The sequence below is a fragment of the Lutra lutra genome, chromosome 5 (genome assembly GCF_902655055.1).
Source record: "Lutra lutra chromosome 5, mLutLut1.2, whole genome shotgun sequence".
NCBI lineage: Eukaryota > Metazoa > Chordata > Mammalia > Carnivora > Mustelidae > Lutra > Lutra lutra.
The window spans coordinates 74763885-75052242 of record NC_062282.1 but is presented as its reverse complement, the minus strand read 5'-3'; the positions used below and the strand labels follow the sequence as shown (position 1 = coordinate 75052242).

At 47.6% G+C, this 288358-nt stretch overlaps 6 protein-coding genes across 14 annotated transcripts in view; 3 read left to right on the top strand and 3 right to left on the bottom strand.

Annotated features, from left to right (window-relative positions):
- The window catches only part of LOC125100872 (F-box/LRR-repeat protein 21), a 12721-nt gene extending 5733 nt beyond the window's left edge, over nucleotides 1-6988 (bottom strand). Inside the window, exons 1-4 of one of the 5 annotated variants that reach the window (XM_047731356.1) lie at nucleotides 6802-6988; nucleotides 6375-6430; nucleotides 594-960; nucleotides 22-144 (exon numbers count right to left, since the gene is read on the bottom strand). In XM_047731356.1, coding sequence (XP_047587312.1) covers nucleotides 22-144; nucleotides 594-959 — 489 coding nt within the window. In that variant the 5' untranslated portion in view covers nucleotide 960; nucleotides 6375-6430; nucleotides 6802-6988. Of the gene's footprint in view, nucleotides 1-21; nucleotides 145-593; nucleotides 961-3227; nucleotides 5812-6374; nucleotides 6431-6801 lie in introns of those variants that run through there. The other 4 variants (XM_047731354.1, XM_047731355.1, XM_047731357.1 and 1 more) reach the window with 4 other exon arrangements.
- Nucleotides 6989-41796: 34808 nt separating this feature from the next.
- On the top strand, nucleotides 41797-45070 carry IL9 (interleukin 9). The gene is made up of 5 exons (XM_047731787.1): nucleotides 41797-41913; nucleotides 42027-42065; nucleotides 42372-42404; nucleotides 43565-43696; nucleotides 44960-45070. The coding sequence occupies exons 1-5, from the start codon at nucleotides 41797-41799 to the stop codon at nucleotides 45068-45070; spliced, it is 432 nt and encodes a 143-aa protein (XP_047587743.1).
- Nucleotides 45071-57692: 12622 nt separating this feature from the next.
- Nucleotides 57693-255073, bottom strand: SLC25A48 (solute carrier family 25 member 48). Of its 2 annotated transcripts, XM_047731015.1 has the most exons (9): nucleotides 254983-255073; nucleotides 172053-172149; nucleotides 92631-92674; nucleotides 87944-88015; nucleotides 85625-85883; nucleotides 69253-69510; nucleotides 66768-66901; nucleotides 59391-59520; nucleotides 57693-58468 (listed from the first exon to the last, which is right to left on the bottom strand). In XM_047731015.1, the coding sequence occupies exons 5-8, from the start codon at nucleotides 85860-85862 to the stop codon at nucleotides 59398-59400; spliced, it is 753 nt and encodes a 250-aa protein (XP_047586971.1). In that variant the 5' UTR covers nucleotides 85863-85883; nucleotides 87944-88015; nucleotides 92631-92674; nucleotides 172053-172149; nucleotides 254983-255073; the 3' UTR covers nucleotides 57693-58468; nucleotides 59391-59397. The 2 variants fall into 2 exon arrangements, with proteins under 2 accessions (XP_047586971.1, XP_047586970.1); XM_047731014.1 differs by lacking the exons at nucleotides 172053-172149; nucleotides 254983-255073 and adding an exon at nucleotides 97195-97427.
- LOC125100664 (uncharacterized) lies at nucleotides 103796-112049 on the bottom strand. Of its 4 annotated transcripts, none has more exons than XM_047731017.1 (4): nucleotides 111742-112049; nucleotides 109113-109556; nucleotides 107967-108297; nucleotides 103796-103939 (listed from the first exon to the last, which is right to left on the bottom strand). In XM_047731017.1, exons 1-3 carry the CDS (start codon nucleotides 111751-111753, stop codon nucleotides 108016-108018), a joined length of 738 nt encoding a protein of 245 aa, XP_047586973.1. In that variant the 5' UTR covers nucleotides 111754-112049; the 3' UTR covers nucleotides 103796-103939; nucleotides 107967-108015. The 4 variants fall into 4 exon arrangements, with proteins under 4 accessions (XP_047586973.1, XP_047586976.1, XP_047586974.1 ...); XM_047731020.1 differs by lacking the exon at nucleotides 103796-103939 and adding an exon at nucleotides 106618-106784; XM_047731018.1 differs by lacking the exon at nucleotides 103796-103939 and adding an exon at nucleotides 107090-107215.
- CXCL14 (C-X-C motif chemokine ligand 14) lies at nucleotides 248004-255084 on the top strand. The gene is made up of 4 exons (XM_047731021.1): nucleotides 248004-248260; nucleotides 248428-248533; nucleotides 252235-252348; nucleotides 255004-255084. Exons 1-4 carry the CDS (start codon nucleotides 248197-248199, stop codon nucleotides 255017-255019), a joined length of 300 nt encoding a protein of 99 aa, XP_047586977.1. The 5' UTR covers nucleotides 248004-248196; the 3' UTR covers nucleotides 255020-255084.
- Nucleotides 255085-287680: 32596 nt separating this feature from the next.
- NEUROG1 (neurogenin 1) overlaps nucleotides 287681-288358 on the top strand; it is an 878-nt gene continuing 200 nt past the window's right edge. The window contains exon 1 of the mRNA XM_047729103.1: nucleotides 287681-288358. This exon is cut by the window's right edge and continues 200 nt beyond it. Within this exon, the coding sequence (XP_047585059.1) occupies nucleotides 287815-288358 (544 nt within the window). The 5' untranslated portion in view covers nucleotides 287681-287814.

Sequence of the window (288358 nt, the reverse complement as noted above, 5' to 3'; positions counted from 1 at the left end):
AAAAAAGCCCGGCATCTTTACCTTTGACACATTCATAAAACTTGGCTTGGCTGTTGAAATCAAGCCCAAGGTCTGGATAGAACAATTTACCAGCTGAGAAAGTATATCGCAGGCAGCTTCCGCTGATTCAGTACTACTATCCACCTATAAAAACAATTTTAAATCTTCATTTCCCGAAGGTGAGTTATCAGAAACTTACTGGCAATTTAACTATGTAAAAGAATCCCAATGCAAAACTGTATTTATTCCATCAAACTATACAACAAATTGTTATTTCTTCTTTCCACAAAAGGTCTCAGACAAAAAGTGAGGAATAGAGCTGATGACAGTGTAACTTTCTAAGTGCTCCATACTTCCCAATCCTTTACGATGACCTGAATTTTAGTAGTACCATCCAGATGAAGGAAACTGACGTTTAAGTCACAGCTCAAGTTCCTCACTTCAATCTGTGCAAACGATTACAGAAAAACAGGACGTAGGTTGGAGTAAAAATTCTGCAAAATTCACCGACTGCCTCAGCATAAGGATCTAGATACATGAAAATGACACTAACAAAACCTAAGTTGTTTCTATTTAATGCTTATTTTTCTTACCTTAAAGCTAACATACTGGAGATGGGTAGCATGCTTTTTAATGATCTGCTGAATGAGATCAGGATGTGTGGACTTAAAATAGGAAGTCGCTGACTGGTTCAGTTCAAATTCAAACTTTCTCCAAAGGTCAGGAATATGAAAAACTTCATTCCATTTCCTACAAACTGAAGACGCCCGGGCCCGATCTATTAAAGGAAGATACTGAAAAATGCGTAATACTACATAGTGAGGCAAACTCCCCCAGTCTAGAAGGACAGTGTGCATGTGGTTGTGATTGAGAGAAGAGAAGAAGCCAACTTTTGGTTGTTTCACTGCTGGTGAAGACCGGACGATTTTATTCACAAGAGATAAATTGTTCCTCTTCATTCTGTAAACATTAAAAGATTTTGTGATCATATTTTCCACATTTCCATCAGACACCTATACTCCAACTGCACAGAGTAACATTAGAAAATGAAAAACAGGGGCGCCTGGGTGGCTCAGCGGGTTAAGCCGCTGCCTTCGGCTCAGGTCATGATCTCAGGGTCCTGGGATCGAGCCCCGCATCGGGCTCTCTGCTCAGCGGAGAACCTGCTTACTCCTCTCTCTCTGCCTGCCTCTCTGCCTGCTTGTGATCTCTCTCTGTCAAATTAAAAAAAAAAAAAAAAAAGAAAATGAAAAACAGTTCAGCAGATTTTAATAGTAATCTTCCACTATCTTGCACTGATAGGTACTCCCACGGGCTACGGATACAGAGGTAAGAGGGAGCCTGCTCTCCAAGAGCTATGGTCAAATGGTGAAAGACCATGATAAATGCCTTCCCTGACATTGGGACAAGTCACACTGGAAGAATAAAGCTATGACATGTGACTGAGTTCGTGTATGGGAGGGAATGGTTGGGGAGGCTTCCAGGAGGGAATGTCCACAGAAGCGGTGTCTCTCGCAGGTTTATTCCTGGTCAATTACTGTATTTTTACTATCTCCTACAGAGAAGAAAGCATCACCATGCAATTCTGCTAACAACTCCTGAGGTCCTGAAAGACAGTAAAACATTACCAAAAGCAGAGGCCTGGAAAAGCCCCAGCTCAGTCATTTACTAACCATGTGATCTTGTCTGCATAAATTTAAGCCTCAGGTTCCTCATCTGAAAAGCATGGAAAACAGCAGTACCTAATTTCATAAGGCAGTCGGGAGGATTAAAGTCCATAAGTACCAGAACACAGTAAAGGCTTAAGAAATGTTACAGTCATTCTTGTTGTACTAAATTGTCCAGTGAATTTTTCTAAACTAATTTCGTTACTTAATTTGAAGCACAACTTCCAGGTGATACCCAGGACACAGCAGCTCTAGAGAAACTGGGTGTAGCAACACAACTGACCCTCAGTAGCAAATATAAAACAGCAAAGGGATGAGCATTCTTCCCCAACAAAAAGGCAGGATGACTGTCCAGGGAGGAGCCAGCTTGAGACACACCTAAGTTACAACACATTTCAAGTCCAGATATACCCAAGTATATAGGGTTACTGTGTACATATAGTCTACATAAGAATGCAAAGTGCTTTATATATACAATTACTTGAGAGGCAGAATAATGGTAGGAATGGCTCTCAACTTTATTTAACTTTGCTTGACTACTTAACTCTCTTTTCATCCTTGAATGTTAGAAATATATATATCTCTGCCTGATGTGAAATACTTCTTAGCCATAATAGAGAGCTGGATCCCAAAGCAGGGCTGACCTATAATTATAGTTGCTGAACAAAATGAAAGGACATCTGTAGGGTTTGGAAAACTAAAATAGGTGCAAAGTTGTATCTCAAGCATGAGGCAAAGAGCTACCACACAAATTAAATATGACTCAACTAGTTATACACATAACTGAGAATTGGCCCAATAATATAGAATATATCAAACTGCTGACACCAGTAATTCAAAGCATATTTAAAACATGCTTATTTTGGCAAAATATGCGTATTTTGAAAGGGCTGCCCTACTCTTTAATTTTAATTTGCTAAAATGAAATACATTGGCCCAGGTAAGGTAAAAGAATGAACAATGGATCCTAAAATCTGATATGAAGCACATTAATGGGCATTTTGCTTGTATGTGTTTCATTTGGTAAACTTATAGAATGGATTGTTAAAATCTCACTAAGTGATCGCAAAAAGAGTTATCCCTAATATAATCCCTTACTGGAAAAGCAGCACAGCCAAAAGGAAAATAAGATTTCAATGAAAGGTCAGGTTAGCAAACTGCCTTGCAGTTGTAAACAAAAGGACTGTGCTGTACATTAAAGTGACTCTAGGTAACCTGGACAGATTGTTTCCTTTATTCAGCAAAATATTAAATTGCCAGTTCACGGACAGAATCACCATAAACAACAGACATTCAATGAATACCAGTCATCCTATTAAAATAATATTTTAATTATCTTTTTCTTTGTGAACATTCATGTTCAGAGTCTAAGGCTCGTCTAAAAGTCAAATGTTTTATATTTAAGTCAGTATCGACGAACTTCAGTTAAATATATCTTAGAATGCAAGGCAAATTCATCTTTATTAGCTTGAAAACCTTTATATAAAAAACTCCAACCTAAACATACAGGATCGTTTAAAAAAACTGACGGTTGCTTTTTCAAACTGCCAACTTTCTTACCTAAAGAAGGCTTCCAAGTTATAGTTCACTCTGAGCAAACGAACTGTTGCCATGGGGTACTCATCAATATCCATTTGATCTCACTTCCTAGCTTGGCAAAATACCACAAAAACACATTCATCAGAATGTATAAGTAAAAATCCAGTGACTTTTATGCTTAGGACATTTACCTATCATGGCATTATGTTGAAGGATTTTGTTACGAAATTGTTGATTCCCAAACAACTGTTTTCTACTCGGGAGGAAACTGGTCCATCCAAACAACTGGCTAGGTGAGTGGCAATATGGTAACCTTTGCCAGGAATCAGGCTAGAAGATCTACTAAGAAAACCGTGGATCAAACAAAAGGCTCTGAATATTTCTATTTTAATGAACATGTATGGAGAGATTTTACAAAGTGTCTAAGTAGTCCAAGCTTACATTTATTTGTAGGCTGTGTAAATCTTTCAGTTCCAGATTTTAAGAGCACATGCCACTACAGTTACAATAATTAAGTAAGAAGACATAAAAATTTAATTGAATATAGTTTGACTTATCTAATAACTGTAGATTTTTTTTTAAGTTTTTCACTTATGTTGACAGATGTAATTGATTCATTCATACTCAATCCATTCATTCATACTGTCTTTGAGGTCCGACCAATTTCAGGCAAAGTTAACTTGCCAGAGTTGTGAGCAGTCTATGGACATGGAAGAAAATAGTAATGGGTCTATACCAGGATAATACTCTCTGCCTTGGCATCATGAATAAATGTTGTAAAGTCAAAGTAAATAAATAAAGCACTCTACTACCTTCATAAGTCAAATTCAATGGTACAGGGGAGGTGGAGGAAACAACCCATTAACACACTAAAATGTTGACTGCTGTGTGCTACCTGTCAGGTCTCAATTTCTCTCTGAATCTTACTCCTAACAGAGCTCTGGTGAACAAATAGGGAGAAAGAATTTGAGCTCCAACATCCACAGTTTAATTTCTTCCTCCACTACCTGTATTTACAAGGTAATGTCAAGGTTGGTTCTCCCGCTTTATTTTCCACTCCAGAAGTAGGCAGAAAAGGAGCTACTGGCACCATTTTCAAAAGAACATCACAAATAAGGGAAGGAACAAGTCACGTGACTTGTGTTTCCTTCATCAGATATCACGCACAAGTTTACTTACTGCAGAAACTTTTCTACTGGGTAATCGAGACAGCTCTGTGTTTGCAGGCCCTCCTGGATGCTGGAGAATACAGCAGTAATGTACTAATGGTACATAAACAGTAAATCATTAGAAGCCTAAGAAGATGGCGAGCAAGCATCTGTCTCAGATCAATTCACTGGAGTTTTCAGGACCAGATGAACTACTTCCCTGGGTACTGAAGAAACTTGATTGCTGTTTCTGAGTCACTATCAGAATTCTGAGCAACAGGAGAACTTAAAACCAGAATATGAGACCCCATCAAGTGAGGAGACAAACTTACAACTGCAATATTCTAGAGCCTGAAAAAGGTTTATTAGCATTTGGGAAAGAATATAACAATGACTCAAAGTCCACTCAGTGACTTCGCTAACCATCCTAACCCGATTTTCCTTTTTATTATGTTTACTAATTTGGTGGAACAGGTGACCATGTGAATGGATCTTCTGAGTATCTAAGAAACCTCCAAAAGTTTTCTTTAGAATAACATTTTCAAAGACAGAGTAAATGAAAGACGGAACACCCAAAGCCCACCTGTTGCCTGCGGTGGAAACAACCACCTTCTGCAGCATCGCCAGATTCTTCCAGATTGGTTAAATGAAGACAAAGGAAGTACTTTGAAAAGTTCCAAGTATTCAATCGTCACAACGCTAGAAATGTTGTGTAAATATTACAGATAAGAGAATAAAGATTCAAAACTACCTAAAAGGCTAGACAAATTTGTTGGAAGCACCAAGATGAAAATGAACAGAAATAATTACCAAATGTCCTTTATTTAAATTGCTTTCTAAACCAGCATGCTAAAAATCTTACTGCGGCTACCAAAATCAGAAAGTGTGGCCTGGGCAGGAGAACTGAAGATCTGCTTCAAAATACAGCTTTCAAACACACAACTTTCTAATAATAGAGCCAATTATGTTAAGGGCCAACACTTTCTCCCAATAAATATCACTCAAGGACAGAGAAAAACATTTTTTTTAGAGATACTGTAAAATAAACATTTACATTCCTTGCAGCCGACATCACCTTAGTTGCCAATCTAAATCTAAAAACTGCATTTTTTTAAGAATACAAAAGTCAAATTACAATATCATCAAGGATTCAACAAGACAAACAGAATAAGTGTTATATCAAGTAAATCTTTTCTAAAGCACTGATTTCCAGAATTTGGGCGTTCTCATATTTCACCACTGATTTAGCAATTTTCTATACTGTCTCCAAAGTCTCTCTGTGGTATTAAGTATACTCATTTAAAAAAGTAAAAAGAAAAATTTAAATTTTAAAATAGGCGTCTTTCCTTTTAGTGACTCATAGGAAAACTGAAGTTTTCAAAATATACGTAGACTTAAAGCACCTATAATCCTCTATTACAGAGAATCTGAAGCAGGCAATCTGTAAGAATCCCTGAACTGGGGAGGGGAGGCTGTTAGGCTGCTTTTCCCTCTCCATTCCCCGCTCCCCACCCTCTCCCACTCCCCAACCGCACAGGCCAGACTCTGAAAAAGAAAAGGCAGTGAGGACACCAAGCCAGGCCCTCAACAGGGAAACCTTCGGAACTGGGGAGGAGGGTCCCAATCCTAGGGTTGGTCACATTAAGGGATCTAACATTAATACAAGGGATTCAAGAAAGCATTCTGCAACATTTTTCTGAGAATATAATCAATTCATTCAACTTCACATTTTTGGAAGAATGTCTGCGCAGGTGCCAAGGCAAAACTAGTCCACCTTTGAGTGCAGACTCTCCCAAGCCACGGGAGAGGCTGGTGTCTGCCTCTCTCTGGCTATTTCTTTGTGGCAGACATAAACGCCCCGCTACCCTCCTGTTACCTAAAATCCTTCCAGATGTTCTGCAAAAGCGACCCCGTCTATCAGTGACCACCGCTCACTATCCCCAACTACCCTTATTCAAAATATCCGCGAGGGAGCGTTCGAGGTCCGCGTTACGACGCAGACAATCCCCTCAAAGCTTACCCTCCAAAGACGGAAAAAAATGACCAAATTCAGGAAGGTGGGTCCCGCGCAGGCCCCTGTTGGAAAAACGCACACAGTGAGAAGCGAACCACGCGCAGACATAAAACCGGCTAGACGACACCCCCACCCCGGGCAAATCAAATGCCGGCTTTGCCAGGCTGCCCCGCCGGCGGTCTGGAGTGGGGCCGCGCCACCGGGCTTCCACCACCCCCATCCTAGGGCCGCGCCCGGGTCCGCAGCGGCCCCCGCGAGGCCAGGTCACACCTCCTCGTGCCCAGAGCGGGCGCGGGGACCGACGGCGCCTCCCCATCCCCACATCGCCACCAGCCTGAGCCAGGCAGGACCCGGGCTCCGACCCCCGACCCCCTCAAAGTCTGCGGAGGTGCACCCCTCCAAGACCACTGCGACCCCCACAAGGAACTGCTACCTTCAAGCCTGTAACCGCGGGAGTTCCGCGGGCGCCTGTGTGCGTCCGCCTGTGTGCGTCCACGGGCCGGGCTGCTCCGGAAAGACCGCCCACCCCGCCGGGGCTCCAGTGGCTGTTAGGGTGCTGGAGGCGCGGGGACGCAGACCGAGACCCTGGCGGCAGTGGCCGTAGTCCCTTGGGCCGGCCTTGCCTCGGCCCCGCCCCGGCCCCGCCTCGCATGCGCCCGGCTCCCCCTTCCTCGAGAGGTCCACGTGCGCGGACGCACACCTGCTGCGTGGCCCCGGGGGCGCCTCCTCCCGGCGTGAGTGGGAGGGCTTCTGCCTGCTGGTCTTCAGCTACACCTCTGTGCCCGCCTGCGCTGTCAAACTGAGGGCCAAAGGAGAGTGAACTTAAAGTTCCAGTTCCTAGAAATGAGCCTCCCCGGGGAAAGGTCACGATTTATTAATATGCAAATAGATGAAACTTAAAATATCAAAAGTGGTAACAGGTCAGTGTTAAATATGTATATATTACCTCTCTGTTCTGTGCCCCATCTCTTTCCCTGGGGCTAACTACCGCAATAGTTCATTGTGTAAACTACCAGACCATCAATATATACACACACAAAAAGTGTACCTTCATAGAGTAAGGATTTTATTACTTTTTCTTAAACATTAGTTCTTTTAAAATCTGAAATCAAACTATACGTAATGTTCTGGAACTTCTGTTTTTGCTTGTCATGGACATAGTTCCATATCAACACAGATGGTGCCCCATAGACTTTTTTTTTCTTTAGATGGCTTTATTAAGGTATAATGAACAAACTGCACACTTAAAGCATAGAATTTGGTAAATTTTGACACCGTTGAGACAATCACTACAATCAAGATAATGAATATTTGTACATCTTCCAAAGTTTCTTTACACCCTTCTGTAATCCCTCCTTCAACTCCTCCTGCATCAGCTTTCTGACACTACTATATATTAGTTGGCACTTTCTCAAATTTTATGTGAACTGAGTCAGGGAGCACTCAGCATAATTGTGTCCAGATTCATCCAGGTTACTGGTTGTTATACTTTGTTTCTTTTTATTGCCAAGTAGTATTCCATCGTATGGATATGCCACAGTGTGTGTATCCATTCACCTCAAGATGGACACTAAGGGGGGCACCTGGGTGGCTCAGTGGGTTAAGCCTCTGCCTTTGGCTCAGGTCATGATCTCAGGGTCCTGGGATCAAGCCCCGCATTGGGCTCTCTGCTTGGCAGGGAGCCTGCTTCCTCCCCTCTCTGCCTGCTGCTCTGCCTACTTGTAATCTCTCTCTCTGTTAAATTTAAAAAAAAAAAAAAAAAAAAAGATGGACACTAAGGTTATTTCTAGTTTGGGGCCACTGCAAAATTAAGGTGCTGTGAGCATTACTGTATGCATCATTATGTACAATTATGCTTTCATTTCTCTTGGTTAAATACCCAGGAGTGCAATAGTTGCATTGCATATAAGGCATAGGCTTAACTTCTAAAGAAGACTGCCAATGTGTTTCCAACGAGGCTATTTTATATTGCTGACAGCAGTTTACTGGAGATCCATTTCTTCCACATCCTCACCCACACTTTTTAATCCAATAGGTATCTGGGAGATAACAGTGCGGTTTTAATTTACATTTCCCTAGTGAATAATGATGTTGAGCATTTTTTTTTTTTCATGTAGTTATTTACTATCTGTATAACTTCTTTGGTGAAGTCTATTTAAATCTTTTGCCTAATTTTAATTGGTTCATTTTTCTCATTATTGCGTTTGGAAAAATATTTAGATATTTAGATAAAATTCCTCTATTAGACATACAATTGTTAGAAGGTGGGGGAGGGACTAGAAAGTATTCCCCAAATCAAGAAGGCACTTTGAGACTGAAAAATGAAGCAGGCCACTCCATAAAGTTTTAATACAGAGTTACTTTCAGGGTAACATACTCACAGGGAAGATTTGGTGGGTGACAATCCAGCTGTGCAATTATTCTCCATAAAGTCTGGACCTTGGACGACAGATTTGATAATGCAAGGGGACTGGCAGAAGGGCAGTGTAGTGAGACAGAAGGGTTCAGGTACACCTACTTGACATCAAACATTCCATTAGATCTTGTGGCACCACCTGTACTAGGAAGGCGAGAGATTAGGTTATCTTTAACAAATTTACAGAGGGCCAAAGCAAGCCTCCCCCACATTCTGGCCTTGGCTGGGATTTCTAAGATGTGTCTATTAATCCCCAAAGGGTCCCAGAAGTCTGCAGTGGTGATGGTGGGAGGAGGGGGGCTATCAGTGATCAGACTTGAAGGAACAGACGGCTAAAGGTGGAGAGATGGAGTCAGTAGGGTTGGTTCTCCTACATATGACTTATAACTACGTTTCTTCTCAGTCTTTGGATTTTCTTCCTATTCTTCCTTTGAAGACCATAAGTTTTCATTTTGATAAAATTCAGTTTATCAATTTATTCTTTTATGCATCATGATGTCAAATCCAAGAAATCCTTTCCTAAGCCAAGTTCACAAAGATTTTCTCCCATACAGTTTATAACTTCATGTCTTACATTTAGACATATGATTCATTTGAGTTAATATTTCTGTGTGGTGCAAGGTAGGAATCAAAGTTCACTATTTTTGTATACATATATCCAATTATTCCATCTCCAGCTTTTGAAGAGACTTTTTTCTCCACATAATTGCCCTTGCACCTTTGTGGAAAACCCATTGATCATGTATGTGTTGATCTATTTTTAAACCATTTATTCTGTGTGATAGATTTGCCTATCTTTATGCTATTATCACACTGCCTTGATTTCTATAGCTTTGTATTATTATTGAAATCAGGTAGTTTTCACCCTCCAAGTCTTTCTTTTTTCAAAGTTGTTTGGCTATTCATTCTAAAATTCATTCTATATGAATTTTAGAATCATCTTGTCAATATCTACAAAATGTCTTGCTGGGATATTGCTAGAGATGGCCTGCAATTTAGAAATCTGTATGAGGAGAACTGACTTAAAAATATTGAATCTTTGGGGCACCTGGGTGGCTCAGTGGGTTAAAGCGTCTGCCTTCGGTTCAGGTCATGATCCCAGGGTCCTGGGATCGAGCCCCGCATCGGGCTCTCTGCTCAGCAGTGAGCCTGCTCCTCCCCCCTTCTCTGCCTGCCTCTCTGCCTACTTGTGATCTGTCTGTCAAATAAATAAAATCTTTTAAAAAAAATATTGAATCTTCAAACCCATGAACACAATATATCTATTTATTTAGATCCTTAATTTCTCTCAGCAGGATCTATAGTTTTCATACAGGTCTTGCAGAGATCTCTCCTTGTATGGCACATTTAAAAAAAATGTAAATTGTGTTATTTTTTAAATTTTAATTTCTAATTATTTTTGCCAGAAATAGTTAATTTTTCAATATTGATCTTGTATATTGCAACCTTGCTAAAATCACTTATTAGTTCTAAGAGCTTCCATTGGAATCTAGTACACTCCATTGGATTTTCTACATAGACAATCAAGTTGTCTGTGAATGAAAAGCTTAACTTCCTCCTTTCCAATATAAGTGCTTTTTATTTCTTTTCCTTGCCTGATTGCACTGTACTTGCAGTACAGTGTTGAATACTAGTGGTGAGCACAGACATCCTTGGCTTGTTCCTGATCTTAGGGGGAAAGCATTCACTCTTTAACCAGTAAGAACGTGGTTACCTATAGGCTTTTCATAATGCTCTTCGTCAGGTTGAGGAGATTCCTTACTCCTACTTTGCTGAGAGGATTTTTTGATTAATAAAAAATAGATTTTTGTCAAATGCTTTTCCTCATAACTACTGAGATGGTCTTATGATTTTATTTTTCATTTGTTAAAATGGAGAATTACATTGATTGCTTTTCAAATGTTAATCAAACATTGTTTTCCTGGGATAAAACTCATTCAGTCATAATTCATTATCTTTTTACCAATTGTTAAATTCAGTTTGCTAAAATTTTGTTTCGAGTTTCAGCATCTATATTCATGGGGGGATATCGGTTTGTAACTTCCTTTTCTTGTAATATCTTTGGCAGAGTTTGATATCAAGTAATGCTGGTTCCATAGAACAATTCTAGAAGTACTTCCTCCTCTTCAGTATTCTGGAGCAGTGTGTAATAATGGTACTATTTATTCATTAAATGCTTGGTATAATCAGCTAACAAAGCCATCTGGGACTGGAGTTTCTTTTGCAGGACAGTTTTTATCTACAAATTCAGGTATCTACTTTAGTGGATATACTCAGGTTACCTATTCTTTCTTGAATGAGCTTTGGAAATTTGTCTTTTAAGAAATTTCTCTACTTCATTTAAGTGGTAAAATTGGTTGGCATAACATTGTTCCTAATATTATCCTATTACCCTTTTGTGTCTATCGTATCTGTGAGGATGTCACCTCTCTCATTCCTGATGCTGGTACACTCTTCTTTAGTCATCAGTTTAGCTAAAGAATTATCAATTTTATTGATCTTCTCCAGGAACCGGTTTTGGTTCACTGATTTCTGGAACTGTTTTTTCTGTTTTATATTTCACTGACTTCAGTTCTGACCTTTATTTCTTCTCTTTTGTTCACTTTGGACTTAATTTAAAATTCTCTTTCTAGTTTCTTAAGGTAGAAGCAAAGTACATTTTTGTAAGACATTTTCTTCTATTCTCAATGGGCTTTAGTGCTTTAAGTATTCCCCTCAATACTCCCTTAGTGGCCTATCACTTATGCCTAAATTTAGGGAGTCTACTAAACAGAGTCTGGGTTCCTTCTCTTCCTAGATGGCAGCCTATAACTCTCTCAAGGCAGTAAAATGGGGGCACTTGTAAGGTCTCAGATCACTTGTGTCTTGAAAGCTCCTATATCATATATTGTGTGCTTTTGGGTGGGTATTTACACAGAGGAACAATCTAGTCCTTGTTTCTCTATCCTGGTTGGAATGAGAGGTTGCCGCATACTTTGTAATGGCTGAATGAGAAGTTCCCTGTATGTGGTCACATCACAAGTTCTCTAAGTATTGCTGGACATTTAGTTTTTGTTATTATGAAGTATGCTGTGAAGATGATGTATCTTGCATTTCTATGAATATTACTGAAGAACATTAATAGAAATGGAATTGCTGGTTAAAATATTTTAGATTTTGATAGATATGGAATATCTAAAATAGCGCTGGTCAGATAATTGTGATATACTTCCTTTCAAACTATGGAGCACAGAATTACGCCAGTAATAATTTTTTAAAAACAGCACCTCTGTATAGTCATTTTGTCATGCTTTCAACAAATAGTGATTCTGGTCATTCGAATCAGGATAGTTTATGCTGCAGGAAGGAACAGCTGCAAATCACAGTGATTTTGTACAACAAAGATTTATTTCTCAGTCATACTACATTTCTCTCCAAATGCAGTTGATAGCTCTGGTCCCTGTTGTCTTCATTCTGGGACCAAGGGTGATGGAGAAGCTACTAGCTAGTAAATTGTCAATTTGTCACGGAGGGAAAGCGAGTGGGATGAATACACTGCAACTTCTGCTTCTAACCACATGTTAATTCCATTCTCCTTGGCCAAAAGCTAGTCAAAATGGCCACATCTACCTTTAAGGGGGTGAGAAAATGCAATCATACCACATACCTGAAAGGAGAAACCTGGACTGTTTGAGAACCCCCCATAATGACTGCCAAATAGTAAGTTTGCAACCAAAATTTCACCAAAAATATTCAAGCATAAAACAATATCTCATGGGGGCGATGGTTATATAAAGTTGAAAGAGAGGAAGTTCCTCAGACTGCAGTCACTCCTGATACCAACAGCAGATACCAGGGAGCTCCAAGAATCCCCTCAGATTGATAATTCACTGTAAGGACTCACAGGACTCATCAAAAGCTGGTATACTCACGGTTATGATTTATTACAATGAAAGGATACAGATTAAGGTCAGTGAAGGAAAGGGATGCATGGGGCTGAGTTCAAGACAGTTTCAGATGTGAGCTACCAGTTGTCATCTCCCACTGGAGTCATGGACAATACTAAATTGTATTTAGAAGAGCATGCATGGAGTATTGCCACACAGGGAAGCTCACCCGAGCCTTTGTGTCCAGAGTTTTTACTGGGGCTTGTTCACAAGACATGGTTGACTGCCTGCCTACATGGCTGACTTTCATTCTCTACCCCTCCAGAGGTTGAGATGATACCTCCTGGCCCAAACCCCTCACTATAAATCATACTGTTTGACTATTTGGTGTGACCCAAAGTCCCAGATAAACAGATACTCTTATCAGGCAGAACATTCCAAGGACTTAGATTATAACACAGAAGATGAGGGTAAAGATCAGACCTCTCTTTGAGTAAGGATAATTTCTGACTACACAGAGTTAAATCATATTTGATTCAACATGATTTCAGAGCTCTATAATGAAATGGCCTGTGAGTCCTATTGGAAAGAAACATGCCTTTGAATTGTATCAGTAATATTTGCTACCTAATATAAAGTCTTTATTTTGACAGTGTGACAGGGGAAAAAATGCCATATTTTCCTTACTATATAAACTGTCCACTTGGCAGAGAAAAATTCGGGTATGTTTCCCACTTTTTTTCCTCTTGCACATTGCCAAACTCAACACCTACATAAAAAGATACTCTAAGATTTGCTTTGTTACAGTTTGTCCCAGTTGACCTCTACAATACATTTAAATATGCTCTGAAGATCTATCCTGCCTTTCTTTTAAGAATTTATTTTCTTATCTACTTTCTTATCTATTTTCTAAATACTCTCAGTATTTTTCTGAAGATTCAGCTTTCACTTCATATTCTTTTAGAATAAGTTTCCCCAAAGGAAAGAAGGGGGCATTTAATTTTAGAGAAACCTTAAGGCAATTCATTTTAAATCACGAACATCAGCTATTGTGTCTATAAACGTGGATGAACTTGCTGCTGTTTGCACTGTATTCAAACACAGTAGGAAGCCCCTGTAAATAGGGGGAATTATGAAATAAGCATTTCTAAATGGGTCAAGGTTAGTCATCACTGACAACATTGATTCTAAGCCAACACCCTGTTTTGAAGAGCGAATAAAATCAAGAGGATTGCGTGGATCCCAACATTTCATTAACATCACATTCTACCTGGTGTGAAGTAGCTTTGTCTTATATGCTTTCATGGGTCTGACCTTTTCATTTATTAAAGCAAAGAAGAAAAATTATTTTTGACCTGTTACTTTTCACTAATGCTTTTCTAACCAGGCCCTTATAAGGCAGTCTTTAAAATGAAAGGTAACACTGAATTGTGTTTTCCAATTTAGTAGATTACTTAGTTTTAGAAGCTGTAACTAAGTAAAAAATTCTGCAAATACATTTTGCTTCAAAAAAAAAAAGCAAATGGGGGCGCCTAGGTGGCACAGTCAGGTAAGCATCTGACCCTTGATCTCAGCTCAGGTCATAAGTTCAAGCCCTGCACACTGGGCATGGACCCTACTTAAAAAAAAAAATAGAAAAGAAAGAAAGAAAGAAAAGAAAGTGAATACATTTATTTTCTTGATTAACTAAACAACATATCATGTAAATACTTCATCAAAATCTAGAGATAATTTTTTTGCAATTGTTTTATTTATGAAAGGCAAAACCTGTTATTAATTTGATTGTCAGCACAAATCTGGGATCACTGAGAGAAACAGGATGGTCATTCTAGATCATTTAATAAAACAGGTTAGTAGGTCATGTTTTATAGCTGTTGTGGTGATCAGCCATTTCTGAGGGCATTTCAAAAAAGGAGTCGTTAACAAAAATGAAAATTTCTTAGTTTTTTGAACAAAAGAACATTTTAACACCGAGCTATTTTTCTTATATAAAACAGTAAACTCAAGATACAAATTTAAATTTCCTCGTTCATGGCAAGTTTTCCTGTGTTACTTCAAAATCTTTGAAAAATTAATGTCTCTTAAAATTGAAAATTAAGTACACAGATATTTAATTTGACTTATGGGTTTTAGAAAGAAACTGCTTCAGTGTTTTTTAATGATTACTATTCATTAACATAAGGAACATACTCTCTTGCCAGTCAATTACAATGAGATCATAAAGCAGAATTGTCAGAGGACACAGAAAACAATACTATGATATTTAATAGAAGTAATATTTTAAATGCCACAGGATTGGGGCGCCTGGGTGGCTCAGTGGCTTAAGCCGCTGCCTTCGGCTCAGGTCATGATCTCAGGGTCCTGGGATCGAGCCCCGCATCGGGCTCTCTGCTCAGCAGGGAGCCTGCTTCCTCCTCTCTCTCTACCTGCCTCTCTGCCTGCTTGTGATCTCTCTCTGTCAAATAAATAAATAAAAATCTTTAAAAAAAATAAATTTTAAAATGCCACAGGAGAGCAGTAAACTGCCTGCAACACACTAATCAATCCCCCAAACAGAAACAGGGCAGCTCTTTGTTACTGAATTATTAAGGAGACTGTGAACAACAAACAGGTTCACGAACAGAAACAAGGTTTGCCAATCAACAAATATGGTAGCCAATCCAGGACAGAGAACAGTGCAAAAGAACTAACAGTGAGTCACACAGACATCTGTCCAACCTATCCAGGTGCGTATAACAATACAGGAAACTCACATGGCTGTAGAACACACACACACACACACACACACACACACACACGCATACCCGAGGCTGCTTGACAGTGGTGGTAATTGCATTTATTACAATAGTAGAAGTTAAAACAGAGCACAGCGCATCTGATTTTTCCATTTCCCTGTATAGGCTCCCTATACTGAGTGAAAGTATAAAGCTCAACATTCACAAGGAGAATTACATCTTCAAATCTTTCACATGAATATTCTTATTTGAGCCTTCCAAAAACAGGATGAGGTATGCAAAACATGTACAAATAAAAATCAAGTAAAACCATTTTCTTGACCACACATCTTTCTAGCACTTAGGGTGGCATGGGATCTAAGAAGGGCTTTTGGGAAAAGCCCAGTCTTTGGAGAATGCACTAAATTCTAGGTTTGGGGGAATGACTTTCGTCCTGAAGGAAGGAGCAGATCTCATGTGTGAGAGCTGGAGCTGTTTTCTTCCCACAACGATGTGTCCTAGCATATAACATCCCTTTGGGTTGAATCATAGTAAGAGTATATTTAGATCCCTAAATCCTTATTAAGCATCTTTGCCATTATGTTTCATAAAAGAGGTTTTCTCTTCAGAGAAAATTTTGTTACCCACCTTCCTTTATCTACATCAATCACACCATTTTACCTCTAGGTAACTTTTCAAATATTTGAGAGGATATCACGACACCATCCACTATTGAATGGAGGGTGTTTCATTAAGAGCAAATTGCTATTGAGTCATATCCTGAAAGTGAATCGTTACTTTTAGCAGGATAATTATACAGATGCTTCAGAAGAGAGCCCAGTCAAACTCTTACTAGATTGATGTATTTCCCTTGGAACAGAGTTTTCATTTTCAATCCAGGAAAATTCACAAATATTAAACTTGTAGAATGCCATGTATAGGTCGCTTTTTATAAGGGGGTGGTGATGATATGCATCTCCTTCATTGACTCCTACATTTAATTCAGTTATTATGTTTCCTTAAATTAACTACAGAAATACCTTGGAGATAGTACAGGTTCAGTTCTGGACCACAGTGATAAAACAGATCCCACAATAAATGGAGTCAAATGAGTTTTTTGGTTTCCCAGTGCAGATTATTGAGGAAGACACTGAAAAAAATGGGGATCCCAAACCTGAACATAAAGGTTGGCCATCAGTGATGATGGTCCCCAATCCAGGACAGAGAAGAGTACAAAAGAACAAGCCGTGAGCCACACAAGCATCTGTACAACACATCGAGGTGCTCACGACAATAATGTCCACTACTGCTCACATTGTTTAGAAGTCCTGTTTATACTACACTGTAGTCTATTAAGTGTGTAACAGCCTTATGTCCAAAAAATGTACATGCCTTAATTTAAAGATGCTTTATTGCTAGAAAATGCTACCCACCATCTGAGCTTTCTGCGAGTTGTCATCTTTTTGCTGGTGGAGGGTCTTGCCTCAGTGCTGGGTGGCTGCTGACTCATCAGGGCAGTGGTTGCTGAAGGTTGCATGGGGCTGTGGCAATTTCTTAAAAGAAGACAACAGTGATGTTTGCCACAGTAATTGACTCTTCTTCTCACGAACAACTTCCTTTGTATCATCTCATGAATGTATTTCGATAGCATTTAACCTACTAACAGAACTTCTCTCAAAACCGGAGTCAGTCCTCTCAAAGCTTCCACTGCCGCATCAGTGGGACTTCTGTAGTATTCTAAATCCTCTGAGTCATCTCAACAATCTTCACAGCGTCTTCACCAGGAATAGATTCTATCGGAAGAAGCCACTTTCTTTGAACATCCATGACAAGCAACATTTCGCTCATTTAAGTTTTATCATCCTATTGCAACAGTTCAGTCACATCCTCAGGCCCCACTCCTAATTCTGTTCTCTTGCTATTTCTACCACCTCTGCAATGGCTTCCTCCATTGAAGTCTGGAAACTCTCCAAGTCATCCATAAGGGCTGGAATCAACTTCTGCCAAACTCCTGTACATGTCAGTAGTTTAACCTATCCCATGAATCACCGATGTTCTTTTTTTTTTTTTTTAAGATTTTATTTATTTATTTGACAGACAGAGATCACAGGTAGGCAGAGAGGCAGGCAGAGAGAGGAAGGGAAGCAGGCTCCCCGCCGAGCAGAGAGCCCGACGCGGGGCTCGATCCCAGGACCCTGGGATCACGACCCTAGCCGAAGGCAGAGGCTTTAACTGGCTGAGCCACCCTGGCGCCCCGAATCACCGATGTTCTTAATGGAATCTAGAATACTGCATACTTTCTGGAAGGTTTTCAATTTGCTTTGTCCAGATCCATCAGAGGAATCACTATCTGTGGCAGCTATAGTCTTACAAAATAATTTTTTTTCTAAGATTTTATTTATTCAACTGAGGGAGAGAGAGAGGGCAAGTGAGTGCACAATTGGGGGGGGGGGCAAAGAGAGAGAGAAAAGCAGATTCCCTGCTGAGCAGGGAGCCAGATGTGGAGCTTGATCCCAGGACCCCTGAGCTAATGGCAAGTGCTTAATTGACTGAGCCACCCAGGCACCCCATGAAATGTATTTCTTAAAGAATAAGACTTGGAAGTCAAAATGACTCCTTGACCCATGGGCTGTGGAATGGAGGTTGTGTTAGCAGGCATGAAAACCATATTAATCTCGCACATCTCCTTCAGAGCTCTTGCATGGCCAGGTGCACTCTCAATGAATGGTAGTATTTTTAGAGGAATCTCTTTTCTAAGCAGTACATCTCAGCAGTGGAGCATGTGGGAAACAGCCATGCTGTCATCCAGGCTTTGTTGTTCCACTTAGAGATCACAGGCAGAGCACATTTAGCATCTTTCTTGAGGGTGCTAGGATTTTGAGCATTAGCTTCCACCTAAAGTCACCCACTGCATTAGCCCCTAACAAGATAATCAGCCTGTCCTTTGAAGCCTGGCATTGACTTCTCCTCTCTAGCTATGAAAGTCCTAGATGGCATCTTTCTCCAGCTGAAGGCTATTTTGTCTACATTGAAAACCTGCTGTTTGGTGAATCATCTTAGCTGGATCTTCTGGATAACTTGCTGCAGCTTCTCCATCAGCCCTTGCTGCTTCACCTTGCACTTCTACGTTCTGGAGATGGCTTCTTTCCTTAAACGTCGTGAACCAACCTTTGCCAGCTTCAAACTTTTCTTCTGCAGCTTCCTCATCTCTTTCAGCCTTCATAGAATTGAAGAGAGTGAGGGCCTTGCTTTGGAGAAGGGTTTGACTTAAGGGAATGCTCTGGCTGGTTTGATTTTCTATCCAGGCCAATAAAGCTTTCTCCATATCAGCAGTAAGACTACTTTGCTTTCCTATCATTTGTTTACGCAGCGGAGTAGCACTTTTAATTTCCTTCAGGAACTTTTCCTTTGCATTCATAATTTGGCCAACTGATGCCAGAGGCATAATTTTGGGCCTCTCTGAGCTTTCAATAGGACTTCCTCACTAAGCTTAATCGTTTCCAGCATTTGATTTAAAGTGAGATGCATGACTCTTTTCACTTGAACACTTTCAGACCCTTATAAGGTTATCAATGGGCCCGATTTCAATATTGCTGTGCCTTAGGGAATAGGGAGGCTCGAGGAGAGGGAGACATACAGGGAAGCAGTTAGTTGACAGAGCAGTCAGAACACATACATTTATCAGTTAAGTTTTCCATTTTTTTAAAAAAGATTTTATTTATTTATTTGGCAGAGAGCGATCACAAGTAGGCAGAGAGGCAGGCAGAGAGAGAGGGGGAAGCAGGCTCCCTGCCAAGCAGAGAGCCCGATGCGGGGCTCGATCCCAGGACCCTGAGATCATGACCTGAGCCAAAGGCAGAGGCTTAACCCACTGAGCCACCCAGGCGCCCCAAGTTTTCCATTTTATATGAGCACGTTCATGGCCCCCCCCAAAACAATTACAATAGTAACATCAAAAATCAATGATCAGAGATCATGTAACAAATATAATAATAATGAGAAAGTTTGAAATATTTCAAGAATTACCAAAAAGGGAGAGACACGAAGTGAGTAAATGCTGTTGGGAAAATGGCACCCGTAGACTCGCTCAACATAGTGTTGCCACAAACCTTCAATTTGTAAAAACAAAAACAAAACAAAAAACCCCACAATATCTATAGAGCCCAATAACTTGAAGCACAATAAAATGAGGTAGAGAATTATGGTTAAAACATCAATCAATAAATCTCAGAATTTCTTACCCAACGTGAATAGCATCTCTAGCACTTTTCCTGATTATTCTTAGTATAGAGCTAGAACATGATCCAACCATAAAATGGTATGAATTTGACCATGAGGTCAATGGATTTGACCAAACTTTCTTTTCACAAAACCCCAATTCCCCTATATTCTGGAAGTCATATAAAACCTATTTTCAAATAACCTAAATTTACTTTTTTTGTTGTTATTACACAGAGATATGTTGAGAATGGTAATGACTTCTTCTGAATTATGCAGAAAAATATACCCAAATAGTTTTTAAATAAAATTCTTCAACTTTTAAACTTCAGTGTGCTATAAAATAGGAATAATAATGGGAAGGCATCCCTAGTTAGATTTCTCTGAACTGATGACATCATATTATTCTATTCCTATAGCTTTAGTGTATCGGAGTCCCAGCCCAAATCCAACATTTTTCTAGAAAGAGGACAATCATGTAAAATGAACTTTTGAGTGCACCGTTTAATTATGTCCTGTCCCATGGTGAAAGACTGTGGATGCAATATCTAGTCTTTCCCCAGTTGCTCTGGCCACTTCTTTCTTTCTTGTGTCTTTAAGCTCAATCTATATTTTACTGACTCTTAAATGTGTATCTCCAGTCCTGACCTCTCTCTTAAACTCCAGACTTTTATATCCAATGTTCTATTTGACTTCCCTTGGATTTCCAAAGGCCATCAGAAACTTACATCCAAAGCAACTTCCAGCTCTTCTCCTTCAAAACCTGCTTCTTTTGTGGTTTTCCTATCTCAGTAAATAGCAATGCCATGTTTTCTGTTGCTAAGGCACACTTCGCAATCATTCTTTACTCCCATATTTCCATTCATACTCTCTGTACAATCTGTCAGCAAATCTTCTCAGTTAGACCTTCAAAACATGTCCAGAATCTGAATACTTCTCACCACCCCTACTACCACCATCTTGGTCCAAGCCCTATCATCTCTCACCTGGAGGGCACAATGGCCTCCTAACTGCCCCCCTTGCCTCCTTTCTCACTCGTACAATAAAATCTTAATGCACTAGCCAGAGTCATCCTGTTCAGCTGTTAGCTCATGACATTTCTTTGTTCAAAAACATCCAGAGGGATCCTTGCCCTCAAAGTAAAAGGCAATCCTTACAGTACCTATAAAATCTCCCTTTAATCTGTTCTGCCCACCGCATCTCTTTGACTTCATCTTCTCCCACCTCCTCCCTCCCTCCTTCCTTCAGCTCTAGTCACAAGGGCCTCCTCCTCCCTGTCCTCCAAGCCCTCAAGGCACTCTCTTGTCTTGGGGACTTCGTACTCAGTTTTCCCTCTATGTGGAATGCTCTTTCTAAAAGTACTGACAAGACTCACTCCCTCATTCTCTTTCAGGGCTATTTTATTTTCTCACTAACCACTATATGATATACTATGTGCTTTTTTATGTGTCACTCACATTGAAATGTAAGCTGCAGGCGGGCAGAGATCTTTGCCTGATTTGGTTTCTGGTATATGTGCACTACTACCTAGAGTGATGCCTGGCATGCAGCAGGTACATACTGTGTAATCGAATGAGTAAATGTCTTGTTATTTTACATCATATCTTGTTCCAGTAGAGAGATGATGGATGGGTGTGGATGGATAGACAAGTAAAATGAACCTGCAGATAAGCTGGTAGGACCTGTCACTACCATGCCCCACCCTTTTCCAAGAAAGACAGCCCAAGCACCAGTACAAAATTACAGATAGAAATCTCCCATTTTAGCCTAAGGACAGCATATAATCATTATGCATTTTATATTTCTCAGAAATTTAAGTATTAAATAACACCTTTCACTGAAGCACCTTAAAATGTGTTCCCCCCAAAAAGCAGCATAATTACTCATACTTATACATCTCTATTATACATCAGGTAGCAGTAGAAGGCTTTGCGGATTCAAGATCCCTCGGCTTCTGACACCTTTGTATTGGAACAGAAAATGTAGATGAGCCCAAGAAGTAGTCTGACATTTACAATAAATCCTTTGTGCTTTAGAAAGTCTATTATTGCCTGCCTTATTAGCATAAGAAAAAAGTGAAATGACTTGTAGACTGTCAACAGAGCGCCATGGTGACCCTGGGCCAGTCGTTTACCTCAGCTAACCTCACGTGGTTCTTCTAGTCTATGTGGGCATGTCACAGTGAAACACATTAGTCAAGGAAGGCTCTGAGAAGGAAGCAGGGCTCACTCTTGGCGGTTAACCAAGAGTGTTTTCCTGAGGTCAAAGTGTGAGTGCCACAAGTACTCGGTGTTGACCACAGGTACAATGAAAAGACAGGTGTTCCTGAGGAGACCGAGCCCCTGCAAACTTGCCCGCTGTTCAGAGGGTGGCCCTGGCCTCCTAATGGCTGTCCCTCACACCTTCAGCCCCTCTTCAGAAGCCCAGGACCTACACTCTTCTTTCTTTCAAAACTGGCATACAAGTAAGCCACTGATCACAACTGAAACAAGCTGCCTCCTGCTAGGTTGTGGTATGTCCTTCTGGAGAGAGGGAAGCTAGAAGCAAAGTGCATGAAGGGCCAACAGTGAAGTATCAGGAATCACCAAGCCTCTGCTTGAGGGGACACGACTTTGTCAGTGCTCACGCCATGTAGGACAGACACGCACAGCCCCTCTACCCTGAGCCTGTACCTGCTTTACTTACTATAATGACTAACATTAAAATTAAAATTAATTAAAATTATTATCTCTGCCCATGGGTCTAAAGTCTGAAGGAAATTCAACAGACCTTCAAGCATGTACTCACAAACTTTGGGAGGACCTTTGAAGTCACTTTATCTAACTTTCTCATTTTACAGAAAAGGAAATAAAGTTTCCAAAGAGTTGACTGCTGTCTTGCAATCTCAGTACACATTCCATACCTTGATTTTGTGTGTGCTTGAAAATGACTGGACTGCATTTGTTGCAAAAGACCCTGTAATTCAGCATAGTCATTCTGCATATCCCCTGAGTCTGAAACACTAATATTTGACTGAGCCTGTTGACCAGGATGCTCTAAAAATGCCCATGTTCTAGGAATATAGATTGTATAATGAAAAGTTGTCAAGTGGGACCAAGAAGGAACAAACCTGTCATCTGACCCTAAACTACATTAGCCCCATGGCCACAGACATTATCTGATTGACCAAAGAAAAGCCTGGTGGAATGAAGAGGACACTGGATGGGAGAAGGCAGATGGGAGTTTCAGCCCAGTCATTTAGTTAGCCATTTCACTTTGGGCAAGCACTTCATCTCTTTGGGACTTAGAAATCCTCCTAGTAAGTATTCAAACTTCCTGTCATCTTCTAGGACAGGGCAGATGGATGAGCAAAGCAAGTGGACAATAGTTTTGCTTTAAAGGTAAAATGCCTCTCTGGTTCAGTATCTCCTAATCTAGCAAAGGTTTGGAGAAACAGATTTTCTAGAAAGGCTAAGAACACACTTGTACTATCCCAAGACTCTCTAGTTCCTTTCTTTGGCCAGAAGATGAAACGAGGGCAGGAACCAAGAAGATCCTTCCCCTAACCTGATTCCAGTGAGAGACACATGATCCATACTTGGCCAGTGATGGTACCCACTTCCCTAGCAATGCAAATAGGTCCAAAGGATAGATAGAGGACCAAAGCAGACCCAGGTTAAGTTCTTCCCTCAGACTGGTATACAAATCTTGGGAAATAAAATTTATTTTCTCTAGAGCTACTAAGCTAGGGTGATGCAAGCCTGAAGTTACAGTGGATCCTTCCCTTGGGCCCTTGGCAGAAGACCATCTATCAGAGGGGAAGTGAGGCCAACAAAGAGATAAACAGAGCTGAGAGAAAGACAGTATTCCTTTTATACTGTTCAATACCTGCATCCAGCCATGCCTGAAGATGCTTGAGTCCAAAAAATGCTTTTTTTTTTTTTTTTTTTTTTTTTTTCCTGAGCTGGTTTTGGCTGGGTTTCTGTCACTTTTGATGAAAAGAATCCTCTAATTTTTCAAGTGAGGAAGGTCAGGTTCATATGAAGGGAGTGACTGACTCAAGGTCACATAGCACACTGGGGACAAAATTTGGACTTGAAATCAGGTCTGAGAGTTTCTATTCCAACGCATTTCCTATTATACTGTGCTTTATATATACTGTCTTGTGAATTATTCAGCATTTTCTGAGTGATAGTACAGGTCTTTTTTCATACCATACTGCATCATGGCAAAATCTATTCATTCATTTAAACAAAAACTGGAGAATCATTTATTAAGGACTGCATGACACATGCAGAAGAGAGCTTAGATTAATTGACTTGTGTCTAGGCTAAGTCCAAATAAAGGATTCAATGATGTCAGGACCAAAGGTAGAATTCATGTACTCAATTCTATCCCTACTGCCTCCCACCCTACCCCAGAACAATCTGCTTTCCTCTAGGCATGGCAATAGGGTCTTCCATCAATGTGTTCATGTGTAGTGACCTCACAGTGGGCTTCATGCATAGGTGAAATTCAGTAGGTACTGGAAGAAGAGAAGGAAGGAAGGGAGACAAGAAAGAAGAGAAAGAGGACAGGTGAAGAAAAGGAGAGTGCATTTCAAGTAAAAATTAATTGTTATTTTCTCTTGTTGAGCAGAGCTTGTATCATATCTTGTCTCTTAGCGGTCTTACAATATGTCTGTGAAACCCAGTCTACCATGCAACCACTGCTTTTTCTAAATTGAACAGAAAAAAACTTAAGCTGGAGCCACAGATCATGAACCCGTCTTGGTAGCCTGGGATATGAGGAGATAACTAACAGTGGTGACCCTTGATACACACCCTGATTGTAGCAGTTCTGTGAACTGGTTACAATGGGGTTTAGTCATGCTCAGTAATCCTCATTTACAAGGGCTACACAGGAGAGTAAACTGTGTGAAAAGTGGCCAGTTCCTGGATTTAGTAACATGATGAATAAGGTTTTAGGAAATTTGAACACTTGATGATGAATAGATGTTAAGATTATTTTATTTGAATTATTGTTTAGTGGGTGTTATATCATTCTTTGTGATCAGAATTTTTCAACCACGAACAGGATATAGACAAATGGTAAAAAAAAAAAAAAAAAAAAAAAAGTTTCAGAGTCAGAGAATAAGATGATCATCAAAAGAATGTATATGTTTCCCATGGCCTTGTTAAGGGACTCCACCACCTTAAAACTTGATCTTTCCTCATTTTGAATTGGGTAATGGAATCACGAAGCTAAGAGGCATCTTTTATATCGTGCTGTCCTCAGCTGAAATTTAAACACCATAAAAATGAAAGGGGAAGTTATTTCACTATCACCCTGACTGAATTAGCAAAACAGAACATGTTGTATGAATTATTTATTAAAATTAGGTTTTCTTGGGGCACCTGGGTGGCTCAGTGGGTTAAGCCTCTGCCTTCAGCTCAGGTCATGATCTCAGGGTCCTGGGATCAAGCTCCACATCGGGCTCTCTGCTCAGCAGTGAACCTGCTTTCCTCCTCTCTCTGCCTGCCTCTCTGCCTACTTGTGATAGCTCTCTCTCCCTCTCTCTCTGTCAAATGAATAAATAAAAAAATCTTTAAAAAAAATTAGGTTTTCTTTAGGTAAGAAATCTTTAACCTGACTTACATGGTAATCTAGAAGGTCTCATCTCACTTATAAGTGGGTTTTATTGATCTTTCCATCAATAGTTTTGTTTTCTAAGCAGCGTATATTATAGCAATTGTTTTTGAACTTTTGAAAGATCTATAAAAATTAAGTATGGGTTTTGTTACGATTCACTGATGACGGTGACATCAACTTCTGACGTCATTTATTATTGAGAAACTTACAATGTGAGGGGACGATTTGCTGTCCAGCAAACTGTTCACAGGCTTCTGGTGTCTACTGTTTACTGTTCCGTAGAGCCATTATTCTGTCTCTTGGAGAAATACTAAATTCTTAGCTTTGCTGGTGAGCAGTTTGCAGTCCTTTTATGAGATGTCTACAATAGCACCACATGCAATCTTCACCATTGATTCTTTAATTCAAGGGTTTATTCAGCAAATATGTGCCATTCACTGTTCAAGACTCTGAAAGCAGAGTCGTACCATACAGAGACGGTCCCTGCATTGGGAACTTTGATTCTGGTGTGAGCATGGAGATACAAGCAACAAGTGAATGAACACCTGAAAAAGGAGATTTAGAGGTTCATAACTGCTATCAAGAAAGCAACACAGGTAATATGATCAAGGGTATGGGGAGGATGGCAATATGAATGGGGTCATGGGGGAAAATTCTTACTGGGGAGATGCCAGCTGAGCCCAAACCTGGAAGAAGGAAAGAAGGCAGCCTGCATTTCCCAGTCTGAGAACAGCAAGAGCCCAAAGGATGGACTGGCATTGCCCTGAGGGGAAAAAAGTGGCTGTGTGCAAGTGTGACAAGGCTGGAGTTGGAAGCAGGGCTCCCACCATACAGGACATCACAGGCATGGTGGGAAGCTGACACTTTGTCTAAGGGTTTGGGGAAGCTGTTGAGGGTCTTCAAGCTGGGAAGAGATACCCGATTTATGTTTTAAAAAGATCACTCTGGGTGCAGGTGGATAAATGATCATCAGGAGGAGCACAGGAATGAAAAAGGTTACTGGCTCATTTGTAGCCTGGATCTCACACCATGATGCCAGGCAGAGACGGTGAGTGGGGGGTTGAAATCTAGCTTTTGTGCCATGCACCAAGCCTTATGTCCAGCCTGGGGCTACATTCACCTGTACAGAAGGGTATCTTTTTCTGTCATATACAAGGCACCAGATGGGCACGAAGGAGAACAGCGGGGAAGATATTGGAGTAATCATTGCAAGGATAAAAGGATAGTGGAGAAAGAGAGAAGTGGGCCTAGGACATATGTGGGGGTAGAGCGGGCAGGGCTTACTGATGGATTAGATGGGAGGATGAGGGGAACAGAGAAATCAACAGTGAACCTTAAACCCATAGGGTACAGTGCTATCACTGACTGGGGTAGGGAAAACTGGGAGTGGACCATGGTTCTTTTTAGGAGAGAGGGCAGGAATTTATTTTGAGCTAGATTCAGTCTAAGATACATGCTAGATGTTGAATAATCAGATGTAGGAGCTGAGGGATCTCTGATTCCAGAAATACAAAGAAATTATTGCCTCTTCTCAGGTCTTCCTCATGATGCCTAACCCACTGGGGACTGGAGCCAGGCAGAGGGAGGGAACTAGAGTTAGTACAGACGGGTATTCTTCATCCAACAGAAGATTTTAAATAGGTTCAAACTCTCCATCTCTGAACACTTCTCCCCCTCAAGGTGGTGGGAGACCCTGGTGGCCCCCAGCTGTGCTTGGAAGGAGTCTTTGTATTTTCTGGCATCCCCTGCCTGCTGTGGGCTCTACAGCAATACATCTTATGCACATGGGCCCAGTCCCTGCTTGCCCTGCTGGCATTCACTGCTGATGCTGGCAGCCAGCATGGCTTGGTGAGAGCTTGGTGGGGGCTCAGAGACCCCCTGGCTGACTCAGCCTCATGCCAGCTGGCCCTGTACACCTATCTGGGTGTCTGCCATATTCTCCACCCAATTCCTGGCCCAAACACCCACCTTGGCCCTGTTGGTGTTTACTAGCTCCCTATCCAGCTAGGATCCATGGACACATTGCCAACATGTGGGAAGTTCTGAGTTCTATCCTCACCATGTGGGGACTGGGGATAGCTTAGGGAGCTACCACCCAGCTCACCTCTACCTGACTGTGCCGTACCACTGACGTCACTCAGATATGTTCATCCACCATCTGCTCCCCAACACCAAGGTTGGCAGAAAGGCCAGCTAGATGATGCTCTCCATTCAGAGCTTCCAAAGTAAAATGGGCAAGGACATTCAGCACTGTCCTCCCTCTGCCTAAGTGGGAGTTCAGGGAGGAAAGACCAGCACCCCTGTGTCTCCTGTCTCTTCTGCCCTACCTTCTTTTCCCTATAATCCCTTAATACCAGAAGAAATAGGCTTCCAGTTTTCATTCCTCTTGGTCCCTTCCTCCCCTGCCCTGGGGCAGCAAGCTTCACAGCCCAGCCAGCAAAGTCAGGTGGCAATCTTCTATTTCTATACCTAATCCTAATATATTGAAAGATACAAAAATTCCTTCTGGTCTCACTGCTAAACCCTGATGGCTAAGGGAGTGTGAGAAGTGGTGATATGATTCTTCATGGGAAACAAAATCTGGACATGTTTAAATATATTACACTTGTAATGCAAGTTTGTAGTTTGTAGCCCAGTGAAGCTGTCAGTGAAGGAGACATAATTGGAGACTCATCAGCATGTGGATGGGGGAAAGCCAGGAATGAAGGAGACATCTATGTCATGATAAAGGAGAGCTGAGAGCCCAGCACTGAGTCCTAGGGAAACCCAGTAAGGAGAGTCTGAAATGGAGGGAAAGAGCCATCAAAGGTTACAGAGAGAAAGTGTATGAGATAGGAAGAAAGTCAAGAACATGTGGTGTCACTGAGGGCATGAGAGGAGCAAGTTTCCAGAGAAAGGGAGCACTCAGTGGAATCAAATGTTCCCAGGAGGTCCAGACTATGACGGATCCTAACTCGCACTCTGATCCTGACCCTGACCCTGCCACACCTTCAACTCTTCCTTAGAAGGATACTGAAGAGAAATTGAAATTAATAATAATAATTTTAAAAATGCCCTATCTAAAAGGGCCAATGGTAACAAAATTTCATAAAACCGTGTCACTATTTTTAATTACAATGATGCTCTATTCAGAGAATGCTGTGCTCTTTGAGCCAAACTGAAACCCCACCGGGATGACTAAATTAATGAACACTGGTGATTGGAGATCCCCACTATTACTGAGAATTTTTCGAGGTACTCCACAGGATCTTTTAGTCTGCTTCTCATGAAGCATCATGAAAAGCAGAACAATGTTTCTTTCTTTGTTTTGCTTATCTTGTTCTGAAATCAACTTGGAAAACACACTTGTCTCTCCTCCTTTCAAACAGACACCAAAGCACATGGTTTTGTGGGCAGGGCCTCTGCTGGGTGCTGTGCTTGGTGTCCCAGGTGCTCTGGAGACAGCAGAAGTATAACAAGAGGTAAAGCCTCCATTTCCACCAAAAGGAGCTTTGAAATAAAGCATTGGGGTGGGTATGACACTCATGTCCTTCTGCATCTACCCACCATTGTTCTGAATTTCTGGTGCCCACCATTCCTACCCTGACCTTCACTTTCAGTTGTGACTGCGACCATAGTAGGAATTTTATTCATTTTCTCTGTTCCACTTTATCTATTTAATCAAACTGGATAATCTAGAGTATGGAAATAATAAACTGTGAATACAGTGTTCAAGTGCAGAGTTTGAATGAACTAGTTACTTAAATGGTCAGCCTCTGAGCAGAATGATAATGCAAAGAGAATGGGTTGAGTCCTGACTCTGTCTCTCACCAGCTGAATGACTGTGGAGGTCTACAAAACAGAGTAGGTTTGTGGATAGGCGGTGAGAAGCCTGGCCTCTAACTTGGCTGGGTTTCTAGAACCTGTCACTAGTCATGGAGGGGGAACAGAGCTTGCCTTGACTTTGGGGAGAAAGACTGAGTCAAGAACTGAAAAGAAAGTCATTTTGAATAATTCCATCGACAGGAGCAGGGTACAGAAGTAGAAGTGGAGACAGAAGCCAATAGCTTGCATTTAGGGCCAACTCGATAGTTAACCAGTCTGAGGGGGTGCAAAGGAAGTGGATCCAAATATGATCCTACAGTGCTGCTGCACAGAGCCCTGTCTCCTCTGAGATGGAGAGCAGAGAGCGGCTCCATGCTGGCTGATGTCCAACCTCCAAGACAAGAAGGAGACCTGGCTCTTGAGATAAGGTGAAATTCCACCCTAGTAGCTGTCCGCACTGCTGACTGCACTATCCCTGTTCTGAACCACCACTCAACCTCTCAGCTGCTAAAGAGAAAGCATACATCTAAATTTGTCTTCTATTTTTGTTAAGGACAGAAAGAAAATGCACTGGTTTACATGGGTTCTGTTGGGACCCATCTCAGTTCAGATTATCTTTCTGAACAACTGTTCCTATGTATCAGCAGAGCAAAAATTACTGGATATATAAAAACACCCAGCCTTTTAAACAGAACATTCAGAGTGAATAACCCTGAGGGAAGGGGAGGAGAGCTTCTTCTCTCTCCCATGTTTCCTCTGTATTTATTTTTTTTTAATAATTCTTATTCTTCCATTGCATTGATAAAATGAGAGCAGACTATTACAGCAAAGAAGCATAACAGTTCTTGAAGATAAAAATTATAATTGCAAAACTGAAAAGAAAAATGGAATCCCAGCAGCAGTAAGCACAGCTAGCTTCCGTCTTGCTTTCTAATGTCATTCTCCAGTAAAAGGAATCGGCATTCTTTGGAGGAAACAGCTGCCTCCAGGACTGCCCCAGAAAATAGACAACATGAACCTGGAACACATTGTAGTGCCAGAAAGTAATGTGCTCACAAAACAAAAACAGAAACGCAACAATCACGGGGTCAAAAGGGACACAGGAGACAAAAGAAACAGCTCCCAATGGTCAAAGCTGCAACAATATGAGCCACAAAATAAATAAAGCAGTAATGGATCACAACCTGAAATATAAAATATATACCCATGAGTCCACACTGATATAAATAACTGAATAAATAAATAAACAGGAAGACAGAGGTGCCATGCAGAATAATCCCAAATAATTTATGTAGATACTCAGCCCACAAGGAAGTGAAACCTAACTCCCCACTCTTTATGTGTGGGCTGTCTATGGTGACTTTCTAAGTCTACTTTCAAAGACTACAGCATGGAAAGAAGGGGAAAGAGAAATCTACTGTAGAGAAATCTGACAAACACCATCTCTGCCAGACCATCAAGGCCAATATCAACAGGGATAAGTCATGTTAGTGTTTGTATTCTTAAATGATGTGATGAAAATAAATCTTCATTTCTGTGGTCTTCCTCCCTAACCTCAGTTTAATCATGAAAGAAACAGCAAGCAAATCCCAACTGAGGGGCATTCTATAATACCTAACCTAACCAGCACTCTCAAAACTGTCAAGGTCATCAAAAATGAAGTCTTGAGAAACTGTCGTCCCTTGGAGGAGCTTAAGGAGACAAAATGACCAAATGTAATGTGTTCTGGATGAGATGCTGGAACAGAAAAGGACATTAAGTAAAAATGAAGGAAATCTGAATAAGGTATGGGCTTTAGTTAGAAATAACATGTCAAAAAAAAAAAAAAGAAATAACATGTCAATATTGGTGTACTAATTGTAACAAATATGTGGTAATTATGTAACAAATGTAAGCTGTTAACAATAGAAGAAACTAGATGTGAGATATATGAGAACTTTCTGTACTACATTCATGATTGTCTTGGAAATGTGTTCTAATAGAAAAACTTTATTAAAGATCAAAAAAGAAGACAGGAAGACGCTGGTAAAGTGTGGGAGAGAGCAGGCTGCTTTTGGGTTCTGGAAGTGGGTGTCAGATTTTGGAGGAAGAGGAGCTGGATGGCTGAATCCAGGGTAGAAAAACTTCAGTGAAAGTGAAAGTTTCAGTGGAATTTTTAATTAATCTTAGTGGAAAATGTAAGGCCATTTTTAAAAGAGATTTTATTTATTTATTTGACAGACAGAGATCACAAGTAGGCAGAGAGGCAGGCAGAGAGAGAGGAGGAAGCAGGCCCCCCACCACGCAGAGAGCTCAACGTGGGGCTCGATCCCAGGACCCTGGAATCATGACCTGAGCTGAAGGGAGAGGCTTTAACCCACTGAGCCACCCAGGCGCCCCTGTAAGGCCATTTTATGTGTCTTTGTGATTTGTATGTATCACCTTCCTCATTTTTATAAAAAATGGTACAAAGTGGGCTACATGAGCTTGTTACTTATTTTTTGGGATGCATATTAAAATTTAAAAATATTAAAACATTCATTAATGGGGGGGAAAAACCCACCCTCAATAGAGGCTTTTAAGCAACAGTCTGGGTTCGCAGATAGATGAATTGGCAATTAAAAGACCCAATCCAGAAGTGCCCTTAAAAATCAGAAGTAAAGACAATGGTAAGAAACTTAAGGGAAAAAACAAAGGCATGAGAAATAAGCCTATGAGATTTCAATCTGTGTAATAGGAATTACAGAAGGAGAAAAAAGAGAACTGGAGATCAGTGAACTAAAAGAAAGACTTTTACTGGAGAAAGACTATGATCTTAAGATCAAATGAGCTACATGCTGGTCAAGAATAAAAAGCATAGTAGCCACAACTGTTCAAATTCTGGTAAAATTTCTGAGTCTGCATGAGGATATAGATCATGCAGGCAGAAAGGGAAAGGTTTCCAAAAAGGTTTCCTACAGAGGAAAAAGAAATAGGAATTTCATCAAAGATGTAATTAAAAATTGAAATTACAGATTCTTAAGAAATTAATACAGGGGCGCCTGGGTGGCTCAGTGGGTTAAGCCGCTGCCTTCGGCTCAGGTCATGATCTCAGGGTCCTCGGATCGAGTCCCACATCGGGCTCTCTGCTCAGCAAGAAGCCTGCTTCCCTCTCTTTCTCTCTCTGCCTGCCTCTCCGTCTACTTGTGATCTCTCTCTGTCAAATAAATAAATAAAATCTTTAAAAAAAAAAAAAAGAAATTAATACAAATGAGCCAATCCAACACCAAAAACCACAGGAAGCTGCCCAGGCTGTGCTTCCAAGAAGGTGGGTCATAATCTGCTAAGAGCTGTGTAATTCTGGGAAAGTTACTTAATTTTTCAAATCTTCAATGCCTCGTCTTTAAATAATATCAGTTACTTCCATGATGCTACTTATGTGCCAGACACTGTTCTGGGGCATTTTAAGTACTAATTTATCCTCCACAAGAGCCCTATAATGTAGATGATATGATTGATCCATTGTGTAGCTGTAGAAACAAGCACAGAGAAGTCACTTGCACAAGGTCACAGAGTTACAAGTGGCAGTAATCATCTAGCCCAAAACTGCACTCATCACCACTAAGTTATAAAGACTTCTTATGAAGCCTTATGCAGTGTTATGAGGATTCAGTGCGATAATGCAAATAAAACGTGTAGCACTCTGCTTGCCATACAGTGTTCTCAGTAAGTGAAGTTACTGTTTGTTTAAAAAATGAAGCAAACATACGACTCAAGGAGCTAGAAGAGGAACAACAAAATAAATCCAAATCCAGTAAGGAGGAATGCAAGTATGTAAAATGCTAATTTGGAAAGCTAAGAAAAATCATGCACAGAATTGATAAAAGCATAACCTGAATATCTGAAAAGAATCAAATATATAAATTTCTTACAAGGTTTTTTTTCCAAGAGAAAACATGGGTAAAATGCACAATCTCACCACTTTGTTAGCATAAATCTGGGATCATTGTCTAGGAAAATGCACATAAAAAATTAAGAAGTACGGAGCGCCTGGGTGGCTCAGTGGGTTAAGCCGCTGCCTTCGGCTCAGGTCATGATCTCAGAGTCCTGGGATCCAGCCCCGCATCGGGCTCTCTGCTCAGCAGGGAGCCTGCTTCCTCCTCTCTCTCTGCCTGCCTCTCTGCCTGCTTGTGATCTCTCTGTCAAATAAATAAATAAAATCTTAAAAAAAAAATTAAGAAGTAGAAAACCTAAAAGAGCACTAAAAAGAGAAAAACCAGAAAACTCCAAAAAATTAATGCCCAAAGGCCATCAGATCCAGGTTTTCCAGACAGGTTTATCAAAACTTAATTCATTTAGCAAAAAAAAAAAAAAAAAAAAAAAAATTTTTTTAAAGAAACATTATTTTCCATCAAGCTTATTTCCGTATTCTGCTTAAGAGTCTGGAAAAACAGGGATGCCTGGGTGGCTAAACTGGTTGTTTGTATGACTCTTGGTTTCTGTTCAAGGCATGTTCTCAGGGTGGTGAAACTGAGCCCTGCACAGGGTGCTGCCCTGAGCTTGGAGCCTGCTTAGGATTCTCTTTCCCTTTCCCTTTCCCCCTCCCCCCACACTCACGTGCACACTAGCATGTGCATGTGTGTGTGCTCTCTCTCTCGCGCTCGCTCACTTTCGTTATCTCTCAAATAAATACATAAATAAAATTAAAAAAAAAAAAAGAGTCTGGAAAAACAGCTTAAGACCATTAGGTGATTGTTCCTACCCATTAGAGGCGGTCCAGTCCTCAGTAGCGGTGGAGGGCTGCAGTCTTCTGCTGGGATGAGCTGAATAAGCATGAGGGCGCCCACTCCCTCAGACAAGTCTGCCACATCGGGGTGAGTACCAGTAAATTTGGTAGCTGGAACAGTCCAGGAACCCTGGGGTTCCTCCCAGATCAACCCCTTCCAGCAGCCGCAAGCTCTTCCCTCTCAACAAACTCCCAGACCTAGAGTTTAGGCATGGCCTCTCGCCACTGCTCATGGGAAATGGTGCTGCACATGCGCAGAACTTCCCGGGACCGTCATCCTTCCCCTCAGACTCAGAGAGCTCCCCTGTTGCTGCAGGTAATGGCAGTATCCACAAAACACAGAGGACATTATGACATAGATGCCATCACTTCCTTTTGCAAATGTACTATTCCATTTGGAAGTCAAGGTTGGTGCCACCTAAGTGGGTTCCTCCTGCAAGGAATTTAAAGACATCTTCCTCCTTCATCTGTAGTACATCAAGAACTTTGAAGATTGTGAAAGTTTCCCTTTAAGTTACATGGGTACACAGAACAATGCCTTATGGACCCCTTTCTGGGTACCACAGAAAGGCCAGGAAATATTCCAGGTGCTGTTCTAATTGCTGTGCCCCAAGCTCTACTTTGTCACTGGGTTTGTGGAGATGAGCAAGAAAAATCCCTTGCTCTTCAGAGGAGTAATGGCAAAAAAAATTTTCTCATACTATTTATGCTCCTCCAAAATGCAGAAAAAGATGGAAAACTCCTAATTCACATTAGAAGGATAGAGTAACCCTGGCCAAGACCCTCAAAAAAGGGATAACTAAGGATGAACTCACTTACAAATGTAGATGATGTAGGTAATGTGTTAACCAGACACTTCTAAAAGAGAATTTGGCCTTACCATTAAATTTTTTGGCTTTGTTCCCCTGAAAACCAAATGAAGGTAAAACGTCAACTAGGCCTGATTGGCAAAATGTATCTAGACTGGGAGGAGTCTAAATGAACTATAAATTCCTCAAGGGGACACCACAGCCTCGGGCTCCCAAGTTCAGGGGCCTTAGAAGCTACAACTATGGAGCTCTCCCAAGAGATATTGACAACCATCAGGGCACAAGGCTTTTAAGCCAGGATCATGCCCATCCCCTTCAAATGGGAGTTTGCGTCACACCTGAGCCACCTCATCTGGAGTCATAAAGGAATAGCTCCTGGATGACTGTATGGACCACTCCCGCTGAGAGGAACACCTCATGCTGTCATCCTGGCAAACTGTGCTTCATCTACTCTTCCAAGGAGACACATATGGAGTGTAACCTAGGATGGTCTTATGAGTCTGAATGCTTAGTTGGCCCTATGTTTGGTTGAGTGACCGAGTCTAAAAAGACCTCCCAGTGAGCACTGAAGATAAAAATCCAAAAGAAAGGAATAGCAAATTCAACGCAGCCTTTTTTTTTTTTTTTAAATGGTGATAGAGTATGGCCAAATAGAATTTATTCCAGGAATGTAAGGATGGCTCAACATTTGATAATCTATTAAAATAATTCATCACATGAATTACAGAAAAGATAAAATTCATGATCCTGACAGGAACTGAAAAGATATTTGATAAAATTCAGCTATCATTTCTAATATGCAAAACTAGAAATGCAAAACTATTCCCTAATATGAAATCAATAGCAACTAGAAATGCAAAACTATTCCCTAATATGAAATCAATAGCAAACATGATACTTAAATGAAAAATATTGAAAGTATTCCCAGTAAAATGAAGAAAATGTCAGCAATGCTTGTTATTACAAAGAAAAAAAAGGGAAGGAAGGAAGGATAGATGGAAGAAAGGGAGGGGGGAAAAAAAGGAAATAAGACAGCATTCTAAAGGAATTGATTACAGCATCAGGGATCAGCCAACTTGGGCTGGCCGCCTGTTTTGTTTTGTTTTGTTTTTTGCCTATTTTTCTTTTAAGTAAAGTTTTATTGGGACAAAACTGTACACACTGATTTACATTATGTCTATAGCTACTTTCCTGTTACAACCAGAGTTCAATAGCTGCAAACAGAGACCACATAGTCTACAAAGTTCAAAATATTTACTATCTGGATGTTTACAAAAAAAGTTTAAAGAGGATCATTATTTTCAATGAAAACATCCACGTAAGAAAAAAAAAAAAACAAAGAGAATCAACTGAAAATCATTCCAACTAATAAGAGGGTTCAGTAGTTGGTGGGTATATAAGATAAAGATATAAACATTACAAGATCCATTGTGTTAGATTACATCATTTGGCCGTAATTCCTCAGTCCTCCCCATAGCCAAATTCTTTGCCACGTAATTGTTCAGTGTGTGCTCACCATGGGCAAGGTGACCTGCTTTGCTCACTGATCGGCTCCATGGCTTGCTTTGGCATTGAGATGTTGGCAGAAATGATGCAAACAGAGGCTGGAGATGAAACTGAGCATTGGTCTTACTCCTTTTATACTTCCTCCACTACTGTGAGCATAATGTTTCTGGATTATCTTACTGGTCTTGTGCATATGGGAGCTGAAATGCTCCAACCAATACAGCTGTATCTACAGTCTACCTTCAGGCCCAAAGCCATACTTTGATATATTGATTGCATTCAATGGACTTGAAATATAGTCTATATAGTTGGGTCAGCAGAAACAGAGGTTGATAAATGGCATAGCAGATGAGATCACAGGCTTTGGGATCAGAAAAACCCAGTTCAAGTCACTAGCCGTGTGTTTAAGGCAACCCTCTTAGCCTCTCTGAGCTTCAGCATCTATGAAGTGGGGCTAATAAAGACTGTGCAGAAGGCCAAGGGACATAATATATATATAAAGTGTTTCATATATTACCTTACACATAGTAAGGGTTCAGCAAATTCTAGTGCCTTCTACAATGTGACCCAAAACAGGAGTTCTCATCCCTTTTTAATTAGATGTACACCAAGAAATTGTCCCACATTCTCTAAGAAACACAGGGGCAGGTTTCTGCTAATAATGGGCTGTGTCAATGGGGAAATATAAAGAGTGCATTTACAAGGATGGCCTAGATTATTATTCACTGATGGTGAGAAGGAGCAGAAGCCAAAAAGAGAGGAATGGAGCCAAGATCTTGGAGCTCTGGAAATTGCTTGGAAGCTAAACTCAGAGCAGTGTGCCCCAAGTCCATGGGACCCAGAATGTGCTTTGGAGCAATGTGAGGGGAGAGGTCCAGAGCAGCACCTAGAAATCACCCTCCCTGGGGGAGAATCCCCTTCAGGGATAACAGCATCCAGTGGGGTTTGCCCCTCACAGTTGGTTGGGAAATAATGACATAGAAGTAACTATTTGATTAAGAAATTAGTGCTTGAGGATTCTCATAACTAGCTATCTCTTGGCTATTTAAAAGACAAGGTAGAATGGGTTTTACTTAGAAATTCTGTGTCTTTTTGTGTGTGTCATTTCATGCTGGGGCTTCCTAGAAAAAATAACCATGTTGTTTTATTCCTAGAGCAATAATCCATGACACATGGGTGTTTAATCACAAAAATGTCAAACTTTATCTTTGAGACAAAATAAATGGTTGAGTGTCGTCTTTTCTCATTTATTGTAAAATACATTATCTACACTACATCTTGGTAAGCATCCGACTCTCCAATCTTCTTGATATTTAAAACAGGTGAGTAATTAATTTCTGAGCTTGGTGTATTTCCTCTGTAGGAGATCATTTGCTTACTAACATTCTGGTATCACAATAAATCCTAAAAGCTAAACCTCAAAAGCTGTAGACTTCACTAGATAAACATCTGCTGTTGTAATGGTGTTTTAAACCGCAGAGTTGCTATTTAAATATTCTTAATTCTTTTCATTTTTATAACTGAGTGGCTGGGAGGATAGAAAAGAGCTATAAGGAATAGTCACCTAACTTTCTTTCTTTCCCCCCCACCCTGTTTCTTCCTCTATGCAGTCAGAGTTCCCACACCTAACATGCCTTCTTCATGTAGTGACTATGAGAACTGGAAGAGAGAAGAAATTGAAAAGCTCTCCAAAGTTCTGACGGGACTGCCCTGCAGGAGGCTGTATTTTGTTGATTGCTTATTCACTCTTCAAATGCTTCCCTTGATCAAATTTCATGAATGTTACATCTGTTCTTTGTTAATGATCCACTGGGAACATGTCTTGGTCATTTTGTAAATAATATACCTTAAGTACAGTTTTACAAAATTAAAGTTATTCATTAGTCATTCACTTAACCAGCAATTCCTGAGCACTTAGTATAGACCACACCCTGGGAATACAGTAATGAACCAGAGTCCAGCATCATATGCTTCTCACGGAACTTAATCCCACTTGGAGGAATAGATACAAGACAGGATTGTGCAGATTGCAATGACTGCTGTGGTCATGGAGGGCCACATGGAGGAAGTGGCATTTGAGCTGAAGCCTGAGGGATGAGAACAAGCCATACATGGAAGAGCTGAGGAAGAACATTCCAGGCAGAGCTTAGCAAGAACAAAGGCTTGGAGGCCGGAAATAGAAAGCAACCAATATGACTATCAGGTGGGAGCTAAGGGGAAGAGCAGAATATGAGCATAGTCTGGACCAGACCAGATCACATTTCCAAGTGGAAATGTGGTTCCCTCTTGAGGAAGCATCCCAAATTGATACCCCTATCCTTCTATGAGGTGGGGCTGAGTAATCTGCCCCAGATTCTGGTGTGGGTGAGTGTTGGTGGTACATGGATATGTGGAAAGGCTAGGTAACCAGCCCAAGGAGCACCGGTGTCCAATGATGACATTTCCCTGCAACAGTACTTGGGGGCAGATACAAGGGTATGTGACCCAAGGCCAGTTTGTCAGGCCAGTATTTGACCCAGAGAAAAAGGAATGTTAGTTCACCCACTTTTCTCCTGACTTCAATATGTAGGGCTCTTCATGTAAACCAGGACCTACTTGAGATAACTCTGATGGTAGATACCAGGCTACACCAAGAGAAGACCTTTGGCTTATGGGGCCAGGAAGCTCACTCTACAGCCCACTGCAGAAGATGACGGATATCCAGCACTTCAGAGAAGATGGCAGCCCATGATTCCAGAGCTTCCCCTGCCCTGCCTTCAGTACAGAGCCCTGAACTGAATAACAGGAAGGGGAATGGGAAGAGAGACCCTCAGGCCACCAACTCCTAGCTCAACATTTCCCAGGAGGGGAAGATCATAGATGATGTCTACTGATGAAACATTTCTTTCAATCTTTACAAGACTCTTCTGAGGTAGGCCTTACATGAAAACTGCACTCCCATCCTGCACATCCACGTCCTTGTTTTACAGTCAGGAAATAGAAGGATGAGAGGCCAAGCAACTCGCCCATATCCATATGGCCAGCAAGTGATAGAAATAACATTGGAAGCCAGGTAATCTGATTGCAAGGTCACGGGTGTTAACCACTACACTCTCTTATTACCCCACTGGTAATTGGACAAGCCCACTTTTCTTTCTGGATCTAGCCTCCATCTATCCAGTAATAGGGGCAGCATGGTGTTTTCCTCAGTGTGGGAGGCACATCTGAGGCGATGAGAAAGGATTTCCACACCTTACATACATGGCATTAAATAGTACTGATCTACACAATGGGAAGGTGATTGCCTTTTCAAGTCTCTTTTACATCTTTCAATGATGTTAGAAAAAGAAACGTTTGATCTGATGCTGGCATATCTTTGACATTTCTCTGGCACGTGCCGATTTCCATTTTTAGAAGAGATTTCCATTTTTACTAAGCTGCAAGAGGCAGGGTCTTCTGTAGGCAGTGATTTCTAGCTGGAATTTACTAGCACTATTGTATTCTCATTGTTACCGTCTATTGTTGCTCTCATGATTTTATTTTTCTTGGTTTTTAAAATGATTACTTCTACTTCTGTAAAGTGTTCATGTTGCTATTGTTACAATTCTCTTGTCCATTCCTGCATGGCTATAAGATGGCCTCGGAAGCACTTGTTATCATATCCACACTTGAATTGCAATAAGGGGGTAAGGGCAGGTCTCAGCTACTTTTGCCTCCTGTTAACCAGAAAAGCTAGTGAATTCTAGAGGCATTGCATTGATCAGAACATGTCATGTGGCCCCTTGCAGCAGCGCAGTAGAGGGACTAAAAAAGTGGGTGTTTGGCCGGGCGCATTGCCATCCCGAACTAGTGAGGATTCTATCAGCAAGAAAAGGAGATCACTACTCTGTAGAGATCATTACTCTGTAATCAAAGAGTTTGCCATAGGCTGGTAGGCCTCTGTAACTTCTCCTTAGTGCCTGCAGAGGACAAGTGTGGAGCTGCAGGAGGATTTGGGGAAGTTAGCAAAAAGCCGATTTTTCCCTTGTTTGCTCCCAAGAGACTTCCCTTCCCCATAGTCCGTCACAACTCCTAAGGGATGGCATGAACAGGAACAACAATATTACCACACACTCTTACAGGGCTGGTGACAAAATCATATGGATTTGTCCCACTTGCTAGTATGGCTCAAAGCAAAAGAATCCCCGCTTTTGCAGTCTCTAGTCTGAGGAAGATACATTTTGTTAAGCTCACACACCCCCAAATGCCTGTCCCGAAACTAGCTTTGAAACCTTATAAAATCATAGTTTTTGTGTATGTTTCTTACTATTTCAAAAACTGCTTTTCTCATTAATGTTTTGATTCAACAAGCATTTAGTGATAGATCACACTTCCACAGGTGCCTGCCCAGGGGCTGAGGATATAAGGCTGAACTAGACACATATGGGGCATATATCCCAGTGGGAGAGGCAGACAAAAACACACAGAGAAGCAGGAGAGCAAGATTATGAGCTGAACCTGGGAGACAGCCTTCTGGGCTTCAGTACAAAATTTGTTGCTTCCCAGCTGTGTGGCTTTGGGCAAATTACTTACATCTCTGCTCCTCAGCTTTTCCCATTGTATAAAACAATGGGAGTAATCATAGTACTTACCTCATAGGGCTACAGTGAGACAACTTTCTGGCTCATAGTGAAAAAAACAGCCTCATCAAAGGGGTATGGGTCTTAAAAAATAAAAAATGGCTCAGGTCATGATCTCGGGGCAGTGAGATTGAGCCCCGTCTCAGGTTCTGCACTCAGCAGGGAGCCTGCTGGAGATTCTCTCTCCCTCTGCCCCTCCCCTTACTCTCGCTCTAAAATAAATAAATAAATATTTTTAAAAATAAAAGATAAAAAATGGGGATGACAAACTAGTATCTATCTAATCTGGTGGCTATATGTCGTACATGGCTTAATTCCCATCAAGTGCTTAAAATGGTGTCGGTATGTAGTAAGTGCTCAATAAATGCTAGCTGTTATCCTATTTCAGGCACTGAGTGTTGACTGGATGCTGTGCAGAGTTACATAATTTCCCTAAAGACACTAATGAATCCTCAAGGCCAATTTTAACAGACACTGTTGCTACATTCTTGCTGGTACAGTTAAAGAGTTCCTCCTTCAGACACCCATTTAAAGGAATATTCGCCCAAAGATGCATTTATATGAGGTAGAGAATCTGGCCCTAGGCATGAAAAACACTTATAATTTGAGGATAAAGTACAGTAAGGTTAAGGTTGCAGTGGGTTCACCAGCGTGAGCTTGCAAAACCCTGACAGAGCAGCTCACAGGCATGATTTCTCATTCTCCCGCCCCCTCCTGGCCCTTCATTAGAACACCCAAGACTGGCTAGTGGATCAGCATTTCCGATAAAGTAAAAAGGGGAAAATACAGACCTGGGTGTTCATGGAAAATATTCTAACTCTCACAACTAGAGCATCTGTCTTAAAAAAAAAAAATTATGGTTTTAAGATCTTTAACTTTTCCTTCAGCATCTTGGTACCCAACTTTTGAAAAGCATCTTTTCTGGGGAATGACATTTCCCAGCACAATGTCACATAGTCTTTGCCAAGTGACTCAGTTGGACGTATACATGTATATTTTCAATGTCAAGTGACCCAATCTTACATAGAAAAAGTGGGCACCTGGTATCAGTTTGATGTCAGGGTTTTCCCAGGTTTGCAGGGGAGTTTTAAATACGACTCCATCTCAAGGCATCTGCAAGCCAGCTTGCACCTCCTTGTCAAGATGCTCCTGCCCGTGTTGGTCCTTGCCTCTGCCCTGCTCCTCTGCTCCGTGACCAGCCAGAGTTGTCCGACCTTCATGGGGATCAGGGATGTCACACACCTCATTGACAAACTGCAGGTAAACAACAGAGCGGGGCGCTGGCAGGAAAGGCAGCTGTTGAAAATTTAGGTGAAACATAAGAATGAAAAACTCACCACCCATTATGGGTTCTTGTTTTCTACTTACTTTAGGAACTTCCAGCTTCAAAATGCAACTGCAGCCGTGCCAATGTGAGTCAATGCTCTTTTAAGAACTTTCCAGGGGCACCTGGGTGGCTCAGTGGGTTAAAGCCTCTGCCTTCGGCTCAGGTCATGATCCCGGGGTCTTGGGATCGAGCCCCACATCGAGCCCCACATCAGGCTCTCTGCTCAGCGGGGAGCCTGCTTCCCCCTCTCTCTCTGCCTGCCTCTCTGCCTACTTGTGATTTCTGACTGTCAAATAAATAAATAAAATCTTTAAAAAAAAAAAAAAGAACTTTCCAAACTTACTTCCGTGTTTGCATCGGGCATCCTCACTCTGGAATTTTTCTTTTGCAGGTGACCGATTGTTTGTGTCTGACCATTCCTTCTGTAAGTATATAGTAAAACAACATAATCTTGACCTTGTATTCTTCAGAAGTTTCAAGTAAAAATGAATTGCTCTATTTGATCTTTTAAGTAAGATGTTACTCGATTGTAATTGTTATGGCTCAGTGTTTCCTTTTAAAAGCAGCCTCCTGAAATTCTTTACCATCTACATCACTTTGTATCTAGTCAGCTTTATGCCCTTTCAGAAGTTTGAACACTCTTCAATCCTTTAAAAAGAATCTTGTATGTCTTTTTAGATTAGTGGCCATGTGCACAGATAAATCATACCAGAGCTGAGAATATCAGAATATAGCTTATATCATATTGCTTACTGATTTATTCCCTAAAACTCTAGAGTTGCAAAATGAGTAAGTAAAAGTAACTCTTTTTCTTTCCTCTTGCATGAACTATCCAGGTGCTATATCTTCTCTCCCCTTCCCTCCCTTCCTATCTGTCTTTTCGGCTGATGTAGGGTGGCTGTTGCAGTTTGAATGCTGGGAGGTTAGGGTTTCTAAGGCAGAGGGAAAGTGAAAAAAAGGGTTCCGGAGGGTCATTTATTCCCCACGTAGGCAAAGAGGAAGAGTGGCAGAAATTTCTGGTTTAGGTGAGGAAGGAAGCAAACCCTGGGAGAATCTGAGCTTCTCACCTTAGCTGGGGTCAGATATCACAGCCCATCAGGAGGCATCCCTTCGATGAGTGTGGGGTGCCTTCTGAGGATGGACCATACATCTATAGTCCAGGCCAGACCCTCAGTTTATGGTCCATGATTTTAGTTCGCATGAAACACCAGCTCTATTCATTTGGCACATCCCATCATTATGAGAAAGCTTTTCCTCTCTCTCTACTTTGGACCTTACTATTACAAGACATACAGCAGAGGAACATCAGGGGCCAAGAAGACTAGGACTAGTTTCCCAGCATCCATAGGCTTTGTGTTCCTTGGATGGAACCAACTGGAAATCTCCAAGGAGGGTCACTGAGGAAAAATGGTCTCACCTTGAAATGCTGATCATTTCCTAGACTGGGAAGGGACCTGTCTAAATACAATACCAGTTTAGGTTACATTGGTTAAGTTAAAATAGCGTCTGAAGGCATTCTTTTTGTGATTCTTCTCAAAGTGGTCCTCAGAAGGTTTCTTTGAATCAATTCTTTTTATTTACCAGGACAACTGCACCACAACGTGTTTCCAGGAAGGTCTGTCCCAGATGACCAACTCCACTGTGGGAACAAGATACACCCTGATTTTCAATCGAGTAAAAAGAACAGTCCAAGACCTAAAGAAAAACAAGTGCCAGGTGACTTTGTTTTTATCTGTGATATGCTCTGCTTAGTTGTGTTTATGTGAGGGTCAATGACAACTCTATTGAAATGAAAAAGGAAAAGGGATGATGAACTTGGAATTGGTAGCTCAAGGTCAATAAGAGAACTCTAAGAAATTTACCCAGACTGACAAAAGTAAAGTGAGATCTGTCCCAGATAGTCCATTATTCCCTTTAGTTTTAAAAAATACTCACGACCATATTGCCATTCACTTCTCTTGAATGATGAATGCTCTGTCCTGATTATAGTAAGAAGCTGAAATCTGGAGGATCAGAGCTGTGTCTCAAAGGATGCTAGCTAAGTTATACTAGGGCACCTTCTCTTCTTCAGCATATGCCCTGGTCACTGGAGGGAAAGGTGGGTGGGAACTCCTTGGGATTTACCATCTCCACAACTGTCCCCAGAAGGCTGAGAGCCCTTCCTTCAACTACTTACTGAGCTACTTACCATCAACAGCACTGGAGTTCTAAATGCTTAATATTTACTGTTTCATTGCAATACCATTTCAATGACAATTGTTTCAATGATCATTTATCACCCTCACTTTATGAGAGGAGGAAACAGAGAAACAGATGCTCAGTGAGATTAACCAATTTGCCTAAGGCTAGATACTTAATGTGAGGCAGAGTTGAGATTAGAAGTCTGGTCTATCTGACCCCAAAGTCCCACTCTTAGCCATGACCTTGGAAGGACAACCAAAAAGGATAATAAAACATTAAGACTCAAATAATCCTGGGACGCCTGGGTGGCTCAGTTGGTTAAGCAGCTGCCTTCGGCTCAGGTCATGATCCCAAGTCCTGGGATCGAGTCCCGCATCGGGCTCCTTGCTCAGCAGGGAGCCTGCTTCTCCCTCTGCCTCTGCCTGCCATTCTGTCTGCCTGCACTCGCTCTCTCTCCCTCTCTCTCTGACAAATAAATAAAATCTTTAAAAAAAAAAAAAGACTCAAATAATCCTGAGTTTTCCTCTAATGAGGAGATTTAGGACCATTTGACAGGAGTGTGTGTGTGTGTGTGTGTGTGTGACACCCCAGGAACAGTAGCAGAATGTTAGCCACCAGCACTGTCTATGCAACATGCTAGCCCTGGACCTTCCCAAGCATTTGCCCTCTGTCTCAAGCCCCTGCTGCCTGCATACCCCACCCCACCGCACCCCTACCCCACTTCAGTACTCTAAGCAGGGTGATTCCTGGTCCACACTGTTCTAGTCACTCTGTCTTCGCTAACTTTTCTCCCCACAGTTTTTTTCCTGTGAACAGCCATGTAACCAAACCACAACAGGCAACACGCTGATGTTTCTGCGGAGTCTCCAGGAAACTCTTCAGAAACAAAGGGCAATAGGCAGAGTCTGAAGATGAAATATTATTTATGCTATTTATTGAATGAAAAAGCCTCCTCTTTAATCTGGGGCCATTAAAAAATCAAGTAAAGCCATGCTAAATCAGAATCAGTTGTAATTAACTTGTTTAAAATTGTATTTTATTTTGGAATAAATATATATGAAGAAAAAGAACACCATCTGGTCTCCAGGTGCTTATTTGCTCCTTGCTGCTCAGAAAAAAAGAAAGCTACAAACACCATGAAGGGACTGAATGGATCAAGGACTCCTGTAATAACAAGATTCCTTATCCTGAGCAGACTGGGAGACCCACTGCCCATGCCTGGGGACACAGAGGTCACAGTTAGGAGTGGTGTGTGGGGTTGGTCTGAGGGCTGCTCTCAGGGAGGTTCAGGGCACCCTCCTTGTGGGTGCTGGGGGAGGGAGGCTCAGGGCACTGCCGAAGAGTTCAGGGTACTGAGAAACCACCTGTGTACCTGAAACGGGAGAACACAGTGTGGTAAGCCCAGGAGGTAGGAGCCTACCCAGGAATGTGGGCACCTACACACAGAAGATAGCAGGGTTTGAAACTAAGCCAGGGGAGACCCACAGGACAGACTCTCTGAATTAGAGCAACCCAGGGATCAACAGTCACCTATTCACCCTCAAAGACCTTCCACTAGTGCCACCACACGCCGTGCCCAGCCAGGGTGCAGAGCCTACCAGAGACTCTCCCAAAGGGATCCTTGGACTAGGTTGTTGACTTGGCATATGGGGCTCTCTGACATTACATTTTTTTTTAAAGAATTTATGTATTTGACAGAGAGATCACAAGTAGGCAGAGAGGCAGGCAGAGAAAGAGAGAGAGAGAGAGGAAAGCAGACTACCTACTGAGCAGAGAGCCCGATTCGGGGCTCCATCCCAGGACCCTGGGATCATGACCTGAGCCGAAGGCAGAGGTTTAACCCAATGAGCCACTCAGGTACCCCTCTGGCGGTATATTTTATATGTCAGCTTGACCAGGCCACAACGTGCCCAGATATTTAACTAAACATTGCTTCGGGGTGTGTCTGTGAAGGTGTTTCTGGGTGGGGTTAGCGTTTGAATGGGTATACGGGCAGCGCAGCTCAGTGTGGATGGGCCTCATGCAAATCCACAGGGGCCTGAAAAGGCCAAGGAAGCATTGGCCCTCTCTGTGCTGACTCCATGAGCTAGGACACTTGCTCCACGTGGACTGGGACTTATACCATCAGCTCCCTGGCTCTCAGGTCTCTGGACTCATATTATTCCCCAACCAGCTGCTTTCCTGGGCCTGGAGCTTGCAGAGAGCAGAGCATGGGACTTCTCAGCCTCCTTAATGGCATGAGCCAATTCCTTATTATCTATCTGTGTGTCTATTGTTCGATTTCTCTGGAGAACCCTAGCTAATACACTATCCACCTGACTTCAATATTCAATCTGCCCCTTCCCCCAGGAGCCCAGACCCTATCTTCCCTATCTTCTGTTCCATGGTACTGACTACCTTCTAAGATGCTCTGGCATTCCTGACTTGACCATGTTTGTTGTTTGTTGTCTGTCTCTCCCTGCCCAGATGTCAGCTCTCTGAGGGGAGAGAACTTCCTCAGCTCACTGTTGCAGCCCAGATGTCTTTCCAGAGCCTGTACTCCTTGTATGCCAGAGCAGAAACTCCATAAATACAGACTGACTGAATCAAAGACTTTCGAGATGCAGAAGCAGAGTATGAACTGGTCTGGCGGTCAGGCATGTACTCACCTAGAGAAGACATGGCGACATACTTGATGTGCTCACAGAGGTGAGGTCCCTTCACAGAGCTCCATGCTGGCCCCAGGCTGGGGTTCACATAACCTGGCCACTTGGGAGGGGGCCCTCTGCCAGCAACTTCCTGCCTGGCTCTGTGGGACTGACAGGGTGGAGGCAAGGTTGAGGCAAGGGTCTTGGGGTTAGGATGGTCTGACTATCACAGTCACCCTCTCCCCTACCACCTGAAGGGTTAGAGGCTTGGGAAGAGCTTACAGGAATCTACCATGGGAAGTATTTTTCCAGGTACTGTCAAAATCAGAATTGCTTCTCCTGTCTATTGAGCTAGAACACCCTTGGGTACTTTTGATGACAATAATACGGAAAGTTCAGAGCATCAAGATTTCCTCAAGGAGCTTCACTCGGCTTTTTGTTTTTTCTTTTAATCAGTTATGATGTTAAACAATATCAGAACTGACCTTATTTCATTTTTTAAAAAAGATTTGTTTATTTTAGAGACAGGCAGAGAGAGAGAGGTGGGGGAAGGATAGAGGGAGAAGGAAAGAGATTCTTTTTTTTTTTTTTTTAAAGATTTTGTTTATTTATTTGACAGACAGAGATCACACGTAGGCAGAGAGGCAGGCAGAGAGAGGAAGAAGCAGGCCCCCTGCTGATCAGAGAGCCTGATGCAGGGCTTGATCCCAGGACCCTGAGATCATGACCTGAGCCAAAGGCAGAGGCTTTAACCCACTGAGCCACCCAGGCACCCCAGAAGGAGAGAGATTCTTAAGCAGACCCACAGCCCAACACAGAGTCCAGCACGGAGCTCGATCTCACAACTCTGAGATCACAACCAGAGCCACCGACACCGAGAGTCGAGTGCTTAACCACCTGCACCACCCAGATGCCCCAGAAGTGACCTGTCCTTTAAAAAGCCCTTATGGCGCCTGGGTGGCTCAGTTGGTTAAACCACTGCCTTCGGCTCAGGTCATGACCTGCATTGGGCTCCCAGCTCCATGGGGAGTCTGCTTCTCCCTCTGACCTTCTCCCCTCTCATGCTCAGTGTCTCTCTCTCTGTCTCAAACAAATAAATAAAATCTTTAAAAATAAATAAAAGAATAAATAAATAAATAAAAAGCCCTTGGCCAAAGTTACGATTCTCTGACACTCTAAGTAGCCCTGATCCCCAGAGTTGTGCAAACACTTTAGGGATGGGAGGCAGGGGGGATGGAGAAGGAATTTTTAGCAAGGACTGCCTCACTCAGGGGGGCTGGGTTATCTTCTGGAGTGCAGAAATTATGGGTCCCTGGGGACATCCAATCATAATTGTTTTAATCTTAGTTTGCACAGAAAGAAACAAGTCTCTCAATGATTTATTTATAGTGACATGAAGATGAAAGGGCCAAAGCCGGATTTTCTCAGTCAAGAGGCTTTCAGAAGGGGACCCACAGTTTAGCCTTTGTTCTCTCTCAGTGCTGAAGGCCATAAGCAGTTTGTAGTGGACACAGACCTTAAGACAAGCAGATAGTCGTCACAACTTGTTGATCCATCTGCTCCCCAAGAGAAGTGAGAAATATCATGTAGCAGTGCTGGGTGGGTGGACCGGGGACATTGGGTCTGCCAAGGAGAATTCCTGAGCATCTCCCATAAGAGTGGGTACCAGACTTCATGTTCCACTACGACTGTTTATAATAGTATATCCCAGCATCTCCCACATGATTTTTTCCCCGACACTGGAAGTTCTGAGTACTAAACATCCTTAGCACCCTCCCTCTTTCTACACAGGGCTCCTCAAGCTGGGTGCTGTTCCTGCCAGGCACCCAGAGCATGGAATCCAGGTGTGGCTACCAGACTCCCTGTCTGGTCTGGGATCCCAGTGCACAAGGCACTGAGGAAAAAGGTCTATCTGGCTAATACATACATTGTTATCTATTCATATTAAGCATGTAATTACTAAGCACTCACTCTGTATGCACTAAGCATGCTTTATCTCATTTAAACCCCTAGTAAGCACAGGAGGTAGGGATTATTATTTCTGTTTCATAAGTAAGGAAATCGAGACTCTGAATGGTTGAAGACCTTCCCAAAACCCTATAACTAGTGATACCTCGAGCACCACCTCTGCCCCAGTGTCTCATCCCAAACCTATTGCTCTCTCCATTCTGTTCCTTTCTTATTTTGTTTATATCAGCTGTGTTTCCTCTGACAACGGTCTAAGGGTAAATCAGATTCATAATAATATGGGCCCACACTCCCTGATTCCAAAACCTGAGGACCAGATAGTTTTCAGAATTGAAACTGTTTGGCCTTCTAGAAAGGGAACACATAGCTCACGTGCTATGAATTACATAATCCCCAGAGCAGGGCCCCCGGGCAGGATTCTATAATGAAATACATTAATATTCTGAAAAAAAAAAAATCCACTTGAGCTGTCACACAAAGTAGTCAGGTTTTGCAGCCAAATGAGTCTCAACAAATCCTGGGCTTTCAGAACTGTTTGGATTTCAGAATTGTGATAATTCCCTAGTCCTGGCCCCACTTACAGAAGCGGGGGGGGGGGGGAACTCCCTCCCAAGGGCTTATCTGGGGCCAGGCTGGGCATCTCCAGGAGGGACAGAGGCTTTATGGCCTCCCGGGTCTTGGCCATAGGGCCTTCTCTCGTGTCCTCCACTTGGCTTTTCTGAATGGCCCCAGACAGGCGTTTCCCAGTGTGGTTTACAGCCTGAGGCAACTGGGGCCTCCCCCTCAGCAGAACTCGCCCTGTACGGGGATCAGAGCGAGGACAGATGCTGGTGGCTGGTGATGACTTCGGAATAGCCTGCCGGAGACGATGGGCCCGGAGATGAGCTGCAATTCACTGTCACAGATGAGTCACCAGTGTCGTCTGGTGGTTTCCCTCAGCTGTTCTGCAAAAGTCACATTAACCCACAGGATACACCCCTGCAGGCCAGCTCAGCCCACGGTTCTCAGGGCCTGTGATGAGGCTCATAGTAATCACTCTCCTGCCTCTGTCAGGAGAGTTGAGATTTATCTAAAAAGCCCCTTGGAGAAAGGAGAAGAAGGAACATGTATTGAGTGTTTACTGTGTACCAAGCATTCTGCTAAGCATTTTTTATGTAATATCTAGTTGGATCTTTACAAGAACCTCATGAGGTAGATATACAATTTTTGTATATAGTTATTCCCAGTGCACGGATGGGGAAACTGAGGCCCAGAGAGGTTAGTATACCTTGCCCAGGGCACACAACTCACAAGAAGTGAAGCCAAGGTTCTGACTCATGTAACTGGCTCTAGAGCCCCATCTTCCATCTAACCAACAGGAGAGTGGAAGCTCTCAACACAGCCATCCACCTTGTCCAGGTTGCCCAGCCCCAGGCAGAGTTGTTTCCAGAAGATTCCGGTCCAGGGCACAATAACACTGACCAAAGCCAAGCCCACAGTTTACTGACTGTGACCAGTCCCTATATGTCTGTCTGTCTATCAGTTTGCCCATCCATCCAATTTGAAGCATGAAGATATGGTGAAGGCTCAAGACTACCATTCCTTTCCTAGCCTGCTCCCCTCACCTAGTCTAGACCAAGAACTCTCTTCCGCAGCAAAGGGAGCTCTCAGAAGAAATGTAAAGACCACCCACCCACTTCAAGCGTAGAATTCAGTGGGTTTTAGTGTCATTAGAGGGCCATGTGGCCACCACCATGGTCTAAATTCCAGAAAACTTTCTTTACCCCCAAAAGAAACCCTGTACTCATGAGCAGCCATTCCTCCCTTCCCCTGGGCTTATCAACCAATGATCTACTTTCTTCTCTGTAAATTTGCCTCTTCTGGATTTTTCCTATAAACAGAATCATACAGTATGTATGATATTTTTCTGTAACTGGCTTCTTTCACTTAGAATGATGCTTTCATTCATATTGTAGCATATATCAACACTTCATTCCTTTATTGCTAAATAATATTCTGTTGTGTGGATATATTGCATTTTATTTATCCATCTACCAGTTGATAGACATTTGGGTTGATTCCACTTTTTGGCCATTATGAATAATGCTGCTATCAACATTCATGTAAAGGGTTTTGTGAGAACATGTTTTCATTTCTCTTGGGTATGTACCTAGGAGTAGAATTGCTGGGTCATATATATATATATACACATACATATACATATATATGTACACATATCATACACACACACACACACACACATTTTTTTTTTTTTTTTGAGAGGACAAGAGAGGGAAGGGAGAGGGACAGAGGGAGAGTGAGGGAGAAAATCTTAAGCAGGCTCCATGCCAAATGCTGAGTCCAATGCAGGGTTCAATATCACAACCCTGAGATCATGATCTGAGCTGAAATCAAGAGATATTTAACCAATTGAACCACCCAGGTGCCCCTATGTCATATGGTAACTCTATTTAACTTTTTGAGGAACTGCCAAACTGTTTTCCAAAGTGGCTGCACCATCTCACATTTCCACCAGCAATATACGAGGGTTCCAATTTCTCTACCTTCTTGTCAGTAATTGATATTTTCTGTCTTTTTAATTATAACCCTCCCAGCAGGTATGTGGTGGTATCTCGTAGCTTTGAGTTTTATTTCCCTAATAACTAGTGACGAATCTTTTCACGTGCTCGTTGGGTACTTGTGTATCTTCTTTGGGGAAATGTCTATTCAAATACTTTGTCTATTTTTTTTTATTGGGTCACTTGTCTTTTTATTGTTAAACTGTCGGTGTTCTTTATATATTCTAGATAGTAGTCCCTTATCTAAGATTTGCCAGTATTTTCCTCCATGTTGTAGGTTGTCACTTTATTTTGTCGATGGGTTCGTTTGTAGCACAGAAGTTGTGAACTGTGGTCCAAATTGTTTACATTTTGTCACTTGCACTATTGTTATTCTAAGAAACTGCTGCCAAATGCAAGTTCATAAAGATTTATTCCCATATTTCTTCTGTGAGCTTTATAGCTTTACCTTTTCCCTCTAGGTATATGACCCATCTTGAGTTAATTTATCATATATTGTGTGCAGTAAGGTCTCAACTTCATTCTTTTGATATGTGGATGTACACCTGTCCCAATACCACTTGTTAGAAAGACTCTTCTTTCTCCATTTTATTGTCTTGGCACCCTTGGCAGAAACCATTGACCATAAATGTCAGGGTTTATTTCTGGACTCTCCCTTGTATCCCATTGATCTATGTCTCTCTCTCTCTCTCTTAATGCCAAGCACCACACTCTGATTACCGTAGACTTGTAGTGAGGAAGTGTGAGTCTTCCAATTTTATTCTTCTTTATCAAGATCATGTCAGCTATTCTAGATCTTTTGCATTTCCATATGAATTTTAGGATTAGTTTGTCAATTTCTGAACCTCTCTCTCCAAAGAAAAAGCCAAATGGGATTTTGAGAGGGGTTGGATTAAATCTATAGATCAATTTCGGGAGTACTGCCACCTTAACATTCATCTTCTGACCTGTGGTATGGAATACTTTTTCATTTAGTTAGATCTTTAAAAGTTTCTCTCAACAAGGCTTTGTAGTTGTCAGTGTATAAGTCTTGTGCTTATTCTGTTAAAATTTGCCTAAATATTTGATTTTTCAATTGGTATTGTAAATGGAATTGTTTTCTTGATTTCATTTTTAGAATGTTCATTGCTAGGATATAGAAATATAATTGATTTCTGTTATTGATCTTGTATCATGAAATCTTGCTAAATTTGTTTATTGGTTCTGATATTTTTTCAACGGGTTCCTTAGGATTTTCTATGTACAAGATCATATCATCTGCACAGGAGGTATTTTAGTTCTTTCCAATCTGGATGACTTTTATTTCATTTCATTGCCTCATGGCCCTGGCTAGAACCTCCATATCATGTGGAGTGGAAGTAAGAGCAGCCCTCCTTGTCTTGTTCCCGATCTTCGTGGGAAAGCATCTAGCCTTTCACCGTTGAGTGTGATGTTGGCTGTGGACTTCATAGATGCCTTGTATCAGGTTGAGGAAATTCCCTTCTATTCTGTTTGTTGAGTGCTTTTATCACCAACCAGTATTACACAGATGTGGAGAGGAGAGGATGACAGCAGACACCTGTGAGGGCTCTGCCAGTAAGTGAAGCCAGGGGACAGTGGTGGCAGGACTCCAAGGAGGGGTGAGTACCTGAGAATGGAGGGCTTCTGGATTGCTTATCCTGGGAGACAGCAATCTGAAAAGAGAATGCCTCCTGCCATCTAGCACATGGTGCAGCATAGGGAGCCCCCAAGCTGGGCTTGATACATCAAGTATCTTGATACATCAAGCCCCTGAGTAGTTCTGATGGAGAAGCCAAGGTTTTCCCAGAGGACAGAGAGGGGTCTAGGGCTTGACAGAGAAGGCTGTGCATGGACCACAGATCAGATGGCCAAGATCAGAGAGGAATAAAGATGCTTCCCCAGAAGCCACCGTGGAGGGAAGGCCAGACCCCAGGACTAGACAGGAAGAACTCCAGCATAGGATGGAACACCTCCCAAGAGCCAGGAGCCAGCCTCTCCCTACACCCCAACCCCCCAAAATCTAAAGTCATTCCCAGGAGATGGAGGAGAAGGAGAAAACCCTGAACTGCCTGCCTTTAACTTGTTTCTGAGTTTTACCATGAAATGGCAAAATTACTTCTTACCGCCATCAGATGGAATGGGGGGCTGAAAAAAACTAAAAGAAGGATGAATACCCAAGTTTTGTAGCAACATGGACGGGACTGGAAGAGATTATGCTGAGTGAAATAAGTCGAGCAGAGAGAGTCAATTATCATATGGTTTCACTTATTTGTGGAGCATAACAAATAGCATGGAGGACAAGGGGAGATGGAGAGGAGAAGGGAGTTGAGGGAAATTGGAAGGGGAGGTGAACCATGAGAGACTATGGACTCTGAAAAACGATCTGAGAATTTTGAAGGGGTGGGGGGTGGGAGGTTGGGGGCACCAGGTGGTGGGTATTGTAGAGGGCACGGATTGCATGGAGCACTGGGTGTGGTGCAAAAATAATGAATACTGTTATGCTGAAAAAATAAAAAATTAAAAAAAAAAACTAAAAGAAAAATTTTTAAAGTCTTCATATAGGGACTCCTGGGTGGCTCGGTCAGTTAAGTGTCTGCCTTCAGCTCAGGTCATGATCCCGGTGTTCCGGGATCGAGTCCCACATCGGGCTCCTCAGTGGGGAGTCTGCTCCGCCTGCTTGTGCTCTCTGACAGATAAATAAAATCTTAAAAAAAAAAAAGTCTTCATTTATTTGTTGTACACCGGAGGGTATCGTGGAATCATTCAGCAGACACCAGTGAAGCATGCAGGGAGTGCCAGGGTCTGGACTCAACACAGAGAGAGGATGCAGGGGCGTCTCCAGAATGTATGCGTGTGGACCCAAGGGCCGGTCCAGGCAGCTGGGAGGCAGGAGGTACAGGAACTGAGGACCGGTGTTACGACTGGCAGCAGGGACTGATCTCAGAGCAAGCTGGCCCCACCCCACTCTTCGCCATGGGAAAGAGCTAGCGATTCTCTGGATGGTTTTTTCTAACTCTCAGGTACTAATGGGCTGGATTCCTCTGCTGGATCAAATGTTTTCTGGAAAGCCCTTTGCTATCAGCCTGACAACAAGGGGCACTAGAAGTCAGCATCCTGAAGGGCTGGCATCCATAATTCATCAGACATCCTCAGCATCAGCAAAAACACATCAGTATCTGTATTCACCCTACCCCAAGCATGTGCATTGACTGCCCCTTTGGACATCCAAAGGCCTAGGGGCCAGGCACCAGTAGTTCTCAGGTTTACCTATAGAGACAAGGTCCAAGGAACACCACTGCAGCCACCCTGTGTGGCAAACCACCCGAACTCACAGAGAGGAAGGGCAGTCTAAACAAGAAACCAGAAAAATCAGATAAGCGATTGCCTTCCCTGCCTTCTCGAGTTCCTGTTTTTTACTTTGTAGTTTACAAAACCATGTTTGCAGTTGATTCTTACGAAAGCCCTAGTATGTAAATAATGGGCCCCACTGTTAAATCCCCCCATCTTACAGGTGAGAAAACTGAGGCCCAGACAGGGCAAAAGTGGGCCAAGCTCACCAAGGTAGTTGAGGATAGCCTGGACCTGGAATGCCAGGTGGAATTTCCTCTCACCTGAGGTTCATTCCACTACAGAGAAGTAAAAAGACAATAACAACGAAGATGGTGAGATCCCAAAAACATGAAGAGAAGTGTCATGGGACTCAGATACTCTCACCGTGGAGGACCCTGGTCACAAGTTACCAGAAGCTGACATCTGTGGATGGTTCTGTTGACCTTTGCTGCCACCAAGTGGCGATTCTGCAGTTCCTCAGCTGAGAGACCCTTTGGGTGGCTGATTTTTTTTTCTTTTCTGTAGTGCTGCAGGAGGGAACAGAGAAATCAAGGAAGACAGTCCCAAAGGGGAAAGGAAAATAATCTAAGGATATTTTCCCCACTGGGATTTAAGCTAAGAATGGCAATTAATCTGTATGCCAGCTCTGCAGGCTGGTGGTGGCCACCCAGGGCCCTACACTGGGGATTCTCAAGTGGCATTTAGCGCATCAGGAAAAGGCTCTCTGACTGATTAGGGATGCCTGTTGTCGGCACAGAAGTGACAGTGATGTCATGGATCCATGCCACAGGACAGCCAAAGAGCAGTGGCCTTCCCATGTGATTCTAGCAAGAGGGAAATTCAGAATAATGAAACCATCCTGGAAACTAGACTGTGGACAAAACATTTTATTATGTTTTGTTCTCCATGTGACAAAAAGGCCCCGAGAATGCCCATCCCAGCATGCTCAGCACCACGGCCTCCAAAGTGCCTTACCAGCGCTTACGACCCAGGTGGCAAGCCCAGGTGGGAAGGCTCTTACAGGGCTGCCTTTCCTTCCTCGGCGCCCTTCCTGCCCACCTGGGCCACGAGAAGCCTGACTACCATCCTCGCTTTCCCTTCTCACCTGCATGGAGAGGGACTGTGGGCCAGTGCCACCCAGAGGTCTAAACAGAGAGAAGAATGAGGGTAGCCAGTGCCCTTGGAAGCCAGGCAGAAACACTGGATTCAGAAATGACCTGAAGAGGTTTTTAGTGTTTTTATCTGACAATGTGGAGACCAGGGAGCTCCTCCTCAAACTCCCAGCGAACACAGAGCAGGCACACGGGCAGGGTCGATGTTACCCTGCTTTGTACCCAGGGCCAGTGCGGATCAGAATTAGCTGGTGTCAGTCAGCAGTCCACTGCTCCCTTCCCAGGCGGCCGCTGAGGGGCCCCAGCCAGGAGGTAAGGAACAGAGTACTCAAATCAGGGAAAGAAGGGATTCTGGGATTCTGAGGTCTTTTCAGCACCGATGGCTGAGCACCCACCCGGCCCACAGCATAAGTGCAGAGGAGGCCTTCTTTCTCTTCAGTAAATTCACTCCTATGGGTTTCTAGATGGCTGCCTTCCGCTGTAGCACAATGAGGCTGTGATCAGGTGACACTGGCTCTGGGGGGAAAGGATGAAAAAAAATAGCCTTAACCTAACCAGGTTATCAGTCAGCAAGATCTAAGGGTCAACAACCCACTGAGAAAATCATTTCTGTGAAGCAACCATCGGCAGAAGATCACCAGGAGAATAGATGTGAAGGGCGAGGAGGTGGTCTGGGTTATTCCTAAATGTTAAAAAAAAAAAAAAAAAAGATATTACAAGAAGAATATATCTTCTTTCCTTGAAATTGAATTTCCTAGGAATTCAAAGTAGATCAGTGAGGTTTGGAGCAGGAAGGTCATAGCAGGAGGTAGACCAGCATTATTCCAGGAAGCTTCTGGGACAGCAGATCCTGGTCTGTGGGTAGTGGATGGCCCAGCTGGCATTGTGGGCTTCCAACAAGCCGAAGAGCTGACTGCTGACCCAGGCCGGGACCCTACTCCTACCAACAAGGGTCATCTTTCTCATGCTAGTCTGGTATCTCCCTGTGAACAGATAAAATGAACCACATCCCAGAGCACAACCTCAAGCAGCATTCACTGGGTTTCACACAGCCCTTGAGTCACTCATGTGTGATCCTGGGGGACAAATAATGGAGAGGATGAATGAAAAGGAAACGTTCTTCCTCCGTGGGAGTTGGTGGGGGGTGAGGGAGAACTCTGCCTCTGCTCGTTGGAAGGAGACTGTAGGAGTTGCGGGTTGGACTCTGCTCCCTGCAGACACTGGAAACAGTCGCAGCCCATCCACCACCTACATCCAGGGACATGAGAAAGTCACCCTCCCACCCCCTCGCAGGGACCATGTGGGCTCTGTGGCTCTCTAACATGGATCATATCTCACCCCGACCCCAATCTGGACTCCCGAGGGAACCACTGGATCCCACGCCTTCAGAGACTGGACGCTGCTGTCACCTAGAGCTTGACTTGGGCATGAACTCAGAGCTACTTGGTAAATTCAAATCCAGGGCTTGATAAAGGGCCTTGGAAGCTGTAACTCCTTGGATGAGATGATGAGGTCAGGATGAGGCTCCTGAAAGGTCAATGGGGATCCTTCTCTTCCACCAGAGAGCCACAGCCTCCTGTCCTACACCTGTAGGCCAAGACCAGCCCCTGTCTGTACCTCGTGCCCCATGAGAGGACTTTCAGAAAGAGGAGCTTCCAACTGGGGTGGTCGCTGCTCTGAAAGGCCAAATCCAGGACCATCAGAATTTGGCCTGCTAGAAACTTCTTCCTTCCTCCTGAAGTAGTTAATCAACAGGGTGGTGACAAGTGGCTGGGTGTGACAGCTCAGGCAAGCTTCCACCTCTCCAGGAGCTGCCAGATCTTGGCTCTCAAGCCACCTTGCTGCTGAATATTTAACCACATAGAAAGACGGTCCTGAGCTCTTAAATAGGAAGAGCGAGTAATAAAATATTGCATAAAATAGGCATTTTATTTTGTTCTGTTTATATTTTCTGTTGTTGTTGGGTTTTTTCTTTTTTTTTCTACAGTAAAGAGGCACTGATTTTATTACAGGATTTTTTGGAAAGCCACTCTCTTCTGGTCACGGGGAGAGTGGCCAGTATCTGAGCACAGCTTTGAGAACCAGACTATTCCTCTGCCTTGTCCCAGACAAAACCCAAGGACAGTAGTGCTTCACTCAAGATGTTTAAGTATGCAAAATGTGTGACTCCTCTTTTCCTTTTAGAAGAGAGGGCGAAGAGCCAAGAGAGCCGTGAATGGGGGTGCTTTAGTGAAAAGCTAAAGCATTTGATATAAAGCCGCCGTTCCAGGGCTTGTCCTGGGTTCAGTCTTGTCGGTCTCATCCATCATGCCCTTCCCCTGGGTCTAGGGTCTGGCCCCATTCACACATGCCAGCAGGCCTTTGCTGCCCCAGGGGTAACAGCAGGGAGGTTTGCTAGACCTTTCTGACGAAGGCCATCCTTCTTGACAGAATTTGCGGTCACCAAGGCCAAAGCAAAATGGTTTCTTGTTGACTAGAAAATTCACTGACTCATTCCCCTTTGTCTTCTCACGTCTGCAGTTACCACTGTGGAGCCAGAGAAGGAGAAACAGGGAGGAAGAGAAGAGAAGGAGTTGAGGGGATACTGGAAGTTGATTGTCCATCTTCTCAATGATGTTTCTGAGTGGCTATCTCAGTGTCAGGTTCTATGCGAGGCACCAGCAATAGAGAAGTGAAGAAACAGTCACAGCTCTCCCAGGACTTTCACGCTGGCTGGGGAGTGAGGAAAGTCATCAGGCAGTTATGATGCAAGGGGATGTGGTAGGGGCTGAGCAGGGGCTGCAGGGGAGAGCCTATAGCAGGCACAACTCATCTTGGCTGAGGCATAAGGGCAGGCTTTCTGGAGGAAAAGACTTGTAGACTAAAGCCTGGATGACAAAGAAGAGTTGGTGAAGGACAAGGGGGATGGGGTGGGGCGTGACAAGATGGTGTGAGGTTGGGAGAATTTGTGCAAAGACCCAGAGGCAAGAGTAAGAATGTGACTTTCAGGATGCTGGTGGTGACGGGGTTGATGACTAAAACTTTACCTAAAGAGCAATGGGGAGCCACTGAGGGCATTTGACGAAGGGAGTCACTTGCTCGGATTTCGTTTCTTAGATCCCTTGGGCTGCAGTGATCTTTTGCAATGAGAGATGAAGAAAGAAAGGGAGTAGGAGGCAGGGACCCAGGGCAAAGACTGTCCTCCAGGGCTTTGGGAGCCACTGGTGGCTCTCAGTCTCATGCTCTGAGTCCAGAAGGGAGGTGGGGAGATGATGTCTGTAACAGAGGGTGGACAGTGTGGTTTAAGTCCTCACTTCTGGGCCTCACCCATTGAATTTGTATAGTAAAGTGAAGTACACTTCTCTCCAAGGGCTGCTGACACTGCTGGATGGGAAAACAGATCGGTGAGCCCACTATCAACAGGTAAATTCTGTGCCGATCTCAGTTACTGGGCACCCGCTCACTACCAGCCACAGGTGGGCATTTCAGAGGGGTCTTCTGATGACAAGAAGGGTGGCCATTGTAGCCCCAGAAATGACAGAGATTAGAAAAGAAATGAATGACAGGGAGGTTTCAGAAAGTCAAGTGTTCATGGCAAAGCAGAGAGTGTCAAGCCCCGGGGAGGTGCAGCTGGCTGGGAAGGAAGCACACTGACCTGGCGCTCAGGGGCTGGGCACGGTGTGGTCCCCACGGATCGCCTTCAGTGAAAGCTCATACCCAAGGAACATGGTGGCACTCATGGGGAAGCCACGCACGGTGTTCACCGTGATGCCTCTGAAAAACACCTGTGGCAGGAGGCAGTGTTATCACAGAGAACTGATCCAGACCCCCTGTAGGGCCACCACTGAGGCATGGAGGAAGGACTGGGGATGTTGGCCACTTGTCCCAGGCTGGGCTCCACAGAGCCCAAAGGACCCTGGTGAGCCAAAACCACCCCAGATGCCCCAGTCATGCCTCTGCCTTGACCCACATCACCTGTGACTGGGCTTTTCCAGTCCAGCCTTATACACATACACTAAATACTGTGGGCAAACTGTTCATCACGGGCACCCACATACACTTGCTTAATTGCTGCTCTTTCTCATGTATATACCCACCTGCACATGTACACACACACAGACACACACACACACACACAGACACACATGCATGCAAGCACCAAATTCTCTGGAACCTGGATATCGGAGCTTTGCACTGCCCTCACTTTGCAATGGTAGACAGAACACCCAGTCAGGACCGACCATTTTGACAGGGTGTCCTCCAAGGGGCAGAGTGGGGAAGAACTCAGGCCACACTTTTAAGACTGTAGATACAAACCGGAGACACAGCTTTGGCATTTAACAGCTGTGTTACTTGGGCAAATGGGGAAGTCTCTGGAACTCAACTTCCCAATGGCAAAATGGGGGTAACGATACTACTGAGCAAATATGGCTGCTGAAGGAATAAACGAGATGCTGCTTTCAAAGCTCTTGTACATGCCTGCCACCCAGCCAGCGCTCCTGGAAAGCTGACGGTCCCCTCACCCTCGTTCTCAGTAGCCGTCTTTACACAGAGGGGTTGTCAATCTTCAGTCATCAGTATGAGTGCTGAGGGTATTGGCCTGTATCGATGAGCTGCTTAACTAGCCATTCATACAAGAACCCTGTATCTGTCTTCCATCCCTTCTGTTGCGAGGGCAGATGATAAGATGTCTCACTCCCTCTCTGAATCTTCCTGCCCAGTGCTGGGTAGAAGTTGATCAGTGTAATATGGTTCCAGCCCTTGCCTGGTTTAAAACCTACCAGGGAGAGATAAGCCCTATGTGGGAATTATTACAATACAGTCTAGAATGTGATGAGAATAGATCAGGGCTTTGGGGTGGGGGGAGGTGGGGAGAGCCTGTCCTTGAATGTCTTCCCTGGGAAGAGACAACACATCTAAGGGAAACACTACCCAAGCATAAATGACCCAGCAAATGTCAGGAATATGCTGTACACCTGTTAGCTAACTCCTGTATATTTACTAGGTGTAATAAATAGAGTTGGTATGGAAATTTTGAAGAAGTAGAAATCCAGCCCTTGTACATTTCCCTAGTTTTCTTGGTTGTGAGGCACTGTGGTGTGATGGTAGGTACAGGCCACTGTCACCGGCCAGGACAGCAGGATGTCTTCCTTCAGGCGAGGCTTCTGCCCCCTAGTACTCTGTATCAGCCTGCAAGACATAGCCTGGTTGTGATGGGGAGAGAAGGGCCTTTGTGGGTTTGGGGGGAGTCTTGACCCTCACAGGGAAGGGAATTGATGGACAAGGATCCCCAAAAGGGAGCAAGTGGCTCAGCTAAACCCAGGACTGATTCAGTCAAGGGGCAAGCAGGACACTTGTAGCATCTAATGTCTAACCTTTCTGGAATCCCCAGGCTCACCCAGAGTGACTATATAACAACAAGGAACTGGCCCAAGCTCCAAAAGGAAAATTCCATGCTGGGTGCTCATAAACACTCCCTGTGGGCCTGCGCTTGGCTCTGCTCTGTGAGGCTGAGCCAGGCAGGGCCCAGATTGGAGTGTGGACCTCCTCTCCCACAGCGCTGGGCCCTACGGGAACCACAGAACACTCCAGACATATAGACACGACCTCCTTCCAGCAGCCCTGGCCTTCTCTGCTCTGAGGCCCAGAAATGGCAAGGTGCAGACGTGCTGGCTTTTACCCTGAGCTTTTTTTTTTTTTTTTTTTTTTTAAGATTTTACTTATTTATTTGAGAGAGAGAGAGAGAGAGAGAGAGAGAGATCACAAGCAGGCAGAGAGGCAGGCAGAGAGAGGGGGAAGCAGGCTCACCGCTGAGCAGAGAACCCGATACGGGGCTTGATCCCAGGACCCCGAGATCATGACCCGAGCCGAAGGCAGAGGCTTAACCCACTAAGCCACCCAGGCACCCCTACCCTGAGCTTTTGGAACACAAAACCACCAGAGCTGGTCTCTCCTCATGGAGCCTCGATGGCTCCCCACTTCCCAGGGAAGTCTACATCCTTCCCTGGCCTGCCAAGACCCTTATGCTTGGGCCCTGCACTTTCTCTGGGAAAGCCTCTTACACCTGAAATTCTGGGCAAGTTAACAACCTGTCATTCCTCCAAGAAGCCAGCTCTCTTCCACCACTGGTTGTCTTCTGTTCTGTCTGCTGGAATGTTCCCCAGGCCTGGCTGTATCCTCTAGCAGTCTTCCCAGGGCCACCCCAAGCTGGACTGTGGCCCGCTGTCTTCTGTGCACTCAGAATCTCTGCCATCACAGCACTTCTCACACTGTCCCTAACTACCCTTCATCTGTCTGAATCCCTGTTAATCTCAGTCAGGGCAGTGACAGCAGAGCTCTGTGTGGTTTACCTTGGAACCCCCAGCATCTACACATCTGAATCCCCAACATTTACACTTCAGAACCCCCAGCATCTAGTGCTTTTCTTGGCCCAGAGGGCCCTTTATAAATCTTATAAATGAATCAGTGGACAGATGAATGGATGGATGGAATGGGATGGAATGAACAAATTCCTTGTTGTGAAAAGGGAACAGTCTCTGAGCTCGAATAGTCTTGCTGAGGTTAGTGGTAGTGGGGGATTCTGAGAATGGAGGGACAGCCCCGGTCCCCAGATGGCAGAACCAAATGGCAGCCAGCTCTGCTACCTCAGGAAATGGCTCTTTCTACAAATGTTCCTCTCCACCTCTCCTTATTCTCAAGTTCAGTCTCAAGCCACTGTCACAAACCCCCTCCCAACAGCCACCTCCGTGCAGCTGAAGGATACCAACTCCCTCTTCTGGCCTCCTGATCTCGATGGTAACTCTCCCAGGGTGTGCAATGGCCCAAGTAACCCATGACGAATGTCATGGCAGGCAGAGAACAGGCTTCTTTTTTGATTTGGGAATGCCCCCAAAGTCCTAGACTTCTAATTCCCTTTATCAAAAAGGCTGCTTTCCTGGTAATCATGAAGTGAGTTACAAAGAACTGCCAAACTTGGCAGTGACTGGGTACAATCACCATTATTCTACTCCTTCCTCAACCTTTATCCCCACTGAGTTTTCCTTCCATAGGGAGGTGGGGACAGGTTGGCTTACCCTGCCTCAGTGTGCCATGGTAAAAACAGTTTGGGAATGGATGCACCACAGAGCCAGCTGTGACAGGAGCCATCTACTGGGCCCCCAGAAAAGCCATTCCTCCTGCTGCTGGGAAGGACTTGGAGACTAGCCAGCTGTACAGGGCTATGTGGGACGTTGTCATCACGTTACTCTTTGTGTTTACATGCAAACACATATACAAACATATATAAATATAACTATCCACATATAAGCTTGCACAGTATGTGAATGTTTTTGGAATACATTAGAAGAAACTCACAACAGTGATTGCCTTTGAGAGAAGATTGAAGACCAAGGAGGGCCAATTGGCCTTATATCCTCTTTTACCTTTTGAAACTTCCTATGTTCATACATTATCTATTTTAAAACCAACTAATAAAAAAATTAAAAATGACTTGCAGTCAGTGAGTGGTTAATCCAAGCTGAATACTGCTACTTCTATCTAAAACCTGTCTCTGAATATAAACTATGGACCAATGCTACAGAGATTAAGAAATCAATCATCTCACCTCAGTTGCCTTCCAGGACCTTGTTCTTAACAGAGCACAGTAATTTTTGGATGAAATAATATAAGCAATATATTAAGACTCTGTAGACTTTATAGGATTAGGACACAATATTTTGACACATTAATTTGAGTAACTTGACACATTAATATTTTAATTAAGAGCAGACAAGAATATATAAAATAAAAGAGTATCCTGTTTGACTATCTCTCACATGTCCCTCTGTACCCTTCACGAACTGTGCCTCTACTAAAATAATACAAAAAACAAGTGAGGTGAGGATTCTAGGAAGGTGGCAGAATCGAAAATGCCAGCAGTCTCCTTCCTTACCTAGATAAGAGATGCACTGACAGAATCCACCTGATGTAACTATTTTGGAATTCTGGGGTTTGTTAAAGGCTTACAACTTCCAGGAGAAGGTTTGGACAGTAAATCTGGTTAATTTCAGTCCATTTAAGCTCATAGCAAGGTAGGAGCTACCCATCCTCCACCCCCAGACCTGTGGCAGCAGGTGCACACATGCTCTAGGAGCAATCTGCACACACAGACTGTGGAAGCCAGAGTGGACAATAAGGACCCTGTCTTGCAAATATTGGAGATCTGTGTTTTGATCACTGATTGCTGTTTCTGATCACAGAAGTGCAAAGAGGAAAGTAGCCATGGTTGTTTCTTCTACCCCAACTGATGCAAGTCCTTCCTCCTCTGGCCAATGCCCCTTTCCCTTGTCATTTTTCTCTTTCCTTTTTCTCTTTTCTTTTTGGAAGCTAGATGTTAAAGACTAGGACATTCAAAAGCAACTTCATGTATGGGAAAATTGGAAAGTAACCATGCATTCCCAGAGAAAGGCTCAGAAAAGAACTGAGAGGATCTTAAGTTTACACTTTGGGCTAATCTTTGGCAAAAAGACAGCCTATGACAATCTGAAAAGTGAAACAATAAACAAAAACAATAATAAAACACACCAGACACTGGGGAAAGAGGGGAGAAATCTGATTTCCAGAGTTAACACATAATTAAATTAAATTCATAATTAAATAAAAGTCTAATCTTCAATAAAAAAATAACAAGGCATAAAATGAAACAAGAAAGTATGGTCCATTCAAAGAAAAAATAAATCAAGAGAAACTGTCCCTGAAAAAGACCTGACAGCAGATCAAGCTGACAAAGACTTTGGAACTATCTTAAAGATGCTTGAAAAACTAAAGGAAGAGATGAAGAAAGTCCAGAAAATGACACACGAACAAAATGAAAACATCAATATGAAATAAAAAAATCTAGAAAGAAACCAGACAAAAATTCTTTAGCTGAAAAGCACAGTAACTGGAATGAAAAATTCACTAAAAGGATTCAAAGGTATATTTGAGCAGGCAGAAAAAAGAATGAGCAAACTTAAAAATAAGACAATGAAAATTACTGCAGTTGAGAAAAAGAAACAAAATTGAAGAACAGTGAAAAGAACCTAGGGGATCTGTGGAAAACTGTTAAGAAAATAAATATATGCATTATGGGAGTCCCAAAAGGAGAAGAGAGGGCAGAGAATGTCTCGAGTAGTAATAGCCAAAAACTTCCCCAGTTTGGTGAAAGACAGGACTATAAACATCAAAGACACTTAATGACTCCAAGTAAAATAAACTCAAAGAAACCCACATCAAGACACATTATAATCAAACTTTTCAAAGCAGCAAGATAGAAGGAGCACATTATAAATAATCCTCAATAGGTTTAATAGCGGATTACTTATCAGACACTTTAGAGACCAGAAGTCAACAGGCCAACATAGCCAAAGAGCTAAAAGAAAAAATGTCAGTCAAGAATCCTTTATCCAGGAAAACTATGCTTTGAGACTGAAGGTCTTATTCCCAGGTTTATTCCCAGATAAACAAAAGCCAAGGAAGTTCATCACCACTCGGTCTACCCTGCAAGAAATGCTCGAAGGGGCTGTGGAGGGTGAAACGAAACAGCACTAGAGAGTAACCTGAATCTGTATAAAGAAACAAAGAGCTCAGTAAAGGTGAATTAATGATGAGAGTGACATCAGCAACATGACAGTATAAAATGTCCTTATCTTGTCCCCACCCCAACAACATAAATTGGGCATCCATCCACTCACACAGATGCCTCTGTGGGAGTTCTGGGATCCAGGAGCACATCCCGATGGATGCAAGAGTCCTGCCCGCCTGTGTATCAGGGACTAGGCAGAGAGACCTCAGTACTGGCAGGGGGAGCTTCAGCAGCCCATGGACTGGCTCTAGCCCATCTCAGCTGCAGTCTGGGAGCATCTGGAGAAAAAGGACTTGGCCAGCGTGTGTGTGTGTGTGTGTGTGTGTGTGTGTGTGTGTGTGTGTGTGTTAGAGAGAGAGAAAAAGAGAGAGAGAGGAGAGAGAGTCTGGATGTACTGGAGTGGATAGTGAGCCAAGACTGGAGGGCTGGGGATGAGGCAGCCATGTGAAGAAAGGTCCAGCGTCCAGTAGTAACATTAACACTAGTGAAACTACTAACACTAATAGTAAAGCTAAGAACAATGCCTAACTCTTTGTAAATATACTCTGTATGTAATGCATGAAGCTAAGTACTTTTTAGATGCCTAATTTAATCCTACTAGCAAATATCCCTGTTGTTCATGGTAGGGATGATTATCCTTGGAGAAATGGAGGCCCAGAGGTGAAACAACTTGCCTGGACCTCCCCCAGCTCATGAGTAGCCAGGCTGGCTTTAACTTGAGTCTGCTGACTTGAAGGGGGAAGCCAAGAAACCTGGGGAGGGCCCCCGGAGGTAGAACATGCATGACGGTTTCTCTGGAGGATACTAGGAGTTATCACAGGTGGCAATATAGACAGAGATGATTTTGTTTATAGCCTTAGATGCCAAACTTGGAATTCCTAGGACAGTTCAGACACCAGAAGGGGCTTGGATTTAGACAAGCCTTTTGGGTGCAGGGAGGAGGAAAGAGAAAGGGAGCAAGGCCAAGTTGTAGGCTGCCCCATAGCTGAGACCAAAGGTGACAGGATGTGGACTCGAGTGGGGTAAGAGAGAAGAAGACAGACCAGGGGACTAGACATTGTGAGATGTGATGACCAACGTGGCTCTGGGACCCCCGACTTGGAGGATGAGGCACCAAGTATTGAGTGAGGAAGCACCTCCAAGCCTTTCCTGATGAGAAAGCAAGCTTTGGTGACAGGGAGATGTGGCTCCAGGTCCTGGTTCTTCCATGCACCAGCTGTGTGACCTCAGGTTACCAGCCCTCTCTGAGCTTGTCTCTTCCACCAACCTGGGGCATGGACTAGATGAGACAAGGATCTAAGTAAGGCTTGATGTGGTAACTGCCAGAACTTCAGTTTCCTGATTCCCCTCTCTATAATCTCATATCCCCCAAAATGTCTGGCCTACCTTCCCGGGACTGACATGACCCCATGTCACCACTGTGGGGCTTACTTTAAGACCTTCCTTCTGGTAACTCTGGGAGATACAATCCAGGACACCTTTGTATTTGTTTAAATAAACCCCGTCAGCTTGGAGTCGACTTTTCACGACATCCATAGGAGTTGCCGTCCCCCAAGAAATTGCTCCTGTAAAGAAAGAGACAAACAGGTGTGAGGGACTGACTGGTTGGGATCTGCTGGGGACGTGGCTCCCTGCCCCTTCCCATCATTTACAGGCTTAACAGGCTGCTGGGGGATGTGGAATGAGCTCAGTCAGGACCTGTGAAGACCATCCCTGACCTTCCCTCACCAGTCACTGTGGAACTTTAGAGAAGTCTCCTCCTCTGGGCCTACAGTACCGACCTTCATGGGGTTCCTGTTAGGACGAATAAACAGATGCACACAAAGCATTGAGCACAGTGCCAGGCCCACAGCCAGCACTTTGTCCAGATGCCTTTATTGGCAGCTTTTACTGGAGAGACAAGAATAGGCCCCACCAATCCTTGGCAGTGCCTTTCCAGGGCTTCAAGGGCCACAGCCCAGAGCAAAGGCTGTGGCGGAAGGCTTGCAGCTCCCCAGAAACAGAAGGGACTCTGAATACAGAGAAGCTAAACAAACACTTGCAGATAGGCTGCTTGCCAACCAAGGGCCAAGTAAGGACTGGAAAGAGCAGGAAGGTCTTTACAAATCTGGTCACTTTTCTGGATATCTGAAACTGAAGCCTCGGGACGATGTAACACTGAGTCATCCTCACTGGAGAAGCTCGGGTGCCCTAGTTTGAGCACTTCTGTGACTTTAAAGGACTCTAGGAAAACAATGCCAGGTTACTGTATAAACATGAAAATTGGCACATCCTTAGACAGGAAAAGAAAAAAAACTGATGCCAAAGTCCAGGGCAGCTGGTTTGCAAAGTTTAGTAATTGCTGTCCAGAGACTCGCAAATGATGCCTTAGCCTGTCCTGGACCCACTGCCCATCCCAGCCTCCAGCCACCATGGCCTCCTGCCCATGATCCTCTGGGAATCCTCACACCTCCCTTCCCTCTTGCCTCCTGCCGGATAATGGGGCTGCTTCCCCTGGAGTCTGTCCATGTACTCCCCGGCATACTCTCCTGTTCCTCAGCCCATGGGCAAGGGCAATACAAAATGTAGTCTACCTACCAGGCCACTCAAACCTGCTCTCACCAGAATCGAGAATGGTTGGGGCCTTGTCCTCTCAGCCAGAGAGTGCTTAGTAAGCACTTACTAGGATCTGGCAGAGGCCGGACCTCACACACATGAGGGCAGAGGGCAGACACTGGTGTTTGGCAGGTAAGAAATGGGCTTTGTTATGTGTTTGCTGAGTTTTGAGCATAGATAATGATGATGATATGGGGGCGGGGGAAGTGGAGGAGGAATATCAATTTTCTTCTTTCCAGAAGATCTTTCCCATCAATATCACACATGCTGTGTTATCAGTCTTTTTAAAAAGCATCCCTCTCTTGATTTCCCTACCTTTCTCTGGAGATAGCTGCATACCACTCTCCCATCACAGCACAGCTAAACCCCTCAGACATATTGTGTGTCCTCAGACTGTCCAATTTCTTTCATCCCATTCTCTCCTAGTCCAACTTCAGTTGGGTGTTTCCACCCCTCTCTTCACCAAAATGGGTCTTGTCACAGTCCCTGACAACCTACCTATTGCTAAATCCAGGCAGCAAGTATAGCAAGTGCAAAGGCCCTGAGGTGGGGAGAAGCCAGGCATGGTCAGGGTAAAGCAAGGAGACCAGTCTGGCTAGAGCAGAGCAAGCAAGGGGAGAGGAGCAGAAAAAGACTGTAGAAGGGTAACAGGCAGCTGGATCATAAAGGGACTGAAAACCACTGTAAGAACACTGATTTTTACGCAAAACGAAGTGGAGATACTGTGTGGTTTCTGAATAGGGAGGGTGAGTAACCAGCCCATGGTCACCAAATGAGTAAGAGAGGATTTGAACTGGGATCTTGCTGACTGCAGAGTCCCTGCTATGCTGTCTTAATTAGCTGTATGCCCTTGGGTTGGTCACTTAATCTCTCTGAATCTCAGTTTTCTCATCTGAAAAATGGGAAGACTGATTCTTCCCTTAAAGAGTTAAAGACATTCTCACTTTAGAAAGGGTTTGCTGTGTCAACATTCAAAAACGGTGAACCCCAATAACAGATTTCCTCTTCAAAGCTCAGTAATACCTAACATAGAAGAAAGGGTCAGAGTACATCTTCTGACTGGAAGTTCCACAATCCTGAATAGGAACTTGCCATTCCCACAGATCCAGAGGAAAGGAGAGGCAAAAAAGAGGGAAAGGCATTCCCAGACTTTCCTCTGTCTGGCTCGGTCTGGCACATAGTAGGTGCTGAATAAAGAATTGTTGGATGAGTGGCTAGATGATTTGTGCCCTTTCCTGGGCTGAGAAGGGCATGACAGGCCTCCCAGTCATCCCAGGACAAGGGTCAGCCCAGGGACAGGGGTCAGTATGGCTGTCCTTACCTGCCATGCCACCGGCTAGCCACACGGCACAGGGGCTGGGGCCCGTGCAGGCCTCAGGTGTGATCCACTCATTCAGGAACACATAGGGGATGAAGTAGAGGCAGTAGCCTGGGACATCCCTCAGCAGCATGGCACCAACGCCCCGGTACATCCCTGCCAGGCCCTCAGTCCGCACGATGGTTGCAATGCAATGCACAGGTCCCTGGTAAATGGGCTGCACCCCAAGAGCCACTGCCCTGGGTTTCAAACCAAGGTTGGCTGCAAAGACAGGGAGGAGAAGATGAAAAGTGACCCAGGGGGCAAGAGACTGGCCCATCTCCAGCGCTGGAGCTAGCCTGGCCCAACGACAATTTTCACTCCCATGCCCTGTTGGTTTTTACCAAAGCTTCTGACCCTAGCAGTTCATACCGAGATTCTCAAGCCCCAGCAGGAAGGCCAACATGTGCAGCCAGCTGTACAGCCAGACTGGAGACTATGCCTGCTGGGTGAGAAAGCACCAGGTGCCTGAAGGGCTTTTGGTCAACCACCGCTATGTCTTTGTAAGCAGCAGTGACTGCAGAATGTCCAAGATCAAAGATGAACAAGCTGTACCAAACTCTTCCCTGAAGCAGAGGTTGCAAAATCAATGTACTCTGTATGTGTATGTGCATGTGTGAACTTGTGCACGGTGTGGTTAAAAAAACATATGAATATCTTCTCCTGTTCTGTCAGTTGTGTAAGGGCTGGTATCCAAAATCCATAAAGAATGTATCAAACTCAACACCCAAAGGACAAATAATCCAATCAAAAAATAGACAGAAGACATGAATAGATACTTTTGCAAAGAAAACATCCAAATGACCAACAAACACATGAAAAAGTGTTCAACATCACTAGGCATCAGGGAAATACAAATCAAAACCACAATGAGATACCCCCTCACACCAGTCAGAATGGCTGAAATTAACCAGTCAGGAAACGACAGATGCTGACGAGGATGCGGAGAAAGGGGAACCCTCCTACACTGTTGGTGGGAATGCAAGCTGGTGCATCCACTCTGGAAAACAACATGGAGGTTCCTCAAAAAGTTGAAAATAGAACTACCCTATGACCCAGCAATTGCACTACTGGGTATTTACACTAAAGATACAAATGTAGTGATCCGAAGGGGCACGTGCACCGAATGTTTATAGCAGCAATGTTCATAATAGCCAAACTACGGAAAGAACCTAGATGTCCATCAACAGATGAAAGGATAAAGACGATGTGGTATATGTATATTCCATATACAATGGAATACTACACAGCCATCAAAAGAAATGAAACATTTGCAACAACATGGATGGAACTAGAGGGTATTATGCTGAATGAAATAAGTCAATTAGAGAAAGACAATTATCATATGATCTCTCTGATATGAGGAAATGAGAGGCAGGGCAGGGGGGTTTTGGGGGGTAGGGAGGGAAAAAATGAAACAAGGTAGGATTGGGAGGGAGACAAACCATAAGAGACTCTTAATCTCACGGAACTGACTGAGGGTTGTGGGGGTGGTGGGGGGGTAGGGATGGGGTGGTGGGGTGATGGACATTGGGGAGGGTATGTGCTATGGTGAGTGTTGTGGAATGTGTAAGACTGATGATTCACAGACCTGTACCCCTGGGGCAAATAATACATTACATGTTAACCAAAAAAAAAAAAAAAAAAGCATATGAGATTTGAACCCAGACTGTTCTGGTTCCAAATCCAAAACCCACTACTTAATAACTTCTCAACCTTGGTAGGCCACATTTTTCAGCCTTTGGTTCCTTAACTTTAAAAAGACAATAGGCCAGGAGCATCTGGGTGGCTCTGTGGGTTAAGCCTCTGCCTCCGTCTCAGGTCATGATCTCAGGGTCCTGAGATCAAGCCCCACATCGGGCTCTCTGCTCCACGGGGAGCCTGCTCTCCCCTCTCTCTCTGCCTGCCTCTCTGCCTACTTGTGATCTCTCTCTCTGTCAAATAGGTAAATAAAATCTTAAAAAGAAAAAAAAGATAATGGGCCAACTACTTATTGCATACAAAGTTGCTAAGAAAGTAGATCTTAAAAGTTCTCTACACACACACACACACACACACACACACACACACACAGGGTAACTATAGGATATGACTAATGTGTTAACTAACCTTACCTTGGTAACCACTTCACAATACACATGCATATTAAATAATCAAGTTGTATACCTTAAACTTACACAATGTTATATGTCAATCATTTCTTAATAAAGCAGCAAACATTTCTAAAGGAAAAAGAAGAGAACAGGTCAGTATGCATAAGGCAATATTATAAAGTGCTGAGCATGGTACTAGGAACACTGTAGGGGGAGAATAATTTACCCACAGATCATTACTGAGACTGAGATGATTGGCATGAATTGGGAGGATACATGGGCTGGAGGGCTGGACATGCTGTCCCTCCAGCATTGGCTAGCAAGCAGTGACTCTGTCTCTTCCTTTTAATCCTTCCACCAGGCTCCCGTCTCCTTCTCTGATGCTCATCTCCCCAGCTGTGGATGCTTTATCTCAGCTTTGACTCCTGACCAGAGAGGCCCCCCAGTCCCAGGGCTGATGCAGTGCACTCTTATTTTCAACACTCCGTTCTTGAGGAACCAACATGGTACGGCCAGGAAAGAAACAGAACGAAGCTTCCCTGTGACACACACCTATGTTACGACCTGGGTTTAGTTCCCTGTATGTGGCATCTCACTTTGGTTTTGCACTGACAAAGAGGCAATAACTTTCATTACTGAACAGCTGAATTTCCAAGTTTCCCAAACAGTCCCATCCTTCTCCGATGAAAGGTTAGGAGCAAAGATTCAGGTTCATGATTCTATAATCCAAACTGAAGATCTGAGAGTCAAGTACAACCTGTCTTTCTGCTCATCCCAGAAGGAGGTAAGGTAGAGGGGGAGATTCCTATTTGCCTGGGAAGTGTGCTTGGGCAAATGAATCCTGTATTTCCTTTTTGTGCAAGGGGAAGAGACTAATTACAGACTTGTGCATTCAGCCAACTACAGTATGGGCAGGAGGCTGAGTCCTGTTCACTGCCACAGCAGATCCCCCAGGAAGGGAGCAAGTGTGGTGGCCACCCCTGGGGGCAAAGGGCCTCTGAGCTCAGAGCGAGATCAGACACTGTGGTCTTTGAAAGCCCACTGAGATATCATTGCCCACCCCTTCCTTTCCCAAATCCACTATGATGCTGCCAGTGTCACCCTGGGAAATTCTGGGATGAAACAGAATAGATGTAATTGTCCCAACATCTCAACTTTACCTGGGTCATGCTCATGTCCAAGTAGCACTGACCTGACCCAAGAGTCAAGGTTTTCATGAATCAACTACCGGTAGGATGTGGCTCTCAGAAGTTACTGATTGAAGGAGAGTGTCCTGATAATATTCTGCTTATGTAGAGGTACAAATGTGAAAAAAATACTTGCCCAACCTCCAACATGCCTTATCAACAAAACACCTGTACTTTTTTCCCTTTTCTTCCTAGGATAAGCAATAAGGAACTTCTCTGATATTCTCCCATGTTTGTTATATAAGCAATCTAGTTTTTACTGCTTAAGAATTATCCATTTATGGCTATTAAAGCAATATAATTGTCATGGGGATTGCCATCCTCTGGAATACTAACATGAGTCTAACTGGCAGCCAGCGCCTTCTGAACACAAAGCCACTGGAACTCCTTCTATCTCCCTCATCCCCAGCGTTAAAGTGCGCGCGCGCGCACACACACACACACGCTTATTTGGAAATAATTTCCAGCTTGCAAAAAAGGGCAAAAAAGAAAACTTAATACAGAGAACACCCTTATACATCCTTTCCCTGGATTCACCTAATGTTAACATTTTACCTCATTTGTTTTACGGTTTGAGTGCTCTCTCTCTCTCTCTCTCTCTCCCCTCTCCCTTCTCACTGAACAGATGTCCCTGTCCCAGTGCATAAACTTTGCCTGGGCTGTGTTCATCTCCAAGATCAGTGACCTGACCCGGAATCAAGGGTTTCATGAATGAGGTATGGGTATGACTTGGCTTTCAGGAGTTACTGATAAGAAAGATCCTCATAAAAATCTTCCTTGTGTGGAGGTGCCAATGTTGGAAAAACATCTGGTAAACTTTGAACTAGCTTTGTCAACAAGACCCAAACTTGCACTTTTTTTTTTTAATCCTTTTCCCCAAGGTAAGCAATAAGGAAATTCTCTGTATACACATGCATATCTTTTTCACACATATGTACATAACATTATTTTCTGAACCATTTCAGGGTTAGATACCGAATGGTTCTTTACCCCTAAATCCTTCAGTAATTGTTGCCTAACAATAGGGATACTGCCTTAAATGCCAGAGTAGTTATCAGTCTCATAATATATGTTGATAATACCGTTACCTAATGTACTAGCTATACTCAAGTTACCACTTGATCTTGTACTGACCTGTTCGGCATTCCTCCCTTCACTAGTGCAGGATCTAGTCCAGCCAGTTACTGCACTTAGTCGTCATGATTCTTCAGGTTCCTTTATTTATTTTTGTTTTTAGTAAGCACCACACCCAACCTGGGGCTGGAACTCATGACCCCAAGATCAAGGGTCACACTCTGCTGACTGAGCCAGCCAGGTGCCCCTAGTTCCTTTAATCTGGATCATTTCTACAGCTTTTCTTTCTTTTTAACGACACCAGCATTTTTTATTAGTGTGCTGCCTCCCTTCTTATGAATAAAACCTTCCTCATTTGTGGTTTGATGTTTCCTTGTTATCACATTGAGATGATGCATTCTTGGCTGAACTTCCTCCCCATTCTCACCTCTCCTCCCATGAAAACTGATGACTCTCAGGAGCCCCTGGTCTTCTCTGGCCTCCTGTCCTAGTTTTTATTAGTTTCCTTTTTCAATTTGGATATAATTTATATTCAATAAAAGGTGTAGCTTGTAGGTATACATTTGATGAGTTCTGACAACTGCATGCACCTGGGTTACCACACCCTCCTGAGAAAATGACATCTTATACTTGAAGTAACCTGTTTGATCACAGCCCACTAAGACACAGTGAAGATTCCAAGCCTACCTACCCTCTCCTGATTGTTTTTGAAGGTACAGGCACTCTGTGACATCAATGATGTGTCACTCAATGAGAAACAAATCTTCCAGCTAGTGGATGGTTGTTACTGGCCCATCTGCATTAGCAATAGTGGCAAGGACTGTTCATATGGGACCACAAAGCAGAAAACAGAAGCAACTCTTAATCAGTTGCACCAACCAAGAGATGCTCAGAGGCAGGGCCCATCAGGGGGAGGCCCCCCTTGGGAGGGGGCGTGGTCCGAGAGGCGTGGCCCGGGAAGGAGAGCTTGAGACAGGACCTGGGGAGGTGTGGCTTGAGAGGCGTGCCCCCCCCCCCCGGGGGGAGGTACGGCTTAGAAAACGTGACTGGGGGAGGCGGGGTTTGGGAGACCGGCAGGGTTTGACAGTTCACTTAGAAAAGAGCTGAATCAGAGTTCTTGGTAACTCTAGCTGTTTAAAACAAACTTTGGTGACCTTTAAAAATGGACTTGGGAGGTTGCCTGCAAGCAGCTTTTGGAAATAGGCGCAACGGAAATCCATAAATCTGCATTTGTTTGTGCAAGGAACCCAAGGAAGGGGGTGAGGTGCTTGGTGAGTGAGTACTTTGCTCACACTGAACCACCTGTTCTCAGCCAGTTGTTTTTGATCCTTCAGGGCTTAGCTTGGGGGTGTACACGTGAGTGTAAAGGGATTCACATAGGGCATATTTTTTTCTGGGACAAAATGTATTTAGTTTCTCTAATTAGAATTTTTTGTTCCAAAATGGGGATTAAATTATAAATCAAACTTTGATCATTTTTTATCAGGAGGCTTTGCTATTGACACTATTTTTTTCTGTACTCTAAATGAAGACCCTGTTACCTTTTATGATGATACATATGGATTAAAACTCTGAAACACTCAGGATGCTTGTGGTTTTCTTTGTTTTCCCAAATTCACTTAGGACCAATTCAAGCTCCCTATTATCAAGACAGGCAGGAAGTGGGGCACCTGGGTGGCTCAGATGGTTAAGCATCTGCCTTTGACTCAGGTCATGATCCTGAGGTCCTGGGATCAAGCCCCACATCGGGCTCCCTGTTCAGCCAGGAGCCTGCTTCTCCCTCCGTTTCTGCCTCTCTCTCTCTCTCATGAATAAATAAATCTAAAAAAAAAAAAAAAAAAAAAAGACAAGATGCTCAAAGTCAATGAAATGGGCCCCTACCTAGCTCCTAATCCTCATCAAGGAGCAGAGGACAGCCTATTCAGTTCTTAAAACAAAACAAAACAAAACAAAAAAACCCTCTGGGGCGCCTGGGTGGCTCAGTGGGTTAAGCCTCTGCCTTCTGCTCAGGTCATGATCCCAGGGTCCTGGGATAGAGCCCCACAGCCGGCTCTCTGCTCAGCAGGGAGCCTGCTTCCCCCTCTTTCTCTCTGCCTGCCTCTCTGGCTACTTGTGATTTCTGTCAAATAAATAAATAAATAAAATCTTTAAAACAAAAACCTCTCCTCCAAGCTCCCTCACCTCGACCAGCTGGCCTACTTGGTCTATGCGGCTGGGAGGCAGGAGACACAGAAGCTGGGGACCATCATTCCTTAGACTATACGGTGTGGCCATTTAACTTCACTGCTCTGCCCACCAGTGTAAGGCGTCTTGCTTACTGGCCTCTGACTGGGCCCTCCTGGCAGGTGCCTCTGCAGGAGGTAGGAGTTTTCAGGTTTGGCCTGTCCTAACAGGTACCCATGCAGCCCCTCTTGGGAGTTCTCCCACTTCGGAGGGCCTGAACCAGCCTAGATGCAGTCTGGGTCCCCGCAGATTTGCCTCTCAGAAGCCAGGGGTTTACCCGTGCATACTGCTGGGCCCTTCCCAGGCACAAACATGAAAAACTTGCATCTCGTTCCTTTCTCAGATATTGTTCAATGTCTTCAATGGACCCTAACTGTGGAAACAGGAAAGGCACCTGAAACACAATGGCTGGTCACTGATCCACTGCAGTAAGGGGTCGCCAGCCCTCAGAAACACAAAGGTCCATCCACTTTCTGGAAGGGAAAGGCCCACGAGACTTCTCCTATGTACTCATAGTCAGGCATGGGATGAAAACACATTATTTCTCAACAGGTCACTTTCTACAGAAAATCCTTAATAACTAAGCCATCCACAGATGAGGTCCCGCTGCTCCCCATCAGTGACGTACAGGGTTACCAGGTACAGGTTACACAGGTTATTGTGCTCAAATATTTCTAGGCCAGGGAACTCCCAAATCAAAGAGCACACACTTATCTCAGGAACCCACAAACTGCTAAGCATTATAGATTCACAGGACTCCTAAAGTATCTCACATACATGTGTAACCGTTTTTCTCCTACGTGGACATGCTATTGCAGGGAACGCAACAAAAATTTACTTAACTATACTAATTATCCAATAGTAACTGATCGTATGCGGCTTCTTCATCCACAGACACTGAAGGTGCAGCTGCTGTTCTGCGGGTTGGACGCCATGTAACGGATTTAAAAAGGCATTCCCTGGAAAATCTGGGATTAGAAGCAGCTGGGATTCACTTTGCTGCTGGGTGGCTGTTTACTATACAATCCAGTGCAAGGGAACCCGCCACAGTGGCCCGCAGTTTCCACCGCTGCTTAGAAAAGGGAAACAAAAAATACCCTGCCACCTCTTTCGCTTTTGTGAAAACTGAGTGACAATTGGCAAAGGTACTTTACTTGAGGCAAATAGTCATTCCTATTTGATTACCCCTCTCCTGATAGGACTCCAGATTCTGGGAGTGCTGGACCTGCCAACCTCAGGCAGCGGTGGCCTGCAGCCAAACCTACTGGGGGAGGTTGTAGATGCCCACACAGGACCAACGACTATCAATACTAGCACTGAGTCCCCAAATCAGGACCATACTTGCCCTCATCAGTTGATATAAAGACCAAATGGATGTGTCATCCACGTATGTAACCTCACAATGGTGTGTTACGTTGTATGCACCGTCATTTCATCTCTGCTAGCTGTGTGGGACCCCAGTTTGGAAAAGATTCAGCCAAACCACCCAGGATTCAAGGATTCCTCTTGAACTACACGGCTAAATGCCTGGCCTCTTCACAAATTTCTTCCCTTTACTTTTGGGCTGTTATGGCTCCAGCCCTCACTTCCTATTGGCAGCCCACAGCCTACCTGACAAGAAGGCTCAGGCTGTAGGGTCCTGGCTTGTCTCCAGTCCCTCGTCATACTCCAGGGATTCCTCCTGCCCTCCCACATAGATTTTCTTCTTCGGGAGTTAAATGGAACAACATTCAGAGAGGTTAGCATTAGTTATTCTTGATCTGCAATGGGAAAGTCTTGAAAAATCTGCTGTATCAGAAGGCTGCTCCTCCCCAAGGCCAACCTGCCTGGAGAAGAATGTTCTTGGCAGCCATCCATCTTTACGGTAGCGATAAAACTATGTTGCCAAAGAGACAAACTGATGTACGTGGTCAGGGCCTCTGAGGCCCCGTTGGTGACCTTCCCAGCCAGACATTGCCGAAGACTCAGAAAAATCAGAGAAATGGTTTCATCCCACTTTTGTCATCCTTGGGCTCAGGCGGGCTTTGTGTTCTGGCATGTGGTTGATGATCTCTTCCACCCAGATCCACCCCTCATTCGGCCCTCTCTGATGTTACCATTCCAGCCCTATTTATCTCGGCTCCTATGCTCTGAAATTAGGATCCTCTTCTCTCCAAATCTTGGCCACATTCTGTCCCCTTCATTCTGTTCGGGCTCTTGAACATGGTAGAGGCTGGCCTTGCAATGAGGTCTCCCTCAACCTCCTTCCTCTTGCCCTCAAAATCCTTTCTGGGTATCAGGCTCCTTGCTCAGCGGGGAGCCTGCTTCTCCCTCTGCCTCTGCCTGCCACTCTGTCTGCCTGTGCTCATGCTCTCTCTCTCTCTCTAACAAATAATTAAATAAAATCTTAAAAAAAAAAAAATCCTTTCTGGGGGTGCCTGGGTGGCTCAGTGGGTTGAGCCCCTGCCTTCGGCTCGGGTCATGATCTCAGGGTCCTGGGATCGAGCCCTGTGTCCGGCTCTCTGCTCAGCGGAGAGCCTGCATTCCTCTCTCTCTCTCTGTCTCTCTGCCTACTTGTGATCTCTGTCTGTCAAATGAATAAATAAAATCTTAAAAAAAAAAAATCCTTTCTGAATTGTCTGTTTTATTCTCCTCTCCCAACCCAGAAACAAAAGGCTTGTTCCTTCCCCAGCCCTTGGTCTCTGTCCCTAGTGTCACCTCCCACCTCAGCCATTCTCCCCTCTTGATTCCCTTTTGCCTACTTTGGTGACCGGAGTTTCCCAGGACTCTGCCTCCTGGGGCACTGGAGGTGGACGGGCCAGGGCCATGCCCTGTTGCAGCGTGTCACATCTGAGGAAGCATGTCACCCAACACATCACCCAATCTGAGCCTCAGTTTCCCCGTTTGTAAGATAAAGAGAATGACGGCACCTCTTTTACACAGTTGCTGTGACGATTTAATGGCAGGGGTGTGTTAGCACAGCACGCATGGTATGGGCTTGGCCACTGCTGACCACGGCCATTGATGCCACTGGAACTTCTCCCTGAGCTCTTTCCTGACTCTTTCCCTTCATCTCCACCTCTTCCTATCTGTAGCTCACCTTGACATTTGCACCCAATTCATGGCCTCAGTGGTCACTTCTCTGTCACACCCCTGACTCCTCCTCCAGCCCCGACATTCCAGCTGTGGCACCTCCCACATGAACCGAGCCAGACTCAGTATGTTCTCACTCCAGCCAGCCCTCCTGCCAGGCTCCAGAACGGCAGCAGTGACAGTAATGTGTATGGGTGACAAGCCCCACACCAACTGGTGCCTCACACACTTCGCCATTTCATTCCCGGTGGCGGGGGAGGGGGGCGTCCTCCCTCACAGTCACCCAACTGTGCAGTCCTGGGTCAGTGCAGACACTTCCCTCTCCTGCCTGGCCCACTGATTCCCCACCACAAATACCTCCAACTGGCCACTCCCCTCCATTCCCAGAGACCAAGGCCCTGGGCCCCCTGGTCTGTGGCAGCACACCCAAATCAACCCACCACCACTACTTTCCCCACCTTTTCCATCTCTCCTAAAGGCACATCCAGCTTCCTCCCACACAGCTCTGCTCAGGTCATTCTGCTGCCCAAGAGGCCGCACTGCCTGCTGAACGGCACCTAAGCCCATGCTCAGCTAAGTTAATCCAAACTCTTCACAACTCCCCCCTGCGCCTTCCCCTCCCTGCATTGTAGTTAGAACTCTGACCCTGTGCTACAGTGCTCTCCATTCCCACGTGTCCGTCTCCAAAGCCTTGCCAGTATTCCAACACCCCATCAAAGGCCACTTCCTCTCTGGAGTCTTCCTGACCTGCAGAGCCAGACTCTGAGGTTCCAGAGCCTTCCACGGACCGTTCTCATTCTATCACACATCTGATTCCCCACCAGACTGTGCACTCCCTGAACGCAGGGGCTGTGTGTCTGATACCTCTGATCTATCTACTCTGCTTGGATCCCAGCAAGAGTTCGGGACATGTTTGTGAATGACGGAGCCAGAGAGTGAGTCCCAACAGGGGCCACACTCAGCCCTCTGCCTCCAGCGGGGCTGGGTGCAGTCTTGGGCTGGTCGGCACAGAGTTAAAGCTGAGTCCTCCTCCAGTGCCCAAACTGCCTTCTTGGGGCATTGAGGCCTTTGTGATTTGCACATTAATTAGGCTCTCAATGAAAACACAGACCAGAAAGCTCCCAGACTAGGGAAAAGTTGAGTGTCACTGGCCATCGGCCTCCAGGACGTGACTTGGCCGGGGCAGAGGAGGGACTGCTGGCCTCTGGGAACACAGCCCTGAATTCCAGTTCAGGCCCAGCAGGGCACCCAGAGAGGCTCATACCCACACCAAGAGTGATGATGACTTCCAGAGGGAGGGTTTCTTTATCGGAGCCTTACAGTGCAGCTCATGGCCAACTGAACTCAGGCCAGCCTCTGCTTGGTGCCAAGCGGCAGGGGCACCAGGAGCAAACCTCCGTCAAGTTGCAACAGTTTTCATGAGGGGTTACTGCTGTTTAGTATGCAACCCTAATCGGGGCCAGATGGAACTTCCCTCCCAACTTCAGCCACTGCTGATGGAATGTGGTTAAAAAAAAAAAAAAAAAAAAAAAAAAAACCCTTCTGTATAACAATTTCACAGTATGTGCCAAGAATGTTAAAATGACCAGACCCTTTGACTCATTCATGAAGCAAAGAGCCCACACATTTAGGGAAATGACCCTACATGAAAGCAACTCCATATGGACAGATTTCCTGATCATATCATTATGTTTGAAAGAGGATGAACCAGCAACAATGTCAAGGTCCATCCCTAGGAAGGTGTGACCTAAGTTCAGTATTACAGAGAACATCTGTTTCAGGTACTCAGTGTGCCAGGCCTGATGCTCAGATCGTCATGTGAAATCCGTCCTCCCATTCCATCCCAGTTGTGAGGTAGCTACCGTCGCTACCTCTGCTTTGCAGATGAGTCAATGGAGCCTTGGTGACTTGAGGGGAATTGTCTAGAGTTCCTGGGTTGTGGGGGAGAATTAGAAGCAGGTAATCAAACTCTAGAAACTGAATTTTTGCCACGTTGCACCATCCCTCTCAAAACATGTGTGTGATCATGAACACAGTGATGGAATAATGCATGTCTATTTTAAATATTAGTCGTCTATTGTTAATCATTTTAAATGCCATTTTCATAACATGGAAAATGTTATAAACTAAGTTAAAAAGAGGATGTGAAGCTGGAGGAGTACCACTTCTTAACATGTTTTATCTATGCATTTAGAAAAGGAACACATTACTGTATTCACAGCGACTGGATTTGGGTGGATGGACATCTTCTCCCTCCACATTGAATGTTCTAGCTTGTGTACATTTTCAATGGCAAGTCAGCATGAATAGTTCATCAGCATGAGCTCAGTGGCTTTCTATTTGCAAGCCTTCAGGTAGCTTACCTCTTACCTCGATGCGGCCTCTATTCTACCTGTCACATGTCCATGATGCCAGAGGCCTCCAGCACTCAGCTTCAGTATATGGGGGCACTCCCTCATGGCCCATCGTCTCCACCCAGGAAGTGGTTGGGGCATTCTAGGGTAAATCCACAGACTATGGACAATCCCACAAGCCCGGCCAAGGCTGTCTGGAAACACCCATCTCAGCATGGTCACCCCACAGAGTGGGCCTGACCCAGGGCCAAGACCACAAGCTCTCAGGTAGCACTAGCCCCATACTACCAGCTCCATGCTCTGCTAGGCTTCAGGGTGTGGTGTTCGCATCTGCTTTTGTTCTTAATTAAATTATATGACAATTTCCAATTCAGGCCACATGGCATCCATCACCTAGAACAGAGCTGAAGCCACCCCCTCGGACAGAATGTGGGCTTGGCTTGCCACAGTCCCCACCACTCCCTATTATCTCCACCAGAGTGGACACGTGTGGGACCTGCTGCTTTTGTAACAGCAGAGTCATAGGGAAATGAAACGTATTTTATGCTCACATTTTGAAGAGGAAAAGTGAGATACGGGTTAGCAGGGCTGTGGGTGTTAAAATAAATGGAAGAAGTTACTTACTTATGTTACCTCCCTGGTCCCAGTGAGTCTTTGAACTTTCCATCTCTGGCCTAGAGAGTCTCTGAGGGACAAGTAAAAGAAAACCACATCCTTTCTCCCTTCCTGGGAAGATTCCTGGCAAAAAGCACTGCTTACCTGCCCTCCTCCAGCCCCAGTAGTGATCCTGCCCAGCCACCAAAGACCTTCCCCCAAGCAGCTGGGGTGGAAGGTGAGAAACAACAGGTCAGGCAGAGAGGGGCTGCCCAAAGCCATGGCATTCAGACCCACCCCTGGAAATCCAAGAGCTATGCCCACTACCTGGACAATGTTATTTTGGAGACATGTTCCCAGCCTACTTCCCCCTTCCCGTTTGAAGCCGGATTTGGGATGAGTTTGTGCAAAGGCCCAGGTGTTACGAAAGCTGCCATCATCTCAAAATCCCAGGGCAGAAGCAGAAATAGCATCAGTGGGCCGTGAGTCAGAAAGCCTGGGGCTCCATCCCGGCTCCACTTCCCATTAGGGGAGTGACCTGAGGCCAGCTACAGAAGCTGCTGATGCCTCAGGATCCCCTTTGTTAATGTCTAGGGATTGGGTTGCTAGAAAGATTAAACACTTACAGAGCTCCTAGAGTAGTACCTGGCGCAGGGTAAAGGATCAGTAAATACTGGCTATTCTGCCCCCACTGCTGTGACCTGGCTTCGCCCAGATCAGAGGCCTGAGGAACACAGCTCAGGTGGACCCTCCACTCTTGATTTCTACTCTCCCTGCACTTGCTTGGGTAAACGGTCTTTGTCTCTAGCTGCCTGCTAAACAGCTGGGCCCAGGTGCTAATGACTTAGAACTCAGCAGGGCTGAGAAACCCTGGCCTGCAGGAACCTCCCTTGGCTTCTTGTTGAGAGCCTTCCCTGAGTTCACACAAGGCCAGTTCTTGGCACACTGAAAAGGACAGAATAAACACATGTTCATTTTTTGTTGCTGCCTCAAGGGACTGACGAAAGAGGACAAGTTTCCTTCTGGCACTATGATGAACTGACAACCTAAAGCCACGGACTGTGGCCTACCCACACAGGAGCAGAGCCAGGAACTCACCCTCCTCGGACGCTGTTCAATGCCTCCTATGGTGGCAAGGGCAGGGAGAGCACCCTGGACCTCGTGTTCTCACTGCTCAGAGAGCTTATCCAGGAAATGAGGCCCCAGAAGGATCTGGACTTCCCAGGTAGGCAGTTGTTCTCCACAACTGCTCAGGCCCCGGCGAGCAGGCAGGGGTAACCCTCAGTGTAGCCGTGAGCATGTGCACAGACCTGATCTGCAACAATCCCTCCACCCTCCTTCTACCTGCCCCAAAGCCCTTCCTGACCCCCAGCCTGTCCTGATTCCTCCCCTACCACCACATCTGGAGTTGCCCAATTGCTCTCTGCTGGAAAGAGCATTACAGGACAGATAGGATGTAGACACTTCTTCACCACTGCATCCCTAGCACCTAGCTCTGTGCCTGGCATACAGCAGGTGCATACATAGCACATTGGATAAACGAACAGGGCTAGCAGCCAAGAAGACCTTATGGTACTGTTATGGGTATTAAGTATCAGGCATATGGTGAGTGGATTGGCAGTTTTAGCAGCTGCCGATGGGGACTGCTCATGTCCCTAACATTGGCTGCTGCTGCACACCCAGCTTTGGGACCCTTCTTGGGTCTACCCATTCTTTGACAGCCTCCCATCCTTCTTCCGAGCTCCAGAGGCTCCTAGCCTAGCCTCAGGATTCCTTGTAGTTCAGGCCTCCACCTGCCAAGTTAGTTACCATTCTAGCACCCTCTGCAGGGAAGGCAGGGGTGAAGGAGGACAGGACAGAGGATACAATCAACTAATTTACCTCCAACTGTCCCGGGTGTTTATAAGGAAGGTGTTTTTTTTTGAGAAACATCTCCTTTGGTGTCCAGGCTCACTGTGCCTCACCTCGCCCAATATATGAATGCATGCCTCCCCTTCTTCCTCCCCTTCCAGGGTCAAAGTGTCAGGTTGTGAAGGAGGCAGGTCTGCTCCCATGAGCAGAGGAGACCCATCACTGGTAATTCTTCCAACATCTGGACCCAAAGTGTCTGAAGACTTAGGGAGAGAGATTTCCTCCACACCTGAGACCAACACAAGCTTTTCTGAGAGAGGGACAGAGCCAAATGTGAGCGTGGGGGCCAGGCCTCCTTGTTCTCAATCTGCTCGTGACGCCCTTCATTCCTCAACATGTTTGCTTTTGTCTCTGGGACGGGACCAGATCAGTGAGCTTCAAACACTTCTATGAGGTGTCACCCTTTGGTGAAACTAAACTATACCAGGACATGGCTCAGTATGTCGAGTAGAGGGATGTGGAAACCCCTCGCCCTGTATCTCTCTGAGTGGCCCCAAAGACGGTATGCTGCGACCCTCAGGCTGAGCCAGCCTGCTGGGGTCCCGTGTCACCCCACATGCTGACAGTGACCACTTAGTGTCCCTCAGGCATGACCCGACATGTTAGGGCAGCTGGCCCCAGGCTCTCCACGGGCCCCAGTGAGGAGAGCAGCAACAGGGGGTATGCAGTCCTGTCCTGGAAACCTCCTGGGCCGGGCAAGATATGCAGGCTGAATCAAGGCGCTGGGGCTAGGGGCAGGAGAGCTGCTGGGCTGGAAAGCTCCCAAGTGCACTCTCTGGGCTTTGGCTGCAGAACCCAGATGAGCCCACCGAGCCTGGCCTCTGTGGGCAGAGGGCTCAAGGCAGCCCACTCAGAAGGCTGCCAGCAAGAGGGGTCTTGTCCACAAGAGCTGTCAGCCCAGATCAGATAACTGAGGTGTCAGAAAGGACCACAAATCCAGCCCTTCCTTTATGCAGACAGGAGACGGTGGCCCAGGCAGGAGCAGTGCCTTGCCTGAGGAGACAGAGTGACATCAGAGCCAAGAACCAAACCTGGAGAGAGTGAAATCTGTCTAAGACCCCAGCTCATCCTTTCTCGAGAGCTGGCACCTTCTACTCCCAACAGCAAGCACCTTCCCATTCTTTCCATCCTCCTTTAGGCAAAGCACAGCAGACACAGACACTCCTCTCTCAAGACGAAGGAAGTAACACACTCAGCCTGTAGTTCAGGAGGACTGTTTAACACACCAAGAAATGAAGTTCCAACCAGAACGTCAAGGAGGGGAAGAGGAACGACCCCTCACCCTGGCCATAAGTGGTGCAGGGGTGAGGCCTCCCAGCACACTCCCTGGTGTTGTGGTTTTGAGACCCATGAGTCCATCAGGGCTCCAGCCCTGATTTAATGCTCTGGGTTGCTCTTCTAAAATTCTTAATCATTTTTTAACAAGGAGTCCCCCATTTTCCTTCTGCACTGGACACCACAAATGATGCCACTGGTCCACTGGTCCTCACCCACCAGTCATTCATTATCTGTGTGGCCCTAAGGGTCGTCACTTCCAGGAGCCTCCACTTTCTCCTCTGTAAAACGGACATGGTCATAGCATCCACCTTATAGAATTGTTAGGAAGACCAATGACAAGAGCATACCCAGAACGCTAAGCAGGTGGTTGGCATGGAATAAATAATTAATGACTGTTTACTACAATTGATCAAAATGCTAACTGCAGACTCTTAGACAACAACGCAGGTACTCTGCTCAACAAAAAGGAGACAAGCAGCCGCATCCCAGATCTGGCGGACCAGGGAAGGGCCACTGGTGCCCAGACGCCAGGCCCCTACCCCCCTCTTACCTTCCTGAAACGGCTGCGTTTGCATCTGCAGCCGGATCTTGATGAGGTCTACGGGCGTCCCCACCCCGACGGAGACCACGCCGGCCACCATGCTGGCCAGGAGAAGGTCAGACAGTGTGCGGGACCGGCTGGCCTCGGACTCCCGGCCGTGGTGCTGGCTGAGGAACCGCTGCGTGTTACTGAAGACCCCAAAGACCACCGAGTTGTAGACAGCGATGCTGGCAAGGGGAAAGGACATGCCCTTGAAGAAGCCGAACACCTGTGGGAAAACCAGGGGGCAGGAGCATGAGGGCCTTGGGCTGTCTGCAGGCCAGGTGCCAGGCTCCCCACGTGGTGCTCGGCATAGACCCTGCCCTCTTGGAGCCCGCAGGCTGGGGAGGTGACAGCACGGGAAAACTAAATCATCATGTCAGAGACAAGAATTAAAAAAAAAAAGGTTGCTGATGTGATGGGAGGGACCAGGTGGGTGAGTGAGGGGTAGCTCTCCATTCCCCAAAAGGCACAATCTGGCCCAAGGGAGGAACCCACTTCTGTAGGGCAGTTCTGTTTCCTGAGTCCAGGTGCCCTGGGCCTGGAACCCATATTTGCCACCAGTGTGGCCGTGTTCTTGGGCTGGAAAGCTATCAGGCTGCATGGAGCCCTCATGGGCAGTGGGCTTGCCGAGCACCCCACGTAACTTCCTCATTTACCACTCGACCAAAAGCATTCTCTAGGGCACTTGCCATGGGCCAGGCCCTGGGGGCCAACTGTAAGAACGAAATACTTGCTGCCATCACTGAGCCCACATCTGGGGGTAGGAGAGGGGAGGGGGCAACAGATAAACTGACAGGTGATTAAAATTCAACCTGCTAAGGGTGTGGTAAGGGTCTGAGGGGAAGGGAGCTGCAGAAAGACAGCACCAAGAGGCTTCCTTTGCACATAAGCAGAGACCACAGCAGAGGGTGCTGGAGTCTGAGAGGAGAGGGTCCTTTCCACACTGAACTCTCAGGGAACATCACAGACACTCCTCTGAAATCTGGAATATTCCACAGGCCCTTGAAGGAGTCAGGGCAGCACTTACTTTCAGCCCCATGCCAAAAATGAAAAAGTACCTGGAAGCTATTATACCAACTCCAGGTTGCACACAAACCTGCTAATCCTGACCTGGTTCAGAGGTAGGACACCGCACACATACACACACACCCCTTCACACACATGTGCATGCATACACACATGCACACACACACCTCCTCCCCACCTCAGGTTCTTCTTCCAAAACAATCTTCCTCAGATAATGTGGGACATCACTCAGCCTTGAGGTGCTGTGTCTCCAAGAAACACCTGCAGTCCCCACAAAATGGCCCAGAGGCAGGGGGGAGGGGGTGCGGCTGGGGCTGGCAGGCACTGTGGAGAATGTGTGCCCAACAGCAGAATCAGGAGCCACCTCTCAGGGAACTGGGGAATCACACACCACCCCGAACAGCTTGTAGTCCTTTGTAAAGCAGCCCAGCAAGAGAGTTTGAGCAATGCCCTGACACAAAACACACCTCTGAGGAAAAGGTCCAGGCACAGGCAGGAGGCTCCTGAGCCCCAGGGCACTTGCTAGGATGGAGGCTGTGGAGATGGTGGTCGATAAGAAGGCCACATTTCCAGGTACTCGAGGGAAAGCCCAGGGCTGCTATCAATGATTTCTTTAAATCATCAAATCATTTCATCATTAATTAGAAAATGTATTTTAAATTCCCCAAAGCAGGGCCTTAGAAAGTCTTTGGAAAGCACACGCTCATTCTTAAGAAGGGCACATGATACATCTTCCACAAAATATTATTCGCATTTTCCTCTTTGGGAAGGAAAATCCTAGGTCCCCTGCCTTCTAGCAACCTGAGGGACAAGCCAGCTCTGGGCATCTGGAATCCCAAGGGCCTGGCTCCCACCACCCCAGGTGAAGGGACACCTGTGAGCAAACGGTTTACCGGTCTCACCTTTGGCTCTGAAAACTGACATGTCCCCCTGTTTCTGCAGGAATTTTCTACTCTGTGATTCTAAATTCCTCAGAATTTCTCCAGAGAGGTTTCACAAAATCAGCCCCCACCCCCCAGTAACAGCACACAAGATGGCTGGGTTAAGTTTAGGGGACATACAATATTTGAGGTGTGGTGTGAGACGAGGAGAGAAGAGGCAACATAGAGCCAGAAGCGATGAGCAGGAATGAACGGACCTCCAGCCTGACGGGCTGGTGTCGGGGTTCTGGCCGCAGGGCCCAGGCCCCGGGCAGGCTTCAAGCTGTGTGCAGGAGTCCCTGAGGGGGACAGCTCCAGCTCCTGTCCCGGAGGCACTTACACTCTCCCTCCTGTACACCGTGCGGATGCAGCTGAGGGTGTTCTCATAGTTGACGCCGGCCTGCAGGCGAGTCTGTGGAGAGATGCGAGGAGGTGAGGGCCCAAGCCAAGATGGTTCACATGCCCACTGCCCCAGAGAGCATGGGCTTGTGGCACTGAGGCCCAGAGAGGGGAAGGCCCTGTAGGCCCTTCCTGGCCCAGCCAGGAAGGAGGGCAGGATTTCTGTCCCCGCCAGGCTGGTGCAGCGTCCTCTGCTGACACTGCCTCCTTCAATGTCCCCTTCAGGCCTTGCTGAGTGTGGCAGAAGCACTCTTGGGCTGAGAGAAGAACAAAAGTCTCTTTGTTGTTCGAAAGCGATGTTTGTTGGGGGACATGATCCCCGCCTCTTGAGTGCAAACACTTTCCAGGGCTCTGCCCCATCCGCTGCCCGTCACTCTGCCATCCTAAGTATTCCCTGAGTGACCCGCCCTTCGTAGCTCCAGAACCCCTTCATCTCTCACGGGGATGGTGCGCTGGTTGCCGGCGGTTTCCCCACTGGCTCCTGCTCCCTCTCAGCCCTTGGCCTGTGTCTACACAATAGTCACACTGATCACTTCTGACAAGAGCGGATCGCTATTTACAGCTCACTGGTGGCTTCCCACCAGACTCAGAGTAAACCCCCCACTCTCTACCAGTGTCAATGAGGCCTGGGTTGGCACCAGGCCTGCCTCTCACCCCTGCATGTCCTTTCCTCCATGCCCCTGCCCTCTGAGCCCACCACGTGGTACATCCCCCAATCCCTGGCCTCACTTTCCCCTCCCCCACCCTGCCTGAACTCTCCACCGGCTCTTCCTTCCCCCAGAAGGCTCTTCCTTCAGCTCCTACTTATCCTTTGTGTCTGAGCTTGTCATATCTCTGTTTACTTTGGTTTTATTTGGGCTCCCCCTCTCTGTCTGGGCTGTCTCACATTTCCCTCTTGTCCCCATGTGGAGCATGGCCCTGGCATGTATCCCCCTTGCACCGGCTAAATGAGGGACTAGAAGGGAAGACATGGTGTCCTCTATTGGAGGTTGGCTCTCGTGACCAGGGGCATCAGTAGACAGGCAAGGAGAGTCTGAGGAGGCTCACAAAAGTGTCAGGGCACCCCCTCTGAGCCTGGTAAGAAGGAACTCCAAGAACCACAGGAGCAGTGACTGCACCCTGCCCACCAGAACCCAGGGGTCCCTGAGGACTAAGACCCAGAGTGCAGCCTAACACATCACACTAACAGCCTGAGCTCAGTGTGTAGACAAGGAGCAAAGACTCTGGCAGAACACACATCATAAAGGTGGTGGTCTCTGAGGTGAAAATCACAGGAAATGTTTTTTCTGCCCTGAACGGTGTTTCATGTCTGACTTTCTTACGATAGACAAGGGTTACTTTCATTATTTTCAATTTACATTATTTAAAAATAATGTTAAGTATACAACTAATATGGGAATAAATTTTCTTAGTAAAAAAAAAATTCAACATTCTCCCTCCTCAATCTACCCTGCCCCCCTGCCTCAGCTAACCAGCATGGCTAACAGCATGGCTACGAGCTTGATAGGCATTCATCTCCATGGGCTTAGAGACCCCAATGGCCATGGGAAATCCACAGCACTCTCACAGGCAGGACAGGTAAATGGTAGTGTATGTTTTATAACTGTTACTTTCATAATCAAAGAAATGTAGCAGGTGACTCATTCAACCAGTACGATTGAATGCCTGTTTTCCAACAGCCACTATTCCACTCTCAGGAGACTTTCAGCAGTAGAGGAAACCAACCTCCTGGCCTCGTGGAACTTAGAACTAAGTGGGGATGGGGGGAAAAAAGAGTCAATAGTAGGTAATTCCCAAGCAAATATCTAGGTCTGCTGAGGACAAGTATCATGGCGCAAAACAGACCTGGGGGTCAGAAGTGTGGGCTGATTGAGGGAAAATGCAGTATTTAACCATCTGGAGGTGAAGACATGGGGGAAGGCGCAGAGAGATGAGAAGCAGGCTCACACGGATGGGCAGACCCACAGAGCTCTACCTTGGGGTGGGGTATTCCCAACCAGGACAAGAATGTAGGTGAGGAGACTTGAGCACAGGCCTCCCTCTTTCCCCTATTTAAGGCTGGTGTGGAGGTGATACTCTCCACTGGCCCCAGTGTGGGCAGTTCTGCCTCTGGGGACTGAATCCCCAAGAAGGTTCAAGTTCTACTGAAAAACTCGAGGACCCGAGTTACTAAAAAATCGTACATGAGGAAGCTCAACCTAGGAGTCAATCCCAGGTCACATAGGAGTTTTAAAACCATGGAGCAAGGGTCTCCCAGCCATACTGAGCCCTTGGGAAGGCTGCCACGGAGGCCAGGTGCATGGCACACGCCTCTGGGGCCTCGGTTACAACAGGGGCTGGAATTTAGTTGCAACAATTGCGTTCTTAGGGAAGTACGGGGCCTCTTCCAGAGCTTATCTCACAGAATCCCACAAATGCCATGCAGCCTGAACACTCGCCCCGTTTTACAGATGGAGAAAGCTGACTTCTTGTATTAGTTCTCCTACTGCTGCCGTAACAAATTATGACAAGTTTGGCGGCTTACCACATGCATATTTCATTCCCTTACCAGTTTGCTGCTGGTCTAAAGGCAGCTGAACCCCGATCAGGAAGTCCTGGGCATACTGCATCAGGCATATACTCCAAATGCACCAGCTGGGCCAAGAGGCAGGTGAGAATCTGGATCCCAGCTTCAGGGCCACTGTGCAGCCAGGGGCTGGCCCTCCCACCAGTGATGGGGCAGCCATGGGCAGGAAAAGAGCCTCTGACCTAGGTTAGCAGCGCAGGAGTTTTTAGCTCGGCTCTTCCCGCGGCAAGCTCTGGGACCTCAGACAAGTCCCAAGGCACTCGCAACACAAGACAAGCTTGTGTGTTCATCAGGATGGAAACGGTTCACTCATGACTCTGTGCCACAGGGACAATCTTCACAAGAGCCCTGCTGGGAGGTGCTCTTTGCCCATTTTTCAGATGAGGAAAGCAAGGCTCGGGGAGGTAAAGTGCTGCACCCTGGTCACAGGAGAGTAGGTGGACAGGCTGAGAATGCACTCCAGATTATTCCAACTCTAAAACTCTTGCCCGGACCTTTCTAAGACAGGGACTCCAGAGAAAATGTAAGCCAGAAGAAAGGAAGAAGCATGTTCTGGGGAGTAACAAGGGCCCTGGGCCACATCCCTGGGCTGGGACCAGGCCAGCCATGTAAGCTGGCATCACCAGGCTGGTACCCTGTGCGGAGAGGTTCTCAGGCTGGGCAGAGACTGGATTTGACGTATCAGGAAGGGTTCCCTCAGAGACTCCAGGGGCAGAGAGGACAGGAGGAGGAGCACTCCAGCCTTTTCAGGTGGCCAGACTTGCCTCTGTGGGGAGGGGGCACCTTCAACAAGCCCCTGGCCTGGCGAGGGTTAAGGGAAGGATGCTCTACCAGAGAGACACAAGAGGCAGCTTGTGCCAGAAATGTAGCTGGAAGGCCCACGGGGCAGGGATTGGATTTGCCTGGTCTACCACTGATGCCTTGCTATCCACATACCATCTACACACAGAACGTGTCCAGTATGTGAAAGTATGAGAAAAAGCAAGGCCCATATGGGGCTGATCCCCATCAAGAAGAAAGCAGGCCTAGGCTCTGACCTAGAGGGCCTGCTGTCAGAGAAGGAGGAAGACAGGGCAGGGGATGGTGGGGAGGCCGATGTGTGATCATAGCAGCCATTTGGCGAGAGCCAGAGCAGCTTGTCTTAGCACACGATCCAGGCAAAGTTTTAGATATGACTGTGCAAGTCAAGGGTGAGAAGGCACTATTTGAGACCATGTCCCAAGGTACGGCTCTGTAGTCCTGTTCACCACTGAGGACAGGGGGCAGCGATGGGGGTGGCGTCAAAGAATGTCCCTTTGTAGAGCGCCTCACTCCCTCACTCCTCAATACTTTGACACCTGGCATGACCTCGGGCAAGCCCTTTGCCCTTCCTGGGCCAGCTTCTCCATCTGTAGAACAAGGGGCGTGGATGAGCTCCATGCCAGAAGGCCGTGTTGGGTCCTCAAACCTCCCCCACTTCCTGGAGTTATAATGGCTCCCCATTCCCAACCCAAGTCCACAGACCTGCTCTGACAGTGAAGGCCTCCCAGGATGGAGTGCTGACCCACCTTTCCTGGCTTCTGATCTAGAGCAGCTTTCGCAAACCCGCTGCATCAGCCAAACTGGCCATGCTGGCTTTTCCCAAGCGTGGCCTGCACACGGTGTCCCTACCTCAGTGCCTTAGCTCTAGCCTGGAGTATCTGTTCTCATCACCTGAAACCCAACCTTAAATTCTGGACTTAGCTGCCACCTCACGCCTGAAGCCTTTCTTGTTCCTTAGTTGCACAGAGACTGGCAAGGGATACTTAGCATTGCCTTGGCTCCCTCCCTCACAGCCCATGAGAAGCTGGAGGCAGATATGCAACATTCACAAAAACAAAATCACTGCCAAGTAACCAGAGGAGAGCAAGGATTCCAAACCAGTCCTCCTAGCACCCCACCCCACCCCCACCCCCAGAGTTGGCATAGAGAATCTGCCTTGGGCTGGAGACTGTCTTGGGATCAGAAAAGGCAGACACATTCCTGGAGGCAGACTCACTCCAGGCCACTTTCCAAGAGGTAAAGGCAAACATGGCTGCAGTACCTTGACTGTGTCTAGAGGGTGGCCAACGATGACACTGGCTGCACCTGTTGATCAAAGAAGAAGAAGACCTGGTCACTGACCGCTGGATTCCTCACATGTACCAGTTGGCTCTTGGGATAAGACAAACAGCTTGGGCACTCCCATTCACTCATTCAGTCAATGCCCAATTACCAGAGCCTCCCCCGACCCACTGCAATGTGCTAGGCACTGGCCCAGTCACTGAGGAAGGCAGAGAAAATGAAGTAAAACCTGGGCCCTGCCTCAAGAAACAAGCACCCCCCAAAAAGGGCAGTGAAGTTGCTGGGACAACTGGTGATCCACATGCTTAAGAATGAAGCTAGACCCCTACCTCATGCCATATACAAAAACAAACTCAAGAGAGACTGAAGACCTTAATGGAAGCATTGAAACTATAAAAATCATTTGCTGAAACACAGGGGAAAAAACTTCATGGTCTTAGATTGGCAACAGATCCTTAGAACACCAAAAGCACAAGTCACAAAAGAAAAAAATAAATTGTATGTCACATAAATTAAAACTTTGTGTGCAGCAAAGGACACTATCAAGAAGGTGAAGACAAGTTATGGAATGGGGAGAAATATCTGCAAATCATATATGTGATAAGGGTCTTGTATCCAGAATTTATACAAAATACTTAAAACTAAAAAAAAAAAAAAAAAAGTATTTTTTTTAATGTAGGCTTCATGCCCAACATGAGGCTTGAACTCATAACCCTGAGATCCCAAGAGTCTCACATTCCACCAACTGAGCCATCCAGGTGTGCCCCACCATTCTGTTTTTTTTTTTTTTTTTAAGCAAAGGATGGGAAGAGACATTTCTCCAAAGAAAATATACACATGGCCAAGGTGTACATGAAAAGATGTCTAAAATCATTAGACGTTAGGGAAATGCAAATCAACATCACAGGGAGATTCCCCTTCATACCCATTAGAATGGCTACAATTATTTGTTATTGTTTTTTTTTTTTTCTTTTTCTTAAAGGCAAACAGTAAGTGTTGGTGAGGATATGGAGACTGGAACTCTTGCTCATTCCTGGTGGGAGTGTAAAATGTTGCAGCCACTGTGACAACGGTTTGTCATTTCTTCAAGAAGTGGAACAAAGAATCACAATATGGCGCAGCAATTCCACTCCTAGATAGAGAGCTGAAAGATCGGACCACGGGCACTGAACAAGTACACGAACACATATATTCACAGCAGCACTATTCGCAACAGCCAAAAGGTGGAAACAGCCCAAATGTCCATCAGTACCTGAGTGGGTAAATGCAATGCAATGCGGTAAATCCTTGCAATGAATCCTGTTGAACATCAACGGGAATGAAGTGCTGATGCCCTTCAGTGTGGAGGAAGGGTGCAAGAGGCCAGACGCAGAAGGTCCCAGGGTGTCTGATTCCATCTACTCTAATTATCCAGAACAGGCAAACCCACAGAGACAGAAAGCTGGTTAGGGGTTGTCAGGGCTTGAGGGGAGGGGAAATGGGAGTGACTATTTGATGGATCCAGGGACTTCTTTGGGCAGGAGGAAAATTTGGAACTAGACAGAGCTGACAGGTGCACGACACCATGAATGCACTAAATGCCACTGAATCGGATGCTTGAAAATGATTATTTCTAGGTTATGTGATTGGTGCCTCAAAAGGGGGGGGAGGGTGTGAAGAGAAAACCCGGAAACTTTTCGGTTACCTATGGTTCAGTTTACTTCACTTTTTTTAGACCTCACTTTTAGCAGGTGTAGGTGGGAGTCATATTAGCATCTACCTCATGATTCCATTGCAAGAATGAAATGAGCTAATGAAGGTCAAGTACCGGCAGAGTTCTGGCTCTAATAGGCTGTCACTATCCACTTTTAGTTGGGTTTTTTAAATTTGTTTTTTGTTTGTTTTTGTTTTTAAGAAGGCTTCTCTGACATGGTGATGGAATCTCTGGATTTTTCTTCTCACAGAAAAATGCCCATCTGCACACACAGTCGCAAAGGCCTGAACAAATTCCCTGCCCCGCTGATGAGGAATGAAGCCTTTCTGTCCACATGGGTGATTTAACCAGGTAAGGCAGTCCTGGAATAGGAGATGGGTAGAGGGGCAGAGGAACAAGCTAACCCCAGAACAGACATGTGCTCTGTCTAGAACCTCCAGACCCTTCTCAGTCCCTTCTTCCCACAGAAGTGGGAGGAGACAGAAAGGTGAGAGGCAGAAGGAAATGAGTATTCATTCTATAGGAGCCCCTCCCAGCAGGGAAGAAAGGACTTCTGGTCTCCAGATTCTAGTTGCTTCACTATGGGCATCCCTTAGCCCAGGAAAGCAGCCTCCGAGCCCACCTAGGACATGTATCTCCCTGGTCATTCATTAGTCCATGCATCTGAAAGCAGGGAATACAAAGATCAGAAATGGGACCATCAGGTCAGTGGTTTCCAGACCTGAGGGCCTCACAGACCAGTAAAACTTCCAACAAAATGTAAAGGATGTCATGGTGGAATTTTATCCTGCAAGTTCATTAAGAAGGAAAACAGCTAGAGATGAGTACAGGGGTTAGGATGGCCCTGGTACCAGGCTGTGTGGGTTGGAATTCCAGGGCTCCAGCTGGACGCACGGCCTTGGGCAAGTCACTGAATGTCTCTGTACACCCATTTCCTTGTCAGTAACATGAGGATGTAATAATGGTAGCTACCTCACTGGGGCTACAAAGAGATACACACCAACAGACATGAGACCATATACTGTCTGATTCAATTTGCATAAAATGCCAAGAAAAGGCTAATTTATCGAGCCAGAAAGTAGATTCAGAAAGTTGCCCAGAGGGAGAAGAAGGGCACGGAATTTAACTGTGAATGGGGATCTTACCGGGGAAGAAAATGTGCTAGAATGAATTTATGGTAACGGCTGCACCACTGGTAAGGTCGCTAATAATCACTGAATTGTATACAAAATTGATGCACAAAATAACCTCAGAGAAGTCATTTTAAAATTACCTGTGGCCCTTCAACAGCACCTGCTATTGACTCAGCATTCAGGTATGATCCTCATCCTCACTCCAGGGAAGCAAGAAAACCCCCAAATCAAAAGACAACAACAAAATGATAACATCAACTTGCAGAATAAAGGACAATCCACTATTTACTGTGTGACTTGGGGAGGGTCCCAGGATCATCAGAGACCTGTAGCTACTTGGACAGCCTTACCCTCAAATCCAGCCAGGGACAGCCCTTCTGAAGCTGGTCTGGCTATGTAAGGGTACAGCCTTAAGTAGGGACGGCTCTCCCCCAGAATAGCTGACGGTTGTCCAAAGAGGGCCTGAATAGGGCCAGTGGGACCCTGGGTAGCACCCCGACCCCATGGTGAGGTTAGGAGAGGAAGGTCTAGACGGCCTGTACAAAAGAACTGCTTATGGTGAAAGGGACCACCTGTGCTCATGACAGCGAGAAGCAGGGGCCCTGCAGCTACGTGCTGGGGGTCAAAGGCAGGCGGAACCATCAGAAAGGGATCCTGGAATGCTATCTGGTCTGTTGTTCTTTTTATCTGTTTCATTTTCATTTTCCTATAAATCTCCTGTTCCCCATTTCCGAACACTTGGTGGGGCACAAACACACTAATTATAGCCTCTGCCTCAGCACCTCAGGTTTTTCGTTTTGTTTTTGCTTTTGACTTTGGGCAGAGGTTGCAATTGCCAACATCCCTTTTCTGAGGATCCTCTTAGATGGGGCCAAAAGAAAGATAACATTCTACAGTAAGTGCTAGTGCTTCTCATCCCCTCCCCGGGCCCCACTGGTAGCTGATAAGAGTAGAGAAATAAACCTACGGTAAAGAGACGATCAGAGAAGCGAGGAAATGCAGGCAACTCTTGCCCAAGCAAACCCATCCCGGGCCCAGCAGACACCGGTTCCAGGAGCGGCTCCAAAGGAAAAATGGCTCCAAGACGGCCAGGAGGAGAAACCGGACAGTCAGTGGATAAAAGCTGAAAACTGGAAGGGTTCCTCCTATCTGGCAATGGGCACCTGCAGCCAGGCGCTGGGCTCCCAGCTCTGCGCCCCGCACCCTTCAGCCAGGGCGCCCTCTAGGGCCGGCCTGATCGCGAAGCCGGGCTCCCCATCCCGCGCCCGGGACAACCGCCACCCTCACCCAAAAGATCTTGCAGCTGTGTCCTCAAACTCAGGCGCACACCCGGTCTCTAAAGGGTGTGTGCGCGCCTGGGCGCTCCATTGGCTGTCGGCTTCGACGGCGGGTTTAATAGTTACCGGAGACAGTCCTCGGGATCCTCACTTTGAGGCAAAGCCGCAGCTCAGGGGGAACCTGCGACGCTGGCGGGGCAGCGGGCGAGGGACAGCAGGCGAGGGACAGCGAGGCCAGCAGGCGCGGGGCGGTGGAGCACTCCGGCAGCAGGCGGCGAGCACGATGTGCGCGGGGTGGAGGCGCAGGGGTGCGGGACGCCCAGACGTATCATGGCACGGTCTGTAAACTCGGCCGGGTCTCTCTTTTTCTCCCTGGCCCGGACGTATCCTGCAAGCACACTCACCTCCCGGAGGTTCCCTCCCATCCAGGCTGGGGCTCACCTCCGATCCAGCCCGCCGCGAAGTCCTCCAGCTGGAAGCTGCCCATGGCCGGAGCCGCGGCTCCTCGCGCTCCCGGAGCCCGGTCGGTGCCCAGTCAGAGTCCGCGGCGCATGCCCCGCCGGCCCGCGTGTCGGGGGAGGAGGTGGGAGCCTGGAGCGCACCCCAGGACCTCCCGCTAGTCCTGACTCTGAGCCGCGCGACCGATCAGCCGCCGCGCTCACCTCTCCAAGAGTCGGCCGCCGCGGCTAGCACGCCCCCAGCGGGCCTTAAAGGCGCCGCACCTCGCCGCTCCGGGACATTGGGGCCCGGCGCGCGCGGCATTCCCTCAGCGCCCCCTTCTCCATCGCCCACGCCGGGCCACCTTACACCCTCCACGCCTCGAGGCGAAGATGCCGGCCCTGCCTTGTTCACACCTTCCCCGAGACACTGCAAGAGATGTCAGGGACAGTTTTGCAAAATTTATTAGAGGTGGAAATGGAGGCTTTATCCCAAGTCTAGAAGAACGTGATCGCAAACACCTGGAGGTGATAGGATCCTTTAAAACAGTGCTGGAGGACTTCTAACTGCGCAGGGAGCAGCTTAGCCCCAAGTCCTTAGTTTTCCGAGGAGCTGATTGAAAGCTAGGAGACAGTTCCGCTGTGAAAGACACAGGACACAATTTTGCAGGCCCTTTTTGGAGGTCAAGGACTCTTCCACGGCCACACCCTCCACACCCCTCTGGCTAGTCCCAGGCTGCAGAACCCTATCTATTCAAGAATAAAGAGTGTGTGGAAAGCACCTAGCCCAAAGTTAGACTCAAATCACTTCAAAATAAATACTTGCTATCTGGATGTCTTCAGGCCAGAGTCTGTGCCCAGGGCCTTGTGCATGGTTCCACTTCCTCCTCACAGCAGCTGGGAGCAGGTATTAGGATCGCCCCGCTATGGGTCAGTTCTGTGTGTCTGCCTGGCCTCCCAGCAGTACCCAGTGATCCCATCAAACACTAACCTAGGTGTCGCTGTGGAGGTATTTCTATAGATAAAGTTAACATCCCAAACCAGGTGACTTTAAGTATGGGAGCCTATCCCTGATAATCTGAATGTGTCCCACCCAATCCGTTGAAAGGCCTTAAAGAGCAAAATGGAGAGGCACCTGCCTGGCTCAGTGGCAAGAGCATGAGACTCTTGATCTGGGGTCTGGAGTTTAAGCCCCCGTTGGGTGTAGAGAATTTTTTTATTATTTTAATAAATAAATTATTATTTATTTAATTATTTTAATAAATAAATTATTATTTATTTAATTATTTTATAAATAAATTATTATTTATTTAATTATTTAAATAAATAAATTATTATTTATTTAATTATTTAAATAAATAAATAAATAAAATTAGCGGCACCTGAATGGCTCAGTCGGTTAAGCCACTGCCTTTGGCTCAGGCCATGATCCCAGGGTCCTGAGATTGAGCCCCACATCACACTCCGTACTCAGTGGGGACCCTGCCTCTCCCTGTCACTCTGCTGGAACCCCTTGTTTGTGGTCCCTCACTTACGCACTCTTTCCCTCTCTCTCAAAAAAGTTAAAATTAATTTTTTTCATTAAAAAATTTTTTTAAAGAGCAAAATGGAGGCTTCCCTGAGGAAAAAGAAATTTTGCCTGTGGAATGCAGTGTCAGCTCCTGCCTGAATACCTCCAACTTTCCAGCCTGTGCTCCAGATTTCAGACTTGCCTAGCTAGACCCCACTTAACGTAACATATACATCCCCTGCTAATTACTTCCCTGGTGGAACCCTGTGTGCACCCGACACAGCTCTGACATCGCTGATTCCAATCAGCTGTGGGCTTTCTCTTCTGTCTCCCAGCCCCAGGAGCTGATGCTTACTGCCTTCTCAATCATGTCCCATGCAGCACCCAAGCAAGCAAACACCTGGACATTCAGGGTCATGTCAGATTTTCAGATACAGCTTTCCAGGGGCCTAGCTCCCCTCAGATCCAGGCTCAGCCTACACTGTCTGCTCTGGGCCACCCAGGAAGGCTGAGAGGTTTTCCTCTGTCCCTCAAATATCCTCTCTGCAGGTAGGCTCTGCACCCAGCCAGAACCCAGCTGGAGGTCCATGCTCACTGGGACCCATGGCCTGGCTATGTGGAGGTGCTTTTGGTGTAGTGGGAGTTCCCTGACCTCCTTCCAAGAAAGAAGGTGATTTGATGCTGGTTTCCAGCAGGACACCAGCCCTGGCACCCCTCATGGTGAGGGTATGGTCTAGAAGGTGCCTCTGCTGGGTCTGCTCTTCTCCCTCTGGCACGTCTATGTCACCTCCTCCAGGCCATCATGCAATAGCCACCCAGGCCTCCTTCTTCCAAAGCAAGACAAAGTCTGGCCACTGAGGCTTGCTGATAAGGGCCAAGAAGCCTGCTGAGGAGTCAGGGCCCACCATGAGCATTGACCCCCAAGCTGTGCCTTACCTACCAGGCCTGAGTTATGTGCCAGAACAGTTCCAAGACATGAATGGTCTCCCAAGACGGGCCCTTTTGTGAGTTCAGCACTGAACAAGACAACAGGTGGAAAGGCCCACTGTCTTGGAGGACCACCAGGCCGATTGTCGTTCCTCAGTCCTGTGTCAGCAGTAACTGGAAGGTCCTGAGTTGGCAGGCAGTGGCTCTGAAAGCTACTGCTTAAACTGCTAATGAGTGCAGCAGAATGGAAGGAGTGGGCTCCTTTCCAGAATTAACCACTGTGCTCCATTCCCAGATGAGTGCCACAAATCTACCCATGAGGCACATCACCCGACAGGCAGGGGGAGGACCCAGGTCCAATGGCAGTCACAGGGCTGGCCTAGAGCAACCCAGACCTCTAGGCTGGGGACCTGGCAGAAGGCTCACTCTGAGTGACTCCTGGCTTCCCTGCTTGGGAGCATTTGGAATGCTGTCATGCACATTTATATTCTACCCTTGCAAGAGAGAGGGTTTGGAAACTGAAGCACAGAGAGATCAGCTCCCTGGGTTGCCAGGGCCAGAGAAGTCCCCATTTCCTTTCTCCCTCAACTCTTCCCAGGAGGTACCCTCCTGGAGCGTTTCCCGCTGTTGTGGGGTATGCACGTGGGATGTGCTGCTAACACCTGACAACCAGCGGCCCACTTCCCACCTCTCGTTTGCCTTTTCAGGTGATAACTTTCCTGAGCACCTACTATGGGCCAGTCTCCACTCTTGGGATCTGTCAGAGAGGAGCCAGTCTGAGTTGCTCACAGGGAGGCAGCGGTGAGAGCCCTGGGGAGGGAGCTGTGTGCCAGGCAGCTGTTGGGGAAGCCTCCAGGCCTTGAGTCTCTGGGCTACACCCAGTCTATCCAGCCTCATGGTTCTGCCTCCTTAAGGCTCTCTTGGCCAAGCCCTCCCCTCCCACTCCCTGACACCTGCACCTGCCATGCCTGAGCCACACATGCCTGAGCCACACAGTCCTGAGCCAGCTGCTCCTGCCTCATGGCCTGTGGCTGCGACCCTGCCTCCTGCTCTCTTCCCTTCTGGAAGCCCAGCCCTACTCAGCTACTCTCCCCTTCTCTGCTGTTCCGCTCTCCCTCCTTGATGCTTCCACCCCCGTGTGGACCTCCAGGAGGTCCTCAGGACCCTCAGCACCCTGGCCCAACCATGTCTGCATCTCTCCACTCACAAGCCCCACATCTCATCTCCCACTCAGACCTTACACCTTTCTTTACCCAACACCTCCACCTGGGTGGCCCCATGTCATCTCTGATGTGACATGTCCCTTGATGAGCTATGTAACTCCCCAAGTATTCCTCTTTTCCCACCCAGCCAGTCACCCAAGCCAGACCCTGGGTGTTGTCTCTGATTCCTCTCTCTGCCCCAGGCCTCTTCCCAACAGCCATCTCCTCCTTGACCCTGATGTTCAGCCCTTTCTGGCCTCTCCCTAGGTGGCTGAGCCCAGGCCTGTGCCACTGCCTGCCTAGATGAGGGTGACAGAGGCCCTCTGCCCCGTCCCCTGTCTAGTCTCCTTGCTGCTGCCACAGTGAGTTTCTGAAGCCTTGCATCCGCTCTGGCCCTCCTCTGTTGAGGGACCTCCAATGACTCCCCATGACCTTGAGCATAACTCCAACACCCTGTTAGGCATGTGGGCCTGGGTCTGGCAGCCTTTCTACTTCTTACTTCCTACCATCTCCCTTCAGACTCCCCCACTTCCTAGCACCCCCACCTCAAGCTGGGCAACATGTCCTCCAAACCCCACCTGCTTTCCACATACGACTGTGCACACATGTTCCCTTCCTGTGAATGCCTTCCCCTCAGCTTCTCTGGCTAACCCCTCTACCTGACCCATTTGAGACTCAGCTCAGCGCCCACCTTCTCCTGTCATGCCTTCCGTGAAGCACTCACCACCACGCTCCGCCCTAGATCCGCTCCCTCTCAAGTGTATTTCCAGAATATCTTGGGCCTATCCATATCACGGCTGCCACACTTTAAAGGTTAGTCTGTCTTCCTAAGAACAGGGCAGTGCCTTATTCTCCTGTAAACCTGCAGTGCCTGGCACAGGCCAGTCACCACTCAGTGGGCTGTGGAAAAGGAAAGGCTGTGGAGCAGAATTCTGAAAGGCCTGCTGACTGCGGACAGCCTGAGAGGGGGTCCAGGTAGAAGACAGAGCAGAAGAGGCCCTGGTCCTTTCTTGGCATGTCACAGAGGCCTGACTTCTTTCAGGCCCTCAGAGCTACCAGATGTTTTTCCACCTCAAGACCTTTGCCTTAACCACTCCTGCTTGTGGCTCCCTCCTCTTGCTGTTCTGGAGGAGAGCTTCCACTTCCTTTAGGCCTGGATGCTTCAGGTGAAACGTCCTCTTCAGAGAGGACTCTCCAGGCCCCTGGGCCAAGGTCAAGTCCTTGTCCCTCTCGAGGCATCCCTGTTTCTCATTCTACCCCTTACCATGTTGGTCAGCCTTCGTGCAATGCCCAGGAAGCCTCGGAGCAAAGGACTCTTCCGAATCACCCACGGCCACTGCGTCCTAAGCCTTGGGCCATGGAACAGATGAACGGGAATTCCTGATCGCTGAATGCAAATGAATTAAGTGGAAACACATGTGTATGTTGTATTTTTCTTTGGGCATTTGTACCTGCTGCATCCATCCTGTACTGGTCTCAGACAGTGGGAGGTCTCTGGTTCCTTCCAAATCTTATGGAAAGGGAAAGAGCACATGGTGGTTTTTAAGGTGCTGTTCAAGCTTCTCACTTGGGGCGACATTCCCTTCATTAATGACAGTTGTTTGGGAAAGTCTATTCAAAGCATGTTCAGACTGTATTTGGTCCAGCATTAATTCAATTTGACTCCAAGTCAAGAAACAGAGTTGCAGGGCTGGGAAGGGCTGGGAAGGGGCAAAGCAGCCACTGGGAGACTGGGAAGCCTGGGCTCTGCTTCTGGTGCTGCTGCTGCCTCCCTGGGCCCCGTGGGCAGCTCCAGCTCTCAGTTTCTCTTCCTGTCTTTTGGAGAGTACAGATAACTTCCATTGTAGGCAGTACCCAAGAAGTACGAAATTCTGGGCCACCGTGACACCGGCTATGCATGTCTTATCAAGATGTGCCAGCAGAGAGCGCTGCTGTCCAGCACTTGGGACTCCCAGGAGGAAAAAACCAGCTTGGCCGCTCCAGAGGGAGTTTCCCGGCCCAGATTCCTCTGCCCTGGGGCTGGCAGCGCATACACTTGGAGTGAAAGAGGAGCTGAGCTGGGAGGCTCACAGGGATCTGAAGGTGCCAGAGGGGACATCTGAGGGGACTGAAGAGGATCCATCTGAGGCTGTGAGAAGCTGACTGTACTGGGAGGGAGAATGCCCCAGTAAAGAGAGATGACACCCCCTATCTCTTCACCTGCCTTGATTCAACAAGACAGCAAATGTACCAGGGTCTTTTTTTTTTTTTAAACCAGGGCTCCAAGCTGGCCCAGTACTCTATGCTCCACCTCCAACATCTCATTGTATTCTGTGAGTAAATTCCCCATTTTATAGCTCAGAGGAGTAAGGCTAAGGGAGGTTAAGCAATTTCCCCAGAGCCATACAGCCAGTGAATGGAGGATTATACACCTGCTGCATGACTCCAGGACCCAGCTCTTAACTAGAGTGCTGCCTCTTGGCCAAGACTTAGAAAGTGGAGATGACTTTTTCCAAAGCCCTTGCTTGTCCCCATCCCTGCCCTGGCCCATCTGCATAAATGTCCTAACTTCTGTGATTAATTTCCCCACCATCAATAAGATGGTATGAATATTTGCCAACCACACTCATATTCTTAGGGCTTCTGCAGCAGATGCCCCAGTAATCATGGGGAATGCCCTGGGATATCCTCTGTCCTGTCCTCCCTGACAGACTCCCCTGGACTGAGCTGGTTCTGTGCACATCTGAGAGCAGGAAAGCCTGGTCCACCTTGGGCTTTTCTTCTCAACTCCTGGACATCAGTGGACTGGTGCTGAGGACACGTGGAGGCTGGGCAGGTCAGGGGACCAGGTAGATCTAGAATGGATGGGTTTCTATGGGAGGAAAGGAAGGAGGGGTGGAAGGATCCAGAACAGCAGTTGTGACCACATCCCAAAGCCCCTGCTGAACACCTACTGGGGACCAGCCTGCCAGCGATAGAAAGGGCTTGAGATGCTGACAGCAGGAGAGAAGTTTGTGTTGAAGATGTGTGGCCAAGCACTGCCATGTGGTAGGTCTCCCCAGCATGCGTTCTTCAAACATCAGATACAGGGTCCTGCAGGGGAGGCCAGGAAACCCCCTACTCTGGATGATCTGAAAAGAATACAGGCCAGGAGGGACAGAAGAATGTCTTGAGGACACACTCAGAACCCTCAGGAGGGAGGTGACCTCTGGGTGGATCCTAAAGAGACAACCTGGGCTTTGACCCATGAAGGTAGTAGAGAAAGGCAGGTGGGCAGAGGGAAGAGCCTGAGCAATGCCAGCCAGGGACGGCGAGACACCCTGAGGAGTGTCCTGAGGAGGCTGAAGGCTTGGGGTCTGATGGCAGAAGATTTTAGCCAGCAAACTGACTGTAGGTGGTCTCAGTCTTTGTGCTGCTCCCTGTGAGGGGACAGAGGACCCGTCTTGCAGCCATCTGCGTCTCACCGAGACAAACCTCCCTGGCCCAGGCTGAGGAGGGCTTGGGCTCCCTGCAAATTAGCTTTTGTTCTCAGCAAGGACCTGGTCATCTTGTCCCAAAAAAGCGGAGGCCTGTGCTGGTCAAGCCTCTCAGAAGGGCTATGGTCTCCCACCCCACACCTGCCTGGGCAGTTCACTGTCATGCCAGGACACACATACCTGAATGCCCTCTGCATGAGGGTGGTGGCCAGGGGACAGGCAGGCAGGAACTAGGACCATCAGTACCTTCCACGCCCAGGGAGAACACAGGTCTTCCCACTAGTTGTGCGTGGCCTTAAGGAGAGCCACAGGGTGTGATAAAACCCACAGCTCTGAACCCACCCAAATCCTACTGTTCTCTGCTCCAGGGTCCTGTGAATGTGGCAAAGAGCAAACTTCCCATTGTTGAGAGAGGAGAGATTTTAAAGAACTCCAAAGACATCTCAATTTTGTATAAAGCACAAAGGAAAAATTTAAAAGAACAAAATCCCAAACCATATGGATTAGATTAGAAAAGAGAGATTTGCTAAGTGCCAAAAGCTGTGCCCAGGGAGGCGGCTCAGGGGAGCCAGCCCTAAATGAGGTACAAGACCCCTTGGGGCCCAGGCAGAAGGGAAGCCACCCACTGCCCCACACCTGCAGCTCTCCTGTGACAACAGCCGGCTGCCTGTCCTCCTCAGGGTGACTGCCGGCCACAGCCCCACCTTCTCCCTCTAGCATGCCAGCCTCAGTGAACGAGCTCGCTCCTGCCGTGAGTCCCCAGAATTGGGCTCTGTATCTTGTATGACAGCATTTCGGCAGCCATGTCCAGGAGGACACTCACGTTCACCATTCATGCCCTTGTGAGGTCTCTCCACACTGAATGACAACTCATCGGCCTGATCAACAGAGTATGCCAAAGGTAACAAGCCGTGACTCTCGAGGCTAGGTGGGAATCAGCATTACAGCTCTGCCTTGGTCTCTGGGATCACTTGCTCTGGGGGAAGCCAGTCACCATGCTGGGAGGCCACGCCAGTGCCCTGCGGCGTGGCCCACAAGGGGAAGGAAGGAGGTCTTCTCCCAAATCACCGGCACCAATTTGCCAGCCGTGGGAGTGAGCAAGCAGAGCCTCCGGCCCCCGTCCAGCCTTCAGATGACCGCAGTCCTGGCCAACACACTGACCGCAACTTCACGAGACACCCCAAGCCAGAGCCACCCAACCAAGCTACTGCCAGGTCCCTGACCCTCATAACTGGGAGAAAATACACGTATGTCATTACTTTAAGCCACTAAGTTCTGAGATGACTTATTACAGAGAATTTGATATCTGATAGAAGTAATGTAAGCATCATGTTAATGTTATGACCTAAACATAACAGTCAAGGGCATGGGGTCTAGATGAGACACGTTCACAGCCAGGCTCTACTGTTTGCTGTGTTCTTCCCTCGGCCACTTAATCAACCTGCGTCTTGACATTCTCATTCATGAAATGGGAGCGCTAATCATACCTAAATGAAATCATTCTTCTTTAAAATTTTTTCAAAGATTTTTATTTGAGAGATTGAGAGAGAGAGAGAGAGAGAGCACGAGCAGGGGAGGGACTGAGGGAGAAGCAGACTCCCGCTGAGCAAGGAACCCGATGCAGAGCTGGATCCCAGGACCCTGGGATCACGACCTGAGCCAAAGGCAGCCTCTTGATTGACCGAGCCACCCAGATACCCCTAAATGAAATCATCCTTAACTCATCATCAATGCCCATGAGTGCTCAGCCCCATGGCTGGCACACAGCAAACACTGGAAGTTAGTTGGCGCTTATCCTTTTTATGGCCTCTGTGTCCTGACACGTGTTCATGCATGTGTCTGTGTTGGCACAGAACTCCCAGCCGATGCCACCTGGATCGACGAGCAGCAAGCCACCTGCTCTTCCACATAAGCCCATTCCTTCACCCGTGACCTCTCCTGCCCCAGATCCTTCCTGCGAAACCCTCGCTCCAGAAAACTCTCTGTCCTGAAACATGGGGGGTTCTCTTCAGCATGCGAGCCAGTCAGGCTCCTCCAGCTCCCTTGGGAGTGCTGGCAGGTGGCCCTGCTGAGGCTTGGGAGGCCACTCGCATGGGAAGAGGAAGCCACATGGCCGACCCAGCTTGGACTGCACAAGGAGAGAGTTCTAACACGCAGACAGACACTTCCCAACCCAGTTCGTTTCTCTGAGGGCAGCGAGAGCCCAGGGATGCCAGCTGACTGGATCCAGCCCTGTGGAGCATGAAAGGGGAAAGACCAGTCACCCCCTCCAAGAACAAAGCCAAGGAGCCTTCCAGCAAGGGCACCTAAATGTCTTCACCCTAATGTCAACCCAACCCAAAGGAAAGTCATACAAGTGCCTCAGAAATTTTTTTTTTTTAAGTGCATTTTAAAAAAGAAATTCTTGGATGTGACTGAAGTTCAACCGGCTGATTTCTAGCATGCGTCCTATCAACTTTGCCATCCTCGGGAAGACTGGGGAGCCGGTAAGGGTGTCCTCCTGGGTGGAGGAGGAACAGTAATCCAGCCATCAGGGGTGTACGGGTCAGAGGGGAGGGGAAGGGACATGAGACCAGTGCCGCGGGACAGAGTGGCTGTGAACGTGGGTACCAAGAGACTGTTTCGAACAGGAGCCAAGGTTCACAGTCCCAGGGGAGGGGGGGCACGTGCTGTCATCATAAGCACATGCTTCAGCCTCAGGGCCATCCGCCATGCTGTGGGGGTAAGCCTGGAGTTTGGGGTCAAAGCTGGGGCACCAGAAAATGTTATCCCCAGAGGTCAGGGAGGCCGGTCCTGACCTCCCCGGCTTGCTGCTCCAAAGCACAGTGAGCCAGGCAAGGGAAGGGGGCCTGTGGGGGAAGGCAAGGTGGGATGGCCTCCAGGGAGCATGACGGGTGGCAGCTGGCTCTTTCCTTGCTGTGTGAAGACTCACTGAGGAACGGTGTAAAAGGAGGGGTTTTAAGTACTCAGGCCCCGAGGACAGGCATGAGTATGAATCCCAGCTCCACTATTGGTGAGCTGTGTGAGCCCAGGCCTGCAGCCCACCTCTCTGAGCCTGTTTCTTTAACTGGAGGATAGAGTTGACCCAGTGTCTATCCCTAACCCACAGCAAATACTCTATACATGGAAGCTGCACGTCTTTCTCCAAACTATCACATTAGGGCATCAATTCCAACCCTCGTAATGTGGTGACTTAGCTTTGGTCAGTAGCGCTCCATTGTTCGGTGGACCCTGTAGTCTGCCCTGAGCCTGGAGCTCAGGCTAGAGGAGAGTCTAGTGGGGAGGTCTGAGTGCTGGGCTAGGCTGACATCCCTTTTGTGGAGCCGCTTTTGGGCTGCTGCACTCCATTTGTCATCAGGAAGTTTTTCTGGCTAGCAGACCCAAGGGAGCCCCCCCGGGGCTGAGGGGTCACTTCCTGAGGTTGTGGCTGCAAGGGGGCACAGATTGAGCCTCTCAATTCCTTGGAGAGAAGGCAGCTCCCAGGCCTGCTGAGTTGGACAGTGGTGTAGAGCTACACACTGGCAGGGCACGGGGTCCCCTTGTTTGCCCCCCCCCAAGTAGACTGAGGGGGATGGTAGGGCCTGCCTGCCTTTGGGCTCCTCCTGACCTCTCTGCGGGTCCTAGGCACTGAGGCAGGAGGTCCCAGGCCAGTTCGGGGAGCCTCACCCCCAGCCACCTTCACATCTTGCTGAGCAGGTACAGGGGCCCATTCTTCGGGGGCTCCTGCTCCCTCACACTGTGGCGGCACCAGGCCTGGGCAGCTCCCCTGCGGGCTCCCGGCTCCCTGACAGAGAAGGAGGAGACCCAGGACTGGTATGCAGCTTCTCCTCAGGGGTTCTGTAGTATGGCACGAATCCCGAGGCACAAAGGCCAGGGCCCCTGAAGGCAGCATCACTGGAGAGAGGGACAGTCAGGCTGCTGTCATGAGAGTGACCTGCCGAGACCAGCAGGATGGGACAGCAGGGTGGTGTAGAGGAGGACCTGGGGAGGACACCTGGGCTTGCCGAGACAACCTGTATGGGAAGGAGACAAGAGGGTGAGCAGGAGATTTTCCGCAGGTTCAGCTGGAAATCCAGGACTGGCCTCGGGCCTGCAACCGCACAGCAGTGGTAGGGTTAGAAGGCTGGCCTGTTCTGTAGACCGGGTGACACTAAGCAGGGTCATCCGCCCTTCTGGGCCTCCTTGCAAGAAGGAGTGCATCCAGGATTAGAACCCACTCATCCTGCCTGCTCTGTCTTTGCAGTCAAGGCATTGCACCCAGCTTTGTGGTGCTGCTAGTGGCTGGTAGTGACATGCCAGGGTGCAGGCTTGGGGTCAGATCCCAGGTTTGTTCTCGCTAGTAATATCTTTGGCCAGTCATTTAACTTCTCCGAGGCTCATTTTTCTCATCCGTAAAATGGGAATAACAATCAGGCCTCTCTCATAGGACTATTACTAGGACAAGTGAGATGATGCACAGGAAGCACCTGTCTGGGTGCCGAGCAGGTCATGAGAACTAAGATGTTCCTGTCCAGGAACACAGGCTAAGCCTGGTGTAATCAGCATATTACTGTATGTAAGTCTCACTGGGGCTCTAAGAGCAGCTGTACTATTATCTCTCTTCTGCAAGGAAACTGAAGCTCAAGGGGCTTAAAGACACTCCCCCCCACCCCCCGCCACAAGTGGCTGAGCTGGGATGAAGCAAGGTGGTCTGTGTCCAGTCTCTGTACACTTTGTTCTGGGAGCCCCAGCAGACCCCAGTAGTGGTGCTGGCCTGGCTTACTGGGTTAGATCCCAGGACAGAGGTCTGAAGGATGCCAGGGTCCCCTCCCCATACTCCCCCACTCACAGAGCACCCGCAGCTGACCGTCATCCTGCAAAAGCAGCCAGTCAGGACCTCCTTCCTGGTGTGCGGGTGTCGGGAGCCCCCATACAACCTATCAGGAAGGACCAGGCTGGGAAAACTCTCCTCCTTGGAGCGGTAGTAAGGGAGGAAGCCGCTGGGCGGTTCTGGGTCCTCAGGGAATGGCGCCTCTCTGATGTTCTGGTCGCTGCAAACCTCGGGCAGCGGGGCTGGCTCCTCCACAGTCAGGAGCTTCCCGTAGGTGCGGAAGAAAGGCAGGTACTCCGAGGCCACCAGGGAGCCACGGGGGAGATCTAGGCTGCTGAGATGCTCACTGCCTCTGGAAGTGCTGGCCTGGAGGTGCTGGGACAGGGGCTCTGGGCTGTCCTCCTCCGGGAGGCTCTGGGAGACCGAGACCCAGAGCTCAGACTCACAGCTCTTCTGGGATGACTGGGAAGAGAAAGGGGTTCCACCTGTTACGGCTGCCCAGTTTCCCTGCCCTTGAGCTTCCTCCCCATTCCTGCTGACACTGGAGGCCAGAGGGGTCTTTCTTTCCAAAGTATAAACCTGAGTGCAGCTCTCCTTTGTTAGAACCCAGCAGGGGTGGCCAGCCATGAGTAGGTTACCCAAGAGTCCTGAAGGATCTGGCCCCACCAGCATCTGCACTCTGCCTTGTATCCCTCTCCACTGATCGCTCCACTCTCTACACACCGGTCTCCTTACCCTTCCTCAGTCATGCCAAGCTTGGTCCAGCTTTAGGGCCCATGCCCAGATCTGCCTTTCACCTATCAGTTCAGAGGAACCTTCCCAACCCCTGCCTCCCCCGACCCCTGCTTTGAGTCCTGACCATTTCCCCCCTCACATCTCCCCACTGGAATGTTCTTGCTCTGTGGACTGCCTGTTCCGGTGTGGGGTGCTTTTGTCTGTCTGATGCTCCTGGCTCATTGCAGGCTGGGCTAATCTCCTAACTCTCATGCCATCTCAAATCCCCTTCGTTGTCCAGTCCAGCCACACAGAACTCTTCGTCCTTCTCACTTGCCTAGCAGCGTCCTGCCACAGGGCCTTTGCTAATGCTCCCGCTTAGAATCCCTTCCTTCTCCCTCCCTGGTTGACAACTTCAGCCCTTGGCTCCAGGCCATTTCCATACTTCCCTGATTTAGCTGCATCACTCTGTTGTTGACTCCCACCACCCTGAGGCCCCTCACTCAGAGCACCCACCCCTCTGCTACAAAACATACATCTGCATGGTTACTTATTAATATCTCTCATCTCACTCGTTACAAATTCCACTGAGGCAATATCCATCTGTCTTCTGTATCCTCAGGGCCTAGAACAGCCCCAGAATATGATATGGCAGATTCCAAATATTGGAATAAAGGAAAGGAAGGCAGGAGGGAGGGAGAGAGGGAAGGAGGAAGAAAGAGAATATTAAACTGGGTTTGGCCAGGAACAAAGTCCTTACCAGACTCCATGTCGTAGGAAGGAGAAGATATGTCTTGTGGGGAGGTTGGGGAGAGGAATGAGGAGTTACTTTCCAGCCCCAGATAGGACAGAGAAGCCCAGAGCACCTGTCAGTAACCTTTGTCCACCTTTGCCTATCAGGATCAGGCCCAGAGCCCATGGGTACATGGGAAGGTCTGGGGGTACCCTCTGGACTCTGGGTCCCACAGGAAGGAACTTATGGTCTGGCCCTCGTCTTCTTGATCCTTGCTGGGGCCTCTGGGCTTGAGTTTCCCTCTCCGACCTCATGTCATGTGGTCATGCTTGTCCTAACTTCTTATGTGCCTGGCCAGAGTAATCCCCCCTGGAAGTCCTAACCCTGGATAAGAGCCCAGGGCCCCACAGACTGAGAGCTCCTGAAGAGCAGAGATCAGGCCCCCTCCCCCCGAGTGCTGGTGCCCAGTTCAGCACCACCTGTGCTAAGTTTCTGCCCCTCCCCAGACACCCCATGGACCCTGTGCAATCCTCTCTCAGGCCAGACACAGGAGCCCTGTCCCAGCTTTGCTGGGCCTAGGAAATAAGATGGGCTAGAGACGGTGCCAGAGTTTGAGGCGAAGTACACCCTACTCCAAAGCCGTGACCTATGTAGTATTGTGGTCTGAACTCTGTCCCCCATAAGATATGTACCCGTGGACCCTGGGAATGCAGTCTGTTTTGGAAATAGTCTGTGCAGATGCAATCAAATTAAGATGAGGTCATACTAGATTAGGGTGGCCCTAAATACGACTGCTGTCCTTAGGAGGGAAATGTGGACCCAGACACAGGGGGAGCATCCTATGACGCTGGGGGTAGAGACTGAGATGATGCTGCCACAAGCCAAGAGCTCCCAGGGAGTGCCAGCTGCCAGAAACTGTGAGGGGCAGGGAGCACATTCTCCTTGAGCCCCCGAGAAGGAGCCTGCCTTCAGAACTGCGCGAGAAGACATCTGTGCTGTGTTAAACCATCCAGTTTGTGGTGACCCCAGGACACTCACACACACAGGTGGGTCACAGGGCTGGTTGAATGGGCAAAGGGATTCGACACAAGAATGAAGGTTGGCAGGGCTCTCCCCCGGCACTACCTCGTGAGCAGCTTCTGGAGAGGCCCATCTAGGACTGTGGTGTCCCTGTAGGGGCTGGGTCCCCCAAGGCCTTACCCTTTCTGCCATCCTGTGGCGCTGGCCCAGCGGCTCTCCCACACCTGAGTCGTCCCTGCCTGGGCCCTGGATCTGCTTCACCCATGGGTTCTGGATTGAAGGAGACTGGGTACGCCCCACCTACTCTCCAGAGGGGTTAGGCAAAGCGGCCTGTGCCCAATGCCACATATGCTATCCCTTGGGCCCCACCTCCGGCATCCATTCTGGACCCAGCAGTAACCCCAATTTGTGACATGATCAAGGCTAATCTTCAAACTCTGGTGAGAAAGACAAAGCTGCCCTTGGCAGGTCCCTTCCTCCTGGCCTGCTCTTCAGCCTGGCGAATCCCCCTCTGCCTGTCAGAGAAGATTCTACCATGAAGTCACAAGGCCTGGTGCCAGTCAAGAAAGCCAGATGGCTCTGTTACCACGGAGACTCCAGCTCAAGTGCCCAACACCTGTGATCCTCACCTGCTTCTAATTCCACTTAATCCAGATCTCTCCAGATACTTAGGGGAAACAAAGGACAGGCAGGCATCTTCGGGAATGAGATCAGCTCTCCACGATAGGGCCAGTGAGCTCTCTCAGGGATCTGTGCCGGGAGAATCAGAGAGGGCCCTGGAAGCTGAGGAGGGTTCCCAAGGATCCATGCTGTCACCGAGGGCTGTCCGGACTTCTCCTTCCCCAGGGGCCGTAGTCCCCTCAGGTCTCTGCTCTTGCCTCCTCTCCTCTATGGGTCTTCCCCAATCACTCGTGAGCACCAAGTGAGAGGGGCTCATGCTGAACGCCCACTTTCCCCCCGGAGCCACCACCCCCAACTTCTGTCCCCAGCTGATGCTGCTCTTCCGAGGGAAGAGACCAGCATTTGTTGTCAGCTACCACGCTGGGCGTTCTCCACATGCTGTCCTCACTACAGCCCTTCGAGTCAGGAATGGTACCACTCTGGGGCCATGTTTCATTCTGGGGAGCTGAAGTTCAGCACTGGGAGGCCTTCAGAGGTAATACTTAGCCCTAGGGCTGGAGACAGGAGAGCCCCGACACACTGCCCAGGGCCATGAGACCCGGCTATCTCCAGGACCTCAAGCTTCTCCAGTGCAGGATTCCAAGCACAGGGTGACCCAGCCAGGTTCCTCCCTCACCCCCATCCTGGGCCACGAAAGCCTTCTTTTCTTTTTTGATAGACATAACCCTTTAATCCACGTGGAATTTATTTTTTGTAAGTGGTAATAGGTAAGGCTCTAATTCTATTTTATATTTTCAGTTACCTATGTTGATGCAAAATCATTTATGAATGATGTATCTCTCCACTAACCTGATTTGAAATACCAAAGTAACTGCCTTCGAAATTCTTAACTATTATAAATTCTAGTCAGTTTCTCCAGTTTATTGTTCTGTCCCCCTCTTCGTCTCTCTTGCTGCCAATACCATATTGTCTTGAGCTTTTTAGTTTTATCATAATTATAATTCATGATACAGTCATATTTTTATTATTTTTAATTTATTTATTGGAGGGAGTGAGCGAGTGAGCAGGAGGAGGGGCAGAGGGTGAGGGAGAGAGAATCCTGAGCAGACTCCACACCAAGCATAGAGCCTGACATGGGGTCTAATCCCATGACCTTGAGACCACAGCCTGAGCAAAAGCCAAGAGTTGGATGCTTAGTACCTCAGGCTACGCAGGTGCCCCCATTATAGGGACATATTTTTAAAAATCGGCTTTTCTGAGGTCTAGTTTACATACATCATAACATGTATCATTTACAACCTAAAAATCTACACAACAACCCCAAAATTAATATACAGAATTGCCTCTCTTCAGGTAGTCCCCGACCCCGGCCTCCCAGCCCCAAGGAACCAAGTGACTTATCTGCATTTTGATGCCATAGATTAATTTTGTCTGTTCTAGAACGAACGGAATCTCACAATCTGTACTTTTGTGTGTGGCTTCTTTTACTCAATATTTCCTTTTTAAGACTCATCCATGCATTGGTGTTCTGTTTGTGCCTTTCTACTGAGGAGCAGGACATCACTGTATGGTATAACAAGATTGGTTTATCCACTCATCAGTGTACAGACAGTCCAGGTGCTTCCATCATCAATAAAGCTGCTATGAATAGTAATGTACAAGACTTTGTGTGGGCATAGTTTTTGTTTCTTTTAGGTTGATACCTAGGATTTGAATAGCTTGGTCATATGAGAAGTGTATAAAAAACTGCCAAACTGGGGCACCTGGGCGGCTCAGTTGGTTAAGTGACTGCCTTCAGCTCAGGTCATGATCCTGGAGTCCTGGGATTGAGTCCCACATTGGGCTCCCTGCTCAGCAGGGAGTCTGCTTCTCCCTCTGACCCTCTCCCCTCTCATGCTCTCTCTCTCTCTCTCAAGTAAATAAAATGTTTTTAAAAAAACTTAAAAGAAAAAAACCTGCCCAACTGATTCCAAAGGTTGCACCATTTTACATTCCCAGCAGCAATGTGGAAAAGATCAAGTTGCTTTCCATTCTTGCCATCACTTGAAAATGTTGCCATTCTAGTGGGAATCTACTGGTATATCATTATGGTTGTAATTCGCCTTGATGACTAATGACATTGAGCATCGTTCCCTGTGCATATTTTCAATTTACATACCTTTTTAAGTCTTTTAATCTTTTGCCCATCTTTATTGTTCTAATTAATGTACAACAAACTGCAGATATTCAAAGTATATAATTTGACCCGTTTCCACATACGGACACACTTGGGAAACCAAGTGTACATAATCAGAACAACAAATATTTCTATCAGTCCCCAAAACTTCCTCATGCCCTTTTGTAATCTGTCCCTCCCTTTCCAGGCAACCACTGACCTGTTCTCTGTCACAGCAGTATTCTATATTTTCTACAGTTTTACATAACTGGAATCATACGCTATATATTTTGTCTTCTTTTACACAGCATAATACTTGTGAGATTCCTCTATGTTTTTGCATGTACCAATAGTTTGCCCCTTTTTTATTACTGAGTGCTGTTTCATTCTATGGATATACGATGATCATTAGTCCACTATATGTAGTGGGTCATTTTTTTCTAGATGTTTTGATATTTTTCTTTATCTTTCATTTTCTGTCATTTATAATGTGTCGAGCCATGGTTTCCAATGACCTTATCCTTTTGGGGGTTTGGAGAGCCTCCAGAATCTGTCAACTTACGTCTTTCACCATACCTTGAAAGACTTTATTTCATCAAATATTTTTCTGCAGTTGATTTTTCCTCTCCTTCCGGTACTCCAGTGACACCTCTGAGGGGCAACCTAGCCCCTGTTTCTGCTTTTCCACCCTGAGGGGCATGGACTCACCTGGGGACTAGTCCACAGAATTATTTGGACGGGGCGGGGGGCTGGGTGTGGGAACCAAGTTGCAACAGCAGTGGGAGTTCTTGGTGACTCTTGTGAGCTGGGAGTTCTTTCTGCCCCTTCTTGTGCTCCTTTCTGAGGCTCTTGCGCCTTCCCCATGTTTGTGACCCTGAGCAACCATCTGTCCCTCTCCAAGCCACAGCTTCCCACCTAAAGTCACATGGCAGAGTGGACAGGGGATCCTTGGGCTCTCTCCTCCCTGCAGTGGCCCCAGGACCTCCCATGGTGGGGTCAGATCTCCATCTGCCTCCCCTTCCTGACTCCCCTGTGCCCAGTCCCCCAGGACTGCCTCCTTCCTGTTCCATGTCACCTCCAAGACACCTTCTCCACAGAATTAAAAAAGAAAAAAATTTAACTTAACAAATTTTTTAAAAAATGTAAATATCTTTCCCATGGGTCCCTGGAGCTCTTCTCATTTTTTCTGATTTTCTTTTCTCTCTGTTCTTCAGAGTATGTAATTTCCATTGATCTATCTTAAAGTTTATAGGTTTTTTTCCCCTCTCATCATCACCAAGCTGCTATTGAAATCAGTAAATTTTTAAATTTCCGATTTTGTATTTTTCAGTCAACATTTCCATCTGGCTCTTTTTTATAGGTCCTGTGTTTCTGTTGAAAACTTCTATTTTTTTATTCATTCCAAATGTGTTTTTCTTGACCTATGGAACATGGTTATAATAGCTTCTTTGAAGTCTTTGTTTGATAATTCCAACGCATGGGCCACCTTTGGGTTGGCATTCATTGTCCTTTCCCTGGAGAACTGGCCACGTTTTCCTGGTTCTTTATATCGTGGGTAATTTTGATTTATCCCAGACATTGTGAATGTTATGTTGTGTAGACTTTGGGTCTTGTATATAATCCTCCCAAGAAATCTATATTTTTGTTTTAGCAGGCAAACAACTGGGTTAATTAGGTTCAAGCTCCATGCTCTGTCTTGCCTTCCATATGTAGTGATCCAAACCTAAATTCAGTTCAGTCCTTGAGCGTGCACTATTTAGTGATTAAGCGAAAAAGATGTGTGCACATGGTTTAAACCTCAGCTTGGTTTTTTTTCTTAAGATTTTATTTATTTGTCAGAGCATAAGCGGGGGAATGGCAGGCAGAGGGGGAAGCAGACTCCCTCCTGAGCAGGGAGCCGATGTAGGACTCAGTCGCAGGACCCTGGGATCATGATCTGAGCCGAAGGCACACGCTTAACCAACTGAGCCACCCAGGCGCCCCATCAGTTTGGTTTTCAAAGCCTTGCTGTGCTGATTTGGGTCTGTCTCACTTAGCATACATAGCTCAGAGGTTAGGTTGAGATTGGTGAGTACTACATTACAGAATTAAGGCACCACTTTCCTGGTTCTCTCTCCTCCTGGATTCCTCCCACACTCTTTGTCCTCCCCGGCCCCCCATTCAGCTATGGCTGCCTTGCTGCTGTGCAAGTGCAACTTGCCCCTCTGGGCAAAGCTGAGAGACTGCAAGAGACCGAGATAGCCAGAGAGAAAGAAAATGGGCCTGGGAAAATTCCCCACTACGTGGATCACCTGTCTAAGTGTGGTGTCTCCACAATCTGCTCCTATTTAATTTTTAGAGTTCTCTTGTAATTGATTTTTGTGTTTGGCTGAAGGTTTTTAGTTCTAATCAGTGGGAGGAGTAAGACTAAGTGAGCTTATGCTACCATGTTAGCACTGACACCTCCTTTCCCCTATTTTTAGTAAGGTTTTTTGTCTTCTTACTGCTACACTGTATGAGCTCTTTATATCTACTTTATATCTTTATATCTACTGGATACAGCTCCTTTGTCAGACATATCTGTTGTGAATAGTTTCTACCAAGCTGTGCCTTGACTTTACATCATCTTAATAATGTTCTTCTAGGAAATTTTTTTCATTCTGAGGAAATCCAATTTGTTTTTCATTTGTGCTTTTGGTATCCTGAGAAACATGTGCCTACCATAGGACTGTGATTTCTTTCTGTGTTTTCTTCTAGATGTTCTATAGCTTTAGCTTTTATACTTAAGTTTCCTTTGATTCTTTTGGAGTTAACTGATGTGATTTCAGGTGGTAATTAAGATCTATCTTTCCATTTGGATATCTACTATGTCAGTTATGATTGGTTGAAAAAATCTTTCCCTGTTTCTTATTGAAATATCTTGGTACTGTTGTCAAAATTCAGTACTATATGGTAGCACCTGGGTGGCTCAGTCGGTTAAGCCTCCAGCTCTTGGTTTTGGCTCAGGTGATGATCTCAGGATTATGAGATCAAGCCCCACATGGGGCTCTGCACTGGGCATGGACCCTGTTTGAGATTCTCTCTCTCTCTCTCTCTGTCTCCATCTGTCCCTCCCCCACTCGATCTTACACTCTTTCTCAAATAAATAAAAATCTTTAAAAAAAAAAAGTCAGTACTATATACATGGGTCCATATATACCAGACTGTCTGCTCTGTCCTGTCAACTGATAAAACGATGGGGGTGAGGAGGGTTTGATTACGATGATCAGAGTTTCTCAATCTTGGCACTATTGACATTTTAAGCCAGATTACTTTTTGTTGTGGGAGCTGTCCTGTGCCCGTTATGATGTTAAATAACATCCCTTGCCTCTACCCATTAGATTCCAGTAGAAACCTCTCCTCCCAAGTTGTGGCCAACCAAAACTATCTTCAGACATTGCCAAATGTCCCTTGGGGTTTAACCACTCTCAGCTGAGAACTGCTGCTGCAAATTTACCATATGCCTTGAAATCAGCCAGGGTCGTTGGTCAGTTTTGCCCTTTTCTTTCTTTCTTTTTCTTTTAAGATTTTATTTGTTTTCTTGAGAGAGAGCAGGAGCAGGGGGAGGGGCAGGGGAAGAAGGACAAGCAGATTCCCACTGTGCAGGAAGCCTAATGAGGGGCTCTATCCTAGGACCCTAGGATCATGACCTGAGCCAAAGGTGGACGCCTAACTGACTGAACCACCCAAGTGCCCCAGTTTTGTCCTTTTTCAAAATACACTTTAACATTTAAAAAATAAAAATATTTTTAAAACCCTATTGTCCACATTTTCATAGAAATGTATGTTCAATCTATCTCTATATTTCAAGTTTTTTGCATGTTTCTTTTTTAGTAAGTAAAATCTACCCCTTTGAATGTACAGATCTATGAATTTTAACCAATGCATCCCATCAAGTAACCACAACCTTGGTCAAGGTAGAGAACACTTCAGTTATCTCCCCAAGTTCCTCCTTGCCCCAGTGGTGTGCTGGTAAACCAGCTCTCAAAACAAACCACACAACAAAGCCTTGACTATTTGCTAATTTCCCTGGTGTAAACCCTCCTGCCCTGGCCAGTTTCAAACTGCTGACATGGTAGCACTTAAATGTGCTGCTGGGAAGAGATGCCCAGACTGGGCTCATGAGCTGCGACAAGCTGCCTCTAGGGTAGCGTGCACTGTGCCCTCTGATTGAAAAGCCTTCCCGCCCCCACAACCACCAGTCTATACCTGAGGTTTTGCCTTTCTCCAAAACTCTCCTAAGTAGAATCATATGCAAGTTCTAGTTACTCATCCTCCTTGAACATGGACCTCTGCCTTCTTGACTCCCAAAGGCCATGGTGCTCTGCACAAGTGTCCCTTCCCTGCTGCGTTCTAAATCCTGCAGAAAGCTGGGGGCTTTTAGGGCTCACTTCCCTGTTCCCTTTCCCTCCAAGACCCCTGCCCTGAATGTACTACCCGTTTTCCACTGTCTTAAAATACTTTCCTATTTTATGTAGTCTTCTATTCCTTAAAATAGTTTCCTATTTTATGTAGTTTTCTAGTTGTTCACAGCAGGAGAACAAATCTAGTACGAGCTGTATTCACACGTCTCTATAACCAGTTTTTTTTTTTTTATTATTTATTTGTCAGAGAGAGAGGGAGAGAGAGCAAGCACAGGCAGACAGAATGGCAGGCAGAGGCAGAGGGAGAAGCAGGCTCCCTGCCAAGCAAGGAGCCCGATGTGGGACTTGATCCCAGGACGCTGGGATCATGACCTGAGCCGAAGGCAGCTGCTTAACCAACTGAGCCACCCAGGCGTCCCGATATAACCAGTTTTTAATAACAGTTTTTATTTCAGTAGTTACTCTACTCCAGGAACTGTACTAATCAGTTGTCATTGATTATGTCCTCTTAATAATCCTATCAGGGATGTACCATTATTACCCCCATGTGAAGATAAGGAAATGAGATTTAAAGAGGGTAATCAAAGGCCAGTAGTTGACGGCAGAGCTGGAATTCAAATTTAGGCAGCTTGGCTCTGAGGCTGAAGTATTTAATCACTTTGTCTTTGAAAATGATTTTAGGTGACACAGGTAAACAGCTTTTATTTTAACAGCAAATATATTTAATTTGCAATATATTAGAAAAAATAATATCATGACACCAAAGTCATGATTTTTCAGATATTTCTGCCTGGGACAAGAGTAGATTTTTTTTCCCCCAACAAAACGCCGAGTCTACTACTGACATATTGACTACAAGCTGTCATCAGACACGGCGATGTGAGAAGACCTACACTCCAGGCTGCATCCTAGACACTTCACCCCTTCTGGTCTGGTCCCTGCGTCCGCGTGCATCTAGAGATGGGGATGACGCTAACTCATTTTATGTCAGAGGAATCACACGTTGCAATGTGCTTTCTTCATGCCACAGTGTGTGCTGGACTTAGCCCTTGCCCTTAAATATAGTTCAAAGCCAGCCCCTCAGGCCCTTCTGTGGGGTTGACACTCCTCTTTACCTGCAAGAAGTTTCCAGTGACATTTAAAGAACCACATCTTCACGGCTGCTGTGCAAGACCAGGGCCCCAGCATTTCAAAAACCTTTGGTGGCTCCCTCTTGCCTAGGAAAACAAATCCGGACTGCACGGTCCAGCGCCCCAGATCTTTAACAATCCAGCTACCTCTCTACTATGCGAAGCAAGCTTCCCCTTGGGCACCCCAGATTTGCTAAGCCCCTAACAGCCCTGGTGCATCCCCCTTCTGTGCTCCCTTTCCCAGGGGAGCCCCGCTCTCTTCCTCCAAGACATGGTCCAGGTGGCCACAGATGCTCTCTTCACTTCTAGGCTGCCCTAACTCCGCACCCCAGCCTGGGGTTCTTAGACACTGAAAGCGACCTTCTTCCAGTTCTGGAGGATGGAAGTCTGAGATGAAGGCGCTGACAGGGCTGGTTTCTTCCGAGGCCTCTCTTGTTGGCCTGTACATAGATGACGGTCTTCTCCCTGGTCTGCACATGGTCTTCCCTGTGTGTGTGTGTGTGTGTGTGTGTGTGTTCAACTCTTCTGAGAAGCACACCAGTCGTATTAGGATAAGGCTCATCCTAATGACTTCATTTTACCTTAATTACCTCTTTAAGAAAACTGATTAATATTTAGAGGTATTTGGGTGAGGGCTTCAACACATGGATTTTAGAGGACACAATGTAGCCCATAAAGTCTTCTGAGGTTGACTTTAGATATTCCAGATCCTCTTCTCCATCCTCAGACCTATTCTTTTGCTTCCTCTCAGCCAAGGGTTGGAGGAGTTTTCACTTTGCTTTGCTTTATGTGTTTCTTTGGGACATGAGGTGCTCAGACCTCTTCTGCCTACATCCCTCAGGCTGGGGTACAGACAGAAAGGACACCATCTCCCGGGGACAGGAATCTGGCCTCCCGCTTCGCCAGCACTGAGGCTGCCCTGGTGTTACGCTGCTTCCCAGCAGGGAGTTTGCCTCGTGCCCTCTGGGTGTGTCCAGACATAGGCTTTTATATCTCAGCTCTGCTACTTAGCAGTATTACTTTAAGGAAGAAAACCCAGGTCTCCCAATTCCTCAGTTGTACACTGGGGACAATAACAGCCTAAGCTCCTTATGAGGATTAATTTAGAGAGTAAGGTTAAGAAGAAGTATCTGACATAGAGTAACCCACACCCAAATGACAGTGGTCGTTATTGTCACCTCTCCTGTGAGTCCCCAAAGCTCTTGCCCAAACCTTCCAATTTACAAGATCCAGACAGGGACATGAAGACCGACTTATCTGATGTGGTTGCCAATAATCTGGGGATGTGGGAGAGGAAACTAAAATTTCAAACATATATACATAGGTAAATACATTCTATTATATGTAAAAATACCTATGTCTCACACTATACCATGTACTTATTTTTTTCCTGTGGTTTGTGTTAAAATACTAATTATAAAAATCAGCTATTACAGAGACATTTTGTGACTTTAACAAAATTTTAGATAAAGTGTAATCACAATTACTTTTTTTTTTTTTTTTTAAGATTTTTATTTATTTATTTGACAGAGAGAGATCACAAGTAGACGGAGAGGCAGGCAGAGAGAGAGAGAGAGAGGGAAGCAGGCTCCCCGCTGAGCAGAGAGCCCGATGCGGGACTCGATCCCAGGACCCTGAGATCATGACCCGAGCCGAAGGCAGCGGCTTAACCCACTGAGCCACCCAGGCGCCCCAATCACAATTACTTTTAAATGAGAAAAAAAATATCACACACCCTAGAGTTCCCTCAAAACTCTCACATGTAACTTTAATCTGGGAAGATAGGCACTTTCCTAGTTATTCCACAAGGGGGAAGACTGATTCCATTTCTTCTGAAAGGTACCCACTGGGTCATCATTAAAGATCATTTAAAACTGGTATTTCTGGGTGTATGTGTGTGTGTGTGTGTGTGAGAGAGAGAGAAAGTATTTCAAAGAAATGAAATTTCCCTATGCAAGGAAGATACCATTCTTTTTTAAGCTGACAACTTACAGATGGCCATTGGTTTGAAAACACATTTCAAAATCACTTACACAATCTCCCTACAGTCAATCACGGAGGATTCTAACAAATGCTACATCCAGAACATAAGAACATTGTGGTTATTCCACTAGAAAGTCAAGCAAATTATTTAAATTCACAGGGATGGGGAAAAAAATCATCTTTTTTCAACATCAAACAGAAAACATTCTCTCTTTGAAAATGTAAATCCCTTAAATGTATTCAAGAATTTTAATAATCATCCCGGAAGACTATCCTATTACTCTTTAAAGCCCTTAAAGAATTTTTCTTAAAATAGTCACACACTACTCAGGGTGGGGGGAGAGGCTTTTAAGTGACAATGGAAGTGGAAGGCCCCATGAGTTCCCATGTACCTTTTTCCAGAAAGGAAGAACAGCCTTCAGAGAATCACTAGGCAAACATGGTGGTGGTGGTGGGGGGGATCTAAGAGTAAGGCACAGGATCTATTTCCCATCTGTTTTACATCTGGGGTTAGAAATAGGACTTGGAGCTCTGAACTTCAGGGAGAGCCTCAAAGACAGTTAAAAACAGAGAGCTGAGGAGATCGTGGATCCCCATCTGTAGTTTTGGTACAGGTGGGGGTGAGGGCATTCCAAGCTAGGGTGGTTTGATGCCCAATCTTTTTGTGAGCTAATAACCAAACATGAGCTTCATTTCAAGGAACTGGAACTCCATCTGTGAAGAGAAAAATGGAGGCATCAAGAAGATACCAGCTATTTGACTCACAGAAATTTTCTCTAAGGAAATAACTGAAAATATTTACAGAGATGTGGCTTTAAGATATTTATCACAGTGTTGTTTCTAACAAGGAAAAGTAAATAAACAAAAAAAATATTTTAAGGGAAAACCTAAATATCCAACAATGGGGGATTGGTCAGATAAATGATACTGTATCCACACAAGTAAATATTATGAAACAATTAAGAATTACAACATAGAAATATATTTGTTGCCATGGAAAAAGAATCTTAATATACTAAGTAAAAGACAGCTGGTTATGAAACAGTCTCTACAGGATATATATGTATTGTGGTAGATTTGCAGATGTTCTCAGTTCTCTCTTATTTATTTTTGCCCTATTAAAAATACTATATAAAATACACTATAGATGCTATAAAAAGTTACATAAAAAAGACAGAACCCCAAATTCCTATCAAAATCCCAGCAAGATAATTTGCAGATACATGTTAAGAATATCCTAAAATGCATATGGAAAGACAAAAGAGCTAGAATAGTTAGAATAATTTTTGAAAAAGAATAAAATGGAAAGATTCATTCTACCTGATTTCAAGACTTAGTAGGTACCTACAGTCATCAAGATTGTGTGGTATCACAGGAGATGAATCCAGATACCCAGAAAAAGACTCACACAAATGTGCCGGACTTTTTACAAAAGTTTAAAAGCAGGGATGCTTGGGTGGCTCAGTCTGACTCTTGATTTCAGCTCAGGTCATGATCTCGGAGCTGTGGGTCAAGCCCTGCATCTGGCTCCTGCAGGATGTAGAGCCTGTTTAGGATTCTCTGTCTCTCCCTCTCCCTCTGCCCTTTGCCCCCAGTTCCCTGGGGGCAAACTTATAAAAAAAAAAAAAAAAGATCCTCAACCTAAGTCTCACATCTTTTATGAAAATTGACTTAGAATGGATCACAAATGTAAACATAAAATGTAAAACTATCAAGCTTTTAGAAAAAAAATAAAGGAGAAAATCTTCAGGTCCAGGAAAGATTTCTCAGATACAAGATTTAAAGCAAAATCCATAAAAGGAAAAACCGGCAAACTGGGCTTCATTAAAAATAAAGACTTTTGCTCTGAAAAACACCCTGTGAGGGGATGAAACACATACAGGACCACGTAAATAACTTGTAAAACCAAAGAGTAAATAAACCCAGAGAGTCCAACCAGAACACAGACAAAAGACAAAAGCCATTTCAAAAAATGGTATCTACTGATGACCAATAAGCCCATGAAAAGATGTAGGTTATGAGCCATTACAGAAATGTAACTTCAATGACAATGAGATATCGCTATGCATCTGTCAGAAGAGCTAAAATAAAACACAGTGACAACACTAAATGCTGGGGAAGATACAAGGAAACTGGATCACCTATAACAGTGTGAGTGAGACTGTAACACAGGACATTCCTTCCTGAAAACAGTTTTCTGAAAAACTAAACATGCAACAACCACAGAAGCCAGCAATGGCACTCCTGGGCATGTATCCCAAAGAAACGAAGACTTCCGTCCCCACCAAAGTCTACACATGAACGGAAACAGCAGTTCCATTCACAGCAGCCCCAAACAACATGGATATCCCTCAGTTGGTGAAAGGTCAGGCTGTGGTACATCTACACCTCAGAACAGTCCTCAGCAGAAAAAAGGGAAGAACCACGGACACACCCAGCAATCTGGATGACATTCCAGGGAATTACGCTCAAAGGTTACATTTTATAATTGCATTCTGTAATTCTGTGTTTCCTTCTCTAGAAAATTTTCAAAATGACAAAATTACAGAAATGGAGAACAGATTAGTGGTTGCAAATGGTTAAGGAGGGGTAGAGGCAAGAGGGACTGGGTATGACTATAAAGGGGAAACATGGGGGATCCTTTATGGTGACGGAAATGTCTGTATTTTGACTACCAACGTCAATATCCTGGTTGTGATCTCGCACCATAGTTTTGTAAGATGTCACCACTGGAAGAAGCTGAGTAAAGGATATGCAGGGTCTCTCTGTGTTATTTCTTACACCTCTGTGAATCTACAGTGATCCCCAAATTAAAAGTTTCATTAGAATAAAAAGGACAGAGATGAGACGCTCCCCAAAGAACCGGCAGGCATGGGCCTGGGTGCTGAGCTACTTGGGGCTGCACCGAAGGCCTTGTATTCAACATGGAGCCCAAATCACTCAGCACCCAAGTGACACCCGGATGGCAAGAATGAGGGTCATGGCAGGGGGTCCCCCAACAGAGGGGCTAGGATGGTAGGGCCTCTCTCCAGTCAGCCCTGGGCCACTGGGCAGGGCCAGACTCCAGCAGCAAACCTCAGTGCAATGCACATGTGGATCAACCCAGCCCAAAGGCAGGATGAAACAGTGACACTGTCTCTTCCCAGGTGAGATCTGGAGTCGGTATCCATCAGCAAGCAGAAAATGAGTAGGGATGGCTTGTTCAGGGCTGTCCCTCCCAGAGCTAATGATCTGTTTAGCTCAGTGCCCATAACAATGTTAGAGCAGCTTTCTCCAATTAAATAACCACAGGCAAGGGATTTTGTTTTGCCTTTTTTTTTTTCTTTTTTCTCTTTGGCAAACCCTAGTACTGTGCCTAGTAACAAAAGGTAAACATAACATGATTTATTACTTTACGAAGTCCAAGAAATGCCATGTTAATTGCTTCTAATGAGGACATAGCTATCAGATGTATACAAGCCATCAGGCTGAGGGTACTGAGAGATTGGAGGGAGCGTTGGTCTAGAAGAGCTACTGTCTGCATGAGAGTCCCAGCCACGCACCACTCCCTGCAGCATGCAAACACAAGCATTGATGAGGGGAAACAGTAATGACTTACAGAGACAAAGGAAGAATCCAGTCCAAGTGGATGTTCTGTCTTGAGGCAGGCCAACAATCCCAGTGGGCTGGCTCTCTCTTTGCTCTAAATAGCACCAATGCTGAACCTCAATAGAACTGTTGCCATCAGTCTTCTTTCTCTTCCTACAACTCACTCAACTGCCTGCCTCTGGGCCCCAGCACTTGCTGTTTGCCCTGCCTGAGGGCTCTACCCCAAGATCTGGGAAGATCTGGGTCTCAATACACGTGCCTCTTCCTGGGAAGAGCCCTCCCTCCCTGACAACTTCCTGCAAATTGGCTTCCTGCCCCCACTTCCACCCACAGTCCCTAGCATATCTCCCCACTTTCGTCCATCATAGCATTCACCTTCAGGAAGTGTCTTGTTTATTAGTTGGTTTATTAGCCCCACTAAAGTAGGAGCCCCACAAAGATTAAGGAGCTCATCTGTCTTCTTCCCACTACCTGACACAGAAAGTTTGGAAAAATATCCATTGAAAGAATCTGTAAAACTACCACCTTTCCTGTGACAGCTTTAATTCTGGGTTAATTCTGCTCAGAAAAGGTTGTAGTCACAATAAAGCCCTTTTTAAGGGGTGTTGCTGCCCAGAGGAGACTCAAAAGAGCAAAGAGCCTCTCCCTTTGTAGAAATTCCTTTGGTAGGAATTTCTGTGGTAAGTCTGACAAGTTGAGTCGGCAGGCTGAGGCCGGGTTCTTACACTTCTAAGTCTGTTCCATTTGCCGTCCATCTCTGCCCACCACTCTGGGCTTGGTCATTGTCTCCTCTCTGGTCATCTCCTCTGCCCTGTGCTATCTATGGGACAACACCAGCATTTTCTAACAACAGAAGACTGCTGTCAGTCAGTCACATGCTCACAAGTCAGAAGACCCCAGATGAAAGCTCAGTTCTGCCAATAAATCTCCCCGTGACCTTTGGGAAGGCCTGGTCCCATTCCTGGAATCTCTGGAAAGGACCCATGACCTCTCAGCTTCCATTTTAGCCAGGAACGTGCCATTCTGCCCAGGATTCTTGTGGGGTTGGGGGAGGCCTCCTCTATCCCCTGGAGAGAAAGATCCATTGTGGTAAATGCTAGGGACCGAATATTTACATCCCCCAACTCCTGTGCTGAAACCTAATCCCCAAGGTGATGGTCCTAGGAAGTGGAGCCTTTGGGAGGTGAATGGAACCCTCAAGAATGGGATTAGTGTCCTCCTACGAGGAGCCGATGGTATAAAGGCCCCCCCACCTGGAGACAGGCTTCCTCTGACCCTGGAGAGCTATTAGAGTTCTGACAGCTACTTCAGCATCCTAGGCCTCAGTTTCCCCATCTGTAACTGAGGACAGCAACAGCAAGAGCACTTGATGGGATGGAATAAAGCCATGATGCAAGACTACAGTGCCTGGCATGGAGTAAGCACTCAATAAACAGCAGCCCTGAGTAAGATGGTGAGGAGGATGATGATGGAGAAGTTGAAGAGAGAGACAAATTCACACTGAAGAAAAGCAGTGACAGGAATGATCTCTGGTTGTACTGTTGAGAGACAAAAGTATGTGTGCAAGGAGTCTGGGCCCGAGTCTCCTTCAGAAATGAAGGCATTTATTCACACATGAAGCAAAGATAAGAGTTCCCATTCTGGAACAGTCATGTGCCTGCCCCAAGGAAGCATTTTCCTGCTGGAAACTTCTGGAGTTAATAACACCGAGAGATTGCACAAATGACCCCCATGCTCGTTTCCCAGCTAACGTGACGTGATGGCCATTCAGGGGGATGGTCAGTAAATTCCAGAAGGCACAACTGAGTGAGCAATTAAAAACGGTACCTATAAAGACTGTGGTAATGGGAGGCAAGACTTAGGAAATAAGGGGAAAAACAGAATACAGGATTGTGTTGCAATTACAGCTGCTTAGAAACATGTCTGCGTACAGGCAGGATAAAGAAACAAAGATGAACAACAGTTGATTCGCCTGAGTGACAGGACTGGGAGTGATTAAAGCAACATTTGTGCTCTGGTGGTTACACTGTGGTCTCTGTCATTTTTTAAGTAAAAGGAGCAAGTGAGGAATTGCATGGGAATGTATTACGTGGGGGTCCCTGGCTCTGATGCCCCCCTTTCATTCATTCTCCCTCCCTGATACTCAGTCTCTCCCTCTTGCTACCATTCAAAATGGCTCTAGCCAATAGGGCCTGTTGAAGAGGGATTTTCGCAGATTTACAGTAGCTCAAAGAATAATAAGTTGATTAGCCAATGAGAAAAAAACATTGTTGGGCTTTGTTATCAAGGTTTGCAGCACAATGGGCAGTTCAAAGAGTTTAAGGGTAAGGGGAGGAGGACATGAAAACATGTATTTGCCAGGAGCCTTGTGAAGGAGGGAAAGCCTCGAGCCCTCAGGTGGAGCCCCAGGGGCCCAGCTAGGACACCTAGCCAGGCAGGACCTCTCTGAAGAGGAGCACAAGTCCTCTAGTGATCAAAGCAGTCACTTGGGGACCTGTGCTCTGGTCCCCGGAGGCAGCCAGGTGGGGGGAGAGACACCTGTAAATAATCACTCCTGTTGGAAACAATAGCAATGACCCCCATCATTATCCCTATGGTCAGTGGGTCTTAGAGGACAATGTCCTGGAATGCCAGCCCTGTTCTCCCTTCTTCCAATCTGGGGCCCAGCCAGGCTGTCCCTCAGCTCAGCTGGGATAGAGTAAGGATTTCCCCTCCTTCGGCCTCGCCCAGGCAAAGTCCATAAAGAGTAAAGCTGCATCTCTCCAGGTGAGGCAGCTGAGTCTTCAAAGAAAGAAGTAACTTGCTCCAGGTCAAAGCCACTCATCCCTGTAAGTGACGGGGTATGATTCAAATCTGCATCCTATTCCTGCCTGTTTCCCATAATGAAAAAACATGGAGGGGCAGCCAAGTGCCTGGAAAGAGGAAGGAAAGAGAAACTGCAGGCAAAATTCCCTCTGCACTCACACACCCACACCAGGTTCCTCAGACAGCAGGTTGACACAGTCAAACTGCCTGGAACGTACCCGCTGTGGCCAGCAGCTTGAGAAGCTTGGGGACAGGAAGCACGGAACGTTGGGTGGCTGGACCAGCAGACAGAACCAGATGGCCTGACCCAGTGCTCTTTCCATGGAGGGCAAACACAAAGGAGCAATGTTAGGGACACAGCAGACAGACGAGAACAATGAAATCCGGATCCCTGACTGTTCAACCTGCAGTTTGCACACAGACTCAGAAGATACTTGACTATAAACTTCGGCTCCGCCCCAGGACTTCTGCAATCATTGACAGCAAAGGCAAAACCACAAGGCACCATTTCCCAGAAGCGCGGGGTCCAGAGCCCTGTGGACTGAAACCTGCCCCGGGTGCTTTGGAGCCAGCTTGAAGAAGGCCCACATACCTGGGCTGAATGCCCTCTCCTCTGCTCTCTGCTGGTTTCCAGCAACACGCTGTCACCACAGCACGTCTAATAATAATGGAAGAACGATGCCAGGGTAGTACAACCGCATCTTCCCTGGGCTGCGTCCAGAGGAATGTTCCCAGGGCTTTGGCGTCATCCCGGTCAGTGAGCGAGGCTGTCAGCGGCCTGCGGTGGACGCGCCATTCTTCTTGGTGTCCTTCTCTCCCTTTCCCTGACCCACTTCCTATTAGAAGCCTCTTCCTCCTGCAGGAACTGATTTTCTCCCTCTCGCCTCCTACACTTGGTTCTGGAGAGCAGAAATTTGCTCAGACCATCCAGCTGGGGGCTTGCAACCCGCTTCAGCTGTAGAATCCTTCCCACGAGCAACTTTGGGTGGCCCCCAACGTGCAATCCCATGGAAGTGGAACAATGCTGGTGAAAATGGGGGTGGTAGTGCAGAGCCGGCTAACCAGGCTCCCTCTGCACCTGGCCCCTCAGAACACCCCTCTGTGAGCAGCATCTTCACGTGCATATGCCCAAGAATGCGAGGATAATGCTGCAGGTCAGGGTCAGAGGGAGGGCCTGAACCCAGGCTTTTTGACACCAGCCAGAGGCTTCCAACCACATCCATCCCCCAAAATAATCTTCTTTCCCTATACCATCCTGCTTCACTTCCCATGTCGGTTGGTGAGAGCCCAGCAGCTTTTAGGCTTGGGATGTTTTTCTCCTTTTCCACCCGGCATCTCCATGCAGTGGATTGTGGGAGACAATCCGGAGAGCAGGATCTGCCAGGATTGTGCAGGGGCTGTGCTGAACAGAGGCTTCTGGAACCGTCCTGGGTCATCAAACCATTCTGAGGAACCTGCTGTCATTTCATACCAGCAACAGCAAATACTGGACTCACAAGGACCACTGATTCCCTTGAAAAGCCACCATACTCTTCCATCGACGTTCTCAGCCATGCAAGTCTCCCAGGTCATGCAATTGAGGGGTCGTGCAGTTCAGGAGAAGCATACAGAAGTGAGTGTCCAGGGCCTGAGTCTGCTGCCAGCTTTGGTTGTCTCTGGACATGTCACCCTCTCTGGGATCTAAGCACCCATCTCTCGAGGTGATCATAATGCCCACCTCCCTTGCCTCACTGGGGTACACACTGGTGTGTGCAAGGCCCCGCAGAGTGTGACACATGAATAGAAGGCAGTCATCCTGTGTGCAGCTCCGCTCGGGAGTCACATAGCACTGAGCTGGAGTGTGATCACGGCCAGCTGTGGGGACTAGGGCAAGTGCCCTCATCTCAGTGGGACTGGTGTGTAGCAGGAGACCAGAGGGCCATGTTGAGGCCAGTGGGGAGCTGTGTAACCTCTGTGTGAGTCCTGTCAGTCATGAGTCGCTCAGCACACGGCCTGGCCTTCATCACCCAAACAGCATCTCCATCTCACAAAGGCCAGGCCCAGCCAGCACTTCCAGACCAACAGAGAATTTCAGGCTTGCTTTAAAAGACTGCCTGCCATGTACTGGCAACAGAATGGTGAACAAGGGATGTAGAGCCTTTCCCTGGGCCCAGGCAGCTGCCCACCTCAGCCTGCTGGGACCAAAGAAAGGGGTCCATCTGTATGGCCCCAGGGATGAGTCTGGGTCATGTGACACAACTCTAGGTCAGGGAGGGTCCCAGGGGGAAGTGCCCCCAACCCATATAAAGGAGCTCAGCTGCTAAAATGAGAGCCCACAGAGCCTCTTCTCAGGTCTGCTCAGTGAGAGAGCTGATGCCCTCAGCCTTTGGCCAGGCCCAAGGTGGAAGCCACAGTACTCTCTTCTTCCTCCCCAGTACTACCTCCCCACCCCTCCCACATCCCCTGCCACATTCCTGAGCAGGTCTAAGCATTGCCCTCACAGAAGCTTCTTCATGTTCTCAGATCCCTCTTCATGTAGCAGCCTGAGCACCTTCCCTTCCAACGCTGCTGCTCCTTTGAAGGGGCATCCCCAGGGGGAATGTGGGGCGCATTCTCTCCTGTCCCCCCACTGACTCTCCCCACCCTTTCCCTAGGGGCTCCACAGGGAGGGATGGAAGCCAGGTTTCCATTCTTACGGCCTTTCCTGCATGCCTGCTCCACACCCCCTGCCCCCCCCCCCCCGCCCACCCCCTAGGACACTGGGACACGCCTATACTCGCTGCCTCTGGTACACAGTGGGCTCATTTACCTGTCTTTTAAGTCAATTTGACTGAATTTGACAAAGAAACAACAGGACCTAAGAAAATCCCAAAGGGTGTAATAAATCCTAGATCTGCAAATGAAAACATAGGCTCTTATTTATTTTGTTTACTTTTCTATTTTCAAAGTTAGCTATCTTTAATTTTTTTTGTTAGCTGTTTCTTAAAGGAAACGTCATATTTTGACGGAATTGTAGATTCGCATGTGGTTTGAAGGAATACAGAGAGATGCTGTGTGCCCTTCACCCAGCTTCTTCCCTCAACAGTAACACTCTGTGAGACAATAGCCAGGATGCTAACCTTGATGTAATCCACAGAGCACAGTCAGACATTCCTCATTGTACTTGTACCCAGGCAGTTTGGTCACATGTGAGGATCTGTGTATCCACCACCACAGTCAATATACAGAAACGTCCCAAAGCCACAGGATCCCTCTTGACGCCCTTTTATAACCACACCCACGTCCCTCCAGCCCCCCCGTCTTTGGCATCTACTAACCTCTTCTCCACTTCTGATAGGTTATTATTTCAAAATGTTACATAAATGGAATCATACAGTATGTAGACTTTTGGGATCGGCTTTTGTCACATGGCATAATTCTCTGGAAAGTCATTCAGGTTGTGTGTATATCAAGAGTTTGTTCCTTTTTTTTTTTTTTTTTTTTTTTTTGCAAAGTCGTATTCCAAGGCTACCCCGAGAAGGAGACAGATAGTGAGCTCCGTGATACAAGGGTGGCATCGAAGCCAGAGCAGGCTAGCCATTGCTCGGAGATATGGTCTAGAGCGAGTTTCCCAAGGAGAGTGATATACACCTAACAGGACAAAGCTTGGTTCTTGGGAGGCAACAAGTCTGAGCTGTTACAGTGGCTGTGCCCTTCAAGGGCCATAGTACATAAACAGATACGTGGTATTTCCCTGGTACTGAAATTTCATAGGTGGAAAACATCTAAACAGACTGAGAGACAACACAGTTGAGGGTATCCTTTGCTGGCCGGAGCTTGGGCTGAATGGTCTCAAAGGCCATTCTTCCTAGTCCATAGCTTTTGACAACCCAAATCCCACATTCATAATTCAAGGTTTCAGGCTCCCAAACTGCCCCCTATTAAACCTTTTACAGAGATAGAATTGGGGACTGTCTTTCTAGCACAGTATCAGGAAACACTCATTGGACAAGGACAGGATCCTGTCACAGATGCCTGGAAGCTCTTAAAGAACAATCAAGGCCATTCAGCTACCACAAGTGAGGCTGACAATGCAGATACTCCTGAGGAAGTAGCTGACTCACGCACACAAAGGTGGAAACAAACAAAAGTCAATGGGATCAGAGAATGGTCCCTCTGAGAAATTTTATCTCCCCTCCGCAACAGCACAGGAGACTCTGGGGGACCTCAGGTCAGCAATAGGCTCACCTTCTTCAAACACCCTACCTCTTGCTGGCCCACGAAAAGGTGCTCATTGAAAACCCAGCTGTCTAAGCCAGTACACCAGCCATGGGCACAGTAGAAGGGCTGTGGGTCCGAGTGGCTCTCATGCAGTTTTCTCAGGGATGGAGTCTGTTCTGCTTCTCTCCCTGCTGAAGATCCTTATGGATGCCCCAGAGCTGGGGCCCAGGTAAGATCGAGGCTCACATATTTCCCTATAGGTGAGCATTCTTTGTTAAGAGGGGAACACACCACCAGGTCCAAGCCACATGCACCCAAAAGCCTTGGAACACACTCTTGCAAACCATGTATCAGGGTAACTGGCATAGTTATTAGGGCTAGGAAGCAAAGAGGAAATCTCAATAAGAATCACTTGTTCCAAATAAAAGGCAGGAAATACAAAGCAGGAGTCTCGGTCCAGGGAAATAGGACGACACCACGGCAGGGGCACAAGAAAGGGTTTAGCCCCAGAAAGCCATGCATGCCCTGGTCAAGCTGGATCTTCCAGCTTTGTAATTCTGGGCCGCAGCTTTAATGAGACCCAGCTTCCTAATTACAGGTACAAGTGGTTCCAAGAGAGAAGAGGCTGTTATCCAACTTGCAAGTTCTCTTTCAGGAGGCATTAGCACAGAATGGATGGATTAGTAATTTAAGAAATTTGTTTTTTCCTACAAGTGCACTTTTTATGCCAACACTCCTAGGTCCAAACCTCTCATCTACTCCCTGGGGCTTTGGAGAGAGTCCTGAGAGATGAAGTCACCTCTGGCCAGTTACAGCCTCCCACTACCCACCTAGGCAGCAGCCCACCCAGCAGCTAGGGTGTCTGTACCAGCTCATGAAGGGACGATGGCTCAGGCCATGCTGGGGTGACAGAGGAGCCTTTGAAAGAGCTATAGAAGTTGATGGAGCCATCCCAATGCACATCCACCAACTCCCTGTGCTCTCAGGAAGGGTTGTGCTACCCCAGCCAGTGTGGGGGCCCAAAGCCAAACTTGGGGAACTTGGACACAACCCTGACACTGCTCTTCTCTGCCATAGTGACTCACGTGGTTCACACAGAAAAGTGTCCCAGCCAGGACTGGAAACCGCAGCCTGGAAGAGCAACCAGCATAAAGGCTGGCTGTGTGGCCTCATTCTAGTGGCCGCCCCTCTGCTACTTCTTTCAGATGTAGCCCAGTGGCTCTGCCCTGCTGAAAGAGCCTCTGTGCAGCCTCCAGGCCTCTTGTCTCACCAGCCAGGCCCCCGGGAAGCTACTTCATACCTTCCTGGATCACACATCAGACTTTAACTCCCCTGGCCGACAGGGTGAAGCCCACACTCCTTAGCCCGCCCCTCTCGGTGTCATCGCTCCCCACCACACTAGGCCTGAGCTCAGAGCACTGTGTGGTTTGCAGGTCCCCTTTGCACCGATCCTTCCACTGCACTGTGCAGGGCCACAGGGATGCACCCACCCCCCAACATCCTTTGAGCCACTTACCTTCCCCTAGCTAATTAACCCAAGAGGTGGTTTAAAACAGTTCCTGCAATCATCAGTGTGTGACCTGGAGCAATCACATGGCCATTTTATGTTCCCTCTGCTTCATCTGTAGAATGGGGATCCTAAGAGGACCTTCCTATTGCCTAGTTTGGGGTGGGGAATCAAAGGACTGAACTCAGGTCAAGTGTTTAGAAGAGTACCTGGCGCGGGGAGTGCTCACACAGCACACAGCACACAGCATCATGAGTGGTATGACCTCTGCCCAGACTTTTTGCAGCCAGGCACCTAAGCCAAAGCATGCAGGAGAAGACAATACACCGTCCCCATTGGGCTTGGCCTCCACTGCAAGCCAGACGCGGTAGACAGACTTGCAGTCTGCTGACAAGCTGAGCAATTGCAAAAAAGCACGAGGTGATGGGCCTCCAACTGTGGAAAATGGCCATGAGAGACAACTGCCCTCCTGGCTCCTCCTTGGCCCACGTACCCCTCTTGTAAAGCCCAGGACAGGGCCTGGATGAATCTGTGGAACAGCCGAGGCCTCATCTGCTTCTGGCCTTTGTAGTGATCCCTAAGGGAGGCCGGGCACATTCGTGTGGTCTGGAGTTCAACACGTAGATCCCCTGTTCCCCTGACTCCTTATTCTGCCACTGGTCTCACCACAGGGTCCTGTGAGCATTTCTGTGAATAAGTGCCTCTCTGCACTCAAGTGGATGGCCAGAACCCAGCGTCCTTGGGGAAGAGGCTCCTAGGGAGATGATTCCAAGTTAACAAGCATCACAACCGGAAACTGTTCTCAATAAGCTTCATCAGCACTCCTGTCCTACCCTTCCTCCCTGCACCGGCTCCTGTCCTGGGGGAGGGGGGCGTGGTAAGCAGCAGGTGTTTCCATCCCCTGGAACGGCTCCCTGCAGGGTTTCCCACCACCAGCCACAGGGGCTCCAAGGGGAGTCCCCCCACCCCCGGGGCCAGAGGGCTGTGACAGTGTGCCAGGATGGAGACTCAGGTGGGCTGTGCAGGGTGCCCCCACCTGGAGGAGGTCATTCCACCCAGAGCTTTGCTTTTGAACTTGCAAACAGCCTCCATAACCACAACAGGGGGACCACCCAAATCTTTTGCAATGGAGCATGAGAGACAGCCTCTAGTCACCCGGAGATGGGAGGTCGGGGGAATTTAAGTTCTGACACTTAGGAAATAAACTGGAACAAGCTTCGATCTATTTGAGCCTTAGCTTCCTCATGTGCAAGAATGGAAATAATGCCTGCTGCCCTGTCTCCCTCAGGGGTCTCTACGTTTATTCATTTGTTTGGCTAATTAGACTGCAACCAAATGCCAGGCCTGAACGCCGGCTGTCAGGGGCAGCCTGCCGGTCCCTGGGGCCTCCAGGAACCCAGTCTAACTGCTCTGATAACCATACAAGTCCCTATTTGTGAAAAAGCTTTGTGAAAGTGTGAAATGCCAAAGCAGTGGCATCATCGACATGGGATGCCTTGTGTTAAAGGTTATCATCTGCTGGAAAGGGGAAATGTGTATTAGGTTAATGCTCTTCTGACTTTAACATGCACTAGAATAACCCAGGGATTTTGTCAAAATGGAGAGTTTGATTCAAGGTTCTGCGGTGGGCCCGAGACTGCATTTCTTGTAAGCTCTCAAGTGACTGGAATGGGGGCCACATTGCGAACAGCAAGTTAGGTTAATGCTGAGTGATTACAGTTCCTTAAATATAAGCTATAGCTTGGCTTATCACATGGGCTAATTGCAGGATTTGTTGGGAGGGAAACATAGGATAGGGAAGTTTTGATAGGACTGCCTGGCACTGGGCAAGTTCTAGAATGCAAGGTCTCTCGGAGTTGCGGTCACTGAGGATGGTCTATGCATCTATAGGGCAGAGCGAGATGCAGGGACATTTGAGAGAGGTGAGGTCTGGAGGAAGAGATAGGTGAGCACAACTTCATGGGTTCCTCAGGGTGTCCAGAATGCTCTGCAGAATGATAGGTTGCCCCAAGTGTGAGGGGTTGGCACGGTTTGGGCACAGATCTTGGGCAGCTTCTTCCAGGGGATTCTCTTCTCCCTACAAGTGTTCAAGGGGAGGAAGATGGTCTTTTAGTGGGTTTCAGTTGAGACTGGATTCTAGGGCAACTGACAAGCCAGAAAATATCCTCAGGGCAAAGCGTCAGCTCGTGGAGCCGCCCGTGCCAGGGAATGCTGTCAGACCTCAGGAGGAGTGGGATAGGGGCTGGCCTTTTGCTCAGGCTCTCTCTCTCTCTTGTTTTTGTTCCTCTCTGTATTCCCCAAAGTGCCTACTGCAGGGACACAGAAGGGGCCTAGGGAAGTCAACAGAAAGAGAAGGGGTAAGTACGTACTGGGATCATAAATTTGACCTTACAAGTGGTCGCCCACTCAGACACATATGCTTTACAATAAGAATGGAGTTGGGGCACCTGGAAAATTCTGTTCCTCACTCGAGAACTCTTTCCTCCAAAAATAAAGCCCATAAACTTGTTCAACAGCTGGAATTTTCCCTCTGAAGAGAGTACCTCGTCTGGCAGTCGACTTAAGCAGTTATTTGCAGCCTATAATTTTCACAAAAACAGTAGGGTGTGCCTGGCGGGAGATGTTTTCTACAATCCCATGGAAAGAAAACAATGAGAAAACTTTGGAACAAAGGACGCCTCTGATTCCATCCGAAAATCATCGACAACTCAGGGTCAAGGCCAACAAAGACGTGGAAAGTTTTGGAGCAGACTCGCAAGGAGTCTGGAGTGCTGTGCTTTGGGGTGCTGGAGCACAGCTAGCAGGATTCCTGGTAGGATGAGGCGGCAGGACATGCTAGAGGCAGGGACACCAGGAAGAGGTGGCCACAACAGTCCAGGTGACAAAGTTCCAGGCCCAGGGAGGCACCAGCAGTGGAGGCTGAGACGAGGGATCCGTGTAAAGCCTACACAGGGAGAACCAGGAGGGCTCAGCAGTGAATACACTGTATAGAAGGGGAGTCCAGGACACCAAGACAGTCTTGAGGTACCAACTCCAAGCAACTGAAGAATATGGTCTGGGCAATGAGGACAGGGCACAAAGGATGGACAGACTTGAACGTGCTGGGGAGAGTTCTGTGCAGTCAGTAGTAATATGGAAGTATGCCTGTGTCCCCAGTCCAGATGGCTCCCCTAGGTTCCTGGGCCCACAGGAAGGGAGGGAACTGAAGTGAACCAAGAGGACTGGTGAGAGAACGGAAATGGTGGGGTCTCTGCTTCTTGGGGATACTCCTTGAGGCCCTTGGCACTGATGCTTTCCTTCCTTCCTCGAAAACAGCAGCTCACGGGGCCTTCCTGAGAACCGACCAGAATCCATTCAAGCCTACACATGAGGCCGAAATAACTGGAGAGGCAGGGTCCTGGAAAGGCTGCAATTCTCCCACAGGCCAGGGACACTAATATCCACAGGGAGCTGAGTATCACCAACTCTAGACCTCGTCTCTGCCACCTTGGCTCCCCCCGGACTGAAGAGTAGGAGGGCACACAGAACAACAAAAAGACCTTGACACGTAGAACTGCCCATAGGAAAAGCATCTGCAGGGCAGAACTTGTACCCTGTGCCTTCCAAGTTGAAGTTCATGTGTGACACTTCTCTCTCTGGGTCTTCTCGCTACTGCTCCATGTCTGCACAGCAGCAGTGACACCGAAGCTCTCCGGCACCTCAGAGTAGCCGCTCTGGACTGGATCGGACCACCTCTCTGAGTGCTCCCCAGGCTTCTCAACGTGTCTGCTTACTATGGCTGTATTAGCCAGGGCTGGCTAATGCTGGGGTTGGAACAGCAATATCTCAAAACTCGATGGCTTAATACCAAGGTTAAGGACTCCAGGTCAGCCAGCTCTCCTCCAGCAGGAACCCAAGCATTCTGGCTCCTTCCATTGTGTGGCTCCACCATCTCTGCGCCTGTCACATTTTATGACCAGGCCTCTAAATGGCATGGAACTGCTTATATTTTAAATCAAAGCATACCAAAGATTTCTCCAAACTTGGCAAAAAAAAAAAAAAAATCATCCAACTTCTCTCACATGCAGGAATAATTGGAAAGAACTTAATATTTCTTTGTGTAGGAAAGGTCCCTTCGAGGAGGAAATGAAACTTGCCATGATGGAAATGACCTCTCCTTCTCAACCCATACCAGCGCAGCTGGATTGTCACCGAGCTTCTAAACTCCTGGATGAAGGATGGCATCAGAAAAGCCATATGGACAGCACCTCTGAGACAGGATTAGACACGACGCGGCACCCCTCCACCGAGCCGCTCCTCTGCCTGGCCCTATCCTGAGCACACAACATGTATTATGTCTGTGTGTTACCACCCCATGTGACATATCCATGAACACACCCACTTGACGGAGGAGCAAACTGAGCACCAGTGAAGCTAGCTAACTTGCATCAAGGTCGCACAATGGTCACATGCAGTCCTAGGATATGATTCTAGGACAGTCTGGCTCTACGACCCATACTTGTTCCTTGTCATATGCCTGCCTTTCTCAGTGATCAACACAAGACAAAAGCAGAACCAGCAAGGAGGCAACAGTGGCTTCAGAGGCCTCGCACCCTTTCATGCCATCCATGGCAAATGGTAAATATTAGCATGTTGGAGCCATTGTTGCCCTTTGATAATCATTTCTTCTCTGGATTCCTAATGCCGGTAATTTGAGGCTATGATTCCCATTTCCTGCATTAGCTAGGAGGACTCAAGGATAACAAAAGTGTGCAAAATCCAGCTGCCCCTTGCTGCAGGAGGTAGCAATTACATTGGACTCTGCCCTCAGCCCTCTGCGTTTATCAGCTCCAGCTGAGGCAATCACATACTCCTGCTCCACAGTGAACAAGGACTCCGTGCTGGGAGCCCACATCTTGGCCACACATCCTGGCCCATTGAGCACATCTCCTCTCAGCTCCATGTTCAACATCATTGCATTAGAAGCTTGCAGTTGGCCCTGGGGGAGTATTTATACCACAGAAACTGGTAAATGCCCCAGATCAGGACTTTTCTTTTAAATGCAGAGATCCAGTTGATAGTGTTCTTGGGAACGGTGTGTGTTGGGGGAGGGGGCCCATGTGCGGGTGAGGAACGGTATTTACTATTTACTCAGTGTGAAGTGGGCACTTACAATGTGCCTGGCACTTGGCAGCATTCTTGAGCTATTCTCTTGAATAACCCATAGGAAACACGCCATGTACAAATTATCATCGCCTTCATTTAAACCACCCTTGAGCTGCCTCACTGTACCTCTCAACATAGTGATGCCTCTGAAATATGGCCAGGTCCCCCTCCTTTCCCCTTTCTAGCTGGTTTATTAAAATGCAGATTCCGGGGCACTGTCCCTTCTGTGCCAAGTCATGATGTTTGGGGGAGGGGAGCCAGGATTCTGGATTTGTACCAAGCAGTCTGGAGATTCTTCTGCTCACTACAAGTTGCAAATGAGGGCTGAGGGGTTAAAAACTGGCCCCTAACTACGGTCTTCCCATAGCTTCCCATAAAATTTACTGGGAAACCTGGCCAGAGAGTTGGTCTAGGACTTGAGTGGAGTTTGAGGCTGCAGCCCAAAAGCCCATGGCTGGGGAGTCTAGATGCTGATTCCAACTCCTTCCCAAAGAACCAGTGAGTTCCCCAGCTCGGCAGGCTCTGCAGGCCGCGGGTCCCCAGAGGCTGGGGCACTTGGAGCAGGTGGCAGGGTCCTTTCTTTTACTGTCAAGAAATGAGTAGTGGGTTGAGTTCTCACTTTTACAACAACTTTCAGTATATGGAGCAAAATCTGGTTTGTATTATTTTCTTCTCAAAATAGACTTTTCCACATTTTATAATAATAAAATCACCTTGGCAGGACAGTCGTGCCACCTAAATAAAAATACTCTCTAATGAAATGGCACTTCACCAATTTGAAACAAAGCAAAGGTCTTATTTTAGGTAGGAAGGGACGTGGGTGGGTGCACAGGCGCCCTTGGCCATAGTTGTTACCAGGGCCAGCCCAGTTCTCCAAGGCCATGCTGGCCCACCCACCCCACTGGCCTTCGGAGCCTTCAGGCCCTCTCTCTCCCTCTCTTGTGTGTTTTTCCACCTGAAGTCATTAGGGATGATTCTGGAGACACTTGGGCTCTCCCTGGCCCCAGCTCGGGTCTGGACCGGGGCATAGCAAATATCCCTCCCGTTGTCCATAGCCACTCCTTACAGGACACCAACCCGGGAGAACGGAAGCAGCAGTGCCACAAACCAGCAGTGGCCAAGTCGCCCTGTGATGGCAAGGCCACCTCTGCCTGGCTAGGGCAGGGCCTGGGACACCCACCATTACAGTAGACAATCTGGATGAAAGCACGCCCAAGACGAAGCAAATCTCATCACTGACACCTCTGTGGGACTACTGGAGCAGATCCCTGCTGAGGGCTAGTGCTGACCTGGGAGAGCCAGAGCAGGAGACTCAGGATTCTTGGGGGAGGGACAGAAGGAAAACACTTGCGAGAAAGTACTTCTAAGTTCTTTACACAAAAGGAGGCCTGTGGGTTTGCCTCAGAATAACCCTTGCGGGGGGTGGGGGCGGGGTGTGTGTGGAGACACTCAAGAACAGGATGGGCCATGAGTTGATTGTTGTCGCAGCTGGGTGACTGTGATGGGTATGGATCATACTCTTCTCTCTACTTTTGCAGATGTTTGGGAGTTTCTGTAATAAAACGTTAAAAATCAAAAAAAGGGAACCTTGGATATATATACTCCTTTGCACAGCTCCTGCTGCCTGGGAGGTTGGAGCGTCCATGTCCCAGTGGCACGGAGCCAACAGGGAAAGGATGTCACAGCTGCAGAGTCCCAACTCCCAGGCCCCACCTTCTCTCCTCATGTTGAGCCCGAGGCACAGAGGCCTCAACTGCCTACACCCATCTATCGCCACTCAGTGCATATTGATTGTCCTCCTACCAGGAAGCCTGCTCCATGCCAGGCACCAGAGCCCAGCAATCAACAAGACAGACACGGTGCCTGCCTTTAATAGCTCACATGCTACCTGGGGGAGATGGACAGTTAACGCAAACACTTGAGGTCATTTCGGACTGATACGAACTGTGGGACAAGAAACCAGGATGTTAGGAAAGAGAGGCTGGCTGCTTTACCGGTGGGGGTCATGGAAGGCCTCTCTGAAAGGTGACATTGGAGTTGGAACCTGAGTGAAGGGAAGCAATGAACCATGAGGTCTTCTCAGGGAAGTGCTCCAGCAGTGGGAACAGCAAGTGCAAAGGCCCTGAGGTGGGCATGCTAGGGAGTATATGAGAAACCAAAGTGGGGGGCCACAATGGCTGAATTACAGCAAGCAGGAGAGAAAGGCAGGCACCATGATGAGGAGGTGGGGCAGGTAGAGGATAACACACAAGTGCTTGAAAGCCTGCTAGGAGAGAGTGGAATGCCATCAACACTCTGGTTTGCAGAAGAGACTGAGGGAGTCAGAGTGATGACCAAGGGATCAGATCACAGGTTGTAGCTGCTTCAGAATCCATCATACTTTTTACTTCTCCCATGAAACCTTTTCCTAATCACTGAAACCAAAAGAGTCTGCTGCCCTCACCCACCACGGCTCTATAGGGTCCCCTTAGCTCTTTTATGATCATGCCTGCCTGTCCTGTATGGGGAGGGGAGACATGGCCACACATCAGCAGTTTGAGAAAAGGGACTGAGCCCCTTACCCCCCTCATCCTCCTGGGAGCTCCTCCTCCAAGTCTCATTCCAGTGGCACCTTCTGGATATTCAGTGCCCCTCCCCAGTGCTTCTGTTGCCTCCAGCCTTGCTTCCCTAGGAGCACTGGTCTTACCACCTCCAGCTCCTTGCAAATCAGAAGCCTCTCTGTAAGAAGAGCGACGCACTGATGGCGACTGGTCAATACTGCATATTTGCTATGTGCTAGGCCCTATGCTCAGTGCATCTTATACTCCCACTGATCTTTTGAAGTGGGTAATATTGTTAACCCAACTCACAGATGGGGGAACTGAGGCTAGGAGAATGTGAGTGCCTTGTCCAACGTCACACGCTAGTGAATAGCAGAGCTAAGATGTGGACCGAGGTTTGTCTGAGCAGAGGTACTGCTCCTGGTCTATTGTACTCCTCCATCCCCAAGTCCAGGAGAGAGAAGGTCTAAATTGCCTTTGGACCCTCAGTGCCTGGCAGAAGTCACCAGGGGCCTAGGAGGCCCATGACACACATCCCCTTCCTGACTGCCCAGCCCAGGGCTAGGCCCTGCCCTGGGGAAGCAGCCAGCAGAAAGGCCCTATTTACTCAGGTGTCAGGTGTCTGGTAGGGGTCTGGCTGCAGAGGCAGAGCACCTTCTTGTAGTCACGAGGCCCACTTTGAAAATAAAGTGCTGGACTCGTGGCCAGATGGGCAGCCAGGAAGAAAAAGCTGAGTTCAAAGGAAGTGGTTACAGGGTGAGTGACTCCTGAGAACAATGGTGGGATGCGGCGGCCACATACACCCATCTGTATCCAGCCAGGCCAGCTCCCTATCGGTGCAGCTGGGACCCAAGAGTTGGCTGTGGGACCAGCCAACTTCAGGAACTCCTGCCATCCCAATGCCCTGCAAAGGCCTAGCTCCATCTCCTGGAAAGAAGACCTAGCCCTTCTGCTGTAGAGGAACTCTCTTCTGAGTGGATAGGCTCAGAGAGGCTAAGTAACTTACTCAAACTCACATAGCAAGTAGGCACCAGAGCCTATATACAAACAAGAAGGATGACCCCAGCCCATTTTATGTCTGGGCAGTGTTGTCGTACCCTGTTTTGAGCAGTAAGTGACAGGAGTACACAGTCTAGCCTGGACTGGGATCTGCTGGGCACGTGGCCCATGCTTTGTCACTGTTGCCACCATCATCACTGTTTCATGTTCAAAGCTAACAGGTGTGGAATTTACCGTGTGCTGATTGCCTGGCATGGATTACCTGATTCCCCACATTGACTCATGAGATAACCATTAACATTCCCACTTTATGGATGAAGAAACCAACGCGCCCAGAAGCTACAGAACATGGCCAAGGCTTCCCACTGCTGGATGGTGGAGTGAGCCTGAGAAGTGAGCAACAGCAGCTATGTGGAACCTCATGAAGGCAGCTACTTGCCCTGTGGGGGCTACTGCTCTCTGTGTCAGATCCAGAAAATGCAGGCCATCAACTGGAAATGGGAGCTCTGAGTTGGGCGGTCCAGGCCTGAGGGCCTCAGCACAGACCCGCAGGGAGCATTGTGGCCTTGTCAACGGGAAGGGAGTCCAGAGCCTGGTCAGGGTCCACAAGACACTGACTTGTCCCTCCCAGAGCCAGCTCAAGTTCACTGAGACAAGAGTGTTCCTTGCAACTGCCCACACGCTCCCCACGCCCCCAGCTCCTTTTCAGCCATCCTGGCCATGCCTGCCCAAGTCGAAGCCTCCTCTTAGACATCCTCCCAGCCCCAACACCTGAGCAGCAGTCAGGAACAGCACTGGGCTTGCATCATCAACCCAGACTCACACTGCAGTCTGCCTGACACCAGGGGACTATTGAGATACGTGGAAGTTGCCAGAAAACTCAGTTAGGAGCATAGCTTTGCCATCACACAGTACTGGGTTTGAATCCTGAGTCTGCCATTTATTAGCCACGTTATATTGAGCAAGTTAACTAACTTCTCTCTGCCTCAGTTTCCTCATCTATAAAATAAGGCTAATAACAATAGCTACCTGAAAGAGGTAATAGAGGGACCACATGGCACAAGGTACATAAAGCTCTTCACATACCTCCCAGAACTTAGTATATACAGAGAGAGAAAAAAACCAAACAAACAACTAATTTTGATTCAACTTGACCCTTATATGTGTCCTTTAAAGGAAACGGCCAGATAACACTGACCTGAAAGTTGGAAGTCCTGAGTTTCAATTTATGCAAATAACTACACATCTCTGGGTCTGTTTTTCTTTCTTTAAAATGGGAATATTGCCCACATCCTACCCAATATTTGACAAAAGAATTTATGTGGCTCATGCATGAGGATCTTTGGGAAACCTGAAGCCTCGGAGAAGATGAGTTAGAAGTTGCCTGTCTTCTACATAGCTAAACCAAGGGCACCTGGGTGGCTCAGATGGTTAAGCATCTGCCTTCAGTTCAGGTCATGATCCATAGTTCTGGGACTGAGCCCCATCTTGGGCTCCTGGTTGGCTCAGTAGAGAGTCTGCTTCTCCTTCTCCCTCCACTGCTCGCACCGCCCCCCCACCCGCTTATGCTCTCTCTCTATGTCTCAAATGAGTAAATAAAATTGTAAGTAAGTAAATAAATAGATAGATAGATAGATAGATAGCTAATCCAGAATCTACCAGCTTTAATTAAGGGCAGACTTGGGCTGCAGATCTGTTGTGACTGTGAAGCTGAGCGGGTTAAGAAAACAACCTTTTTTCCCCTCCTGATTTGCCACCCATATACATATTGGGAGGATATTCTCCCCAGCAAACCCCCGAAGGAAGCGTTTTGCAACCCCGTCCTGAACCGCTGTGTCTGAAGCAGAGGTTGCTCTCTCCCCTGAGTCCTCCCAGCACAGAGCAGGACACAAGCCCACCACTGAAATCTGGGCCTTCTGCAGGACTTTGAGCCAGGTCCCAAGTGGATGGGACAACCGTAACAGTAACTGAATGCCGCAAATGGATACAGATATTTGCTGCATCTCGGGAAGGAAATCTTTGCAGGAGCATGAGCCTGCTGTAAACACCAGAACACTGAATCTGGCATTGTATGCTGACCAACAGAAGGTCACTCCTGGGTGCTGGTGATGGTGCAGCCATTTCCAGCCAGATTTGGGGGAGCTGGCACACAGAAAGGATGCTCATGGCCATGACAGTGGGGTCTGAGGAGGTACCCAGGGAAAAGCACAGACGTTCATTCATCGGCTATGTTCTGGGTACCCTCTTAGGCCAGACACTGGGCTGGGTGCGGGGGACACAGTGGTGTGACCATTCTATCCTCATAGAGCCCCACAGTCTGGCCAAGACAGACACTGAATGTGTCACAGTGTGGTGTCAGTGCCTCAGAGCAGGGCGTCCAGGGTGCTTAGGGAGAGTAGAGGAGGGGGACACAGTTGGCCAGAGAGTCTGGGATGGCTTCCTGGCAGAAGGGACATTTCTTCTGAGAAGTTAGCCAGGCAGGGATGGGCAGTGGGAAAGACTGTGGGCAGCAGAATGTCAGGTGAGTCACATGACCTTGCTTTAAAAATGCCCAGCCTGTTAAAGCAGCTCCTCACAGAGTAAGCAAATGTATGGCTCATCTGTCCCCCAGCCTCGATGTCAGCAGCTGCAGAGGGTGAGAAACTGCTGCTCCTCACCATTTGGGAACAACAGGGAGGCCGGGCTGGGCTGCCGTGCGGTTATCTCTGAGACATTCTTGGCTCAGAGGTGGAGGCATGCCAAAGCATCCTTGAGTAGTGATTGAAGTTTCCAGGTTTGCCTTTAGGGAAATTCTTCTGCAAAAGCTCATGTGTGGTTCCCACAGAGTTGCTCCAGATTTCAGACTTGGTGTTTTTTCACACTTGAGACGAAAACAGCACAAGCCCGCACATCTGCCTCTGCTATTTTTGCCTGTGGGTCCCTGTCTGATATTAAATATTGCCGTCTTGCTCGCTGCCATGAATGGCATTTTCATAGCCCTTTCTATAATAATTATTGATGTCTTTTTTTTCCCTCTCCCCAGTGCCGGCGAGAGGAGTGATGGAAATGCTCAGGTGGTTCAGTCGAGAAGGCAGTTTCCTGAAAAGGGCCCTGCGTGTGGCTGTTTCCAGCTCTGGCTTAGCCAGCGAGAATGCCTGTTTGGCGTTTAATAGCAGTTCTCAAAGTGTGCTCCTTGAAGCCTCAGCTTCACACCATGTCAAAAGGTATTTTATGAGAAAGGGGTCCTGAGGCCATTTGTTTGGGAAATATGTGATTAGAAAATATTGACTACATTTCCTGGCTTTGGGACTTCTCAGAGCCTTTCATACGCAGTTGGGCCCTGGAAATCTCCAGGAGGAGAATATAGCACCCAGAGAGGGCCAGACCCTTCCCGCTACAACAATAAGACAGTGTATTGCTTTCCCAGGGCTGTGCAACTGGGTGGCTTAAAACAAGAGAAGTTTGTTTTCTCTGAGTTCAGGAAGCTAAAAGTTCAAAATCAAGGTATAGGCAGCACCACACTCCCTCTGAAGATTCTAGGAGAAGAATCCTTTCTCACGTCTTCCTAGCTTCTGGTGGTTGACAGCAACCCTTGGCATTCCTTGGGTAACAGACAAATCCCTCTAATCTCTGTCTCCATCTTCGCATGGTCTTCTCCCTGCGCATCTCTGTGTCTTCACGTGCCTTTTTATGAGGACCCAGTCATGGGATTCAGGGCCCACCCTAATCCAGTTGGACTCATCTTCACTTGGCTACCTCTGCAAAGACGCTATTTGCAATTAAGATCACATTCATAGCTACCAGGAGTTAGGACTGCGGCATTTATCTTTTGGGGGACAGTAACCCACTACCATTGGGCTAGAGAGAAAAAAAATGTTAAAGCCGGAAGCAGGGCACAGTGCGGCTCAGTGCACAGGCTTTGTAGCCAGATCTAGAATTAAATTCCAGCCAGCAATGGAAACAAGTTAGTAGTGGTACCTTCAGCCTCATTCTTCTCATGGAACCATCTCATAAGCCTGGTGCAAGGATCTAAGAGATAAACACATAAAACATGGCGCCCAGTGTCCAGTACACAATAGGATTTTAAGCAGCAATGTGACAGGATCAGATGAGTGTTTTTGAAAGTGATCCCCCTGGTTTCCAGGTAGAGGATAAGTTGGCAGTGCCAGACTCCTGTCTTGGTCCCACTGGGTCTTCTCCTGGGTGCACCTGAGGAAACACCTCACAAAGCCTATCTTGCCTTAGTAAAAAATACATGGGATGGATGCCCAGATCTGGACCGTGTGAGGCTGTGCTCAGGGAACATGGACTCACGGTTGTCTGTCTGTCCCACTGTCTGTCAGCTCAGACATCATCACGAGACATGGGCCAAGTGATCAAAAGTTTAGGAAATCTGTTTCCTCCTCTAAATGTGAGAATGACAGTCCCTTGCTATGTCCCTTACAAGATGACATGGGGATCAAATGACAAAATGCACAGCAAAGAGCTTTGTAATATGCAAGTGAGTGTTCAAGATGTATGTATGGTGGTGGGGGGGTGGTAGGGATTCTGCCCCTCAAGATACTGCTCCTAGCAAGCCACCCAGAGCCTCTGTCAGACAGTCTGGCTTACGCTAATCCCAAGGAAGGTAAGAACAGGGCAGAGGCAATTATTAGGGAAAAGTCCCCTAAAATATGAAGGTATTGACCCTCGGCCAAAGCTATCCTCAGCCAAGCCACTGAGGTCTTTGATTGCCAGTGACCAGAGATGCACAGGGAGAGCAGAATGGTGCACAGCCTGGGCCGAGTGGATCAGGACAGGCAGCAGGGGACTGTCACTAGGCTACCTTGATGGGGTGCCCAGTGACCCAAACTCGGAGGCAGGTGGGCATGATTCTGCCCACTGCTGCTGGGGCTGGGGCTGGGAGTATGAAGCAATGTAGGTCTCTGGGAGACTGTGTGCAGATGATAGGGAAAGATGCCGCCCATCACCAGATCTGCAGGTGGGATGGGGCCCAGCAGACCTGTCTGTTATGATTCAAAGGCATGAAAGCAAGCTCCCTAAGGCCTTGTGATTTATGGGGGCCATGATATCTCAACTTGCTCCAAACCTGTCTTTAAAAACTAGAAGCCAGGGCAGGCCTGGTCCCCTGCCCTTGGGCCTTAGCACATGCAGAAGCAGCATCGACTGTGTTGCTGCTGGCAGGAGTGTCCTCCAGAGCTCCGGAGACAGGGAGTCCATGCAGAGGCCCAGGTGTGCACCTGGAGCCTGAGGGGACTTCACAAGTCTTTCTCTGACAGGGGTCCTGTGCCTTAACCTGTTTCCAGAACCAGTGCCTATGAAGATAAAAGGGCACTTGCACCATCAAGGGACACATTTCCAAGCAAGGCAGGAGCCAGGGTAGAAGGCATCGGAAAATAAAACCAAAGACTGGGCTTAGAGACCATCAGGGAAGAATGCAGGGGCCAGCAAACACCCGGGAAACCAGATGTCTGCCTGCATGGACCTCTCTAAATTGTGAATTCCTGGGGTGGCACCCCTCTTGTTTGCTGCTTCTGCTCAGCCCCAGGAGAGTGCCCGATATGCAGCACGTGTTCACTCAACAGTGGACAATGCCTGGAATTCCCACTGTCAGTCCAATATCATTTTGCTAAGTACCCACAAGGTCAAGTGATAAATGTTGATGGGAACATGGAGGTAACAAAGTAAGAACCAGAAATATAATTAGAACCTGTAAGGCCTCAGGCCACAGAGTTTAGGTTCTGCTCTCCCCCCCTCCCCCATTTAAAGGGCCCTGAAACCCCTCAGATAAAAAATGGTCATGATGGGTCCTACCCCTCTAAGAGAGAGGTTGTGAGCATGACAGAGACCACTGATAGGTGGTCAGTCACAGAGCTGTATAGCATAGGTGTTCAATAAATGCTGGCTATTGATATTTTTCTAATTAAAACATAAAATACATTGGGGCTCCTGGGTGGCTCAGTGCGTTAAGCCTCTGCCTTCAGCTCAGGTCATGATCTCAGAGTCCTGGGATCGAGCCCTGCATCAGGCTCTCTGTTCAGCGGGGAGCCTGCTTCCCCCACTCTCTCTGCCTGCCAGTGATCTTGCTCTCTCGGTCAAATAAATAAATAAAATCTTTAAAAAAATCAGTTACATTTCTCTTAAAAACAACATAGAATACATTAACTATTATATAACACCAAATGCAGAGACCTTAAATGTCCCACTTGTGGAGTTTTGGCAAGTGCATACACCTGTGTAACCATCATTTCAGACAAGATATAGATATTAAACATTTCCGATCATCCCAGTTCCCTCACACTCCTTTCTGGTCAATCTCTGCCTCCCTGCTTCCAGAGGCAATCATTTCTGATTTCCATGATCATAGATGAGCCCTGCCCATTCTAGAACTTCACATAAATGAAATCCCAGAGTGGACATTCTTCTGGCCCCATTCTTCTCTCTGGCTTTCTTTTTTGCTTACTATGTTTTTTAGGTTCATCTATGGTGTTGCAGGTATGAGCTCTTTGTTATTTTTTATTGGTGCAGAGTATTCCAGTTTAGCAATTTAAAAAAAGAGAGAGAGAGAGCCTATTCTCCTGTTAATGAATATTTGGTTTGTTCAGAGTTTGGAACTACTATAAATAAGTCTGTTATAAACATTCTTGTATAAAGCTCAGTATGAACACATGCTTTCATTTCCCTTGGGTGAATAATCAAGAAAGGAATCCTGAGTCCCAGAATAGACTTATGTTTGGAAGAAACGGCTAACCCATTTCCAAGGGCTTGTGCCGCTTTTCCTTCTGACCAGGAATGTGTGAGAGGTCTGTATCCTCACCAGCGTCTGGTGTAAGGAGTCCTTCTCACTTCGGCCACACTACTGGGTGAGAAACCTCACTGAGGTTTTAATTTGCATTTCCTTGATGACTAATGATGTTGAGCAAATTTTCATGTGCATTATTGGCCAGTCATGTATCTTATTTCATGCAATCTCTGTTCCCATTTTTTTAAGTTGGCTTCTCTTTTTGTTTTGATCTGTTGAAGTTCTTTATATATTCTGAATATAGTTCCTTCATCTGATACATGCATTTCATATATTTCCCTTCTGGAGCTTGACCATTCGTTTTCTTAATGGTATCTTTTGATGATAAAAAGCATCTTTTTATCACTTCTGACGAGCAATATATTATTCTTTTTATTCATGGTTTGTGCTTTTTGTATCCCGTCTAAGAAAAGTTTGCTTACCCCAAAGCTTACCCCTATGTTTTTTCTAGAAGCTTTCTGATTCTAGGTTTTACATTTAGATTTATGACCCAACTCAAATTCTTACTTTTTAAAATTGTAGTAGTTGATGAGAGCCATGAGTACTAAGGAAACACTCAGATTTTTTTAGATGATCAGACTTTACTTAAGCCTCGGGCTGAAGAGATAACATCAGTTCAAAGAAAGGGCCTTTGTTAGAGTCATGGCTGACTGACCACAGGCCACAAATGGCTGGTATAAGAACCACCAGTCAAAGAAAAAGCTATGTTGACTTTCCCAATTACTTCCAATTACTAACTTAGACAACCACGGCGTGACCTTACGGTGGCCCTGGGAACCATAGCAGGTCCCAGCGCAGGACCCTAGGATGACCATCAGGAGATGACTGTCAGGATGCTGGTAAGCCCCACCCCATTGAAGCCCAGCTGGCCCTCAGAGCATGTGAACATGGCAAATTGGAAGATGACATGACTTTAGGCAGCTCCTTGTGGCTGGGCACAGCCAGTCCTTAAGGTTGTAGGACCTGCTTGCAGCAGATGTCAGAGCCCTCCAAATGGCCCAGGGACAGCCTGGACAGCTGGGGAGCCTGGGTGAGAGGCAGGAAGAGGTCATGAGGGGATGATGTGGCAAGGAGGAGAGGCATTCAGAGGTTGTGAACTTAGCCACAAAGGTCTGCAGCCCAGGCTTTGCAAGCCTGCTTCTATAAACTCATCTGGCATCTAGGGCCTGTCAGACATGTTCTTATCACCTCAGGGACACACTAAGGACATCCATCCATCTCTTGGGCCCTGGGAGAAGGCCACTGGGGTGTTCTGTCTCTCCTGGAGACCCTGCCACAAACTCAGTGCCTTGCTGGCTCTGCCGGCAACCCATTGTACATCTTGTCTACCCTCTCATTATGTTGGACCTGGCTCTTCTCATCATAGCCCTGGTTGATAAAAACTGGCTAAAGCTAATATAAATTATGTTACACAGCTGCTCTCTCTTTTCTTTGTACTTCCAAAGATGAGGGTGCTGCTAGGACTCACAGAAGAGCAGATTAAAGCTCTGGCAAAGGAGGCTTTCAAGCGGCCCACACTCTATTGGTCCAACCTCTCCAGAGACAGGAAGAGACATGCCAAGGCCACACAGCTCATGAGTGATAGCATAGGGATTTGAGTCTGGGCAACCTGACTCTAGAATCATATCCTATCCCAAGGAAATAAATGGACCAGTGGTTTCTGATTGCTCCTTGGTTGGTTTGGGGCAAGGTAAACAAACAGATATCAGGACCCTTGGTGACCAGTGTTTATGGGGAGCCCCTGAAAATCACCACCCACCGAGACCAACAAGCCTAAACCTTGGAGGCCAAGCTGAGCTGGCCATACAGAGGGGGCAATGTCATCTCCTGTGTCATCTCCTTCACCAGGAGGGAAGAATCATGCGAGGTGGCCTGAGATACTCTGGGTTAATCCAAAAACTTAGAATTTTAAAAAAACAATGTTCTTTGCCTCTGAGTCTCTTGCAAGGGACTCATTCCAGCATCCTTTCAACTCAAGTAATTTTGGATGTCAATTGTGTGTCTTTAATGAGCCTAGAAATTTTCATAATTACCCATTTTTTTCAAAGCCATAATTATAGGTTTGAGTATATGCTACAGACAAGAAATTTAAATAGCACTTTTTACACACTTAGGCATTCTGCTTCTTTCTCCTTTCAATCAATCAATAAATAAGCAAGCCTTCCAATTATACTTCCATTACCTTTCTTTTTCCCTTGACGTAAATATTAAGAGAGGACTCTAATTGTCTGCTGCCTCATCACCAGGTCACTGGTCCCACCCAGCCCCCATCTCCCTGCCCTTTCAAGGCATCCTTGATTTTTCCCACACTGGTTCAGAAGAAAGTCCCTGTGAACAGGGACAGGCTTCCCATCTCCAAGCACAATGACTGACAGAAGGTGGGAAGGGTTACATGGAGGTACTCTCCAGCAAGAAAGGCCCAGGCTAGCCCTGAGCATACCCAGAGACCTCCCACGGGGGTACAAGGAGCCACAGCCCCAGGGGGTATTACAGTGGAGCAGAACCTCCTAGACCAGCCCCTTCCTGTGGAAAAACGTACTCCCACCGGTACTCCATGGTCTGCCCTAGCTCCTTGGCATGTATGTGAATTTGCATGGAGGTGGGGGGCCCAGTGGGGACAGGACAGAGGCCAGGGAGACCACAACCCTTGATTCACTCACTCATTCATTTATTCACTTATGTATTCTTCACTGAGTATCACTGTCCTCTTGGAACTCACAGCCAAACAAATCTCTCTCCTTTCTCATACTTACTGTATGCCTGGCACAGAATTTGGCACAAGGGACCCAAGAAAATCGAAACTCAGATCCTTCTCCCTCAGAGTTCATCTACCTCCCGGTAAGTACCAAAGAGTTCGCAGGACTCCTGGCCCCACCTCATCCTCAGCTGAGAGCAGGGAGGAGGGCTCTGCTCCCCCGGACTCTGGCTCATCCCCTCTGAGCCAGGTCAGTCTGGTCCCTACCTAGTGGTCTTGCTGCTCTACAGTCCCAGAACTCTCCCTGGCATTCCTAGATATTTCATCCTGAGCTTGTGCTGGGCACTTTCCATGCATGGCTTTCATTCTACTCTTCAAAACTGCCCCTGAGTAACAGATGTTACTGCTTTTTCCGGTGAAGAAACTAAAGCTCAGAGAGATGGCATTTGAAGCACGCCACTGGGCTCTGATCCACGCATCTCTCCCTTGGATTTGTTTTGTCATGGCAGGCTAGAACGTGAAAATGTGTCTTCCTGGGTAAGGATAGGCTATTCCGGCGAGGAAGGGACAGAGATCTTGCTCTTGGTGAGACTTTAGTATTTTCTCTCTTTCCAAAATGACAAAGGTCATCCTCCCTCATGTCCCATTGCTGCTGGGAATTTATTTACCTCTGAACCCAAATGCCCATTTCCTAAGAAGGTTGTGGCAAGAACAAAAACATGTGGCCAGCATCAAAGGAGACTCACAAGAATAACTGTCCTGCAGCCGGGGTCCAAGAGGAAACAGCCCCCTCCAGCACTGGCAGCAGGAGGAAGGTGGCAGCACTGCTGCCCTGAGGTGGGAGGCTGGCCAGTGAGAGGCCCCTGTGGGTGGGAGGCAGCTCCCGGTCAGTGTCCAGCAGAGGCTGAAGGAAGAGGGCTCACCCAGGCTGATGCATGCATTGTTTTGGCATACCGGCCCCAGGAGGGTCAGACTGCTTCCATCCTAGCTCACCATCCTGCAAAGCCAGCTGAAAAAACAAAGAAACAATCCTCTGGTCCTAGGAGACCTAGCAAGTTAAGTTCACTGTCAAACACTTACCTTTGTTGGGTGCTAAGTCTTGCTCTCATAGATCTTATATTCTCATAGGGGGAGACGGACAATATGCAAGAAAAAAAAGTAACTAGGACAACTTCTGAGAGTGATGTGCTCTGCGAAGAGAGTGATTCCAGGACGGGAAGGTGGTGCTTCAGACAGGATGCTCAGGAAGGCCCCACTGTGGAGAGGACCACTGAGTTGACCCACAGGTAATAAGCAGCAGCCGGCTCTGCAAGCGTTGGGAAAGAGTGGTCCAGGCAGAGGGACTGACTAGCACAGCTCACCCAAGCCCCTGGCAGGCCTGTGCTTTTGAGGAGCAGGAAGTTGAGAATGGAGAAACTGGAGAAGCTGAAGGGTGCGAGGAGTGCGGGAGGTGATGAGGCCTGACAGGTCGGGTCATTCCAGCTGCCAGGAGGACAATGAATTTCTGGAGAGCAAAAGTCAAAGCAGGGAGATGGGAGCTGACAGAGTTCTGATTTTAATATTTTTTGCAGCCATTTCCCAGAGCCATTTCTCATCCCTAAATACCTAAGCAGTGTCCTGCTAAGAGGGAAGCTGGCTTCATCTTCATAGACATCAAGGTGAAGACTGTTCAGAGCATTTGACCCTCTCCAGCCCTCTCTCCATGGAGGCCATGGCCAGGGCTAGGCCTCTGGAAGCCTGTGTGGGCGGGACACATCCGTGCAGCCGGTGGCTCAATAAAAATAGTAAACGCAGGACACCAGGCCACCCAGGGGACCAGCGCATTTCATCCAGAAGCCAAGAGCCTCCTTCGCAGTCTCTCCCGGTCTCCACGCCGGCCTGCCAAGGTCCTGTCCACTGTTGTGGCTGCCTGGCTTCCTGTGTCTGGGAACAGACACCCGGTAGGGCTGCAAAGGTGAGCGGTGACCTGAAGCTCACCACCCACACCCTACTCACCACCTTTCAAGTGTGTTCCCTAAAGCATCTGGTGAGGAAATGCTCTTTCTCCAGAATGTTCCAACCCACCGGACCCGGAAGGCTGCAGGACAGAAGGGCCCTGTGGACCCTCATTCAGACCTGCTCAAAAAGCAGGCCATGCTGCGGGGACGGCAGCTGTTTTTCATCCGCGTCTCCACTCTACTTGACTGGCAGTGGCTGCTTTGCAAAAGGTGTAACAGGGCTTCACATCATGCCTTGTTTCATGAGGAAAGAATGAAGTGATAGATTAGTGATGTCTGCCCTGAGCACAGGGGAAGACCCGAAGCACCCGTGCCTTTATTTGCCAATCCTATCAAAGGCTGGAGACGTCAGAAAGCAAGCTAGCATACGACTCCATCTTCCTCTGTGGAGCTGAATATCTAGAAGGCTGCTGGGTTGCTCTGTGGAGCCACTTCCTAAATCCCCACCCACTGAGAGCAGGAGAACTGCCCAGCACTCCCCAAGGTCTGATCCAGTCCTTGCCTTGGCTCCAAACTCCCTAACCATATGGGGACTCATATGGGTTCAAAACAGGACTTTCTTGGGCAGGCATCAGCCACAGCGGACTAAGCAGCTTCAGATCCCTGCTAATTCACAACTTAAGTGGTAGGAGTTTTAATCAAAGAAAATTTAAAGAACATTAAGAAAGTCTCAACGTTTCAAGTTATTAAAAAGTCTACTCACAGATCCAACAAGGAAAACCATGTTGAAAACACATTGCGGAGACAAACACTTTAAAATTTTGAGACGACTTAGTTTGAGCTTTGGATTTGATCTTGGCTGGTAATAAGGTCCATTTTCAAAAAATAAGAATGCAAAGCTATTTAGAGGAACTTTCCTCTCTGGGCCTCGCATTCTGATCCACATCTTCAGACCTCAGCTTCAGCTGGACACAGGCTGATCAAACCCAGCTCCACTTGAAAACAAGGACACATCTCTTAGTTGAGTGGCAGCCTTAACAAGCAGCCGCATTCCATTTTAATTGCTAGATTATTAGCAAAGACAGCATCTCCACGGATGACCGCAGTGCATGTCAGTTTGGAATGAGATCCTTAGCTATGTAACTTTTTCCAAAGAAATGCACACACGCAGACAGGGCCGGCTCAGCTGGGCTCTCAGGGGTGCTGGGTGGTAGTTGTTCTTTGCCCATAGCTTCTCCGCTGGGGCATTTTTAACAGCCACTAATCCTCTCAAAGGACCAAGTAGGATAGAATTCTTTAACACTAAAATAGCCTTAACAAATCCATCCCAGGTGATCTATGTCTTTACCTGCACGAGTGATTCTTCAAATCAGGTTTAGTCAGCCGACCAGATAAAGCCATTCTCAGGCAGCACCGTTCACCCTCTAAAGAGCACCAGCCCTCCTGGCTGGCTGCTTTAAACTGGGGCCCACTCTGAGACAAAGAACTAATATGAGCTACTGTCCGTCTCTTTTCTGAAAATATATTAGCTTGAATGACACAATATGAGTAACCCTTGGGTAGGACTCAGGATTTCTCTGAGCCCTCTGGGCTGCTGCAAATAAAGGGGAAGAGCCCCCCTTTAAAGAGCCAGATGGAGCAAGGGGCAGATGATAAATGGGTGTCACCTCAGGGCAGGGACCTTGTCTGGGCCCCTGCCCACGACTTAGCCCTCAGCTGCCTACTTTCAGCTAATCCTCATGCTACACCGGGTGGTGGAACAGCTCTGGACACAGAAGCATCAAGTCTACATCCAACACCTTTGGTTTTAAACATTCTGCAAAATTGTTGGACAGGAAATAAGGACTCCTGTGCAAAAACATCATGGTCCTTTACGGGGTGGCCAAAGCGGTCACCTAGTTTACCTGGGATTTTTCTAGTTTAAGCGCTGACTAAAGTCCTGCCTCCCAGGACACCCGTCAGTGTCCAGGATGACTGCTCAGCCTATTTCTAAATGTCTAAGGAGCACACGACAGATGCCTCAAACAGGGCCTTCCACGTCTTTTCCTGGTATTTCCCTGGGATCCCTAGCTTGCTCCCACCCCCGCTCTGCCTGCAGTGGGACAGAGCACCAGACTCTGGTTTCCCCGGACAGGCGAGCGCCATCGGTCATTCTTGCCTTCGATGGCCAAGCCTCTGGGTGTAGAGGCTTCCCTTCACACAGAGCTCTGAGTAACAGGAATATCTGTGAGTAAAATTTATGATTCGTGTTTCCACTGGAGTTAACCTTTTAACCCTGGGAGTGCTTAATTGCTTTTTCCAGGTTTTGCTTTAATAACCAGGTTGACTCTTGCCAATTTTGGCTGGATTGAGAAATACTGAATGTGTGACTGGAAACGGAAAGCTCATTATTTGATACTTGATATAGCCTGCGCCAAATCTTTAATTCATTAAATTCACTCATTGTGGCATCTTTTCCTAATGACAGAGATTTCCTTCAGATGTTAAACTTCCCAACTCAGGGGCTATCTTCAAAGCTGAATTTTTATAAAAATGCCTTCCCCTAACACATATTTAGGGGGAACTCCTGGCCATAAATTACAGGACAGCTTTGGAATTCTTGGTCTCCCGGTCTCTCCCAGAGGAGCCCTGTCTTTCTATTGGGGCCTCCCGGGCCCCACTCTCCACCTTCCAAAGTAAGCACAGAGTAAGGTGCAGACATCTGGTTCCTGTTTCTGGATTCAAAATTGATCTGCTGGGTGATTCTTGGCAAGTCACTTAACCTCTCTGAGCTTAAGTTTCCCTAATCCTGGCTCACTAGACACCTCTCATGGGGAGGGGGCGGGTGGCCAATTAATGAGCAGGTGTTTTAGAGAAAGGGGACTCGGCCTGTGGTACAGCAGAAGCAAATCCCAAGGAAAAGAATGGACAGGTAGGGGTGGGGAACAGAGGCAACTGAGAATCACAGCAGAGCAGTAGCTAAATTCTGCAAAACGTAAGTGGCCTGAAGCAGGAAGAAGTTATTTCTAGAGTCACTCATTTTATTCTGAGGCAATCAAATCTCCTTGCATAATTTCAGACCGAGTGTCACTGCTCTTTAAGGCTCTCTGGACCACATTCCCTCCATAGAGTCTTCATTCACTTAGGCTCATGCTGGCTGTGTCCCTTCCTGAATGTTCCATGGCTCTGCATGAGTCTTGTCCCTCTTTGATGTCTTAGGGCATTCATACGCTAGTGCCCCCACATTCCACATGCTTTACAAATCTAATCACTTTCCGCCCTTTCTTACACCAACTTTAAGGGTTTGGTGTTCTTGCCTCCCTTTTGCAGATAAGAAAACTGAGGCACCGAGGAGGTTTAACAACTTTTGGGTGAGCAAGTCATCCTGGTTTGTGCAGGTCTTTCCTGGTTTTAGCACAAAACATCCCTTGTCCTGGAAAACTCCTCAGTCCCAAGCAATCTAAGTCACCCTCATTTGAACACAAATGCCTGGCTGGCCCAAACCAGGGCTCTTTCTCCAGAGCTCCTTGCTCCTCTTCCTCCCCCATCCTCAGTCCCAAGTCCCCAAGCAGATACAGACTCCCTAAGGACAGTGGCCAGGTCTTCAACCTTTGGTGTTTAAAAGGACCCAGATAGAGCAGGACCAGGTTAGTGTTGGCCAATTTTACTCCTATTGACGTCGACCCCCACTGAGGGCTCAGCCAGCCTCAGGTAGGGGTGGCAGGTGGTGAGAAGATCCACTCCCAATCCCACTTACTGCTCCTTTAGCTGCACATGTGACAGAGACACCCACTCCTCCACGGACTCACAGAGGCCCCCAGGGGCAGCCTACTTTCATGAGCCCTGTTGCATGAGATGAATGTTACCTCTTCGTGCACAGTGCTGGCCTTTAGCCTTTGCTTTTGGCATGTTTACAATAAACCTGAGTGTTAGAATCAATGTTCCCTAGAACAATTGCCACGTTCCCTCATGGAATCGGTTCTTGAGCAATTTCTTTCCACTAGTGTTATTATTATTATTTTTTTTAAGTTGCAACACATTGTTCTATAACAGGCACCTTGACAGACATCCCTGCAAAAACACTCTGGTTGCTCAGGCGTGATCTCCAGCAGGGACATCTCTGTGACCTAGAGATCAGGCCCCTAGTAAAGGGAACCTCTCAACTATGTCCATGAAGGCTGTGCGAAAAAGCTTCAGAGAAGTGAGGGGCTACCAGCAAGCCGAGGCAGCGCAAGAGACACTCAGGATAACAGCCGACATAACAGGAGAAAGGTAATAAAGAGGAGAGAAGAATCTGTAGTTAATGCGCACGGCAGAGGCCACTTCCCACACAGCCAAACAGCCCCACATTACTGCAGGAGCCCTGGAGAACATTCTTGAATACAAGAACCCAGGAAAATCATGTCTATTTATAAAGAGAAGCCCGAGTCTTCGTGAAATGATGACTTGCATCTGAGGTGCTCTTTTCACTAAGCAGGGAAGGGAACGTATCTCTGTATAAATAGTGACATAAAAAAAAATAAAATAAGACCTGTCCTAAGTTAATTTGAGGGAAATTGCAAAAGAAAGATCCTGAAAATGCTTTGAAGTGGGTGTGTGGGTGGCTCAGTTGGTTAAATGTCTGCCTTCAGGTCAGGTCATGATCCAGGGTCCCGGGATCAAGTCCCACACTGGGGTCCCTGCTAAGGAGGGAGGGAACGTGCTTCTCGCTCTCGCTCTCTCTCCTCATGAATAAATAAGCAAAATCCTTAAAAATTTTTAAAAAATTTAAAAATACTTTGAAGCAATGGTAGCATTGGAAAAACAAAAAAGGATTTAAATACGCAGCCTCAGTTTCATAGAACTCTCACTCATCTGTAACACCATGTTCCTCAACTTGGCAGTAAATGAAACATTTTCCATGTATAAATACCACAATTCTAAGTGCAACCGTGAAATCTTTGAGGATTAATCCTTTGATAGATTATGACTGGCTTTTATAGAAAAACATACCTAATGATTTTCAAATAACGTAGGTGGTGAATTGCTCACCTTCTCATTCAGTCTGTAGGTAAACTTTTTGAAGAGTTAAGTATTACTCTTTAATGTCAGCCTCCTTCCTAGTTCCCTGAGGGCTTGCTACTGATAGCGTAAGGACACTGAGACTCAGCCTCATGGGGAACGGAGAGCCTGAGTGAGACAAGCCAATCAGTCATGCTTTCTCAGCGCATTTAAAAGCAGTTATCATGGCCTGGGTTCTGCTGAGGAGAAGTTGTTCTTGTCAGGTTTCTATGGCTTTGTGGAAAGCACTTTCTCCTTCTTTCCAAGTCACAGCCTTCAGAAATAAAGGCAGCCCCTCCCAGAGCTATCAGGTGTGACCCCCGGGCAGCTCATCTCTCCATCCCTCTACACACTCACACACCCACTCATCCACCCATCTAGCCATCCATTCTTCTACTCAGCCGTCCATCTCACCATCCATCTGTCCTCCAGCAAACCTTTACCACGTGCCTCCTGGATAAATGTGAGTCCAGGGGAGAGGTTCAGTGGCCCTGCCCTCATGGTAGTCTCAGTCTAATGAGGGACACTGGTGGACAGGAAAGGAGATGGCATGAAGGTGCTGTAATACAGCATGAGAGGGCTGACCCTGGGAGGGGTCACTAACTCACACAGGGGAGCCAGCGACGGCTGCTTCTCTGAGGACGAGACTACTCTGAGGATTATAGGGTAAGGGGGCATTAGCCAGAGCATGGGTCTCCAAGGAAGTGAAGGAGGCTTAGTGTGGCTGGAGAGGAAGCAGCAAGAGGGAGGGTGGCCTGGGAGAGGGGAGGTTGGAGGGTTAAAGAGGGACATATCAAGTAGTTTACATTATCACGTTTAATCCCCTCAGCAACCCATAGAGCTCTCTCTCTCTTTTTTTTAAGATTTTATGTATCTATTTGAGAGGGTGCAAGAGAGTACAAGCATGGGGAACAGCAGAGGGAGAGGGAGAGGGAGAAGCAGGCTCCCTGCTGAGCAGGGAACCCAATGCGGGGCTCGATCCCAGAACCCTGGGATCATGACCTGAACTGAAGGCAGATGCTTAACTGACTGAGCCACACAGGCGCCTCGAGATCTCTATTATTTTCCCATTTTACACATGAGAAACTATATCTCAGAGAGGCTCATGACAAGATGAGATAATTGTTAAATAATGAGGAGAACATTTGAGTCCAGGTGTGTCCAACTCTAGTGCCTCTGAAAATAAAAGAGTACACGCCACAGGAAGCTCTACCCAAGTTCAGGGTGTTACAGTTCCAGGGACAGTCACCTGAGAGACAGAAAAATGGGAAATAGGTTCATCACACTAAACCAAGCCCGGGGAGAAAAGTTCCAGAAAAACAGCAGGTCTTAATGCCTACTTGAAAGTTCCCTAAATATACAATAGTTTCTGTGTCTCCCTACATTAGTTAAAGGGTGAACTTGTCAAAATATATTACAAAGTTCTGATTTTCATACTATATAAAGAGTTCCTGCCAACCAACAAGAAAATGGCCAACTAAAGAAAAATTAAACAAGGGCTGTAATTCAAATGTTTGCAGAAAAGGTGATGCAAATTGCATTTAAACTTAACAAAAAGACTCCCTCATTCATAAAAAGAGAAATACAAATTGAAATGACCACAACAAACTATTTTCAACCCTTCATACTGGGAAAAATAAAAAATGTTTAGTAACATAGTACTGGCAACAGTAGGGGAAATAGACAAGCTCATACATTGCTGGTGGGAATGTAAACTGATCCAGCCCCAGGGGATGACACTGGATAGAATCTTCCAAAATAAAACGCACAGATTCTTGGATTGTGCAATTTGACTACAGGATATACTTGCACGTGTGTGAAAAGACAAATCTACACCAAATCTACAGAATTGGATGTACTTCTAAAAGAATGCTAATAAACTAAATGTCCATTAATGAGGAACTTAAATTATGCTACACCTACCCAATGGATCACTCTACAGTCATTAAAAATGGAGTAAGGAAACTATTCATATATTGATGTGAAACAAACGTCAAGATCTACTATAAACTGGAAAAAGCAATGTAAGAACAATGTACATAATATGCTTCTAACATGGGTGCTGGGCTGAGCCCGCCCAGATTAGCCAGCTATTGGGAGTGTTGGAGGGACCCCAAGTTTCTCTCCAGGGGGTTGCCCAGGGGTGAAGAGAGCTGCATCACAAAGGATTATGCCCATATGCAATGACTGAGCAAAGGCCTGCCCCCCCATACCCCAAACTCAGAGGGCCCTTCCAGCTCCAGAGCTCCCCGGGAGGCTGAAGCCTCTGTTGTGATAACATTTCAGTTAGAACTCCTCCTTCTGGTCAACCCTGCTTCCTTCTCTTCCTCACAGTGCTGGCTCCTGCCCTGCCCATCTCCATCTCAGAGTCCGTTTCCATAGAACCAACTGTTACTGGTACCATTTGAGGGTGGAGTGGGGGGTAGGAGGGTAAGGGCAGAAAGATGATCCACTTACATACCTACTTGATTGTACAAAAAATACCTCTAGAAGCACATGCAAGAACGTGCACAATGGATCAGCTCTGGGGAGGAGACCCAAGTCGTCGGGGCCAGGTGAAGTAGGGAGACCCTTTTCGGTTTTTATGAAATGTTAAAAGCGTTTCTTTCCCCTTCCAGTGTTTTTGAAATTCATATCATGAGCATATGTTACCCATTGACAAAATAAAGTAATAACGTCCTTAAAAGGCGAAGGCAGGGGAGGTTTAAGAAAACCTAACGGGACTCTTCCAGTCATTACATAATTGCCAGCATTCAGCAGGAAGTCTCTGCCAGCCTGAAACCAGAGTCTGGGTTACTCTCCGGCCTGCTGACACTGCAGGGAGGACATTCCTCCTTTTCCATTTCAAAACCCACAGAGGCATCCTGGATGCAAGCCGGGCTGGGAATGAGAAATGATTCTTGTAGGGCATCCCTCCTTGTGCAATCAGAAGGGTTGCTTCCAAAGTACAGGCATCACCAAGGGAACTTGGGCCTTTGGCGATAACCTGAATTATCATTCGGAGGACCGGAAAGTACAGGGTAGTGTGCGTCCTCTGGTCAGGAGCACTTTGATGATGATGGGGCTGACCTTCCCACCAGGCCCATTTCTGGGAAGACATCTGAATGCCTGGCCTCGCCCTGCCTTGGTGCTGCTGACCACCCAGCTTTTCAACACATACTTGGTGGTGTGCTTTTCCAGATGCTTCCTCCGAAGAGAACTTCTGCCTCCACAATGAGCCAAGTCCTTGCTTTTAGAAGTTTCTTCCCCATCCCATTTATGAATATAGAAATGAAACATTCTAAGTGAGATCAGAGGAGAATTTCTCAAGAACTGCTAAGTCAGCAAGAATGCCAGTTGGCAGAAGGAGACTGGGAGTGGAGGCTCCTCTCAGCTCTTGCAGATCCTGGGGGACCAGTAAATATCTGATGCCAGCAATTCTGGTCCTAGCCACGCCATAAAACGCCTTTATGAGGCCTGACTCTTCTCCATGTACTAGCTCTCTCCTCATTCCCAGACCTTTCTGTACCCTGCTCTCCCCCCACCCCTTGGCCAACGCTGATTAAGCCCATGGTATTTTCTCTATTTGCTTTCAGCTGGCAGCAATGTGCACGGTCTGGGCAGTGGAGGGTTACAATCAATGCCGGAAGTAGGAGTAGTGTTAACAGTGCAAAGTCATTCTGGCCGACCCCTCAGAGGCCTCCCCAGAGGGACTTGGGGTCTTAGAAACAGTCCCAGTCCTCCAGTGCCCTGAATCCCTTCCTCCTTCTCCCATTTAGCCACAGCATGACTTCTAAGAAGCAGAACTGGTCCATGATGATTAGTTATAATCATAACAATCCAAATAAATACTGCCCCAAAGTATGGTTTGGGGCCCCTAGATTGGATTATTTCCTGCTGTTCATTTTTAGAAAATTGAACATTTTTAGAAAAATGAACAACTAGCCAGTTGAGGCACTTGGGTTATGTTTGCAACAGTCCCACCTCTTGTCTTTCAAAGAAAGCCATCTCAGCAGCCTTTCCTCCTCCTGAAGGAAATGTCCCAAATCCCCCAAAGGAATGTGATTGGTGTGCACCCCCACGACAGTGCTCTGCCCACAGTGAAAGCACCGTACAGATTAGTGGATTCTCTTCAGTCCTTCAAATAAAGGCATGTATGTATATGAGCACGTCTATACACACATACGTGTATATTTATAAAGTGTGTAATTTGTACACTTTAAATATGTGCGATTTGTCCTGTATCAATTCTACCTCAGTAAATCTGTAAATAATAATAGCTTTTGTAAGAACTATGGGAGGAAAAAAAAGAAAAAAAGACTGGGGTTAAGTGTCCATTCCCAGAACACCTGGCCAGGCTGTGAGTGCCCAACCTCCCTGCCCTGTGCCTCCAACCAGGTCTTGTGCTTAGCAGCTGAGCCTCAGTCCTGACACCCGAGAACCTGACACCTGAGATGAGACCGCGGGTTTGAATAGTGGGTTTGAATAGCGGCAGTCACCGTCCCAACACTCTGGCGGGGAGATTCTCTTCCTGCCATTTAACCTGCTTGGTGACGAAGTAATAGTAAGAAATAAATACAAGGAAAGGCTCGGGGGGTAGGGGGTGTCTCAGGCACCGATGACAGCTGCAAGGAACCTGCTGTGGCTGTGAGCAGTTCAACATGGTCAGCTCCTCGCTGGCTCACTGCAGGCCCAAAGCCCACGTTACCTCCTTTTATAAGCTTTAATATCCCTCGGAAACACTCTCCCTTTACATTCTCCATCTCTTCCCTGGAACTTCTCCAGAGGGCTCTGTGATTGGGTTGCATACAAGTTTCCTAGCTCGAAACTTCCTTTCGGCCATAAATCACCTCTTACACACTCACTTTTTCCTTCTCATTGTTCTTCGATATTAATAGCCCCAAATCCCGGGAGCATTTGAGACCCGTTCCAGTTTTGGTTAGAAAATCAATTTGGAAACTAGTAGTTGGCTTTACTCAGACTTCCAATCCTTCTGAGAAGGTCAGTTCCTACAAATTAGCCAAACCGGGCGGTGGGGGGGGGGGGGGGGCGGGGCGGGGAACGCCTGGTAAAGTCTCTGTGTTAAAAGTCTAGCCATTTTCTTATGAAATGCTAGATATCTCGGAGTCACTGTTTTTCTTTTAACTCTGTCTCTAAATTTAAAATGTTAATTTGAAGGGGTGGGGAACCTAATGCCTTCTGTTGTGTGATTTGATAGATAATTTTAAAAACTGCTCATTTTAGGATAGGTCAAATTCTATTATGAAAGCAGAGGAATAAATATGAAATCTGGTTCTGTTCCTTAAAAGGCTCTGATATTATTTTGAACTTTTTGGAAATATCTTTCCCCTAAATAAGTTCTGCTTCCTTCCCAGGCTTCTGACCTTCTGCAGGGCAAGTGGAGAAAATGTCCCATCTCAGGGCACCTGTGTGGCTCAGTGGGTTAAGCCTCTGCCTTTGGCTTAGGTCATGATCCCAGGACCCTGGGATGGAGCCCCAGGACGCTGGGCTCTCTGCTTGGCAGGGGGTCTGCTTCCCCCTCCCCCTCCGCCTGCTTCTCTGCCTACTTGTGATCTCTGTCTGTCAAATAAATAAATAAAATCTTTAAAAAGAAGAAAGTAAGTGTCCCATCTCATCAAATGCTGATCTCATCAAATGCTGACAGGCCAGGTCTCCCCCGTAGATGGGAGCAGAGATCATCAGCCAGCTAACGGGTCTGCCCCCCACATCAGACATCAGGAGCATGCACTGAGGGATAAATAAACAGACCTTTGGTTGGGTTTCCTGGGAAAGACAGAAGAGGAGCTCTTCACACATAGCACGTTGCCTGGAGTGGTCTGTACCCCAGACCAGAGAGGGAAGTGGAATAAACAAAGCCCAAGCCTTGGCACCATGTTGTCAAGCAGGCATCCTGGACAGGGAAGACAAGGGCACAGTGTCCACTACCTCCTCAGGGACCACCAGCCTCCCAGCTCCAGAGCTGGGCTTGACCTGGACACACCTCTGGGCGGCAAACTTGACCCCAAGCTTGAAAAGCATAACTTTCTCTAGCTCCTTCAGCCCTTATTCCGTCCTCTGATATTAGAGTCAGGTTCGGCATCTTTCCCCATATAGCTGATCAGATGCCAGCCTGTGAGCACCCCCGCATGTGCCCCCTGACAGATCCCCAGGTAGTTCATGTGCCTCGGCCACAGGCTCCCACCTCTCAGCCAACAGTGCGGCCCAGGTATGGCACAGATGAATGATTTATTTAGGAGTACCTCCCTAAAGCTCCCTCTGGGAGACATCATCAACATTTCAAGAGGCTGATAAAGTCTCCTGCATCTGGGGAGGAAGGCTATTAATCTATTCGTTAGTGTGAGACAATGTCTCTTTTGAACCCAATCCGTCTAATTGTGGAAGAGAACAAAGCCTGACAATTACAAGAGCATCTGCTCCCATGACATCAGGATTTCTTCCAAGTGGCTCACAAAGTGCTGGGAGTGCTCCCTCCTGCCCCCACCTAGGGGGATCCCTGTTGGGGCAAAGTGATGAGAACAAGTAGCGAATCATTTAGAGTTCTTGCTATGTACTGCACACCATGAGAAGCAGCGTATGTGCACTGTCTTCATTCTCACTACAGCCCTGAAAAGGGAGTAATTTTATCTCCCTTCTACAAATGAGGGAACTGAGGCTCAATGTGCATGATTTGCTTAGAGCAACACAGCAAGTAAACCACAGAGCGGGGGTCTTTCCAGGCCCCTGGCTCCCGAGCCCATGCTTCTTTCCACTGTTTTGTGTCTGTCCCTGGACAAGACGGCAGTGTGGCACCTGGGACCCAGCTCTGGGAGGCCTCCTGGCAGCGGCTCTATTCATGAGCAGGGAGGAGCCCCCACAATGGGTCTTTTGCCCTGGGTTCCCCAGAGAGCATACCAGATCTGCACCAGGTGAGATAGGGTGCTGTGGGCTAGCCAGTCAGCAAGAACCCAGAGAGGCTGGCCTGGCTGATAGCACCAAAGCCAACCCTCAAACCTGAAATCCAGTATGGTTTATTAAACTTGCCTCCAAAGGCTTCTATACCAGTTTACTAACAAATAATTGGATCATTGATTTCTGGGACATTGCTGGAACATCATTCTGGAGCACCATGGAAAGATTTATAAAGTGCTCATGCTTATTAATGGGTAAGGAGTTTCTGCTGGGCTTGAGCCTTCCCCTCTAATTCTGAAGGCGAGTTAGTGGTGTGGATCTCCAAGCTCAAGGACAACATGGTGCCTCCCCAGTAGAGGTGTGGTCAAGGAATTGCACTGCCATCCTTCATCCCTGGACCCCCAGGGGCCACAACCAGAGATAGGCCTAGCACAGTGCACTCACCTAGATGCATGAGGCTGGTCATTGAGAATGCCAACCCTTTTCTGCTAGAGAGTCAATGGCCCTAAAAGTAGCCCTCAAGTAATGACGGGTGGTGCCATGGTAACAGATATCTCTAACATCTTCAACACTCAGCATAACTCTGAGGTATGGCTTGCATCATCCCTCTGCATGCCCCAGTGCAAGTGACATTCAGTTGCCTGCAGAAGGAACTTCTGGATTCTGCACCCTGACTTGGTGTCCTTCCCTTCCCTTCTCTTTCTCACATCACTATTCCTACCAGCACCACTCCCAAAAAACTCCTTGCGTTCCAATCCTTGTCTGGGGTCTGCTTCTGGGAGAATGCAATCCAGCCCCATTCCAGGGCATCCTCTCCCACTCCAACCCCAGGGAATATCCTTTGTGCCTCTCTCCTTAGGATGTACAACAGAAGCTGGGCAAGAAGCTTCCTTATGTTGTGTGATCCTAGGCGCAGGAGCTGATCTCCCATGGCCTCAGCATTCTCAAAGGTACAGTGCACTGACAAGCAGGCTGACAGTGTATGGGTGTGATATGGGGGCTTATTATTGTTTTCTTTTATTTTAGAATAACCCAAGCACTTGCCGTTGAGCTCTGTTGTCAAGCTGTGACTTCCTGAAGGTCACACACCATGAGCATTTCATCTCTGTCTCCCCCCTCACAGGTGACACTCCATTAAAGACTTGTTACATTAAATTGCTTTGCCTAGAGGTGCCTCGGTTAAGCGTCCAACTCTTGATTTCAGCTCAGGTCAGGATTTCAGGGCGGTGAGATGGAGCCCCGCCAGCACTGGGCTCCCTGCTCAGCAGGGAATCTGCTGGAGAGTCTCTCTCTCCCACTGCCCCACCCCCGCTCTCACAACATGTGCCTTTTCTCTCTAAAAAACTAAAATCAATAAATGATTGTTTTGCCTGATCTTTGCACTACCTGTTCTGAAAGCACGCTAATTCTGCAGCGTTTTTTTCCAGGCCCAGGGAACAGAGCCCTAAAGCACTTTCTGTTTGTTGCCTTCTTCAGTGCGTGTGTGCTACTCTGTGTGAGCCCACAGCCCGGGGAGGCAGCTGTGAGTTATCTCACAGGTTATGATTTCACTCTTCCTACGTCAGAATAGTGAGAGCATGTCTCACAGGAGGCAGGCCTCAAGGACAGCACCTGTGTTGATCCGTGACCATGCTCCTCTATGCCAGACCTGTAGTAGGTGCTCATTAAATGTTTGCCATTGGACTCAAATAATCTGATACGAATATGCGAAATAGCACCAGAGGCTTTGCTCTAACGACTCCCATCCCTGACAGCTGGATATAGCCAAGGCCTGACTAGGCTGATTTATGAGAGAATACCTTTCAAAAATTGGAAGGTGACAGATAGTCACTAACATTGGTAACTTTGCCCTCCTAGACACCATTTATGCACGTCAGGTTACATTTAACTTTTCTGGGTGTATACGTAGCTTATATTCGATTTCCAAGACATAAGTCTTGAAGCATCTCAGTTTAGAGACTCCTTTCCTGAGTTTTGATGATTTGGCTATTATGGGTCAAATCTCAGCCTTTTTGTTAGCATCAATATTGGTTAGCTGAGATTTTAAACACTTAATTAGGAACTACCTCAACCACATCACGACTGTTTTTGAGGGCCTTCGGTATCTTAGAGAGTAGATGGGGCCACTTCTTGGCCCTGGACCGCTCTATGATCAGACTCTGCCCTGGCTGCTACAGCTCACAGAGAGGCTGAGGCCTTAGAGATTTTCACACCCCAGCGATTTAAAAATCAATTCTGTGCTTGGGAAAGAGTTGTCACAAAGCACATACACCTAACTCCACAGGTGAGACTGGAACCATTCCCAAGGCTGGTGAGGATCTGTAACTGCTCGTAAAGCAGCTATAAACCCTGGCTGCGTGGAGGCATCAGCTGGGAGTCCAGCACCTGCTCTGACCAATCAGATCAGGATCTCTGGGCACGGGACACAGCATGGGGGCAAAAAGGATCCCTGGGTTCCTGTACTGTGCAGTCAGGCAGAGGGGAAACCCAGTGCCCTGAAGAAAGGATACAAATTCAACCAATTTCCTAGACAAAAGCAGATGAGAAAGAGCAGGTTTGAAGATGGAAGGAGGATGGCAGGAAGTGGGGGGGACCCAGTATATCAACAGGTCACAGTGAGAAGAGAGCAGAATGGTGGGAATCTGAGAAAACTTTAAAAATGCCTCTCTCTGTGGCATGGTATGTGGGACACACCTCAGCAGAGCACATGCCACTTTGAATTGAGTCCATTTTCTCTATATTAATTTTAGATCAGGAGCTCATTGAGGGAAGGAGCCAGGTCCAATTTGTCTTTATGCCTCTGATACTGGCATCGTGTTGGGGCAGAGGAGGAGGTCGGGAAACGGTGGACAGCGAGTGAAACAACAAACACCACTTCCCTCCTGGATGCCCTGAGGACGTGGACTGGACACAACGTGAAAACAGCGGGGGTTTATATGACTGAATCTTCCTACAAAAATGCTCACTTGGCACTCACCGTGTGTGCCAGACGCCAGGCAGAGAGTGCTTTTAGGAAAACAGAGCTTCAGAGGCAAAGCGTGTAGACGCGTGACAAGGGAGCTGAGGCTCACATGGGAAAGCACGGGACGTGCTTCAGAACGCACAAGACTAGCTGAAGCTCGGGTGCAAGGCACGGGCTGAAATACGGCAGAAGCAAAATGCTGTTCCTGCACTCCCTTGAAGGAGCCGGACAAGGTATTAGAAATTAGAAAGATTTCCTTCCCAGATGATTATGCTTTTTCAAAATCTGCTCACAGGCTCTGTTTTCTGGGAAATCCACTCATAGTAAACTCGTTCCCATAATTCTGGATGAGCAAGGCATTGGTACAGCCACACTTCCCACCCAAACTCCTTCCTCCCTGCCCTAGAGTCAACACCTTCTGTGCCCTTGCTCCTCTAAAACCAGCAAAGTGGGGCCTGGAGAGGACAGCTTTCCTTCTCCTGATAAGCAGCACTTACAATCCACAGGTCACTCACAACTCACAGCTGGACTCCTGAATGAGGAAGGTTCCTGTCCCCAAGAACTGCCCCTCTCTGATCTCCTCAACAGCGGCTTCTATGAGAAATCAGAGCCTGCCAGAGCCCTCATGTCTTAGAATAAGGGCCTTGGATTTCAGCCATGGCTCTAAGTTGGTCCCTGCTTTAGAAGTTCCCCACAACCACGGGAAAATCATCTGAGGAACAGGGGGATCTAGGCCAGGAGTGATTGGAATTGGATTTCAGTCCTCACTTCCATCCTGCTGCGTTCTTCCTGAACATGAGCTCTTTATGTGAAAGATAGCTAAAGACAGGCGATCGCTGGGGTATTTTACTGAAAAACCACACTGCTATTTCCTGGTCTAAAATGCACAGATTACTGAAAATAGTCCTTGAATAAATGGAGAAGTTTCCTCTCAGTGGTTCAGCGTGCTTCAACAGTGTCTCACCCGATCCCAGGGGTAAGGGTTGTTTCCTCTGTTTTATGGATGGGACACTGAGATAGGGGAGTTATGAGAGCTGACAGTGGTCCCAATGAAATGGTGGCAAAGCAGGTCCAAGATCTCCATGTCCTGGCTGTTCCATGGAAACACCTTGTGTCACCTGCAGTCCACCTCTCTCACCAGGTCATGGCCCATAATGAAGGTCAGGTACTCATGGAGCCCAGGTATATAGCTGGAGTTTCACCAAGCAGTGATGGCACCCACAGTGGGTTTAAGGCACTCCATGTCTTCAAGGAGTATACCCAGTAGAGAGGAAGAGAAACGTACCCAAATAACTATATGACAGAGCAGAGCCCACTGAATGTCCTGGCAGAGGGTCAGACTGCAGGATGGTGAGGGAGCACGAGAGCCTACATTCCATCACACTGGGACAGGAGAGGTCAAGTGGAAGGAAGCTCAGAAGTCATGGAGGCAGAACTTGAGGGTGGATCAGATATTTTTAAAAACATAATAACCAGGGTATTTAAAAATATAACAAGATTTATTTATGTCAAAACAAGTCATTCATAATCCCACTTCCCACTGCAGTGGAATACCCATTCCAGATTGATCCAGGCCCACCACTGGGATTCAGACACGTATGGGCATGCCCTAGAGAGCTACAGGGCAGGCCACCAAGAGCCTTTTGGCAGCACGTCAGGCATGACCCGCTCGATCACTAACAAAGCCAAGGTGGTCAGAATGATGAGTCTGTCATTGTACCTGTCCCTTGGATTGAGTTCCAGCCTAGTCTTCCATAAACACCTGTCTAAGCAGCAAAGAGCAGGTTCATTAAAATTGCATATCTCTAGCTTTGCAGAGAATATGAACAGACCGTGTTACCATGAGTGTTCCCCCAGACACAGGGCCTCCAGCATCAGTATGCCTGGTGGAGGACTTCAGTGCTTGGCAGTTGCTTTGTGTGTGGGCGTCTCCTAGCCCTACAGGTGTCTGAGGCTGGGGTAGATTCCACGACAGAAGCAACTTTTCTGTCAGGAGATTCTTTTGGGGAACCAGGGGAGACTGAGTATTCCCTGGAATTTCTGGGACCCAAATCCTACAGTAACAAGTGGAAGTGAGAGATACCCAAATGCTGGTTCGTTCTATAAAAAACAGCCACATTTTTAACCCTCCGCAAGAGTAGCCCAAGGAAACATAGCTTACATAACTAAGTTCATCTTTGCATATTCTATTCCAGTCCTTATTCACTTGCATATATAACAATCACAGTGCATAGTTTTCTATAATTCAGTTTTTCAAATTTATCACCAAATTACAAATTGTAGGTGGGGAGATATGGGAGGCCATCTATGTAGATAAACAATATAGCTCTCAATAAGTGGTCCTCAACAGGGGGCAATTTTGTCTTCCACAGAAACATCAGGCATTAGGCGATGTCTGAAGACATTTTTCATTGTCACGACTGGGCAGGTGATGCTATGGGAAGAGGCCGGGGATGCTGCTGAATATTCTCCTATACGCGGGAGAGCTACCCACCACAAAGAATTATCTATCTCAAAGTGTCAGGAATGCTGAGGTTGAAAAACCCTCATCTCTAGGTGCAGAGACCAGAAAGTATCTGAGTAACTGTAAGTAGCCCAATTTGAAAGCTGGCTGGGTGGGGATACACTGAAGCTACCCCAGTAGGTGTTCTTGGGAGGAACAGAATGTACAGAGAGGGACCTGGAGGATACCCAGACAAGGACCATTCAAGGGCAAAAGAGAAGAATGGCCATAGGGGCGGGGAAAGAGCTATTAAAATCTGTGCCACAGAGGCCAATGGTGCCATGAGGCCCAAGGACAGGATGAGGCAGGTTGAAATCTACAAGATGGCACAGAAGAGCTGAGCTGGGGAAATGTCACCTGTGCCCTCCACAGGGAGAGCTGGTATTTGAACTTGGGTCTGCTGGCCCCCAGCCCAGGGCTCTTCCCACTGGCCACATCATACTCTCTCAGGATCCTATGGGTCCATGAACACCTCTTGCTGGACACAGGTGGGCTGGCTAGAGCTGGACTATCACAAACACAGAATGATGACTAACAGTTACCAGAACAGAGAGAGTCTGGTGTCGTACAGAAGCTTTCTTCTTTCTTCCAACATGAGCTGAAAGCCCTCTGGGGGCCACAGCAACTGCTTTTGCACAGAGTCTTTATGTTAAACAAATAAATACTGCTTACCTCCTCCGGCGAAGCCCTTGGTGGTAACTCCCCAGTGGAGAGCTCAGTGGGGAGCTGAGCTGGTGGCAGGGGGCTGCTGGAAACCGGATTTCATGAGCTGCAGAGGGGAAACAAACATCAGAAGGGATGGATGCCTTCCTAGTGAATCCAGACATGCAACCATAAATAAGCACAAGATGATGTCTTTCCCCTTGAAGAATGACAGCCATGGAAAGGCTTGACGCTACCCTGCCATCGCTGGGATGTGTTGAGTAGACACGTATACACTGTAAGTGGAAGGTGCTTGGTGGCGGGTATGATCTTTTGCAAGGTACCACCCATCAAACGCACAAAGGCACTTTCCATTTGCTCAGGCACCCATCCTAGAGAATGTTCACTGAAACTCAGAAAGTTAAAAATTTAGAGACAAACAAAATGTTCATCGCTAGGGCATGATCTGACTGTCCTATGGTATAGCTATACTGTTGGACATAGCTGTTAGGGAGAAGGAGGCAGGTCTCTATGTGCGTTGATATGCAAACAAGGGTCAGGATTTATTTTGAAATGACATGAGCAAGGTGAAGTTGTGAGACAAGTAGAGATGAGACATTCCTGTTTCTAGATGAATACGTCTGTGCATCCATAGAAATAGTACTGGGAAGACACGCACAATGGGCTGACAGTGCTCTCTCCCTGAGAGGTCTGTGGGACGACAGAGGGAAGGAGAGTAGCAGTTTTAACTGGTGCTTGCGTGCTGTCACGTTGTTACAACTTACTGGTGGGATTTAATGCCTACCTGATGGGATTCCAACTTGTCTCAGAGAGAAGAGGTCCCAGCCTTGCTCACCTTGCCCAAGGTTGCCAGCTTTGGTCTGGTAGTCATGGCCACCTGGGGCACAAAGACTCCAGGAGGACGCACTACAGGGCTGCTCCCAGGGCACAACATTATTGCCGCTGATGTATGAAGGGCAAGTCAACCTTGGGCAATTTAGAGCTGCTTGCAGACACCTGGGCACTGGTGGTCTTGCTTCTCTCAGGCCCCATTCCCCATCTGCCTGCCCAGGTGAAGAAGGGAGCAGCCTGCAGAAGCTGCATTTCTGGAGGCAAAAGAAGCCAGGAAGAGCAAAGTGACTCCTGGGCCGTGTCTCTTCCCATAGCAAAGAGCACAGGGATCAGGACTCAGGGTCAGGGGCACATCCACACTCTCTCACCCATTTAGGGCCAGTCATTAGCCTCGTACTCCGGCTCCAGTCCAGTCCTGGGACTGGCAAAGCTAGGGGCATTTCAGGTTCTGAACCTTGAAGCTCGGGCTCCCTGTGCCAGCTTCTGCCCCTCGCAGCTTCATAGTAAGGCTGGAAAAATCAACGATTCTTAAGTGCTTACTCTATAGCAGGTACTCTTCTGAGTCCTGGCCATGGAGCGTGGTCTGAGAACCAGCAACAGTCAGCATCGCCTGGGAGCTTGTTAAAAAGGCGGACTCTCAGGCATGATAGGACCCAGGTGATCTGTGGGATATTAAAGCTTGAGAGCCACTATCCTTAGTACTTGGTTCTATTAATTACCTCTAAGTCCTATTATTATCATCCCCATTTTGCAGACAGAGTTTAAGCAGCTTGTCTTAGGTCATCAGGCTAATAAACCCTATGGGCAGGATTGGACCTGTAGAGCCTGCACTGTTAGCCACCACAACACAATGCTGACCGTGTCAACAGCAGGGGTTACAGCCTCCTGAACTTCCTGTCCAGCCAGATTGCAGAGGCCTTGGGGTGAAGAACAAAGTCAACTTCACCATGACTAGCTTGGTAAAAAGAAAACCATGTCTTTAAAAATTACAGAATCGGGGCACCTGGGTGGCTCAGTGGGTTAAAGCCTCTGCCTTCGGCTCAGGTCATGATCCCAGGGTCCTGGGATCGAGCCCTGCATCGGGCTCTCTGCTCCACAGGGAGCCTGCTTCCTCCTCTCTCTCTGCCTGCCTCGCTGCCTGGTTTCTCTCTGTCAAATAAATAAAAAAAAATAAAATAAAAATTACAGAATCAGAGAGCAGAATAGTAGTTACCAGGACTAGAAATGCAGCTGGGTGGGGTGGGAGCCGGGGGTCACTGTGGTGATGGGGCCATTCTGTATTTCAGCTGTATCACTGTCAGTATTCTGGTTGTGATATTTTACTATGATCATGCAAACGTTATCACTGGGGGAAACTATGGTAAGTGTGCAGAGGATCTCTCTATTATTTCTTATAACGGCATGTGAGTCTCAAAAGGGTTTTAATTAAAGAAAAAAAACAGCCTTCTCCATGGCTAAAATTTCCAAGCTTAAGACCCTGCGGAAGAAGCCAAAGTTAAATTTTTCACATATGGACCAGAAGTGTGTTCTGATTAAAATATGCACAATTAAAGGCCTGGGGAGGGGGAATGAGAGGAGGCGACCAAGTCCAAGTGCAGCTATTTACCAAAACCGTTTGTGCTTTAACCCTTAATTCTCCTTTGTTCCAGAATCTCGGCTTATAACGTGCATGCGTGCGTGCGTGCGCACGCGCACACACACACACACACACACACACACACACACACACACGTGTGCATGCCTCCCACAACCACAACCTGTTAGTCATTTAGATGGGAATAATCTCATAAAGCAGTATTGATGCTAAAGAATAAAACAGGAGGGCTCCAAAGTGGGGAAACCATGACTGGCTTACAGCAGAACAAGAGTATCCTATGGGCTACAGTCGACTTTTTTTTTTTTTTAAGATTTTACTTATTTATCTGTCAGAGAGAGAGCAGAAGTATGGAGAGCTGCAGGCAAAACAGGCAGAGCAGGGAGAGGGAGAAGCGGGCTCCCCACTAAGCAAGGAGCCTGATGTGGCACTCGTTCCCAAGACTCTGGGATCATGACCTGAGCCAAAGGCAGATGCTTAACCGACTGAGCCACCCAGGTGTCCCTACCATCAACTTTTTTTTTTTTAAAGATTTTATTTATTCATTTGACAGAGAGATCACAAGCAGGCAGAGAGGCAGGTAGAGAGAGGAGGAAGCAGGCTCCCCGCCAAGCAGAGAGCCCGATGCGGGGCTCGATCCCAGGACTCTGAGATCATGACCTGAGCCGAAGGCAGCGGCTTAACCCACTGAGCCACCCAGGCGCCCTCCTACCATCAACTTTTAAGAGCAAAGAGCCAAACTAGAGTCCTGCTCTTCACAGAATATTCTTAGCAGGGCATTATCGGGTTGTTAGACAAGCACAGATAGAGTTATGTCAATTAACAGTCTGCAAAAACACCTAGCACAATGGTGAACCCCAAAGCTCGTGTGTGTGTGTGTGTGTGTGTGTGTTAGAGAGAGAGAGAGAGAGATGTGTTGTGTACCACATACTTCTGATTGAAACCAACGGTTGGTTCAGGTCATGTGAATCAGGCATTTTTGTAAAAGGCTGGAAAGTTCTAAGGTGAAGAGAGGACCTCCCTGGTGGGTGGTTCCTCAGCTGGCTGCCAGTCACTTGTGGCAGAAGCCAGCTAGTAGGCATCATTGACACTCCTTTCTAGAATCCAGACCAGACTCAGCAAGCAGCTCTTCCTTCACAGCACAGCAAGGCCTGGCAGGCTGCAGGGAACTTTGTAAAATGAAGATTAAGAGCCCCCTTGGGGACTGCCACCTCCGGTCACTTTGCACAGTAGTCTCTGATGGATGTTCTCCATGCTGTCCACCGCCAGAAGCCAGCCCCAGACTGTCGCAGACACCACATCACAGAAACCTGCATGGGTGGTCCCAGTAAGCCACCACATGACTCTCACATTGGGTGGCAACTGAAAAGACAGGCCTTTGTGTGGGAGGTCATTGCCTGGTGATCCAAGGAGAGGACCAGGTCTGCCATGCCTGGGGACTGCAGTCTTTGTGGAATGGCAGTCCGGAAGCCAGTATCAGCCTTCTTCTCTCCACCCCTTCTCTTTCTATGTGTATGTGTGTATGTCTTCTCTTTTCCTCAAACCTCATCTCATTGGAGAATGCTATTCAGCTGAAGATTATATTAATTCCATCACTTTCAGTGGAAATATTCAGAAGACTGTTTGATATGCTCCTGATGAGATCTACTACACCCAAAATCCAGGTTTAATAGGGGACTTGAACGCCAGTAGACTGACACTAGTAGTTTAGGAAAACGTGCCACCAGCACAAGGTGCCGTGCAGCCTCTGTCCTGACCCACTTGTCTTCACCCAGAACACACCACCTCCCATTTTGTTTCTATTTTTTCCAGCCTAGGACCTCCTGTCTTGTGTTCCTGCTTATTCTCTTGTTGTAACCCACTTCAGTGTAAACACAGGGGGTAGGGCTTTCAATTTGGTCACTTCATCACTCTTCCTAGCACATGGACCCTGGGACATAGTATCTACTCAATAAACAGCTCTTGGGGGACTACCAGTCTCAGACTGATCTCAGAGCTGAGGGTCAGTCCTACTTCTCTTGCTTCTGGCTTCACTCTTTGACCAGAAATTTTATGGTCTACTGGCCAGTCTGGAGAAATTCTTCTCTTTCTCCAGAGCACTAGGATTTCATCTCTTCTTAGCTTGTGGCCTCCCCGTCTTCACCCTAGTTCATGGAGCAGAAAAAGACACACAGTCCAGGGCTAAGACCATACAGGTCAAAGGTAATCTGAAAGCTATCCATCTCCAAGGCCTGGGTGAGAGCCAAGTAACTAAAGACCACGGGGGGCAACCAGGCATGGAGCCCTGATGCCAAAAGTAATGCAAAAGAGGTTTGGGATGAGAAATTTAAGGCTGAAACTTTCTGTAAAGAGCACCAAGAAGTGAAAGACAGAAACTCAGAGCTACACACTTAGCACCCACAGAACCCAAGGCTGGAGGAAATCACAGCACAACACTGTTCTCTGTACACTCAAATGACAAGGAAACTCACTAGTGGTTTTCTTTATCCTGTAGCTCATGCTCAATCGTGGCTGCCATGTGCCAGAAAGCTGGTAAAGAGTTTGCATTTCACAAACAGGACTTTCACAAGCCTGACATTTCCCACAGGAGGCCCTGCTTCATCAACATTCAGAGAAAAGTCTCTGATCAAACCTAGGTCTCAGCTTGGTTTCCGTGGTGTAAGAGCTAACGGAAAGGAACATGCACGTGTTTGGATGTTGGCTCCAAACTTGAACCAGCCATGGTCACATGCTCACGCGATGCTTAGAAATAGTGATAAAAACAAATAATAGAACTGGTCAACAGAAGCAAAGGGGCTGGTCTCAGCATCAACTTTGCAACACTCACCCTCTGAAAAGGGCATCCACCACCAAAATGAGTGTGAATGCCCAGTGAGGAGGGGCTGTGCCAGACGCTCCCAGAGGGTGGGGTGGGGACATGTGTTTGAGGGACAGGAAAGATGCCACCCCTGAAACAGAAGATACATACTGTCCTAGGGCCGCTGTAACAAAGTGTCCCAGACTGGGTGGCTTAAAACAGAGATGTACTGTCCCCCTGTTCTGGAGACCAGAAGTCGGAAATCAAGGTGTCAGCAGGACCGCGCACTGCCTCTGAAGTCTGGAGGGAGACCATGCTTTGCCTGTTCCTCAATTCTAGGGGTTGGCTGGGAATGGTAAATGCTTGGCTGGTAGCCACCTAATTCCAAGCTCTGTCGTTGTCTTCATTATCACATGACTTTCTCCCTGTGTGTCTCCATGTTTCTCACTTTCTTCTTGTAAAGATGTCAGGATGAGGGGCCCATCCTACTGCAGAATAACCTCATCTTAACTAATCACACCTGCAAGGACCCTATTTCCAAATGAGGTCACTTTCTGAGGTAGTGGATTCCAACATATCTATTTTGGAGGAGATACAATACAACCCATAACAGAGGGGTTGAATAAGACGGTGGGCCAGGGGTTCCATGACTGGCAAGATCCAGTGTCCTGGGAGCATGGCAGGAAGACAAGCAGACCTCCAGGAGAAGCAGAGACATGGGGAAGCAGGATGTAGGACCCAGTGCTCTCAGCCTCAGCAAAAATCTGATGCCCAAACTGGGCACATAAGTAGCAATGCTGTCCGCTACAGACCTCAAGTGCTTGGACAATATGGTCAGTATAGGCTATGGACCACCACACACTTCCCGAGGATACTGGCCAACGTGGCCTGAGAGTACAACCCAGGGTGGGAGCCCCATGGTGACCCAAATCAAACCCTGTAACACCAGGCTCTGGCCTTGAAGTCAAGATTATTTTGATTTAGAAAAAAAAACAAAAACAAAAAAACTAATGTAAACATGGCTCTTAAATCCAGCTAATATGGTGGTTGGAAATTTATAGTAAGCTTTCAAATTTATAGACTATAAACATAATCACACTCTATTTCCATGCACGGCACAAAAACCAGCCCTCAAGATACAGAAGACATGAGTCAACATGGCCAACGGGGTCAAAAATGGGCAGAAAGACATCAAACGTAGATAGGTGTCAGCAGGGAGTAACGACGGACCCACAAAACCCAGTGCTGGTGCAGATCCCCTCCCCCTTCTAAATCCTTGCAGAAAAGAATATTAATAAAATGAAACTCTAAATCCAATCCCGGAGCAATAATAGAATGCTCGTGCCAAACTTCACAGCCGTGGGAAGGATGGATGTAGCTGAGCAAATCTGTGGACAGCATTTCTCAGCTGAAATTCTTGAAAGCTCATAGTGCTCAGGCCAAAATGCTCTGGAAACCAAGTCCCATGGAAAATGCAAACTTTATGAATTGCACATGTGGCCACAAAGTCAGCTCCACCGTCGGAGTGAAAAGATTTGCTGAGAAATCTTGTCCCCATGCTGAAGACCACCAGGGCTGATGCAGGGCATACCATGGGCCCCAGAGAGGAGAGGAGACTCATTCAGCCTTTGGGATTTTCTTGGCAAACTCCAGAAAAAACAAGTGGAGACCTGTGCCAGAATCAGACATGACAGACCAAGGGGCCATTTCCCTTTGCCCGAGGGTCTTCCCTGAAGAAGCAGCACCCGCAAAGCAAAGTGAATCCTTCTCCAGCTACTTGCCCTTTTTGTCTCTCCCTTTTTCCCATCTGTGAGTTGAGGATCATATAGAATTTATCTTGTGGGGTGGCTGTGAGGGTGCTACGGATTCATATACGTGACGCTCAAAGAAAGCGCCGGCCCCTTCAGAACAGCCAACACAAGTCCTCACCTGCAGCAAGCACTCCAGCAAAGCTGAAGTTTCAAATCTCTCCCCGAAGCTGCTTCTCTTCCAGCACGCCTCCTAAATTTTCATTTTTACTTTATAGATCTCAGATTGCCTTCCCACTTTGTCTCCCAACAACCTCTTCTCAATCTGGAGAGCTTCCCGCTCCCTGTCATAGGATCTAAGGACAGGAAAGGCCCTCCTCAGTCCCTCAGCTTCCGCCCCTGCCCCAAGGCAGAGCTCTGTTCACACCGACTCCGACAGATGGTTGTCGTTTCCAGACAGGAAATATTTATCGAGCATCCATTCTGGGCCAAGCCTTGTGCTCAGAGTTGCTAGGAATACGCACAGGAGTGGGGCCGGCTGGGCTCCCACCGTCTGTGTGGGGGAACTGGAAACTCAGACAGGACTAGATGCTGCAGTCTTGAGGCAGAATTTCTTCTTCTCTGGGAAACCTCCGTTTTTGCTCTTGTGGCCTTCAACTGATTGGATGAGGCCCACCCACATTATTAAAGGTCAACTCCTTCACTTACAGTCCAGTGATCATAGATGCTAATCACATCTAGATTCATGTCTAATTAACTGGCTGCTGTAGAATCACCAAGTTGACATAAAATTAACCTTCACATTCAAGGTTCATTTATCTTTGTTCTCCCCACTTCATGTCTAGCTTTCTTCCCACTCTCTAGTTCTGTGACCTAGAACTACTTCAGGCCCACCATGAGACACAGAGAAGATAGCTTTCCATTGACTTTTTCATCAGCTCTCCCACTTGCATTCACTCTTCATCCCTAAAATAAATCCTTCATTCCATTTCACTCATAATGGTGGGACTTTAAACCTGTCTTCCATCAAATTTATTTAACGTATGTGCCTACAAGGCTTCTGCATGGGGAGGTGGCACACCTCACAACTGTCCCCAGAATTACCCAGAAGGATGTCACAAAGAGTGCTCTCATAGAGGTGCCTTGCTGGCAATATTTTCATGACTCCAGACGCTGCCAGAAAAGATGCCAGAAGAAGATGCTGGCCACTGAACACTTTTGGCTGTGGCACACTTACAGGAACTAGCAGTTCCAGAAGCCAACCTCTACAGGGATGGAGTGCTGGATAACGTGTGCCCTTCAGCCTGGCAAGTGAGACACACTGGAACCAGGAAGAACAAGCCTCTTCCTCTTCCTTCCCTGTGCCCTCAGGTTTCCCAGTGATAACATGGAACAATTTGCCAGCTGGCAAAGAAGAACTCTTTGCAAAGCCCCTGCCCACCTCCATTCTGACAGAGTCAGCAAAGGGAGGTGGATTTGGAGCTAAGAAGCAATACGCCCAAAAAACTAGCATAGTTCATTCTTTTGTTTACTCAGTTTCCACATGGGCACTTGGACAGATGTTTGAACTTTCAGGTAACAGTGAAACAATGCTATCTTCTTTCCACCTGCCATGATAAGGCTATCCTCCTTCCAAGGGAAGAATTTCTCACACTGTCATCAAAGCTACCTATGGCTTCCTTCCTCCATTCTGTACTCCTCCCATGCTCTCAGTCAGAGCTCAGCTGGCTGGACTCTTTACCTGAAGGCATGACTGACATCTTAATTCCTGAAGAGTCCTTAGTCACCCTTCCTGTATTTTAGTTGCTGTAGTTTTCTATTAACCTCTGCTGCCAGGTGTGGAACTACTAGGAGGTGCCCCCAGAGAATCCCATGGGTTCCAGAAATAGTATTCCTTTCCTCCACTGTATAGCTACAACCTATCATCTCTTGGTGCTCAGGGTCAATCACTCCAGCAAGTAGGCCAACTCCTTTTTCTTGATTCAGTGGTGTAAGGAGCCCAAAGCAGCAAGGTCTCATCTTCCCACTTCATGGAGTCACAGCCCATGTGAAGCACTCTCTGATGGGGGACTAGAACCTACAAACCAGCAGAGCTCAAAGACACCTGAACAGGAAGCAAAAATTCTGTGTATGGATCACTGGGCATACTAGCAAGAGCGGCAGCTCCCATTTATGCCCCTTGATTCCTTGCCCCAACCATTCTAACTGTTGGGGAGACAGCACTATATTAGGATTTTGATTCAAAGCATATACTATATCCTGTAAGACAGAACCCCACCCATTCAGGAAGTTGTTTCACAAAAGGTACTGCAACTATGTTTTCAGTAAGTCACGGAACCTTCCAATTAGCCCAACCATGTCCAGTGGATGGGGTAAGACCACATAATTCCATGGAAGGGGCATTAGCCCACTGCTACATTTCCTTTGCTAAGAAATGGACTGCTGATCAGGAGCAATGCTATGGAGAATGCCATGGGGGTAGACAAATCATTCTGTGAATGGTGGTGCCACAGACAAGTTGTGTGCAGATCCATACCTAGAATATATGTCTATTCCAATGATGACAAATACCTGCCTCCTTCATGACAGAAGAGGTCCAATGTAATCAATCTGCCACTAGGTGGCTGGCTACTTACCCCAGGGAATGATGTCAAGGGCCCAGGGTCAGTCTCTGCTGTAGGCAGACTGGGCAGTATAAGCACCCATGCCACTCAGCTCCTGCACAGCCTCCATGACTGCACCATGGCTCCTTTGTTAATGGGCCCACTGAGCGAGCCCTGGAGACGCTGGGGAAGGAGGTTGACTGATGTCCACAGAATATGAAATTTTGTCTACGTGGTGACTAACCTTCCCTGTAGTGGATACCCTTTGGGTATCCACATGGGACACACATATCTTCACAGTTTGTGCCCATTCTGAGAGAGGTCCATCCAATACCTCTTTCCCCCAGACTCTATTGCCACTAATCCTCCAATCACGTTCCTTTCGAGTCCTGGATCATCCAGCCAAACCATAAAGGCATTGCAGGAGCTCAAGACACCATGACTACAGCAGGCAGGCACTAGAGAAAGGTAGCCCCTTCAGGAGCCTAACACAGCAGAATCCACACGCTCTCAGGACCTGAGTACTGGACAAAGCATCTGTAGGAGTCTGGTAAATGAAAACCAGAGAGTGGAAACCCCTTCTTTCTCCAGTGTGTCTCAATGTCCTCTACTGACAAGGCTTAGAATCATTCCAGCTGGCAAAGAAGAAATATTTAGAAAGCCCATTTCCACTATCATGGAGCAGGCAGAGATGCGTTTGGAGCTGAAAGGCAATAAATTGGCAACTGGCATGGGGTGGGGGGCGCCATACTAGGAGATGGTCAGAGAGAAGGGCAGGAAGAAAACTAACACATTGCAATGCACTATTCTATGTATAATCTGAGCAGACGTAACTTCATCAGGAGGCAGGGCCAGAGTAATCAGGAAAGACCGCCTGTAGGAGGCAGAATGTGAGCTTCTGCCACCCCAGTAAGATGATCCACTCAACCCAAGGATAGGGGCTGCCTGAGTGTTCTCAGTTCTCTTCAAGTCTAAGCAAACTACCCTTACAAAAAGCAACTTCTGTGAGCCAGACATTGACCTGAGCATCTTCCCTCATTTCCCCAGAAGCTGGCCAGGGCCAGGCTAACAGGAGGTACTTAATAACAGTCAATGACTTTGAGAGACTTTCCTGTTCCACTCCATCAGCATATGACCACACTTTAACCTGAGGGTCATAGTTTGCCCTAAAATCTTCCTTTCCAGGGACAGCAGCCTACCTATGACCCCAGCTGGTTCCTGAGAAGTCACTTTGCTTCTGGAGGCTCCTTTGTCCCTGTGTAAAGAAAGCATCACCCTCTATTGGTCTAACTGCAGCTTTGACCTCCTGGGTGCCAGCAAAGTCCCTCCATCCTCATGACAGAGAGAGCTTGGAGTGTCGTGATGGAAAGAGGAGCGGAGGGAAGGAGCAGTCCTTGGCATACCTTAGCGATGGACACAATTTTGGTCTCTCCAACCTTTGCCTTTTATAAGTCAGGCTTTTAGAAAGACAAAGAAAGAAGCAAAGAGGCCCCCTGGGGTCTCTAGGACTTTGTATTAAGGAAGGATGGTCACTGTGCTCTCAATCTTGCAATGTCTCCAAGTTGTGGCCTTGATTTTATAAACATCTCCGTTTGGGCTCCCTAAGTGAAAAATGTCTTGGACAATGAACAATCCCAGAGAGATACATAGCCTTCTCCAAGGTTCTTGAGACCCTGGATGAACTGCTCATAAATGTTCTCTTTTCCCCTCCTTTACTGCTCTATTTGGTTCACCCCTCACCTCCCTCAAAAAGTCAGATCCAACAAGTACTGAGTCCCTACCTGGATGGCCATTATCCTCCACAGCCTGGCTTTAAGAGGGATGTGAGAGCTCTGTCCCTAGGACCTCACCATCCCACCCAGGAGAGCAGAGTCCCACCCCTGGATGAGGCAGGGTGGGTAGGAGAGCAGGTGCTGAAGGTCCATCCTTCCCAACATTTAATGAGCAAAGGAATCACCGTGAGGCTTCTTGAGAGGCAGATCCTTATTCAGAAGTTTTAGGGAAGGCCCAGGCAATCTATACGTCCAACAACTTCAAGTGATGCCAAAGCTGCCAACCTATGGAACACCCTTTGAGTTGCAAGGGTCTCCAGTGTGTGGGTTACAGAACCATGGTGACATAGGAACTCATGAATCCAGAGGCTACAGGCCCCAACAAGGTCTAGGAAGTCAGGCAAAGCTTCACAGAGTTGCTGACGCTGGAACTGGCTCTCCAAGACCAGGAGGTTTTGCAGGGAGGGAGGTGTCCAAGCAGGGGTGCAGCACCCTCACTTCCTCCTGCCACAACCACTATTCTCTCCTGCCCTGCCTCTGATCCACCCACGTGCTCTTCCTGCTCAGCATGCCCTGCTTCCCGGGGTTGGATCAAGTACATGCTGTGTGTCATGGTCACGTTCCTCTACCCACTCTGGTTCCTTCTCTGACCCCTGAAGGCAGGAGGAGGACACTTTAGTAAGAACTCCTGCCTACTCTCTCCTCAAGCAATTATGGGGCAGCAGGAACAATGGGACTGCAGGAAATGTAAATGGGCATATATTGGGGAAATGTGAGTAATGGCCAGAAAAGGACAAAAGATGAGAAAGTCCCCTGATGATGACTGGCAGGGGAGGTGGGTGGAGGTGGGCAAGTCTCTATTAATTCACTCTGTTTGAATGAGGCTCTGGGGAGCGATTTTCAGCCTCTTAGTCAAGAGTCTGGCATTTAAGCTGCATACATATCCCACTTAGTTCAGTGGGCAAAGTTTGTCCACTCCTAAGACGCCGATGGCTACACAGGAACAGTCCTCTTTCCGTCCTGCCCCCACAGCCATCCTATTCCAAAGCCACCCTCTCCTCAGGACTACAGCCAAGCAAATCCTACACACGCACCCCCTCTCATTCAAACCCCGCTCCACCCAGCCTTTTCTGGCTTGAGAGCCTTAGCCTGTACAGAGGTATCTGTCGGTGATGCTCTGCCCTCCACCCCCCGCACACTGGCTCCTCCTAAGCCTTCAAGTCTCTGAGTAAAGTCACCTCCATAGAGAGGGCCCCCTGTCTGCCACTTGTCACCACTTCCTTTTCTGTGGTTCACTCGGTGATGTTCTTTCTGTCCTGCCAGGATCCCGGCTCCGTCAAGTCGGGTGCCAGCACAGTCTCTGGTACCTCCAGGACATTTGAGGGACATCCATGATGGGAAAAATGAAGCCCTTGGACTCCCAGACCTCTCATGAGGGGTTCCCAGGCTAACTGATACCACATGGATCATTTAGAGCATTTCTTTCTAATTCATGTTATTAGCCACAGAACCCCTTCTCTGTCCCAAAACAATTTCATCCAGAAACCCAAAGGCCCCCACCTAGTGGCTCCTGCAGATGCTATGACTCTCAGACACCCCCGAATGAGGGCCAGTCACAGGCCAGTGTCTGTCCCCTTACTGCCTCTGCTCCATTTTCCCATAAATGAGTTAGCCAGGGACCTTATTCCCAGTTGTTTGGCTCCAACCAGAATTCAAAGCTGGAAGTGTGCAAGAGGGAGTCTGCAGGGTCCTCTCAGAGGAGAGCTGGGAGGTCAGGGCTGGAGGCTTCAAGCCCTTGTTTCTGGGAAAGACCTGAAAAACTGTTGCCACAAGCAGCAGAGAAGGAGACGTCCCAGGCTGCTGCTGTGCGCCAGCTCTGGGCAGCTATGAGTCAGTCCCCAGGCCACCAGTGCAATAGCCCTGGAAGACCAGTTCACCGCTGCTTGGCCCTTGCCTGCCTCCCCTTGCCTACTGTGGTCCTCATCCACAGGCACCAGCAGAGAGGTTCTAAGGACTGTTTACATTCTTGCCATTTTTGCTTGTGTTTAGACCTACTAAAAAAAAAATCCATCTTAAATATTTATAAGCAATCATAAGCCCTCGTGGATTTCAAATAAACTTTCCTATAAACCAGTCAACATCAGAGTATCCATCCCCCTAAGAATCGTAAACCCGCAGAGCTGGTAGACCCTTAAAAATCCCAGTGTCCTTGTTTTTCAAGTGGAGAAACCAAAGCCCATGAGGCACAGGGACCTGCCCAAGCTCCTAGGGCGCTTAGTGGCGTATGTAGGGCTGGAGCGCAGGGCTCCTGCTTCCACAGCCCAGTGTTCCCATTTCATGTGTGAAAATCAGAGCCCATCAGCACACTGCCTCTGCAGGCATGTGGTTTTAGTTTTTAAGAGAACAAACTGATTTGAGGTTTCAAAATATTAAGCACTTAGAGTTTGGAGAAGGAATGTGTGTTAAGTGCACATTCTTGGTTGTCAGCCATCCCCCAGCGCCAGGCAGACTGGCTGCCTGATGCGAGGGCTCTGAGACTCAGTGTGTCTAGCGGCACAACTCCGCGCCACAGGCCCTGAAACTGCTCACATTGTAGCACGGTGCCACAGCAAAGTGCCAGGCCTCAGTGGCAGCACCAAAAATCCCCATCTGGAAAGAGGACGGCAAGGACATGTCCTCTCCAGGCAGGAGGAATCCTAGGGGTCTTCATGTCAAACTCTCCCCCCAGGTTCTGCCCTAATAAGGGGGCTACAGACCCAGGAATGGAGATCCCTGCTGAGGTAAACAGCTGAGGTAAACGGAAGCCTCCTCAAAGCCTAACACCAGAAAGGAAGGGTCTGGCTTAAGGCCGGAAGACGCCATGCAGACCCTAAGCCCTCTGGGTCATCACCTTCCTCTCTCCACCACCACAGGCCCTGACAGGAAATTGAGCAAAGCTCTTTCTAAACCTCTACTGTGGGACTTCCAGGCAGGGCTCTGAGAGCCAAGGCCTATGCTCCAAGGAATCAGCTTTCAATAAAAGCTGTGGCCCCAGGGGATCCCACCACAGGGCCTGTTCAGCAGAGGACACTGGACCCTACTCTGGCTTGGGATGATAGGGAAGGCCAAGGCTGGCTGGGAAAGCCAGAAGGTGACCCCTTCGGCTCAGTGCAAAGACTTGGTGGCCTCTTCCCCCATCCCTGTGCCCAAAGCCCAGAAGATTCCCTTTGGAAATGCCCTAGGCTCCAATCTCCACACGGCTGGGAGGCTGAGGCTTGATGGCACAATGAGGACTGCCACCTTAGGACCTAACAGTCTCCCTAAAGCACAGAGGTTTTAGCCAAGATGTTTTCAGAGCAAAGTAACTGACTGTATACCCAGACTTCGGTTGTGCCTGGCCACGCGCCTGACTGTTCTGTGTCTGAGATGAGAGGGGAGGATGATGCTAATCTCAGGGGCCTACAGACCAATAAGAGAAGCCTAATCAAATTAAGTCTAAATGCAATGTAGTTCCTTGGATTGGCTTAGGGGACAGAAAAAGGACACTAGTACAAAAACCAGGAAAATCCAAATAAAATCTTGAGTTTAATTAATAGTTATACATCAAAGTTGGTTTCTTACTCTTGATAAATGCACCACCAATATGTAAGATGTTAATGGGGAAAGCCATTACAGAGGAGGCGTAACAGGGTATAAAAGGGTGAGGAGTATATGGGAACTCTCTACTGTTATTGCAACTTCCCTGTAAATCTAAAATGATCCCAAAATAAAGTGTTCATATAAAAAAGTAACCACTGGTCATGGAATCACTATGTGTCATTCACGGGGCTGAGTACTTCCTCTGTATTATCTCATTTAATACTCCCCAAACTCTATGGAGGCTGCAATTATGATCACCCTTGATAGCCAAGGAGGCTGAGGCCAGAGCTGCAGACATTCTGAGTCTAGGTAGGCAGCAGGTCACCACCACTCAGAGGAGCAGAGATTGTGTAAGAAGTCACCTGTACAATCCCATATATAGAAGGACTCTGGGATTAACACACTACATGGAAATCCACATCCAAGTAAAAGTGAGCGATTTGCCATAAGGCCTCTGAAACACTTGCCAGGACTTCTGAACTCCCTCCAAAGCCCACCTGAGAGTGCTCTCCCACCCTGTGCAGTGTCAATGGTGAGAGCAGCCATCCCTCCCTGCACATCCAACTCCTTCCAGCGGGAAATTAAATTCCTTCCTACTCCCTCCTCAAGAGCCTTGGAACGTAGTCCTCAGAAGCTTACCAAGGGAAAATTCTTTCTTCCTTCTATTTATAAGATTTTTTTTTTTTTAAGACTCAAACACTTCCTAGGGCTCTTTTTCACACAAACAGAAATTGTGAAGCTATTTCCAAGTCTCTGGTTAAGCATGAGGCCCTCCTTCCATCATGCGATCTGACTGTGCCCACCACTGCCCCTGACGGCCCTCACCCTCCTCTTCCCTCCTCGGCCCTGCATTCCAATGCCAGGAAGTATGAAGTCATGAGATGAAGGAGAAGGAGAAGTTCAAGCTCTCTCCCCAACTAGCCTGTTAGCTGACAGAGCAGGGAGTGGGTCCTAGTCTCTGGGTCTTCTCTTTTTAATATCCATGTTCTACTAAGTGCTAGAAATAGGAATTCTTGGCAGCTTCTGGTCGGAGGAGCTGCTGAACAAGAGACAAACCCACAGAGGGCATTTACACATGGGGATCAATGGTCTCTGCTCTGCTCTCAATTTCAGTCATGAGCAAGAGAGACCAGGCCAGCCTGTCCTTCCCAAAAACACTACTCCAAGAAGAGTTATGATCACAGACAGACCTGCAGAACTCAGGGAACTTGGGGGCAACCATGTCATGGCAACTCAGGGTGAACTTGAACTCAACTTCCATATCAGGTTTTGCTTCTAGTGGCTGAATCAACCTCATCAGGAAAAGTTCCCCATTTCATCCTTGAGGTTCTAACCACTTTCTAGGAGTGACTCCAGTGAGCAAGGTCACAGCTGAGATGCTGGTTTTTTGGTCATTTGGGGGTATTTCAGGTACAGTGAATAATTATGTGAACAAAATAACCCAAAGTAGTTGCCAACAGCTATTAGCCCCGTGAAAAATAATAGTGGAAAATTCAGTTGATTGTCTATCAAAGGGCCTTTACAGAAAGGAGGAAGCCAGCTATAGTTTAACATCTGTAAACTCAAAACACAACGCAAAAGAAGCGAACAACCAAAGGAAAAATTGTCCACAAGTCCTTACCCTCAGAATGATATCAAGACTCCTGTACATCACTTAATGGCCGAGAGCTGGTTTCATTCCAAACTGGTGTGCGCCTGAGCAGTTCAGAGACCTTGGCTGTTTCCGAATTGCGACAGAGCAGCAGACAGGAGACTTATTCCCACTGCCCCCCAAAACAAGTTACTCCCTCTGCACAGACTGCACTCTGGTGAGTGAGAACTTTCCTCTGTAGGTATTCCAACCCTTTCCATCAACACTGATAGCAAGGGAAGGCCTGGGTGAACGCTACCTCCCTGCAGGTGAAATCAGCACTAGGTGATAGCCTCGTCAACGACTCACCCCTGCAAAGGTGGCCTCATGGGAGTGATGATGAGCAGGAAAACAGTCTTCATTTCATCCTCTAATCTCCTGGGAAATGTCCTATGTGGTGTGCAAAGGGCATGGCTATCAAATCACACAGACCTGGGTCTGATTCAGAGTTCCATCACCCATTATTAGCTGGGTGGCCTTGAGGAAGTGACTTAACCTCTCTGAGCTTTAGTTTCTTCATCTGCATTGCAGGGTAGGGTAAATACTAGAGATAATAAATAAAAACCCTCCAGTATGGTGGCAGCCAGGCAGATATGCAGAACAAATTGCTGACTTTTTCATGAATATTAGCAGGTGACACCACCCCTAGGACACTAACCACCAGTATGCCATACATATGCCAGATATCAGCATCAACCCCAAATGTGCACTCGGATTAGAGACGGCACTGCCCCAACCCCCATAGCTCCCACTATCTGCTTTGCAAAGTTGACTTAGAATCTTAGCTGCCTGTGTCATCTTCTACCACCTTCTACCACAAATGCCAGGTTCCTACCACATCAGACTTCTCCTGAGCATACCCTGCTTAACTGGGACACAATAATACCTTTATTAAGACTGGTCCTCTGCTTGGGAATTTTTTCTTACCACCTGCCCTTGTTGGAATTCCATAGGTCTTCCAAAATCTGTGTCATGAGTGGTCTTCCCTGAAGAGCCTTCCTTAATCTCTGTCAGAACCACCACCTTGACCTTCCATAGCACAGTCTTATGTACTACCAGTTGCTTATCCTAAGGCCTAGGTGAGAATGTACTGTGCTCTACTATCAGTCCTCTGGCTCTAGCAGGGTATGGGCTCTTCTGTTTATTATGGGTGGCCCATGTCAAGCAATACTTGATGCACAAAGCCTCAGTTTCCTCATCTGTAAAATGAGAGGATCCACATGGTACCAAACACACAGAACTGTTGGGAACATTAAACATATTTATGCAAGTGAAGGTGCATGGTATGTATTAGTCCAGAAATGTTTGTTCCTACTCTGAGAATATATGTGAGTAAATTGGGTCACTGGCTCACCAGCCTGGAAGCCCTCCAAGGCCAAGAACTCGATCACCTCCACAGGAAGAACATGGTTCTTGGCACGGGCAGATGATCCATAAATGATGGCTGAATAGGATTTCCCTTGGGAGAGTTAGCCCTTTGAAGGCTGAGACCATGCCCATCCTGATCTCTCTGCATGGTGCTAAGTAGGGACAGAGGGCAAGTTAGCCCTTCATCAGCACTGCAGGAGAATGAGGCCCATGGGAGACAGGTTGTAATGGGAGGTGCCCTTCTCTACAGCAAAATGCCCTTCCCCCATCTTGGCCCCATCAAGGCCCCTGAAGGGTCTCTCTAGTCTCTCCTCTGCCTTCCTGAGTCAGGAAGAATTCATTCTTGCTTCAGTCCCACTCCTAGCTTGAAGGTTCTAAAATTTGGAGCAGGTGAGTGCCATTCTGAAAGGGTCACCATAGAAGGGGCTAGAAACTCAGCTTGGTCACCTCTTCCAGGGACTTTGTGTTTAGCCCCACATTGGGCAGGGCCACAAATGACCAAAGAACTGGGCTTCATTCTCATAGAGGCTGCAGCTGTTCTTGGCTTTTCCCCACCGCCCGTCAGGAAACAAGACAGAAACAAAATTGAGCAGCTGCGGCTGTAAAAAGAACCCGCTTCAGAACAATACATTGTGTCCAGCAAGTATGTGTTATGGGCCGGTGATGGGACAGCTAACACATGTGATAGATGAGTCCACTCTGTGCACCCCCACACTGCTCTCTGTACACTTCCTTGCCTGTGTGTCATGGGTTCAGGACTTGTGTGCCATTCCCTCCAGCTCCCATAGCCCCGGGTTCCTCCTGTGGAGCTTGTATGTGGGGTAGACTCTTAATGCCATTGCAAAGGTCATAAGTGAGGTGGATGCCATCTGAGGTCCCTGTTCCTTTCTCTCTACTCTTGAGCAAATGCCCATCAGATGCCGCATTAGCACCATCAGGACCTGCCAACAGAGTTTTCATCCCAACCTCAGCCCTTCTTATGTCCAGATCCACTCGCTATGGACATAGTCAGGTTTGGCCAAACCATGCTTGCACACGTGTTGTTTTGAAAGATTAGCACTGAATCCAAAACAATATTTCTCTTGGGTTCCTCTTCCAAGCCAAAAGAGAAAGACAAGTTTCCAAAAAAATAACACATTATTAACCAATGAATGAGAGCCAAGAAAACAATGTAGCCAGCATATTTATTCCAAACAGCTTGTTTAGAATGCAAATTGCAAATATATTTAATTCCATCAGGCATGCTGGAGAACCATGCTGAAAGCCTCTTACAGCCAGCAGAGCCAAGAAAGTCACCCTAAGTGGTTTGGCCCTGCTCGCTTGGTCAGGGACTGCCTAACACTAGTTATTCTTGGGTTCTCCAATATCAGGAGAAGTTGATCCATGCCAAAGGGCTCACTCTGAGAGCCCTGCTACCTCTCAAACCTCCTGCTTGAGAGCAACATTCCTTCATCCCATGCCTTTGCCTTGAGAATGGCCATCTGGCCAGAAAGGTTTCCCTCTAAACAAAGGCAACTTGCCCATGAGAAGAGAAAATAAAATCCACTGTGACAGTCTCTATTAATGGATGTCAAAACTAGCCCCCAAGTGTGTGAAAGTCCAAATCAATTTGATTTATGAAAACTAAGCAAACTTTCCAGTTGCTTCATTGCATTGGCACATCTAATGCAATGAAGAGAGGCTTTAATTATACTGCCTCTGCTCATTAAATAGATAAGATCTTAGCAGAGACAAGCTATGTTTTGTCTTTACAAAAAAATGTGAATCCATCTGGCTCCATATTTTATAGTCATCAGTAGCCTGCAGCCATGTGAAATGCCCAGAGTTTTCATCTTCCCAGATCTGGGGGTGGAACAGAAGTGAGACATCAACACGAGAGCTCTGAGGCTGGCAGCCTGGAGATGACGGTGATGTATTGAAGCATTCCTCTCTCTACAGAGCCCCAGAGCCAAACACTGCACATGGACTCAATGAGATGCCAAGGCATTAAAAAGCCCAAAGAAGAAATAGCCCTGCACTTTATCACAGAAATGCCTTCTCTTGGGCAATCAATGGAAAGAAGATTCATACTCTTAATGGTTCAGATGACCCCTCTTCCAACCCAGAAAGGACCAATGCTCTGTGGGCACAGGCCTCTGCATGTCCTAGGGCTTCTCAGTGAGGTCATCCCAAATACCAACTAGAGAGTCAGTTGGTACTAATGGAAAACTACGTGTGGGCAACAGAGTTCCAACACCCCTGGGGAGCCTACCATTGTTCAAGTGAAAGTGGCTTGGGGGAAATATTGCTTTTACTGACTCTCGCCCAGAAGAAGCCCCATATGCTCCTCAACTCACAGTCAGGACTCAGAGCAGGAGCAAGTATGTGAAACAGCAAAGCTCCCTTACAAAGGATCCACAGTCCTTGGACTTTTCTTCTTCCCTCTTTATTTTTTTCTATCATTCATCCAAATGTCTTAAATGACTTATAAAATGGTTCTAAATTTATATATCCATGACAGGCTTCTTCCTTGAATCCTAGATCTTAGATTCAGCTGCCAATTTGACGTCTCATTTTCAACAGGTTTCAAACCAAGCTTCTTATCAGTTGATTGTATATATTGACCTTGTGCCCCATTATGTTGACAGATTCATTTCTTAACTCTTGTATGTTTCCCCCATAGGTTCTTTAGGGTTTTCTACATACAAGATCATGTTGCTTGTAAATAAAGATTATTCTATTCTCTTTTTTTTAACTTGTATGTATGCCTTATCTCACTGGCTAGAAGCTCCAGTACAATGTTGAATAGAAGTGGTGAGAATGGACATCCCTGTCTTGTTCCTGACTTTAAGAGAAAGGTATTTGGTCTTTAATGAGAGAATATGATGTTAGCTATATAGGTTTTTCACAGATGCTGTTTATCAGGTTGAGAAAGTTCCCTTCTATTTCTAGTTTCCTGAAAAGTTTGATTAAAAATGGGTGTTGAACTTTTGTCAAATGCTCTTGCTACATTTATCGAAATAATCATATGATTTTTCTCCTTTGCTCTTTTAATATACTCAGTTATGATAATCAATTTCTAAATGTTAAATTGAGCTTATATCCCTGAAATAAATCTCAATTGGTCATAATGTACAATACTTTATATATATTTCTGGATTCAATTTCCTCATATTTTGTTAGGACTTTTTTCTGTTTGGCTACTTTCAGGAAAATACTACTCTTTAGGTTTCCTCTTTCATGATATTGTCATATTTTAGTATCAAAGTTATGTTGACTTTATAAAATAAGTTGGAAATGTTTCCTTCCCTATTTGCTGAAATAGTGTTATATCAGTATCACATCTTTGTTGAATGTTTGATTGAATTCATCTATGAAAATCTGGGCCTGCAGTTTTGGTAACAGAAAGGTTTTTTATTATGAATTTAACTTCTTTAATGGATATAAAAATGTTCAGATTTTCTATTTCTTTTTTGGCCCATTTTAGTAAGTTGTGTTTTATAAGAAATCAGTACATTATATCTACAGTGCCATTGGCATAAAGTTCTTCATTATGTTCCCTTGTTATCCTTTTAATAAATGTAGGACTCATAGGGGGATCTCTTTAATTCCTGATAGTGGTAATTTGGGTCTTCTCTTTTTTCCTTAGTCAATCTTTTAAGGAGTTTATCACATTTAAAAATCTTTTTACAGAGCCAACTTTGAGCTTTGTTAATTTTCTGTTATTATGTTACTGTTTTCTATTGCATTGATTTTTTTTTTACCTTTTTTTAAGGATTTTATTTATTTGAAAGAGAGAGAGAAGGAGAGCACAAGAGAGAGCGAGCACAAGCTGGGGAAGAGGCAGAGGGAGAGAGAGCAGCAGGCTCCCCACTGAGCAGGGAGCCTGATGTGGGGCTTGATCCCAGCACCCCAAGTTCATAACCTGGGATGAAGACAAATGCTTAACTGACTGAGCCACCCAGGTACCCCACTTTTTTTACATTTAAAATTTCTTTCCTTGTATTTACTCTGTGTTTAAATTGCTCATCTTTTTCCCCAGCTTCTTGAGGTGAAAATTTTAATCACTGATTCACTGATTTTAAACTTTTCTACTCTAAACATTTAAAGGTATAATTTTTTCTCTAGTGCATTAACTGTATCCCAACAAATTTTAATATGGTGTTTTCATTATCATTTCAAACATTCTTAATCTCCAAAAAAAAAAAAAAGAAAAATATTTCTAATTTCCCTGGAGATTTCATTTTGGAACTCCGTTCGAAACTATCTTTTAGAACACACTTGGAAAAGTATTGTTTGGGGTTTCCTAGATATTTTACTACTACTGATTTCTACTTTTTTTTTTTTTTTTTTTTTGTCAGAGACCCTTCTCTATAATTTCAGTCACCTGGGTCATCTTACGGTCTTTATTTTTTTTCTTAACTAGTCACATTTTATTGCTTCTTAGTACATCCAGTAATTTTTTCTTGTGTTCCTAACACTGTCAATGGTGCCTGATAAAGTCCTGAACAATGTCATCTTTCTTTAAAGGGTATTGCTGTTGTTATGGAGCAGTTAAATAATGTATCTTGATCCTATTAACTTTGGTTTTATTCTTTGTTGGGGCTGGTCCAGTTTTGCCTTTGTGTGTTTGTTTGTTTTTCCTTAATCTTAAGGTATGGTCCTCAATCTAGGGAGTGATCCTTATTCCTAAAATATGATCTTTCCAGGGTAATAACTGAACGTTTGAAGAGCTCATTATATTCACTCCAACTTTGCAGTTTCCTCCCCTCCAAAACCCTGCCCCACAGTATCTCCAAATTCTGATTTTTGCCTCATCAATCTACTTTAATTTGCTATGTTTTATTCAGGGAAAAAAAAAGCTGGTGATAGATGTCTGTGGAATATTAAACCTTCTGAATAACACAGAGAGCTGGAGAGCTATGAGACTAGAAATCCTCATTGTTTGGCATCTACCTGACTATACTATAGCCCTTGAAACACAAAAGTATCTTTCTTCTGGTGCTCTTAGGATCATTACAAAGACAAAGTTGGTAGTTAGGAGCCCAGGCCTTGCCGAATAATTTTTGTTTGAAGTACCATATTAAATGGGCTATTCACACCTGTTGGTACCTAAACATTATTTATTGGCCCCACATTTTCCTATTCTATCTGGTTATTTGATCAGACAGCTTTGCTATGAAACTGGATGCTACTTAAGGTCCTTTACCTCTCTGCCTATCCAGCTTAAAAGTTGTAACATCTTATCCTTTTTGTTAGAAGCGGCTAGATTGAAAAGAGGGCAGAAATTTGAAAGAAACTGAAGTTATTTATGTTTAAGATTGTGTTCTTCTGTTTTGTTGTGTTCTTTTTAAGGGCGGGGGGCGGGGATCTTAAGCAAGGGCTTGACCTCACAACCCTGAGATCATGACCTGAGCTGAAATCAAGAGTTGGACACAACCAACTGAGCCACCCAGGTGCCCCTGTCTTGTTGTGTTTTTGTTTTCTGAGCCTAATACCATGTCATTGGCTTTCTTGACAAGATGCAGAAAAAGAATCCATAGAGTACTTAGAATTGAAACCAAGTGCTTCATGATTTATACAAGGATAATGATGTGTGCACATCACTGTATTTCATGAAATCTAAGACCATTTGATTTTAAGACTTACTATTTTGGGTACCTTACTTAAACTATGACATGATCCTTCATCAACAGCCTTGTGGGACACAAGATATCAGATGCACCATTATGGTTCTAGAATTTCTTTCATCCTATGCCTGGGGATTTGGTATTTATCATGTCTTTAGTAGCATGACTCATCAAGAGATATACAATCCACTGTATACATTTCACTAACAAAATGAGCACAGCTTCATTTATTTATAATTAACTTCCTTTATAGCTTCGGTAAAGCCTTATCACTCAGTGTATGGTCTGGGCCTGTACTAATAACATCACCTGGACGCTAGCTACGAAAGAAGACCCTCGAGCTCCACCCTAGATCTCCCAAATATTCTTAACAAGATTATCAGACAATTTGTATGCACATTAAAAGCTTAAGAAGTATTTTCATAAAGTACTTGGTTGTTGTTCTGCAAGAAATATGGAATTTTGGTCATTTCTCCAATGACCGATATTTGCTCCACTCATAGCAATTTTAAATACCTCTGCTCTTTTGTGTTTGTTTCAATAACAAAGCATAATGTAATCTTTTTAAAAGACAATTCTAAATGTCAGTGAGACTTAACATACACAGCACCAAAATGTATATAACTTCCGAACTCACTGAAGTGAAAATATGAACAGTTCAGACCAAGTTTTCACATGCACAGATGGTGACATGTCATGACTGCTCCCTGGCCGGCAGGAACCGTACCACGCCATGAAGTATAGAGATGTTAAAATATGAAAAACAGAGAAAATCTGCATCTTCAAATTGATGAAATGGAGCAAGTGATGAAAAATATATTCACTCTTTATGTAGATTCAGGCTTTTCTGGAACTAGAAATCAAGGTCCTTTCTTACAACAACAAATACAGTCGAAATATTCTCAGCAGTCCCTGTCATTGTGGCCTAAACTGTTCTGAAGGGAGCCACAAATGGCTTCTCTAAAACTGACAGGAGGTTGAGGATGCTGCTTTAACCATGAATAGGGAGCTGAGACTTCCAACCCACTTCGTAACTGCCATTTCTGTTGCTTATGAAAGGAATTCTCTTTGCTTTGCTGCATACCAGACTTTTCAGCACTCACATTTCTCTCCTGATGGAGAAACCCGTGATGAAAAAACACTTCTGCCAAGAGAGACTCCTCCTGGATTAAATAAAATTGCTGTTCTCCTTAACCTGACCTTTAGCGTGAAAAAAAAAAAAAAATGAGTTGGGGACCATGATTAAAAGAACTTCTCAACAATTTTTCACCCAACTGCCCCTAAATGGTTGCAGAGGCTCGAGCTCCTTAAGTTGGTAACATCCTGCTCTTCTTTGGGTCCCTGTGTGCTTGGTAAGTTTTCCTTTTCACGAAGTGGCAGGAGAAGTCAGTAGGGGGAGGAGTGGGAGGAAAGAAGGGGAGAGGGAGGGAGGGGGAGAGCGAGAGGGAGACCATGAATTCATCCGGAAGTCCTGAGAACCCTGCAGCATCTACTTCACATAGCTTTCTTTGCTGGTTCAACTCCAACAGGAGGGTATGGTTTCACATGGGCAGAACTAAGCCAAACATTTGGGTTGTATTGGTTATTTTGCCAGTTCATAGCCAGCATGTGACAGGAAGTTCACTTGTTGGTTATTTGGGTTGACCCCATTGATGATAAATTACAAATTCTGAAGGTCAGGGATGGGATCAGTTCAACACACCCTGCATCAGCTCCAAATCCACACAAGCTGTTAAACAAATGCCATTCAACACAGATGCCAGGAGTAACTGTGTTTGTTAAAAGGGGCTGACTTTTTAAAGGTCATCTTCTCTATTTTTCACTCCAAGTCCTAATGGATGTTCACTCTTCCTCACTCTCTTTCTCTCTACACTGAGGCAGTACAGAACTTGGAAAATTCTTCCTCAGTCCCCTGGGAAGCAGACCACACTTCAGCAGAGATGTACAACACAGTCTGGCTTGACTAGTAACAGCCCACATGTTTCCTGGTGTGTGAAAGTGATATTGCTCAATCTCAGGAGTAATGAAAGTTGAAAATTGGCACCAGAGTCCAACATCTAAAGACTCTGGCTACTGTGTGTGCAGTTGCTACAGAGGATGTTTCTAGTACAAGAACTAAGGGCTCGTTCCATTCCACATGCTGAGCTCTTAATCAGATTAACAATGGCGCTGTTAAATCTCCTATCACTGAAACATGGGCAGCTTCCTACAGACATGAGTGTGACAGAAGCTGCCCAGAACTTTCTGTGGAAAGTGGTCTCTGCCCTAAGAAGTTAGCCATGCTGACTGGTCCCTTTCCACAGCATGGACGCCAGAAACAGCACACCACAAGCACTATAGCGATTTACAGATGACTGCCACTGAGACTTCAAGCTCCATGTCATCTTCTTTGACCATAGAGTCAAAGTGACCTTTCCATAACGGAAAGCCCCAGAGCACATTCCTACCCCTCATCATAGAACAAAGCACTTCAGATTGCCTTGTCTCTCTCCCTCACTGATTGGTTTGTCTCTCCCCCTCACTGAACACTTAGCCCCTCAGGAGGAGTCTGTGTCTCACTCATTAGTTCCCCACAGTGCCCGTCACAAGGCTCGGCACCAAGTAGATTCTCTATTGTGTTTGTTGAATGAAATTAGTTAGAAACATAACATGCTAGATATGAGGTAACCTGTAAGGGGATGATTAGGAGGTAAGCAGAAGGTCATTATCCAAGACCAGTGAGTAATACTCTTTTTACTAGAACCATTCACCTCTAGTCCTAAAATGCAGGCTGCTTCTTAAATATCTATAAAAATGGGAACCAGAAATGAGAGTTGGGGATAGAGGGGGAGTATTGTTTAATATGAAAAAATGACAGATTTGGGTTTGACATAGTTTTCTAATATTTGCTTAGGGAAGGACTTATTTTGACCTCACCAGAGGATGAAATCTGAAAGACCCAAGACATGAAAGGATGAATGGAAGGAGCAACATCAAGGGTAATGAGTTTCCTATCACTAGAGGTATTTTACTAAAGGCAATGGTGTGCAGCGTCTGACTTGTACTTCCTGAAGAGAGCTGGCTGTAAGTATCTTCCCAGGGTTGTGTTCAAAGATGTTGTAGTGATAGCTTGAAATCAGCCATGGTGGGAGTGTTTACACCATGGAAACTATTAATTACAAACAAACACCTTTAAATTTTCCCCAGAGAGCCAGCTGTTAGACATCTACCAGCATAGCACTGATTAAAGATTCAATGACTGATATTGAGGACATTTATACATGAGATCCTACACTGAAACACAGATGGCAAGATAACCTTTCAGGCCTCTGCCAGCACCAAGTTATTTGATGCATCTCTTGCCCCCTCCGGAGAGACCTCACGCCTTGGATGGCTGTCATTGTTGCTGGCCCCACCACCAAGGTTCCCAGGCCTGCTTACCTCACCTGTTTAAACTCGTCTGGACTAGGCCAGAGATCTGGCTCCTCAACACCAACACCACCAGAACCTGGCTCAGTACGCACAGATTCAGCCCCGGACAGGCAGTCCTGCTCGGAGCCCTGAGTTGGCACACTGCTGGGGATAATTTCCTGCTCTGTGGCATGAGAGCTCTCCCCAGGCTCCGCTGCAGACGTGGAGTAGCCCTGGACTCCACACACTCGTGAACAAGCAGAGGCTGCAGGGCAGGGCCACTAGCATTTTCTTGTAGACAGCGTGTGGTTTCTGAGATCTACCCCAGGGATCCCATCCTCATGAGGTCGAGAGTCACATGGGGCTAATGGGAGGGCCTGTGGGTACTGGAGTCACAGGAGACGCAGATGAAGGTAATTAGCAGTTGTCCCAAAGCAAAGCTGCAACAATGGCAGCACTCAATGCATGGGGACACTTGGCTTCCTCCTGTGAATAAGGAATTCATCTGGCTTCAGCTCTCTTGGTCCTCAAAGCCGCAACAGACCTAGAGAAATCCCCCATGTACATGTGGCTACTTGTTTTCTCCTTTCCATGACACAGCCCCGGCCTGATAGGCAGTAAGCACTTAAAAAGTATTCTCTGAGGGAGCAAACTAACAACCATTCTCTGCCTTGGGCCTCTCAGACTTCATCTCTCTCTGAGGACTGGAACAAGTGCATCTCCTCCAGAAGGACTTCTCAGACCTAGGTATCAGGCATACCACAAACCCAGGGCTTAACCCCAAATCATTCCTTTCCCTTCTCAGAAACTCCCCCAGTGGAAGTCATCCTGTGAAGACCCCTACTTGGACTTGTCTTGGCTTCCTGTGGGTCTTGTTTTTTCAAGGAGACCATGAGCTCCTTGAGGGTAGGACCCAAACTTCCTCTTTCTCTAGCGTCCTTCTATAGTGTCTAGCTCAATGTCAGGGGTCTCAAGGTTTCATGATAATAATCATGAAATAATCATTGGCTAGGCTCTCCAATCACTGGATCATAGATCAGCTCTAGAAGATATTTTCTCTCTCCCTCTTTTTATTGCTTCTCTTGTTCTTTGCCTTTGCATGTACACTGGGTTGCAGAATGGACTCCATGCCAGCAATGCTTCCCTACAGAGTGACAGAAATGGCAGCCACTTCCCTAATGAGGAAGCAGCCGAGCCCACAGGCTAAGCACACCCAGCACTCCCTCATGACCAGGTGACACAGAATTGGCCCTGCCTTCCTACCTTGTTCTTGGAGAAAACTGGACCGACTAAAAGACAGTTATGGGCACAGTACCCTCACAGAACAGAAACAAAAATAGCATGAAGCACCTGGCCTTCCCCAATTCTAACTTAGTCTCAGAAAAGAACTCAAACTTGGGGAGAAATGGATTTACTTTCCCTGAAAGAATTCAGAAGTCATCTGGGGAACATGTCAGCCATTTGCCAACTTCAGATTTAAATTAAGTTTAAATTTTTTTTTAGAGCTCATAATGTTTATGCAAATTCTAAAACTGAGCAAGATATTTGCTACTTCATTGTACAAAAATCTAAATCCAAGGGAATCAGTGTTTATTGCTGATTCCAAACTTAAAACCATGAGAGTGGATTTGTTTTGTTCAAATAAATACTATGATTGAATCATCCTCACATCTACCTTTCTGTCTTAGTCTACTTGGGCTGCCATAATAAAACACCACAGACTGGGTGACTTAAGCAATAGAAATTTATTTTCTCACAGTTCTGGAGGCTAGAAGTTGAAGATCAGGGTGCCAGCATGGTCAGGTTCTGGTGAGAGCCCCCTTCCTGGCTTGCAGGTGGCCACCTTCTTGCTGTGTCCTCACATGGCCTTTCCTCAGTGTGTGTGTGCACGCACATGGAGGGATCTCTCTTTCTCCCTCCTTCTCTTCTTTTAAGGCCAGCAATCCTATCAGAATAGGACTCCTCCCTTATGACCTGATTTAACCTTAACCTTACCTCTGCCTAAAAGCCCTATCTCCAAGCACAGTCATACTGGGGGATTATGAATTTGAGGGGTGCACAATTCGGTCCATAGCAATGTCCATGATGAGTTTTGCCACGTCTCCAAGTTCTTCCAGACTACTTATCTTTCTCATGGTAGGCATGTGTCTGATTAATACAACCCACTGTCTTACAAGAAACCTAAACAACAGCACACAGAGAAAAAACATCACTTTATCTAGTCTGTCGTGTTCCCATTACTCGGATCAGCTCCCCCATCCCCTTGCAATCACCATTAAACCGCAGAGATAATTACCTATCTGAGGGCTGCAGTCCTCCCACATAACCTGAAGCCATTGCCATTTGTCACAACAGATCATTTCCAGAACTCTGACAGCCAGCCCTGGAAGCAGGAAGAATGCTCATTTTCCTCACCCTGCCAGAGCTTCAGAGAGAACTCAGCTCAAAATAGATGCTATTGAAGCAGGAGACACATGAGGAGGTACACAGCCTATCAATACCTCGACGCGGGCCTCTCCTTGCCCTCCATTCTATTGACCGCATGAGAGCCGCTGCTGGAAGCTTTGTAATCCAAAACCATCAAGTATTCATGCAGCTGGCAACCACAAATAGAAAATGAATTGAATCGCTCTCTTTCAAATTAGGATAATGACATTGTCTGGGAAATGATGATTTTAAAAAAATAGTTCAAAATATTGGTTTGAACTTCCTTCCCACTATTCTTTCTGCTCAGGCTCTTCCCTCTGTTTTTTCACAAGGTTTCCCTCCCAGTGGCTTAGACACCTTGTGTTCAGTAACACGCTCCCAAGAATGAGGGGCCAAAGTCAACCTTGACTTTGTACATCACTATTTCCAGGGTAGGAACTAGACTTTTCCTCCTTCAGTACTTCACAGTCCATCCTGATGAATTTTAAGTTTTATCTCTTAGATATTCTCGAATGTGCCTCTCTTTTGCACTCCTTCCACTCCTGCTTGAGTTCAAGCCACCATGTCTTCTCTCACCTGGGCACACACCTGCCTCTCACAAAGTCTCAGTGGCCCTAGGTTCTCTTGTGTTATCCATCCACCACATGGAAACCTGAACCATCCTTCTATGGCACAAAGCTTCCTTGCCACTTTGTTGTATGAACCTTTTAGCGGCTCCCCAAGGCCCTGAGGACAATGCCTACACATTACAGTACGGCACGCAAGGCCTTCTGTGACCTGGTCACCCTGGTAACTCGTGATGTCCCTATGGGCCAGGCCTCCAAAGGATGCTAGGAGAGCCTATCCAGCCACAAGAGATGTCACACTCAGGTTAGTCTTTCATCCTAACCCTCGAGGGACAAGAACCACACAGGTAGGGGGGATCTTAAGAAACACAACACATAGGCCCTTGTTTCTAGGCAGAGGGCATCTAAATCACAGCAGGGAGAAGGCTGGCATGGTCTCAAAGACTTCTCCCTTCCCTAGGTCTGACTTCAAAGGAATTCCTCTGCCAAACAGTGGTTTAGATAAAGAGCAAAAATATCCTATGAGAAGTAACACCATTTAAAATCGACACTAATGATTGGATTGAGAAGCTGTTTAAATCCTATGGCTATTCTTCGTATGGGGGATAAAGTGCAGAGCAACCTCGCAGGATGTTTTAAATGACTCATCCTCCAGAGTCTCCTCTCCAGAGTAGACCCGTATCATTCATCTGTGATTACGGCTGTCATTTTGCACAACATGAGAATGACTTTGACGGCTGTGCTGATGTGGGGAGAGGTGAGGAGATAAGTCAAGGAGGACAGATTAGTTCTGGAAAATCAGGCATTTCCTGGGTCACCCTGGAGTTTTTACCTTTGAATTTGGTCTCCTGGAGCATTAAGTCAGCCTGAAATCTTTCTAAAATGAGAACCACTCAAGTGCCAGTTGCACAGAGCCTTTCTTGAGCTGCAAAACAGATGGGAGCCATGCAGAGATGAGAGGCTGCAAGCACCTCAAAGGCACAAGGCATGGCTCCATCTCCATACTTTGGACACAAAACTCATCGCATGACCTGAGCCCACTTTTCAGGAAACTCATCAGCCCGTGAAAGGAAACCCCATCACGAGGAAGCCAAGACTCTTCAGTCTATTTTCCTCCCTCCTCTTCCATTCTCCACTCTCCTAACCAAAGCATGCCCCAAATTCCACCTAGAGAACACTACACTCTGCATGGATCATTGATCATCCACTCACAAAACTGTCCATTTTGCCAAATGAAAGACACACATGCTTCTAATTAGAGGCTTCATGCTAAACTCCAGGGTCAGTGAGGAAGGGAAGTGTTCAGGATCCTTCCACAGGCCCTATCGTCTATCCTGGCCATCCTCTGGGGATAGACAGCAGTAGGGCAGAGGTGGTGCTGCCTCCTTTGGTCAGGCCCAGCTCCCAACATTGTTGCATGAGAACGGCGCTCAGCCATTCCCGTCTACCCTCAGTCCAGAAGGGAGAAACGTTTAATGTCTAGAACTCCATCAATTTCCTCCATCCTGAGGCCCCTGGACCAGGACACTCAAGTCAAGGCTTTGCCCGATCTACACCAGAGCCTTGGTCTCACCATCCCCATGATGAGGAACAAGGCTGCAACAACATTCTCCAAACTTTCCTGTAGGGCCAGGTGCTCCATTCTCAGGGCTGTGGAAGAGATTTTTCATTAGAAAGAGGCACAGAAGAGGATGCCTGGGTGGCTCAGTTGTTAAGCATCCGCCTTCAGCTCAGGTCATGATCCCAGGGTCCTGGGATGGAGCCCTGCATTGGGCTCCCTGCTCAGTGGGGAGCCTGCTTCTCCCTTTCCCTCTGCCCCTGCTCATGTGCCCTCTCTCACTGTATCTCTCTGTCAATAAAATCTTTAAAAAAAATAAAATCTTAAAAAAAAAAAAAGAAAGAAAAGAGAAGAAAGAGGCACAGAAGAAACCTTCCCAGGAGGCCTCATAGGACTATAGCAGAAATGGGAGAAGGCACGTGCCTTTGAGTCTGAGAGAGCTGGCCTAACACAAGAGCACTGCCCACTCCAGACAGGCTCCTCATTGGCGGGAAGATCACTGCAGAAAGGTGACTGGGGCCTGCCCGCCCCAAACTCTCAGCAACCTGCCACATTCTACCCTAGTCATTCGGTTCCTGGCATAAGCACTGATGTGGGAAACAAAGGCAGAAGAAAAATTACTAAATTGCCTTACTACCTACAGCCCATTAACAAGTCCTTGAAACAGGCAGTGTGACATTCCTCTAGGGACTCAACTGCCTCGATGTTAATACTTTGTTAAAGGCAAAAGACAATCCTAGCCTAATCTCCCCCTCAGCCTCCACCACCAGGATCCTGTAAGTTTATTCTAACATATAAAAATTCCTTTAGAAATTTCCTTTATCTCTAATCCCCCCCGCCAAGATATGTGTTGGCAATCACTGTCCCAAGCATATGACCCACTGATACACATCCGAAGGGTCATGACTAAGGTTTTATTAGACGGTAATAAATGACTTTTTCCTAACAATAGCCAGCCCCCTCAAGGTCCTAGAAACCTTGTTTCCAAATTCCCTAGAGACTTTAGCTATCCCTAATCTCCTCCCAAATTGAAAGTGTAAAATGGGTCACTCCTCATGACCCTGGTGCAGCTCTTTCTGCCCATGGGTCCTGTCCCCATGCTTTAATAAAACCACATTTTGCACCAAAGATGTCTCAACAATTCTTTCTTGGCCATCGTCTTCAAACCCTAACGTTCTTTCCTTCATCAAGCATGATACTTTCCAAGTCCTAGGTAAGAATAAACACCTCCCTGCCCCCGCCCCCAGGGAGAGGATCACCTACTGGGTTCCCAGCAGGGTCACGGAGATGAAACGACCAGATCAGGAATCTGTGAGTCTGGGTACCTGCGCAGTCACTGCTGGTACCTTGCCCTTACCCTCTCCACCATTATAATGCATGCCAACTGCATGGCTTCCAAACACAGGGTCCCGAAAATTTTTGTCCTAGGGCTTTCTCCAGCCAGCAGAGTCTGCTGAGACCGTGCACAGAGCAAGCCTGAGTGCTAGGGAGTCAACACCACTCACCACCGGCAGCAGCCCTCAACCCCTGGTGGATGGGACTTGTAGGACCAGTATCCCAGCCCTCTCATCCCTTGGTTGTGATAATTCTGGGCACATTCTGCACTGTCTCCCAGAGCTCCTGAGTCCGATGTACTCTAAGTCACTCACAGAGGAACCCACTGGACTCTCTATTGGCTTCCTTCCCTTCCCAATCTTACTTCCTCACTTCCCACCCTGCATTGTCCAGTGTTCCTTGGGATTAGAAGCCAGAACGATGTGATGCCAAAGCCCCAGATCTTTCCACAACACTAAGCCCCTTTCTTTGTACACAGCTGTCCCCCAGGGGCAGGTAGGGGAGAGGGGCACTGGAGAGTCCTTGTCTTCAGAGACCACACTGGCCTCTGAGCTAATAGCTTATCCACAGGTGCTGCATTCCTGGCATTCTATGCCTGTCTTATGCAGTTGGAGTCCAACACAGGTGTTTGGCTACATATCCAAAGGCTAGGAAGTTTTGTTGTTGTTATTTGTTGTTGTTGTTTTTTTTTTGTTTTGTTTTTTGTTTTTTTTTTTAAGTAGGGCTGCTTTAAAGAGGCTACAACACCAGGGATTCTGGTGTAATGGATGTCCCTTTAGATTCATTCCAAAGTTGAATTTCTGTGCAATAGTCCACAAGGCAGAACTGGAAACATAACATAATAAAATTTCCCTCCCTTAGAAAGTCATAGTTTAATGGCTATTATAATTATTGGGGACTTTATGAAAAGAGACCACAGCCTAATTTTGGAAATTAACCTAGCACCAGCTGCAGCTTCCTGGCCCCAGCCTGCAGACATATATCCTTGTCTTCACACATATGCTCATCTGGACATGGGATGGCCTCGGGGGGCTGAGGCATGCAAGATGAAATCCCACAAATCTCCATTATTAAATCCATGATATATTTCAAAACCTACCCTCTATCTCAGTAATGACACCTCTGACATCCCTCCAAAGTAGGAGAGAGGGAGGGAGGGCTGTAGTGAAAGAGGGAGGGAGGTTCTGTTTTCCTCTGTCCACATGCACCAGCCTCTTCTCTGCCATAACTCTGGGAACAGTGAAACAGGTCTCACACAACACCCCCAGACCACAGAAGGGACTGTCAACCACTGACTGATTTAAATCTGCCCAATCTCACCTTCCTTTGGTCCCAGTATCCTCAGATCACCTTAAGATAGTCCAGACCCACTGGCATGCTCTTCCCAGGCTATCTCTGGGGCCCAAACCTCATTTTATTCCTCTTCCACTCTTCTCCCCTCCAACAATTTACCTCAATCTCTCTCTAAGCAGATATATGGGAAGCAAAGTAAATACCAAGTGAGCTTCTCCAACAGAGGATAACCTAGCCCTAAAGAGCCACCTTGGAATTCTACACTTGCCTAAAACGTGTTAGGGATTGTCTTCAAGCCCCTCTGGGTGTGGATCAACCCTTTGTGGCTACACTACCTCCATGGAAAGGGTTTAGGAGTCTTCACTAAGACACAGGCCAGCTGTTGAGCTTTGCAGTTATTTAGAGGAATTAAAAACCTTAGACTCCACCTTTAACCTCTGGGTATCTCCCTATAGTCATCTCTGCACATCCTACCCATCCTTCAAAACCCAGCCAAATGCCACCTCCTCTTGAAAGCCCTCCCTGATTCCGTGTGCCAAAGGAGGGCTCTTATGCTCCAGACTTCCCTGTACTTCCCTCCTTGGGTGGTGCTCCATGTTACCCTTACTTGTGTGCAAGCCCCTACATTCTCAGTGTGTCGCAGGCTCCTGGCAGGGAGGCCTGCCTCTTCATTTCTAACCCCAGCTCCCACCCCCAACATCAGCATAGAGTCTTCTTGCCGCAAAAAGTGCTCCATAAATTTTAGAGGAAGAAGATGGGCAAAGGAATAACTTTTTAGGTCTCTCCATGACAAGAGTGGCAAAAGGAAGGCATAGGGCAGATGACATTCCCCTGTCCCATGTGACATCACTGCTTTCCTCAGCAAAATGGAGCTGGCAGGAGATAGGAAGGAAGAGTAAGTAATGAGGAAGAGAGACAGACAGTCCTTGATCATCCAGGCCCAGTTAAAAAACAGGAAGTGCTTTCACAGAAGGATTTTAGTACAAGAAACAAGTTACAGAGTAGCCAAGGGCAGGGAACAATGAGATAACCTAGACATCATCCAACTAGACCCTGCTGGAAGGTTACAAGACAGAGACAGTATTACCAGAGTCCAGGAGCCAAGGCCACCAGTCAGATCTGAGAGCAGAGAGGGCCACGCTGTCTACGGTAAATACAACCCTAGAGGAGATGCGGCCATTGCCCTAGGCACTGCCCTAAACAGAGAGGGAGAGACACACCCTGACTTCTGCCTGTTTCTTGCCCTCCAGGTTCCCACTGGGGCCTCCATTGGCCAAACATACTCTGAAACCAGAAGGTAAGGGAACCTGAGGAATGCCACCTAAGCCCTTGACTGCTCCTGTGATGCCAGTTGGAGCAGGGGGTGAAATGGATCTGAAGCAACAGTACAAGAACATTCTTCTTTCACTTCTTCCATAACAAGCATCTGTCCCACCTCTGCCATGGTCCTGAGTTTTCCTTTCTATGTCCCTCCCACTACCACCCCTGCCATGCCAATTCAGGCCATGAGTGGGGGCTACTTCTGTAAGTCTGTTCCAAAAGGACAACCAGCCAGGTCAGGGAGGGATGCTGGTTGGACCTTGGATGATCAGCCCCTGATCAAGGAGCCCAGGCAGGCAGGTCTGGCCTGGCCAGTCAGGATCCGGAGCAGTGCAGGCAAAGGGAACCACCAAGCTTGGCAACAGCCTGGGGGAACTTAGAACTGCCCAACTCCCTCACCCCACTCGCAAGGAGCCCCCATCCCCATGGGACCATAAAGTAAACTCTCTCAGGACCATATGATTGACCTGGCCTCTCAGGGCTTCAGGATGCCTCTAAGGTCATGGATTTGCCTACTACCCTCTAATGCAATCTGATAAGAGCCACCAGAGGTTTGAACCACAAGAGGGAGGAATTAGGAAGCCTGCTTTCCAGAATCTCGAAGCCAGTGGCCAGTAATGCCGAGAACAACCAACTCTGACACATAAGCAGAGCTCACGCGCCCATGAATGTTTACAGGAAAATATGGAAGAAATCCCACTTTGCAGAGAAACAGCTGGGTATTTAGAAGCTTTGTTTATACTCAAGGATCTGCCTCACGAATCTGACATGTTAAATAAACTCATTACCACCCACCTTGTCCAAACTTTCATCAGAGAAATGGAAAAGGACCAACGAGGGCCGGTAGACCCTGGCTCCCGAAGCTCAGCCTCACAATTCCAAGTAGTCTTATTCCCACTCCACCCCAACCTTTTTGAGATTTTTTGCATCAAGCTTTAGCCTTGGTTTTAGGGTCACTGACGTTGGGAGACTCTGAGGCTATTTCTAAGCCCAGAAGAGATGGGGCATTTAGAAATTTGAAGGCCAGGGATGGCAGCTTGTCTCATACAGACAAAGTCATTGTTGGGGCCTGGGAAGACCCACCTTCTCAGTGGCCAGAATAGTGTTACTGAACCTGACACATATCCAGAGTTTGCCAGCTGCTGCCCTACCCCAGGAAGTAAAGGCTGACCCACGAGACTTGGATGGTTCCTTGCAAGGCGGCTGTCACAGCCAGCTCAGGCAAGACAGGGAGTCTGGGGAGGTTTGCCTCCCATATCCTTGCCTCTCCTTAATGGCCTTCTTCCCCCATTACACCTGGGGGCACCCCAAAAGGCCTTAAAATGCCAGTCTGCCATTAGGCATCTTGGGAACAGATGCACACAGACACGGAACTAAACCCTGAGCCCTAGGACAGAACTCCGCGGTTGAGATGGAAGGGAAGGGGCCCCATTCTGCCTGGAGGGTCTCATCATGTCCCACCAAGTCTGAGGGTGAGTAGTCCAAAGTTGGGTAAGAAGGAGCTTGAGCAACCAGAACCCAGGTAATGCCCTATAAACAAGTTTACCTCTCAGGAAGGAATCGTAGTCTCCCGGGTGCAGTCCACAGAGCCCCGTAAGCCTCATTTCCTGCTGTCCCTACCACACTCCCCTCATCTGGCTCTTATGGCGCCTCAATCTTCACAACACAGAGCCTGGGTCTTCTTAGGCCGGCAGTCTCTGAGCCTTTGCCTGTGAATCTCTGCCTCCCATAAGGTTCTTCCCACCTTCCTTTCAAGGGCCAGGTCAACCACCACTTCTGGTCTCAACCTCACCTCCCCATGCTCCTCACCCCCAGTGGACAGGGAACTCAACGGGGCAGGGCTCAGGAACGTGTCACCAGCCCTCCACCAGGCACACTCAGATTCCACAACTCAGTTCACAGAAAGAGAAGCCATGTCACTTAATCATATCAGCCACACTTCCCCACCTGATTTGGACGGACAATTCTGTTCCACATATCTGACCAGCTGGCCACAGACATAAAAGGAAATCTCTATTATCGGATCCAGCCAAGAAAATGCTAAGTCAACCATAGCGGCCAAAAATGCATTCTGTGTTTTCCATGTATCTACAGACTCAAACAAGCTTCAGACAAGCACGAAGTTGGTAACTTCTGATAAAGACTCCCCAGGTTTGGACAAATTTAAACGATCCCCTGCCTTGCCATTATCCATTTAAGATAACATATAAAAATGGATGAATCAAAAGGGCCTACTCACGGGACAAAAGACAACATGGAATTCCAGTTCTCAAATGCTCATCCCCACCATGGTCATAATTTTTGCCATCATCCACTTACCATCTGTGTTATTATTAATTTTGTATTTTTCTTCATATAACATTAAAATTACTCTCTTCTATTCAAACCGAGCTTTCCTCATTTAGTGCATTTTATTTTTCCTAATATCTACTAAGCCAAACGCAAAACAGCTAACATTTCCATAAGTCTGTACACAACAGACAACCTTTGTGTCTCCTATTCGGGTCGAGCATGGCCACCTCGGGGGTGACCCCTGTTTGCTGTGTCTGCCTTTTGACACTGTGGACTGAAATGTCATCACTTCTGCTCCACTCGATCAGGGAGCTGGCACAGTGGTTACTGGGCCTGGCTCCCGGGCTCTCGGCTGACTCACTGACCCTGCCCAGAAGCTCCCGGGGGCCCAGTTAAGGAGATTACTGTGAGCGGAGTTTGCAAACACTGGAAAGGGGAGGTCAAAGCTAGGCTTTGTGCTCATTTCAGGGAATACCCACACCCACTCCAGCTCCCACCCACTTGTTCTCCATCCTCCAAGTAGCTCTGGCAGATACGAGAACCAGCAGGAAGCCTGTTCTCACAAAGACCTAGCTGAAGGTGGGGACTGGAGAGTCTTGCCTTCTGCTCACGCAGTGCCTAGGGGCAGAGGCCATAGCAACAGCAGCAGCAGCAACAGCAATAATAATGACAACCTGCAGCCCCTGACGTCTTGCTGCCCAAATGCCAGGTAAATTTCGTGGGTATGGCACCATACCCACATGCTGCCTAGCTGGGGGAAGACAAAGGCTCAAGTCATTGTAACTGTGATTTATGGAACACCTCCCTCTGTGTCGGACTGGGATAAATGCTATGCATACATTTGCTTACTTAAGGCTCACATGGCCCCTCAAGGTACTTAATACCGATGGGGAGCTTAATTTATAAAGGGAGGACCTGAGGCTGACCTGTGAAGTGAAGGGACATGGTCACACCCAGGGACATGCAGCTTCTTTGCATTCCCACAGCAGGAGTCGACACCCAGTGTAAAGGCCTTCAACGCCCAGGAGCCTTCTGCTGCTCCTCCCAACCTACCTGAGACCAACCTTCCCCCGCCATCCTGGTGCCCTCAGGTGACATTATAGTCCATTTTGGGATGGCCAGCAGAGATTACACTCTCCCAGGCCTTGAGCACCATGCCAATGGGGAAACACTTGTCTCCAGAATGTCCCAACCACTGTTCTGGGCCAGTAAGCAGCCAAGTTCCTGGAACTAGGCTGGGTGCTAGACAGGAGTAAGAGGAAAGAAAGCTCAGCCACAGAACGGTATTGGCAACCTGAGGTATCTCAAGAGCAAACTCTTTATACCAGAGATCTTTTCCTTTTAATGCAGTAGAGTCAAAAGGAGAATTGAGGGCCAGGCAGGGGTGGGGTGCCTGGGTGGCTCAGTTTGATTAAGTGACTCTTGGTTTTGGCTCAGGTCATGGTCTCAAAGTTGTGGGACTGAGCCCTACATCAGGCTCCACACTCAACTTGGAGTCTGCTTGAGACTCTCTTTCCCCAGCCCTCCCCCGCTCTTGTGCTCACTCACTCTCTCTCTCTCTCTCTTTAAAAAAAAAAAAAATCAAATAAAAAGAGAGAACTGGCCACACCCCATACATCTTTGCCTCAGTGGCATGTCTGGAGGCACCTGCTATGCTGTAGTGAGTGCTCAGGGGTGCGGGCTTCGTTCATGCCTGGTCAGGGTGGTCTGCAGGATGGGGTTTACTCAGAGGGGGTTCAGCCTCTTTGAGAAGCTGTGGCACCCTGCAGGGCCTCACACACTCTGCCCCCAGCCTGCCTGTCTACCTCCATGCCACACTGCCTTTCCAGAACAATCAGATTCTAATATATCCATTCTGCTTCCTTGATTCATTCTATTAAATCCAGGACCACCGTCTTCTACCTTTTTTTTTTATTATGTTGTTAATCACCATATAGTAGTACATCATTAGTTTTTGATGTGGTGTTCCATGATTCATTAATTTGTGTATAAAACCCAGCGCTCCATGCAATCAGTACCCTCCTTAATACCCATCACCGGGTCATTACTACCTTTTTAAAATACGACTCACTTTCAAAATCTCTCAGCTAGTCTCAACTGTTTGATTATGTTTCAACTAACATTTTTCTCATTACAAGTATGTGTGCATTGCACAAAACTGGAAAATCTGAAAAGTAGAAAGAACATAAAAATTGCTCAAATCCAACCACCCAGATGTAAGCACCATTAAAATGTTGGTATATCTTCTTTCCTTCTTTCCATCTTTTATCTAGGTGTGTGATTATTTTTAATTAAAAAAAAAAGGAATCACGCTATATACAGTTTATATCCTGATGTTTTTACTTAATACATTGTAAACGTTTTCTCAGGTAATTTAATGACAGGATTCTTCACAAACATGATTTCTAATGACCACAGAGTATTGTCTCATGGATAAGCCATGATTGAGTTAACTGTTACCATATTGTTGGACATTTCAGCTGTTTCCAATTTTTTTCTATTAAAATAATGCTTTGATAGATACCTGCATACGTAAGTCTGTATATGAATCTCTGATTCTCCTCCAAGATAAATTCATGGAAGATGAAGAGCTTGGCCCCCTAGGTATAGATATTTCTCAGACTTTGCAAACAAAGCATTTCAAAAAGTTGCTTTAGCATCCCCACCCTCACCTGAAAATCAAAATGCTCATTTCACTGCATCCTTAGCATCACTGCATCTTATCATTTTTAAAATACTTTCTCTCTTGAAATATGAAAAATGATGTTGTTTTAATGTGCATTTTTTGAGTGTTAGTGAAGTTCGGCATTTTTCCATATGTTTATTGGCCTTTTCCCTTTTTCTTTCGTGGTTTGGTTATTCGTGTCCTTTGCCCTTTTTACTTTTGCGCACTCCTATTTTTCTTACTGAACTGTAAAAGATCTTAAACTGAAAATATGGAAGATGCTATAAATATTTCCTTACCCTGTCTTTTGGTTTGACATGGCGACTTTGACATTTATCCCAGTAACTCATCTGGAATGTATTCTGATGTGTGGTATGGGACAGCAGTTCCCACATTTTAATGTGAAGCTCAGTGTAAACCTTAAAAATTTGCATTTTAAGGGATGCATGGGTGGTTCAATCGGTTAAGTGTCTGACCTTTGATTTTAGCTCAGATGATCATCTTAGTTAGGGTCCTGGAATAGAGCCCTGTGTCAGGCTCCTTCCACACTTCCACACTGGGCATTGAACCTGCTGGAGATTCTCTCTCACCCTTTACTCTCTGCCCCTCCCCTACCCTCTAAAAAATTCTGCATTTTAAGAGTCCTCCAAGGAATTCTGATGGATGCAGCCACACTCTGAAAAACACTGATACAGAGTGAGAGGTTAAATTTTTTGGTAATGGGTGAATTGTCCCAGCTTATTTATTGAATAACCTTTCTTTACCAATTGTCATAACATACTAAACAATAAATTACATTCCAATATCTACATGGGTCTAACATCTTTTAGATTTTTGTTTGATATTCCCATAAACTGAAGCATTAATTTAGGGGAATTAGTATAAAAATAATAGCTCATATTTATTAAGCCATTTCCTTTGTAGCAGGCACTCCTCTATACTCTTGCCATGTAACAACTCACAACAATCTAATGAGGCAATTACTATTATTGTCGCCATCTTAGAGATGAGAAAACCTAGGTCCAGAAATATTTAGCAATTTAACCAGGACTACACATTTGGTAAGTAGTAAAGCTGGCACTAGGATCAGGGTAATATGACTGTAAGCTCTTCCATGTCGTTTTCATGAAGCAGTGTCTCACATGCCTCCGAAGTACCAAGTCCTCCAATTCATGAACATGGCACACTTCTCCATTGATTCAGTTCATCTTTAATTATTACTCCGAGTAATGTTCTGAGGTTCAACATATTGTTTACTCATTCCTAGATATTTTATATGCTTAAAAAATTAAAATAAGATCTTTTGCACTGAAAACATTTCCAGCTAGCTGTTTTTAATACTTGGGAAAACTACTATAAAGTACCTATGCAGCTTGGCCATCTTACTGAATTCTTATTAATGCTAATAATACTCCTATTAGTGCTCTTAAGTTTCCTTGAAAGGTAATTATACAATTTTAAAGTAATGATCACTTTGTTTCTTCTTTTCAATAGCTATACCTTTTGTTTTCTGGTTTCACGCCTTACTTCATAGAGTCATATTAAATGTAAAGGTGGGAGGGAACATTCTTATCATATTGGTTTTAATGGGAATGGCTCTGCTGTTTCCCTATTTTCTACAAAGTTGGATGTTGGCTTAGACAAATATTCTTTATCCTGTTAAAAAAACATTCTTTGCAACATAGCATTTTTAAATGTTAATTTCTGATTAAAAAATCTTTCTAAAATTTATTGACTTCTGTCTTCTTTAAATGAAAGATTCAGAGCATAATTTTCCTTGACAATTCAGAATCACTGATTGCATATCCACTACTGTAACATTTTGGGGCACACAAACATTCTTGCCTCTATAAGAACATGTCTCCTGCCACTATGTTTCTCGAAGTCAGGGCTCTGCTTTTTATGTTTCTTTTCTGTGCTATTAAGTTGTCATTTCCTCCTGACGGCAAGGCATGTGTCTCTAACTACTCTTTACCATAGAGTTTTTGTAGAGCACTAAGAGAACCCTACTTCTTAAAGCTATATGTAAAATGAGAGTAAGCTCTAAGAAAGCGATTTCTTTAGGAGTGAGAGTGAGTTTTATTACAAATAAACCCTGAGCCATTATGGCTGATTTTAAACTTCTCCCTGTATTCAGTGGTTGTCAGCCCTGCTCCAGGGGAGAGAGGATTCCAGCTAGGGGGAGCATTATTACCCCTATAGGCAAGAAAGTAAACATAAACATGCTTTAAGAACTTCAATAATAAAACAGGAATAAAGCAGACAGTAAAACAGAAAATTAAACATCTCATTCTATAATCATTCAAGAGGCTTCCTATGAAGTTATTGGGAGATTTCATCCTAAGACACAATGAAAATTATTGTCATCCATGCCCTTTCTACCTTGGAAAGAGCATGGAGGAGGAACAGTAAAGAATCTACCAGGGCAAGTGAATCTGGTTTTGTATACATCTGTCTTCCAGGGTTACTCAAGTACTGACACTGCATGAAGCTCTATGTATGCTAGCAACTCTGGGGGGACACAACCCTGGAAAAGAATTGAATGTGCACAAAATTATTACAGTAACAGGCAGCACATGCGTGAGGGTCGGGGTTGCAATGATCAGATTCAAAGAAACAGTCACTTTAGGTAGGAATGCCAGAGAAAGAAAACAGGCACCCCTGTCTCATGCAGTGGGAAAAGGCCACGGAGAAAGGTCTGAGCCTGTGGGAATGGATGCGTGGGGGCGGTCACCCCCTTCTCCTGGGCTCTCCAGGCTGGAGCTGGCCCAGGCCCATCCTCGGTCCCACACCTGGCTTGTTTTTCTGGCACCGAAGATTCCACATACCCTTCCTCATATACCAGTCTTACTTTTGTTGCCAAATGGCCTACAGACATTTCCTTTAAGTAAACATACATAGTTTTATACAACCGGGTTTTTGCATTGGGAAGTAATATATGCATGTGGCTAAAACAAAAATCAAACAGTGCAAGTGGACATGCAGTTACAAGTGAGTCTTTCTTTTATCCCAATCCCTCTCAGGCATGACCACCAATTTTTAGTGTACCTTTCTAGAGATTTCTGCAAATGTACAAGCATACATGAATAAATACACATTCTTTTAAACTGATGATGGTAAGTTAGACACCTTGTTCTGCATTTTGCTTTTTCCATCTGATCATCTAGCTTGGAGATGGAGTTAATCCTTAACCCAACAGGCTCAGACTCCCTCCCCCAATCCTTGCAAGGAAAGGTAATCTGTAAACCACCTGCAGAAGTGGCAAGGGGACTTGCCATGTGTCCCTCTGCCTGGAACACATTTCTGCAACTCTGCACAGCAGTTTCCTCAGGCTCCGGTCTCAACTTAAAAGTCACCTTCAGCAATGTGTCCTGTTGGGTCACCTTATCTAAGAAATACCTGTCACCCCCGCCGGATGTATTCTTCTCTCAGAACAGGGTATGGTTTTTCCATACCATTCAACAGGGTATTCAACTACTTCATTTGCCCATCTATTTACTGGTTCACCATGCGTCTCTTCCCATGAAACAGCCTCTCGATGAGGTGCCAAGACCATGACTACCTCGATCACTGTCATTCTCCTGGTGCCCAGCACACACTGCCCATGACAGGTGCTCTCTGCGCACTGGATAAGAAAATAAAGTAACCTTGTGACTTTACAAAGCTCCTTTGTTTCCCAAGTGAGGGACAGATGAGGCAGTATGAGATCATGGGGTAAGAATTATCCCCAATATACTGATGGAAAAACTGGTTTGGAGAGGAAGTATAATTTGTCTGAGGCCACACAGTGGGTCAGTGATAGAGTCAAAATTACAACTCAAACATTGTGATTCAAGAGCCATGCTTTTTCTGCCTCTAAAAAATGCCGATTTATACTCATCAAATCTCAGCTTCCAAAATGTCAGTCCTTGTTTTCAAATAGGACCCTAACTCAACAGATATCCACAGATAAGGGGCCAAAATCCCTCATACTACTTCCTCCAGTTAAGATCTAAGGATGTGTCCCAGGCCACCCCAGGAAGCAGCTAGCCCCTCAAGGAACACAAACTGTCCTCCTCACATTTAACAACTGTTAGGGATTTGGGGTACCAGAAAGAGCCCAGGAATTTCCTCTCACGCTTGCATAGCCAGCCTGGGGAGAAGAGAGCCCCTTAAACCTCTGACCCAGCCCCCTCACTTCCATCGATCAGTGTGCTGTCCATCACGGAGCAGTCCCCCACATACTGCACCCTCAGTCATTACAGACCCGCATGCTTCAGCCCATGCCCTATAGCTGCATGGTCAAGGTCAGAGTGTGGAGAAGGGGCACATGGCTTCAAGTGGAAAACTGCTCTTCCTCCAATGGGTCAGGCTTTCTGGAAACCACCTCACTAGCTGGCCCATTTGCAGACATTCCAGGCTAACTACAGAGTTCTCCCTCCTGGTGAGAAAAGGGCTATTGCTGGCTCCCCTCTGACTTGAATCAAGCACTGATCTTCATGGCTGGTCCTAGTCAGACTCTGACCATCACCATTAGATGAACCTAAAAGAAACCAGAAGAACTTTGCCACGTGGGCAGACATTCATGTTCTGCTTGATTTACATCCTCTATAGATAAAGAGGCCGTGAGACTTAGTTTTCACACCAAGACAGTCTTAAAAATAAAAAGGGTACCCTTATACTTATGCCAGGATTTCAGGCATAAACCATAAATGTTCAGGCAAACCTGGCATATTTCACACTAACTATGGCAACAAGTTTGCTGTTCCTAATGGCCCTGAACAGTCTCTGAGCTTGGCCCATCCTCCAAAACACTACCCCGGCTGCACATTCTCCACTGCCTGGCATTCATAAAACTTCCCAAGCATTTCACATCCACATACTTTGTGAACTATAAAAACAAGTGTAATTGCCACATTAAAAGCAAAGACAAAGGTATGGTACGGGAAGGGGATGGCCAAGATCCCACAGAAGTTAGTGGCAGAAATGGGACAAGAACTCAAATTCCCTGACTGCAGTCCGGTGAATAAACAAATTCCACGTCCTTTCTCCACTGTCCACCAGCACTGATTTACATAGTGGTCAAAGTAGAAAAGGCGCCTCTTTGAAGTCACAAGATGAGCTTCCACTAGGAACTAATGAGTTACTATTCAGTAAGAAATCCTGAGTTAGTGGCTCAGTTGTCAAGCATCTGCCTTTGGGTCAGGTCATGACCCCAGGGTCCTGGGATTGAGCCCCGCATCAGGTTCCCTGATCAGCAGGAACCCTGCTTCTCCCTCTCCTGTTTCTACTGCTTGTGTTCCCTCTCTTGCTGTCTCTCTCTGTCAAATAAATAAATAGAGTGTTGGAAAAAAAGAAAGAAAGAAAGGAAGGAAGGAAGGAAGGAAGGAAGGAAGGAAGAAAGAAAGAAAGAAAGAAAGAAAGAAAGAAAGAAAGAAAGAAAGAAAGAAGGAAGGAAAGAAAAGGAAGAAAATCGATCAATCCTGAGCTAAAAAAAAAAAAAATTGCTCTTTTTACCTAATACAATTTCCAGTGGGTTTAACGTATTTCATATAGAAGCAGGGAAACATATATACTCAGAGATGCTTGTATACTCCTCTTCCAAAAGTAGTAACAGAATATGTAACCTACCCTTCTGTGATCATAGAAGATCTCATTCGTAGTGCGGTGGGGGACTGGGTCTTTCTTCTTAGACATGAGAATCAGGGCTGTCTTCATCACTGCTTATGCTCTACCTCTTAACACAGGGCCTGGCATGAGCAGGGGCTCAAAGTTCATGAATGGGTAGATGATGAATGGAAGGATGGCTGGGTACATATACAAATAGGTACATGCATGGACATATGCATGCCTGCTTAGAAATGAGTTGGTCTCCTCTGATGGGGGATCAGCTACATTTACAGATCTATCAGAATGGGATTAAGTAGGTCTTAGTTAAGTTTGACCTTTGACATCCACTGATTCCCCACTGATAATTCAAGTACTATTGTGCGAGAAAACAAGGAAACGAAAGGCATTGGAGAACATCCTAACCCAAAGCAGTCAATAGAGTAAACACAGGAAGCTGAGCTTCTGAGAAGCAGCAGCTATGAATGCAGCCAGAGGGCAAGAGAAGGAGAAGCAGACTAGCTGACTCAGTGGACACTTAGAGGTCCTGGGGTCTAGACAAAGTGTGGGACTGGTCAAGGCAGGATACGTGGTCAGGGTGGGGGGCAGGAAACATGGGAGAACTGAAAAGTATTATGGGCTTCACCAGCAAGGAATTCTAATTCACTCTCTCATGAGCCACAGTGGTAATCTCATCCATTTTATATCTCCTCTGAACTATAAAAGCAAACCAAATACACATTGGGGAAGCTTCTCCAGGCCTGGAAAATCTCTCCTTTATGGTTGGGGAAGTTTGTTCAGAGACCACAGAAACAAAGGCACCTCGGATGGTGATGTTATGCTTCCAAGGAACTTCCTTACCCATCTTGTGTTGCGTATACACCCCAGTGAAGTTTCACTTGACCTGGGAGAGAGCATGACCTGTGTACCAGGAAAGACAGAAGAACCCTAGGCATTTGGGAGTCAAAAAGAGGTGACATCCAGCTCAGGGTCTGACACTCATCGACAGGGACCCTCGGCTGAGCCACTTATCTTCTCTGAGCCTTGGCTTCTTAGCTGTTAAGCCACCCTGACACTACCGCTGGGTCACAGGCCTGGTGAGGACACAAAGAACCTGTCACAGAGCACAGGTGGCCACCTGGTGACCCTGAAGGGCTCTGCAGAGGGACAGTGGTGTCATTTGTCTATTTAGAGGATTAAAAATCACAGGTGGCTTGTCTGCTTCTCAAATACTTTAAAGATTTTATTGATTCATTTGAGAGAGAGAGAGCACTCAAGGAGAGTAGGGAGAAGGGGAGCAAGAGAAAGGGAGAGAATCCCAAGCAGACTCCATGCTGGGTGCAGAGCCTGACACAGAGCCTGACACACAGCCCGATCCCACAATCCTGAGATCCTGACCTGGGCCAAAACCAAGGGTCGGACACTTAACCGAATGAGCTACCCAGGTATCCCTTAAATATTTCAAATGTAAAATTGAAAAATGGGGGTGCCTGAGTGGCTTAGTGGGTTAAGCCACTGCCTTCAGCTCAGGTCATGATCTCAGGGTCCTGGGATTGAGTCCCGCATTGGGCTCTCTGCTCAGCAGGGAGCCTGCTTCCCTCTCTCTCTCTCTCTCTCTCTCTGCCTGCCTCTCTGTCTACTCGTGATCTCTCTCTGTCAAATAAACAAATAAAATCTTAAAAAAAAAATTGAAAAATGAAGTCAGATCCTAGCAAATTATCAATTTCTAGGGCCTCAAATTAACTTTGAGTTTAACCCAAATTAACATATTCCCCAGCTTTGTTGAGATAAACCAATAACTCAGACCACCACCCTCAGAACTAAAAATGTGAACATTTTATGTGGAAGAAAAACGTAGGGCTGGTAGAATGTGAGCCAGCGTGAACCACCAGGTCTCGCTCCAGACACAGGCCTGTGCCCGACTTAACCTCACGTCAATACAACTGCAGTATAAAGGTTTTGAGCCAGGCTACCCTTGCTAAAAGGCCAGATTTTTTTTTCTTTTCTCCCCGAGGGCTGAAATTGTTCTCACAGCTCTCTGCAGTGGCATTGCTTAGGAGAGTACCTAGCACATTTCAGATAATCAATACATGTTTCTTTTTTTTTTTTAAAGATTTTATTTATTTATTTGACAGAGATCACAAGTAGGCAGAGAGGCAGGCAGAGAGAGAGGAGGAAGCAGGCTCCCCGCTGAGCAGAGAGCCCAACGCGGGGCTCGATCCCAGGACCCTGGGATCATGACCCGAGCCGAAGGCAGAGGCCTTAACCCACTGAGCCACCCAGGCGCCCCTCAATACATGTTTCTTGAACTAAATCTGAAAATAAGATGGTAATTTGTGAAACGCTGGCTTTCAACAGCCAACCTCTCTTTGACAACACTGTCCGAAGCCAGGTGTCCACTACCCAAAACTTGCAGCTCCTGTCGCAACACGGATTTTTCTTCTGTTCCTTTCTGGTGCTGTGGTAAAACAAGCACTGCCAAGGAGCAGTCAAGACCAGGCAGAACGGTCTTGCTCAGCCCGAGACTTTCCACTGGCACCCAACTTAGGACAAATTTTCAAGTGCAAGTTCGCTGCCACTTTCAAAGATGTGTCTTTCAGGATGCTCAAACTTCAAGCAAGGAAGATGATGTTAAGCGCTCATATTTCTGGAAAGCAAGTACCCAAGGTAAGCTCAACCCAGAGTGTCCACTGTCTCCATGGATACCTGCAGCATTTCTGCAGGTGGGATGGTATGCCCCTTCTTCATTCAGAATAGAGACCCAGGAACAGGTGTTTCCCACCAGACATGCTAGCCAGAAGAAGGCCACCAACCAGGAAATTCCCAAACCCTCCTAACCAGATCTAGATAGGAAGCCTTAGACGTTTCCAATCAAGAACCCCCAATCTTTCAAAGGTACACAGTCCTCATCATTTAGAACCCATCTTGTAAAGGAGTGAGGGCTGGGAGGGCTGGATCCTGGCCTAAAAGAACAATCTTTGTTTTATATTCTTCAATAGGATTTTTTAAAATTATAAAGTAATTCATGCTCATTGCACAAAAGAGAGAGAATACAGAATGTTATAAGGAAGAAAATAAAAACCATCCAAACTTCCATAACATACAGATAATCATTATTAAAATTTCTATAAATGCATATATATATGCATGTCTGTATATAAATATATATAATGTGTATGTGTATATATATAAATACATAATTAGAAGCATAATTTTTGCACCCCATGGTTCTCACCTAAAATTATTTAAAAGCATTTTCCAATGGCATTCAATGTTTATATTTCATGAACACCCACATAGACCTTACTCTGCACCAGGAACTATTCTAAGTGCCTCACAAGCATTAATCCTCACAGGAGGCCTGTGAGGTGAGTATTATTATCCTCCCTATGTGCAGCCCACAGAGCAGGCAGGCAGCAGAGCTGGAGTTCACAACCTGCTTCTAACTCCAAAGGCCGTGCTCCCTCGCCCACCATGCTGCACTGTCTCTGCAGCCTTTGGAAACCTGACTTTTTAGGACTCAATAATATTCCAGTTGGGTCTCCTGGGATTGGAGCAATGCCACATTTAAGTCCTCCAAGTCCTTTGCGGCCAAGGTCCTTTGGGCTCTTTCAGTGTGTTGGCCGTAGGAAGAGGATCCTGACTATCAGATACCTCGACTGTTGACTACAAGTCACGTATAGCAAAGTGGGGGGAACACTGCCAAAGAAGCACCCGTTGTGAGAGCATTAGCTCTTTGACGCCTGCCACCCCCACCCCCCGGGGTCCCGGTGCTCCAGGGAGCGGCTGCTTCCCCACTTGTTTGAGATCCGGCAGGCTGCCTCATTTGCCTGCACTTTACTTTCTCTCACTAACACAGGGCACTTGGACCTGCCTGACAGGATGTTGATGAGACTTAAGGAGACAGCTCGATGAACCTGAAGTACCTGGCCCAAGCTGGCCCGGGGTTGGCTAGAGGACAAGCCTGTTTTTTTGTGGGGTGTGTGTATGTGTGTGTGTGTGTGTGTTTGTTTTGTCTGTTTTGTTTTTGGCTTTTAAAAATATACCTGTTTATTTACATGGATATCGTCTCATCCACTGGGATGGGAAGGACAGACTCTGCAGTCAGACAAGGTAGGACTGACTCCCGGCCCTACCATTTCCTAGCTGTGGGACTTTGGACAAGTTTCCTACCCCCTCTGAACCTCGTTTGCTCACCTGTGTAACAGGCATCATAATGGCAGCCACCACACAAGCCATTGTGAGAATTAGATGAGATAATACATGTTAAAGAACTTAGCATCTGACAGGGACTCGCTAAGTCATAGCCCTTCGTACTACCTCTTTGCTCATTTTCCACCTTCTCTGGTTTCCCCTGTGTTCATTCGTTTCTCTGTCGAGGTGGAGCCCCGGGATGGGGAGGTGTGTGTGCAGCAGAGGAACCACCAATCAGGTCTGAGTCTGTGACACAGTAACCCTCAAGCAACCAGAATTGAGGAGAGGTTAGAGACCTGGTCACCCTCCAACTTCTCTTTTCCAATTCACGGCTCAGGGGACCTGACCAGTGTGCCCAGCCACGGGCCACTGGCCACCACCATCAGAGAGTACTGCTGGGGTTTTGAAGGCCTCTTCCAGCACCCCACACAGTCACTAGCATTGCTAAAGCAATCACCAAAGGAGAGCTCTCTGAGGAGCTTGATCCTGCCCCTGGGCCTGGAATACCTGTTTCCAAAGTCCCTGTCCTTAGTTCCTACCTGGGGTATGCAGGAAAATGGCTGTCACCACACACGCCTGCCAGCTTCCAGTGATAAGACTCCCTAGGACTTTGAGCGGGCATGCCCCTCAAAGACAATACCCCCTCCCCAGCTCCAGAGAGATGCAATCTGGAGGCAGGGCTGGGCGTGCTGGGAGGCAGGCCTGCTTCTTCAGTATTTCCACTCAGCCCTCGGGCTACAAGGAAGGAACAGGACACTCCTCAAAGCCAGCATCCTCGTAATTGCAGGAGGCATTAAGCTTAATTAGGCTAATCATCTGCCTGAAGTCATTCACTCTCAACCTCCAAAAAGTGTTTTCAGAAGAAAATCCCATACCAGCTGTGGGGCTGGAGGGTGCAGGGGGAGGCTTAGGGTGCTGGTATCTGGAATTCCTAGGGGGCCTCCAGCGTGGTCTCAAGAGTCTTGCGGGCAGAGCTAACCAGCTAAATCTATACCCAAGAAGGACAAAAGGGGGGTACTTCTCAGCCTCAGTCTCAAGTCAGCATCTGGGCCTGAACTGGAGGGGGTCTTTTCTGGTTTTCCTCTGAGCCTATTTGACTTGGTCAGTGGAGGTCTGACCCAGGAAACCATCGTGCCCAGGCACGTTCCCACAGGTCCCGTGGTTTAATTTCTCCAGCCCTTTGCTCCCCACAGCGGTGGCCTCCTATCTGCCAGGATGATTCTCTGTAACCAGCCAACCTGAGAGACAGAAAGACTTATCTGAGTGGACTAGTTCCTCACTCAGAAAACTTCATGTGAGGCTACAAAGCCAGCTGAGAATGAAAAATCCTTTGCAACAAGAAAAAAAAAAATCTATTTAGAAGCTAAAATTGAATCCTAAACCCCATAATTTAAAAGCCCCAGGGAGTAGAGATGCCAGCGGTCAAACCCTTGTGCATAAATGTCTTCCTGGAACTGGGGCATGGGGAGAGAATCTGGAAGCTGGGTCCACCCCCAGGTCTGCAGAAGCCCACACACCTACAGTAAAAATCTCACTAAATCAAAATCACTCATCCAGAATTCAGGATAGCTGGGATAGGGAATGCTGGGTTCCTTCCATTGTAATGGTTTATGGAAGGCACATTAGAAAACACAATGGTGGGGGAAACGCTTAGCCCTACTGAGTCTTCCCGATCCTCTTAGTTGCACATATTAGCACAGAAGGAGCTCGACGTAAATAACTCTACTTTGTCCATCAGAGATGATTCTTGCCATTCTTTGTAGGCAGTGGGCCTAGCTTTATATACAATCTCTGCAAAAAGTAAGAGACAGTTTATGGATTGGTGCCTGCCCTGTGCTGGAGAGAAGCACTAATCCTCTGCTCTCTGCTAAGTGGCAGGCCCAGGGCAAGGTGATTGACACTGAAGTCACTTCTCGCAACAAACCCAAGGAGGGGGGTTAGATGTTGTTAACCCAGATTTATGAAAAGAAAAAAGCAAGGCCCAGAAACATTGCATAACCACCCAAGGTCACTGAGCAAGCAAGTATGCTACTAGATTCAAACTCAGGGCGCATGCATGTACACACACACACACACACACACGCACACGCACACGCACACGCACATGCACACGGCATCCTCAGGAATTCTATGATAGGGCTTCCTTTGTAGCAGCTGGGCGTTCACTGTGGCAGCCGTGTGAGGGATGGATAGATACGACAGGAAAGAAGCCCAGACTAGTCCAGCTGGGCAGCCCACAGTCCCCACAGTCCAGCAGGAGATGGCAAGGGCCCAATCAAGGCCACAAAAGGGTGGGAGCCCCCTGGAGGGAGCCATAAAGAAGGGAAGAGCTTGGGGAGAGAGGGCAGCTTCTTCAAAGACTGTATAACCCCTGGGTTCAGGTCAAGAAGGGAAGAAGAACCATATTTTCTCCTAAGAGTGTAGATAAGGTAAAGACAAACACTTCAAACACACATGACTAGCTCCAGGATAGCAGAACTTGTCCCTAGAAGATTCCCAGGCCTGCCCAGGAAGGTGGAAACCAAGGAAAAGCCAGAATCCCCAGGCACGGCAGCAGGAGATGCCTGTAGGAGGCAGTCCTCAGCAGCGACAGCCTCTCACATGGACATAAAACACTATGCAGAGTTCTTATGAGGTCCCCCCGGCCCCAGACCTCTGCAAGGACACTAAGCAGCCAGAGGTTGTAACTGCAGATGGAGACCTTGGTGTCTGAAACCATAGATGACTTACCCACCCCAGGATGGGTGGCTACCTAGCCAGTGGTCAGAACTTCCCCAGGTCACTCCCTCACCCAGTGCCAGCCCTTTGCTCTCTGGTGTCTTCTTCTGTGGTTGGGTTTGTGACTTCCCACTTTTGTGACTAACTCTGTGAGAACAGGGGAGGGACAACAACTGTTCATTCATCTAGTCAATCGGTCAGTCAACAGACACTTGAGTGTCTACTATTTGCCAGGCACAGTGTTTGGTGCCGGGATATGACACCAAACACACAGTCCCTGCCAGGGAAGACATTCCAGGCAAGGACTCCAGACAAGGAGCACAGAAGTAGGGGCTACAAAGGGGTAGGGGTGGGGGGAAGGTTGGTCAGGGAGATAGCATCTAGGCATGACTTTGTGCCAGGTACTAGCCTGGGAAGAAGGGAAGGGAAGGGAAGGGAAGGGAAGGGAAGGGAAGGGAAGGGAAGGGAAGGGAAGGGAAGGGAAGGGAAGGGAAGGGAAGGGAAGGGAAGGGATGGGATGGGAAAGGAAGGGAAGGAAGGGAAGGGAAGGGAAAGGAAAGGAAGGGAAGAGAAGAGAAGAGAAAAGGTGTTCCTTCCCTCCAGGTACACCTGCTCAGAGGACACCGGCACCACTGTCCATAAGCTGAAGACCCTCAGATCGACAAATCGACATCCTCAGGGCTTGAACACTGGGCAGCAGAGAAGGCAAGAATGGCAACCCTGCCCACATGCAGAAGGAGGCCACCTTACTCATCTATTCCCCAAGCTGTTCTACTTGGAATGTCCCAGCCATCGCCAACTAGGCACCAGAGCATGAAGGCCCTGGAAATGCCTCATCTACCTTATTATTTTAACCTACTTGTAATCAATCAAAGACCACACCCTAAGACATAGTTGCTAGCAGGAGGAGCTATAATGAGGCCAGCAGATGGAGCCTTGACAGCTCTAACAGCACAAGGGCTGAGTGATCTCTCGAGCCCTGGGGGGGTTGGCCAAGGGAGAAGGGAGTATGCAGAAATACGAGTGGATTCTTTCTTAGATACGTTATGGCATGGACAGACAGGAATAGACTCCTCTTCCCAAAGTCACTGCCATGTACTGACTTCCCCAAAGTTGCCTGGAGAGGCAGCCCCATCCTGGGCAAGCCTGTGAGTGCTGAAGGCCAGAACTGGGGCTGTGCCCTCCAACTTCTAGCTCCTGCACAGAGTTAGCCCAAAAGTAGCAACAAGGAATATTTTCTGGATAAAATTTTCAGGGGAATGAATGCCAGAAGGAAGGGGTGACAAGGAACTTATCGGGCTGGCCTGTGCTCCCTACAACTAGAGTGGCAAGAGCACCATTAATACTGGCAATATTGGCTGTGTCCTCCCAGCCTCAGTTTCCCTAGTAGCCCATCCTACCTCCAGCTATTCTGGACCCTCATGGGTGATAGATGGTAAGAGTACCTGCAGACCCAGGCACAGCACAATAGAAACCCTGTCTGTGTGTGGTGAAGAAGAAGAAAGGGAAGCAATAAGTGGGTTGATTACAGCAAACCCCCAAAGGCTCTCTGCCAGAATCTGGTGGGAAGGGGAGCACCCCTAATAGCCATCAGGTCTAGGAATCCAATCAGTCAGAAAGCCCAAGAAGGACGTGCACTGCCATATAATCACATAATGGTCCCCAAAATGAGAAGCAAGCATGACCGTCCAGGTGGAAGCTTCCTGGCCATCCCTGTGTAAGAAGGATCCTTCCCAAGTTCACAGTCCCTTTGCACCACAGTCCTATGAGCTAAATTAATGGTAATGGTTACAGCAACTCCACCACATCTTCTCCCTCTCTCTGCCCCAGGCCTCATCAGCATCCAGCTTTCCCCTGAGGGTTCTGCTTCCCCATTGCCTGCTTGGATGGAGGCTACCCCTTCCTTCTACGCTGGCAAGTGGCTCCAAGCTGTCTTCACTCTCCAGAGCTGCTTCCATCTCATACTCCTCTACTAGCACCTGAAGCTCCTGTCCATCTGAGGCTTTGCAGGCTGGTCCTCCTCTCCTTGCAGTGGTCACCTGCCATCCACATCCTTCACACCCCCTCACTCACTGCAGACCTGCAGGCGAACTCACTGTCCTCCCCCCAGGCCATCCAGGGTGACCTCAGTCTCTGGGGATGCCATCAGTCCTGACCTCCTTGTCGCCAGTAGCCCTTGTCCACACCCCAGTCCAGGTACCCAAACCCAGAGCCATACCCTGCACCCTGTCATCCCCCAGACTCGCTCCACCTTCCAGATCACCAACTCAGACACCTCACCTATTGACCACAGGCTCCAGGCCTCCCGCCCTTGGGGTGCTTCATCTTCCTGGAGAGCCCCAACTCTGGAGCTGCCCCTGACCTGGACTCTGCCACAGAGCCCCACTGGTACGCCCCCATGGTCTCACATGAGGGGCCTTTGATGCTCCCACAGACTTCTGTGTCAAAATTCCATACAGCAGCTCTTCTCACTCTTCTCTCCCACCTCCTGACACCACCGCGCCCTTCCTGCCACTTGCAGATTCATCCCCGCATCATGGAGAAGGTCCATTTCTGATTCAATATCGTATGTCATCGTTCCACCCCTGGGCTCTGGGTCCCTCTCTCACTGCTGGGGGCACGGGTCTCTCCTATCCATCCCACCTCTTGCCAGTCTCCCAATTCTACCCCCTCCCTCTGCCTCCTTCCCCCAAACATGCTTGGGTCCTGCTCACTCATCCAGAAACCAAAGAAGACACAACTCTCCTTCCACTTCATTTCTCCACCTTCCCTCAACCTGCTGCCCTCTCTCTTCCCACCAAAGGGAGGTTACCTCTGAGAGTTGCTTAACAACCCTCGCTTGCCCTCGTCCACTTCAACCACTGCAGTCTGGTTCTATCCCTGCCACTGCCCCAGAAGTGCTCTTACCAAGGTCACTGTCAGCTCCCTGTGGCCACGTGAGACTTCATCCTTCTGACCTCCCAGGAGCATCTGTCTCTGACTCTCTGGCTCCACGGCAGGAGCACAATCATGAGAAAGTGGTATGTGCAGCACTAGGGAGTTCACACTCCGGAACCAAGCCGTCCTGAGCTGGCAGTCCTGCCTCTGCGGCTCACTAGCCATCCTTTTGACATCTCCACTGCAGAAGGGGATGAATGCCAGCACCACCTCCCCGGGTCACTGTTAGAGTGAAAGCTTGAATGGGGTGTCCAGCACTTCCTGGCACCACAGCGACAGCAGCCATCACTATACCACAACATCACCAAACTCTGGGCACACACTGGGTACACACACAAGGAAGAAGCCGAGAACAAAATTGGAAAGAAGACTTACTTGTCAGTGAGGTCTGCATGTCAAAGGAGCAGGTCTTCCATTAATAACTCAAGGAAACCAGAGGCGCCTGCGCAGCTCAGTCGGTTAAGGAGCCGACTCTTGATTTTGGCTCAGGCAACGATCTCAGCATTGTGAGACTGAGCCCTACTTCCAGCTTTGTGCTGGGTGTGGAACCTGCTTGGGATTCCCTTTCTCCCTCTCCACCTGCCGCTCCCCCTACTTGCACATACACACTCTCTCTCAAATAAATAAATATTAAAAAAAAAAAGTAATTCAGGGAAATTGGAACACTGCTGACAAGACAACCATTGAGAAAAATGCCAGACCAGGAGGGAGAAGTGTCTGGAAGGCTGGGGCCACACTTGGTACAGGCTACTGGCCAGCAGGAAGAACAGAGTGGGAGTCCCCCACTAAGAACGACCAACTCTGTGAAGGCCCTACAAACTCCCCTCCTCCACTCACCCACCTACAGTGGGCCCTGTGGCACCTTCTGGTCCTTGCCTTTGGAACTGACATTGCTCCATCCAGATGGCTTCTCCAGCTGTCCCTTGAGCAGTTCAGCAATGACCTTAGGCACCATTGTCCTGGGTGTCAGGCTTGGGTAAGCCTGCCCATGGTGTACGTCTACATAAAGTCAAGGTCTGTCCTTCTACCTTCTACCTTCTACCTGTACATCTAGGTAAAGTCAAGGTCTGTCCTTTGGGGATGTGCATCCCAGGAGTGGGAGAGGACAAGTTCAAGTGACAACAAGAGGGAAAAGGGCAACGGGTAAAGAGACAGGTATGACATGTAGGTGCCTTATGAGGCTTGGTAGCTGGTTGGGGTGAGCAGGTTGGCAGTGAGAGTAAGTCAGAATGGTCCAAGTTCCCGGCACAGACAGTACGGCGGAGGACAACATGACACCATTACATGAGACACTGGATCACAGAAAACCACTCTGCAAGGGAGGCCCCCAAAGAGGAGGGTGAACCTTAACACTGTTCATTAGGGGCCAAGCCAGACTCCCTGAGAAGGCCAGGAAAATAATGATAATGATATGAATAATCATAATATCAAATATTTTGAGCACTTGCATTAATCCTGAGCGCTTTGCACTGGATTCTGTGGATTAGTCCTCTCAACCCCCATTCCATTCTCTTTCTAGCTGGGAGGTTGGAAAGCTAAACAAGTTTCCTAGACTCCTGCAGCTAGGGTCTAGGGTGTGATCTAGGTCCTGCCAGTCAGATACACTCACACCAGACTTGGAAAGCAGAAGGCAGAGGCCATTCTCCCATGTCCTTCAGCTGTTTCTAGTGGCAAGCATGGCCCTGGAGATGGGGGGTTTCTTGGAGGCACATTCCAGGCTTCCTCCCGCAACTTCTCAGTTATTGAGAGGTGAGTGTGGTGCCACCAGCAGCAGCAGTGATTTTTTTCATTCTGGCTTCCTGGTACCTGGATCCCAGCTGCAAGCCTGAGTCCTGAGCTCTGATCTCCAGTGTCAGAGGTGGGCAGCCCTACCCCAGAGGGTTCCGTTCTGAACTGTGCGGGATATCCTTCCAGGGGCTTGTCAGGGACCTGCTCCTCCAGCCCTCTCAACAGAGTTGTAGGACCTCATTCCCTACTTTAAATCTCCCCTTGCTACCTTAAATTAGCCCCGACGTGTTGCACAGGGCCTTGTGCTGGGTTTTTATATGCATTACCCCTCACGACAGACCTACTATTAACTTCATTATTTCAAAAGAGGACTGAGTCATAGAGATGCTAAGAAATTCACAATAGGCTACACAGCTAGTAAGTGACAGAACCAGATGTCAGCCCAATGCCAAGTGCACCCCCAATCTTTACAGTATAATCCCCTGATGGGAAGCACACAGTTACACTGCCTCGCAGAAGCTGCCCTGTGGGCATGTCTTTTCCAGCTTCCATTAGGCTGGGGTAGGGGCAGAACAGAAGGAGAGGGACAGGGGAGCCCACTGGATAGGGCACTCTTTCTCAAAATCATGGTGGACTAGGGGAGGACACTGCGGTGGGTCATTCTGATTAAAAGTGGGGCATAAAGCTCTGCTTGCTTAGCAGTTGGCACCAATGGGAAAATTCCCTGTCCTTCTTAGAAAGTGGGGCAAGTTGGCACATGGAGGTTATGCGCAAGTGGGGGCTGACAACCATTCACTCCTCTGCAACTTCACAGCTGAGCTTGGCAGGTCATTTCATTCCCCACATCTATAAAATCTGGCCTGGTAGGGCGAAAAAAGAGACCACTTGGATGGCCAAGTGAGGGAAAAAGACTCCAGATATTTGATTTTGAGAGCTATAGACGCTGACGCTTTAGGCTGAAGCTAAGGTTGCTCATACATCCTCCCTCTGGATGCGGACAGAAGGACACAGCTACGCAGAGGAACACTTGCTAATCCTCTTCCTCCCCCCAGAGATTTTTCCTTGGCTGCTTAGCCCATGAGTGAAGTCATGTGTCTCTGTGCATAAGTACAACAACTATAATTTTCAGGGAGTTAATTACCTTCATACTTTGATCTGGTGGAGTTTCATCTCTATGGTTACCGGCTGAGTATAAACAGTTATCACTTGTCTCTTTTACATAAAATATTCTTGGAAAATACCCCTAGGGCTTCAATCATGGAAATCAAGTATGCAGAATGTTCAGAGAACCTATTAAGATTTTTTTATATAAAATATATCTACACACAAAAATAGATAAAATTGGGTAACCATATGGCTATAAATAATAATTTGAGAACTGATGCAGTTTGCTTTTTCAGCTCTACTCTGCAATGAGCACATCAGGTCTCCTCAGTAAAGCTGGTCTGGCGAGGGTAAGGGCTTGGCTGAGTGACAGGCAGGGGTGCTCAGGAAACAGTGTCCAGCACTTGATAATGTTCACTGGGAGTATTAGAGCTGTGAGTAACTGATGCTCAGAGGGACCATTCAGGTAAGTGATCATTTAGTCATTGTACTTATTGATTGTGCCTGCCTGGGGCCTTATGCTGAAGCCTGTGTAAATAGATGTGACTGTGTTGAATGAATGAATGAATGAATGAATGAATGAGTGATGAAAGCTAACATTTGCACAGAGTTTAATGTGTGCCAGTCATTGTCATGCACTTTACCAGTATTTTCTGTAATCCTCACCATAGCAATAGGAGTTAGATATAACTGTCATTATGCCAAAATTTACAGTGAGGAAACAGAGGAAATCAGAGAGGTCACATAGCTAAAAAGACGTAGAGCCCAAGTCCATCTCAGTCTAAAGCCCCTGCTCTCTCTACCCCCTCCTCGGCTGGCATTATACGACAGGCCCACAAATGTGGATGTGATGACTGCCAGACAACACTGAAATTTTCAAGGTAGGGGGCATGACAACTTTCCTAATTTCCCAGGACAGAGCTCCGTAGATGGGTGACCCTGATGGGAAGATGTTCCTGATGACCAGAAGCATTCAACCATTGGTCAACAATGTCTATATATTGGTATATCTAGCTCCCTAATCAGTGGTATCTGCCCATTGGCAGGTCTATGTCCATGGTCAGTAGTCCACCCACTGGTAGCCCTATGTCCCTACCCAGTAGTGAAAATCCACTGGTAGCTCTGTGTTTCCAGTCAGCAGTGTCCATCCAGTGGGAGCCTTCTCATCCAGGGTAGAACCGCCAGCAACTCTGACCTCCAGAAGTCCATGAGGTTGAGCAGGGTTGCCATGTCACACAACTCCAGATGGCATACAATGGGAATAGTGCCCAAGAGTTAGGCAACACCCAGCCCTGGCGATCCAATCTTGTCTCCAAATGGAAAAGGTGGCAGGGACTATACAGGGTGGACCTGGGTAAGGGAATGAGAGGACCCACCAGAATGGTACTGTTTAAAGATGGAGGTCTCTACTTGCCTCACCAGGGACTATTTGGAAGTGGGGCCTGAGTCAACTGCAGCTATGATTAGAATTCAAAAGCATGTGGATTACAACTCTAAGACTCGAAATCTGGGTACAGAGTCTGACCAACTACAAAACAGGGATAGAATATATGGAGTGAGGACTACTTATCAAAGCCCTGGGTACCATACTCCCACAGAAATGGGCCACTGTGATGGCTTTAGCTCATCAGTCAGTCCCTTAAGATGCCATCCCCCATCTGCCTCTTGGAAGAAACCCTTGGAACTTTGTCTTATGGTGCCAGAAATTGCAAATGCTGCTTTAATCAAGTGAAAATGCTTCCCTAGATCCATCGAAGCCCCATTTCATTTTCTGTTCTGGATGAGATCTGGCAGAGATTAGAAATAATACACACATACCTGTTGAGTGTTGACCTGAGGTTAGCACACATAGGTTGTGATGGAGGCTGACACTCAGTCACAGCACAGAGAGTCAGCTGGTGTTCCACTGCAGACACAAAGCAATCAGGCTCACTGGTCACCAGCCTCTCACTAAGGGCCCACTGTGCACTTGACCCTGTGTATTCCAAGATGGAGAAGCCCTGGCTTATGCCCCAGGAATGGAGAACATTGAGGACTACATCAGCTGTGACAACATTGAGGACTACATCAGCTGTGACCAGAAAAGGAGGGAACTCGTAGATGAGAATAGAGGAGGAGGGAGAAACCAGCAGAGCTGGATGAAATGCCTTTTTCTATGCAGCAACCTTGAGAGCCTAGTCAGCAGCACTCAGAGCCCTTGGACATGAGCCCTCATCTGGAACCTTGCTGAGTTCCGGGGCGGGTGGGAGGGTGGTGCGCTCCCTTGGCCACTGCTGGAGCTCCAGGACCTTGGGCAATGGGCCAGGCAATGGACATTCCTGTCAGGAGTAGGGTGTTTACACCAGGACTCTCCCTCCCACCTCAACCCCCACTGGCTCTCTCAGAGAGTTCTGCTACAGGTACTGGTGCCTTTGGTGTTTTCAGAGTTTCTAGAAGCTCCAAACATCTGCCCTCCACTCTCTAGTACTTATGTGGGAACCAACTCCTCCTCCAAACTCCCAGTGCCCTCATTCTACCTTCCTGCTTCCCAGGGCCATGGCCAGACTGTTTAGGGGCACATTATGTGTTCTCCCTCTCTCATATACACACTCACTCACATCCTCACAACACACCAGACACCCACACATAGACCCTCACACTCATATACACTCACAACCCACATACACTTGTGCAGCACTCTCACACTCACACTCACACTTGTAAACACACACAACCCTCACACTCACACTTGTGCATGTTCACAATCAATGCACACCCATGAACACTTGCACATGCTCGCTCACACATGTTCACCCTCCCTGAGCTCACTCATGCTATCATACCCAGCTTGCCTTCCTTTTGCTCTCACAGCACATCACACCTTACGGTTTTACTCTCCACAGCCCATTCCTTTCCCATTTCAGTTTCCCATGTTCACGTCCCTGTCCGTTTCCCCCCGTGTCCCTTTCCCTCTGGCCCTTCCGGCTGAGCCCCTAACACACCCCTGTCTAGGATGGTCTGCATTTAGCAATGGAAACCCATGACAGATGCATTCTGGAGCCGCCATGCCTCAGCATGGAATCAAGGAGCACTTCCTACATACCAAAGGTGTGAACTAACAGTGGATCTTCAGGGACAGGACAAAGTCAAAGGTATTTAGGAGTGAAAGAGCATTCCTGGAGCCACAGACAATGTCCATTCCTGGTCATCTGGGCTTAGTTACATAGCCCTTAATGAGACTACACCACAGGCCTGAAGGGCTGGGCCTGAGTTTCTGCTGTACCATAAGCAGGCCTGCATGTTTTCTAGGCACTCTACATATTTCAGGTCCCTGGCCCAGAAGATTCCCCTGGCCCTGAAAAGTGGGGTGGGTTTGGCTGTGGGGGTACTTAGTTTAGGTTTAACCCTCACAGAACCTGGCATGGGGACATAGGTGTGAGTGGTTTATTTAGAAGTATTCCCAGGGGGCTCCTGGGTTAGGCATCTGCCTGAGGCTCAGGTCATGATCCCAGGGTCCTGGGATTGAGCCCCGCATTGGGCTTCCTGCTCATCAGGGAGTCTGCTTCTCCCTCCCTCTCCCCACTGTCCACCCTGCTTGTGCACTATCTCTCTCTCTCTCTGTCAAATAAATAAGTGGAATCTTATAAATAAATAAATAAATAAATAAATAAAGGCAAGAGGGGCTCCTATGGGCTTGAGAAGGCTCTGGGGGAGAAAGGGTGTGTGGAACACCTGAGGCGGGTTGAGGCAGGATGAAGGGCAGGTGAGTTGGAACTGCCCACCACAACCACCACTGAAATCAGAGATAGGCTGAGGGAGCAGCCACAACAGTCACATGTGGGCCCGAGTCAGCCTCCATCCCAGAGAAAGACCACCCCAAGGATACTGATATGCCAGGCATGTGCTAGGCATCAGCCAAACATCTGAGAACAACCCCACTCCTGAGCAGAAGCGGTTCTTTCTCTGCTCTGGGTTTCAGTTTCTCTATCCCCCAAAGGGGGGTTGGAATGCTTTCTCTACAGATGGCACAAAAATGGATGCAAGGCAGTATATGACTCTCCAGTGCTTTGCGCTCCCATCATCACCAATCAAGGCCATGCCTTTGCCCAGAAAGGTACAGTCTAACAGCAAAATTACAGGTACCTTATAAGCAGGGAATCACTTTGGAGACAAGGCAGTCCTCGTCCCCTGGACATCGTGGAGGCTCCTGCTCGAGCATTTGGAGGGTGGGGAGGGTGAGGGCAGTAGAGAGCTTGTGACAGTGCATAGGCCTTGGAATTGAGATGTGAGTTCACAGCCCAGGTCTGCCCAAAAGCTAGTGACTTTAGAAAGGTCATTCATGGGCGCCTGGGTGGCTCAGTGGGTTAAGCCGCTGCCTTCGGCTCAGGTCATGATCCCAGGTCCTGGGTTCGAGCCCCGCATCGGGCTTTCTGCTCAGCAGGGAGCCTGCTTCCTCCTCTCTCTCTGCCTGCCTCTCTGCTTACTTGTGATTTCTCTCTGTCAAATAAATAAATAAAATCTTTAAAAAGAAAAAAAAAGAAAGGTCATTCATTCTCTCTGCCAATGGGAAATGGGCTGAACTTTGGGCTTGGTTGATAGTCTGAAGACACAGTATCTGTGAAGAACCAGTACTCAAGACCTAGCACAGAGCAGGTCTGCAGCAAATGCCCTCTGCTGGCTGCCCCAATCTGCGGGCCAGAGAATATCTGCTGGGCTCCCCCAAATTCAGGCTATCGACTCTCCTGCAAAGCCTCCCACCCTCCTTCACTGGATAGAACAGTGCTGGGGGGTGGGGGCTGTGCAGGTGTTGGGGTGGGGTGGGGTCGGCCAGCAACAGCCCTGGAAGTGCTCAAGCTTTACAGTCCCCCGGCAGGGGCTGTGTTCCCCTCCACTAGCTCAGACCCTCAGCCCTCTGAGGAGCCCTGAGCTTAAGGGAACCAGGTGCCTTTAGTGAAAGAAAGAAGGAAAGAAAGAAAGAAAGAAAGAAAGAAAGAAAGAAAGAAAGAAAGAACCTACAAATAAAGGGTGATTTTGCAAGAGGAGTGTGGTGCATTTTAGGGGCTCCAAGCAGTTTTACAGACCTGAACACAGAGCAAGGGCATTCAGGGACCACAGAACAGTTCCTATACCCAGTAGGGTGGTGGGGCCCCAGGCCACAGGCAGGGATGGGGTGGGAAAGTCCCCTCCTCCAGCTCCTCACTGGTCTCCTAGTAGACTCCTAGGCTGGCCCTACTGCAGGTGGGTGGAAGGAAGGATGGGGAGAGGTTCAGCTCAGTGAAAGCCAGGTTCATGCAGCTTTTCCTGTTAAGGGCCTTACATCCCGGGACAGGCTTTCCTTAAAAGCAGCTTGTCTTGCTGTGGATATGAAATGGGTACATGCAAGCCCTGGGTGAGAACACCCCCAAATCCCTCCTCTCCACACACTCCCAGAAATGCAGTCCCTCTCACATCTCACTAAACAAATCTGGGAATATATAGAGTCAGGAAAATCAAGAGGCTGGACTGAAAAATCCATCTATGAAATCTTTCTTTTTGCAACACACAAGACGTACAAAATTCAAAATGCATGAAAGCATGTCAAATCACCAGACACAAAAATACAGCAACCAAATGAGCAGCTGTGGCAAGAACCAAATGCCCACGGGCGCCTGGGTGGCTCAGTCAGTTAAGTGTCTGCCTTCAGCTCAGGTCATGATCTTGAGGTTCTGGGATCGAGCTCTGTGTCAGGCTCTCTGCTCAGCCGGGTGTCTCTGTCTCCCTCTCTCTCTCTCTCACTCGCACTCAAATAATAAATCAAATCTTAAAACAAAAAAAGCCCATAGATGTCACTAGTAGTGAACAGAAACCAAATTCAGATAAACTGGTATTTCAGTACCTCGATTTTCAGCATTGACTTTTATTGAGAGGACTGACCTGGGGCCCCTGACTGAGCCCAGTGCCTGGCAGATGGAAGAGGTCATTCCAGAGCCCTGCCATAAATCCCTGTCCTGCTGCATGACCTTTGTCACCCCAGTGGCCAGCCAGGGACCTGGGCACAGTAACACAAGCTCACTTTCCCTGGTACTATAGGAGCACATGGTTGAGTGAAATTGGGGAGCCAGGCCAAAGGGCTCTCCAACCTTCAGCAGGTATGAACTAGAGAAACTTCTGGAGAATCCAAACTCAAACCACTAAGCTGGAAATTGTTCATATTCCAGAAAGTCTGTATTTTACCCTAGGGTCCTTTTAAACCTCCCTAGGTCATTTAAAGTGGGGATTAAGTGGAGCAAAGAGGGGAGTCATAAAATAATGTGTGCCAAAGAAGACCAGTGCATGTGGATCATACAGTATGATTGTAATTCTGTGAAAGTCTGCAGGGACAGCAGGACTGGCTCTTGGCAGGGTCATGGCTCCATGGTACCCTTTCTTCTCCTCAGTGCTCCTGTACTATCTTCAGGACAGGATACTTATATTGTCTGGTGGCAGGGAGGCAGCTGCTTAAATATTTTTAAAAGAAATGAGTGTTGCAATGGCATCAAACAGACCTAAGCACCAAACTCAACTTTCCAATAAGTTGATTAGAAGTTCCTGACACCAGCTTTCAAAACTCTCCCCAATGCCCCTGCTGCCCACAGCCCCCATCTGCCTCTTCATGGAACCAGCTACTCCCTGACTCACCACACTCTGCCTCCAGGCTGTTCTGCTGTTCAGTCCCCATGGCTTTGCCTTCCATTCCCCTTCTCTCCCTGGCTAAATCTCTCTCATCCTGCAAGGTCCACCTCAAGCCGACCTGCTCCATGAAAGCTCGCTTGGCTCCTGAGCTGAATGGGGCTGCCGCTAGCCACCCTCTGAAATCCCAGAACGCATGCCTGGAACCCATTTAAAGGAATCTTCCCAGACTGCTGGCCTGTGGTTCCTTCCGCCACAGACACATCACGAAGCTGCCCGCATCTTTGCAGCCCCTGCTCCCTAGCAAAGATGCAGTGCTCGTAGTCAAAGGACAGTAAACATCCGAATAAAATAAATCCTCCATCTCAAGCCAAGGAGGGCTACTTGGGCAAATATACTTTCACCCCAATCCAAAGGGATTTCCATATATGTTACTCTTTTCCTCTACAGAATAAACAAAGTTGGTCTTTTCGTGATATTTCAAGTATACTGTTAAAGAACTACTTCAAATGTTGTCTTCAAAGACAAAAATTCAGAAGCTTATAAAATACTTCTGTTAGTCCTGTTGAAGAAGCAGCAACAAGAATGGTAACCCTCCAGTCTCTGCCTCTTCACTTTGAAGCTGGACCTCCCAGCCACCACAAACAGGGGCAAACCTGCCCTCTTGCCATGGCCTGACCTGGACTCCGTCTCCGTCAGTGATGCAGGAGCCACCTCCCACCCTCACAGGGAGCCCTTTCCTCCACCTCGGGCCCACAGGGTGCCCCCCTCTCCCTCTAGCCTGCCTCCTCCCTCCAAGCCACCCATCCCCTCCCCCGCTTGCCCCCCACTACTGCCTGCCCCGCATCTGCTTCCCTTCAACCCCATCCCTCCTGCTTGCCCCACACACCAGCATACCCTCCCTCCTGCCTGTCCCCTCCTGCCTGAACCTCCATCCACACATCCTCCTTCCCACCTATCCCCCCCACCTTCCCCCTCTTACTTGCCCCCCCCCACTGCCACCCTCCCCCCAACTGCCTACCCTCCCCCACACCTGCCCCCTCCTGCCTGCCCCAGACCCGCACACCCGCTTCCTGCCTGCCCCCTCCCACCTGCCCCTCTCCAGCATCCACATCTGGTTTCCCTTCCCTACAAGTTTCACAATGGACAGATTCTGCACTTCAAGGATTTATGGGTCCTGCTGCCCCTCCTTGCTTTTGATATGATTCCATTATGTGCTTAAAATCTGGGCTGTGCTCTTGGCTCCTGGGAGCTGTTTATGACAATTCTTTTACAGCCCTAAATCATTCACCATTAGGAATCTGGTCGTGTTCAGAAGCAATGACTAGTTAGACTAGTTCCTAAGACAGAAATTTGCAATGTATGTCAGACAGTTGGTTGAAAAATTTTCCTCATACATGATTAATTAAGGCTAATGTTCACCTGGAAGGTAAATCCTCTGAGCAACGCCTTTGACCCTGTCCTCTTACACATGGCTGAGACCCTGATTTAGGGGCAAATGAGAAACATCCCCACCCCAAACCCAGTCACTTCCTCCTTCTGCTGTGCTCCTTTCTCTGGGAGCTAAAGACCCACTGATAGAAGGCTTGGTAGAAATACCAGCACTGCAAACGCCTCCCTCTCCATAACAAAGGGGCCTGAACTGTCTTTCATTTTCCATCTCTGAGATACATTTTTCAGGAGAAGACAAAGAATTCTGACGGTAAGAAGACAAAGTGTTTATTCCCTGCCCTTTGGTCTAGGACTTCCCTTGGCCAAGGTTTCTCTTGCCTCCCAACTCCCTGTCATGTCTCCTTCACAGAAAGCCAGACATCTTCCTAACAGGTAAAATCTGATCACCGGACCCTCCTGCTTACAGGGCTCAAGGGGTCCTTATCATCTAGGTGGTGAAGGCCAAGGCCCTGCGCAGTATGGTCCTCATTCACACATCCAGCCATCCCCGCTCATGTGCCAGATCCCTGCCCTAAACTCACAGCCATCTGTGAGTCTGTCCCAGCTGCCCTGTGACACCAGCCCCCTCCACCCTCTCCGAAGCACTTACTTAAGCTGCTCTCTCCACCTGGAATGTCCTCCTTGATGCCTGTCTTTTCAGATGGTCTCCTCCTCCCCGACTAGAGCCTGAATGCTCACTCTGCCCCACAAGAGAATTCACAAGTGTGTCTATCCTTTCCCTCCTCAGCCCTGCCCAAGGCAGATCCGAGGGGGGCTCCCACATCTGTGTGTCTGAGACCACCACTTGAAGGAGGGTGGCCCAAAACCACTCTGCAGCCCCTGATGCTGAATGTAGGGTGGCTATTCAAATTACAAGAACTTTAGTGAACTGTTGGGTGGGGGGTTACGATTTATTTTTTAACTTTTTTAAATTTAAATTCAGTTAATTAACATAGAGTGTATTATTAGTTTCAGAGGTAGAGTTCAGTCACTCATCAGTCTTATATAACAGTGCTAATTCCATCACGTGCCTTCCTTAATGCCCATCACCCAGATACCACATCCACCACCCCCTGCTCCCCCAGCCACCCTCAGTTTGTTTCCTATAGTTAAGAGTCTCTTTTGGTTTTTCTCCTTCTCTGATTTCATCTTGTTTTATTTTTCCCTCCCTTCCCCTATGCTCCTTTGTTTTCTTTCTTAAATTCTACATATGAATTTCACACAAGTAATGCATAAGTTTTTAGGGTAAGTGTGTCCCCACATGTTGCATGGGCATCGTGTGTTTGTGTTTGCCCAACCCCAGCTGGATGGGAGCTCTGGGTCACCCTGCAGGGACAGGAAGTAAAGATCACAGGCCTGCACCACAGGGCAAGGGAAGCAGTGGGGAGGCCACCTTCCCCTGTTCTCTCCTCCCAGGGGGCAGCATATGGCCGTTCTGAGCACATCCTGTAGCCATACTACTTGGAGGTAAAGATCAGCTCTGCCACTGGCCAGTTATTTGGGGCAAGTTACTTCCCTTTGTGTGTCTCTGTGCCCCTTTACACACGGGGGTCACCCACCCTAGGTGTTTATGATGATTAAATAAATAAATAGTTGTAGAGCGCTCAGAACAATCCTTGACACAAAATAATTGCTATTGGAGCACCTGTGTGTCTCAGTGGGTTAAAGCCTCTGCCTTCGGCTCAGGTCATGATCCCAGGGTCCTGGGACAGAGCCCCACATCGGGCTCTCTGCTCATCGGGGAGCCTGCATCCCCCCCGCCATTCTCTGCCTGCCTCTTTGCCTACTTGAGATTTCTGTCTGTCAAATAAATAAAATCTTAAAAAAAAAAAAACCATAATGTGGGCTATCTAAGCCTCTCACAAATATAAAGCAACAGCAATTAGCCAAGCAAACCCACAGACAAGGGGACAAGCCAAGGAAATCTAATAATAATAGTAAAATAAAACAAGAACAGACATCTGTGGAGCACTTGCTACGTGACAAGACCTTGTGCCGCATGCTTGTCCTTATTTGATCCCCACCACAGTCCGACTGTTATTTCGCCTGTCCTCTTTTTACTGGTGAGGAAGCTGGGGCACCGAGAGGCACCCCGTGGTAGACTATGGTTCTGAACCATGAAATCTGACTCTAACTCACTAGACTGGGGTAAACTGTGATCTGCATTAGTTTGCTCATCACTCATTCACTTATTCATTCATTCCTTGAGCGCCTGCTGTGTACCAGGCCCTGGATTCCTGCCAGAACACTAGAGTCAATAAGAAAGTCCTCTGAAGTTCCTGGACTGATGGGGAAGATCTTGAGGGAGGCTTTGTGGGCATGAGAAGAGGCACTAAAGAGAAAATGAGCCTACAGACCACACACACCGACAGCAGTGGCCTCTCCCTGACTGGAACAGGGGCAGGGAGGGGATGGGACAGATGCACATGGTCACGGAAGGCTTCCCTGTGAAGCCGTGCAGATTAAGAAGGTAAAGCAGCAACTGGCCTGACCAGGGGGCAGGGGAGAAGGCTTCGGAGAAAACAGGGAGCTTGTCAAAGGAGTTTGAGTTGGAGCTTTCAGGGAATTGAAGACTAGAGGGTGTGGCTGGAAGGAGTGGGGACACCCCTGCAGTACAGGCTAGTGAGGGGCAGCTCCCAGAACCCACATCAGGAGACAGGGCTCAGTGGACCTTGACAGAGGCCTGGGGGAGAGGCAGGAACCCTGCTGGGAGCATGAAGCAGGACTGGCAAGAGAAGGAGGAGGAAAGCAGGACGAGGCAGGAGGGGCCTGCTGGGATGGGCCTGTGATCTGTGCTCTGGAACGTAGGGACAGCTGTGACAATGGGGCCTAAGCCCTCATGGGGCTCACCTGCACCCCAGGAACTCTACGTGCTGCTTCTGCGGTGCCCTGCAAAGTGGTTAAGGTGACCCAGGCCTCACTGTTTCAACTGAATGTTCTTGAGTTCCTTTCAGAATAAGAACATTCAAATAAACAGGAAATCGAGGAGAAAACCTTAAACTAATGCCCAAAGTCCTGCCACTCAAAGAGCATGCTGTTTGTACCTCTCAGTCTGCCTTGCTGTACACAGCGGTTGCTGTCTTACATACTTGCAATCACGGTGTTTACACGACCTTGTATTGTCCCTCCTCGCTGCATAAGCATTTACCCCACGAAATTCCATGGATTCTGTAATCAGGAGTCTTCGTAGCAGTATGATATTTCATTCAGGGCTTTCACTGTTTACTTAACCAACATCCCACTGTTGGGCATTCAGTTTAACTCCTTATTTGCACGTGGCATTTCTCCCTTATCAACTGTTTAAACAGGTCTGCAGTGTGTTAATGGGGTGAAACAGTTCCTTTCAAACAGTCTGGTTACGTACTATAAACATAATTTCCCCAAGTCTTGTACCAATTTATAGTTCTGCCAGTGATGCCTGAGTGATGCTTCCGCCCTTTACCGTCGTCCGCTTTGAATGTTACGCTTTAAAATAAATATTCATTATCGGGTAGGACCCAAACCAAAATGCCATGACACTGCAGCATTCATGTGGTTTTCCTTGATTGCTAATGAGGATGCACATTCTTTCATGAGTTGGCTAATAATTGCTTTTCTTTCTGTGTTCCCCCTGAATTGCCCTTTGATGTCCTTTGCTCATTTACTTGTTAGAGCCCCCTTTGAAAATACCTTTGCTTGTGTTCTTGATATAGTAAAGAGGCTTGTCTGCAGTGAGGTGGTGCTGAACAAATAAATGGGAAGATAAATGCTGATCGTGGGTCTGTCGTGTCTGCCACAAGCATCCTGTTGCATGTCCGCTTACCCACCCGAGCGGCAGAGCCCCTCTGCGCCACAAGGCTGCCCGAAGCCTAATTCAACACTGCCTGGCTACCCCCTGCACCATTTCCTCTACGCTCGGTTTCTCAGGCTCTCTAAACATTCCAAGTATAAAGAACAAAACCAAGAGTTGTCCTCAGGAAACCTCAATCTGCATCCCTCTCTCCCTCAGAGCAAGGCCGTGGGGAGGGGGTCAGTACGCAGAACTGTGCTAAAGGAAAGCCACCAAAGAGGAGGCAACTGGCCACCCAGGATCCCACATGTTCTGGGGGACACTAGGAGAAAGGTACACGGACCTCCACCATGGGGAAGTGTTGTCTCTCGGCTCCCTGGGCTCCCTGAGCAAGAAACCAGCCTTAACCAGTTCAACACCCACCTGCTCTGCAGACCTTTGGGGTGGGACCCAGATACCTGCAGGGTTTCCTGGGAAAACCATTCTCCTGCTCATTCACCTTCTCCTCCTCCTCCCAGCAAACACTTTTCTGAAAGCAAATGTGCTCAGAAGAACTGCCTTTGACTGAAAACATGGTCTTTCCAACAGCCACCCTTCCCCACCCGCTACACGTGAACACACATGCACATCCTCCTCTCTCCCCCTCTCACCTGACCTTATAGTCTACACAACCTAGATTCAGCAATTCTTTATCACACCCCTGGGCTTTTGCCTGAAACACACTTTTATTTACTCAAAATTTGGCCAAGCACAGCAGTAGGTACAGAGGATGAGCAAGGAAGTCACAGACGCTACCTTCACAGAACCAGAGACCAGAGGATGACCCACCACACACCCCCAAATAAACAAGAACATGGTACAATGTGAGGTTATTGCACATACAATGTAAAAAGTAAAATAGGTCAATGGCAGTTGACTGCAGGCACCGGAAGGAGGAGACTGACAGTGTGACCCGGTCTCAAGAGTGACTATTCAGGAGAAGAGGGCCACCTGCCAACACCTGGACAGCAGCGGTATGGGCAAGGACAAAGATCCCGAGACAGGGACAGGCTTGGCGTGTCTGAAGGAGAGGACAAGGCACTCTGGTGGAGAATGGCCATGGAGAGAAAGGTGGATGCTGGTCACGAGGGGACTGGCTTTGACTCCTGAGATCAGGAGCGAGAAGGGCATTGAACAGGGTATTAACCCCAGGAGATCACTGTGTGAAGAGTAGAGAGTACAAGGGGGCAGGAGTGGTCTCCTCCCACTGTCACCTAGTTAATTCCTTCTCATCCTTCAGACTGCCGCCCAGGGGGCATTTCCTCTGGGAAGCCACCTCCGCCTACCCACTTGCTGAGATCCCCTGATGAGACCCAGCTTCCCTTTAGCACATCTAGCTCTGGAGTAACTTCATGTGCATTTCTGGTTGTGTGATTAATGTCTGTCTTCCCCACTAGACTCTGAATTCCTTAGGAACAAGTACACCCCTCCTCTGTTCACCTTAAATCCCCAGCACCTGGCACAGAGTCAGGCACAGAGCGGGTAGTCACTTACCGTGAACAGAATAAATATGCAAATTCCTACGATCTCAGCCAGTTTTCCCACTCCCTCAAGGAATGATTTTCTGCTTCTACTTCCTCCCACCTCTGTGCCCCCCACAACTTTCATGTACCCCTTCCACAAAAGCCATCATGATCATAAATAGTTGCTAGTACTTACACACACATACAGACACATACACACACCAGACTGTGCTCCAAAGGGCAGGATATATCTGTGGTCCTTCACCAAACTCCAGAGATCCCCTTCAATTAGACAGTGTTGGTGTGCAGAGGACTGTCTTACCCAGATCCACTTCACCCTGCCCCAGTGACCTGCTCAAAGACGCCCCACATGAGCTCAGTAGAAAGTCTGCACCCTAAAGGTAAGTCAAAGGTCGAGTGCACTCTCTTTCCCAGTTGAGAAGCATTGTCCACAGACAGGCCAGCAGCAGAAGGCTCCCATCCTCTCCTGTACCAGTGACCCTCAGAAGAACTCACACAAACAGGAGTGAGCTCTGCTTGCAGAAACACATGGCTGTATTTTGGGGCTCCTGGGTGGCACAGTTGCTTAAGCATCTGACTCTCGGTTTTGCCTCAAGTCGTGATCTCACGGTCTTAAGAGCCAGCCCTGCATTAGGGTCCATGCTCAGTGCAGAGTCTGCTTAAGATTCTTTCTCCCTCTCCTCTGCCCCTCCCCCCGGCATGCATGCTCGCACACGCCCTCTCTCTCTCTCTCAAATAAATAAATACATCTTTAAACACACACACACACACACACACACACACACAGCTATATTCTGCAAACCAAAGATGAGCATACATACACTAAGGAGTACAACTAGGGACTAAACACGGGATTGCCTGACCTATGATCTCACCCCGGAAGCTGGGAACCTGGCCCGTATTTTTAGGGCTCACTTTTTCCTATAAAAGCTCAGTGACCATGATCCCTGATGCTGTTAGATCCTACTTAACCAATCAGCACTGTTAATTAAAAAAAAAAACAAAACAAAACTATTTCACATGGTCTGAGAAAACTTGGTAGGTGAGAAATGCTTTTTTGCAGAATAAAATGCATTATATTTTTTAAAGGGCCATTTGTATTAAAAGACTTAAAACGGGCATGACATGGCCCAATGATTCTGAGATATGGTCAATTTTTTTTTAAAGATTTTATTTATTTATTTGACAGAGAGAGAGACAGCAGGAGAGGGAACACGAGCAGAGGGAGTGGGAAAGGGAGAAGTGGTCTCCCTACTTAGCAGGGAGCCCGACGTGGGGCTCCCAGGACCTTGGGATCGTGACCTGAACCGAAGGCAAACACTTGACAATGGCGCCACCCAGGCACCCCGAGACATGATCAAATTTTAAAGGGTCTCAAAATTGAGCCACAAGAATATCTGTCACACAGCACTGCTTCTGAGATAATATGGTGGAAAACAATCTACATACCTAGCAGAGAGTAATTACTTAAAATAATCATGACACATCGGTACAGTGGCATATGCTGCATCCAAAATACTAACAACTACACACAGCACATAGTGAGCACTTCCTCTGTGATGGGGCCTACATTAAATTCTTTAGGTGTGATCTCATTTAATCCTCCCTAAACTGCGGGTACCATTCTCCTCACCATCTCACAGATTAGAAAGTCAATATTGAAAAGAGTTCAGTCATTTGCCCCAGATCCCACAGCTAGTAGCAGGATTCACACCCAGGCAGTCTGACACGGAGACACCAAGGTCCCAGGCACAATGCTCTATGACCTCATATGACGATATTAAAAGAGAGCGTGAAGAAGCAAAACCAGCCACATGGAAGAATGTTGGTGATACCATGATAGGTAAAACAAGAAGGTTATTAAATGGGACGCGCACACCGATCACACTGATGCAAATGAATGCAAGCAAAGACAAAAGGGTTAAAAAAGATAACACTGTTGGCATCTTGGTGAAGACCTCTGGATGGGTGGAAGTGTGTTTTTTCTATGCTTTTTTTCTGCCGGTGTTTTCTGATTTTTCTGTAACAAAGGTTTTGATTTTGTACTAAGAAAAAAATTTCAAGGGTTTAAAAATTTTTTAAATTAACACGAATGCCCAAAATCACTCGCTTGTACTCCTCTTTTGCATAAACCCAAATGTCCAGCTGTTGGCCTTGCTTTAAGTATAGATACGACTGCATGCATAGGACTCAGGAAATGGCCTGAAGCCAGCTCATGAGCTCTGCAGGCTCTTCATGGCCAAGCATCCTCTCAAGGCGGCCAAAGACTCAAACTGGGAAAAGACAGTACACGTTTTTCTACTCTCCCCCAGCATCCTGCCCTCCCCATCCTCTCCAGGACCCTCTCTGGGTATTTGTACCCCCAGAGAGTTACTGAGCTGACAGCACAGAGCTGTGCGAGCCGGAAGAACCTGGCAGCTTCTGCCCTGGCTTCAGCTCTGGCCTGGGAGCCAAGCCCAGGGACCCCTGGAGTCTGAGACACTCCATCCCCTGTCGCTGGGTCTAAGAAAGAAGCACTTCAAGTGCATGAAGGAGACAGGACAGCCGGGAGACTGGTGCCCCCGTGCTGCAGCCCCATACACTAGGGACCCTCCCAGTTAGGCCACCTGCTTCCTGGCCACAGGATCTTAAACAAGATATTTCTTCTATCTGAGTCTATTTCCATGCTTGTCAAATAAAGAATTAAAATACCAACTTAGAAAAGGACTTACAGGGGTGCCTGGGTGGCTCAGTGGGTTAAGCCGCTGCCTTCGGCTCAGGTCATGATCTCAGGGTCCTGGGATCGAGCCCCGCATCGGGCTCTCTGCTCGGCGGGGAGCCTGCTTCCTCCTCTCTCTCTACCTGCCTCTCTGCCTGCTTGTGATCTCTCTCTGTCAAATAAATAAATAAAATCTTAAAAAAAAAAAAAAGAAAGAAAAGAAAAGGACTTACAAGAATCAAAAGAATACATACTAAAATACATCCTATAAGGATACCAGGGAGTACCATTTCCTGGGCACCAAGTACAGGTCAGGCACCGTGCTGAACACTTTCTATGTCTGATCTTACATACAGCTCTCACAGTCGCCCCCTGACAGGCACAAGAGGCAAACTGAAGGCTTGGAGCAGTTGAGTTGCTTGCAATGGTAGGGAATGGAGCAGGTACTTCTTTTGCCATGCCTTGGCCCACGCCACTCCACCACAGAGCCTGGCATAGGTGGGGAACATGGACTTGGTCCAGGAGGTTACCACTGCCATGTGTCCCTCCTGGGCAGAGGCTTTAGAGAATGGTACGGCAATGAGGAACCCCCGGCTGCTTCTCCCCACCGCACAGGCAGCTCCCACAGACACACACCACTTGAGGAAGCCTTCCTCTCAGAGTGACCAAATCGCCCTCACACCCACCCTTGGAGGCAGCCCCAGCGGCCACAGGCAATGGCTTTGCTGCTGTCCGACCTATGGCACCCTCCCTCTAGACCTGGCCTTGTGCTCTGACCACCAAGGCTGCTGGCCCAACAAGGACAACTCACACGCTAGGAGTCAGGCCTGCTGGCACCCACACCTGGCACCTGCTCCAAAACCCTTTCAGTTCTCAGAAGATCTGGGCCGCGGGCCTGGGTCTCTCAGTGGCTCAGAACAGCAGGCCGGTCTGGCCAGGGGAAACCAGTGGAAGCAGAAAAGCAGTTCCTTTAAGTGTCTGGTACAGTTGGGGCGCTGGCCGTATGCGAGGGTTGGAGCCCGGGTGTGCAAGTGTACGCAGAAGTGAGAGGGCAGCGGGCGTGAGTGTGCCCGTGCGCGCGTGGCTGCGAGTGAGCGCCGCTGTGATCACGGTCCCGGGGCGGGGAAGGTCTCCTCCCCCCACCTCGTTGAGAAATCTCAGTGAGTCACCGAGTGGTTCTGCATATTAATGAGCTCGCTGCGGCGAGGGCAGGAGCGGATTTAAAAGAGGCCGGGGCGGGAGGAGGGAGGCTGCGGAGAAAGCGCGGAGCCGAGCGCAGAAGCGCCGCGCGGTAGCCGAGGCACCCACCGACGGGCGCAGCGGGAGCGAGCGGAGCCGGGAGGCGCGCTCCGGGCAGAGAGAGCCGAGCCGGCCGGGCGCCCTCCCCAGTCCCTGCTCCCGCGCCGCGCCCCACCGGCCAGCATGAGGCTCCTGTCGGCCGCGCTGCTCCTGCTGCTCCTGGCGCTGTGCGCCGCACGCGTGGACGGTGAGTGCCCGGGAGGTCCCTCGTCGCAGTCCCGTCCCGTCCTGGGGCACCCGGGTGCGGGCTGCCGGGCTTCCTAGGACCGTGGAGGTTCTGGGTGGGCACCGGGGGAGGTCCGGGGCAGTAGACCCCGCACGCAGCTGAACGGCACCCCGCGCTCTCTCTTGCAGGGTCCAAATGCAAATGCTCGCGAAAGGGGCCCAAGATTCGCTACAGCGATGTGAAGAAGCTGGAAATGAAGCCAAAGTACCCGCACTGCGAGGAGAAGATGGTTATGTGAGTTCTGGCTCCTCACCGTGAGCGTGTCCGCGCTGCTCTTAACCCGGTGCTGGGGCACAGCATGGGGCTGGATCGGGCGGGCTAACAAACATTCCTCTGTGCCTCTAGCAAGGCCTTGGACCAGCTTTTGTAACTGCCCAGCGAGTCCTTGGGACGCTGGCGCGACAGTGTGAAAGGGAGTTTGGAAAGAGGGTCAGTGTCCCGTGCTCCGCCGGAAACAGCCCTCTGGGTTCACCTTTGCTAAGATTCAAATGGGCAGCCTAGGTGCATGCACTGCCCACCTTTCTGGGGTGATCAAGGGTTAAATGGCTCCCCTTGTGCCAACTTTTAAAAATCCGGATTCAAAGCATTCAAAACACACCCAGAACTATTGAACTTGCACCCAAACTGGGAGGCATCCTGCCTTTCTGTTACTGGAAAGAAAATAAAAACAAATGTCTTTAAGTCCTCAGACCCTCCTTTCAGAGCCTTTTTCGGATCAGGGGACCCCAGACAGCCAGTTTTTGGCTTCTAGCGATTTCATTTTGAGACTGATCCTTGATCTTCCACCACCTGCTGGACTCCCGTGGGTCCCTGAGCCTGAGCGGGGCTGTGCAAAGTGTTCTGCTGGGGTTAATGTGCCATGTAGCTGGAGCCCTGCTTGGTGGGGATGCGAGGAATATTTTAAAAACTGGGGCAGAGTGAGAGAACACTGCGTTTCCTTGCTCCTCTGCCTTCCCAATTAACCACTTGAGTCCAGCACCACTGTTTCCCCACCAATATGCACTTGGCCAGGAAGGGAGCCCTTGGCAAAGCAGCCACCAAATATCTGCCACGGACCATTGGCCCTTCTTCCCCTCCCCCAGCAACAGGACACACTTTATTCTCAGTCTGGGCAAGTGCCTTCCGTCTGCTGGACCTGCTTGCCCAAAGGCCTCCACACAGGGCATGCAAAGGCAACCCCCACCCCCTACAGCCACCTGGGGGCTGTCCAGCCAGGCTCAAGTCAGGAGAATTTGCAAAGCCATCAGGCTTGAGCTGAACCCCACTGCCTTCCCTCCCAGGCACCTAAATTAACCTCCTGTCCCTGCCCCTTGCCTTGCAAACCCAAGTCCAGAAAAACTGCCGGAAAATCCTTTTTGGTGAGGTCCAGGATTCCCATGAGCTGAGAGAAGAGCTACAAGCCCTCCCCCGTCCCCATGGCGCCCAGGTAGGGGGCTGGAGATGACAGGGACACTGAAAATTAGGTCTGCACTCTTCTAAGTGCTGAAAACCACCCTGCCCCCAAGGCAAGGTGTCAAGATCTTTCAGAGAACGAGAAGCAGGGTATGGGGTGCAGAGCCATCTCAAAAGGATAGAACCCTTGATAAACAGGCTTACTCTTTTTCCTGGCAAAACTTTTCAGAATAGAGAGGACACTGACAGCAGTGGGCAGGTGCAAGAAGGCTTTATGCAGCCTTGTGAAAACTTGCAGGGGGCTCTGGAGGTCTGAACACAGTCAGTGTCTCCCAAACCTTCACCCACACCCAGGTCTCCCCTCCCTAAAGGCTAACCGTTCTCTCCCATCTCAAGCTCCTGAGAGTCTCTAGATCAAATGAGGGGCCAACACTTTCGGCCAAAGCAGGTTTCCAATCACAAAAGCTGAACAAAAGCAAGTTTGCCAGCTCACCCTGAGTCACCCAGAAATCTCTGATGAAGCTGGGGGTGGGGTGGGGTGGGGAGGACAATCAGTGGGAGCTCTTACACCAGGAGACTCCAGATTTTTCAAAGGGCAATTTGTGTCATACGTCCACTGAACTCTTGCCAAATCCCTCAGCACCCGGAACTGCTAAGGAGAGGGGACACAGGACCCAGAATCTCTGAGTAACTGCTGCGAACAGAAATCCTCATGTCTTCACCCCACAACCAATTTTCACAGTCCCAGCATTGTGACAGGCAGTTGAGGACTGTGGTGGGAGGGTCGAGTGTCCTCCCCTGCTGCCCCTCCCTTCAGGACTGGGGATGCTCAGCCTGTACAGTGACCTGAGGAAGGGATTTTCATCAGGCTTCACCACATCCTTTCATTCTGAGTGCAAAGGCAGTGCTGTAGGCAGACAGCAGTGGGCTCAGTTCCCACAGAGCAGCCAGGTAGCACAGGGAGGAGACCAAACACACTCCACCCTGAAGCCTGGCTCCATGCTTAAAACCTAGAAGGAAAGACAGGACCAGGGGAGCAACTGGTCTCAGGGAGGGCCAGGGAAGGCAGAGCCCAGTCCACAGGCATTAGCAGAAGACCCACTCCTGCTTTAGGAAGCTGAGGTGGTGGGGGGGGCCTTGGAAACTAAGAGCGCAGGGAAGGGAAGAGAACAAGTTGCCCAGAAATATTCTGCCCCCATAATGGTAGCAAGAGTCATTTCCTTTCTCCCTGTCAACTGGGATATTTGGTTCATAGTGGCCCTGCTCCCACCTAGAACTTGGCCCATGTGCCACACTTCACCTTGGGGAATCTGTGGGGCCCTCACTGACCTCTCTCCTTCCCTTCTTGCTCTTCCCATTCCAGCCTCCAACCGCCCCTCTGCAACCCCACAGCTCATTCCCCAGCACGCAGTCCACAATCATCCCTTGCTCGTGCTATGACCTCTCAGGAAATGGCCCCTCGCACCTTCCATTTTTTCAAGTCCCCTATGTGGTCCTTATTCTGGAATACCATCCTTCCTCCCCGACCTAAAAGCTTCCTCCTAAATCCTGCTGCACTAGCACTGCCCTGGCTGAGAGGGGCAGAGAGGTTCTGGGCATGGGTCCTGCCTCCCCGTCCAGGCTGGAGCTCACACACTAAAGCTTCTCGTTCTCCCTGGCCATACCATCTTCCATGACTTATACTAATGACAGTAACTCTTCACTGTGCACCTACCAGGCGCTAGGCATTCTCCATAGATTGTATCATCTCATCACCCAATAGCCCTAAGAGGTATGTCCTAGTATTAGACCCACTTTACAGATGGGCAGACCCATTCAGAGAGTTTACCCAAGGTCCACAGACAGACCTAGGATTCATACTCTGGGCACTGCCACCTGCTTCTCTGCCACAGGGCTAGGGCCTCCACTGGATTGGAACACTGGGTGACAGAAGCCTGAAGGGAGGTCTTATTTTCCTGCCGAAGACTGAGACAACAGGGACTTCATGCTCAGGAATCAAAATGGGCTTCAAGGCCAGCAAGACTTAACTTCAAGATCCACAATGCCTAGCCCTGGGACAATCTTCAGAGGATCAAGTAGAACAGGGTTTGAAGGGCCAGAGACCACATGTACAGAGCATGTCTATATCCCATCGCAAGCTCCTCATGTCTAAGGAAAGAGGTCTCAGCATGTGCGCCTTGCTGGCATTAGCTCTCTCCACCTCTCCACCCCAGGTTCAGAGAAGCTGGAACAGTCCCCTGAGCTTTGTTCTCTAAGGGAGACATAAGCCCTGTAAACAACAACCTCGTGGAGATAGGGCCAGGGTAGGGGGACTATCCCAGACTCTGAGGGCTCCAGGGGAAAAGTGAGAGCCTATGGGAACACCCAGAAACTTCCAAAGAGCCAGCCAGGCAGTGAGCACATGGGCACACTCCCATGAAAGGAGGGAGGGGGCCACAGTCTCTCGGTGTCCTGACTGGGACAGACCAGGGCCACGCACAGGCCACAGTGAGGGGCTGTCATTCAGGCTCCTCAATCCTCCACCCCATGCTGCTCCATTTCAGCATCACTACCAAGAGCGTGTCCAGGTACCGGGGTCAGGAGCACTGCCTGCACCCCAAGCTGCAGAGCACCAAGCGGTTCATCAAGTGGTACAACGCCTGGAACGAGAAGCGCAGGTATGGCTCACCTCCTTGCACCTTCCTTCCCGCCTTCCCCCCAGCTCCCAATCCTACGCCCCATCCAGCTCATCCAGCCTCATGCAGTGGGTGAACACCTACCACTGTAGCCACAACAAGCAGCTACCCAGCCCCGCTTACAGAGCCTCCACGGGGTAAGGAATTCACCACTTCCCAAGGCAGCAACTGCTCTCTTGGACAATTGGAAGCATCAAAAATGTATCCTTTTGTGAACTAAAGTTTGCACCTTGCTAATGCTTTAAGTTGTAGTCTTAATTCCTCTTCTTTCTGAAGTAACTTAAGGTCTCCAGTCCTGTTTCCCTCTGTCAAATGAGTGAGCCAGCACCCATGGCTATCTGTGATTCTCATGTGGTAAAACATGACCACTTAAGTAACTGGGTTTATGAGCTGTAACACTGGGTACAACACCACAAGATGATGAGGACACTGCTTTGCCTGCAACATTCCCTCCCCTCAAGGTGCTGCCTGACCCCTGCTGCCCGGAAAGCTGATAGACGCCCTCTCATGCAGGTGCAGGGAGGACCTTGGGCTTGACCCTTTAAAATCAGAGCCACTCTTTTTTTTTTCTTTTTTTTTTTTATTAATATATAATGTATTATTAGCCCTAGGGGAATCAGAGCCACTCTTAATCTCAGAGAGCAATAGTAGACAGATGACCGGAGCCGTGAGCCAGACCCCTGTCCTCTCTGGACTCTGTTTCCCCATAAACAGAAAATGACTTTCCATCTCTAGTCCCCTGGGGTCCTATGTCTGGCAAGTTCCTGGTTTCCTCATACCACATACAAGAGAACCTGTCCTGGAGCACACCCACTCCTCACACACTCAAGGCCTGTGTACACCTGTACCTACCTGTGTAGGTACTTCACAGGTAGTGAACTTCTCTGCATGCTCAGAGAAGCACTTGCGTGTACACACACACACACACACACACACACACACACACACACACACAGAGGACTTCCTCAGGAGCTGGTGCCAGCACCTCATCCTGCAGAAGGGGAAACTAAGGCTAAGTGGAGGTGAGGAATAACTTCCTGGGAGCACAGGGCAGGAAGCCAGGCCTCCCAGGGTCACCTTCACCCTGCCTAGAGTGGCTGCCTGAGCCACCCCTCCCAGTGTCCCACCCAATCCTTCCACTCTAAGCTTAGCCCATGAGCAGCTCTCCTCTGGCTGACACCTGGGCCCAACCCCAGTCCCCGAGCCTTCTGTGCAGCCTCCAAAACTGCCTCGTCTGCAGCTGCTTGAAATAGAAACTGATGAGAGCGAGAGATTATTTTCTACGAATCTGATGGGAATCAAGCCCTCTTTCTGGTCAGGGCAGGTGGCTCACGTGGCAAAAGCAGGACCTGCCCTGTCCACTGTCACGCTCCAGACCCTGCGTCATCAAAGTGGAACAAGGCTAACCTCAGGGCCAGGCCATGGAGGGAGTTGAGAACACCTTTACCGACTGCTGGCAGACACTCAGGCGGTCTGCACACTTTGTCCCTCAGCCCTCCACCTGGGCCCTAGCTCTGATGAAGAGGAGGCAGGCATGGGACAATGCAGTCCTGCTCTTATTTCTACAAATTCCAGTGAGGAGAGCATCTCCGTTACCAGGCCTCCCATCACTTCATTACAAAATGAGATCGTCTTCTTTCTGGGGAAGCTGAAGCGTCCTGGGAGAGGAAAGGGGCAATCTCTTGCCCTCCCCCTGTAAAAGGCTGAAAATGTCTCCATGAATGTACAATGGAGAGAAAGGAACTATCTCAAAGACTTCTTTGCAGAGACAGCAAGAGAGTGCTAAACATGGGGCAGAGGAAGGAGAAGCCAGCCGGGCAGCCCAGGCCTGTGGAGCCAGACCAGCAGCTCCACGTCTCAGAGCCCCCAGCTTCTGGCCACCACGGGAAGCAGTCGCATCAGGCAGAGCCCAGTTAGGTGGTCTTACTCAGAAATCAGGAATGAGGCAGAGGAATCGATGGGCTGTCTGAGTAGGAAGCATGGCCCTGGAATAGCCATGGGGCAGAAGAGAAGGGATTTAAGTACCTAAAGAGAGGCAGTCTGGAAGGTGAGAGGGAAAAGTCAGCTTGGGAATGCATAGAGGCACCACAACCACTAGAGGAAATGACCTTGAGCCACAGGCCTTGCCGACAGCCCCAGCCCCAGCCCTGCTGCCACCCTTCAGTCTTCAGGCAGCAGCTTCTAGAACTAGCATTCTTCTGGAGGACATGCATTTCTGGGCAAAATACAAAGAAAGATGCAATCCTAAATTGAAGGAGGGGATGCCTGTCCTCCCCTGTCGCATCCCTGCCCATGCTGGAGACAGACCTTGTTCCCACCACTGACAGTCAGTGCTCACTGGGCAAATCTGAAGTCCCCTGTCCCTCAGTTTCCTCACACATAGAGAGGGTTTGCTCCACAGGGCTTTGAGGATTGCAGAATGCACAAAGCCAAATTTGGGTAAGCTTTTGTGGTCCATGTAATGACCTCCTCTGAGGTGTTCCCACTCCCACCCCCATTTCTCCCAAACTCCAGCATTGCTGGAAGGGGAGCTCCTAAAGACAAGGATGAAGCAGCTGAGCCACCTCTGGATCAGGCGGCCTCTGGATCACCTCTGTCATATCCTGAGCCACTTACACGGGTGTTTTCTCTTCTTAGGGTCTACGAAGAGTAGGGTGAAAAATCCCGCATGGAAAAACGTCACACCAGCTGGGAGATGAGCGAAGGACTCTGCAGATTTAAAAAAAAAAAAAAAAAAAGGCAACAAACAAACATTTCTTTCTCACAGGCATAAGACACAAATTATATATTGTTACAAAGCACTTTTTACCAAGGGTCAGTTTTTACATTTTATAGCTGTGTGCAGAAGGCTTCCAGATGTGAGACCCTTCTCTCTCCTGCTCCAGACTTTATCACACACTGCTTTTTACTGAAAAGGGGGAAACTCATGCCTTTCCTTCGTAAAAAAAAAAAAAAAAAAAAATGCTTTTTTGTATTTGTCCAGACATCACTACATCTGAGCTTTATAAGCGCCTGGGAGGAACACAGAGCTGGGTGGAAACATTTCATAGCAGCACTGCTCCATTGCTAATGCAGGAAGCTCAGAGGTCCTGGCACCTCCACACAGCTACCACAGGCTCTCCTGGGCTCATGGTTGGTCACAGCCTCAGGGGGACTCCACGGTGGCCCGTTACCAGGCAAGCAGAAGCCAATCTCTCTGCCTCTGTTCTTTGAGGAACTTCAGTTTGGCTGCCAGAGAAATGTGCTTCGTCCACCTCCCTCTGGCCCCCGGTTTATTTTTGCATACTCTAGGAAACATCTCTAAGATTCTGGAATGGCAAAGCATAGGGTCCTTAAGGAAGGGGTTGGGTCTTCTCTCCTTCTTGTGAAAGGTTCACTGCTTCAGTACTGAATGCTCTGGAAGCACGTGATGTTCCCAACACTGTTAGCAAAATCCAACAAGAAAGCTTAAAAGTGTACCCAGACAGGCACAGTGTACAACTACAGACACACATTCTGTCGGTGATGGAGAACCTTCAGAGCATGTTTCTTTCCCTCCTTGCAACAGAACAGCAGGACAGAAGCATTCTATCTGTGATTTCCCTGTGTCATTCTTCAATGTTAAACAGTGCAGTCCTCTTTTGAAAGCTGAGACAACCACGCATTCTTTTCTTTGTAAATATACTCTTCAAACGCCCCCTCCACACACTGCCCCTTCAGTATATGCCTCATTGTACTGCTGTGTCATATGCTGTGCACATGTCAGAAACCATTAGCCTTGCATGCAGGTTTCATATTCTTTCTAAGACAAAAAGAAAAGTAATAAAATATATTTGAAATGTACCAAAATTCTAGACTCCTGATGTTTTTTCTATTCAGTGAGGTCAGGATGACCATCAAATGTTTAGCACATTGTGAATAAACAGGGACAGATGCTTTGGGAAGGAAGGAAAATATGTTTCCCAAATTCCTTGCAATATTGTCCCCTTTGTGGAATGCCATTATGGTCCTGAAGCCAGAAAGCTAGGTCTTCCAAGCCTCAGGGCAGGCTCATCAGAATAACCAGGTCCATACATGTGGAACTAAAGGGTCCCTATTTAGGGAAGAGAGTAAATGGGGGATCAGTCAAGATCTGTGTGGCCCAGGGCCCCATGATTCCAGTGGGGATCAGGGAGAGGTGGCAGGTGCCCACCATGTGGCTGTGGGGCTCTGGAGCCAGGCTGTCTGGGAGCCGCGGCCAGGGAAACATGGAGGCTCTCTTTTTGCTTCTGTGAGGTGGGGCTGATAAGCACATGCCTCATGGCACTTCTGGGGGCTGCAGGAGGCAGTTCACATGGAACACTCAGGGCACCAGGGCTGAACACTTGGTAAATGTCAGCACCTTTAATCTTCATGACAGCAGGCCACTCTGTACTGTGCACAAACCACCCACAGCCCCACATCCCACTGTATCCAACTCAGCCAGGCCTTCAAATAGGCGTCTCTGTGCCCCCATGTCCCCCACACTGCACAGAACTGCCTAAAGGGCAACCTCCACCTGTCTCCACTTTCTGTGCGCTACCCTAGGAACCAGGAGCCAGACACCCATGTGTGCGTCACTTTTAGGATGGTTTCCTGTGTGCACACTTATAGGGACACAGTGCAAATACCCTGCCCTAGCATGTCCTCTGCAGAATGCTACAGTAGACACTGTCCATCATGGCCTCATCTCCTGGCAATGCCAAGCTATACCACATGTATTCCTGAGGAAACTGAGGACCACAGAGGTTAAGAAAGTTGCCCAAAGTGACTCATCACACTGCTCCAGTAACTGAGCCTGACAGTTTTTCTGCTGAGGGGAACAGGAGAGAGCAGGCCAGGGCCATCGTGAATGCAGGTCCCGGTCCCCCATTTCCCTTTATTATGGAGAAAGAAGGAATACTGGATAGGGAGGCCCAGACACCAACAGACAGAACAGAGCAGGAGGGCCCTAGGAGGAGGGCACATACCAAGGCAGGGGACAGCGGGCACCAGGCCTCTCTCCCTGGGAGCCCTGAACCCAGCCTGGCCCCAGATCAGCACACCATGGGGGCTCACAAGGGAGGGCCACTGGAAGGAAGTTGGCTGAAGAACCCCCCCCCATCTCTAGTATGGCAACATGGAGGCATGACAGGATGGGATCATGGGGTACAGGGTTCGCTGTGCTGCTCCCCAAATTTCAGGCTTCACCTTTCACTCATTCTAAACACACCATACACACATCCCCCCACTTGTTCTCTCTATCTCATCTGTGGTTCCAGTGCTAGCACCTCCTCTCCAGCCCTGCTGGCCCAGGTGCCCCCTTGGTTCTCTGATCTTCCAAGGCACAGAATGGATTCTTAGCAACCATAGCAATGTCCCTTTCCAGTGTCAGGCACTGAGCTGGGCACTGCCCTGCATGCTCTCCCTATACTCGGCCAGCCGTGCTGAGCTACAGGTGCCCAGACAAGTTCAGAAGTTTGTTTAGGAGACATGGTCTGTAGAGGGAGAAGTAGACTTTAAGACCCAGTTCATCAAGGAGCAGAAGGAGTGGGAAATTTTGTGTAAATGTCTCATCTCATCTACAGAGACCATGTGTCCCTGGAGAACAAAGACTGGGCTATCCTTCCTGATGACTGAGACCCTGTCCTCCAACAGACAAGTATTAGCCAGACAGTTAAGAAGAGGCTCTCAGCCCCAACACTTCACTAAACACCAGCTGAGGACCCTCAAGCACCAGGAACTGTGCTCTGCTACAGGGAAGGTGCCCTTTTCCTGCTTACAGAGCTGTTGCCCATCGTTCTTCTCCTGGGGCCTTCCCAGCAGCTCTGTGAGGTGTCCACCCACCACAGTCCAGAAATGACCGTAACAGTAGTGCAGCAAAGCAAGGCTGGGCTGCCTTTTCAAGTGGCTCTCCCAGGCCTCCCTGTGGAGGCAGGCAGGGGCATAGGGCACATGGGGCAGCCCAGGCCCCCATGCAGGCTCAACCTTCAGAGCCACCACTTCCTCACAGACAGGCACACTTCAGGATCAAACGCCTCACCCCCAACTCCTTCCCCACCCCACTCTTCCCGAAGGCCTGTCCTGAGCGGGCTGCAGCACTGCACGGGGCTTGACGCTGGGATGACCACGTCCTCTCGGAGAGCTCTGGCCCAGCTCTGCTGCTCATCTTCTCTGTCCAGCTCAAGCCCTCTACCACGGAGCTTTTCCCGGTCAGCATGGATCCTGGGTCAAAACCAGCGACATAACTGCAAGTCCTGGGGCAAAATAAAGATGCAGGGCCCTCTATTTAAAAACTAAGAATGTCAAGATGGCCAGAGCAGAGCATCAGACCTTAGCAAAGGGGTCCATGAGAGTCACACTCTGCAAGCCCATGGAGCCAGCCCTCTACCTCGGGTAGTGACCCCAACACCCATCAGGACAGCTCATCTTGGCCCTGAGTTATTATATGACTGGTACTACAATTTAATAGTCGTATTTTAACTTGAACAGCTAACAAGATGTGCTCCTAGAGGCCAGGGATGATTTCTTACACTCGTTTGTAAAAACCTCCCAGAACCTGTAACAGCACTTGCAAGGTATTCAAACGCTGTGAATTGATCTTAGTCTCAAGGAGCACCCTGAGAACATGCTTTCTGTACCCACTTACTGAGCCACCACTATGTGCAAAGACTTGTGCTGGGCACCATGGGGAACACAGGCGTGGTCACGTGCGATCTCGTCCTCAAGGGCAGAGTTCACTGTTCATCCACCCAGTCGCTGTCTCATTAGGAAGCATTTGCTATGTGTAGCACACCATGCTGGTTGTTGGGAATGACCTCTCCAGAAACTCCCGGTCTACCAGCGAGTCACAGACTCAGTTGAAATTACCCACGGGTCTAAGTGCAGTGCACTAGAGGACTGCAAGGCAGGCTCCGGGCCCCTCCAAAGGGGTGCCTCCCCCAGCCTTAGAGGAAGCAACCTCTGACCAACACCTTGATCAGCCTGGAGAGGGCGCATGGCAAACTGCAAGTTGTTCTCAGGCGACAATAGGAAGTGCTGATTGCATCCTGGCTCTGCCTGACCTGTGGCTCCTGGATCCACTGGTAATAAGAGAGGCCAGCAGAGACAGGGAGCACCACAGCTAGAAAAGTCAGGAAGGCTTAGGGAATTTAGAGGGGCATGAGGAACACCAGCCACGACCCAGCTGAACCTCTGGGGAAACCAGCCACAGCTCCAAACTCTACCCTCCCCATCCCCCCACCCCAGCTGTTTCATGAATGTCTCTTCCTCTCCCTTGACTTTGCCAGCCATCTGGCCTGCCAGTGAGCCATGGCTGGGGCCAGCCTCCCCAACTTCATGGGCAAGGAAGCTGACCACAGCTTTCCTGAGCAACCTCCTATACATGGAAGACATCATCCTGCTTTTAGGAACCTTAGGGTGTTTTCCTGTCCTCCTCTTTTTGAAAAGTTGGGAAGATATTCTCAGAGGTGGTCAAGAAAGCAATAAAACCCAAATTTTCTTACTTTAAAGGTAACCTCTCCCAGTTTCCTCTTTACGGGGCCACTCTGATATGTGCCACTAGAGGGCAGCAAGGAGCAGGTGCACCGATGCCCAGGGCTCTCCGGTTCCCTGAAGCCCCCTGAGAGCCCTAAGGGCAGTAAACCGGTCCAGGTAGTGTGGCCTATGAGCCAGACCCTGTGGTGAGGACTTTACCCACCTTATTCCACTGAATCCTGCTGACAATCATAGCAGGGCATTCCATCATAGCTCCACTTTATGGATAAGAAAACCAAGGACTAGGGAGGTGGATACACTGCCCGTATTCACAAAGCTTCCAGGCAGTAGACACAGGATTCAAACTGAGTGGCGTGTGGCAGTGCTTTTGCTCCCTGAAGTACACACAGTCTCACCGTTCCTGCTGACCGGGGCCCACGGGAGACTCTGCTGTGCCCTCACCCGGGGCTTACCTCCTATTTACTGAAGAAAGATTAATTATCTAGTCAACACGGGCCACACAGTGAGCCAGCCTTAGCCGGGCTTGTCTTGAGTGTGATCATACATCTTTTAGAGGCAGAAGTCCGCACCCTCCACGTGCTTCTCCCTTCTCCAGCGTGGACCCCACAAAGCGAGCCCGACCACCATGCCATGGTTGTTCGGGCCCAGGGTCTGGTAGACACAAATTCTGCTGGAGAAGCAGGGGCCAGAGACTTTTCCTGCAACCACCGAATCACTTCAACAAGCAAGATGACTGCGCCAGCAACCAGTTAGATTCAACATTTTAGCTAGAAACAAGGTGAAACCATCTTTGCTTTCCAAAAATTAATTCAAAGCTGGATTTGAAAAGAATCAGCTGGGCTTCATAATGAGAGCTGACATCGTGGGATGAATAGTAGGCATGTCTAATTGGATGCAAATGAGACTCTCATCTCATAGAGTTATTCCCCAGAGCAAAAGGGAAGGTGAAGCAACAGGCTCTTCCTTTCCACCCCGTTGTTTCCTTAAAGGCAGCCCTCGAACAAGAATCATTTCTAAATTACAAAGGCTTTTGTCCCTTTGAAATAATGATCTGCCAAGACAGACTGGAGCTGAGTACATGCATTAGTACAGTCAAAAAAACATTATAAACTGAGAAAAGATGAGAGGTAGAATAACCTTCACTTCCTTGATCGCTGCTAAGATACCAACCCTTCTGACTCCCCGCACTTTGAAGGGCAACAAAGTTTAATAAAAGCTGCAACCACCAGCATGAAAAGTAGTTATTGAGTGCTTTCTCAATAAACCCTTTTAGTAGTCCCATTTTACAGATGGGGAACATAAGGCTTAGAAAACCTGAGTAACTTGTGCATGGCCACACAGCAGCCAAGTGGTCTTGGGCAGTGTCAAATCTTTGGACACTTCCAGGTAGGGTGACCATATATCCTGGTTTGCCTGAGACAAGTCCGGTCTATGATTGTTGTCTCAGTGTAATTATGAAGTGTTTCTTTCTTCTCTCTTAAAAGAGTTCTAATGCGATTGATAAAAATTGTGATTGCTCCACTTACAGGGCCTGACAGGAGAGTACAGAGGGTTTGGAATTGTACTGTGTCTGAGAAATGTTCAGTCAGTTTCCCCCCTTGAACAACCTACTCCTAAGCTAGTGTGGGCCCTTTGGAAGTAATGGTGCCTCTTTAACCCTGAAGAGCTCCCCACAGAATATTCCAGGGCAGCCTCCTGGTTTCTTCTGTTCTGCCCTGGTCTGCCTCCTCTGCTAAGTAAAAACTGAAGCTGGTGCCCATGGACTGCTCTCTGGGGAGCAGGCACATGGCACTCTGGAGACCCATCTGTTCAATGAAGACGCAAATCAAAATCCCTCTCCCTTTCTCTGTGTCTGTTCACATGAGACTCCCCAGACAATTGGGAGCATCAGACTCTGGTTTCAGGAGAACAGAATCAGCCAAGCAGCTGTACTTCCCAGAGGACTGAGGGAAAACTGTCCCTTGATGATGTGGTTGGCATGCACTGGGAGTGGGGGATTAGCTACTTCAGAGGAGCCGTCATGAGATATGGGCCTCTGACATCATCCTATTCCGAGGCAGGGATCCTGGGGAGGGCTGAAGCATATCAGGAAGGTTGGGGAAACCCTGCAGAGACGAAGGTGTACTCCCTCTCCCCACATCAGTTCCAAGCACCTCTCCCCTCCGACTGCCTGCTGCTGGCAGTAGTCAAGTCTGGAGCACTTTCCTACCACAAGGTTGCTGACTGGCTTCCTTCTCTAGGCCTGGAAGAAGCTGTGGTGAGGGAGAGGGCACAGCGCCAAGACTCAGGGTATGCTAGATCCTCACTTCACTGGGCCACCTGGAGCTGTGGCAGCTCAGGCTTGGGGGGGGCGGGGCACGTGAGACCTGCAGGCTCACTGACTCAGCTGTCCTCTCCATGTTTAGCCCTTAGGCTGGCATCCTGTTCCCGAGGCTGCAGGATATGTTCAGTTGCTGCTCTGCCTGACCTGCTCCACCCCAGATCCTTAAGGGGTCCTCTGTACCTCTCCCCTCCCCCATCTAGTCAAACAGCCCCTCGTGGGATAAATCACAGAAGGGGCCTGGGTCCCAGCATCGTGTACCAGCCCCAAGTGTCTGCAGAGCTAAGAGTGCAGACTGCAAGCCAGATGGGCCCATTCAATCCTGGCTCCTATCCTTAAAAGCTGAGTGACCATGGGCAAGTGACTTAATTTCTCCCAAGCCCCGCTTTATAATTGAGCATTAAATGTCTCAACACAGAAGGTAAAAATTCAATACATGGTTACTTATTATTATTACCATCCTACCTTTAAAATTTCCAACATGACATTTACCAGGCATAAAAAGGCCAGATGTGGGGGCACATATCTACCAAGAAAAGAAGTTGGAACCTCAGGTGAACTTCCATACCTCAGTTCATCATTTATAAAATAAGAATGGTAATAATGCTTAATCTCAAAATTTTTTTTTGAAAAACACTTAATGAGACAATCCAAGTAGAATATGTAAAACTCTATGTGGCACAAAATAGGCACACAGTAAATTGGCAGCTAATAATAACAATAAATTCACATTAGTCACAAGAATATATTTAACAATTTAGCAGAGACTCTCACATCTGGGGGGAAAAAAACACCTTAAAACCTAGTCCCACCTTGCACCCAGTAGCTAAATTTCGTTAAAGTTATGTAATTTTTAAACTGCTTTTGGATGCTGCCTGCCCCACCCCCAAAAAAAGCTGATGAATGCAATGTTTCATTCTCCCTGAAAAAAAAAAATCCACAGACATTTTACAGTTTCAGGAGATTATGAGATTCCCCCAAAGTCATCCTAATGATTCCCTAGATTCTATGTGAGTAATTCATGCTTTAGACCATTCCAGATGGGGCATCCAGAAGCTGCCTGAATGCTTCTGCTACCAGGAGCCCCACAACTCATAATGCAGCTCACTCTGTGGTTGGAAAAGTGCTAAAAAGTTGTCCAGTTCTTCCTTGAACCAGGATACTAAAAGATGCTTCCTGAGGCCTATCTTTGGAGTAACACACAGGTAGCATGATGATACCTTTCTCAGGTGCCAACCCTTGTCATTTGTGGAAGGCAGGACGCCCGGCCATGACACACCTGATCCTCTCCAGGATAACTCTGCCCATCCTCTCAGCCATTCCAGGGGACGGCTTCCAGGCCCTTTGTCATCCAGGTCACCCTGCCCAAACCACCTCCTGCAAGCCACCTCCTGTGGCTCCTTTCCTCCATCTAGGGCATTGGCTACTGTTCTTAGCCACCTCATCACATCCATTAGGCAAGAATCTACCTGATCCCCAAGGCCTCATCATACAAGACCAGAGTTTCGTGCCACACACACTCCCCCTTCAACCTTGTGTTGGGCCCACTGATCTTTCAAACCTAAGGCCACCACTGTACATCTGTCCCAGTCAAATTTAGTCTCACCGATTTCTTCCCTGACAAACCTTTCGGGAGTGTTTGGAATTTACATCCTATCACCCAGTGTATTAATTCTGCCTCTCAGCTTTGAGACATTTGCAAATCCCATCCAAGGTCAGGCAATCGGTAAGATTTACACATCTCCCTGTGTTAAGCTCGGAGCAAAGTGCCTTACACGTGTTCTCGTTAAATCTTCACATCACCTCTATGATCCAGGCATTGACATGTATACTGTCATCCCTGTTTCATAAAACACAACTGAGTCTGAGGGAGAGTCTGTCACTTGTGTAAAGCTGCCCAGGTACTGAAGAGCCAAGCCAGGATTTCGACCCAGGCCCGTCCGAGCCACACTATTTTCCCCCCTGAATGGCATTTTTTCCTAGATATGTCCGTCTCTCCAACGAGGCTGTGGGACCTTTGACAATAGCGAAAAGGTTTTGTCTCCGAATTAACCAGCCCCTGGCTAGTGCCTGGTGCAGAATGGTTGTTTCATGATTAAAAGGGAAGGCAGGAAAGGGGTACAGGGCTGAGCTCCGAATTTCACGTTCTTCTGTTAGGACATTTATTCTACCCTGTGGAACATTAGGATACGTTGTTGGCCACGCATGACCATAAGATTCCGCGTCCCCAGCTGCCAGGATCGCGCTGGCCTAACAGCGTGACATCCCTTCACTGACGTCACTGGAAAGCTGACCCAGAAGAGCAGCCTCACATCCCCCCCCAACACACCCCCCCCCCCCGCACCAGAGCCCAGCCAGGGGCGCTCCCAGAGTGCCACCCACTCCTCCTGCCGCAGAGCCGGCCTCCTCAGCACAGGGGGCTCCGCGGTGGCAGAAAGAAGGTTCAGGAAGCCTCTGGCTTGAGAGTTCTCGAGTGTTCCTGATGAACTCAAACTCTTCTTTTCATGAAATGGACTCTGCAACGAACTCACAGAACTTTTTACGGAGGAACCAGACCAAGGAAAAGAGGCGTAAGACAACTACTGAACACCACCGCCACCCCCACAGCTGCTGTCACACCACAGTCTGTGAGCTGAACCGGTTCTGTCCACACAGCACCACGTTTCCACGCACACCCCTCTCATAGCATACAACCCACACCATGGCCTGTTCCTTTTACTACAGGCTGCAAGGTCTTAATTCTTCTGGGAATCATCCAGCAGGAGCCTATCTCTGTGGGTTAACGGACAGAGGGAAAGACCCAGGGAAGACCCAGCGTTCACGTGAAAGAGAAAGAGCAGGAGCGCCATCTTGTGGTGACTTCACAACTTGCAAGCCTAACTTACCCCTTCCGCGGTAACAGCGTCCCAGCCTCTTGCTCTTCCCTCGGGAAACCACTTCCCCATCCCCTGAAGCCTGTGAGGGGCTGTGAATCACCACGTCCAAGCCCACCTGCCCCCCCAGCGGTAGAGACGGTCCCTAACTCCGGCGGCCAGTCAGAGTCCAGCATCGTCCCCCCCCAGCACGCTGATTGGCTGAGGCGAGGACACATGACCCAAGAAAGCCAATCAGGGACTTAACAAGATTTCCTGAGAAGCAGGAGTTAAGAGGCTTCTCTTATCTCTGATCACAGGCTGTAGGGATATAGCCTCAGGGTACCGCAGGTCGTATTTGGGATCATTTAAAGAAAATCTGCCGGGAGCAGAAGGAAGGAATCAGAGCGGAGAAATGGAGTGCCGGGACTACAACCACAAGGGTTAGTCCCTGGATCAAACTTTGCCTGAACTTGGCACCCACTCTCCTCAGCTACAGGAGCCAACTCGTTCTGCTTTTGCTTAAGCAAGAATCAAGTGTCACTTACAATCAAGAGGCATTACACATCTGTAGAAGTAAATGAAAAAAAATTAAGCCTAGTTGCAAAAAAAAAAATAATGCTTTCATTAACTTTATAATAAGGCTTTTAAAAACAAATAACTTTAATATCAGCTCTACTAAATTCAAATAAAATAATTACATCATACAATAAGTCTTAAAGCCATGGGTCTTGATCTAATAGATTAAAATATAAAGCTAGCAAGGAAGAAAGAGCTCCACCAAAAGTTCAAAAAGAAGTGACTGCTAAGTATAACAGAACATTTTCTGAGTATTTTGTATTGTCATATCTCTCTTTGCAACCTGTGTGGCAATATGGAAATATCCTCAGGAACTGCTGGATAAATTCTTCCCGTCAATAAAACCATTTTTAGGAGTACATGCTGAGAAAAGAATTCCAGTCAAGGAAAATGATACTTGCATGGAGATGTTCGCTGCAGCATTATTTACAAGAGGTATGAATAAATAAATCAGCAAACTCAAAAGGTCAGAATACATAAATGTTATGTAACATCAGTTTCATTACATAGACATAACCAGGCAATCTATTCATACACCAGCTACGGAAATATTTATTCAAGGGCACCTGGGTGGCTCAGTCGGTTAGGCATCAGAGTCTTGATTTTGGCCCAGGTCATGATGTCAGGATCTTGAGATCGAGTCCTGTGTCTGAGTGTGGAGGCTGCTTAGGATTCTCTCCCTCTGCCCCTCTCCTCCTTTACCCCGCTCTCTCTCTAGAAGGAAGGAAGGAAGGGAAAGAAAGAAATACTTACTCAAACTTGCTGAACACCAGCAATAATTTACTGAGTTATTTCCCATTTTTCATGTCATTTCACCCTGAAACAATTTACATGTTATGGACTTCTTTATAAACCCTTCTATAAATGTGTGATCTAAGGCTTGGAGGAATTTATACCTATTTGGGGAGTGTGACAAAGGATTTCAATCCAGGAGTCCTAATACAAACTCCACACACTTTCTATGAAGCAGATAAGGCAACAAGAAGGTCGCCTGAGTTATGTGTACAGGCAGCAAATGGCCTCTGTGGGTACTTCCCTGTATGTTTAGCTATATGTTTAGCTGTCTTTTCCAGCTCATGTTCCAGGCAGAGGCGAAGGAAAGAGCCTTTATTAGCATCTGCCCAATGTCAGGCACTGAGCTGGGTTCTTTGTTTCCACTGTCTACATTAACCCTTATAGTGATCCCTGGAGGTGGGGATGGGGAGATCTCACAAAACCTTCATTTCTACAGAAGCTGAATTCAGAGAGATCCAGAGGTTTATTCCTGGTCAGGTGCATGGCCTCTTACCTATATGTGTAACAAGAAGATGAATGGGAGAAATCATGGAGACTTGCCCAGACACAGCAGGGGATAAGGAGAAGGGTACTATCTGAAGGGTTCTGAAAGTCAGACAGAAGGATATGTGTGCCATAACGCCTGGAATGGGGAGAACAACCATACTATATAAATGACTACCATTATAGGACTCTAACTCCAAGCCAACACTACCCATGATTTCTCACCTCATCCTAAGAGCAGGCCTTCAATCCAGGCAATATTATCCCATTTTACAAATTAGGACTTACAGCAAGTGGTACAACCAGGCTACAGATAAAGACCCATCCTCTCAACACCACAGCCCATGGCCTTTCCAGAGCCCAGCAATCTCCACAACTGGACGGTTGAGTCTGTGGCACACTTGCAAACACAAGAGACAGAGAGGGGCTGGGTGGCATACCTCACGTGGCTCCTCGGGGGGGGGGGGGGGGTCCGAACAGCAGCAGCATAGCTGGTGGGAGACAGCAGCCCAGCTCCCCACTAATTGCCCCTCTTTGTGGTGTTCAGTTAAGGACTCAGAAGAAACCAATCTTTGTGTCTTTTCATGGTTAAAATTCTACATAGAACAGAAACCTCAAAGCAGCCACCAAGCCAGTCTTTGTTGGGTTTCTAGGCAGTAAGGACGCTGCATCTCAACACTTAGAACTCAGAGAGAAAGGGGCTCGGTTATTCAAAGGGGAACTCAACAAGAGCCTTTTTCTCCCAAGTCCTTGCAATTCTGGACTCACTTTTAATCCCCGGAAGAAATGTTGGATCCCTTTTCTCCTCCACATCCCAACGTCGTTCTTGCAAGTTCACAAACTGTGAGTGGAAGATTTTCAGTAGTTGGGCAGTCCCCACTTTCTACCCCATTCTGATAGAACCAGTTTCGTTTTTGGAACCTTGAAACCTTCATTTTTGAAAAATATCAATACATTCAGAAACATATATATATATATTTTTAAAGATTTTAGAAACATATATATTTTTTTAACTCAAGTTTTTAAATACAAAGAAATATATGCATTGTAGGTTCACAAACAAGCCTCAACTGCATTCCTTCAAAATAAGGGGCCAGGCAGGTTTCTGAAGAAGACATTCAGGGGAAGCTGGCTGAATGTGCTTGTCCTAAAAAAAGCATACATACCCTGGAAAAAAAAAAAAGCCAAAGGCGGGTTTAGGTGCCTGGGTTCTACAAACAAACCCTCCCAGGTAGGAGAGATGCGGTTTCCAACTCCATGAAGAATGAACAGCTTTTAAAGGCAACGACCTCTTGCCTTCTCTGGGCTCCAAACTCCTCCACGGGCCAATCACCACCACCACCACCACCACCACCATCATCATCATCATCCCCAAAACAATCACTTGAAGAGCAGCTAAAACATGCAGGGCCCTCCCCGAAACATGTGACAGACTTTATTCTATTGAATCCTCAAACTTTCAGGAGAAGACGAATGCTTACCCCCACTCAGCAAACAGGGAACCTGAAACTCAGGGATTCTAAAGAACAACACAGCACAGCAGGTGGCAAAGCTAGAGGGAAGCCAAAGCTTTTGGACTCCAGTCCAAGTTCTTCCTGCCTCAACCTCCCATATCCCTGCCCATCTCCAAACCCAGTGCCTTGCTGATGAGAAGATGGACATACCTGGAGCTCAGCCCATGATGCCTAGGTGAAACACTTTCTTCCTTCTCTCCGAGAGGCTTCCTGTTGACACACCCATATGAGCTGTTCCCAAACAGATGCCCTCTGACCTCTCTCCCCTGACAAAGAAGTACTCCAGACTCTTTCTTCTTTATAACTCCAGTTGGCCAACCAACTGTACACAAAAACCCTGCTCAAGGATCTTGGGATCGAAAGGTGGCAATGGGTCAGCCATTTGGGAGAGTAGCTTGACAAAATCTTAGTATCAAAAATGTCCATTTCTGACACTCTACAGAATATCTGACCAGTACCCCTTAGATGGATGGCACACTCAAATAGGGCAATTCAAAATGATTTAATAAAGGAATGTCAGTGATGTGCTGGGGCCAGAGCCTGAGAGCCCATGGTGACATTTTCAGAATTGTTGGTAAGCCTGGAATCCGCCACGGTGGGAGAGATTACACTACAGAAATCAGGAAAAGTTACATAAAATTAGGGCTTAGTTTGGTTTGGTTTTTCTGAGTGAGAGAGTTATTAAACATTTGCCAGCACACCCAGGAGAGAATTTGTAAAAATGTGGGCAATGTTAAGGGAACCCAAGTAGGATAATGAAGTCGTCTGAGGTTAGCAACAGTGGGGAGCTGTGAGCAGCCAAGCCCTGAAGAGGCAAGGAATGGTACCAAACCCAGCTTGTAGCTGAAGGGGAGGACAAGCAGATAGAACCTTTGAGAAAGACAATCCATTAGGGCAGGAGATAGGGGGAAAAAATACTCCAGTCTCACCCCCTTCCCTCCAACCACCTCTGGCTGCTGCTTGCCATTGATGGAGCTCACCTGAAAGAAGAGGGTGTGGGAGCCTCCCCCTCCCCCACGAAGCCCAGAATGATGGGCTTCCAGGGCCACATGCAGAGGAATGAAAGGTAGAACATGGATCTGGGGCACCTTGTATCCAGAACAAGATGCCACCAATTATTAAACACACATACACACATTCTCTCTCTCCCTCTCTGCACAAGTAAATAGATGGATTTCTGGAAGGGCCCTCAAGTCCCTGGTAACAGGGGTGACCTCCGGGGAAGAATGCTGGCAATTGGGTCAGCAAGGTAGGATTCGCACCCGGGAAAACATGGACTTGGGAGCTGGACTCTGCCCCAGATCGACTCTGGGAACTGGGCAACCCCTCCAAGCTTCCGTTTCCTGACGGGTGGTGGAAGGAAATGGCCCCTGAGTTGGCGGGCAGGAGGGGCTGGTGTGGGGGGCCAAGGACAGGGGATTTCCTTCAAAGAAGAGATTTTGTGGTCCCCGTCAAGGGACTGGGGTGGGGGTGGCGGGGTGCTTCTGAACACTTCTCTTTCCAAGTCCTTTGCATCCACCTCCCAGACTGGGAGTCTGGAAAAGGCTTCCCAGAGCGAGCAGATGCCTCTGGGAGGCGGGAGCCTGGCTCCACCTTGTGGCTATTCACGCAGCTCCCTGGAAATGACACAGGGATCCCAGAGGGAGCATCAGGGCTGGGGAACGCTCCAAATAAAGACTTTGCCCACAAGTTCAAGGACACCTTTGCCTCCTCTTCCCTCTCACCCTATCAACATTGTGCCTTCAGAGGAAAAGTAGCCTCTCTGGAGGCTAGCCCAGGTCCCACCCGAGACCATGGCTGCATATCAGCCCCTAAAATCCCCTCCAAGGGCCTTCTCACACTGCTCCACTGAGGCCTTTAACAGGACAAAGTACCAAAACACAATATACAGCATCTCTGTTCTACATTAATAAGTGAATGCTTTGAACCTCTGCTAAACACAACAGGATATGTTGTCACAGGACCCCTAAGATTCTGGCAGACTTTTAAAACTATGGATTTGGAGGCCCCTGGGTGGCTCAGTCCTTAAGCATCTGCCTTCAGCTAAGGTCCCAGGATCGAGGCCCGCATTGGGCTCCCTGCTCAGCCAGGAGCCTGCTTCCCCGTCTCCCTGCACCCACACCCCACTTGTGTTTTCTCTTTCACTCTCTCTCTCCCCCAAATAAATAAATTCATAGTATAATACGGTATGATCTAGAGACAGAGGCAAAGTCAAAGTTGTAGGATACCTACTTTCTCTCCAGCCTGTCATTTTTTTAAAGATTTTATTTATTTATTTATTTGTCAGACAGAGATCACAAGCAGGCAGAGAGAGAGAGGAAGAAGCAGGCTCCCCACTGAGCAGAGAGCCTGATGCAGCCCTCAAACCCAGGACCCTGGGATCATGACCTGAGCCGAAGGCAGAGCCACCCAGGCACCCCTGTCATTTTTAATTATAAACTCACTGGAGATAGTAATGTTGGAAGTTAAACGTCAGCCCCGCCCTGTCTGGGAGGACAGGCCAAATGATTCTCCGGCCTGGCCCCTCAGGCCCTTGACTCTGCAGGTGCTCCCCTTTAGCTAAGTAAGAACTTGCACACATATAGAGCTCCCATTCATTCCCACAGGATGTTCAGAAGGCACATCCAGGAAGCCAATGGGAGGGCTGGCCGAAAGCAGTCGTTCTGCCCACCTGCCACTGAGGGACCAGGGATGTTTCTGGTAAAGCTGGAGCTGGGGCCTCGTCCATCGGCCTCTTGGTGATCTAGAAGAAGGGACTGAGGCCTGAAAGGGTTTAAGGCCTCAACCTAGACCCAGATCTATCCCTAACTTCCTCTCCAATGTTCTTTCAAGAAGCCACATTGTCCTTGACTGAGGCTCAGAGAAAGATCATCTTTACTGTGATAGAAAGGTGGAGGGAGACCCTGCCCACCTGAATACACTGAAGCCCATTCCCTGGGAAAGGTCATGAGCTTCCCCATGTGTTTAGGTGTGAGTGCTAGGGGGTGAGTTCTAGAAGGCCTCAGCAGGTCCCCTCGTCCAGCCCTTTATTTCACAAACAGGTAAACTGAGGTCTCAATGGGAACACAACCTAGTTTTGAGGCCCAGGCCAGGGAACAACCCACCTCACCCAGGAGGCTCCCCCGCTGCACACTGCATAACAATAGGAGGCTGAACCCCAGTGACTGAGGCCTGGGCACCAGTCACAGGGCCCTGTGTCTGAGCTGCTGGAGAGAACAGAGCCAGGCCCAGGATGCAAGCAGGGGGCCACAGGGCAGAAAGATCAGAGGCTTTGCCAGCTGCACTGTGACCTGTAAAGTGGAAGCAACAACCACCTCTTTGTGACCGGGGTATAGAGAAAGTAGTTCTTACAATCATTTTATTGGAAACTAAGAAAAAGAAACAGAAGGCATGCATTTCCATATTGGAGGAATATTTACTCACCACGCATGCTTGAGTCTCCATATAAGCACTCCCTCCTCCCTGTAGCCTTCCTAGTTCTGTCAGGCAGGCTTGAGTGACTCCCTAACTGGGGGTCAACAAAAGCTCCCCGCTCTCCTCCTAGGTGGTAAACCCCCCCAAGGGTGGAACCCAAGCCCAAGGCTTCTCTGGGACACTCCCAGGAATAAGTACAGTATTGAAACCTAGTAGCTGCTCAGTAAATATTTAACACCAATTAAATGAATAGCTACCTGGACTCATCCCTAATTACAATAAAGTACAAAAATCTTCTAAAGGCAACTTGGTAAATCTTGATATCAAGGAATCAGAAAATATGGAACAACAAAGCCTAACAAGAATCCTTTGTGAAACAAGTTATCTTACACATACAAGGTTTACAGTGTTTCCATTTCAGTGGATAATCCTCCCATAAAAGTTCTCAGATTCTAGAACTCTGGACCAGGCCAAGGTTTATCAGCTCTAGACCCAAGGCAGCAAAGGCCCTCTAGACCCAAGGCAGCAAAGGCCCAGGGAGGAGAAGCAGGGCCGAGCTGAGTGGGATCAGAATTCCATTTGATTTTTTGCCTCTTTATAACTTTCCTTTTTTAAAACCACTAACTGGAATATGGAATAATATGCTTAATTTGAAAACTAAAAAATAATCCAAAGATACATTGTAGGATAGAGGGTCTCCCTGCCAATCCTGTCTCCACACACTCACTCAGGCAACCACTGTGTTAATGGTTTTCCATGCATGCTTCAGAGGTTTCTTAGGCTTAGCCAAGCAAGATGAATATTTATTTTATATTCTCTCTCTCTCTCTCTCTCTCTACACACACACACACACACACACACACACAATGGCATACTATATACACTGTTAGTCTCTGGTCTTCTTTTGTTTTTCTCTCTTTTTTAAAAAAGATTATATTTATTTATTTGCACAAGCAGGGGGAGAGGCAGGCAGAGAGAGAAGCAGACTACCCGCTGAGTAAGGAGCCTGATGTGGGACTTGGTCCCAGGACCCTGGGATCATGACCTGAGCTGAAATCAAGAATCAAATGCTTAACCGACTGAGCCCCCAACGCGTCCCTATTTTTCTCTCTATTTAACATACCTTGGATACTTTTCTACTTGGGTACCTAAGGAGGTGTTTTATTATTTCCTTACAGCTACACAGTATTCTTCTATATGGATGCAACATACTTTATCTACCATTCCTCCTCTCAAAGGGGTCACTTTCAACTTTTGTACTTCAAATAATACTGCCATGAGTAGCTTCTGCAAAAATATGTCCTTGCTCAGGTTTGCCACTTTGCCAGAACCTCTCCATGTTCCTCAAGCCAACCCAGATCCTTCACTTCTGGTGCACCCCACTGCGTTTATTTTCTAAGATCCACTGGTGCCCAGGACAAGGGACCGGAAGTAGGCAGCTCAACCTCCCAACTCGGCCCTCTCTGTGCCAGAGGCACAGCTGGGCCTCTGGGTTCTCCTGCACACCCTTACCCAACCCACCCCATTCAGGGTAGGCCCACACCCTGGGGGTGGCTGACACTCATGGGTGATGATGGATCCCTGGGTCTTCTTGAGTCGTACATCTGTCACCATCTTTCACCAACAGGTGGCGCTGCTTTCTGCGTGTAGACCATTCACCTGCTCCACAGGAAGCAGGACTCCTGGAAGGGTAATAAACTCTTTACTCTGGGAATAAATGATGCCTTTTCAGCCATAGGATTGTCCACATGCCTCTCTACATGATCCTCCAACAGCCTAAGGCCATGACTACAGTCTTCTCTGCTTTCTCCCTTCTCAGTCCCTTTCCATGTTGCAGGTATGGGCAGCTTGCCTCCTTTCCCTGGACACCGGGAGACAGAATCACCCAGTAGTTATGAACTTGGGCTCTTGAATCAGAATTATGTTCAAAATCTGATTCCACCATGTGCCTGACTGGTGGCCTCTGGCAACTGGCTTCACTGTCTGAGCTCCTGCCACCTCCTCTGCGGGACTGGAGGACTGCACTGCACACCTCACTGAGTTCAATCAGGGGTAACACTGACCTGCACTGCCTGTCCAAATATTACACCTGGCCTGGGAAGCCTTTCTCAACATATGCCAGTCTTCCATCAGTTCATCCCACACTACAAGCTTGTTCCTGCCCCCAAAGTCCGCACTTGCTAGGGCCTCTGCCTGCAATGCTCTCCCCCTTGATCCCCCCCACAGCTGGCTCCTTCTTGTCCTTTAAGTCTCAGCTTCTGAGTCATCTCCTCAAGAGATGGTCCTCATCACCTCAACTAGAGTAGGGATCTCCTGTTCTGCCCCCACATTTATTTAGCACTTGTTACCACCTTCTACCTTAGGTGTGTACTCATTTTTGTGACGGCTCTCTTTTCCTGCCACTGGCTGCTTTGCACACCTGTGTTCTGATTCTCAGGCAGATGATCAGCTCTTCGAGGGCAGAAATGGCATCTTTTCCCACATGCAGCCCTTGGCCAGAATCCCTGCAAGGGCTCAATGGGTGGAGCCAGGATTTGGGGGAAGTAGGGGAGCAACTGAGAGGGATGCTGAGGGCTTATTGGTAGGAGGGGCCCCTGAAATTCATACCCTAAACATACCATCACGTGTGGATTTCTGGAAGTGACAGAGATGCACCCTTGGCCCCTGCCCCTCCAAATGGCTTTCCTTAGAACCAGTCCCAGCTGTCTTCCTGCTGATGGTCACCCACCCAAGTGTGTCCTACCCCCCGCAACTGCTCAGCCCCAGTGCTGCACTGAGGGGCCTGTCCTCTTCCCTGCAACTCCTAAGTATCCCTGGGATGTCCATTCTCCATTTTGGACGGGAAAGCCTATCCCCATCCATTCCCACACTGCTTAGAAGGCATGCCCACACAGCTCTGTCCTAAAGAAAAAAGACTTCAACTCCAGCAGGTACAGCAGTCTCCTCTAAGCACAAACAGTGCAATTCAGGGAGCCCTATGGATTCAAGCAAGACACAAAATCATGCTAGGGAAGTCAAGCCCAAATAAGAAATGTGCTAGGTCCAGCCAAGTCAGAAAATGTCCCCATGCCTAAAGAGACACCCATCTTGGACACACTTCCCTCAGAAGCACCCAGCTGCACCCTCTGTAAGAATGAAATCACACACATGATGCACTCTCTCTCGTCTGCCCAGATTTTCCTGGAGCTGGGGAGGTAGGGACATATACAATAGCAAGGTGCACATACACTTCACCATTTGACATAGATCCAAACCCAGGTCCACATTCAATCACAAAACATACTGGGCACTTCTTACACAGCAAACACGGTTCTTCTGGTCGTGGGGGGGACAACAGTTACTACCCCACATAGAACTTTTGGTTTAGTCAGAGACATAGACAAGGCACGGCAAGCAAATAAGTATGCAAACCACATGTACAGGCTAGTGGAGTCAGTGCTGTGATGCAGAGTGACCACTGGGGTCGTGGAGGGGGACTTTGGCCAGGATCATCAGGAGGTCCTCCTCAGAGAAGGAGCCAGCCCAGGGAGAGTGCTCCAAGAGATCAAGCTCATAGCCCTAAAGAGCATGTAAAGGCACTGAATGGAGACCAGTATTGCTGGAACCTCAAGGGCAGACAGCAGAGGCACTGGCCCTCTCCATGAGGTTGAGATACCCACAAGATACCCCCAAGTCTGCTTGGGGCAGAAAGCATCGAGCCTTGTTAACCAGAATTAAAAGCCGGGCTTATTCTATAGTGAGGGCCAAGGGAGACCTCTGAAGGGCTTTAGGCAGGTATGTTAAATGACCTTCTCTGCTCAGGAGAAGTTGACTTAACATCCTGGCAATGAATGAATGAGTGAATGAACTGAATGGACACTACAGAACCAATGAACATGGGTCACTTACAGTCTCAGTGCATGATCTTAGCATGCTAAGCATGATCTTAGTTCTTCAGGGACATGTAGGGACAAGAGAATCCCAGGACAGCTCACACACTCTAGAACCATGAACCCCACACCAAACAGAACACAGAGAGTATCTCCTTCATCACTCAGAGGTTGCTGACTTTCAGCATGGTTCAGCTCGGTGGCCCCTCCGAGGCTCTTCTCACCAAACAGACAGGGGGACCAGAGAGGAGAGGGAACCATTTAATGTCACACAGCCTGGTGACTCCCCAAGACCTCAGATGAGGGCAGCACAGGAGCCTGGAGGTTTCCCCTTGGGCTGCAAGCCCCTGGAGACACCTAACACCCCTCCATCTCCTACCCTGTCATTGTTTTTTGAGATTCAGAGAGTGAGAGAAGGGTTTTTCTCAAGGTAGCAGAGGGAACCCAGACCTCTCAAGTCCCACCAAGAAAACAAGGACAGAAGCTGACTTCAAAGCCAGCAACATCTCCTGTATGCCATGGTCACAGCCCTTCTCCATAAGAGCAACCAACCAACAGACAAGAATAGACCTTCTCCCTCACCTGCACCTGTGATGGCTGCCCTCCCCAAAAAGTAGGGCTGTGGTTTCCATCCCATGCCCCCAGCCCTTGGGTGGAGCTAGCTGGTCCTGGAGTGGGTGTTCTCACAAAGTGAGAAAGGGAGATGACAAGTGGTCAATGTCATGGGCACTGAAGCCAGATAGCCCTGCGCTCCAACCCTGGCTCTATTACCTGCCAGCCTCATGACCTTGGTCATGGATCTTAACCCCCTTCGGCCTCGGTCTCCTCATATTTCAAAGACAGATTAAAATGCACAGGCTTGCAAGTTTAATAAAATTATGCATATTGAGGGTGAAGCTCAACGTCTCTGAAAAAAACTGTTCAGAAACTATTTATGTCAATGTGAATGTTGATGATGATGGTGGAGTCAAGCTGTAAAGAGGACTTTCACTGAGTATCTTGACCCTGGGCATTCCAGGGCTTATGCTAACCAACAGGATCTGGAACATATTTGTCAAAACAGGAAAGAAGACAGGGATACTTTATAAAGATTTCTGCAGAGCCCACAAATGAGCAGAAAGTGTAGTCTGGCTGGCTTCCCAGCACCCCACGCCCACCCAACCCCAGACTCCAGGAGAGCCACCACCCAGCCCCCACTCCGGGAAACACCTCTTGGTGGTAACAGGTGTCCAGGTGTTGCGGTGAGCAGCCTGTGGCCAGGGTTTTGAGAGCTGGTGTTGTCACCGCAAGTAGCTCCCCTCTCCTCTCTCCTTCAGTGTCCAGAGAGGAGGCTGGGGGCATCTGTGGGAGCAGAAAGAGTATCATGTGGCCTGGGCTTTGGCAGAGCTTGGCTATGACTTACCTGTGGCCATGGGTGTGATTGGCAGTAAAGGCGTGACCAGGGTTTCAATTTGCCCTTGCCTGACCCCCAGATCCAGCAGGGGAATTAGGGACCTCGCCTCAGATTAGGGTCCTCCGTTTCCCACCCCATCCTATTCTAACTCCTAAAGTTACACCACCACAGAATGAGTGAACAGATACCCACCCGGGAAGCCCTCTGTCAGCCAGGCGCTGAGTGCCCAGCAGAGCCTGGGGCTGCAGTGCCAACTTCTGGGCCAACTCTCAGGTTACAGAGGTGGGGTGATCCCAGAGAACAGATGCGACCTTATTCCCTGCTCTGAACTTGAAGAAGGGCTGGGTGTGTGCACACATGTGTACATGCATGTCAACCACAGACAGACAGACACACATAGATGAACATGGGGCCCATACACAAAACTCTTCTCTCCACAAATACCCTTTGGACACCAGGTATGTGAGGCCCAGGCATTTTGCCTGAGGGCACAAAGAGGGTGTAGCATGGGCAGAAATGACTATGTCCTCTTTGCTTCTCCTGCTCCCTTTCTAGGCCAGACTCCACCCCACAGACCCTTCTCTCCCCCTACCCCCACATTGTCATTGCTATTACTAGGGTCACATTGGGCCTAGGGGTGCTTCTCTATTGCATCCAGTAAACAAAGGCCACTAGATCAATGCATTCCACAGCAGTCTGCTTTACTTAGATTGATAATGAGTAATGTATTTCTGTGCCCAGAATTTGCGGGTACCCACAGGGCCTGAGCGGCAGGTGCAAAGCAAAGCTGCCTCCCTTCCTTCAAAGAGCAATTACTACCTTCTCCTTGAGCACACGCACATAGTGGGAGCTGATTTTCACACTTTTCCTGCTTCTCTTTCTCACTCTGGTTTGTGTCTTCTCCACCTGCCCCAGGCTCGTGACGCCTATGGCAGGGTACCTGCTTCTCTTTTCCTATTTCTGCTTCAGAAATACAGAAGTGTCCACCCTGGCTGCAATTAACATCAGCTGGGGCACTCAGCACAGCAAAATCTAGGCATTATTCTGTGAGCATTTCATCCAAAATGGCCCCTTCCCTGTCATCACACAGCACGGAAAAAAGGAATGAGGGACACAAGGACCATCCTACTTGGAATATCCAGATCTTCTGCATCCTTTTTCCAACATACACTGCTGATCTGTCATTAGACACTAGGGCAGTGCACCCACTCCTAAGGCACCTAGGGCCAGGCGGCACTGGGCTCTTGGGGACCGAGTCCTCCTGACTGTCAGAAGGCAGCCCTTCTGAGAAGTCGGAGTGGGCCGTGTCCTCCCTCCCGCCGCCCCCCACCCCCACTTCAGATGCAAAGTGCACATATGGCTCATCTCCATCTTTGGGGGAGGTTCCGTCTAAAGTCCTCCCAAAGATTCAGATTGTATGACAAATCACGTTCTAGACTATCGTGGCGAGAAAGGGCCGGGGCATTTGCATCATTACCCCCAGACAACAGCTTCATTAGGCTGAAAGAGAGGTTTGCAGCCGCGCAAGCTCTGCCACTGACCTGGGCCTCTCACTTCCCCCATTGTCTGTGGGCTCCAAGGCTCTCACTCCAAACCATATGGTCCGTTTGGGCATCTCACACTGCCTTCCAGGAAAAGCAGGCATATTGGAGCAAGCCAGAGGCCTGCCCGCAAGACCGCAGGTGCGATCCTGCCCCAAAGTGAGATGGGTCTGTGCCTGGAGAGAGAAACTGCTAGAGCTCAGAGGAGGCTGAACTCTGAAAAGCAGGGTGTGGGCCTGAGAGGGAAGGAGAAAAGCACCTGAGCAAGAAGGCAAAGGAGAGAAAAGCCACTTGACATTTGCCCCTCACAGAGAAGGCAGCCTACTGTCCCAGACCTGTGAGAGCAAGTCTGGCAGAATCCTGGTGTGGAAAGCACTGGAGTAGCAGTGCTCATGCTGGGTCAACCCTTTCTTCACCACAGCCCCTACTCAGTCCAAGTATGTGGAGACCCCACAAGGGTCCCAGACTCCCGTCATTTCCCCCACAAATATGATGCAGAGCCACAGTCTGGCAGGCTAGAGAGTGAGGCAGCGACTCCCCTTCTCCAGTCTTCAAAACCTGAAAACCAGCCATCCATTTGAAGAGGACACCCTGGGATCTGGCTTAAAGGAGGCTGGGAGACATGGCTGGGTGGATGAGCTGTCCCAACCCTATTCCTTCCAAAATCCCATCTTTTTTTAAAATCCTTTGTTCCAAGCCTTTGCAAGATTCCAAACAGATGGAATGAACCCCGGAAGCCAACACAGCTACATGGGGAAGGGGAAGCTCAGCATGCCTCCCCAGAGATGGTGTGGGCTGTCGCCTTGGGCCAACCGGTGTGCCTTCCCTGTCATCGAGAAATGCACCAACATGGGCCTCACCTGATGGTCCTCTTAAGAGTAGAGGGGAAAAAAACATAAACTCCTTGGCAAGGCACTCCACTCCCCCCAACAGGGAGGATTAGGGTCAGGATTAACATTTTAAACTCAGACCGACTTTCTGACTCAAAGATCTTCGATCCCTAATCGTATTACTATCCCCGGGATTATTGCTTCGCTGGCTGCAGAATAGATTCTAAAATCAAATTGTTTCAAGTTGCCTCCTCTTTTCTCTTGGCTCTTGGGGTGGGGGTGGGGGGATAGCTTGTAGCTTGTTAAGGAGACCACTTCTAAAATCGAATCTCACTTAATATTTCTCTCCTTCCCCGCGCCAGGCGGCGGTAAGAAGACTGGCGACACGGTTCCTTTATTCCCGCCCACGCCTGCTCCTAATTCCTGGTAATTTATCCCATATTAAAACTTCTTTAAGTAAGAATGGACAAGCATCAGCACCTGCTATGCAAATGCGGCCAAATCCAGCCCGGGCCGCGGGGCGTGCGCGCCCGCCCGACCGCGAGCGGCCATTCAGCGCTCCCAAGGCGCCCTTCGCGCCCTTCATATGGAAACGGGCCCAGGGCCTGACAGATTGCGCCGCGCGCTCACTCGGGCGGCGGGGGCGGGGGCCGCGGGGCCGGGCGCGCGCCGGCCTCGGAAACGCCCCCCGGGGGTTGGTGGGGAGGCAGCAGGCCCGCTCCCGTGGGTGTTTCGCGCCCGAACTTCTCGGGGAAGCGCCCCCACGCGCGCGGCCACCCTGTGCCCGGGCTCCCCCCTCCCCGACGGCCCCGCGGTCCCGCCCCGCCGTCCCGCAGGCTGGCCGGGGGCTGCCCCCAGCGGCCGGCGGGCTCCGGCGCGGCGCGGCGGCCCCGGCGGATAACAAGGATTAGCTGGGGGGCACCTTTGAAGCCCGGTCCCTCCTCACGTGGCTGGAGGCCGCCGCGCAGTCTCCTCTCGTGCGGCCCTAATCCCCGCACGCGGCCCGCCCCGCCGCGCCCTGGCCCTGGCCCTCTCGCTCTCCCCGGCCGCGCGGCTCGGGCAAGACCCCCTTCCCCGGCTGCGTGAAAGGAGCGGCGGCGGCGAGGGAGGGGGAGTGCGGGCGCGGCCGGCGGCCCAAAGACGTGCGAAGTGATAAATACATTGTTTCGAGGCCTCCCGCTCGCTCGGTTCCGGGGGAGGGGGGGGCATAGAAAATGAGGCACTTTCTTCCCCCTTTAACTCAAGGGGAGTACCAATAATTCATGTATGTTATAATTCTTCATTGCCCCTAGGTAGTCTGGGAAAACTGGAAGAAAAGAAAATGCCAGAAAGTTACGGTAAAACTTAAGATGCGACCGAAGTCGCTTTCTTTGCCCCTGCTGCGAGTGTTTGAATAAGAAGAATGCTCCCGGACTGTAACAAGCAAAAAGAATGAAGAAGACAAAAGATTTCCAAAAAAAGGTTTAGCTAGAAGACAAGGCAAGTGAAACTGAAAGGAGAAAAAAAGCATTTACAATGGAACAATAAGTGTACTAATCGCTTTGATATATTATACAAGCCCAAAGACCCAAAACATTGTGTAATTATTTATAAATGACTTCTCCACTCCTGTGTATAATGCAGAGGAAAGAATAAAACTGCAGGCTACTCTCTAAACTATTTCTAAATAGACCTCGTTCAAAAGAAGGCAGAAGTGTTTGAAATAAAATAATTAATGGTGGATTTTATGGTTGTCTCATTAAAACATTTTAATTACTACAAACAAAATGCATTTGTGTTCCAACCCAACATGAATTTATGTAGCTGCAGCGTTAAGAAAAAAGCAAAAGGAAAACACTTCAGCTATTTCTCGACTCTCTGTTTATTTCAGAATTCTCTCCATAAAACCATAGTCAAATTCCATTAGGATAAATTTCACTGCGACTTCTTTTGTACACAGGAGGAAACACCCTCAGTTTTCCCACACTTGACCCACAAGCATCTTGGAGGGAGGGGATATTTTTAATCTCCACTGATGATGTTCTTAAGGATTCAAAAACATGAAACAGACAAAAATGAACTCTGGCTTTAGCAATATCCCATGGCAGGTGCGGCCTGGATTTGGGGAGCTGAATCTAGTGACAGCAACAGCGGGGCCTCTGTTTTGTTTTGTTTCTAAATCTGAGCCCAGAAGATTTCAAGAAATCTAGGAAGGCAAAACCCAGTCTCTTTGAAGGAGGTTCTGGATTGATTCTAGCCTCAAGCAGCTGATGTGAACATGACTCCAGGCCTCACTGCTGAGGGCAGTGGGGGGTGAGCACCTTCTGCCTGCTCCCTCTTCATTTCAGGGCTTGCACCCCCGTGGGCCCTCCCTGCACAAGCATGCACAGCCCCTTCGCATCCCCCCACACACTGTACTTTGGGCACAAAAAGGACATTGTTTTACCCAAGACTGGTCCAAACCACAAACGCACTTCAAATCTTGGGTGAACCCAAGCACATATTGTCACCCCGCTAGGCTTGAGAACTCCAATCAAATTTGAAATTTCTTGTGGAAAGAATTCATTTGGCTGCAGAAATGACCAATACATTTTTGGAAGGCATTTCTTACAGGGCACTAGAATAAAGTTGATTATTAGGACTTCCCTTCAAGGCCAACATTCATCTCGCAAGTAGGCAGATTGTACACAACCAAACACATTAGTATACAATGGCACAGAATATTCAAGCAGACATCTCTGAGGTGGGAAATGCATACAGCCGGCACTGTATTTAGCAGGGCAGGGGCTGAGGGGGGCCTCCAAGGATTTCTGGAAACCATGGATAATTTGCCATTTTCCTTGCTCTGTCACTGAAAGACCCCTCTGTTTCCCCCCTCCTGCCTCGTTTCCCCCCCTTCTCCCCCCCCTCCACAACTGTCATGGGTCATCAGTAAAGAAAACAGGGAATTGTTTCTCCTTTCCACTCCCCAACCCTACCCTGCTTCTCTTAGATGGAAATGCTTATCTGCGGGTGTATTTAATAGACCGAAAGGAATACTGTGTGCCTCTCCGTCCAACATCTTCCTTCATCACATCATCTGGAGTAACTGCACCTTTTTCTGCCTTTAAAAAAAAAAAAAATTACAATGTTTTCTTTCTAAAATGCCACCCACCAAACCAATGTCATCCCTCCCCACAGGTAACTCCAGAAAGAACACGATGATGGTAGCAGGAACAGTGTGGAGAGGGTGGCCCTCGGACAGCTTTGCTTTGTGCAAAAAATCTGCCTTATAAACTCGGTGCACTGCGCTGCCCTGTGCCCAATACCCAGATGGATGAATGGCTGGGTAAGGCACCAAAACCCTTCACCTTTCTTCTCTTAAATGGCATCTGAGAGTTCATGTACACTGTAAAAACAAAAGAACATCGCCTGTAACAGAATCCAGACCTACATGTATATGTCACAGCACTCTTGAAATTAATATTCTGTGTAACAATTGGTGGGGAGGGAGAATGGTAAATCTCAGCTAAAACAGTTTCGGAGAAAAGGATGAAATGTGATGATGTCCTTCCCCCTGCCCCATCCAGCACATCCCGATGACCATGGCAGCACGTGGAATTGCAGGACACTGACCCCCTCAGCCTCGTTCCCTGGCTGGCTCAGTTACAGGAGCTTTGTATTTGTATATGCTGACCATATTCATTTACTGCAGGTAAACATTTATAATATGCCACTATTTTCTCCTATTTTGGCATTTCTTTCCTTAAAAAAAAATTCACCAAGAACCTCAAAAGACCCTGGAAATATCAAATGCCTTGCTCCACCCTGAGAGCCTCTCCTCCCATCTCTCCAGAATGTCAGTTCCTTCATGGCATGTTGACATTAGAAAGGTCCTCTCAATAGGGACTAGAACCACCTTCCCGCTGGTTCTGCCATGGTCTTGAGTCAGACCTCCAGAGATGCCTGGAAGAGGCATGCTCTTTCCAGTCCCTGCATCCGTTCTGGGGGGATCATCTCCTGCCCTCACACCCGCAGCTGTCACACAGGCACCACCCCTGGTCTTGGTTATCACTTGGAGCACCTCTGAGCCATCATAGAAGCATGTCTGATCTCATGGGCTTAGGTAAGCACAGGATAGGAGGTCGGATGCCAAAGCAAGGCATTTATTCCAATATGAGGAGCAAACAGAGGTTCACTACTTCAGCAGGTGGTCCATATTTCCAGAGTCTGATGAGGGCATCTGGGCTGGGGTCCCCCATCATCCCTACCACCTCAGGTGACCATGCTGTGAGAAACTCTGGTTTTATCCAGCCCCTTGGAACATCTGTCCCACCCACCAACATCTGCCGCCTGGCTGACTGGCAGCTGGATGGCTCACACATCAGGCACCCAGAAGACCTGGTGCGACCCTCGCCACCTCAGCTCCTGCTGGGGCTAGATTTATTGCATCCTAGTGTGCTCTAGGTATAAGGGCTTCCACAAATGTGCTCTGTACTCGCCTCCAAGGGATTTGGAGGGCAGGAGAAACTTCTCAGACTTTTCTTTTGGAAGGGAGAGCTCTGAGCCTCAGAGGGAACCCTTGGGAGCCTAAGATAACATCTTGTTCTCATTCTCCCAAGACTCAGCTCCATCCTCAGTGGGTCACCTCCAGGAGAGCCCCCCTCCCCCGCGCCACCTGCCAAAGCTTCAGATGCATTTATGAAAAGCCAAGTGGGCAGGCACTAATGTCCAGTGAGGAGCTTCCCCATGCACTGCCCATGAGTCCGGAACAGGCAGGGCAAGCCTTGGATGCCTGCCCAGGCAGGTCACTAAGGCTCGAGCAGAGGAGTGGGACACACAAGGGAGAGAGCACAGAGCCACTGCTAGCCCATAAGGTGCCTTTAGGCACATGTGAAAAGCACACCTCTCTGGGAAGATGCCATCCCTCATCACGGTGCATGGCTCAGTACATGGTAGACAGGTTAGAATTTAGCCGCACTTGCACTGGATGTTCTTGTGAAGTGAACCACTGGAACCACTGTGATAGTCCTGCTCACAGAAAGCAACAGGAGAAGGAGACGAAGAGGAAGAAGAAAGACTGCCGTGGCCATTCGAGACCCATCACAACTGTCCCCTACACTCTTCTCACTGGGACCCCATAGAAGCCCCATCCAGACTGGCTCCCACATTGCTGCCACAGTCATCCTCATCCCTCCATTCTATCTAAACTGCTTATTCATATCCCAACCATCTTTCAAGGCCTTCTCAAGGGGCGCCTCGGTGATTCAGTGAGTCAAGGCCTTCTCAAGTCCCCCTCCGCCAGGAAGCCTTCCCTGACACCCCTTCCCTTTGGGAGGTGCATAATGCTCTTCAGGTCTGCTCCCTTAGTGAGCCCTCAGTACTTCTCACAGCCAGTGTCAGGTTACCTTTCTGTGGCCAGGTCTCCTCTGCTCTGTGGCTACAGGTCTGCCTGACTCTACACAAGCACTGGCAAAGGGGAGCATGCAGGAAGCGCTCACTGTGTAGTTATTAACAGTGATGGAAAAACCTGCAATGGGGGCTGAAAGGATTCCCTAGTCTGGCCCTAGTTTGACCACCAGCGATCCCCTGGGTAACCTGGAGAAGAGAACCCTCCATCTCTCACCCCAGTTTCCTAGGTATGAGGTTCAGGACCCACACAAATAATCTCAAGGGTCCTGCCAGCAGTGAACCCTAGGCTTACGAGGCTCAGAGCCCCTGACCCCCATTGGCCAGTTTGTCATCCCTGTTAACCCAGTGTCTAGCACAGTGCTTAGCCCAGGATAGGCAAGCAATATGGTATACGGGTTGCCTCAGTCTCTGTGCTTTGGCTATGGAGCATTTAACTTGGTGTTTTATTCAGCAAACCTCAGACATCAAACCTAGCCAACCCAAGCAAAAGAGCCCTACTAAGAAGAGTCCTAGGGGTTTCTTGTGCAGTCCATGATTTTGAAGACTAGAGAACCAGCCTTGGAATATAGGGAAGATGGGGCATGGGTATCAGAACCACAGCTGAAGGCAGGCCTCCGAAAGAGTTAGGGCAGGATACCCACTGGCTCCCGGCCACACCTTCCACCACTGGGCACTGGCCCATCCAGGTTGTTGCCACAACACATGTATACTCTGAATTATCACCAGCTCAGAGCCTAAGTGCCAAGTGGGGCATGCAATTGACCCCATTTAAGTCACATGGCCATACCCCAATTGCCAGGAGTGGAGAGGGAGGTGTTCATGCATTCAAATTCCTCCCTAGGAAGGCTCTTCAGGAGCAAGGCAGCCAAGAAATGACAAACAGCCACTCCAGTGACCCTGTTCCCCTGAACAGACAGATTCTTTCTTCCAGGAATTTAGAAAAGACACTGCAGTAGGTTGAATAGTGTCTCCCCAAGAGATATGTCCACCGAGAAACTCAGAAGTGAACTTATTTGGAATAAGGTTCTTTGCAGCTAGAATTAAGGTAAGGATTTCAAGACGAAATCATCCTGGACTAGGGTGGGCCCTAAATCCAAGGTCAAGGGTCCCTATAAGCAAGAGAAAAGAAGACACAGAAACACAAAAAAGGAGGCGGCAGAGACAGATGTGGTGCAGCTACAAATTAAGGAAGGCCAAGGATTACCAGGAGTCACCAGAAGCTACAAGAAGCACAGAACGCACTCTCCCTCAGAGCCTCCAAAAAGAGGCAACCATTTTGCAGCCTTGATACCACACTTCCAGCCTCCTAAAGAACAGATGTCTGCTGTTTGAGGGCCCTAGTTTGGGGTGACTTAGTACCACAGTCTGAGGAATATAATACAGGGGCCTGGCAATGTCAAATCAAGGCCAGTGGGAGTGCACTGGAGCCTCAGAGAAGTGGAGTGAGGATGCCAGGGCTCCAGCAGGCTCACACAAATGCCAGCACCTTTGTGTTCCTTGAAATGCCTAGTGTCACCCAACAATTTCCCTTTCTTGCTTAACCAGATTAAATCCACTCTTGGTGACTTGTAACAAACCTAAAGCTCCTCTATCTGAGCGTGTATAGCCTTCTCTCCAGGTTGGGAGTACATGTAAAGCACTGCAGTGGGGAAGGCAGGGCTGGGTAGACCCCATTAAGCCAGAAAACCAGCACTGGACAAGCAGCCAAGGCGGGCTCTGCCTCCAGACAACAGTCCTGTAGAAAGGGGATAGTGCTCTGAGGACAGCAGGGACCAGACCTGAGGCACTCGCCCAGGTATCATGGGGAGGAGACTGAAACTTTGCTAAAAGGTGTTCATTTTGTTTTTAACCTCCCCACCCCCATAATCTGGGCTGTTCCTTAGTGAATGTTTCCCCCTAGGTACAAAGTTGGGTGTGTCTGGGTTCTACTGCTCCAAAGTGAGCACTGGTGACCAGAGAAAAGTGACCGCTGACAGGCAGAGTGGAAACCTTCTACTGTAAGAGGTGCGTTTATGTCACTAAAGAGCACTTTTCTCTGCCCTCTGCTCTATGACCCTCATCTGGCCACTCTCTGTCTTTGGATAGGGTTTTCCAGGGTTTCTGAGGGCGCTGCCTCTGCCAACCATTCATCGGCGCTGCGTTACAATATAACCCTTCCAAGTTTCCCTCATTTCCCTCATTCAACATCATTTCCCATCATACTCAACAGGAGAGACTTCCGCCCCATTTTACAGATGGGAAAAGCGAAGTCAAATCTCTTGGCCAAAGCGACGCGGCCAGGCAGCAGCCGGAGAGAGGAAGCGAACCCAGGCTTCCAGCCGGCTGCAGGTTTCCGAAACTTGCTGCGCGGCTCACACTCGCCGGCCCGCGCCCCGCCTCCCCGTCCCACCCCAGTGAGGGGCGCCGGGCCCGCCCCCGGAGGAGCGTGCCTCGGCCGCTAATCGCCGGGCGCCCCCGCCTCCGTTTCACCGCCCCGGAGACACCCACGCCGGCTTAGCCCTGAGACCGCTCCCCAGGCCGCGCGACGCCGCGGATTGGCCCGCGGTAATTACGGGCACGCTCCGGGAGGGGGGAGGGGCCGGGCGGCCCCCCGCGAGCATAAATTATGCAAATACCCGGGCGCCGCACGGGGCTGACCTGCCGCCTCGCTCCATTCACCGGGGCTGCCGCGGGGGCGGAGGTGGCAAGGGAGGGGGGCGCCCATTGTTGGGGCGGGTACTTAAGGGGTCCTGAGGCCGGTCGTGTGCCACACTCGGTACTCACACGAGCTGATCTGCTCGCCGGCGTGATCACTGGGGAGACCCGCCAGGAGCGTGGCCCCTGCAGACGAGGCAAGGAGGTGAAGCCAAACTCCAGGTGCGCCCCCGCGCCTCTCCCGGCCTTCGCGCCCGCAGCGGCCACAGGGTAGGCCCGGGCATTTGGAACGTAAGTGCGCCCCGGCGACCCTGCCCTCAGCCCGGGCTCCGGTCCTCCAGGAACCCTCTTACCTGCCCATTGGTCCCACGCCACGCAACGATGCCAGCCCCACTGGAGACCTGCCTCTCGGACCTCGACTGCACCAGCAGTAGCAGCAGCAGCGGCGGCGGCGACCTATCCGGCTTCCTCACCGACGAGGAAGACTGTGCCAGGCTCCAACCACCAGCTTCTGCCTCGGGGACGCCCGTGCCAGTGCGCAGGGGCGCTCCCGGGGTTCCTGCAGCCTCGGATACTCCCCGCGCGCAGGACGACGAGCAGGAGCGGCGGCGGCGCAGGGGCCGGGCGCGTGTGCGCTCCGAGGCGCTGCTGCACTCGCTGCGCAGGAGCCGGCGTGTCAAGGCCAATGACCGCGAGCGCAACCGCATGCACAACTTGAACGCGGCGCTCGACGCGCTGCGCAGCGTGCTGCCTTCCTTCCCCGACGACACCAAGCTCACCAAGATCGAGACGCTACGCTTCGCCTATAACTACATCTGGGCCCTGGCAGAGACTCTGCGCCTAGCCGACCAGGGACTGCCCGGGGGCGGTGCCCGGGAGCGCCTCCTGCCGCCGCAGTGCGCCCCCTGCCTGGCCGGGCCCCCGA

Coding starts and splice junctions, on each gene's coding strand:
- CXCL14 (XM_047731021.1), top strand. CDS start 248,197: ATGAGGCTCCTGTCGGCCGCGCTGCTCCTGCTGCTCCTGGCGCTGTGC. Junction 248,261..248,427: donor GTGCGCCGCACGCGTGGACG/GTGAGTGCCCGG, acceptor TCTCTCTTGCAG/GGTCCAAATGCAAATGCTCG. Junction 248,534..252,234: donor TGCGAGGAGAAGATGGTTAT/GTGAGTTCTGGC, acceptor GCTCCATTTCAG/CATCACTACCAAGAGCGTGT.
- LOC125100664 (XM_047731017.1), bottom strand. Junction 108,298..109,112: donor CGGTCAGCTGCGGGTGCTCT/GTGAGTGGGGGA, acceptor CTTCCCATACAG/GTTGTCTCGGCAAGCCCAGG.
- SLC25A48 (XM_047731014.1), bottom strand. CDS start 97,240: ATGGGCAGCTTCCAGCTGGAGGACTTCGCGGCGGGCTGGATCGGAG. Junction 88,016..92,630: donor ACCCTCTAGACACAGTCAAG/GTACTGCAGCCA, acceptor ATCTCTCCACAG/ACTCGCCTGCAGGCCGGCGT. Junction 59,521..66,767: donor ACCAGAAGGAAGGTCTTAAA/GTAAGCCCCACA, acceptor CTCCTGCCACAG/GTGTTTTTCAGAGGCATCAC.
- IL9 (XM_047731787.1), top strand. CDS start 41,797: ATGCTCCTGCCCGTGTTGGTCCTTGCCTCTGCCCTGCTCCTCTGCTCC. Junction 41,914..42,026: donor ACCTCATTGACAAACTGCAG/GTAAACAACAGA, acceptor TACTTACTTTAG/GAACTTCCAGCTTCAAAATG. Junction 42,066..42,371: donor GCAACTGCAGCCGTGCCAAT/GTGAGTCAATGC, acceptor TTTCTTTTGCAG/GTGACCGATTGTTTGTGTCT.